Source organism: Xiphias gladius, chromosome 9, assembly GCF_016859285.1.
Source record: "Xiphias gladius isolate SHS-SW01 ecotype Sanya breed wild chromosome 9, ASM1685928v1, whole genome shotgun sequence".
In the NCBI taxonomy this organism is placed as follows: Eukaryota; Metazoa; Chordata; class Actinopteri; order Istiophoriformes; family Xiphiidae; genus Xiphias; species Xiphias gladius.
The window spans coordinates 12,862,393-13,102,212 of record NC_053408.1 but is presented as its reverse complement, the minus strand read 5'-3'; the positions used below and the strand labels follow the sequence as shown (position 1 = coordinate 13,102,212).

At 40.7% G+C, this 239,820-nt stretch overlaps 19 protein-coding genes and 1 long non-coding RNA gene across 43 annotated transcripts in view; 12 read left to right on the top strand and 8 right to left on the bottom strand.

Moving 5' to 3' along the window:
- The window catches only part of LOC120794447 (potassium voltage-gated channel subfamily C member 1-like), a 38,876-nt gene extending 1,479 nt beyond the window's left edge, over positions 1–37,397 (bottom strand). The window contains 6 exon segments of the mRNA XM_040135537.1: positions 5,610–5,630; positions 7,609–7,803; positions 9,380–10,361; positions 28,690–29,326; positions 29,328–29,377; positions 37,350–37,397. Of these exon segments, the coding sequence (XP_039991471.1) occupies positions 5,610–5,630; positions 7,609–7,803; positions 9,380–10,361; positions 28,690–29,326; positions 29,328–29,377; positions 37,350–37,397 (1,933 nt within the window).
- A 9,158-nt stretch (positions 37,398–46,555) lies between these two features.
- rexo4 (REX4 homolog, 3'-5' exonuclease) lies at positions 46,556–50,138 on the bottom strand. Its single transcript, XM_040135407.1, has 9 exons — positions 49,978–50,138; positions 49,495–49,804; positions 49,085–49,398; positions 48,857–49,000; positions 48,265–48,458; positions 48,041–48,129; positions 47,872–47,946; positions 47,640–47,714; positions 46,556–47,462 (listed from the first exon to the last, which is right to left on the bottom strand). Exons 2-9 carry the CDS (start codon positions 49,702–49,704, stop codon positions 47,307–47,309), a joined length of 1,257 nt encoding a protein of 418 aa, XP_039991341.1. The 5' UTR covers positions 49,705–49,804; positions 49,978–50,138; the 3' UTR covers positions 46,556–47,306.
- A 4-nt stretch (positions 50,139–50,142) lies between these two features.
- Positions 50,143–52,780, top strand: LOC120794381 (phosphatidylinositol glycan anchor biosynthesis, class P). Of its 2 annotated transcripts, none has more exons than XM_040135411.1 (5): positions 50,143–50,335; positions 50,639–50,723; positions 51,766–51,838; positions 51,975–52,093; positions 52,302–52,779. In XM_040135411.1, the coding sequence occupies exons 2-5, from the start codon at positions 50,642–50,644 to the stop codon at positions 52,412–52,414; spliced, it is 387 nt and encodes a 128-aa protein (XP_039991345.1). In that variant the 5' UTR covers positions 50,143–50,335; positions 50,639–50,641; the 3' UTR covers positions 52,415–52,779. The 2 variants fall into 2 exon arrangements, with proteins under 2 accessions (XP_039991345.1, XP_039991346.1); XM_040135412.1 differs by having other exon boundaries at positions 50,325–50,435; positions 52,302–52,780.
- A 219-nt stretch (positions 52,781–52,999) lies between these two features.
- Positions 53,000–56,724, top strand: si:dkey-197c15.6 (putative nuclease HARBI1). The gene is made up of 2 exons (XM_040135408.1): positions 53,000–53,873; positions 56,262–56,724. The coding sequence occupies exons 1-2, from the start codon at positions 53,186–53,188 to the stop codon at positions 56,690–56,692; spliced, it is 1,119 nt and encodes a 372-aa protein (XP_039991342.1). The 5' UTR covers positions 53,000–53,185; the 3' UTR covers positions 56,693–56,724.
- Positions 56,725–57,064: 340 nt separating this feature from the next.
- On the bottom strand, positions 57,065–70,135 carry LOC120794376 (receptor-type tyrosine-protein phosphatase H-like). The gene is made up of 23 exons (XM_040135406.1): positions 69,827–70,135; positions 68,670–68,802; positions 68,030–68,287; positions 67,559–67,828; positions 67,014–67,271; positions 66,495–66,752; positions 66,024–66,293; positions 65,405–65,662; positions 64,886–65,143; positions 63,273–63,542; positions 62,881–63,138; positions 62,449–62,676; positions 61,473–61,736; positions 61,085–61,178; positions 60,936–60,983; positions 60,350–60,431; positions 60,093–60,183; positions 59,863–59,939; positions 59,370–59,504; positions 58,922–59,044; positions 58,415–58,575; positions 57,883–58,018; positions 57,065–57,428 (listed from the first exon to the last, which is right to left on the bottom strand). Exons 1-23 carry the CDS (start codon positions 69,896–69,898, stop codon positions 57,300–57,302), a joined length of 4,131 nt encoding a protein of 1,376 aa, XP_039991340.1. The 5' UTR covers positions 69,899–70,135; the 3' UTR covers positions 57,065–57,299.
- Positions 70,136–71,331: 1,196 nt separating this feature from the next.
- zgc:56095 (uncharacterized protein LOC406286 homolog) lies at positions 71,332–73,577 on the top strand. 2 transcript variants are annotated; one of them, XM_040135409.1, is made up of 5 exons: positions 71,332–71,492; positions 72,095–72,198; positions 72,332–72,478; positions 72,578–72,703; positions 72,990–73,577. In XM_040135409.1, exons 2-5 carry the CDS (start codon positions 72,097–72,099, stop codon positions 73,137–73,139), a joined length of 525 nt encoding a protein of 174 aa, XP_039991343.1. In that variant the 5' UTR covers positions 71,332–71,492; positions 72,095–72,096; the 3' UTR covers positions 73,140–73,577. The 2 variants fall into 2 exon arrangements, with proteins under 2 accessions (XP_039991343.1, XP_039991344.1); XM_040135410.1 differs by lacking the exon at positions 71,332–71,492 and adding an exon at positions 71,574–71,965.
- Positions 73,578–76,977: 3,400 nt separating this feature from the next.
- syt5b (synaptotagmin Vb) lies at positions 76,978–80,246 on the top strand. The gene is made up of 8 exons (XM_040135473.1): positions 76,978–77,191; positions 78,056–78,231; positions 78,325–78,423; positions 78,569–78,736; positions 79,113–79,280; positions 79,512–79,629; positions 79,782–79,915; positions 80,037–80,246. The coding sequence occupies exons 1-8, from the start codon at positions 76,993–76,995 to the stop codon at positions 80,244–80,246; spliced, it is 1,272 nt and encodes a 423-aa protein (XP_039991407.1). The 5' UTR covers positions 76,978–76,992.
- Positions 80,247–81,049: 803 nt separating this feature from the next.
- On the top strand, positions 81,050–85,655 carry LOC120794590 (dynein assembly factor 3, axonemal-like). The gene is made up of 12 exons (XM_040135787.1): positions 81,050–81,161; positions 81,463–81,545; positions 82,826–82,932; positions 83,020–83,113; positions 83,201–83,355; positions 83,500–83,700; positions 83,873–83,995; positions 84,081–84,203; positions 84,300–84,444; positions 84,777–84,891; positions 85,070–85,144; positions 85,368–85,655. The coding sequence occupies exons 2-12, from the start codon at positions 81,464–81,466 to the stop codon at positions 85,507–85,509; spliced, it is 1,362 nt and encodes a 453-aa protein (XP_039991721.1). The 5' UTR covers positions 81,050–81,161; position 81,463; the 3' UTR covers positions 85,510–85,655.
- Positions 85,656–85,933: 278 nt separating this feature from the next.
- On the bottom strand, positions 85,934–89,292 carry LOC120794591 (troponin T, slow skeletal muscle-like). Of its 10 annotated transcripts, none has more exons than XM_040135791.1 (14): positions 89,168–89,292; positions 88,938–89,050; positions 88,680–88,720; positions 88,554–88,567; positions 88,437–88,463; positions 87,966–87,984; positions 87,766–87,826; positions 87,547–87,663; positions 87,329–87,406; positions 87,084–87,197; positions 86,814–86,923; positions 86,507–86,597; positions 86,378–86,418; positions 85,934–86,040 (listed from the first exon to the last, which is right to left on the bottom strand). In XM_040135791.1, exons 3-14 carry the CDS (start codon positions 88,700–88,702, stop codon positions 85,995–85,997), a joined length of 741 nt encoding a protein of 246 aa, XP_039991725.1. In that variant the 5' UTR covers positions 88,703–88,720; positions 88,938–89,050; positions 89,168–89,292; the 3' UTR covers positions 85,934–85,994. The 10 variants fall into 10 exon arrangements, with proteins under 10 accessions (XP_039991725.1, XP_039991723.1, XP_039991727.1 ...); XM_040135789.1 differs by having other exon boundaries at positions 88,987–89,050; XM_040135793.1 differs by having other exon boundaries at positions 88,680–88,709; positions 88,987–89,050.
- A 4,363-nt stretch (positions 89,293–93,655) lies between these two features.
- On the bottom strand, positions 93,656–110,609 carry LOC120794014 (carnitine O-palmitoyltransferase 1, liver isoform-like). 2 transcript variants are annotated; one of them, XM_040134544.1, is made up of 19 exons: positions 110,466–110,609; positions 106,575–106,720; positions 104,510–104,649; positions 103,740–103,911; positions 103,131–103,232; positions 102,763–102,900; positions 102,456–102,533; positions 101,788–101,895; positions 100,511–100,595; positions 98,900–99,095; positions 98,613–98,801; positions 98,382–98,487; positions 98,169–98,285; positions 96,957–97,121; positions 96,678–96,806; positions 96,286–96,441; positions 96,035–96,148; positions 95,664–95,756; positions 93,656–95,378 (listed from the first exon to the last, which is right to left on the bottom strand). In XM_040134544.1, exons 2-19 carry the CDS (start codon positions 106,713–106,715, stop codon positions 95,253–95,255), a joined length of 2,355 nt encoding a protein of 784 aa, XP_039990478.1. In that variant the 5' UTR covers positions 106,716–106,720; positions 110,466–110,609; the 3' UTR covers positions 93,656–95,252. The 2 variants fall into 2 exon arrangements, with proteins under 2 accessions (XP_039990478.1, XP_039990477.1); XM_040134543.1 differs by lacking the exon at positions 100,511–100,595 and adding an exon at positions 101,170–101,257 and having other exon boundaries at positions 110,466–110,607.
- Positions 110,610–110,639: 30 nt separating this feature from the next.
- On the top strand, positions 110,640–112,556 carry LOC120794016. The gene is made up of 3 exons (XR_005708077.1): positions 110,640–110,742; positions 111,062–111,132; positions 112,481–112,556. It is a non-coding gene; the product is annotated as an uncharacterized LOC120794016 (long non-coding RNA).
- A 392-nt stretch (positions 112,557–112,948) lies between these two features.
- LOC120794013 (serine/threonine-protein kinase BRSK1-like) lies at positions 112,949–126,352 on the bottom strand. The gene is made up of 19 exons (XM_040134542.1): positions 125,567–126,352; positions 125,331–125,425; positions 125,007–125,092; positions 124,396–124,536; positions 123,818–123,934; positions 123,505–123,538; positions 122,954–123,022; positions 122,643–122,789; positions 121,814–121,845; positions 121,532–121,696; positions 120,421–120,518; positions 119,473–119,623; positions 119,275–119,335; positions 117,540–118,161; positions 117,215–117,263; positions 116,955–117,078; positions 116,410–116,620; positions 115,935–116,024; positions 112,949–114,086 (listed from the first exon to the last, which is right to left on the bottom strand). The coding sequence occupies exons 1-19, from the start codon at positions 125,649–125,651 to the stop codon at positions 113,887–113,889; spliced, it is 2,577 nt and encodes an 858-aa protein (XP_039990476.1). The 5' UTR covers positions 125,652–126,352; the 3' UTR covers positions 112,949–113,886.
- A 7,314-nt stretch (positions 126,353–133,666) lies between these two features.
- Positions 133,667–149,936, top strand: prr12a (proline rich 12a). Its single transcript, XM_040134949.1, has 15 exons — positions 133,667–135,092; positions 136,946–137,103; positions 137,566–137,727; positions 137,985–142,759; positions 143,254–143,481; positions 143,633–144,329; positions 144,574–145,061; positions 145,429–145,545; positions 145,792–145,925; positions 146,683–147,149; positions 147,354–147,473; positions 148,023–148,120; positions 148,602–148,733; positions 149,381–149,476; positions 149,769–149,936. Exons 1-15 carry the CDS (start codon positions 135,010–135,012, stop codon positions 149,901–149,903), a joined length of 7,890 nt encoding a protein of 2,629 aa, XP_039990883.1. The 5' UTR covers positions 133,667–135,009; the 3' UTR covers positions 149,904–149,936.
- A 1,664-nt stretch (positions 149,937–151,600) lies between these two features.
- On the top strand, positions 151,601–159,209 carry irf3 (interferon regulatory factor 3). 4 transcript variants are annotated; one of them, XM_040135152.1, is made up of 11 exons: positions 151,601–151,982; positions 154,702–154,868; positions 155,082–155,253; positions 155,937–156,010; positions 156,138–156,198; positions 156,340–156,408; positions 156,528–156,773; positions 157,010–157,100; positions 157,660–157,949; positions 158,051–158,163; positions 158,630–159,209. In XM_040135152.1, exons 2-11 carry the CDS (start codon positions 154,704–154,706, stop codon positions 158,741–158,743), a joined length of 1,395 nt encoding a protein of 464 aa, XP_039991086.1. In that variant the 5' UTR covers positions 151,601–151,982; positions 154,702–154,703; the 3' UTR covers positions 158,744–159,209. The 4 variants fall into 4 exon arrangements, with proteins under 4 accessions (XP_039991086.1, XP_039991090.1, XP_039991089.1 ...); XM_040135155.1 differs by having other exon boundaries at positions 151,602–151,982; positions 156,343–156,408; XM_040135153.1 differs by lacking the exon at positions 151,601–151,982 and adding an exon at positions 153,612–153,712.
- Positions 159,210–159,466: 257 nt separating this feature from the next.
- On the bottom strand, positions 159,467–171,394 carry LOC120794259 (synembryn-A). Of its 2 annotated transcripts, none has more exons than XM_040135149.1 (14): positions 171,282–171,394; positions 166,195–166,289; positions 166,048–166,095; positions 164,999–165,016; positions 164,773–164,862; positions 164,063–164,670; positions 163,326–163,461; positions 162,914–163,102; positions 162,598–162,692; positions 162,099–162,249; positions 161,823–161,918; positions 161,537–161,681; positions 160,532–160,811; positions 159,467–159,894 (listed from the first exon to the last, which is right to left on the bottom strand). In XM_040135149.1, the coding sequence occupies exons 2-14, from the start codon at positions 166,282–166,284 to the stop codon at positions 159,753–159,755; spliced, it is 2,088 nt and encodes a 695-aa protein (XP_039991083.1). In that variant the 5' UTR covers positions 166,285–166,289; positions 171,282–171,394; the 3' UTR covers positions 159,467–159,752. The 2 variants fall into 2 exon arrangements, with proteins under 2 accessions (XP_039991083.1, XP_039991084.1); XM_040135150.1 differs by lacking the exon at positions 171,282–171,394 and adding an exon at positions 165,730–165,832 and having other exon boundaries at positions 166,195–166,237.
- A 1,251-nt stretch (positions 171,395–172,645) lies between these two features.
- Positions 172,646–189,357, top strand: LOC120794258 (transient receptor potential cation channel subfamily M member 4-like). 6 transcript variants are annotated; one of them, XM_040135144.1, is made up of 29 exons: positions 172,646–173,020; positions 174,423–174,484; positions 174,606–174,783; positions 175,225–175,405; positions 176,582–176,751; positions 177,121–177,298; positions 178,023–178,087; positions 178,217–178,450; positions 179,700–179,802; positions 179,888–180,009; positions 180,236–180,520; positions 180,640–180,741; positions 181,252–181,380; positions 181,631–181,760; positions 182,164–182,309; positions 182,595–182,707; positions 182,910–183,026; positions 183,240–183,289; positions 183,436–183,674; positions 184,038–184,153; positions 184,629–184,761; positions 184,866–185,040; positions 185,249–185,414; positions 185,515–185,696; positions 186,000–186,132; positions 186,235–186,307; positions 186,814–186,907; positions 187,056–187,123; positions 189,273–189,357. In XM_040135144.1, the coding sequence occupies exons 1-28, from the start codon at positions 172,955–172,957 to the stop codon at positions 187,085–187,087; spliced, it is 3,774 nt and encodes a 1,257-aa protein (XP_039991078.1). In that variant the 5' UTR covers positions 172,646–172,954; the 3' UTR covers positions 187,088–187,123; positions 189,273–189,357. The 6 variants fall into 6 exon arrangements, with proteins under 6 accessions (XP_039991078.1, XP_039991077.1, XP_039991079.1 ...); XM_040135147.1 differs by lacking the exons at positions 172,646–173,020; positions 189,273–189,357 and adding exons at positions 173,137–173,230; positions 174,298–174,341 and having other exon boundaries at positions 187,056–187,547; XM_040135143.1 differs by lacking the exon at positions 189,273–189,357 and having other exon boundaries at positions 187,056–187,547.
- Positions 189,358–189,422: 65 nt separating this feature from the next.
- Positions 189,423–192,285, top strand: LOC120794263 (sarcoplasmic reticulum histidine-rich calcium-binding protein). 2 transcript variants are annotated; one of them, XM_040135157.1, is made up of 6 exons: positions 189,424–190,333; positions 190,977–191,074; positions 191,210–191,281; positions 191,367–191,421; positions 191,522–191,558; positions 191,671–192,285. In XM_040135157.1, the coding sequence occupies exons 1-6, from the start codon at positions 189,685–189,687 to the stop codon at positions 191,690–191,692; spliced, it is 933 nt and encodes a 310-aa protein (XP_039991091.1). In that variant the 5' UTR covers positions 189,424–189,684; the 3' UTR covers positions 191,693–192,285. The 2 variants fall into 2 exon arrangements, with proteins under 2 accessions (XP_039991092.1, XP_039991091.1); XM_040135158.1 differs by lacking the exon at positions 191,671–192,285 and having other exon boundaries at positions 189,423–190,333; positions 191,522–191,562.
- Positions 192,286–192,801: 516 nt separating this feature from the next.
- Positions 192,802–204,184, top strand: LOC120794261 (carbonic anhydrase 4-like). Its single transcript, XM_040135151.1, is given in 19 exon segments — positions 192,802–192,821; positions 195,120–195,133; positions 195,460–195,514; positions 196,294–196,326; positions 196,424–196,600; positions 196,794–196,945; positions 197,057–197,146; positions 197,507–197,573; positions 197,893–198,056; positions 199,957–200,062; positions 200,155–200,184; positions 200,295–200,471; positions 200,844–200,998; positions 201,108–201,197; positions 202,221–202,268; positions 202,367–202,448; positions 202,548–202,711; positions 203,413–203,553; positions 203,555–204,184. Coding segments are annotated over 17 exon segments (1,761 nt in total). The 5' UTR covers positions 192,802–192,821; positions 195,120–195,133; the 3' UTR covers positions 203,585–204,184.
- A 3,223-nt stretch (positions 204,185–207,407) lies between these two features.
- On the top strand, positions 207,408–212,517 carry ca15b (carbonic anhydrase XVb). 2 transcript variants are annotated; one of them, XM_040136268.1, is made up of 10 exons: positions 207,408–207,517; positions 209,002–209,216; positions 209,515–209,590; positions 209,721–209,747; positions 209,856–210,026; positions 210,301–210,449; positions 210,566–210,661; positions 210,811–210,889; positions 211,002–211,165; positions 211,261–212,517. In XM_040136268.1, exons 3-10 carry the CDS (start codon positions 209,515–209,517, stop codon positions 211,441–211,443), a joined length of 945 nt encoding a protein of 314 aa, XP_039992202.1. In that variant the 5' UTR covers positions 207,408–207,517; positions 209,002–209,216; the 3' UTR covers positions 211,444–212,517. The 2 variants fall into 2 exon arrangements, with proteins under 2 accessions (XP_039992202.1, XP_039992203.1); XM_040136269.1 differs by having other exon boundaries at positions 209,002–209,340.
- A 1,006-nt stretch (positions 212,518–213,523) lies between these two features.
- Positions 213,524–234,339, bottom strand: mmp25b (matrix metallopeptidase 25b). Its single transcript, XM_040136265.1, has 17 exons — positions 234,131–234,339; positions 233,721–233,915; positions 231,881–231,963; positions 231,568–231,724; positions 231,086–231,159; positions 229,194–229,326; positions 228,953–229,027; positions 222,900–222,991; positions 221,318–221,450; positions 221,048–221,192; positions 219,438–219,742; positions 219,029–219,208; positions 218,418–218,499; positions 218,032–218,114; positions 217,673–217,825; positions 216,090–216,383; positions 213,524–214,816 (listed from the first exon to the last, which is right to left on the bottom strand). The coding sequence occupies exons 1-17, from the start codon at positions 234,234–234,236 to the stop codon at positions 214,563–214,565; spliced, it is 2,544 nt and encodes an 847-aa protein (XP_039992199.1). The 5' UTR covers positions 234,237–234,339; the 3' UTR covers positions 213,524–214,562.
- Between the last annotated feature and the right edge of the window lie 5,481 nt (positions 234,340–239,820).

The window sequence follows — 239,820 nt, the reverse complement described above, 5'->3', positions numbered from 1 at the left end:
TGACACCCTTTGTCCCTTCCTGCTGAAATGGAAAAATACGGCGATATAGTGGTGCACAGTGGCCAACTCCACCACTCTAGATTACACATCATTTGAGCCGAACATAAACAAAAGTCCTTTTTTTATTCTTATTAGCTCAGGCACATCTGTGGTGCTGCTTCATTCTCAAGTTCATTTGCAAAAGTATTTTGTTCATACCACCGAAATGTATCAAGACAATTGTCAGGTTGCATCAAGTAGCAGCCACATTTGTGACATTTGTTTTGTGATGTTTGATGCGACAACAGAAGGGATGAGTACAACAACCCAACCTGTTTTTATTGCAATAAAACAATGTTTGATACTAAATGCAGACGAAAAAAACCTCCTGAAGCAAGAGGTGGCTACTGTAACTCTAAAGTTATCGCTATACGATAAACCCTTCACCTGACCTTATGCTGAATAACTAGTCAAAGTTATTATCCTTAAGATTTTCATGAAATCAAACCCTGTTTTTATTAATATTTATAGTCTGCATGTTTTCCTCAATAGGCATGCAGTGTTTTTATATTCAGAAAATACCTCTCTATTGAGTTAGTGGCAGGCTCTGCCATTCCTAAACTGGATTCAGATTCACGCGTATGAGGGATTCACAGGAAACGATGTATGCATGTAAACCAGCACAATTTTATCTTATTTATGTCAGCCTCACTGTTGACTTTTTGCTCTCTGACACTGTGTCAGAGTACCATTAAGTTTTTGGTAATGCAAACAGAAGATTGTACTGCTAGTTTTTTTCACGTTAAAAGCGTTCAACTGTTGAAGCAAAATGTGGCTACAACACAAGACAATGGTCATATTCAGCATTTCAGCAACAGGCTGCACACTTCAAACTTCTCATCAAGGTAACCCGGGATGTCACCAAATCAACCAGGACTGACATCTTAAGGATACAACTTTAACTTATCTAAACTGACTTCTATTGAATGTGCAACTGGTATAAACCAAAATACTTTTGTGTAATATAACATTGTTCCATTCAGTAGTTTTATAGTTCAAAATTCTTTTACGAAATAGAGAGCTTTAATGTCTTGTTTATGCCATTAAAATAAGTTAAACTGTTTGACATTTTTCAGATGATAAAACAATCAATATACAGTATAAAATAGAGCAAGTTAATTTACTGTGTAGTAGTATTTCAATTTTTAATATAGTAATGTCCCAGTCAGCTGATTTTATGCTACAAGTTGTATTAAGTTAAATATTAGGCAACTGCTTTACTTGTGTGCTACCTTTGATCAAGAGTGACAAATGCCCTACAGATTTGAAGGACGCAGTATGGGAGTTCACAAAAACAATATTGAGAAACCCGTATATGAAGTTACAACAAAAGGTTTTGATTCTACTGAGAAATTCCTTTGGATCTATTCTTCGTGCTATGCAGAAATCAGCATGCAGCATGCGGAGTAGAGAGAGAAAAATGAAAGGAAAAATACATCATAAAACACTGCTCACGAGATTTGAAAAAAAAAAAAAAAAAGGAGAGCCCTATGTTTCATATACATTATGATCTTCAACCAAACTAAAGCTAAACTACCAAAAGGTAAAGGTGATCATGTTTGCAGTATTCAATTCTGGCTTTAATGTTGGCTCTGTTGCTTTGAATAAATGTCCTTCATTTGTCCCTTTTAAGTCTGGAGGGTTTGAACACTTGTCAAGTGGGACATGAGTAAAATATAGAAGAGAAAAAATGATTTCCCATCTTTTGATTAGATGAAGGTGAAACTGATGAAGAATAATGTAGACCAGGCAGTAACAGGGTCCTGATGGTGTCAGATATAAACTGTATATATGACCATGTTTGGCTGGCTGCTTTGCAACCAAACGCTGATTGGTGCATTATATTGCTTCTCCTGATGTTAAAAAGTATTCGTTGGTAAAAATTCAAGACAAGGAGAGTTTTCAGAAATGACAATAAAAAGGCCTATACAGTAGAGGTAATCATATCTCAGCCACTGCAGTCTGTCACGGTCTGCTAGCTACCTCCTCTCTGTGCTAACTACTATATTTACAACATCAACAGGGGTTTTGTGCTTTGGGATCGTCTGTCAAGGGAAATGGTGAGTCTGGGTGTCACTTTATTCACAGATGACATAGTTCCTGCCCAAAGTCACATCTAATTTACACTATGGAGAGGGTACGTACCTACCTACAGTCAGACTTTAGTTACACTTGCACTGCAGTGGCGGCCTGGGGATGGGATGGAGAATTAGTGTTAATCACAGAAGGAGAAGGTTATGGAAAGGGAAGACAACGGAGAGAGGAACAGAGAGAGGACAACTGCAAATATTCTGACCAGACTCTTTACCAAGGAATAATCATATAACATTAAAACAACTGAACCAAATTAATAGACTTAATTATTCTTCTCTGTACTGTATGTAGGTAGAAGGCAGAGAACTACTCGACCACTTCTATTACTCACTTCACACATGTCCTACACTTTCATGAGTGTGTGCTTGCTATGCATACACAGGATTTGCTGACTGCTCAGACGCTATTCTTGGCATGGCTACATACTGTATCATTCTTACATGGGATCAATTCCCTGTTAAAGGCAGGCTGATCTCCTGTTACCCATAATTAGATGTATTGATCCCTTCGTGACCATTACTGAAGCCACAATGTGTCTATAGAATACATACAGTACCAGGGATGTCTTTTGGGGAAACTAAATGACATGCAACTGTATCCTGCATCCTCTTGTTAGCTGTATGTAGGTCATATAGACCTATATGCATCAGCTGTTGTCATTCAAACTCGATTCCATTTAACATTTTATAAAAATACTTCTACATTTACATATTTAGCATAGGTACAGACGTACTGTACATATATACATATAATGTATTATTCCTGTTATAAGGTAAAAATCTGGCTCAGACGAAATAAATATTTGCAGAGTTTTGTGATGGGGCAACAAAGTAAGAAACACAGTGTTATTGCGACACACGTCAGAACATGCATGACAATGTAGAACAAGTTTTACAAAGGGCTTCAGACTAAAAGAGTACAATGACACAGGAGGACACTGCCAAGTGTTACCACATAAAACACATTTTCACACAAATTACTTTATACAAGAAGGCTTTTAGGAGATAAATTTAGAGGTAGTATATATTATTGGATGTATTGTAATGGTTGTAGCCTGCTGTACTTAGCCACTGGCTGTAACGTCAAAACTGTCTACAATAGAAATATCAAAATAATGAATAGTAAACGATAGGTTAAATAAGGGTGGGATGAAATGTGGATGAAGAGCGAATGCGCCCTGCTAAATATAACAGCTTGCTTATGAATAGATTTATGCTTCTTCTGTCTAATGTATAATATTTGTTAAACCTCAAAATTGATTTAAAGTGCAATGCAGAAATTCTGTCATTTTACAAGAGATGGGAGTTGTCAAATAAAAGGTATAATCCTTATTCTTGGGTCAAATAAACATTAAAAGTTTTAATGTTATGGTGTTGGTTGAATTTGGTAATGACTATGACTAGTTTTTTTGTCACATAAGTCCTTGAGAATGTCCTGAACCAGTGAGATTTGTGCCTTTTTTATGTTAACTAATTTCACTTTTTTTTTGGCAATTTCTTTCTCATTCTAATTCACAGAAGACAGTAGGTGATGATAAAACTCAAAGGAGAACACAGGAAGAACAAAGGGAAAGTCAACACAGTTGTACAAAACTCAGACATTAAGAGGAAAAAAACAGATCATATGCACAGACAACAGCAAAATATAATAATTTGAAATTAATATAACTTAATATTATGCACATAATACTCCACAAAAACACTTAATGAAAGATGTACACACCATGTTAGAAACACGGGAGATAAATAAGCACAAGAAGGAACCAAGAAAATAAATTTTTAAAACAACAATTGCACACATCCAGTGAGGAACTGACGGCAGAGAGTGTGGAGAGGGGGAGAGACAGAAAAAGAAAGAAGACAGAACCCAACGAGCCTGAGATCCTTGAAGAAAGTCTAGAGGAGTGACTGGAAGTGGGCAATCAAAGGGGTGATTGACCGTTTGACCTTAATGAGCCATGCATATTGTATTGGGTGCGTAGGAAGTCAAATGGCCAACAATCAAAGAGAAGAAACGGAAAAGCTAATAAAAGAAGTTGGCAAAGACATCTTATGCATGTATCTACGAAATAAATCACAACTGAAGCACACAAGAATGAGTTTTAGAGAGCATTAGAATCCCTCTTTAAAAACAAGGAGAGTGTTTATTATCAGCGGAGAACAGGGACATTAACTAACATTAATCCAGTGTTTTTCTTTTTTTTTTTATTTTGTTTTGGGCTTTTTTTTTGCTAATTTCTTGATATTCAGTACTGTTTTTCTTCACCTAAATCACTTTTTTTTTAACTAATTGCTAATCATCTAAATTTTGACATTCATATATATATAACTTTCTATATGTAGCCATCTATTTATTTACACATGCACTGGGTAGGAGGTGGGCAACACCGTGGACATGCCATTTGTCTATCACAGGGCTGTTTACATATGACCTCATTATAAAATGCTAGAGAATCAGGTTCAAGAGATGGCAAAATGGACTCCTGATTTGCTTTAAAGAGGGATTTCTGTAGCGCTTAGATTGCAGTTTATACATAAGAACCATTGAAACTGAAGCATGTCAGGGACCTCTTAAGTGAAGGGCTTGGACAGCTCAGGCCTTGCTTACCTTAGACGGCGTGTAGCCACTTTTCAATCGAATCTGTCATAGCGTTTGACTGTCTGTCTGGTCAGTAAGTGTGTAAGTGTTTCAGTCACTGAGTGCAGCTTTTATTCTCTATCCAGGTCTCCACAGTGCAAATACAAAAGGTCCTGAACTTTGGAGTACACTAGGCACTGAAAGCACAGTTACATGGTCAAGGGAATAGTATTTCAGATCCATTACACGCTCACAGCACAATGTTTTGTAAATCAGCATTGCAATAACTGATTTATAAGTCAAGTTGCTTTGTTTACAAAGCTGAGGTAGGACATTGAGTGATAACAGTTTCAAATTGTTTGCTTGTTTCCAGCGTGGCATGATTCAAGAGGTACTATCCCTTGACCTTGACGGCTCCCCTGACCCCTGTGACCTTGGGCCTTGGAAAGATGATTTTCATACAACACTGCAGTCAGTGTCAGAACTGTGTTAAGCCATCATGGCCAGTCAACTGATTTTACATATAATAAGGCATATGTACATGTAAGTATGCACGTCTTTGAGCCTGAAACATATGTATAGAAGGAATAGGTGCCATTGAGGGCACTGTTCAGTTAAATGTTCAGGTTAAATAGTATAACCTGTGCATGAGTACATGTACAAATTATAGATACAAATGTAGAAAGTATGTTTTTTACAGCGCCAAAAATGTCTGGATTGCAGTGAATGCTTCTGTTTGCCAAGGTGGAGGTCCGCAGGGGAGGGAGCAACACGAATAAACAGAGTAGAAGGGAAAAACAAAATTAAGCCACACACGACAACACAAACACAACACTCAGACGGCATTGAGAGGACAGAGACACAGTGTATAACATGTAAGAATGAAAAAGCCCACATACACACGCGTGATATGACACAACCTGAAGAGAGAGACAACAACAACACAGAGGCACATCAGACAACAACTTGACCCACTGTTCCCATTCAGTCTTCTTCAGTGTAGGTTTTATTAGTTATTGACACAGGACACGACAACTGGGTTAATTTCACTTGAGCTGCTGGGTGTATTTGCAAAATGTGCACACCCACATGGACGTGCTCTTGCACTCATGACTGTATGCAAGTTTTAAGCTCTCACACAGACACAAACACACAAGTATACACATATTTGTGCACACTACTAATTATGGGTGTATAGCAAAGAACGATCCCATTTTCTTTCCAAACTTTTTTTTTTTTTTTTTTTTACATCTTGTAAATGGTTTGTTGAGATTGTCGCTGAGTTCACAAAATTATAATGATGCAAATTTGTATGCAGGTAGGATATTGGGCTGAGGTTAGGTTTTATTGGGTAAAATACCTCCCAAAAATCAGATGATGAGCCCTTAAATGCCATTTGGCACCCAAATTTTAATAGATTCAGATTTAAGCACTACCTAACCATAGGTCAACTGTTTGAGTCACTCTTCTAATATGACATTAAAACTGACAGCACTTCCAGGCACAGAGAAGACACTTCAAACTCCATTGAACATGTAGACACAACACTGTGGAAATGGTTGTGTATCTGTCATTGGAAGTCATGCATAGTGTGTGCAGCTGCGTCTGTGTTAAAGTGGGTGCTGTACAGGTGTAGCGTAATTTGTGCAACTGTAAAATGTGCTATTTCATGGAGAGCCAGATCAGAATTGCTGGGTGTTTTCAGTCAAAAGTTGACTAGGCTACGGACTCTCTTTATTTTTAACTTTTGTCAGTGTTACCTCATTGGTCTATGGTTTGATCCAGGAGGAGGTGGAGTTTGCATTGAGGTCCTGCTGTAACAGAGACCCTTCCATCTTAAACCAATCCTCAGTCAAAGGGGAGTCTGGGCTGGGTGCCAGGGCTGCTGCCTCTAGTTTGTTGTCAACAGGGGGTGTTGAGAGTTTGGAGGGAGTGTGAGGGAGTGTTTTGGTGCAGGTTGGCGGCAGTGGTGGTGGTTGGATTGCAGTAGTAAATGAATCAAGGTGTAAGGTTTTCATGAGCATGAAGATAATGCACATGGGGTTTAAAAAAAAAAAAGGGGGGGGGGGTTACGATGTAGCACATAAGGAAAAGAAGAGGGAAAATTAGGGCATGGGTTTAAAGATGGGGCAAAGGAGAAAGGGCATCAGGAGGGAAAATGTTGGGAGAGTTAGGGAGGGAAAGTCATCACAGGGGGGAAGGGGGCAGGGCGGCAGGCCAAAGTAAAAATAATGATGTGAGGCAGGAGAGAGAGAGAAACAGAGAGGGAGAAACAGAAGTGACGAGAAGTAAATTAATGCATGGTCAACTGTCTAAGTCCAGAAGACAGAGAAAGACAGAGATTGTTTATGAGCATGAATAAATGTGACATGGGACGCACAACAAATTTCACAGACACCATGAAAAAAATGGAAGACGTGACTGAGGGTTTGAGAAGAGAAAGAAAAAAGAGAGAAGTGGAGGCACAGAAAATCTTGTCTGACAGAAGAAATAAAATATGATACCAAGCGGTGATGGAAACACAGACAACAAGAATGTGAAGAGGTGGAAACAAATAGAGCAGAGCAGAAGAGCTGAGTGTATCTGCATGTGTTGTGGCTGTATGACTGGATATGTGTGTATGTTTTGCTGCCAGCTGTAATTGGAGCCTTCTATCTGTAGTTGAGGCTTCCAAAGTCAGTTTCATGTGTGCTCTCCCATCCAACCCCTCTTTCCTAAATGTAGGAGTCTGATCTTATAGCCATGCAGTGACCTGTGTGTACTTATTTGCACCGGATGCACACCGGACGTATGTATATGACATATGTTTTCTGTATGTTGTGCGTGGCATCTTGCTGTGTGGATCTGATTACATAAGATGTGCATGTTTAAGTATCCGTCTCCTGGTGTGAAACGTACCTTTCCGCACATTCCCATCTGTGGCACGGAATTCTCTGGTGTTGAGCAGGAAGCAGGCACGGTCCTGCTGGTAGCGTTCCCGGGTAGGCCCACGCCCAATCGGGCTCCTCTCGTCCGGGCTCAGTACCTGGTCGATGGTGGGGCAGTCCTCGTTAGCCAGAGCGGCCGAAGCTGCATCACCATTCTGCTTGGAATCTAGAGGGAAGGTGTTTGGGGGGGGGGGGGGGCATAGAAGGCAACAAAGAATAGAGGATATTACTGTATTAACAGAACCCCTTAGAGAATTGTATTCCTTACGTATTCTTTCACAAATATGCTTTCAGATATGAATTTGTATTAGTTAATGTCATTGATCAAGTGTGACAAAATAAAGCAATACAGGTTGGCATTTCGAGATTTCGAGGTCTGATAATAGTCACAAAACTGTAACAACAAGAAGGCTTAATACAGATACTGCAAAATATTTAAACACAGTACCATGAGGTCACAATAAACTTAATATAGAACACAATAGGCAAGTGCTGAAACAATTAGTCAAATTTCATCAGTGATATTTTGGTAATTGTTCGTGGTTTTAGATAATTTAATCAGGCAAAATACCTAATTTTTTCTAAATACAGCACCAAAATTTACATGTTCTGCTTTCTTTTCTGCATTTATTAACACTGTAAATTGAAATTCTGGATGTTTTTTGCTATTAATCAGCAAAAAAAAATAGTCTTACTCACTAACTGCATCTTGTGAAGAGCATTTGCATTATTTTGACATTTTATAGACCAAATAGTTCATTTAAAGTAATCATTGCATTTATGGAGCTATTCAGAGGAGCCTCCTGTAAAACTTCCAAACAAGTTAAGTGGCCACTAATGTTCATTAATGATCAGGGATGAATACTGCAGATAACACAAACATTTTTTAAGGGATATTATGTTAAAGTACAGTATGTCACCAAGCAGGTATGTTGCTGTGTTGAAAGCATTCTTGGAGCCATTTGTCAAAATTTTGACTACTACAGCTTCCTGCTAAAAAAAAAAAAAAAAATTCTGACACAACCTTTAAGAAATCATATCAGACTGGAAGAGAGCCAAGCAAACAGGGTGTAGTAAAAGCACTGTTAAACCAGTATTTTCTGGCTCACTGATGACAGTAGTGGCAGGCAGTAAAGCAATGCATTAAAGGTGCATTATTGTTGCATGTGATTGAGCCTGATGCTGCAGCATGTAAAGAGCAAACAAAGAGCCAGTTTACCTCTCCTCCTGATTTTACTGCTGATGCCAGAGAGAAATATCTGAGGTCAGCCCAAATTGAGATGCATTAAGCTGTTTTAATAGATAATTGAGTTCATTCTGCTTCCATAATGTTTGTTCTTCACTGACAGATGGGTGCCTTAAGGCGACTGTGGACCTACCAGTTGATCATAAATTACACATGAGTTCTGATGGGCCAGTGATTTCTCCGGGGTGGATCCAGAATCAACTATTCATCACTTCTTGACAGTACTCACACTTCTTTTTCTTGAAGCTTTGGCACTGTCATTTCTCCCAGAAGCATGCTAGTCAGTTTTACCCAATTTACTTTGATTGTAAAATGTGAACTATAAAATACATATTGAGCATTACTCTCCACAAAAGTAGAAGAAATTCACAAAGGAGTTTGAATTTTTTTTTTGTATACACACACTTATTCACAGGCATCTAGCATTTTTCAGCTGTCAAAAGATAACATTTGTTCTCAAAATATAGGGACTTAACATGAAAGAAAAATCTCTCACCTCTGTTAATCTCTATAATTTCTTCTTGGGCAAGAGGACAGTCACCCCCTATGCCTCCAGACCCCATCACTCCACCTAGGACATTTCCCAAGATCCTTTGCGGGGATGCAGTAGCCATTGCCAGGGCATCTGGCTTGCAGTAGTTAGGGGACCCTGGTTGGGGTGCTCGGGGGATATGTTTGTTCTTCTTTTTGGGCAGCTTTTGTTTGGCCATGGCCAGAGAGTAGTACATGCCGAAGTTGTTGACAATGACAGGTACAGGCATAGCAATGGTCAGCACACCAGCCAAGGCACAGAGCGCACCCACCAGCATCCCTGACCACGTCTCCGGATACATATCTCCATAGCCCAGTGTGGTCATGGTCACAACGGCCCACCAAAATCCAATGGGTATGTTCTTGAAGTTGGTGTGGGCGCTGGCTGTTGGGTCATCTGGGTCTGCGCCAATCCGTTCGGCATAGTAGATCATAGTGGCAAAGATGAGGACACCAAGGGCTAAGAAGATGATGAGCAGGAGGAATTCATTGGTGCTGGCACGAAGGGTGTGGCCAAGGACACGGAGACCCACAAAGTGGCGGGTGAGCTTGAAGATTCGGAGGATACGGACGAATCGGACGACACGGAGGAACCCCAGGACATCCTTGGCAGCTTTGGAGGATAGACCACTCAGGCCCACCTCCAGATAGAAGGGCAGGATGGCGACAAAGTCGATGATGTTGAGGGTGCTTTTGAAGAATTCAAACTTATCTGGGCAGAAGGTGACTCGCAGCAGGACCTCGATGGTGAACCAGATGACACACACACCCTCCACGTATGTCAACCAGCTGTCAGTCACCACTTCGTATACAATCTCCTCACGGGTAAAGTTGCCCACTGTGACGTTCTCTGTCTTGTTGATGATGGTGTTGAAGGCCTCATGCGTCTCCATGCAGAAAGTGGAGATGGAGATGAGGATGAAGAATAGGGAGCCAAATGCCACATACTAGAAGAAAGGAAGAAACCAGCAAACAGAAAAAAAGACAGGAAGAGAAAGCAGAAAAAGAAAGCGAGAGAAGGAGAAAGAGTCAGATGCAAATCAAAAAAATTCAGCAAGGCCAAAAAAACATAAAAAAGCATAAAGAAAAACTATAGCTTTAGTGCAGTTTGAAACCCAAACCCAACACCAGAAGAATACGACTGGTGTATGTGCGACCCTGTCAAACCCAGCTACACATAAGTGATGCTTAAGCCAAATCCACTGGATCAAAGTGACCCATATGTTATCCTACGCAAAACTACTTCTCACTTCGAGAGTCGCCGCAATGGCCGTCCTCCCTCAAGTTTTTACATTTGAAAGGTTGGACACATTGTGAAATGGACCCATGAAATTTCCACACACACTTTGTGTAAATTATTTTTCAAAAAAAGAAAGACTTGTTTTTTAATAGCACAGCAGGCAAGTGGACCTTCCCTGAAAAGGACCTTGGCACAATTTGACCTGCTGTGACCGTAGTCCAAGGACAATCAGACTCATTAGGCCTAACCAAATCATATCTGACACTCATAAATGATTGTGATGAACGATGAAGCTGTAAAAATAGATGTGCTGTCAGTATCATGCATATCATGTGCCATCAGGAGAACGATGATTTACTGTGATTATAATTTAATCAAATTATTAATTGTACTATCAATTCATTATCAAACTCTTTTTTTAAAATCTCAGTTTATTTCAATATATATATGTATCTTATATTTTATTCTCAACTATTTTTTATTTTCTAATTATGATATACTAAAATTAAATTGACAAACATAATTATCAAAATCAAATACAAATAAATATCCCCTTGCGTAAGAAAATTCAGAGCAGACCTGGACCTGAAACCAGATCCACCCCGACCCAAAAACCTGAGGGTCCTGCCTCAGATTTTTGAGTCCCGACTGACCTAAGGTCAGACCTCTGGAGAAAAGTGCAGAAGAAACAGAGAGCAAAATAACAATGCATTCATGTAACACTGAATCTAAAAAAGAAAGGAAAAATGGGCAGAAAAATATTAGAACAACACCAATAATTTGTGATACTCTAATAGAGAGGACACTGGATACGATGGAGGGATGAGAAAGACAAGAAGCTGTGAAAACAAGATTAATAAATAACTGATCCTCTGTATGCCACAGTCCAGTAGACTAGTGAGAAATCCCACAGCTCACTGTGTGTTCAGTGTTGTAAGGGTCAAAACATGAATTTGGGGCTGCAACTGTCAAAGTTGAACAGCAGTCTTCTAGTGAACAGACATTTGTTTACAGATGTAGAATATGATGACAGACCCTGCAAACTTAAGGAAGTTATTTTTGGAATCTTTAATTTTAATATTTAAAGCTACAATGTCTACGCCACATTGATACAGTTTTTACATCATGTAGACTCCACGACAACAGCTCCTGCTCTTACACTTGACTGCCACAGGTAACATTACTCATCACTGCTAAATCACACAATTTACACCAATTGAGATGACAGCTCAAATTACATTTAAATAAAATTAGATTAAAAGATTTTCTGGATTTTTTTTTTTTCTTTTTTAGTTCTACCTGTTCTCTGGTAATTTAGTTGATCAAAAGATGTCTGTCATTTTCAAATGCCTAACATTTCTTAAGTCTTGGATGCAAAGTTATGGATTTGGCCATAAAATTAAGGCTGTATAAGCTTTAATTGCCACCTAGTATTGCAAGATTAGATGCATCTGAGCTACTTGTTCCTAAACATCAGCGAGGAAGCTAGAGTTATCTTACATGTTTCCCTGAAACATGTGAACTGTAAGGCTTAAGCTGTCTTCACAGAATTACCATTGTTATTCTGACCAAAAAGGAAACCAATAAGATTGAAGTCCCTGTTTTAAATTAAAATGTTTCTATTGGCATTTTGCCTCTGCCCCACTAACCTCTTGGTACTATTGTCTTAGTACCTTTTCTATAAGTGACATCTTTTTTATACTACAATGTCTTACAGCTCCATGTCTGCTTGTTCAGTTCCAAATCTTTGTCCTCTGGGTAAATTTCCTGGACAGAAAAGAAAAAATAAGCTCAGTTATAAGAGTGTCCCACCACAGAGATCTCTGTTGTTTTCCAGAGTTTATTTTCCAGGTTTGCTTATTTTTTATCTCTCAAAGGCAATTTTCTGAGCGTGGGCCATCTGTGTGATCTGCAAGCTTAGTGTCTATGTGTTCCTGAGCTTATTACTCTACTGTAGCCCATTCAATTGTCACTGAATCAGTTGCAGTAGCGTGATAACACCAGGGTTTGCGTGGCTACTGCACAATCTTTCCCAGTTGCTGTTCATTCCTACAAGCCCTGCAGTGTATTTATAGATGCAGTATACTTTGTGCTTTATCAAATAAATAATAAAACACAGACATGGCCTGAAGAGCAAAAGAGAAAGGTAGAGTGGAGTCCATATACTGTATATAAGAAGCCTGAGTGCCCTCAGTGTTTTGTGCGTGTCACCGTGTATTTTCGACATTATGCACTTATGTAATATCAAGAGCAACACACTTAAAAGACAAAGTCTCATAACTAAAAAAATTGAGGGAAACAGTAGCAGTTATTTTTCTTGAAAGGTCTTGCTTCTCTCTCCGAGCTCTTCTTTGCACTTCAAATCGGATGAGAGCCTACACATATTTGCCTTCATGACAGAAACAGACTAAGCAGAAGATTTAAGACTCTGACCCACTGTATTTATTGAGGAGATTAGCTTACAAGCATTTAGCCAAAGAAGTGACCTTCCAGGAAAGTCAGCCATGAAGTAGAGGTCAATGTCCAATCTGTAGTTTTAGATTGCTATATTGGTATCCATTTGTTGTTAATTTAGCAAAATGTAATGCTGGTTATTTAAGTAGGTTATGCTCTGTTGCTTTACAGACATTCCTTTGTGAAAGGGAAAAGTGGTAAAGGCAATTTTGCATCATTTTAGAGCAAATCGTGATATTGCATTACATATTTTTATTAGGAGTATCTCTTTGTATCGTAAATAGTTGTGTAATGTATACATCAGCTTTGTTCCAGGTTTTCTGATTTTCTATCTTCTGTTATTCTCACAACCCTCCACCCTCCTTCCCCCACTTTCTGGCCTTTTTTCCTCCCCCTATGCTCCCTCTCTACACTTTCCTTCTCCCCCTTCCCTCTCCATCTCTTTTCCCTACCTCTTTTCTCCTCTGCTATGTTTCTCGCTTGTCGGTGTCTGACCTACTTTTTCAGATTGCTGCAGTGCTCTCCCCCTCTGTATCGTGAAAACACACTCACTCACTCACACACACACACACACACACACACACATGCACACACACTCAGGTTCTCAATCAACCTCCTACCTCTATCCCCATGCCAGCCCCCCTGTCCCAGGGAAGAATGATAGCACCAGCGGGACCTGCTTGGGATGCTGCCTCATTGGTTGAGCACCAGAATCCCTTCGCATGTACAAATCAGGGCAACAAGGAGAGTTTTGCCCTGAAGTGATATGCTCTTATTTTTTTATGTTACTGTTGCCATTATTCCTTGCAATGACTTTAACTCATGTAAGTAATATAATAACAGACCAGGAGCACTGGTACTCGCAGGAAGTAACAAAGCTAAAATGTTGAGTAGAGTCCTCAAACTGAGTTTTATCATGCTGCAGTGCTTTTAGAGCTTAAGGAGAGTGTCACTACACATGTATGAACTAACACATTCACAAGAGAGTGCAAACTGAAAATAGTGGCAGTAACATCAAACTGCAATAACATCGTATCTTCTATGTAGGCTACACAGGTGGAGACACAGGAGGGGGCGCACAGGTGGGAGGGAGACCAGACGATGTGAATCCATGCGTAGAGAAGCACAAAGGAAAAAGTTGAAGCAGTCCAGAAGAAAGGACAGAGCATGATAGAAGTGAGAGAAGCTGAGGCCTGAATGCCAAAATAGTGAGCATAATTCAAACACTGACAGAGAACAGTAACTCGGGCTAAGATTTGCTTTGATGTGACTGTGTAATGAAAGGAAAACTTCTAAAAAGAACTGATAGTGAGATGAAGAGTGAACAGGCAAATAAAGAGAAAGAACGCTATCAGGAATTTGAAGGCTAATAGTAAATGACAGGCCTTAGCCATAAAAGCGAATTCTGTCAACCAGAGGGACAGAGTTAGATGTGGATTTTTACTAGACGTTAGTCTACAAAAATATCTAAAACTATTAGAATCTTTATGTCAACAGTACATCAAAATGATGTACATTAGTCAAGATGCACTATAAGGTAAAAACCACCAATCTATTGACACTAAAAACAACACAGAAGTTGCAGGTGATGTAATAGACCATTTAAAAGCACAGCCGAGATCCTCAAATTGAGATGTACAACATAATCTGATTTTAGAAAAGTATTGCTTTGCTAAATTTGTCTGCTGACCAGTAAGTTCACTGCCAAAATATGCCAAAAACCAATGTTGTTTAGGCTGAGCTGACATTTTAAGTACACCATTTGTTTAATAGTGTCAAAATAATGTTCATGTTTAACCAAATGTAGAATAGAATACTGTTCATATGGCTTGTTGTTCACTGAAAAATACTTTCTAACTAGAAGCAGTCAGTTGAAACTATGTCCCATGCATGCATCCAAAAGCTTTGTTTACCGCTGTGAGAAAATACTTTGTGAGGCCATCTTTCAACCAGGACAGCTCCAAATACCACAAATCAGCTGTTGGTATAAGCAGCTCAAAATGAAAAAATATATATATAAATAAAGGGTTCAACGTTAGTGTTGATCAGATTTTATCAAGACCAATGTGTAATTGTGTAAAAAAAAAAAAAAAAAATCTATATAAAATAAAACAGATAAGTTTTCATTTAGCAACGGGCCTTGAACTATATATTTTTTTTACATTACTTGATTAACATATATCCACACAAAAACAATATTTTCTAAGCATTTTGTCTTTCTCGTCTAGCTGGTGCAGTACAAATACAGCGAGGGCACCAGAGATTTGTGATGCAACTGCCAAGCCTCTCCTGATTTGCAGATTCGCCCTCCTTCTCTAATTAAACTTTGGTGTCGGGTGCTTTTAGTGGTGGGAAATCTTATACACAGAGGAAGTAACACATCTGTATTTGAATCTGGAAACCTGAGAATGAAATACAAAACTTGTTCCTAAAAATCAGTGAGGAAGCAAATGCAGAGAAAGCTTGACTCAACAATGACACCTGAACCTATTCAATGAAAAACAGAAAGACTTCAGGTCTCGGGGGGGCACAAATTAACACTGGGTTGCACTTAACGATAACATGCTAAGTGCAGGTTTAACCTATAGGATGTGCTGCAATTGATTTGACCATGCTATATTTAAAGGCCACAATATAATGTTGGCGAAACAACGGTTCATGGTTTTTGTAATTAAGTCAAATTGTATTTCAGGCTGGCAGAGCACAGTGGATTACACTGTAGATCTGAACATCAAATCAATATTGATCAATCCATCACAGCAGCCAGTCCTTTTTAAATATGCAAAAGCATGTCGAGCAGAGATCAGTTGTGTGTGAGGAAAGATAGAGAAGCACTCCCACTGCTTGAACAGTAATAAAATGTACTTATAGCTATTCATCAAATCTGAGCGTATACTGTATGTGCCCGTGTGGCGTAAATGCCTGGCACAAGTGTGTGTGTGTGTGTGTGTGTGTGTGTGTGTGTGTGTGTGTGTGTGTGTGTGTGTGTGTGTGTGTGTGTGTTTGTGTATGTGTGTGCGTTAGTAAGCGTGTGTGGACATGACTCACAATGTAAGAGAGACAAACAGCCTATGGGCACAGGAAGTGTGCGCGCACATTTGCCGATCGCAGATAGAGAGCGGTAGCTACACGAGCACTGCATTGAGGTGATAGAGAGGGATCAGCGGAGAGACAGAGGGAAAGAAAGAGGTGGAGGAAGATGATAAAAGGAGAAGTAGCAATCTGTCACTTTACCCTTATTTATCTCCTCTGGTGCTTTGTCCCTGACACCCCCCTTCTCCTCACTGCAACATGAAGGTATGTGTGTGGTTCTGGTCTTTTTCGCAGCCATGTCAATGCTATACGATTCAGAGGCTCATTGTAATAATGGTGCGAAGTTTAATTCGCTGACTTCCCTACAATAAAACTACCATGTGTGACACCTGCAGCCCAGTGACCTTCAAGACCCAATAGGGTCTCCCTTGCTCTCTAGACTCTGAAATTAGATTTGAAAAGATCATCAACATAAATTTAAAAGAGCAGGAGTCAGAGATGGGGAGAGAAAGAGAGAGAAGCAAATGAGAAAGGGCCCTTGAGAGAGAGAGAGAGAGACAGAGAGAGAGAGCAACTGTGAAAGGAAGTTCATGATAGAAGGCGTTGATTGTGTTTCAATGGATGAATGAAGAAGGGAGAGTGAGGGAATGGAGGAAAAGGGGGATGAAAAGATGAACAGAGGAGAGACGACAATGGGGGGAATCTCACCAATCAAAGGAAGAGAGCAGGGTATCAGAGAGTGCGCACGGCGTTGCGCTGCGCTCTTCCTTAACGGGACCCTAGTGGCGCTGTGTTTACTGCGGCACCATCCAGAAGAGCTTTATCGTTACTTTTTTACCACAGCCCTGCCTGGCTCTCAGTCGCCATGACAACCACTGTGTTAGCCTCTGCTTTCAGGCACCAAGGACAGGACTAAGCCAAATACTGCTCCTACAGCAGGCGTTAAGGGCTGAATGTAGAGGAGCAAGAGCCAATTTGTGATCATTCAGTCCGGCTGCTGATTGTTCGGTGAAAGATTAACATTTGTCAGGTCAAAGGAAAGTGACCTTGACAGGGATATAAAGACAAATACAGGAATTTGCGTCTTATTCACAGGGCTTTTGTAACATGTACACAGAAGTTTGATCAGCATTAGTATGACGAACAGCGCCTTTTAAGACAGAGTACGTGGCATCTTTCCCTGAGGGCGAAGCAAATAGGCAACCACTGCTGCAGAGTCAGCAATGATGAGAAGACACTGAATGATGATCTGAAATCTGCACATGAATGAGGCATGAAAAATGAACACTTAAACGATGTAAAATACCGAACGTTCTCCTGAAGGGCAACTCGAGCAACGGATTAGACTGGGATCGGGTGATTAATCTATTATCTTAGGGTGAATGACTGTGCCCATCACTCAGAGACTTCCAAAGTAGCCACTTAGCTTGCAACGTGAGTATAACCTTGGGCGGGTTACAGGAATAGCCTTCACTTGTACCATCATCATCACTGTTATATTCTGTGAAACACTGCAGAGTAATGTTGAAATTAAAGGTTTTGCTCCTTTTAGTCAAACACTCTTGAACAAGACAAAAAGAACAACAAAAATGTCAAGAGAGAGAGGGTTCCCTTTAGGGACATGGCGTCTGAAATGGACAAGCACTGAAACTGAGTGGAAAGACTGAGAGACTGACAAACACAGAGGGAGCGAGAACAGTCCAGAAAAGATGTCTTTCACTTGTCTTCACTTCAGTGGCTCGTAGGTGTTTGTGACCCTCAACCTCAAAGTTTCCTCGTGTTGGTTTAATATATGCTGGCACGGTCCCTGAAATGTGTCCAAGAGTGTTAACCCCAGTTACAGTATTCCGACCGTCATTTTGCATTAAGTCTACTAAATACAGTTAATACCACATGGAGAACAACTGACTGCACTTGGGGATGCAATTATCTATTAATTTCATTCATCTGTTTCATCCTTTAGTCACATGTCTAGGAGTAAACGATGCTGACCCCGAACTAATCATAACTGCAAGATCCCGGTTCAAGTACAGCCGCGGATCCTTGTTGCATGTCATCCGTCCTTTCTGACCCTTCGCTTCCTGTCACATCTCTGCTCTTGCTATCAAATCAAAGGCATGCATTCGACCTTTTGGGACCCCTTGTTAATCAGCGATTTGACATTTTTACACTTCCATTTTTGATTAAGCACACATAAAATGTGTTAATTAGTGAGTGCTGTTTAACAAATTTTGTTTTTCCCCCATTTCGGTCTTTATCCCAAGCTAAGCCAACGGTCACCTGGCCTACAGACACGAGAGTCGTTTTGATCTTCTCATAGAACTTCTTGGCAAGAAACAAAACAAGCGTATGTGCAAAAATGTCGAACTGAAAAAAAGAGTAAAAGGTTCTATTTTATTTATCTGAAATGTAGTCAATGATCACTATTTTTTCCTTCAAAACTTTAAGGAGCAGTTGTCAATAAATTGTTGTTTTTTTTTTACTTAGTACGCAATGAAGTGTTTATCAAAATTAGCAAGTAATTTTGTCAATAGACAATCATTCAATCGACTGATCATTTCGGCAGATTATCAGTTACATTTTTGCAACCTACCAAGTCAGCCTCCTCTTTGTAACTCATTAACAAGACAGAGGTTTTAAGAGTGTTTGCTCTACCATTGCAGAATAGTCTAGATTTCACGGTGCACTGATCAGGTAGCGCCTAAGCACATTTTGAAGGGGAGATCCATGACAACTGATAATAACAGACTGATCATAGGCAGAAATCAACATCAAAGGGGATACCAAATTCTTGTGACCCTATATTTCCCGGCAGCCCTCTTTCTGCCTAAGAGGAACTGCAGCCGTGCCTCACCTCAAGGGAAATGCAATCAATGTAGGCGGAGGACGCTGGTGTCCGCGACAGGACAGGCAGTTAAAGCAGTAGTAAATTTGAGCCCCTGCTAGTGTTTGCCCAGCACCCAACATGGGACACTGCAGGATAATGAAGGGCAGGAGAAGTGAGGCGTGGAAAGGGTGGGACTGGTAGAGGTAGATGTAGGGACAGGCAGAGAGGAGGGACATGACGGGATGATTGCCTGTGTTGAATGATTGCATATGTGCAAAATACGTGTCCATACGTTGTGCGAGTCTCATACGTATGCATGAGGCTTATCAAACACCTGAATGCAGGAAGAGATGAAGGAGGAGGAGGAACGATGGCGGTTGAAGGGAGGTTGCACTGAACTTAGGGAGATAATTAGCTTCTGCTTCGGGTAATCCTTGCGTATACCTCAGTTCTAAAAACACAGACTCTCGGAGGTCAGTGCTCTTGGAAGTGATCCTGGTAAAAATTTCAATCACAACACAGACTTCTGTTCAGGAGATTCCCTGAACGACTCAACTCCTTGACACGCTACAGTTGGATCAGTAAGCTCTCCTACACACGCGCGCACGCGCTGCTTTTCTCCAATTGACACGTCACGGTGTCGTATCTGCTCTGCAGCGTTCAGGTCCCCTCCATTTCGTTCCCACTGCGGTCCTGTCAAACATTTCTGAAGACAACCAAACACTGTGTGTAGGTGAGCGAACTGTACACATGTCCGTTCCCTCTCATCTGCTTTGTATTCGCTCCAGATTACTGCAGCATACTATGTGCGTTTGTCCTTGTGACGCAGCCCCCCTCTTTCTCAGCCGATCCTCCCTTTTTTCTCCCTTCCTCACCCCTTTTTCCATCCGTCCTCCCCTGTCCTGCATGTACTGTCCAAGACACATAAAGCAAGTCTTTTGCCCGTGATGACTGACCGTCTTTATGCCTTCTCCTCCTCTTCTTTTTCCAAACCCCCTCTGTCCTTTCTCCCTGTGTCTTTGTCCTCAATAACCGTAATCTACCTCATAGCTTCATCATAAAAGAGAAAATAAAACGTCGTGGGACACGCACAAAGGAGTTTTTGGTAAACAAGAGCACTACACATATCGAACTGTAAACCTTTCTAAGTCAAGTCAAATGTTGAGACAATGTCCTGATATCAAAAAACCTCAGAGTGATAATTCGACACTACACGCACTCTGCCTCCACTCTGCTGCCACTTGGACAGGAGGGACAATCACAAGGAAGCAGATGGCCATGCAGGAATTGTCCCACGGATGCCCTCCAATGTCATTTTCCAAGGGAATGAGCAGGGATCCAGTTTGACTGTTTAAGTGCCACAGGGTAATGACACGTGTCCAGCCATGCAAATACACTCACCAAACTGTTGAACAGATGTGTTAACAACAGCACGGTAACCATCAGCAGGTTAGATATGACTTATATGTGTGATTTGTTCAGTACAGTAAAAATCAGCAATATATTTGATAATCAATTACTCCTTTAACGCCGTCTTTAAGCAGGTATGACAGAACTTAACTGGTTTTAGCTTCAGATCCATTATCATGATATCTTTGTCTTTTATGATGATAATTGAATCTCTTTGGGTTTTGGCCTGTTTGTCCCACAAAACAAGACATTTACATGAGCTCCGGGAAATTGTGATGGACATTTTTCACCATTTTTATACTGATAATCGTGAAAATTGTCATCAGTAGAGCTAAAGTTGGTTAGATAATCAATTGATTAGTTGATCAACAGGCAAAAAAAATGGCAACTATTTTGATAATCAACTGTTTGAGTGATTTTTCAACAAAAATAGCAAACATTACCTCGTTTCAGATTGTGTGATAGCAAACTGCATATTTTTTTGTCACACAAAGCAATTAATTTGATGACCTCGTCTTGGGGTTTAAGAAATTGTGATGGCCATTTTTCAATATTTCTGACATTTACATATAGATTATTATTATCATGTAAATGATCAGCAGATTAATTTTTAATAAAAAATAAATTTTTAGTTGCAGCCCTGGTAAAGATGAGGCTGGAAATGATTGCAAATTAAGTTTTTGCTTTTCTAAAACGAAATTTTATTTTTTTTAAATTACAAAATGCTCAGCCACTGTTCTTCTAAAACATTACTTTATTGTATCATTATAACATCATTAGTGATAATCATTTGCAGGTTTAAACTTCTCAAATGTGAGGACTTGCTTTTTTTCCTCTGTTTGAGATTATTTCATATGGCATATTCTTGGAGTTTTTAAATGGTGGTTGGATAAAATGAGCCATCTGAAGGTGTCACCTTGCATTACTCATTATTTTCGAAACAATTTCTTTTCCAAACAATAAACTGATTTATTTTAAAAAAAAAACATCTATGGAATACTAAATAATGAAATTATTTTTAGTTTTCAGCCCTTGAAATCATTACTAATTGTAGAGCATATCTGCAATTTCAGTTGCAAGCTAATTAAAATTCAGTTTGTTGGTTTATGCTTTAGTTAAATGCATGTATTTGGGACATTCGCATGTGTGAGAGTGATCTGCAGGGTTACATGTGGAGGCATGTAAAAGTGATTTATCTGCGTGCTGTAAATGTGAGCGCTGAGCTGAATGGTTTATGGGCAGCTACACTTACAGAGTATGGGCCAGTGTTTAAAGGTGAGTGTACTGAGAGTGATTTATGTTCAGCTAGGTGTTTGAGGGGGTCAAATGTAGGATGCGTTTGTACTGGAAGCGGTTAAATGTGTTTCTATACCACGTTAAGTCTCGCTTTAGTTACAGTATGCGTAACTAAAGAAAGGCTGGATATTGCTCATGAATAATTGACTATCTTCATGCAGTGAAAGGAGTTTTGATTCAGCACGAAATTAAAACATTTTTTTCTCTGTCAGTATGTGCATACTGTGCCCCTGTTTGTTTACATATACATGTGCTTACGCGTGTGGCGGTTTGTGTGAATATAATACACAATACACTGTTCTCTCATGTGTTTTGACAAGATTTGCCCTATTTAGAGAATTCCGACTCCCACCACTGTAATCGGCTCTAGCACCATGTGAGCTCTCCACCATGCCAGTTTCCTGAATCATTTCAATTCCAGAGCATAAGAGCAAAATGTCCAGGGTTTATCACAAGGTCCAACTAATTGACGGTCTGTACATTGGTGTGGAGTGCTGATTCAGCACTTAACCAGCATGGCTTCATGGACGGAAGAGGAGGAGGAAGATGGCTGAGAGGGACATAAAGAGAAGAAGAAGAAAGGTAGCTGGAGTGATGGGGAAACAATTTTTGCAACATTATCACACTACATGTTAAATACTTCTTTCTGAAATGTGACATGATACTTAAAGCAATAGTTCAACATTTTGGGAAATACACTTATGTGCTTTGTTGTTGAGCGTTAGATGGGAATATCAATACCACTCTCGTGTTTGTGTGCTAAATATATAGCCACAGCCAGCATCTTTTTAGCCTAGCTTAGCATAAAGAAGTAGATGTCAACATGTTATTTCTTGTTTCTTTAATACAAACCAAATAGGGTAAAAAAGGACCATTTTTTTTACAGGGACTATTTCTTGGCCGGGAGCAGCAATATAGTTTTTACACTTCTGTTTTTGTTAACATGACAGTTAATGAGCTTCAGAGGTGCTGGTAGGTGAATTTTGCTACCTGTAGACAGAATTAGCTAGCTGTTTCCCTGTGTTTCCAGTTTTTATGCTTTATTTATCGTCTCATCTCGGTTTAGGCAAGAAAGCGAATAAGTATATTTCCCAAAATGTCTAATTATTCCTTCAACAATAATATCTATGATTACTGGCGATGGATAAATCTGGACACACGGACTGCTTCTCCAGTTCACCTCCCTTTTTTTTGTTTTTTTGTTTGTTTTTTTTGTTTGATCCACCACAGACTTGAAATTTAAACACAACAGCAGGCCATAACAATCCAGAAGACGAACTCACAGCTGCAAAGTACTTGGACACAAAATTTTGTCCCTAAAACATAAAGCAGTCAGGTTACATCCAAATATTTGGAGTATAAAACACCCTTCAACTAATGAAAACAATTAGAGAGACAATGTATTCACAAAAAAATAAATATCATATTGGTGTATACTACCAAGAAGCCCCAATAAAAAACCGCCTTTGTCTCAGTTTTTACCCCTTTAATAGTGCTTCTCGTTTCTTCAACACAAAGATCTTGTCTCTGTCCTTGTTATGAGACATCAAGCATCTATCCAGTAAAGTATCGCCAACACACAGCGCTCAAGTTACAAGGCAGCAAACGAAAGGACGGTGACTTCCGAGGATGCAAACACAGCGTGAGAAGTCCTGTGGTACAAAACCTTGTCAGGGAAAATTGAAATAGAGCACGATACATTTACCAACGGCAGGCCCAGGAAAGGCGGGTTGACTAATTATCACGCCCCCTTCCAGCAGCTACTGCTTGAGCAAAACAGTTTACCTTAATAACCTTGGTGAGTACCTAAGAATGTCTCCGTCCATCCTTTTTTCTCTGTCAAGACCGGTTTGGTGCTTTAACTGGTTTCAGACTTGTTTTTTCTAAGTATTGATTATGTGCTGAATGCTCACACAAGTACAGAGTCTCATCCACTCACCAGTGGCGGAGGAACAGATTTGCCACCAGAGAATAAAATTAAGGCCTCCTTTCCCTTTCCTTGCTATTTTCAGATGCGGCCTACTGGGAGAGGAACAAGAATGGAAGTGGGAAATAGGCCTTTCAGCAGGGTCATGGTTGGAACAACAACTTCCAGCAACTCGGAAGTACAAATACCAAACCCTGCTGCTTGAAGTGTTAGTTTAATCCTACGCATTTAAGAACGTTCAGCTCACAAAAGAGCCCCATTAAAGTAACAAGAAATCCTCGAGGCCCATGATTGGCTGGGAGCTACACAAACAATTAATTGTCACCCTCCCCACATTTCCCATTAAGCTCCAGCCAGAGTTGGGAGGTGCTGTACGTGCAACTAGTTGGCAAACAAAACTGGTGCAAAAAAATCTCACAAGACTGGTCAAAATTAGAAGTGACCTAGTATATAGTAAAAATGAGTGTCTGATATGGTTAAAATCAAATGAGGACAGCGTGCGTTATTGAAAATGAAATGTAAGACAGCTGTTCTAATGGCTAGTTGGATAATTAAAAGCCTTCCTTTTTATCTTTCTGAACCAACACACAACTCGGCTTCTCGGTCACGAGGTCTTCTGTCCTAAAAATGTAATGCAATGTGCCTGACATAAGTGGTAATGTCACCTAAACCCTGCCCCAGGCGATCTTTTCCACCCAACACCATATCTATATATATACTAACACCTATCAATATGTCTTTTTGCTATTTTCCGTCCACCCCGGCGATTTTCTACCCAGTGACGACCTGTTCTGAGGCTGTCCGGCACAGTGGCAGGTCATATTTGTGTTTATGACAGCACTGTACGCTCCAGTGCTGAACACTGTGAAAAAGAACAGCAAACACTGAACCACAAGACATGACCTTCAGGGATAGGGAGGTTCTGGACACAACGCCGTTCCCCCGAAACGAATCAAATACAGGGACAAAAAAAAGTCTGATTTGGAGGGGGGCAAAGGGGCATCCTGGACAGGCTGAGCGACAAATGGTGCTTTGTCAGGAGATTGCTGACAAAGACAACTCTGCCCTTCTGGTAAGAAACTGGAAGTGACCAGAACACAGCAAAACCTTTGGGACAGTGCGACTACATTACAGGACAACTAAAAGACAGCAAACCGTAAAACTTATACGATGATAACATTATTTTTAAACCTTTTTTTAAGAAAAACATATTTCATAGAAAACTGTACATCTTTCATTTATGCAAGTATTTATTCTGTATTATTGTACAGTATGTCAAATTCAACTGAACCTCCTTTAGCAGGAGTGTTGATGTCCAAAACTGACTGCTTAATACTCACTCAAATCATTTTGCTTTATATATGTGTATGTCATTTAAAGATCTTGCATACTGCACAACACTGTAACAGGTATTTCAATTCATTTCAATAATTAGACCATTTCAGTTTTGCAAAAAGAACAAATCCCATTCTTGAGGGATAATTTCTAACTATAACCATCAAACATTATCTTATCCATCTTAGTTTAACATATATTCAACCTGCTGAGTGAGAAGTGATTAGATCAAATTAGATTAGCTCTGGTTTAATAAAAAAAAGAAAAAAGAAAAAACAACTGACAAAACAATAACCACAGTTCATTGATACTGGTGGATCCTTACTTATTCAATTAAGATCAATGTCATTCAGGCAGATTAGATTTTAAAACAGTAACTTGGAGAAAGAAAACTAGCACAGCGAGGATAAAATGGGAGAAGATCAAAATCTTTCCCATGTCGTCTCAGCTGCACTGCAAGATCTATGTCGACCAGGCACAGATCAATAAGGAAATCAGATGCAAATTGTATTGTATATCACCTCATCAAACAGAGGCATATACATCCATAAATTTTGTCAGTGGGTTAACGGTCATGCTACCATTCAGCGGAGTAGAATAAGCCAGAGTCCTTGTCAGTATTCTCCGATTTTAAGAAGTGATAGAGAAAGAGAGAATGTCTTTAAAAACAGACAAAAAGAGAAGATAATCAATAAAATATCAATCAATAGGCAGGCAGAAGGGCTGGGGTAGGAAGATTGGATGGCTCAGCCCGTCACAGATAATCGAAGATGTTAAGACAAGGGTCCCCACCCCCATCATGCAACGTCTTTCTTTCTGTGGTTGTCACCTCCTCCCTGTTTATCTCAATACCCCTCTTCCTCCTCCTCGTCCTCCTCTTTCTCCCTCCGTGTCCTTCTCAGGCTCCCCTTCAGTCCCTTTTCCCCTCTATTTCTCCCCACTCTCTCACCCCTTCTCCATTTCCCCTCACTCTGCCTATCCCTCTCTCTCCCACCCCCCTCCACTTCTTCTCTCCTCCTCCAGTGCTCCCCCCTCCTCTCTCCCGTGTCTACTGCAGCAGAAAAGCCAGCACAGACACCAGCGTGTGTGCGTTTGTACATGTGTGTGTGCTACTACGGTAGATCCACGAGCGAACCTCGCTAGATCATGAGCAAAGAAGGGGGTGAAATATATATTAAAAAAAACAGAAAGACCCTGCATGCTTGTCGAACGCTCTGATCAAAACATTGATTGCTGATGCATTACATCACAGCCATGCAAAAACAAAATCCCCTTAAATCGTTACAGTAACGTCTCTCCTCCTGTCTCCCTTGATTTCCTCTCGTCTCCCTCTTCTTGCCTCTGTCTCTCTCTCATCTGTCTCTTTGTATTTCCACATCAGCTCTCATTTTTTTTTATGTCCTAGCCTCTCTTCATCTCTCGGTCTTTTCTCTTCACATATAATTTGCATCTCTCAGGACTGAAAGACCGAAAGGTTCTGCCACGTTGGACAGGATACTTTTAGAAAGAGCAAGGGTGGGGAAATAAAAAAAAAAAAAACGAGCGATTTGGGTCACATCGCTGTTTGGCGTATAGCGCTGGCATATTAGACCTACAGAGAGAAATGGGTCCGCATTCACCCACAAATAGAGCAAGTGTTGTGCAGCCACTGAAATGATACCCACCTACTACCTGCTCTGTACTCTGCATAACCCCAGTGTGGCATCACAAACACGACTATCTGCAACCATTACACTCAACAAATGTTAGTTTTTGTATCATTTATGAGATCTTGGCCAGAGTAACCAGTGGATGTGATGCTAAACTGTACATTACATAATATACAGCATTCTAGCAGCTAGGCAGCAGGTACAGTAGCTTGCATCCAAGGTATGGCAGTGCTGCAAACGCTGCCCCCTCTTGCTCTAAGATAATACAGAATTCAGCACCAAATCCACCTCTGTTTACACACACATGCAAAGCGCCTTTTTGCCTCGTGCTTGTCACAGTGCTCCATTTGAAAATCCAAGAACCGAAGCTCTCTACCTCTCATGCAACATTTGGATCTCCAGCAAAGAACTACTCCACTATGAGTTGTTTTGTTGCAGGGAGGGGTGGGATGGTGGGAAATCAATCCAGCTGGGATGAGAGTAACAGTTCGCGAAACACTTCCTGCCCGATCCCAAGTCCAGAGAGGTAGATCGGGGGGCCTGAACCAAACTATCTGTCTGTCAAAGACACTTTCCTCTTCCTTTGGAAGGAACTGAATCTAGGTACTGTATGTAGACTTATACCTGGTGCCAGAGGAGGTGTGTGTGTGTGTGTGTGTGTGTGTGTGTGTGTGTGTGTGTGTGTGTGTGTGTGTGTGTGTGTGTGTGTGTGTGTGTGTGTGTGTGTGTGTGTGTGTGTGTGTGTGTGTGTTTGGAAAGACGGGTAAGAGCCTGTGTGTGCAGCTGTTATCTTCATCTTTGATAGTAAATACTATATGCATTGCTGAGTGTGCAGTGATTTCTGTTTTTTTTTTTTTTTTCCCAAAGACATTCAGGTTTCTCCAGTGTGATGGCATGAACTGGCCACTGCAGGTGTCTGCTGACTGTCTGGTTTTGCATGTGCACCTACAGTTTGCATGCATCCTCAGTACCTATGGGTCCTCACACACCCTCATCACAGAAAAATACTAACAAAAAGCACAGACAGGGTGCAAGACGAGGATGATCAAACTATATCACAGGATATACAAAACAACACAAATCAAAGCAGTTGGATCAAGCAGCTGGATTTGTCTGTAACTGGAGCGTCTGAGAAAAAAAGAACCACAAGCCCACTGAAACTGTTCTCATGCGCCAGGGATCAAAAACACAGTCAGGGGTACTTGTTACTCTTACACCTGTATGATCAAATGCCGTCAAACGTTTGCTTTTAAGAGGTAATTCATTAAATATTTACAGGAAAACAAAAAAGGGCATCCCAACAGAGGAGCAAGTTATGCGTAACAGCAATGAAGCCCGTGCGTAAAAGGCATGTACGGACCATACATGCTGGGACAGGGGAGAATGGAAAAAAAAAAAAAAAAGACCCAGCAGAGTCTAGCACTACCAAGGGCAAATGTGGGAAAAGACATGCACTTCAACACTGACGATTCGGCGTCGAACGAGCCTCCTCAGTGCAGTGCTACAATAAATAAGACTAACATGAAATACGGCGCATTGGTGTGCATCGTAAAGGGACAAATGTCACCTAATGAAGGCGTTTGGATGCAGGAGGCGCAGCGGCTGCTGCGTTCGGAGGCAGATATGTATTAAACCTGCTCAAGTAGCAGAATACGGAATTTAGGAATTATGACAGCAATAAAAACGGCATTCAGTGTGAATCCAGCTCCTCCTAAACATGTAATATAACAAGTCAACGGCGTGGAGGTGATGATACCTTGCTTGTTACATCAACTAGTAGCCATCGACCAACAGATATAGCTGCCATACCATTTTCCATTTTTCCTAAGCTATCAGCATTAATTATTCAATATCAGTAAGTCTATATCCTGCCAATCAACACGAGCTGCACTGACAGGGATCCCACACATACCAACACTGAGTGGCCTGCAGTTAACCGTGAAGGACTGGTTTCCCTGCAGTTCCGATGTTAACATAACATTTAAAAACAAAGTTTTGACAACTTATCGTGACTCAAGCACTGGCCTGAGACATCATGAGGTAGAACAGTACAGTACAGCTCAGAGACAACTCGGTCCCTCCAGGAGAGACATGGGTAACTCACCCGGGCATATTTGGAGGAATACGGGTCTTCAAACAGTGCCCATATTTTGGGCTGCCAGGTTTTCCACCAGCCCGCTTTCCTTGCGTCCTCCTGCATGCAGAGTCTTTTCAAGTCCCCATCCGCACCGCCCAGCGCTGGGTCGTCGTCCGGCGCGTCCGGCTCTGGAGTCTCGAAGCTGTCCAGCGCCTCCTCCGCATCCCGGTGCTGCCGGTAATTCATCCAGCAACACGCCTCCACGTCCGTCTCGTCGATGCCCCAGAAGGCCAGCTCCTCTTCGAACAAGGGACCGCACACATCGTTGGGACAGTGCAACTTCCCGGTGCGGTAATAGTTGAGGATGAAGGAAAACACTGACGGGTGGCGGTCGAAGAAGAACTCGTCTAATTTGGGGTCGTAGTCGAAGTTGCTGAACGCGTCCGGTTCGGTGAGCCACGATAAGCGGGTACCGGGCAGCGTTTTTAGGGTGCTCCGGTAGGTCTCATGCCGCACCCCCCCGCAGTTTATCACGATTTTCTCGCTTTCCGACGGACAAGTCATGTCTGCGCTGTAACATGCTTTGTTGGACGACTTGTTCCCACCCTTGCGCCCTTTGAAAGAGGATACACACACCGAACTGAGCATAGAGGACCGGGGGGGAGGGAGAGGATGAGAGAGACCGAAGGGAGGAGGAGGGAGGAGTCGGAGGAGTCTGCGGGGAGAGAAAAAGGGCAGAAATTTAAGCAGAAGGGAGAAATAAATCTGGATTATCAACATTGCAATACAAATTAAGAATCACACGCTTACACCAGCTGTATGTGCAATTATTCACTTGATAATCAGATGATGGAATGGGCGCAAAATGACCTTGTGCAGGTGCAGTGAGTGACGGAAAGGGGGTAGGGGGAGTGGGGGGGTTGGAGGGTGCTGGGATGAACATGAGGGGTTGTTTTTGACACAGCATCCTGGAGCCCCCCAAAAAAGCAAAAAACAAAACAAAACAAAAAAACAAAAAACAAACATGCCTTCCACTTATTAGTGCAGCATATGTAAAACAGGTGGCTTTGAGCACATTCATGAGTCAGCACCCTCATGGGCTGATTGTTAACACCACGGTGATGGGAAGGTTTGAGCTACTGTCATGTGACTGGGGTCCCAGCACGGTCACCATCCCTCGTCCCCCCCTGCTGAACTATTATCCCAACTGTCACTATATTCCCTTGTTCAGCCAAGAGTCCCTACATTGATCTGGTTGATGCTCAAGTCACTGTTCATTCAAATCCTCTCCCTAATTAGGCCACTGTGAGACTTAAATATACAGACAGCCCCCCGCCCCCGCCCCCACCCACACACACACACACACACACACACACACACACACACACACACACACACACACACACACACTTCCCACCCCTCCCCACCTGCAACAACCTTTCCCTTCCCTGGGTACGCAAGAGTATGTGAGAAAGGGGGCTGGGAGAAAGAGAGGAAAACTGGGGGTTCCATCTCTCTTCTTCTCCCCTTTCTCCAGAAAGCCTCTCTGACGTGTGTGTGTGTGTGTGTGTGTGTGTGTGTGTGTGTGTGTGTGTGTGTGTGTGTGTGTGTGTGTGTGTGTGTGTGTGTGTGTGTGTGTTATTTGTCTCCCGAGAGTGCAGTGTCCATACTAATGTTAGATCTCCTCAATCAGCCTATGTGCTTGCTACTCACACTGCTGCAGCCCCATCCGACCACACTGAGGTTCATGCACAATTATGTCAATGCTCTTTCTGCCACTTGTCCTGTGCATTGTGTTGCGTGTTAGTGTGTGTGTGTGTGTGTGTGTGTGTGTGTGTGTGTGTGTGTGTGTGTGTGTCTGTGTGTTTGTGTGAAGACATGTGGAGAAAGAAATGAGGAGGAGCGGGAGGTAGAGGGTGGGTGAGAGAGAGAGAGAGAGGGAGTTTGGGGGAAGGGGGCCATAAATCCGATTTTTAATGGAAGGATCGAAAAGGACAGAACAATCAGGAAAACAAGGCAGGCACGGACAAAGACCTGAAGACGGGGACAAAATGAAAGGGAAAGGGAGATGCGAAGGGGGAGAAGAGAAGGGGGAGAAGAGAGGCAGAGAGTGAATGCAGCACGCTTCCAGTGAACAGCTAGTGTAATATTGTCTCTTCCCTAGTAATGGAAGAAAGCGGTTGATGGGAGAGAGTAGAGGGGGAGGAGGAAGAGCATCGAAAAAGGAGAGTGCGCTATAAAAGTGAATGAATTCTGCTGCAGTAAAAAGCCAGTTATTTGCTCTCTCTCTCTCTCTTTCTCCCGCTCTTTCTCTCTCTCCTTCTCCCAGCGAGGTCAGATTGTTCGCCAAAGAGCTGCGTCGACATCCTAGGGAGGGCTTCAGAAAAGACAAGCGTTCACAGCGACAACAAAAAAAAGCCTATACATGCACCGTATGTATGTTGTTAACCTTTTCCTCTATTCAAAGAAATGCACCACTCTCCTCCTCCTCCCCCTTCCTCTCCTGTGAGCTCCAACTGGCCCTCCCCCTCTACCTCCTACTACTCGCTCGCTCCCTCACTCCCTCTTCCTCGCTCGCTCTCATATTCCGCATAAAGGAATCACATTTCATTGAAGGAGGAGAATCAAGCCTTTACTTCTTCTTCCTCTTCCTCCTGCTCTCACAACACGGTCTTATTCCGATCCAGTGCCCCCCTCTCTCTATCTCTCTCATTCTTTTTCTCCACTTCTGCCTCTTCTGTCCCCCTTTTTTTCCTCCACTCACTGCATTTTACTCTAATACACTCTTCTTTCATTTCTCCCCTCTTTTTCTCACTCATCTTCTTTTCCTCCTCTACCCCCCCCCCCAAAAGTAAGATTCCTTCATTTGGGGGAACTCTCTCCTCCTCTCTCCCATGAGACTTTTGCTTTCTGTGACTGGGACACTGCTGTCGTTGTTTCTTACATGTTACTAGTACTTATTCTGTTGTTTTGCTCATTCCACTGCACTTTTTGTCTTTTTTTGTTCTTGGAAAAGTTTGCTGTCTCTCTTATCTCTTCAGATTTTATATTGACATTAAGTTTCTTTTCTTTTTTTCAGATTTTATTTTCACTTTTTTTGGCATGAAAATGATCAATTTTTCCATTTCTGAGGATCCTGGAAAAAGACTTAACAACACTCAGGTAAGCCCTACTAAGATCAAGGCTATTGCATGGGTAAACAATCAAAGCACAAATATTTAATACTGTGCACAGTTGACGAAAGACTAAAATCTTATGTTCACAGATCAGAAAAAATCAAGTAACTAAAGTGTTAAATGGCTTAAATTTCAACTTTTTTTCCAAGTCCTTGCAGTGTTTACTGCAGGAGCGTCAAATCTGCTTGCTTGACAAGAAAAAATCCTGCACTCATGAGTTTGAGAGTCGCACTGCATCCTTACGCCAAAGTAGTTTAGCTCCCGTCTTAGCAACTAAAACCATTTGACAAGACTAATTCAATAAGAAGCTAGTAACCTGCAAAGAACATCTGCAACAAAAAGACTATTTGGAAGTGGAGTCAGGATGGGAGAGTGTAAGAAGATCTGTGACTCAGACTCAGCTGTGTCCTGTGGGGCTCTCCAGCAGGGACCGCTTGTGTTGTGAGGTGGGTTCTGTTTCAGCACCATGGACAGCGGCAGGCGCTCGCTCTCTCTCTCTTTCTCTCTGAGGCAAACTCCTTCTAATGGGATCCTAAACTTTTTAGAAGCAGCTTCTGTGATCTCACTGTGAAACTTTTATCCCTTGGATGAGTTTTTTTTTTTTTTTTTTTTCACTTTGTAACTCTGCACCCTGACTTGTACTTCATAGGCAGCTGCAGCTTATTGGTGAACTGCTGAATATTTTATACACAGACAGCCACAAGTCTGTAACTGTGGTTAAATGGCTTTTTGTTCCCTGGGAGTCATGCGTGGTGAGCATACTGATTTTATACATTTGCTTAAGTATACCTTCATGTATCAAAGTGAATGTGGAGGTTAATCGGGATAGGGTGTAGCTGGGTTATTCCCACCTTTCCTTGGAACTAATTACATTCCTAGATTTAAAATTTGAAGTCTGAATGAAAGTAGCTGTCAACAAGACAAGAATTGTGATTTTGCACAGGGCATGTGAGTTGAATGCTTTCATTTGGATTTCAGGTGAATGCCTGCAGTTTTCAGCTCAATACAGGGGAAATAAGCACATCGCTTTATGATTCAGCCTCAGCACTTTGTTCACTGACAGTAGTGCAATTGCTTGGAACAAAACACCACAGAGTGTGTGGGGGGTGCTACAAAAAGTGAGCATCAAGTGTAAAATGGAGGAATGAAGTCGAAATCCAGTCCAGTGCAGATGAAAAAAATCACAGAGGTGAGAAGGAAGGCAGAGGGAGAGTTTGCATGAGGAAGAATCTAAAAACTGAGCCAGAAGCTTGAGGGGGAGGAGCGGGGTGCAGGCAGAGGCAGGCAGAGGAGCAGAGAGGAGGAACAATCCCTCCCCACCACCACCTCTCTTTCTCTCTACCTGCAGCATTTCCTGCCTTGGCCACCATGTCCTGCGCCACCCTGCTACTACTGCCTCACCACTGCACATACACAAGGGGAGATAAGGCAGCAGAGAGAGGGGGGGAGGGAGCGAAACGCATGCACACACACACACTCACCTGAGTGCAACAAACGGGCTAAGAAAACCAAAATGAGGCATAATCATTAGAAACCACGAGAGAGGGAGGATCATTTCTGCAGTGGACTGATAGATAGAAGAAATAGGGCTAAGGGAGGGAAAGAGCTTGCATACGGCTCGTGCACGAGGGCTGCACTGACGCTAATATATATTAGCAGAAACACTGCAGCAAGAGGGGGAGGGAGCACAGGATTATGGGATGCATTGACTGTGAGGTACAAGCAGCAGTAGGGAGAGGGAGAGACAGAGAAGGCAAGGGAGGAATTTGGAGGAGTGCTGACTGTGCGGAACAGACCCAGCAGTTGGCAGAAAAAGCAAAAACCTTTACCAATCGCAGAGGGGGAGAGATAGGGGGAGTGAGATGAGATGGAGAAGGTGGGGTGTTGGGAAGAGAAGGAGAGAAAAGGACTGAAAGAGTGTGGGGGGGTAAGGTAGAAGAGAGAGAGGATGTTGGGGAAAATGAAAGAGGGGAGAAAAAAAGGGGGGGAGGAAGGGGAGAAAGACATAAAAAGACCTTGCAGTGGCTCAGGATAGTTGGTGGTGGGGGGTGTAGGGGAGGTTTGGGGGTTAGAAATGGTCTGCAATACTAATAAGAGGAATAGAAACAGTGGAGTGATCAAGAGAGAGGCGGAGAGGAAGGAAAACAACTGTGAGGATGTAAAACAGATATACAGCTGAGCTGAATGGCAAATGTACAACTAGGGAAAAGGAGGGCATTGCAGACAAGTGTGTAATGTATGTTTGTATGTGTGTGAGAGAGAGAAAGAGAGAGAGAGAGAGAGCACAAATTACGTATGTGTTACTGGTGCACAGCCATTTTTTCCCACACGCTACCCCATCAAAGGATGTAGCCACAAGGCTTCTTGCTGTTCCATCCACATCGCCTCCCTCCCTTCCTCCTCTCCTCTTTCCTCAACCCCCCTCATCTCTACTTTATCTCCCTCTCCTCTCCTCTCCTCTCCTCTCTCACGCACTCCCCAGTGTTGAGGAGACCCCAACAGGAGAAAGCGAGGCACTGCAGCGCGGTGAAAACACTGCGGTCACCTCCCCTTTTAGTGCGGTGTCACACCACACAGTGTCCTCTCCCTCCTCAGATTGTCATTGCACCTCATGGTGTAACTCTGATTCTGCCAGGAGAAAGAAGCCAGATGAGGTGTCTGTGCATGTGCGAGGATGGTGGCGAGAGGTGGGTGGCGCATGAATTGAACAAATGAGAATGAAAATGAAAGGAAGGAAAACTGCGTGAATGGATGGAGAGAAAGACAAAAACAGACAGGGTGTGTATGCAGATAAAAACAGAGAACGAGGCCACACAATGACCCAGCAGCTCTCAGACGGCTCACGTACACAGAGAAGAAAGAAAAAAACAAAACAAGGCATTTCTCATCATAACAAAGATCAACATTGGCCAATTCCCAGAATATCAATTAAATAGCCAATCAATTAAGCAAGCAGAAAGGAAATCTACCAGAGGCAGCTCCTCTACTCAGCAACACCAGCATGGAGATCTCCAGGGGCTGACCAATCCACACATACTGCAGCACCAACACCCCCCTCGAGGGTCTCGAGCCTTGTGCATATTGCCCCCCCCCCCCCGAAGCTGCAGCTGCTCTCTTGCTATGATCACCTCCAGCCACCTTTTCTTTTTTTTATGAGAGAAAAAAAAAGATGACAATCATGCGCTCCTGGTTTTCTCCTTTTAGCTAGCCAGGGATGATTAATACATAGGGCCATTTTCAGGAATAGACTCGTAGCAACGAAGCCTGTAATAGAGCTCTGAAAGCTCAGTCAGTGTCCATGACTAAGATCCTTCCTGCCCACAGGAGGACTGATGCTGAGATTTTTTCGGATGGATATGCCCAGTAGGTGAGACTCCACTGGTGACAGAAGGGTGTAGGGTGAAGGGAGTGATGGGAGAAGAGGTACCAAAACTCCCTTCAACGAGCTATGATTGGTGCAAGAGAGGTCAGAAAAATCCTGAAAAAGCACTGAGTGCAGGGGGGAAAAAAAGCCATGGGATAGTGTGTCATGTTGGGAAGGAACTCTATTTTCGGACCTGGCTGACTCTGGTTCTTGGGAGAATTTGCATCAAGAGCAAATAGATTGAACCCGCACACCTCCTAACTCTCTCTCAGGTCGTTTAAACCTGTCTATTCCTAATTAATGACACTGCCCTTCCTGCATGCTTAGGACCATTATGGTCCAGCAGTGCAATGGTGCGGTACACGGGGCCAGACAGACAAACGGGACGAGGAAAGAAGCATTACTCCACTGATTCCTGACCTGTGAACTAGCCAGCGATTAGACATAGAGGAGGGGTAGGGAAGTCACAGATTAGACTCTCAGCAGGCGGGTGGGGAGGGGGAGAAGTTGGGTTTTATTGTGAGGAAATAAAATGAGAGGCGAGGGGAACAAAAGAGATGAGAGAAGATGAAAGGTGAGCTCAAAGTGAGCCTCAAGGTCAAGGGTTTTAGGGGGTTTAAAAAGCAGCTCGATTGGGTAATAAATGAGTCAGAGGACAGAAGGAAAATGATCACAAGAGAAAGACGTGAGATGAGAAAGAAACCATCACAGCCAAGGAGAGAGGAAGGGTCAGAGGCAAAGAACACACACAAACCTAGAATACGCCAGATGCGTAATTCAATAACAGCCTCGAAATAGATTTACCCCCCCCCCATTGCTTAAACAGCAGCGCCCTCCTTTTCAAGCCCCATCACTACTCTACCAATCACATCCACCGAAAACATGCCACTGTCTCTGGTGGGAAGTTTTTTTTTTGTTTTCGTTTTTTTTTTTTCTAAAATCGAAGGGGTGTTTTCTGGGTTACCCTCAATCTAAAAATAGCTCCAGCTGTAGATTTATAATGCAGGATTGAGGTGGGGAGAAGCAGGGAGAGAGCAAATGGAGGAAGAGAGGCAGAGTTCCCATTAGGGGAACAGCATGCTGGAGCCAGTTGGCAGAAAAAAAGCGAGTCATGCACAGGAAAGTGAAGGAAGAAGAGGCGTTATGAAACTGGAGACTTTGTGTGTAATGCCGATGGAGCAAGTTGACAGAGTCCAGACATTTAACTGCTCATATAGACTTCCAGGATAAGACCTCAGTGACGCTATGTCCTTCCTGTGGTTCCACTCCAGTGCACCCCCCCCCCGGTCTCGTCTTCACGCCTTCCTCTCCTCTCCCTCTTTCATGTATGTGTGTGTTGTTTGTGTGTCAGTTCTCTCACCCTCCTCCCGTGATTCCTTTATCAAACCTCCATTTCAGGCCTTGACACTTACCCAGTGCTGCCACGAAGCAGGAACACACACACACACACACACACACACACACACACACACACACACACACACACACACACACACACACACACACACACACAGACAGACAGACAGGCACAATCACAAACACACACTGAGGGCACATGCAAGTAAAACAAATGCATGCATACAAAAGCACAAAGCAAATCACACATGGAAACAGTTTCTCACGCATATGGAAACAAGATGATGCCGAAAGGAATGCACACACTCACACACACACACACACACACATTCCAATAAGTGGCATGAAACTGCTCTGATCTAGTGGTGTAGATGGGGAAACACCCACCATTTGTGCAATGAGGGATGTTAGGATTTACAAAATAAAATCATCAGGCGTCATATCAGTTGATCATTAAAACCTGACTGAGTAAAAGTACAGTTCTCTTTATATTCTAGGAGCAATAGATATACAACCGTGAAGAGGTTTATGATTCCAATTCGAACATTCTTCACACATTTTGATTCCGCCAGATATCGATCAAAACACACACATGCTACAGAAAACAAAAATCGCAGTTATCGTGGATAAAACGATACTTGTTGAATGTAGGTTGGACGCTGTATTTCTTTTTTTTTTTCTTTCTTCTTTTTCTCTCTCTCTCTTTTAGAGCTGGCCCTGTTGTTAGACGGATAAACGCAGAATAAAGCCACCAAAATACAGACATAAACACAGACACGATTCATACTCACTTGCTTTTGGTTCAGGTTCGCTTCGAGTGCGTGCAGGAACACGCACATCAAGCTTAAAGATCAATCAAAACGTAGTTTTCTTTGTTAGATCGCTCTTTCTTATGATTTCAGAGAGTATCCAGTTTCTCGCAGGCATTCAGTTGATCTTTTTTTTTTTTCCCCCCCACGATTATAATAAATCAACATAGGATTGCGCGCGTCTGTTGCTGGAAATCTCGTTTGGACACCGTTATTGCCGAATGTTACTTATAGCTTATGGTCATGCTGATGGTGGCAGGGGATGAGTCTTTCGGATGAAATGAAGCAGAGGTCCCCCTAAAAACTGCCTTTTTGCTCTTTCCCCTCGGTTTTCGGAGCCCCTCTCCCACCTCTTTTGTTATTGCCAAAAAAATAATTGCCAGCCTTTGTTACAGTGTCTCTACGCTTCCAGGCGCAGGGTGTAGCTACCATTCAGCTCTTCCTCTGTCTCCCCCCTTCCAAATGTTTCAGTGGAGATGCAGCCTGTAGACACCTCTCCCTTTGCCTTTCCCTCGCTGTGCCCGTCTCTGTTCCGTTGGAAGAGCGTCACCTTCTGCACTATTTTTTTTTTTTTTTTTTTTCCCTCAGACGATACATGTGGGCGGATTAGAGAACAAGACAGAGGGGTGGGAGGACCCCGGTGAATACAGAGGCTAATTTCTCATATGACTGCTGAACTTCATAAATATGTATGTCAAACACACACAGACACACACACACACACACACAGACAGACAGGCACAATCACAAACACACACTGAGGGCACATGCAAGTAAAACAAATGCATGCATACAAAAGCACAAAGCAAATCACACATGGAAACAGTTTCTCACGCATATGGAAACAAGATGATGCCGAAAGGAATGCACTCACACACACACACACACACACACATTCCAATAAGTGGCATGAAACTGCTCTGATCTAGTGGTGTAGATGGGGAAACACCCACCATTTGTGCAATGAGGGATGTTAGGATTTACAAAATAAAATCATCAGGCGTCATATCAGTTGATCATTAAAACCTGACTGAGTAAAAGTACAGTTCTCTTTATATTCTAGGAGCAATAGATATACAACCGTGAAGAGGTTTATGATTCCAATTCGAACATTTTTCACACATTTTGATTCCGCCAGATATCGATCAAAACACACACATGCTACAGAAAACAAAAATCGCAGTTATCGTGGATAATACTTGTTGAATGTAGGTTGGACGCTGTATTTCTTTTTTTTTTTCTTTCTTCTTTTTCTCTCTCTCTCTTTTAGAGCTGGCCCTGTTGTTAGACGGATAAACGCAGAATAAAGCCACCAAAATACAGACATAAACACAGACACGATTCATACTCACTTGCTTTTGGTTCAGGTTCGCTTCAGTGCGTGCAGGAACACGCACATCAAGCTTAAAGATCAATCAAAACGTAGTTTTCTTTGTTAGATCGCTCTTTCTTATGATTTCAGAGAGTATCCAGTTTCTCGCAGGCATTCAGTTGATCTTTTTTTTTTTTCCCCCCCACGATTATAATAAATCAACATAGGATTGCGCGCGTCTGTTGCTGGAAATCTCGTTTGGACACCGTTATTGCCGAATGTTACTTATAGCTTATGGTCATGCTGATGGTGGCAGGGGATGAGTCTTTCGGATGAAATGAAGCAGAGGTCCCCCTAAAAACTGCCTTTTGCTCTTTCCCTCGGTTTTCGGAGCCCTCTCCCACCTCTTTTGTTATTGCCAAAAAAATAATTGCCAGCCTTTGTTACAGTGTCTCTACGCTTCCAGGCGCAGGGTGTAGCTACCATTCAGCTCTTCCTCTGTCTCCCCCCTTCCAAATGTTTCAGTGGAGATGCAGCCTGTAGGCACCTCTCCCTTTGCCTTTCCCTCGCTGTGCCCGTCTCTGTTCCGTTGGAAGAGCGTCACCTTCTGCACTATTTTTTTTTTTTTTTTTTTTCCCTCAGACGATACATGTGGGCGGATTAGAGAACAAGACAGAGGGGTGGGAGGACCCCGGTGAATACAGAGGCTAATTTCTCATATGACTGCTGAACTTCATAAATATGTATGTCAAACACACACAGACACACAATATGAAGGATTGTGTGGATTTATTGTCATCTGTTTAATTTTCTCTCTCTTTTTTTTTATCCTCCTCTTCCCCACTTTAGCCTACATAGCCCACACATGCTCACTCTGCTGGAGGGACGCACAAACACCATTTTGTCTACAGGTTCCCAGCCTTGACTCTGGCTTGGCTGACATCAGCAGTCATGTGGCAGCAGAGAAGCAGGTGGGTTACATGACACAGTCTGGGAGTAATATGTTGAATAATAATTATAGCAACTACAACAAGGGTGGACACTGCGTTGATGAAGGTGGGATATCTTTGCTCTGTAGGCCCTCTCCATTCTCAACAAACATATTATTATCATTAGTATTATTTTTATTATTACTACTATCAAAATGTCACTATTTCAATGAAATTCCTGTAAAAAGACAAACTGCAGGCACAATATAAGCAGATTTTTTTCAGTCTCCTCAAGAAAAATAAGCGTCGAAGGCTCAAACAAACAAAATGACTTCTTATTTGAATGCATCATGCACTGACCAGAAGACCTTTATTTAGAGCACTGCAGCGGGACGGTTGGTCAGAGCCAATATTCAAGTAAAAACACTATGATCAGCAATGTTCCTGGTGCACTTATCGACAGGAAACTCAATGTGAGTGCAACATCGCCTCATAAAAATTACAACAGTAGTAAAAGGGCAAAGGCTATTGCTAGGTACCGATAGCATTTTCCTTTGACCACACAATGTTCTTGAAAGAGCAAAGTGTGGACGGAAAAAAAGATGAGTAAAGGAGGCACAATGAAATTGATGGGTTTTTAAAAAAAAGTGCATTTAGAATTAGTACAAAGGTGATTGTGTTACAGTAAAATTAACCATTTAAAACTGCAAAAGGGAAATTTCTAAATACAGAAGAACTTAATTGGTTAATTCATTATTTTTGCCCTCTTATCCTTTTCCAAAGGGGACGACAGCTGACATACAGATCTACAGTGTCTCCAAACCATTTAACTTCTCTGTGTTCAGACTGTGGACCATTCAAATAAACTCTACCAAGGAAAGGTCAGGCCTCCTACAGCTGTAAGGCTACAGTGCTTAACACTGAGCCACTGTAGCTGCCTTCAAATGGCTGCATTATTCACAAGGAAAAAAAATGTAAACTCTACTTTTCAAGAATTCTGGTGCTATAAATATGGGAATTGTGTCAGCTAGGAGACAGGATGCTTGGGTAGACCAGACAAAATGAAAAGGAGGGAAGCTGTCAAAGGCAGGAAATGAGAAAATGTAATATGCTTAATATGTGCACAAACACAGGCACTTAAAAACTTGAAGAACACCAAAAAAATCTTGGATTTGCAGCTCTTCCTGATTTTCCATTCAATTTTTCACTTCTCTGCATTCAACAGCTCCCATCCTTTGTTCTTTGTACTGTCACTGACATGTTTGGGAAGCCTTTATTCCACAGCTTAACATGGACTTTTGGTAAACCATGCCACAAGATTACAGGACTGATCCCCACAGCAGCTACGTGGCCTGTTAGGGAGTCCATGAGGAAGACACTAAATGCTTACCTGTTCATTGTAACAGTCCGAACATGAGCAACATTCATATGTAAATATGACAGTGTTTTAGATCTAGTACAGCTGCTTTTTCTCTCTGTGTATTTTGTATGTCTAATATTTAGGAACTAAGTCCGGTTTTACAGTATGTGGCTCCCAACCAATGTCTCTACCAAGGGCAACGTTTAGAGCTGTTTTCGGCACCGGCAGGAAACTCTATTCTATATAACTTTATTCTGCAGTATAGCACTCCTTGTTCATTTACAACCTCCCAAACCACTGCAGCACCGTCTACGATCGCTCGAACACAAAATTTATACAGGTGCTGAAATCAAGAATTCATAGATAATTCAAGCTGTTGAAACAGCAGCCAGAGCCCCTCCAGCAAAGTCTGCAAGGGTTTTTTAGACATTTCTGAAAGTATCTATAGCATTAAGCATACAGTATGTTGAGGGCAATAAAATCTAACAAGATTCTAACAAGAGCAAATGTTACGGCAGTCCATCCAAGGCCTCTTGAGACGCTTCACTTTGTACCAAAAAAGTAAATGTGCTGGTTGCACTGGAGGAAAAGTCAGGGGCTCTCCAAAGTCATCTATACATTCATCCTCTGGGGACCATCAATGTCCATACAGAATTTCATGGCAATCAATCCCATTGTTGTTGAACTCTTTCAACAAAGTGGTGGAACAACCAACCAACAGACCGACATTTCCATACATGCACCCAAGCCGCAAGCATGGCTAAAAACCATACTAACTTATCAGCTACAAATTCATTTAGTAAGACCTCCATTAGATATCCTACTTTAATCACAGTAATTTTTTGTGGAAAGGTCTTTTAGCATCAGCTTAGAATGAAATGAATCATTTGCATGATCAGTTAAGCCTGACCATGTCCAGTAACAACAAGACTGTCCATCACTGCTCATAAAAGCCCATAAAGGTGATAGTGAGTCCACCCTCAGCATCGCCAGACCAGAGCAGAGGAGCAGGAAGTCATCCACAGAAAGTAGCTGACACTGTTTCCTCATCAACCTGCATAAATACTGAATGTTCAACTTTGCTCGCACTCAGAGTCAGCATTAGTCAACACAGACACATCCTCGGTCAGTCTCTTGGCGGCAGCATAGTGCAGCTCATGCATAAGGAAGTAGTGAGCAGCAGACCATAGAAGACATTGTGTGGTCAATAATAACACTCAAGCACTGACAGAGAAAAACGCAGCTCTGTGACTATGTCCTCAGTCTCACTAGTTTACCATTATTTCCTTTAAATGTTGTTTTCATTTTTGTAGGCGGACACTGAACATTGTACACAGCATATTATACAAAAGAAAAAGGACTGTACTGCACTACAGCCAGCCCTTAATATATACTGTATTTGCTGTATATCTAATATACTGTATACTACATATTTGCACGGACTGGGACTGCACTATAGGGTAAACAGAAAGGATTGTTGGCCTCGAGGATGCAAAAACACTGACTGACAGTGAGAAACTGGTGGTTCAGTAATCTTTATTGATATGTCTATCACTAATTGAGCAACAGTATCCACCGACTTGGTGCCTCTCGTGTTCAGAAATGAAAAATGTCCCTTCAGAGATGAAACGCCAAGTGACGTTCAAGCCTGTAAATTTTTTTATATTCAGTGGAAGGTGGTTGTACAGGGATATTAGATTGGATTTGGTGTGTAAACTAAGCAAGACGCACAAATCAAACTTTGCAGAGGCGCTGTTTTATAGCTGTGTGTTTGAAAGCCCACAGACCTCACAACAAATGTCTACACTGACTAATCGCTTTCGAGACAGGAACCATGAGCAGTATTATGGAAGACTGTAAGTAAAATTTTATTGAATTATGAACCAAGTGCCATGTAAGCAAAAGCAGTAATTCCTCCTTTCCCACCATTAGATTGGTTAAATGAGTGGATGCAGCCTTTACTACCATGTTATTTCTAGCAGTGCAGTTATTGGGAGGAAATTCTAGCAAGCTAGTCTGTAAAGAGACTCTATAGTCCTCCACAGCTTCATTTTGTTTTAGGAACTATTTTCTGTAAATCAATGGATCAGTATCTGATTAAATGATTAATTTTATGAATTAAAGAAATATAATGTAATTAAAAAATGTAACTAAAACCTTGGTTATCGTTTTACCAGAGCCTTACTAGTTTTAAATATACATTACATTCCACCGTATGTATAAAATGTAAATTATGTAAGTAAATTAGTAGTAAGTATGTCAATGGTTTAAATAGGATTTTGGGGTGGTCTGCAGTTTTGACTCAAGCTGATATCAGATGTAATCACAACACAGGCCTGAAAATCATTCCAAAAGGCAGTGAAGTGAAGCTATTGCAAGATAAGTTGGAGCAATGTTTTGGCCTCATTTGAGGCAACAAACATTGGAATGAACTGTTCTGCTCGGCTGTTTGCCATCACAATGTAGATTTCGACAGGCAGCAAATGGAGGGATGGAGTAATCAATGGATGATGACTGAAACACTATGTGGCTTAGTGAATTCTGTACAATTTCTCAGAAATTAAATGTCTTTCCAATAAAATCATGTTTTTCAATAAAGTTGAATAAGGACTCATTTTGGATTTCTTTTTACTGTATCTGGATCTCCTGGAAATGGTCACTATGCTGGTGTAAAGTTTTAAATGTCGACAATAAATGAATTTGGGTTCACAGGACATCTCTACTGCAGGCCATGTCCAAACTGGTATTACTCATTTTTCCTCTAAGCTGCAACTTAGCTGTTTCCAATGCATCATACAGTTCAGAAAACTGTTTTCCAAAATCTATACCAAAATAAAAAACTTTATTGATTCAAAAATTTAGTAATGTTACACTTTTAACCCTTACATACCGTTCATAATTTATCCCTTTGCAGTAAGGACTTCTGATAATATGCATTAATAAAATTAGTTTTACTTAAAGTTTTGTTAAACCTGTTTTACAAAGGTTTTGATTTAATTTTATTTATTATTATTTATTTATTATTTATTTATTTTACTCTACCCTCAATGAGTACATTTACATACGTATTAGTATCCCGGTTTTGAGTCTTATCCTAGTTTTGATCTTATTCGGGGTGCGATGTTTAGATGGAACATGAGAAACTTGTTTATTCACATCCCTGTATACATGATCGTACAGTATCTAGGTTTATGATTATCTCTATGCAGCTGTGTCTTGATTTGTCAATATCTCAGCCGCAATGTTCTGTACCAACAAAGAGTGTCCAGAAAACTGGATAAGGTGTATACATGCCACAGCATCCAGGTTTCTCAACACTGGAATAAGGGCTCATCCAGGTTTCCGAAACCAGGATAAAATGTTGATGTCCAATACCTAACTGAGAAACACACACACAAAAAAAAAAAAAAAAACAGATCAAAACCAGGATACTGGTGCGCATGTAAAAGCCCTCACTGATACAAATGGGGAGTGGACATTGGTGAACTTTCACAATGCAGACAAACAAAATTGCAAAAGATATTAGTCTTATTAGTCTTTGTAAATGTGACAGATGCAGGAAACCTTGAACACGAGGCCTTTCCATATGCATTCTGCCGTCCACTTTTGGTGAATATAACAATACACATCTGTTTAAAGAATTTATCCTGTTGAAAGGTGCTGATATGGACATTTCTTAGAATAATTTTCATGGGTTGCACTACTTATATTCATTTTCACAACTTTTACAGTATGATTTCTGAAAACGGAGTCCCTGGAAGTGATCGCTACGCACGTGTGAGGTCTCGGATGACGACGATGAACACATTTGGGCTCACATCATAGCCCTTGTGCATGCATCGTCATAATAGAAGTTACTGTTATTTCCTGGGAAGTTGATCCGAGCTGCGTCCTGTGCAGCATAAAATTCAGATCTTTTTATGAAGGCTACATTAATTCAAGGAATCATACAGATTCAAAAACATAGTGGTGCTAAACTTTTATACCATCTGTGTTCAGCAATAAATCTCCTATAAATCTATCAAACTCCAACTAGTCTGTTTCTTCTTTTTACAAACTGAGACTGAGCTGTAGGATGGGTGAGTCACTTGTTAAGGCCGCCCTCCTTAAATGGCTTTGATTAGCTTTCATTACTTATCAGTGTTACAGGCCCTCACTCTCACTAAGCACAAAGGATCCTTTTCTGGCCAAACCGATTCCTCCAGGTTCAGATCCTGATAGTGGTCTCACTATAGGCAGAAGAAGCACAACATCATAATCCTCCTTGGAATCCAGCTAATCTGCTGACATTAGTATATACATACATTTTAAATGACTGAGAACCTTGCAGCGTTTCAAAGACAGCTTTTCTCACTGTGCTCCGATGTTTGTAGTGTAACAAAAAATTTACAGGGGGAGAATTACATATCTTTACTGTGAACACGCTACTCTGTTGCACTACAAGCATACAGTAATACCCCTTTACCAAATCAGCATATGAGTCAGTTCCTGCATTCAGATTTACACTGAGGACTGTTGTTCTGCTTTTCATCTGCCAGATGCCTTCATGGCATCGGACCGAGCTCTATACAGAGCCTAATTTAGATCCTGGAGGTTGCAGACCAAGGGCATCGGCTTCATTTCAGCAACAAGGGGCACACAGTGCATCAGCTTCTGGGCAGCAAATCCTACTGACATACTGCCGGTAAACAAGGGGTCTAAATCCCACAAATGATCGCCAGGACTGAACGAAAAAACCCAAATAAAGCCACATAAAATTTTAGGCCTCGGTGAGATTGTGGAAGACAATACAGAACTTCATTAAAATAATGATTAATGCTGTTGTTAAAAGGCTGTATGAATAATGGTATTAAAAGTATATTCAAACAATCCTCGCAGGGTTTGCTATTGAGACCAAAAATACACTTACATTTGAAGCAGAAACAATCAGGAAGGACAGTTCATCCTTCTTCCAGTACTGTCGGGTAGTTGTCCCCCACCTTCTGTGTTCATCTTAGAATGATAAAGAAATACAGTTTTCATCCGCCTGAGGCCTTCATAATCTGATAGGGCTACAGAACTTGATGGTATAATTCTTCCGACCAAGGTTGCAGGTTTCATCTGGGGTCATCTGAGAATGTCTGGAGATGTTAAATCAAAGGCTTAGGGCGTGAACAGACAGAGTACACATTATGGTCTAGAGCTACTGTGCAGCATGTCTGGGACACTGCTCCAGGGTTTGACAAATGTAAGGCCTTCCATGTCGTAGTAAAAAAAAAATACAAGAAACCATGCTGTTATAAGCTGTCATCACCATGAGAAGGACGGTGCTGAAAATTGACATTAGACAGTCAAATCTCTGAAAATCCGAAGATGGTCACTGGGTCATATGAGAGCAGCAAATTCCAGAAAAATTGAGCATAAAAAAATCTAAGCAATAGTTTTCATGGACTAACTGTTAACCACCTGCTTCATAGAGAGGTCAGTTTCAGACATGACAAGACAAATCAAGAATAGGTCAGTAGGTTTACATCTGTGCTTGACAACAACGGAATCACTGGTAAGGAGTTTTTTTTTAAACAATAAATGCAATATAGATACAGAGGAATAAATTCTTATGTTTTATTCATAGTTTTAAAAAATACAGCTTTTAGGCAACCAGAAATCAAATTGTTACAAACTGAGTCACGAGAGACCCAAGTTCTAGAGAACTTATACAAGACTGGAACCATAATGCAAAAACAATACGTCACCAGTGCATTGTGTGGTTGTGGACACCTGATTTTGAGTTCTTACGAGCACTCTGCTGACTAAATTGGGAGACGCAGGATTTGAACCCTGCCACCAGGTGCTGGGAATAACATGTTGGGAAATGATGCCTGGATATATATATAAGAAGGAAATGGCTGAAAGGTTCAGTGTAAATAAAGGCTTCAAGATCTCGCAGATGTTTTAATACTTGTTTGAGTCACAGCCTGAGATGCACAGGCTAAACAGTCCTGGGTTTACGAAAGCCTTGGCAAATCCGCCAAAACAATCAAGTCTTTCACATCCTGGAAGTGAGAGGCTTGGGCCGACAAAAATACTTAGAAAACAAACCAAAAAAAAACACACACATTTTTACAGAAATCTTCCTTGGTATTCTGAATGGTTTGTTTTTCATCACTTTGAGGAACTGCTGTGATAGATCTTACATAAACTCATGAGTATCATACTGTCATGTGTTCCATCTGTTACTTTCAAAAGTCTGCTTGTGGTTTCTTTGTCATCCAAAAACCAACCCAAACATTTGATCATCTCAGACAGGTCTGCTCTTATCCAGAGATGATCTGTCCTCTTGCAGATTGGCTTTGAATTCATTATACCAAAGGATTCTTGCCCTTGTTTTTAGGCAATTTGGGCTTTCTCTGATTTTTCCTGTCTGGGTCTTTGTTCTTCTGACTGGCTTTAATCTCTGCTTCCCACTGTTTTTTCACCATAGTGTACAGCCTCATGGTGGCCTGTGCATCTTGGACCTGGAGAACAGTCGAAGGGATCATTATTATTAATATTATTGCCAAGGGAAGGCAGAGCATAGAGACCATGAAACACCGCACTGCTGATCATTATTACTATTTATTATCTGATAAGCAGGAGTGGATTGAATTGTGTTGAACATTATAAGTGAGGGCTGTAATGTGTTGATGACTTACAGATGAATGTTCGCCCTGCTGGATCTTAACGTTGAGTATATCTCTACAGAGGACTTTCAGCGAGGGTCGACCACTCTGTAAGAAGAAAATCATCTCACTATCACTGAAATTTCCTGATTGGGTCTAGGACCTACAACGGCCTTTTTGGGGGTGGATCAACAGGTATGTAGGAGTCACATTCATGAAACCTTGTAAACTTTTAAGTTTCTTGGTCATTGTGTCGCATGATTACCTTAACAATCTTCTTAAAGGGTTTATACTTCTGAGTGTCCCGGATTTTCTTTTTTGGATGATCCAAGAGTAAAATCTGAAACAGGGGTTCAGGACTGGTTTATAAATTCTTACACTTGTTTTGAAAATTAAAAAAAATTGTTCCCTCTCAGATATTACATCCAGGCTACCTTTAAGTCATTGTGTATGGCATGTCCAACCACTACTCGGCCTTGCAGGATCTCAGCTACCTCCCTCTGCACAGTCCGTACATCCTCTCCTGCAGTGAGGTAAAAATGGATAAAAAATTATAGTATAACAGTGAATTAAGACTAGTTTAAAGCAATTAATTATAACTCGTTTCAGTTCCAAATATATATGCTTATTGTTCATTATAATTAATTTCATGACCCACCATGTTTGATGTCCTTTGGTCGGATGCCACTGACAGCTGTCCTGTAGTCTGTCACCTTCTCGGTGGGTTTTACAAATTTGTCATAGATGCATTTCCCAAACTGGTTCACGAGGGACACGCGCGCCAAGATGCTGTCTTCTCCGTCAGGACCGACTCCCACCATCTCGCAATCAATGGCCACAGCTCTGGTGAGACTGAGGTTGGCGAAGGGCAACCAGGGTGATAAGAGAGGGAACCATCGCTACTATGTCAACCTGCCTGATGAGTTTAAGCTTAGAAGAAAACCTCTTACTGCTTTTGTCACATATATTCATTTTTATTAATGTCTGTCACTTGTCTTAACTCCTCGAACTAAGCACAAAAAAGAAATCTATCAATCTATCTGTTAGGTTAAGGCTGCAATTAGTTTCTTGAATTAACATAATTATGAATGCAAGAATTCTGATTCCTCTAAGGTATGAATGTTTCTGAGATGTAGTAACAAAGGGTCAACCTGTCTTTCCCCTTTTAAGTATGATATGATTGTTGCATAAACATTTGTGAAGCACATCTGTGAGGCGCCAACACAAGACTGAATTTTGTCATCACTCACCCCTCAAAGGCATTCTCCTTGACCAGGGCGCTCTCTGCCTCCCTCTTCTGAATGCCCTGCTTCTTCCTCATGATCTCTGCTGCCTCTGCTCCAATTGTCGCCTCAATGTCGTCAGGGTCCACATCATCAAACCAAAGGTCCTCGCTACGCGAGCAAAAGAACAAGATGAAGTTGGCAGGCAAAATTATTCTTGACCTAAATATTAGGAGAAATTAGTGGTGTATTTACTCTGTAGGTTTCGTCTCTTCAACCACAGACTTCTTCTTCTTGGCTGCTTGCTCGCTGTGTGACTCTCCACTGTTCCCTTTCCTTTTTGGAGCAGTAGACTGTCTTGTCTGTGAGACAGCTGGAACCTTGGGGGCAACACTGTTTGACACAGTTTTGTGCCTCACTTTTTTCCCAGTGTCTGTCTGCCTGGGACTGGTATTGTTCTTGGAAATACTTTTGGAAGAAACTTCTTTAGCCCCCTTTTTTTGCAGAGCACCGTTCTGATGTTTTGGTTTCACAGGCGGTTTCTTCTCTGGCTGACTGGCTTTTAACATCTGTGGATTTACAAAGTTTGTGAACAATCCTTCAGGAAAGACTCAGAAATCGAATGTAAAGTTCTCACTAAGATACAGACACAGGCCGGTGCTCACCTCTTGTAGTGTTTTCCAGTTGGCAGAGAACTGCTGAGCATCTTTTGGAGGTTGCACTTTTCCTTGGTCGTTTGATAGAAGCTTTTTCTTTTTAAACCTCTTTCCAAACCAGTGTTTCTTTTTCCTTTTCACAGTGTTGTTTGTATTTTTAGATACGGGCTGCTGTGTTTTAGTTGGAGAGGCTGCTTTCTTTGCCTTCACCTTTGACATTATGGCCACTTTCGGCAAAATATTTTGTATTATATGGTCTAAGTACGTGGAGTCTGTTAACTGTCCCTTCAGCCACGCTGGACCATCAGAGCTTCGTCACCTGGTTACAACGCAACGTTAAAAAAAATAAAAAAAATAAATTAAAAAAAAAAAAGGTAACGGACAAACCTGCCAAACCATGAACTGTTTCCCCGAAGTAAGTTTACCGTGTAGCCACACTAAACCAGAGGAATTGCCCGGATATCTTCCTTAACTGCTGATAAAACTACTCACTGTTACACTTCAGGTGTTCCAAAGCCATGCTGAACCGTATATTTCCGGGGTGTGTGACAGCTAAATGTTTCCGGCAAACGACGTCATGACAGAGGCACGTCTCGTTATTGACAAAGCTAAACAATACAGCAGCTATTTTTTTTTCAACTCATATCTATTCCAATTTCCATGGTATATCAATACGTTAAAAGTGGCGTGTTGCTTTTTTAATTCCAAATGCGGAACCACCGTCTATGCCACCTGTTTCCCACCGCACCGAATATCACATGGGACAATATGTAGGCAAGATAATAGATAGACGATACCGTGGATGACAGATGTGATGTATTCATAGATAAAATAAGTACCCTGGATATTGGTAAACATGCTGATTATAAGTTCTTTTTTTCTAGTTTAGGCACAGTCAGCTTCATTCCCATTTCGGATAAATAACCACGCGTCGCATATTTCGCATCTCGGTAAATATCCAAAGCTCAATTTAAGTGCGTCGACAGGAAAATATTTTCTGTGAGATATTTCTATGAGAGGCATCAGCAGTAGCTGGGTGAAGCAAACATATACGTATTTATAGGCAAATAACTCCGTCAGAGTTTGGGTCTTAAGCTTTATATGTTGTATGTCATAACGCTTCCTCATGTCTCTGTTTTTGTTGTCGTTTCAGACCATGCTGGAAAACTCTCCCTCTCCTCTGCCTGAGAGGGCCATTTATGGGTTTGTTCTTTTCCTCGGCTCACAGTTTGGCTTCTGTAAGTCAAATATTGTTATTTCAATCTTTCAATATTAAAACATCAATCACGTTTATTTAAAAAAAAGAAAGAAAAAAAAACAGCAGTGACATAAAGGGACTGAATAGTACGTTTATACATATTTACATACATACCGGTAGAACAGTACAAACATTATTCCAGTGGGCTCAAAACAATTTGAATCAGGTCTGACTTCCCAGATCATGTTGTAACCCAGGTATATTATGGACTATCAAATATTAGACACAAAAATACAAAGTAAAATATAGCCCCAGTTTTTGCATTAGATTCGAGTCACAGAGCTGAGAATATGTTTTCCTGAAACATAACAGCTGGCAACCTTTCAAAAACCCAGAACAACGTTGAACAACAACGCTTTTCTTAAGGAATTTCCAAACAAAGATAGCATCCCCAATTACATACATCCTTCCCCAACTAAACACAATCCCTTAATCTGTTTTTATCCCTCACAGCAAGGCACAATGCGATTTGGTACTCAAAGCAGGAGATACAAACACAATAATGCCTCTTTTCTTGCATAGGTAAAACAAGTCCCAACGAAAGGCTTATTTTTATACAAAATGGGCAAAAAAAACTTCAAAAAGCAGTCATCTAGCTTTGAGCAAAAGTCTTTCAGCTTTATTGTTTGATGAAAAAATATTTAGGTAAATAAAATAAAAAGAAGTTAACAATCTAAACTTTTTTTTTTGCCTGAGGTCAAGTTAGAAACGGCAACAAATATGAGAACTAATTTTATGTATTTCATTAATTTTTCAAAAAATACAAAACAAATACATCAGATGTAGTCATTCAACACTGTCAGGTTATGGTGATTGTAAATTCATGCAGTAACACTAGTTTTGTGTGTGTGTGTGTGTGTGTGTGTGTGTGTGTGTGTGTGTGTGGGTGTGCGTGTGCAGTACATGCAAAGAAATTCAGGTCCTATTTCCGAGTGTCAGACACTGTAAATAGCTATTCAAACAAAAAACCCTGTCTACCCTGTCTGCAATATGACATGTACATTCCTTTCTTTTCTCCGCAGTTCTGTACTGCCTTTGGGCTTTCATACCAGAGGAGTGGCTTCATTCAATAGGGCTCACTTACTGGCCTCAAAAGTAAGTTGGAAACATCCTAAACTGATATTAGTTATCCAATACCGAGTTCCCTCTCCTGACTGAACCCCTCAAGAAAGACATGTACCGCGCTAAGATGTTTTATGATCAGTTAGCTGAAACATTTTGTCTTGCGTAGATATTGGGCTCTTGCGGTGCCAATCTACCTGCTGGTTGCATTAATGATCTTTGTGCTGTTGCTGTTCGGAGTGAACATGAACAACACGGCTCCACTCGACTCCCTGGACAACATCACAGGTGAGGACATGTATCCTGGTTAGGTGAAATGGCCACTGGTAACTGTGAAGCACTGGTTTACAACAGTATAGGTGCAATTTCAATATTGGCCAATAATTACCACTAATATTAATACTGCTGCCACAAGCACCAGCTCACACTACAAAGCAACTAGTGCTACATTTCCTTCTGCCTAGAATAGTAATAAGATATCTCCTTTCTGTTACAGATATGTACGCTCGAGGCCAGAGGACAGACGGCTACCGCAAGGGGGGAATATCCAGACTGAAAGATGTTTCCATTAGTGAAGTCAACAAAATGTTCTACTTGTCACCCAAATGATTAAAAAAAAGCGATTTTGGTTGGAGGCAGAGTAGAAGAGAAGAGAAGCTGCTGGGGATTTATTGTAATGTCACTGTTTACTCCTTGTTTATAAAAGAAGAATTGTGCTTTATTTATTTATCCAGGAACACTGCAACATGGGGCAGAGGTATACTGAATTAACTGACTTTTTACTGATACGTCACGCCGCTGTATCGGACAAAGTTATTTTGTGTGTGTGTATGTGTGTGTTTGTGCTTTTTTACTGTGATATGCTAAATGTGTAACAAAATCCCGTTTGTCAGCGTAACTTGTCCCTTGGATTAAAGGGTAGCATATGATTATTTTCAATAAATTACAGACACTGCATATATATGTCAATGTTTCTTTATCATTATCATATAAAATAAATAAGCAATAATATCTTATATACATGAGATGCTGTTGCATAAGATGAAGAAACTAACCTGGAGGTCCACTGCCAAAAATTTAGGAGTGAAGTTGCAACAAATTACAAGTGCAGGATGTTTCCCCACCATTCTTCCCTGTGGTTTTTATTATCTAAATACACAGTAGCGGCACATGTCGGTTGTCTTTATTCCTGTCCACCAGGTGGCGATGACACACAGCTTTGCGGACTGCCCAAACATAAAAGAAGACCGTGCTTCCGTGGTACCCAGCTTTTGTTTTTGTTTTGTTTTTTTATATCGTTTGTCATTGCTCCGGTAAGCTATGTCGGACCTTCTGCCGGGCTTGCGCATGTGTATTTAAACATAGTGCAGTAGTAAACAGATGGCCTTCGCTCTGCCGGTGTGGCTTGCGGTCCAGGAAGAACTCCTCAGACATGGCGAGGCGGACTGTGGGACTCCGAGCTGTTTCGACGATTTCGACGACGATGCTTTGTTCCAGATGTTCCACCTCACCCGACCCTGCATCGCGTTCGTCACAGACGCTGTCCGCATCCGCACGAGGGCGGTGGCCTCGGACAAGCCTGCGCTGTCCGTGGACGCGATGGTCATGGTGGCGCTGAACTATTACGCGCATGGCGTCTGCTCGGCCGCCGTCCTGCACAGACTCGGCCTGAGCCAGACCGACTCGGCCGCGCTCATTATCGGCACGGTCTCCGACGTCATCGCGGGGACGTCCGATCAGTTCGTCTCATTCCCACTGACCCGGGACGCCAAAGCCAACGTCGCCCTCAAGACAGAGAGCTTGTGTGGGATCCCCAACGTGCTGGGCGTCCTGGCCCCGGCCCACTTCAAGATCCGAGCTTCTCCGTATGAGAAGAGCACGTTCAGGTCTTTTGTCAACACCTTGGGTTACACGTCGGTCGTCAGCCAGCTCATATGCGACTCCGACGGCAACATACTGAGTGTGGAGAAATGTTGCGTGGGCAGCACGTTTGAGCAGGAAATGTGGGACTCGTCGTTCAGAGGGAGGGAGATGGAGAAGGAGCTGCACGGACCGTATTGGGTTATTGGTAAGATAAGAAGAAAAAAAAAAGGTCAAACGACAATGCATGGCAGAGACCCGTTTGATCGTATGAATAAAAGTTTTGTCCAAGTTACAAAATCTGTGAAAACTGACGCGTAACTTGCGCCCGTGTATGTTTTTAACTGAATATCCGTGTGAAATTAGCCCATTTAAAAAGAAACATCCACAAGAGCGATTCCGTTACCTACTAGTCAATACACACATTTAAAAAAAAAAAAAAAATCCATTACACGCGTGTGTGTGTGTGTCACAGGCTTCCTCAGACGTTTCTAAGGAAAACCGCAACGTCTGGTTGAAATCAGTGGAAAAAGCTAGTTAGAAGTTAAAACGTTTTTAAAATGACAACACTGTTTCCAAAAGGTCAAGAGTAAAGTTTCACACTCAATAATTCTGAAGATTATCACATTAGATACACTGATACTCTGTCACTAGCATCTTGTAACAATACCCATGCAATGCGGTCATATTTTACAATCACTCTTCTGCTTCCCACCTACTATGCACAGTGGCTTCACTTTTTGCACACTTTACTGTGTTGTATATTTAAAATCAGTTGGATTAAAAATTGCTCTTTTTGCCCATCAATCTACACCCAATTACCCTTCATGATAAAGTGAAAACACATTTTCAAAAATCTTTGCAAATTTATTAGAAATGAAAAACTGAAATCTCTCACTTACAAAAGTATTTAGTATTTAGTACTTTGTAGGAGCCCCTTTGGCAGCAATTACAGCTTTGAGATCTTCTGAGTTTAGTCTCTGAAAGCTTTGCAAACCTGTATTTGGGCAGTTTCTCGTTCTTCCTGGCAGATCCTCTCCAACTCTGGCAGGTTGGACGGGAAGTGTGTGAACTGTCATCGTCTCTTCACAGATGCTCTATGGGGTTTAAGTCTGGGCTTTGACTCGGCCACTCAAGGACAGTCAGAGACTGGTCCCCAAGCCACCCCTTGGCTGTTGGCTTCACGACATTGCCGTACTGAAAGGTAAACCGTCGCCCCAGTCTCAGGTCATGTTTGGGGCAGGTGTTCTTCTAGGACCTCTCTGTATTTGGCTGCATTCATGCTTCCCTCAAATTTGACCAGTCTCCCTGTCCCTGTCTCTGAGAAGCACCCCCATAGCACCATGCTGCCACCAGCATGCTTCACTGTAGCAATGAAATTCGCCACGTGATGAGCGGTGCCTGGTGCTCACCAGACACAGTCTTTGGAGCTCTGTCCAAAGGCTTCAGTTTTTCTCTCATAAGACCAGAGAATCTTTTTCTTCATGCTCTGAGTCCTTTAAATGCCATTTTGCAAACTTCAGGCAGGCTGTAATATGATGCCACACTAGGGTGCCACACTACCATAAAGGCCCGATTGACAGAGTGCTGCTGAGATGCTCGTCCTCTCAGCAGGTTCTCCCATCTCTGAAGAGGACTTCTGAAGCGCTGTTAGAATAACCATTGGGTTCTTGGTCATCTCCCAGACCACGGCCCGGTCACTCGGTTTGGCTGGACAGACAACTCTAGTAAGAGTCTTGGTGGTTCGAGACTTCTTCCATTTCACAATTATTGAGGCCACTGTGCTCCTGGGAACACTCAAAGCTTTACAAATGGTTTTTTGCCCTCGCCCTGATCTATGCCTCGCTACAATTTTATGGTAGAGGTTTATGGAGAGTTCCCTCGACTTCATGGCTTGTTTTTTTTGTTTTTTTTATGCCTGACATGCAGTTTGAATTGTGGGGCCTTATACACACAGGTGTGTGCCTTTCTAAACTGTGTCCAGTCAATTCCGTTTGGCACAGCTGGACTCCAATCAAGTTATAGACACATCTCAAGGATGATTAAAGCAAACAGGATGCACCTGACTTCAATCTGGAGTGCCACAGCAAAGGGTCTGAATACTTTTGTAAATGAGAGGTTTCAGTTTTCGATTTTTAATATATTTGCAAAGATTTCTAAAAATATGTTTTCACTTTGTCATTTTGGATTGCTGGGTGTAAATCGATGGGCAAAAATGGAAATTTGATCCATTTCAAATTAAATCTACAACACAAAAGTGTGAAAAAAAGGGAAGGGATCTGAATACTCTGTTAAGCAAGTGTACATCCACTTTGTTCATAGGAAATTATGTGCATCCTTTTAGTTTGTATTTAGCCCTGAAACTGCTTAACTAATGCTGCTGTATCATCCTCTGAATTGCTTCCTTTGAGTAGGTTTACAGATGAGTGTCTCAGCTATGTGAAATGACTGTACCCTGCAAGGCTAGTTTGTACCCTCCACAACCCATACTACATCTCTAGTTTCATCTGCATTATTAAAAGACATTACTTTACAATCTATAGAATTAACATTTTAATGGTCTTGACAACTGCATTGTCTTGTGTGTCTCTTAAAGGTGGGAAAGGCTATCACTTAAGCAAACATGTCTTGACTCCTGTGTCGGCACCGGCAAACGACAATGAGACCCGCTTCAATGAGGCCCACGCCAAGATCCACAACGTCATGCGGGCAACACTTGGCTCCATGAAGAGGCGTTTCAGGTGTCTGATGCAGCTTGGTTTTGCACAAGAAGCCTCCTTGAACAAAAAGTCTCACATTATCAAGGCATGCAGTGTCCTGCACAACATCGCTAAGAAGTTCTCCGTCCCCCCCCCACCTGTAGCTGGTAAAATTGAGCCCCTGCATCCGGGCAGGAAGCATTCAGTGCCAGTAGAGATCAACCCTGAGGCCCTGAAGGCCAGACAGAAACTCATCGATGGTAACTTCTCTCTCGTCTCCAGTAGCCAGGACCCCTCGGGTAACAACATCACAGAGGAGAGTGTGTGAGCAGAGGGGTTGTGTTGTCCTCCCTAGGAAGCAATCAAAGAGGATCATCAACATACTAACACATTAAGGACAAACATTGGAACTAAAACCCAGCTTACAGTGCAAGACTTAGTCACAGTTTGAGGCTAGTTGCTTTTCTGTTGCTGTTCAGTTTGACACTAATATGTAAATGTGACAGCAGACTGGATTTTTCATCTTGTTTGCAGCCTTGGTAAAAACACATTCAGGTAATTTTGTTAATACCAAATATTTTTTATTTATTATACAAATAGACAGTCATTCATTTCTTCCTACATTATTGTTAATAAATGTAATTTGGAAAACATTCTGTGGTCATCTGGAGTGTTGTTCAATCATACAATAATAATAATACTAACAATAAAAAAATAATACATATTTGGCACATAAGAGGAACACAATTTAAAAGTTAAATTAAACCTAATTCGTGCTATGCATATCCAGTAAATATATAAATCATAAATCTTTTTCATATTTACAGTTTATAAAAAAAGACAGTATGTTGACTTTAGAATAACATTTTGATTAAGTGCATAAAAGACTGACTGCAGGGCTGACATTCTTTTTGAGGTTAGGCATTTGTCTTGTGTTAACGAAACTCTTGGAGTGCAGTGGCATTGGCGTATATCACATCTCCATTCTCATATATGCTCTCTTCAGTCTTCTCACGTGGCTGCAGACAGTCCATGATGCATTGGTGCAGGAAAACATACTGGGACTGAAAAGCAATAAACCAAAGTTGCTGGTCATTTGATAAGCACTCTTTCGTACATAGAGTAGTTACTTTATGTACACGCTATTCTGGCTGACACTTCCTCACATGCAAAATTGCTGCGAGAACGGTGGCATTTTTCCACTTGAGGTGTGGCCCTTAAATAGAAACATCGCAACTCACAGCCCTAACGCCACATCCTACGGACTTTATGCTGAAGTTTCATATGATTGAAATATTTTTTTAGCCTCAAAATGACTGAGACCTTGATACAAGGACTTGTGAAAAACAATCACAGGATGCAAATGAGCAACTACACGGAAATTTAAGCAAAGCTCACATATGCTTTGGAATGAATGCTTGCACCACATCCCCGGCCGTGTCTCTCAACGAAATAAATGGGTACCTCACTAAGGAAGTGATAGCTCAGCCTGAAGCAACTTAAAACAATTAGTTTTACCTCTGTCTGCACCATGTATGGTCGACTCAGTCTCATCTTGTGCACAAAAGCATTGATGCCCACTGCTCTTTTTTTGTCAAGCTGCTGAAGCAGCACATCCAGGGCAATGATCGTTCCTGTCCTGCCCACTCCGGCACTGAGAGAAAGAGACAACGCAGCAAAAGATAAGCGGTTAGTGCCCAGGTATAACGGTCATCATGCAGTAGCCCTGATGGTTTCAAAGTGGATGTTTAATTTGGTGTAGAACTCAACCACTACTGACCCTGAAGCCTTTCCCTCCCGAGGACCTTTGTACTCACAACTAATATGCAATCTAAGCCAGAAAAGGCTATAAAAGCTGGTATTTCATGTAAAATGTATATGGATACTGTATATATATTAAGATACATTTGAAGTAACCTACTGATGTTGACCCAAGTTCTGGGCACCTGTGTTTGACCTTTGTTACCCTTGAGTGATTGTCATATATAAAAGTGCCCAACAAATGGCATAGGTTTACTCTCCAGACTTAAAAGAAGAATTTATTCTGTACCTGCAGTGAACCACAGTTGGTGCTCCAGCCCCCTCTCTCTCTATGTGCCACCTCACCATTCCTCTGAACTGGATCAGGACTTCGGTGCTCTGTGGGACTCCGTGGTCAGGCCAGGCTGTGAAGTGGAAATGTTTCACTGTGCGCTCTTCTGAGGTGTTTTTCTGTCAAGAAGAATCACATAGAGGAATTTAAATACTGCAGGTCTATGTCTTGAACCAATATAGAGGCTGGTAAATGATACTTCATACTTTTAAGTTGTCATCATACACAACAAGCATTTTCTTCTTTGAAAGCAAATGTGTGGAAATTCAAACATGCCTCTCTTATGTCATTAACAGCAACATACATTTGATATTTTTCCTTAAATGCTTATTTGTGTCCTGACTCAGTTCAGTGTAGACACAGTGTAGTCACAATTTTCTTTCTTTGTTTTGCTTCACAAGTCGGAGAAATGCTAACAACCAAACTATTTAGTTACACCATAAAAATTTTAGAGATGTTCCGTACATGTTTCACACTAAATTTCCTCAAATTCCAGTTGGGCTCATTTTGGTCAGATCTGATGGTGACCAAGAGCTCTCCGTAATGGCAAGGCCTGCTGTCTGCAGGCCAGTATCGTTCACACTTGATCTAGTCAAAGGAAACATATAAAAAAAAACAAAAAAAAAACAGAATTAGATTCTTGAAGTTTTTTTAATGTAGCAATAGACCAAAAAGTGGTAATGAACAACAGCCTTAGATCTGTGTCAATTCTTTGTGGTGACCGAAAAACCTGCAAAAACCACCTTTGACATAAAAATAATTGTGCTCACAGTCAAGACACATAAATCGTCACCGTTTGACACCACATTAGCTATAAGAGCAAATGATTCACAACAGCTCATAAAAGTTTAGGTTAGCACTTCCCTTAAAATCCTGCAATTTAATATTATATCAGATCTTCCTGAACACTTACCCGTCCTCCCTCAGTGCAGTTGGTTACCATGACGATGCCTTTCACTCTCTGTTCCCAAATCATCCTCCAGAAATCGTTGACTGTGGAGGGCAGAGGACCCTGAGTTGCGATGTACTCTCTGTTGCTGTTGTAGCCCTGAGAAGCGATTGTCACAGGTTAATATGTACACTTCTCTAGATTCTATATGTCCTACACTGCTCCGAATGAAATAAAACACCATTTTATGCTCTTGAACTCAGATAAAGTCAGCATAAGTCGCTAGAATTCAAATCAATGTGCATGTGCAGATGTTTTAGCAACTTTTTACTTGGAACTGTCACAGCTTCACTCCAAATAGTGATTGGTTCAAGCTTAACAAACCTTACAAAAGGATTTCTTTTGAGTTTGAGTTAAGGTTTTCTATAAGATTTTCTATGAGCTTACTATATAGTGGTGCACTATAATTACAGAATGAGCTTTATTAAATGATTGTCAGTCATCAAGTAATACCTACTGGCATATAACTGGCATTAATGTAGTCAGAGGTCCCATTGAGATTTGATGTATTTAGCTTCACTCGACACCAGTCATCTAGGATTAAGCAACAGAAGATGGTTTAACTGCAATATTTCACAACAAAGTAAACACTGCTTAAAACAGCCACAGCTAGAATGAGTAGGTGGATCTGGACCATTTCACGAATCTCTATTGCTTGTGACAGCATGGTCCAGCAGTCAGGCTTACATGGCAGGACATTGTTGAAACGATTCTTCGCTTTGTTCTCAGGTAAAAGAGCTGCTTTTCGTGTCTGCTCTGTGCCAATGGGAGCAAGGTGCTGCATGAAGTTGGCAGATGACACGGCATGTGATTGAGACAAAGATCCATGGAAAACAAATTCAACAGTACCACAACAACAGTACAGAGACACATTTTTACAATCCTATTCAAAAACAGGAAGAAAAGGAAGAGGAAGAACAAAATGTAATTCATTTTGTATGCACCTCATATTCTTGGCTAAAACCTCTGTTGTCATCCACACTTAACTCGGAGAAGTGGTCTGGAAACTTTGCTAAAGAAACAGATCTAAAAAAAAAAAAAAAAACAATAGTAAAATAAACTGCACATTGTATACTTAATGATATTTAAGACAACTGACATGCATACATTTTACCAAATAAAGACTGACATTAATCTTAGAGTATATTTTTACCTCCGCCAAGGAGGTTATGTGATCACCCATGTCTCTTTGTTTGTCAGTAGGATTGCACAAAAACTACTGCACCGATTTGCAGCGAACTTGGTGGAGGGACGGGGCATGGGCCGGGGAAGAACTCTTTCAATTTTGGGGCAGATCTGGATCATTTACTATGAATTGCAATTTTTTCCTCTGAGGTCTGATGTATGTTGTTTGCCATCGGCCTTGGCAGTGGTCTGCACTCTACTGTGCGCATTATTCTAGTTTTCATATGATGTAAACTACTGATTCTATCCCAAGTGTACCTCATCACACAAGATCAAATTAAGTCCTTTCATTACATTGAAGGAGACTGACAGTGGTGTTACCAATATGATGAAAAATTTACTTACTTTGACCTTTCATTATATAGTTTGGATCCATGAATGAATGGCTTTTTTCTGTTGTGGGGAAGAAGCAAAGAGTTTCACCGACTGAGTCAGACAGTGTAAATTTCAGGGAGATGATATAACTGTAGTGTTGTCACTGGATTAGCACCAACCTGATTAAATCTGGTCTTATAAACAAAACGAAGACAGCCAGACAGACCAGGGCACCAAAAAGCAGCCCAGCAAGTACTGATCCTGCAATGACCCCTACAGGGAGTAAAATGTGGATTAAATGCTTCGAAACATACAGTAGCTATTCAACATCGCAGAGAAGTCCCTACTTGCATCACGGTCAAATTGTCGTTATTTTACCACAATAGGCGATTTTGTCAGAAAAAAGATAATATTTCAAAGAACCTAAATCAAAAAACAAGCAAGTCATATAGCCATTGCAAAAAAGCACAATGATTAGGAAAAAGTGAGAACATATTGTTAAAACTTTACATCAGGAAATACACTGAAATAGTATTTCCATAGAGTAATATATTCACTTTGACTCACCCCTTGGATCAGTCGAACACAGAAAAACAAATGGTTCATAACTCCTTAGAGTCCCAGATAGTGAAGTGACAGACACTTCATATGTTTTGGCAGGTAGGAATCCTGATATTTCAGTATGCTGTTTCCCCTTTTCAGTTACATGGTGAGTTTTCCCGGTCACGTTCACCTCCACTGCAGTCCACACACCGTCTGGTTTATTCCAGGCAATAAAGATAGAATAGCCAGCTTCCCGGTACTCACAGTGAGCAATTAAATTTGGAGGAACTGAGTGAAAGAAGTGACAACCTGCCTTTACAATCACAAACAACAACACATACCGGTAACAACACAGTGTAAAAATATGACGTGTATTTTTAAACTATAGACATCTGCCCTCCATGGCAAAAAAATGTATTTGCTTTCTATTCCGATCAAAAAGAAATAGTCCAGCATAACACGATGATGTGATGTATCATTTTGAAACAATCATTCGTTTAAAATGATTAGTCAATCCATAGTAAAATTATTCAAAAACTATCATTACAGCTTTACCAAAGTACTACATATAAGTTTTATATGTTGGGTACATTGAACCTTTTTGGCTCTTTGACTGCTGGTTGGAAAAAATTAGAAATCTGCAGATGCCATTCTGAAATCTTTGAAGGCTACTCATTGTGTTGCATTTCCCCATTTTTTCACTTTTTATGAAGTGATTAATCTATTAATAAAAAAATAAAAAAAACTATTTTATGATAATCATTAGTTGCAGCCCGTATAATCATGCGGAACCATTTAAAATAGCACTATCAACTTGTGGTATGTCAATAAAAGGGATTCAGTGTTTCTGCAGAGTACTGTAAAGTTTTTCCTCTAGAATTATTATTCATCCTTAATCTTAAAGCATAGATTGAGAAATATCATCCTACTACTTCACATCATTTCTGTTGGAAATGCAGACAACCATTAAGTCAATGTGTTAAGACAGATTTGTACTCACGGATTGTTAGATTTTGGCGACATTGCTCAAAGCGTGTAGAATGTCTTTCGTACACAAGAGACACCTCATAGGTTGCGCCAGGGTAAAGGCCAGTGAATGACACATTGCTGCCTCCAGGACTGACATGAGTTTCTTTATTAGTGGCAGTTGCATTCGAGAATAGGCCTTCAACCATCCCTTGGATCGATGAGTTAGTAACATGCCAGGCTACACTGGTGCAGTCTATGGCTGAAATGAATGAGAAAATAAATGCAGACAGAAGCCGTCGTCTGTTAAAGTTTGCGCATAATTCAGTCATTTGCTAACTTGAACTTCACAGAACCAGGACTCGTAGGCTCTTTGTAAATGTACACGTGGATCAAAATCATTCATATTGAGAAATATCTATTGAGGACGGTTTGTCAGTTTGTCAGACAGAGGGCCTGTATATACCTGTTACTGTGAAGCTTTCATAGGCAGTGCTGTTGAGTCCAGAGAACACTGTGATCACACTGTATCGATACTCTCTCCCAGGCCTGAGAGACGTGACTGAATGTGACACTACATTTGGGAATACATCTGTGGTAACTGTCACGGTAATGCCATCAATCTGAAGCAAGTAGCTCCAGTCTTTATCCACATTGTACCACTTCAGAGTTATGCTGGTCGCAGAGCGTTCAGTCACATTGACCGAAGACACCGTTGGTGGAACTGATGAAAAGAAAGAAAGCTTTTACTCCTCACAAAACATAACAGTTGCACTGTGACTTACACACACACATATACACACACACACATATACACACAAAATTATCAAAGTGAATGAACAATCAGATATCACGTACCTGTCACAGCTTCAAATGTGTATCCAGTGCTGTTGAGTCCCCCATACACAGTGATGAGACTGAAATTATATTTTGTCCCAGCAGTAAGCGAATGTACCACATGTGTAACAGATGCCTCTTGATGAGACGCATTGTTCTTTCCCGTAATGGGACTGTTATTGTTATCATATTGCAGGATGTAAGTTGAGAAGTTGTTAACCTTGTTCCACATCAGAGTTATACTACTCACATTTTGGGACAACACAGTCACACTCTCAACATTTTCAGGAGCTGAGAGAGAGAGGACACACAGTTGTGGGAGTAGCAAAGAAAAAACTGTGAGACTGATTTTTCTGAAATGACGGCATGTTTAAAGCATAATTTTATGTCACTTCTTTCAAGTTTCCTTTTTATTCTGATATTTTCTCAAAAACTGTCATATCAAGTAACTTTAAATTATATTTTGTCACAGAGCCCTATTGTGGTTCAAGTTGCAAGCCTATTTCAGAGGAAAAACATCTTACCAGTGACTGCAGTGACGTTTACTCCGCTGCTTCTGACGTATTCAAACACAGTGAAGAGACTGAAATCGTATTTAGTCCCACTTGTGAGATCTGAAATTGTGTGTGTCACTTGTTCATGTTCTGCTGATGCAGTGACATTTATTTCTCCCTCACTGTACACAAGTGTGTAGTTGAGGATGCCGTTCACTTTCTTCCACTGCAGAGTTATACTGGTCCCACTTTGTCCCACTGATTTAAAGTCTTCCGTGACACGAGGAGCTATGATATAAAGAGACATGGAGAAGAAGTTATAATAAAATTTGATGTTAAAAAATGTGTTTTATGTACTTTCTTTTTCCAAGTTATGAAAAAAATTCATTCAGTTCAAGTACTCTATGTTGTTGTATCAAGGATTTTTGAGTAGCTAGGATGTAAAAAGACACTGAGCAGAAACTACATGAAATGTTATTTTTAAAAACGATGTTCCACGTTTCATCTTGATCCTCTGACAAACAGGACCAATTGTTAAAATAATATGATAATATAATAATAATAATAATAATAATAATAATGATATGACAATTATATGTACATTTAAATATGACAATTTATCTAGAATTTGCATATCACCAGCAAAACAAATCCTTAATCCTCACCTACCTGTCACAGCTTCAAATGTGTATCCAGTGCTGTTGAGTCCCTCAAACACAGTGATGAGATTGAAATTATATTTTGTCCCAGCAGTAAGCGAAGCTACCACATGTGTTACGGATGCCTCTTGATGAGATGCATTGATTTTCTTCTCTATTGTACTACCACTGACGTGATATTGTAGGATATATGTTGAGATGTTGTTAACCTTGTCCCACTTCAGAGTTATACTGCTCTCAAATTGTGTCAACACCTTCACGTACCAAACGTTTTCAAGAGCTAAAAAGACAAAGAGTTAAGAGTTTCATGAGAGAAAAGGAGCTGATTGATTTTGCCACAATAATGGCTTTTGAGTAGTCTTTTAAGCAAGTATTAAGTGAGAAACACCCCTCTGTTACTAAGAAACTTTGAATTAGATGTTGTTACAGAGCTCTGTCCTGACTCTTGTTTTATGGCTATAAGAAAGGAACATTCTCTTACCTGTAAATGCAGTGACGTTTACTCCGCTGCTTCTGACGTTTTCAAACACAGTGAAGAGACTGAAACCGTATTTAGTCCCACTTGTGAGATCTGAAATGGTGTGTGTCACTTGTTCATGTTCCGCTGATGCAGTGACATTTATTTCTCCCTCACTGTACACAAGTGTGTAGTTGAGGATGCCGTTCACTTTCTTCCACTGCAGAGTTATACTAGTCTCACTTTGTCCCACTGATTTAAACCCTTCTGCATTACGAGGAGCTAGGATATAAAGAGACACGGAGAATGGACTGTAAACAAAATCTGGTTTTAAAAAATGACAGGATATCACCAACAAAATGTTGTCTTCTTATATTTTTTTTTAACAGATAAAAAGTTTTATTCAATCCAATTATTTTATCAGAGTCAAAGATATTAATTGAGCAATTCCCAACAGTTAATAAGTCACTTTCAATTATATTTTGTCACAGAGCCCTATTGTGGTTCAAGTTGCAAGCCTATTTCAGAGGAAAAACATCTTACCAGTGACTGCAGTGACGTTTACTCCGCTGCTTCTGACGTATTCAAACACAGTGAAGAGACTGAAATCGTATTTAGTCCCACTTGTGAGATCTGAAATTGTGTGTGTCACTTGTTCATGTTCTGCTGATGCAGTGACATTTATTTCTCCCTCACTGTACACAAGTGTGTAGTTGAGGATGCCGTTCACTTTCTTCCACTGCAGAGTTATACTGGTCCCACTTTGTCCCACTGATTTAAAGTCTTCCGCATTACGAGGAGCTATGATATAAAGAGACATGGAGAAGAAGTTACAATAAAATTTGATGTTAAAAAATGTGTTTTATGTACTTTCTTTTTCCAAGTTATGAAAAAAATTCATTCAGTTCAAGTACTCTATGTTGTTGTATCAAGGATTTTGAGTAGCTAGGATGTAAAAAGACACTGAGCAGAAACTACATGAAATGTTATTTTTAAAAACGATGTTCCACGTTTCATCTTGATCCTCAGACAAACAGGACCAATTGTTAAAATAATATGATAATATAATAATAATAATAATGATATGACAATTATATGTACATTTAAATATGACAATTTATCTAGAATTTGCCAGCAAAACAAATCCTTAATCCTCACCTACCTGTCACAGCTTCAAATGTGTATCCAGTGCTGTTGAGTCCCTCAAACACAGTGATGAGATTGAAATTATATTTTGTCCCAGCAGTAAGCGAAGCTACCACATGTGTAACGGATGCCTCTTGATGAGATGCATTGATTTTCTTCTCTATTGTACTACCACTGACGTGATATTGTAGGATATATGTTGAGATGTTGTTAACCTTGTCCCACTTCAGAGTTATACTGCTCTCAAATTGTGTCAACACCTTCACGTACCAAACGTTTTCAAGAGCTAAAAAGACAAAGAGTTAAGAGTTTCATGAGAGAAAAGCAGCTGATTGATTTTGCCACAATAATGGCTTTTGAGTAGTCTTTTAAGCAAGTATTCAGTGAGAAACACCCCTCTGTTACTAAGAAACTTTGAATTAGATGTTGTTACAGAGCTCTGTCCTGACTCTTGTTTTATGGCTATAAGAAAGGAACATTCTCTTACCTGTAAATGCAGTGACGTTTACTCCGCTGCTTCTGACGTTTTCAAACACAGTGAAGAGACTGAAACTGTATTTAGTCCCACTTGTGAGATCTGAAATGGTGTGTGTCACTTGTTCATGTTCCGCTGATGCAGTGACATTTATTTCTCCCTCACTGTACACAAGTGTGTAGTTGAGGATGCCGTTCACTTTCTTCCACTGCAGAGTTATACTAGTCTCACTTTGTCCCACTGATTTAAACCCTTCTGCATTACGAGGAGCTAGGATATAAAGAGACACGGAGAATGGACTGTGAACAAAATCTGGTTTTAAAAAATGACAGGATATCACCAACAAAATGTTGTCTTCTTATATTTTTTTTTAACAGATAAAAAGTTTTATTCAATCCAATTATTTTATCAGAGTCAAAGATATTAATTGAGCAATTCCCAACAGTTAATAAGAAACTTTCAATTATATTTTGTCACAGAGCCCTATTGTGGTTCAAGTTGCAAGCCTATTTCAGAGGAAAAACATCTTACCAGTGACTGCAGTGACGTTTACTCCGCTGCTTCTGACGTATTCAAACACAGTGAAGAGACTGAAATCGTATTTAGTCCCACTTGTGAGATCTGAAATTGTGTGTGTCACTTGTTCATGTTCTGCTGATGCAGTGACATTTATTTCTCCCTCACCGTACACAAGTGTGTAGTTGAGGATGCCGTTCACTTTCTTCCACTGCAGAGTTATACTAGTCTCACTTTGTCCCACTGATTTAAAGTCTTCCGCATTACGAGGAGCTATGATATAAAGAGACATGGAGAAGAAGTTATAATAAAATTTGATGTTAAAAAATGTGTTTTATGTACTTTCTTTTTTCCAAGTTATGAAAAAAATTCATTCAGTTCAAGTACTCTATGTTGTTGTATCAAGGATTTTGAGTAGCTAGGATGTAAAAAGACACTGAGCAGAAACTACATGAAATGTTATTTTTAAAAACGATGTTCCACGTTTCATCTTGATCCTCTGACAAACAGGACCAATTGTTAAAATAATATGATAAAAGAAATCCTTAATCCTCACCTACCTGTCACAGCTTCAAATGTGTATCCAGTGCTGTTGAGTCCCTCAAACACAGTGATGAGATTGAAATTATATTTTGTCCCAGCAGTAAGCGAAGCTACCACATGTGTAACGGATGCCTCTTGATGAGATGCATTGATTTTCTTCTCTATTGTACTACCACTGACGTGATATTGTAGGATATATGTTGAGATGTTGTTAACCTTGTTCCACTTCAGAGTTATACTGCTCTCAAATTGTGTCAACACCTTCACGTCCCAAACGTTTTCAGGAGCTAAAAAGACAAAGAGTTAAGAGTTTCATGAGAGAAAAGGAGCTGATTGATTTTGCCACAATAATGGCTTTTGAGTAGTCTTTTAAGCAAGTATTAAGTGAGAAACACCCCTCTGTTACTAAGAAACTTTGAATTAGATGTTGTTACAGAGCTCTGTCCTGACTCTTGATTTATGGCTATAAGAAAGGAACATTCTCTTACCTGTAAATGCAGTGACGTTTATTCCGCTGCTTCTGACATTTTCAAACACAGTGAAGAGACTAAAACCGTATTTAGTCCCACTTGTGAGATCTGAAATGGTGTGTGTCACTTGTTCATGTTCCGCCGATGCAGTGACATTTATTTCTCCCTCACTGTACACAAGTGTGTAGTTGAGGATGCCGTTCACTTTCTTCCACTGCAGAGTTATACTAGTCTCACTTTGTCCCACTGATTTAAAGTCTTCCGCATTACGAGGAGCTAGGGATTAAAGAGTAAGGAAGAAGAATATATAATGAAATTTAATGTTCAAAATAATATGCTGTTTTTTGTGTAGTTTTTTTTTCTAAATAATGAAAAAGAAATTAATTCAGATCCAGTATTCTAGCTTGTTGTATTTTGGATTTTGAGGAGCTAGGCTGTAAAGAGACACTGAGCAGAAATTATATGAAATTTTCATTTTTAAAAATTGATATATATTGATATGATTTTAATGACATTGCAAGGTGTTTAGTGTGAGGCTCTTACCTCATCACCAATAATCATCATTAATGATCAATGGCATTCACACAAGTCTGCACTACTGTGATACAAGAAAATACATACATGTCACAAATCAAAGATAAAGGACATTAGCTCATACGTAGTTTTGTGGTGGAAGGGCTTGTCATTGGAGTGGTTAACACTGTGGTTGTCGTTTCTGCTTCTGTTGCATTTGTCACTGTTGCTGTCAACGTTGTGTTTGGTGCTGATGATGTATTGGAGTCAGTGACACCCTAAAAACAGAGTAAGATTCATTGAGGCACAGAGAGAATGACCCAAGCCCAGAAAATATCAGTTTATTTTTATACTGTACAAAAGTCAGAGGTGTTCATCTACGGACTACGGATTCTGCACAGAACTCTAATGTAGTCTCTAAGTGAATGTAATTTCTGATTTTTTTTTTTTCTTGTATTTATATCCGAGTGTTCAAAAACAAAACACTACTGTTTAGACATGTTCTACTGTAATCCAATTTTTGGTCAACAGTTTCCCATATAGGAACAAAATCTTACATCACAAACCGGTCAGCAAAACTTTTTGAGACAAGCAAATGACACAGTGCCGAAACGTTGGGGAAGTGTCATAGCGTGCCAAATGCAAATTATGGTCCGGAATTATGTTTTGCATTATGTACTTCAAATTCCAAATCTATGAATATAACAACACCTAAAATATGCAAATAAAAGAGCTGATTTGACCCTGCCTGTTTTAAATATAAGCAAATCACACACATTAAATACAGATATTTGTGTACAATAATTACTTTAAAATTTTTTCATTCATCATTGTATAACTTTTAAAATTCCATATCTTCCAATAAATGCATAACAGACTATAATACAAAACTGTATCCGGCTATATCACCTTGTCTAAAATAGTGTATAACAATAAATGTTTGAGATACAGCTCCCCTCATGTTTTACATTGACTTATTTCCTCATTTCTACTTTTGTTTCTCTGAGGAAGTGAGTGAGAAAAGATCACTGCAGCCGAGAAGAATTAACCTATATTTCACCATCTGAAAAAGTCCATCATTCTTATGTTCTGCAATATTCTTTTTTTGTTTTCTGTACATCTTGACACTTCAGACAATGTAATTCCACATCTAAGCTTTGTCATGATGCATACAATGCATTGAACCTTCACTGTGGTTTTGACTGCATGGTTTCCTTTTGTTGAGGGTATCCTGCTTTTGAATCAGGGTACGCTTCAAGGTATCTGATCATTATCAATGTTCAAAATAAAAAGAAAACTTACCCAGAGAAGACTGAGAAAGACACACAGCGGCAAGCGGTCTGAGGTGATTTTGAAAGATAAAGGCTTCATCATTGTTATGGTTTATTAAGCTTCACACATGCTATGAACTTGTTAAATCCATTTGATGTCCAAAGATGAACTTCACGCTTCTATTTTAAGTACTCCCTCTGGTGTGTTGACAGAATCAACACTTAAGGCTGGCAAAGAATTTCTTCAAGCCTGGGCTGATGCAGTCCAATATTAACTTTATTCCATTGGTGTTGACTTTTAATTCTTAGCCATGTCCTCCCTTCGTAACCTCTGGTGCCATCTCATATCGGCAAGTGACTAAGTAAATAGCTGCTTCTCCTTTTTGGCCTTGTGCGACCACAGAGACCTTTGTCCCGCCTGTTACTTCCTTATTAACTGTCACAGTGTGCAACTTGTCAAAGGTACGTCAGTCAACTAAATTTGCGTACTTTACACGTTTATTAGTGGAAAATACTTGAGATCTGCTGTTTATTTGTCATCTTTGGGACTGCCTGTGTACCTTTATGATGTGTAAATTTAAGATGACATTTTTTTTATCCATGAACCCGGGCAAAGCTTTCAAATGCTACTCAAAATAAATGATATAAAATGATTATTTTAATAGGCTCTATCTAAAATCACTTTTTCATCTCTTCAGTTAGGCTGATTTCACAGAACAGTAGATTTGATTTTGGGTTCTTTGCACTGTCTCGGTAGGTTGTGATATTTATAGCTTCCTCGTGGGTGAGATGTACGGTCAAAGGAACCGCAACAGGGAACATCTTCAGCACAATTTCAACAGAACATCAAGTCATGACGGTGTTAATGGACTCATGTTATGATGCAGCACACAATAAAAATGCTAGTGTGTCAAAGAAAACATTGTCCAACAGAGTCCAAAGGGGAAACAGGAGGAGGAAGTTCACATGTATAAATTATCATCGATTTCCTTAATAAGGCATGATCTCTCTCATTAACCGAACAACTATAATGAGCTTCCATGTTATATAGCCAGCATAACTGGTGCTCAGTTTAAAAAACATATTAATTCAACATCCATGCAAACGTATTGTATTTTATGATTTTTGGCCTGGTCTGTGTCCTCTCATCCACTCACTCCTGTCACCATATCACCCCCCACTCCAGGACACTGGCATCCCATCCACCGCAGGACTTACTTTAAACCCTGCCAACTGCTGACATACAATACATATGCTGGCTTTTGGCATATAATCTATCATACAACCATGTATATTGATGAACCTATTACCAACTAGGGTCTGCCTACCATCTACACTGAGTGTCTGATCAGTGTGCAGCCCTTTTTCGAACACTGTATCAAAAATCGAGTTTTTGGTCATGTAACGTTATGTGAAATACGTGTGCGTTATAGCATTATAGCTCAGCAGTATATAGTCATCTTTATTCCACATTAATTGAAACAAATTGAAATGTGTCGTGTGTCTCCAATACAAAGTGTGGCAGTAGAGATCCACGGAGCGTATGAACGGACAAACGAGGTGAACGACGTGAATCCAACGTTAGCAGGGGGAGGATCGCTGTTTCCTGGGGTGTAAACAAGAGGCGCACGCCAGACACATTGTTGGCGAAGTGGAGCAGCGTTACTTTCACGGGGCAAGTGAGCGACGAGGCAAAGGTAACACTGCCTTGTGTTAAACCAACTAAACTTCAGCCACAGTCAGGCTGAGCTGTCATGTCTCTCCGGTGCGTTACGTGAACTAGCTAAATGTTTAGTTGGCGCTAACGTTAGCCAACTAAACACTCGGCATACGACCTCGGCTAGGTCCCGCGATAACTTGTTAAGATAGCGTTAGGAGCTGGTGCTCGAGCGCCTTAGCGGACGACGTTGACCAAGCTTCAGTTGACGCACGAAGTGCGTCAACTGAAGCTTGTTAGCGCGACCTCTTCTCAGCACCTGGCTGGAAACGTTACAGCCCACTTGAACTCACCTCACCGCAAATGACAGTAGTCTGGCTGATGTTTTACTGGAGCTGGTAAACATAGGTTGCTTAATAGCAGGCTGGGAAAGAAGTGCAGAACTTTACTAACTTCAGAGGGCGAGTGAACAGAAGCGTTTGTTAGCTAAGTCTGTTGTCTGAGGAAGGAAAGGTAAGGAAGATTTCTTTTTCGTCTGGACTGTTTTTCTGTCTGAAGTTAAAAGTAGTGGCTTGGTCTTGAACTGGCATTGGTTTACCCTAATACCAGTCACGTTGATTGCAGCCTGTTTCTGTCTTTTAGAAATGCAGTCTGTGGTCAAACAGAACCTCCATTCGGAGACCGAGGGAGACATTAACAAACTCATCAACCTGAAGCTCGGTGCATCCTACACCTACCTTGCCCTGGTACGATTTCTAGTCGCTGTATGACTAGTAGCATTTGTTATACCGTGTATATTGCTAGATATCTTTCTTCTCACATGTCTGCACTGTAATCCCAAAATCCTGTTGTTTTTTTTTTTTCCCCCAACTATTTTAGGGGATGTATTTTGACAGGGATGATGTTGCCTTGCCAAAATTTTCCAGTTTTTTCCTGGAGCGCTCAGTGAAAGAGAGAGAACAGGCTGAAAAGCTGCTGGAATATCAAAACATGAGAGGAGGCCGAATTTTGCTTCAGACTATTGCTGTAAGTCCAAAATGTCCAGTTACAGGTGGCATTATCAGGCCATTATTGTTGAGATTGGTATATTTGTTGATACAAATAAATATCAACTTTTTGTTCTAGAAACCAAGTAGAGAGGACTGGAGAGGTGGTCTGGACACAATGTCTTTTTCCCTCGACTACCAGAAGTCCCTCAACACGTGTATTCTTGATGTGCACCGCAGAGCTAGCATCCACACTGACCCTCACGTATGTCTGGCACTGTTGGACATAACTGCTTCTTGTTCTAAAGCTGTTGTTTATCTTTTAGTTTATGAATATGGTAAAAACAGTTACACTATTGCACTGTTGCACATTAAAATACCTTTTTTGTGTGTGAGTTCTGTATGTATTAAGCAATATCACAGATGGGGTCACAGGGGTCTTTAATATACTATTAAATGTTAACTGTTTCCTAATTTTTTACCTATTTTACCACCTTTTTATAGAATTATTTCACATCTTACTCACTTTTTTCCGTTTTACTTCTTTGTAGCTGTGTGACTTCCTCGAGCAGCACTTCCTCCCCGACAGCCACGACACCATCAAGAAGCTGGGCGATTACGTTGGAAGTCTGACCCGCATCACTGCGTCTGAGACACATGGTCCTTTGGGAGAATACCTCTTTGATAAACACACTCTGTAAAGGTCACAGCAGTACAGTGACACAAGCTACACATTTCGAAAGATACACAGAGTCAAGAGGGCAATAGCCCCTCACAATGCAAGTATTTTTTTTTCCGTTAAAACAGAAAATAGTTCTACACCCCAAACTTAATTCTTGTACCTATGGCACAAGAGAAGTTAGAAGCAAAATAACAGAAAATACCTCAGTTTTTCTGAAAACCACAGTGAAAAAATAATGTTCTCACTAATATGGTGCTAAAAACTACAATTTTCCTATGGTCACTTGTTCATTTACTCTCATTTGTGTCATGTGTCATGCATTCCATTGTGTCAGAGGTTTGAACCTTCACAAATGTTTTATAAAAACGCATACTATTTTGAGTCAGTCAAAATGATTTAAAGACTTTAAAATTTGGATGATCATGGAAACATTGAATAAAGTCAGATTATGCTAATACCTTGTTTTTGTTAGTCTTTTTTTTTTTTTAAGTCAGTTAAAAAGTTAAAGTCTACGTCCAACTTTTTACACAGATAATCATCTGATTTGTCATGCAGTTTAAACATACTTTCTGCGCTTTTCTTAATGTCATGTCTGTGCATATAGAACACCGTAAAAAGATAACAGTGGGACTTTGCTTACTCACTATTGGGTGGAAGCTTAATGTGTAACTTCAGTATACCAGACAGCTTGTGGTTGAAAATACCCATGCTGCTTCTTAGTAAATTGTATGTTTCAGCAAAGATAAGATTCAGTTGCACAAGTCTGTAAACAGATCACGTCACAGCCAGTTGCACATAAAATGACATAAAATTTCAAATTTTGTAGTCAGATCAGTCCCATCAAAAAAGTAAGTACACCCCAACATCTTTCACACCCTCAAATCCATAAAATTAGAATCGGGTGTTTCAGATTAGGTGCCTGTGATTAGTACCTCCTAGGGAGTGCAGGTGGAACCTGTCTTATTTAAACGTCTGACATCTAGACTCTGGTGTTCTATTTGCTATTGAAGAGTGTGGTGTTATCATGCCAAGCGCTAAATGGCTCTCTAAGGCCTTCAGATAGAAGGTTGTGGATGCTATGAGTCTGGCAGGGGTTTAAAAAAAATCACCAAATTATTTGAAATCATTCCATTGTAAGGAAAATCATCTACAAGTGGCATAGATTTCAAACGACTGCCAATTTGTCCAGGACTGGGTGCCCCAGCAAACTCAGCCCAAGAGCAGACTCTCTGATGCAAAAAGAAGTCTCCAAGAACCCCAAAATTTCATCAGTGTCTGCAGGTAACTCTTGCAGCAGTTGGTGTCAAAGTGCAAGCGTCTGCAATCAGAGAGAGATTGCAAAAATTTGACCTGCACGGGAGGCATGCCAGGAAAAAGACTTTGTTGTCCAAAAAGAACATTAGAGCAGGACTGCAGTTTGCCAGTGAACATATAGGGAAAGGCCAGGCCTTTTGGATAATGTTCTCTGGGCAGCTTGCAGCCATTAATTTAACTTTCAACTGTACATCGCTATCAAAGAGTGCTTGAAGATAATGTGGGGACCCCTGTCCGAAAGTTGAAGTTAAAGTCCAACTGGACGTCGACTTTTCAACAGGATAATGATCCTAAGCACATTAGCAAATTCACCATGGAACAGTTGCAAAAGAAGAAATGGAGGGTTATGGAGTGGCCTAGTCAAAGCCCAGATATGAATACCATTGAAATGTGGGGGGATTTTAAATGGGCAGTACATGGAAGAAAACCCTTGAAAGTCTTGCATCTGAAGGAATTTTGCACGGAAGAAGCAAGTTGATGTCAGAGACCGGTTGACAATTATGCCAAATACCTAAAACAAGTTATTTCTGCTAAATGGGGCAATAGTAGCTTCTGAGGCTAAGGGTGTACCTTTATCTGTAGGCACTGTATCAAAGATGATTAAATGTTGGCTTGGTCAAATATGTTGAAAAAGTCAACAATTTCCATGGGATCTACTTATATTTTCACATGACTGTAGTACCTGCTTTACTCTGTTTCAGCATCTAATTAGTGATACAGCATTGCAACACACCCTACATAAATTTCACTAATATTCTACAATTTTTTGCAATTTTTTTTATTTCCCTCTGCATTTTAGGGAGTTAACTATTGAATGAGGCTGCTGTATGTTGGATAGGAGCCACCGAGATCTGCAGATGTAGCAGTGCAAGTACGTGGCAGTATGCCTGGGGATTACTGTGCACAGTGCTCTAAATACGGGTATGCGTTTTGTACAGTAAAACGGTCGGCCAAGGGATGGGGAGGCTGGAATATCCACTCGCAATGGAAGTTGTTGCTAGATTGACGATTGCGAGCACAGCTATGCTGAGGGGATTAGTGAAGAGCCGGATGTGCTACAATCTCTTCAGTCTAATGGATGAACACAACCACCACAGCCATGCCTCATCAATTCATCAGTCTTAATAAACAGTTATTTTTCCTTCTCAACAAAGAAAAGCCTTAAATTATTCAACATGTGTGACATTGTTAACAGTGGAGCAGCAATATATGAAAAGGTGACTTGCTCCTCGTGCATCTTCAGTCAGAGACATAAAGCAACAGATGTGTTGTCAGCGTTCTAATATCGGGAGGAGGGTCAGGGGGGATTAAATCACTACACTGCTCTAGTGATTTGCCAGCGCTTTGGCTTTGATGGAAAGGGTTGTAGAGAGCCTGTCAGAGTCAGCCGCATACCGAAGGGACGATGGGTGCGTGAGGGCTCCAACAAGCCAAAAGGGAAGCAACAAGACAGACACTTCCATCTACAGCTTAGAGTTGCTCCAACAACCCTTTTGGTATAGAGGAAATTAAAGGAACATATCCACAGGTAAGATAAATATGCACAAGATTGCAAACATTTCTGTTGTGATCAAGTGCAAGAGCATTACATTGCAAAAAAAAATTATCGAATGAGAAAAAGCTAGTTTTTTTTTTTTAAATGATAAATTCACATTTGGTTTTGAACACACCTACTTAAAGGAGTGGTTGATTTCCTGGCTGGTTCTTTCAATGTGATGACTTTCCTAGTTCCCTGTGAATCTGAACATGATCATCACCCCCTAATAAATGGCAGATAAAAGTTACCTTTATAACTAAATAGATGCCAATAATGTTTTTACTTCATTCATCATCTTCCTCTATTTAAATAAGCTGGAAAAATACAAATATGATAATTGCATTTAAAGAAATTTCTGATTCCAATAAAACACATTGTCAGTTACATGTTACTTCATACACACTATTTTAAAAAACTGATTTATTTTTTTTTCTTATCTAAATACGAATGTCTGGATAAATATTCATGAAAACTACAAATAACAAAACCAGGGTTTCGACCTCAGTCTTCGCCATAGTATACCGGGCTTCCTTTGAAATGCCTTAATAAACAACTGCCATTCCAGAAAACCTTCCAAAGTAGTTAAGAGGGACTCAAACAGTGGCTGTGGGTGAGGAAAATTCAGGGAGAGGACCAAACCCTATTTATTTAATCTTTGAGGATCTGGGATTTTGGATTAATATTGTAGTGCTAGTCGCCAGAGTTTAATCCAGTTACATGCAGAGACAGTGATGAGAGAAAAATGGGATGGGAGGAGCAGGGGAGCGAAAGCATGGGCTATGGGGCGGGGGAGATGACAGAGGGAATGAGAGTAACAGAGGGATTAGGTTCAGCCATGTTGAGCATCTGGCTTGGGGATGTCCTATGCTCTTGTACTGTACTGCAACGCATGGATTTAGGGATTACACAGCATACATACGAAGCTGGGTTATCTCTCACTGTAGGAGCCAGTGTTACAGAGGGCATAACAAACCAACGCAACGTGAATAACTGCACTGATTCTGCTGTTTTGACAGCTGACATGAGGTTGGTCAGCGCTGGGGTCCGGGCCCGGAGGGCTGCGGAGCCGTCCGAACCAGAGCCAGAGGAGGCAACGGAGCCGGTTCATCATGAGCACTCCCATTCAGAACACCATGAGCACTCCCATACAGAACATCACCCTGGCCACGACTATAACCACATGAAGGAAAAGTTCATGAATGAAATTAGCCATCTGCCAAGTAAGCCACTTCTAGAAAAACAAAACTTAATTTACTTGTTGTAATAAAGTGAGTATCTTTGGTTATTTTTTAGAAGAGGAAATGCACCCTTTTACAGACTTCACAATATGATACATAAATATTATTTCATATCTGTATTGACCAGTTTAGCTTTTTCTGATGAACATTAAGTTGTTCCTAAAGGTTCAAGATATTGTAGATATGAGCAGAAAATTCCCACACGGTTAGTAATACTGACAAACTGTTTTTGACATATTTGAATCTAAGTAGAAAAATACAGTGAGAATTGTTTTCCCTTCAACAAACAATGATTTCGGAGGGGCCCTGAGTAAAGCACTTAATGATAAACTGCCTCAGTGGTGCTGGTGGCTGTGGTTGAACAGTGCCACTCCCAGCTGGGAGAGTGCTGTTATCTGATTAAGAAGGGTGCGGCTGACAACGCATACGCAGGCTCAGCAAACCATCCCCAGATAAAGAAGTGAAGTATCATGTTGTACTTCAGTGATATTATGCAAAGCAGTTTATGTTTAATGATATTGTTGGAACTGATATAGATTATAGGGGTAAACTGGTTTACCAAAGCAAATTTTTTCTTCAATGTAATGTCGAGATGTGAAAGATTTAAATGCTCTTGAAAATTGCAATGTGTAGGATCAACAAGGTTTTACAAAGCCTTTGATAGAGAGGTTCGTGTTTAAAACTTAAGATGTATAAATAAAGATCAGATTCAAATACATGTTTTTTTTTATTTTTTGGGGGGGATTTGTGTTGTCAAACATCCAGTCCTTTCTGCCATGATAAGCGTAGCCCCATTCTGTGTAAAGCGAATACTGAAGAGTGAATACACCTATTTCTATTTTGCAGTTCCCATGTGGGCAGTAGGAGCCATTGTCGTGGTGGTCCTGGTTTTGGTGGCATGCTTCATCTTCTGTGTTTTCAAAAAATGCTTTGGTAAAAAGAAAAAGCCAAAGAAAGTGAGGGAGAGGAAGGCAGGTCGCCGCAGAAAGGCAAAGGAAGGCGAAGGAGAGGCTGGAGAGAAGGTATCTGATTTACAGTAATTCGTTGTTGCCTAATCATACCTGATCTAGATTTTCATGACCACTCTCCAACACACTGATGTTTTTATCTTGTAGGAGGGGGAGGTGAAGAAGGAAGGGGAGGAAGAGGAGAAAGAACAGGAAAAGTTGGGTAAGCTGGAGTTCTCCTTGGACTACAACTTCACAGATTCCCAGGTAGGTCCTGTGTGAAAACAAAATCCTTAATAGCAATGATTTGAAGACTATGACTATCAGAAATAAATTCCTACATAATTTTCATGGCCACTTAAACCTTTGCCTTTCACCGGTCATTCTGACACCTATTTTCTTCCCTCTGAAGCTCATAGTGGGTATCCTTCAGGCTCAGGACCTTGCCGCTATGGACATGGGGGGAACCTCAGACCCCTATGTCAAAGTCTTTTTGTTGCCAGACAAAAAGAAGAAGTACGAGACCAAGGTTCAACGCAAGAATTTATGCCCTGTTTTCAACGAGACTTTCATTTTCAAGGTACTGTGTGCCTAACACCGTGCCTTCGTCAACTTGACGTTGTCTGTGTTTTGTTTGTTCTTTTTCTTCTCTTTATGTCTCTGTCGCAGCTTGTGTTGTGTTCCAGGTTGTTGATGACTTATCACTTTTTACCCCTCATGAGGCAGAAGTTTGGCCTATGTATCTGCTTTCCCTCATCTTTAGTCTTTCATTCCTTGAATGGCATCTGTCAAGGTATCCCTCCCCAAAAAATAACAATGCAGTATGTTTTTAATTGTATCCCGTCGCTATATGTTCTCTGTTATTGCCTGGATTGGTATGTTTTGTTACATGTAAACAGTAGACTGTCTACTTTGACCTGCTGTACATCCCAATGTTTAATAACCTCTCTTTCTAGATCCCGTATGCAGAGTTGGGCGGAAAGACCTTGGTGTTGCAAGTTTTTGACTTTGATCGTTTCTCCAAGCATGACATGATTGGTGAGATAAAGATTCCCATGAACAGTGTTGATTTGGGCCAGCCAATGCAACAATGGAGAGACTTGGAGAGTGGTGAGAAGGAGGAGGTATGATATACTGTGTTTGCATTCCACCTTGCTCCAATTAATGCAAATTTGGAATATAAAGGTTTTCATTATAAACAATAATGAATGCACATAATTTTTTAGGTATTTATTAGAATGAAATAATAGATTGTATGTGCTTGATTCCAAAAATTAATAAGTCATAATAATCGGCAGTTTTATAAAAGTTTAATTTGATGGGATATGATAGTAATAGATTACATCTCCTTTCAGCAAGAAAAACTGGGTGATATTTGCATTTCTTTACGGTATGTACCTACTGCTGGGAAACTGACAGTGAACATCATGGAGGCAAAGAATCTGAAGAAAATGGATGTTGGTGGCTTGTCAGGTATTCTCGCCTCTTGCCATTTATTCATACTATCTCAGATGTTTGTTTCATGTCTCAATAGAATGTACAACTTCAGCAAATGTCAGCGACATGAAGAAGTTAAATTGCCCCAAAAAACACAACTATATCACCTTCTTTTCCATTTCCAAAAGATCCATATGTGAAGATTGTTCTACAGCAAAATGGAAAACGCATTAAGAAGAAAAAGACGACTGTCAAGAAAAACACGCTCAATCCCTACTTTAATGAAAGTTTTAGCTTTGAGGTCCCCTTTGAGCAGATACAGGTAGGCTGTGTCATCACATTAATTATTAGTTTGAACTCTAACAGACAGCAGATGTTGATGTGGGGAATAATAATAATAATAATAATAATGTTAGATAACAGGTTTTTCTTTTTTGTTTCAGAAAGTGCAGGTCGTCATCACAGTGTTTGACTATGATAAACTTGGGAGCAATGACCCCATTGGAAAGACCTTTATGGGATATGGAGCTACAGGAGTCGGCCTGCGCCACTGGTCAGATATGCTTGCCAATCCCAGACGACCAGTAGCCCAGTGGCACACTCTCCTGCCAGAAGAAGAAGTCGATGCGGCACTCAAAGCAAAGCCTCGCTAGAGTCACACGTGTCTCGGTTCGGAAAACATACTGTTGACATGTTTCTCTGTGTTACCCCTGATGTTTTCACAATTGTACGTTGCAGTTTTCAATACATTTTGTTTCTTTTGAGGTACTGAACACTTTTGTACGTGTACAGGTGTGATGTATTGATATTTTTTTTGATATTTAGTTGTTATTTAAACCCCCCTCCCTTACATACCTGTAACACCTTTAAACCAATATGACTGTAGTTGTATACATTGAAAACACAAAAATGTAAATGTGCATCTTTTGTGTATGCTTTTGCAAAGGCCTAGTAAACTTCTGTGGCATAAAGGAAGGATTTCAAGATTACTCCGTTTTCCTGAAAAGTTAATTGACTCTGGAGACACGATGGAGCTTCTTATTCTTATGTTTTGTATGCTGGGCCTGTTTGCTCATTTTGTAGCCCCGCGGTACACCAGAGTCCTGAAAAGTCCTTCTTGTAATGCTTTGGATCTTTTCAAATGCAAATAAACCCGCAATGGACAATTTCACATCATTGCTTCTCTTGCTATCCTACCTTGAATCGAATTAATGTAATAGGTACTTAGAATTAGCTGATTTTCTTACTTTTTTTTGCTGTAGGAAGCAATGAAAAAAAGTTTTAGGAGTTGTAGAATTTACTGTAGAGAGGTGGATGTTGTTGAAAGGAGAAGAATATTACTGGAATATCATTCCAACAATGTTACAATATGACAATATATTGGTCTTTAACGTTAGACATGGGTAAGTATACTAGCAAATCCAACCACATCACCGGTAGAGGGCGTCTGTCCTCCCCATTTGAAAACTGTTGCTTGGCAACAGAACCCAAACTTTCTGCTCAGACGATTAGCTGCAAACATTGCTCAACATAATAAAGTCTTACTCCGTCATAATACAGGCTGTGAGGTGAGTTTTCCCCATTTTTGTTTTGATAATATCTGGTCGCAGCTTAAGGCAGGTTTTATCACCAAATCGATGTTAGCGACGGGTTTGCCCCCCTGGAAAACGGCTACATTTATAAGCTAGCTAACGTGATGTTCTTTTGCCTAAGTAACGTTAGCTAGCGTTAGTTAACGTTCTGATAAGCTAAACTAGCTCTCGTGAGCACTGAGCCCGTTGACAACGTGGTAAGACATCAACAATATGATGTAAACCACGTACAGCCAGGTGTACGGCTTCCTTGGTCTTTCTTTCTGTCACATTACAGGATGAGTGCCGGACGTACATCTGAGGGAGCCGGCTGCATCACCTGGTGGGGCTACAGTCCTGCGCTGGACCTGCTGAGTACTGGTGAGAGCCTATACTGCACGAGGACCTGAAATGCTTAATTCATTAATCGATTAGTCTATTGACCAAAGGAAAAAAAAAAAAAAAATCAACATTTTCTGAAATTTTACACGCTAAACAATTAGTCAGTAAGAAAATAAGAAGAAAGAAAATACTTGGCTGACACACTGATAATGCAAATAATTGTTGGTTGCAGCCTTACAACCCCTCTTTGATGGAATAATACTGCCTTCAATTAGGTTTGTGTTTGTGTTAGTTACTTGAGAAAGAGATAAAGTGGAAGCAATTAGATAAAAAACACCACTTGACAACAAATCAACACAACTTAAAATATGATGCATTTTTATAAATCAAACTGTCCAATGGTAGACTAAGCAGTTAGCTTCACCTCTTCACCACTTAAAGGATCAGTAATAATGACCCAATAATATAACTTTTAAACAATTACAGGGGCCATTCTGCATAATAAGTACATTTTGTCAGTAATACTTTTGTATATTACTTTTACATCAGTAAAATTTTGAATGCAGGACTTGTACTTGTAATGGAGTATGCTACAGTATGGCACAGGTTTTATGTTATACTGGTAGATAATGCATTTCAATAACAGTAGCCAAAAACAACAGTTTTGATCAAATTAACTATGTACACAAATCCAGACAAATCATTCATGTAAACAGAGACAATCTGTACACATGATGTTAGATATAGAACTGCCTTAACAGGCTATAAATTAGTTAAACATATTTGTTTAACTAAACGGTGGCCTCAAACTTAACTATAACTTCCTGCTTAAAAAAAAAAAAACTGTAATAATATCAATTAGTATCTACTGCAGCGTTACTACACTTCTGTCCATCCCATTAAATAGCGTAGGAGATATGTAGGGCTGAGTATCTTTTGAAATGTTTCAGATGCTTTTGCTGCTACAATACCAATATCAAAACAATAGTTTTTTTCATTGCCTTACTTTGGGACCTATACATTTTTTTCCCAAAAAAAACCAAAAAAAAAATTATTGTTCATTTAAGAATACAGGCCAAACTCCTCCAGTGGTACATGATTCCTAAATACAAACAGCTGTAAAAGAACACTACCTAAATAATAAAACATGAAATTGGCAAAATTATGGTCTATATATCTCATTTAAATATCTGCATATTAATAAGTAAACAAGACTACAAATCTGACCGCATTCAATACCAACTTTTGATACTCAGTGCTACAGACAAATTTTTTTAAAAAGCAGTGTTGATGCTACTGTATGGTCTCTCTCTGTCTAGGTCCTGTGAGACATGACGGGGAGGTCAATATTTTACTTGTTGGCAGTGGAGATCCACGGCATATTTTGAAGACGATTGCTGGTTTGCGGAATGAAGAAAGCCTTCATGTGAGCCTCTGCCTCTTAATTAATCCTGAAAACATTTTGGTATGCTCCACTGTGAGCTGCAGACTTCTCCTCTCTACTCCCCTGCAGATGTGGGTCATAGAAAACAGCATGGAGGTGGTGGCTAGACAGCTGCTGCTCCTCTACCTGGCACTGATACCCCAGGAAAGCATGGGACTTAATGGTGGGTGGGATTTTGCTAAATTATTAACTTTAAAACCTAGATGTGTCCTAAACCCATAGGTTGTCTTGTGCTGGTTTTTATTCACAGAGAAGACAGAGGTTTACCTGGAGGTGTTTGGGAACAGTGAGATCCGCAGTCAAACAGAGGAAATACTGAGACGCGCAGCATCACAACTGTCTCTAAGTGTTACCGAAACACTGGAGATGGCCACACACCCCTGTCTGAACACAACTCTTCTCAAGGTACAGTAATCTGTTGAACAAGCGTATCATTCTTTATTTCTGTAAGACCTTGTGACTGATCTTTTTTCTCAAATGCTGCAGTGTAATTGCTCCACAAATTTGGTTAAAGTCTTCTAATTTCATCCTCTTTGAATATTTCTACAGTTCAAGGAGCGAGATGAGCTGGCCAGAATATTCAAATTGTGGAACAATCCTCAGTCTTCATCATCTTCATCTGAGCGTTCTGTTCCTATCCTCATGTCCAAAGCCTGGGATTATCGGGTCAGGCAGCACCTTGGTGCGCGCTATGACTCCAAGAAAGGCTGCTTCGACTGGGACCTTACAATGAAACTGCATGAGAAAGGGGTATTTTAAATTTTTTTTTACTTTTCTTTGTTTGTCTATTAAAATATGCGGCCAAAATTTGTTGATAAGAAACATTTGCCCACAGAAATGATAATTTTTCAGTAATTTGGACCCTTATACAGTATGTTGTACAGTGATGGAAGCACATTCTGTACTAATTCTCTTTCGGCAGTGTGGTGTCATCAACAAACAACATTATGTGCAATGGAGGGAACGGGGTTTGGCGTTTGAAATGAGGGAAGGTGTCTACCAAGTAACCAATCCAAGTTTGCTCTCATTAAGAGTATTCAGTCAGGTAAGTGTAACTGCTTCGAGATGCTATACAATGCAGCAAGAAGATGATAGATTGAAAGAATTTAACTTTGTGTATGTGTTGATAGAGAGGGAACAAAGTGGCTGTGACGGGTTACTGGGGAGACATAGTATCCAGTCCTTACCTCTCCTTTGGCATTGAAACCGAGGACAAGAGCCTAATGAAGACACAGAATGGGCAACATATCAAGGTAAAATATACATATGTAATGGCACGGATTATATGTTTGATTATACCTTATTAATGAATGTTTTATTGTCCTCCCTCCCTTTCCTCACATCCACAGACAGCCCAGGATATCTCCTTTGCAAATGTGCAGGCATTGTTCCAATCCCTGTCCAGCAGACGGGGCTGCCCCTCTACTTCTCAGTCAGATGCAGAGGGAGAGGAGCCATTCACACAGATTGACCAAATATCCGTTAACATTAATGGTAAATGGCCATTAACACCAGCAGGCCTGTGGCTTTAAATAACTGGCAATATAGTGCATTTTAGGACCAAGGTAGCAAAATGACAAAAGCAAGGGAAAAGGTTCAGACTGACGTGAAAGGCTGATTTTGTTTATGTTGCATAATTCGTTGTTTCTGTGAGTTTTAATGCACGTTTAGATAGAAATGAAAATTGGAACTGGATCTTAAAGCTTTTCAGTGTATGGTAGATCGCTTCCCAGACTCGTGAAGCCTGATTTGATGTTCAGCAGTGAAATCACCAACTGTATGAAACTTGATGGTTTTAGTACTGAATTTTCTCAAATCCTCCTCAGACTTGATGCATCTGAATGGGATCTCTGTGACCTTCCTGCCTTTGGACTCACTTTACAAACTGCCAGAAAAACAGAAATACTTCCAATTCTTCAACACCATTTACTTCTCTACCAGGTGAGAGCTTTTATTTCCCTAATTACTACAAATATCCTTTTAAATAATAAATATTTATATTTCATCAAGTAGTAATTTAAGATAAAATAATATCCCTTCACTATCCAGACTACTGATATGACTGCTGACCGTGTTTCATTTCTGTGTTTCTGTTTCTCTATCCATCTATGCTGTAAAGCTGCGTGCACCAGTTGGGCCCGACGATGAGACAGATTGCAGCACCAGACGCTGTGGTTGTCATGGAGTTGGCCAAGTGAGGGTTTTTATAGTAACAGGGCTTGTTACCATGGTGACAGTACAGTCACCAAGAGTACAGTGACTCTGCCAAGTAATTTTCTTTTGTGTATCAGATATTTAGTGTTTGCTACATATCCCAAATTTAAGTTCAATGATCAGGACTATTTTTGAAAGTTAATAATGGCTGTGATTGGCATCTTCGCAATTAAGTTGCATCTGTGTGTCACTGTATATCCAAGGTACATTTTGGATCTGAACAAAGAGCAAGAAGCAGGCTTTGCAAAGAAAGCGGTGAGCATCGCTGTAGAGGCTGGATTTGAACCATGGCGTGAGGGGAAGAGTGATGACGTCCATGCTGTTTTCATACGACAGAAGAAGTAGAAGTGGTTCCTCTCAGCACAGCTGTTACTCTGCTCCCACTGTCAGTATCTTTAATATTCACATGATGCAACTGATTGACAGTCAAGGAGATACTGTTTCACAGACAATCTACAAGATCTTATGCAGACAGAATTTATTTGTCCTTGACAAGTAAGTTTACCAGGTAATGAGTTGCAACTCAACGCAATTTATTCTAATCTGGTTTTTAATTATTTTACTGATGCCTTTTTTGTTTGTAGCTGCTTTTCCCATGTTTCAATCTTCAAGAAAATTTAGTTTCCAATTTGATTGACAATGATCGAAAATGTCCATTTTATTTATACATGCTTTTTAATAATTACAGATGCAATTGCAAGTGGCTCTTTTTCAATAAATGCCACAAGAATATCTATCTTATCTCTCTCAGCTTAAGTGATGGACACTGCAAAACTGTTGCAATCTAATCCTGAACCCTCTTCTTGTTTCTTCGCGCCTCCTATGCGAGTTCACTTCCAGCGTCCTCCCACTTTCCCCTTTCCATGGCCCTTTTTGCTGCAATGAGACAGGAAAATTGTAAATTATGAACAATTGCTCACAGAAATGACCAACAAGTGTGACTCACTGGGGATAAAAAGGGAAGTTCCCTTTCTCCTCTATTACCATATGTAAATATTTTAGACAAGTGCATCCTGTAAATAAAGTGGTAAATGTTAAAAAGATCTGAGTTTGGCTTTTCCTTTGCACATGTGACTTTGCAGATGTTGGCTGCCATCCATCTATGGTATATCTGCATAGCTGATGCAAAGTAATTCTCCGCAATGCTCTGCTTTTTCTTTTTTGTAGTGTGGGTCTTGTGTCATGATACACTGAGACGAGCAGATTGACTCACAATTTCTGAGCATGTTGGATTCTGTTCAGGAGAACATTTATCTGAAAAAGAAAAAAAAAAAGATTCTGACTTCACAAATGAGCCATTTTTAAAATCCCAGTTTTGTATATTCTCAGCTGATTGGCTCACCTCGTACTTCTGCCTCTTCATCTTCTCAGTCAGGTCAAATTTCTCTGACTCCAGCTGGTAGATCCATTCCCACATCTCCTTGGCTCTCTCTCTAAATCACAACAGCATTAACAACTTGAAAAGACAGAAACACACACCGTCTAAAATCTTAATGAAATGTGATTAGCTACTCTTTTTTGCAGCATTTTCAAGTTATATGTGCCACGCTGGCCCAACTGGCCTTCCTACGACATAGGACTGGTTTAAAATGTAAAAAAGAAAAAAAAACTTATTTAAGGTTAACCCAAATCTTTAACCTTTCACTGACCTTAGGCCATCCTCTCTCAAGTTCTCGATAGCCAGTGGCTTGCGTCTCTCTGCCAGAGTCTTCTTTTTGATTTCCCTCGCAGTTTGCCTTTTGCCTCGCCTCTGCTCTGCCTGCAGCAAACAAACACACATCTTTTTCCAGGACGATCACACACACACGTGCGCTGACTGTCATGTAGAGTGCTTCTTTCAGAGGGCACAAGAAATTATATGCACTCCGCATACTTGCAGTGTACAGTGACACGTCTGCCTGCAAGTACAGTATTCTGACCTTGACCAAGAACCCTCCGAAGTGAGCACCCATGTTAGAGAGCACCTTCTTCTTCTTGGCCTCATCATCTGCTCTCTTTTTCGCCTCTTCATCCTCTTTCCTCTGCCTCTCCTCCTATGGAAGAAATCTTCCTTTACTTAAATTGCTCTTTTAGAGTGTGTAGGGTCAAAATACTGTGATCTTTGAGTTGATTGTTATCATGCATGTATTAAACAACATACGTCACAATGTTAAACATTAATTACCGCAATCCGTGTCTGTCTGTCTCGCTCTTTTTCAGCCCTCACTCGCTGCTGCTCAGCTCTTTCCGCCCGCCGGCTCTCCTACAACAGAAAAAACACATCAGCTAGACACCTACACATGGCTCATTAATCACTATTATTCTGAATAGTCACTGTATCCTGACAAATCTCTCTTTCAGATGAACAAATGGGGGGAAAAAACAGTATGGGAAGGGCATTACAATCCTTTCTTTGAGCCCAATCAACTCCTGTTCCTCTTTCTTCCTCTGCTCAAAGTGGACATCAATCAGAGTCTGCAGCTCCAGAAGATCTTTCTCCATCCTTTTCCTATGGATATCCTAACAGGAACCAGTGGATACACAGGCTATGAGTATTTAATACCATTGTTGGTGCTTTAATCGTGTAATTGTTCGATTAACAACAGTCTTGAAGGAACATACATCAAAGTCGACCCTCTCGCCCTCAGGGATTTTAGGGGCAGCAAGCTGTGTAACCACAGGCCTGTAAAATAACATAAAGGCACATCAACATATGTTTTGTTTTTTTTAACTGATCAGATAAGTCACTTTTTTTGCAGTGCATTTTGTGGTAAAATCTAAGAATATTTTTTTTGATGTTTAGTATTTTCATGTAATCTTACTTGTATTTGGGGCGTTCTTCTTCAACACGACGGCCAGAGCAGCCATGAAACAGTGAATCAGTTGGTGTTTTAAAAACCACAGTTAGATTTTAAAACATCAGAAAAGGTTAATCCAAGTTTAACTCTAACAGTCATAGAGAAATAAGGCAAATTTGAATAATGTTTTAATACATTAGAAAACCCACAGTTCATAGCCACTGTTCTTAACAATGACTTGTGTACTTCCCTACAAAAGGGAAACATTAAGTTCTTGTGTTTTGCCATGCTACTGATGAGGGGCCCACAAACACATAACCGAACGCTACAAGTAAACACTGGATGCATTTCGCCATGTAAATCAACATTTACATTTTGGATTTGGCAGTGTGCAGACACTCTCAATGACAGGCTGCCGACATAGCTTGTTCCCGAGTGTGTTATGTCCAAGAGGAGGTCCATACACATCAACACAGTTCAGCATCACAGTCTCACCTCCCTCTCCCTGCTCCTCATCTTCTTCTGGAGAAAGAAAGAGTGGCAGAGCAACTGAGTCGAGGGGAGACAATTAAAATTGCTAGATTTATTAAATCAATGGATGAGTGTCCTTACCCTCCTGGTGCCCTCTAAATAAAAAAAGAATTGAAAGAACACATCAGACATGCTTTAGAACATAAGCTTGTGTATTATGAATGTAGAATAAATAACAAGTTAACTGGTAGGGCTGGATTGACTCACCCATGATCTTCGAAATCAGACATGGTGACACTAGAGAGAAACTCATAAATGAAAAAAAAGATGTTGTTACAGATGTGCAACAGCATTTGCCCAATACATGAAAGGTCTCATGTTATTTAGTTTATTTCTTGAATTTTTTTTAAATGTGGTTCTGCTAAGAAGAGTAACAGCTGCATGCTGTACATTTGTAGAACACTTCTTAGACAAAGATAAAATAGGCTCCTAATATGCCAACAGCATGGGTTTGTCCAGCATTACATTCAGCAAGCTGACATGAATAGATGGGGTTTGAGCAGCAGACACAGACCCCGTCCGGCTGTGATGCGCTGACTCCTCAACATGACGAACTTTAAAGCCAGCACATGCCCCTTCTGGAAGAATGAATAACACAATCTTCCGGTTACAAATGAAAAGCCGAATTCACAAGCGATAACTCGCGACCCTCCTCCGTCCAACGCCCTGAGGGGGTTTCGCTGCTGCGGCCTCACCTGGCCTGGTATTACCCGCAGCTTACGCCCGCTAACTTTAGACACTGGCGACGTTGCCGTGCAACCGTGGCTTCCGGGTCACGTCGCTGGACTTCACGGCTCTTTCCTCTGCCTGCGCCGCTGCCACCCAACTTTCCGGCCCGGTCGGGTCGCCTGCCCCCACCGCGCCGTTAAACACCGTGAAGGACGGAATTTCAACGCGTCCTCACCCTGTGATTGCCCCCTAGCGGCCAGGGGGGGTCGCTGTTTAGCAAAGGTCCACCCGTTTCACTTTAAGCATAAATATAAACTGATAAAAAAAAAAAAAAATCTGCAGTATTTACATCACATACTTGGTTACACACACTTATAAACGGATGAAAATCTGAATTCCCGGAGTTGAGATCCTTCCATTTAATTTCAATACTAGACCTTCTAATTAAATAATATGTAACTGTGAGCTCCTGGATGGCTGAGTTTTTATAACTGCTGTATTTAAAAATACACTTTTGTTGCTAAAGTTCAAATCTAAACTTGTGAGAGAAAAAATTCACGAGTGACTGCGAGGCGGCCGCCGAAGATGCACTACACGTGCAACGCAGGCCCAATGCATTTGTTCAAAGAATAAGATTAGAGGGAAAGGCCATTTGTAGCTAATGATCTAGGAATAGAAGAGGCCAGAAGGACTCCGAGGGAGCAGTGTCCTGTTACCCAGGATAAGGACGAGGTATCAGCTGGCCGATCCCTGTTGTTTAATTTGATTTGCAGGGGAGGATGAGGGATGGAGAGATTAGGCTGGTCGACTGGCCGCTATTAACACCAGCCAAGTCCTCTATTATCATTTCATCTACTCACAGTCTCCATGAACTGAAGGGATATGTCAATGTGTGCGGAGCCCCATAAATATTTTAGCATTCCTCACCATTACTTCAGCAGTTTATGAATGTTTTTTGGTTGCGACATGTTACAGCAGTTACAGTATTATACTCTTACAGGGCGCAGAGTCAATACCGTCTGACGAGCTGCAGTTGAACTGAACAAACAGAAAAATGGGTGTCTGGCCAGACACACCAGCAATAGATCAAATTTTAAAACACTATTTTCAATGCAACAACTGGGAGTCCCCCCCCCCCCAGACTGCCTGTCTTTGAGTGTATTAACGTGGTAGATCACACCCCGAGGCCGCCCGAGTGTCTCAGATCCTCTCATTGTTAGTTTTTAGCCAAGATCTCAGGGCATGAGCATGTGAATCTGAATAAACATGGGCACATGGACAAAAGGCAGATGAGGGATTGGGAGCGGAATTCATCGCATCCCTTCTCTGTTTAATGTTTCTGGCCAAACTGACTGACAGAGTCACATTCAGCAGGACGGACGGACAGAGGGGCCAAGGGTACCAAGAATAACTTTAGAGATATAATACACCCTTCTCAACACCCAGTGGTGGGTCAAGTGTTTTAACACACTGTTAAGTTTTGATTTAAAAAAAATAAATAAAATAAACCCACAAAATTCATTGTAATTTAGTTGAAATCCAAAAGTTTCCAAAGATGCCAAATCCTGCAGGCCTAAAATGTCTATTAAATTGCAGATTTTTCTGTTTGGCACCATGAAAACATAGAATACTGTAAAATGTATATGTGACACTGTACAATATTTAAAAAAAAAATAATTCTGTGACTACTTAACTAGGATAACAGTGTTTAGACTAGAAAATTCAGTCATTCATCAGTTGATTGGATGTTTTACAGCATCTTTAATCTAACTGGCTGTATAGTCACTGTCATTTAAATGTTAAAAGCACAATAAGCGATTTTTTTGGTCAATTACAAGCAACTGAAACAAGCCTTGCAAACAGCAATGACATATTAGCCTCTTTTAAGTATAATATGGCAAACCTGTTAGCAAGCAGCTGCCATTTACACATCCAGCAGACATGGAGCAACATTAGCATTCATTTGGAGTCATTATTTCTGGCCACATAATGAATTTAAGCTCAATATTCACTCTCCTTTTATTTCCGCTTTTTTTTCCTACCAACTCCTGTTAAAAATATCTGGCTCTTTAGCTTCTAATTGCTAAATGGTCCACTATGTTCACTAGCTAACATTAGTTGCTAACTTTCAGTTGTTGCTGGGCAGGTGATGTACAGGAATTTTTTTTTTTTTTTTACTAAAAACACATGCCTGCTGTGAGAGCAGCGAAAGTGTATCAAGATATTCAAGTTGAACGCCCAAAAAATCAAAACGATGAGCTGAAAGATGCTAAAAAGCAAAGGTAGTGCCAAGGGGAATTGTAGATTTGGTAATAATTTGGGTTCATCGTTATGAGGGACCCTTTTTGACATTAGTCGTAGTCATTTGATCCATCAACCATATCATAAAAAATTATTTGTTGTATTAGTAATATTGGTTGTAATCAAACTAATTTTAGCAAAGTGTTTCACTGCCTTGAAATTCATCTAATAATGTAATTTAAATGTTCAGACTATCCAAGAGTGTGCATTTTCACTGGAAATTGTGGAACTACATCCCAATTACAGAACTACATCCTGTTTTGATGGCTTTTTGACTGACTTTAAATATCTCAGAAAGACAGAAACTACTGCCTCTAGAGGGTTGAATGTCAGCAGCAACAGCAGCATAGAGGAAAAGTCAAAGCACCTACCTGCACAGGAAAAGAGAAAGATGTTCAATGATGAGGAAAACAAATAAGAGTAACAACGAGAGGGGGGGAGACAGCTTTATATAAGGGGTTTTCTGGGGTTTCCAAGAGGTGACTCGGAATAAAATGTGTGTGTGTATATGTGTGTGTGTGTGTGTGTGGGGGGGGGGGGTATGATTTAGAAAAGCGGGGCAGGGACTGTGTGGATTATGGGAGCATAAGCTGAAGTGTGACAAGCAGGATAAAGAGCGAAGGGCTTGTTGGTGACCTCACAGCTGAAATAAGAGACAAAAAGACAGGTGGCAGAAGAGAGAGAGAGAGATGGGAGACAAATTATAACGAGGCGAAAGCTGGACAGTTTCTCTCAGGACAAAAAAGTGACGCAAAGAGATCCTGTCTATGGTCCTGGATGGAAAGACTCTGAGCATCACTGGCACGTCGGGTCTCCATTGCTAATTGTGCAATCCTGTTATTTATCATGACGGTAAGGCGGAACCTTGAACACTGAACATTCAAGAGAGGAAACTAATTTCAGTGCTCTCCAGGTTTTTCCTCTGCTTTTCACCAACTAATCAATAAAGGACTGACTCTGGGGTTTTTCCCAGGAAGCTGCTCACCCTGATGTTCTGGGTAATCGTTCTTTATCTTTGAATGAAATGCAAAACCGTTTAAACAAGAAGAGAGAAATCTAAAAAATAAGTGACATTTAGTTGAATATTATTGTCTTATTTTCAAGTTTTTCATTATGTACGTGACTATTTTTGGAAATTACATGTAGAGAAGTTTAGATTCCGTGTTTTCACAGAAGTTGGATGTTTTTTTAAGGCTAATTCTGATCATAATTTTCCGACTAAATATCTTAAAATTGTATTGTTTTGAAAAAACAAACAAAAACAAAACAGATATCTGACAGTGTAGAGGAGGTTTTCAAACAGGATTAGACCATAATGGTCTAAAACGGTCCAAAAGGTTGGACCGGAGTGACAGATACTGGGAAAGTGCTCAGCCAGATAATGATGGAGTCTGTTCAACCCCCCCGCAGGCGTGGTGTGACGGAGGTTGTACTAACACACATTCCTTCTCACATTCCTGTTATAACGGTGAGCGTGTAATATCTCATTCTACCACATACCATGTTAGTTATTACATTATTTAAAAAAAATCCATCCTTACCACGATTGTTTTAACAAGGTGAGCGTCTGCATGATGTAATGTTTCATTTCTATTTATTCAACCACAGCAAAAAGAAAACAGACAGAAAAGCCAAAGTCAAATTCAATCTTTAACCTCCATGATTTTGCTGAGTGATGCCATTTTGAACCGAGTAAGTTTTAGTTTATTTCGAAATTTAGGTGTTGCTAATGGTAAAATAATGTTACATTAATGTTGCTTTTTTTAAAACACTGGAAACACAGAAAAGAAGTACAGAAAGTGAATGAAGCCTCCTGTTATAATGTGACATTAAGTCAAGCTGCCACTATGTATGCGCACTTTAGCTGTAAACATAAAAATACTCGAGCTAAAGTGGTAAACATAGCGTGCAAAATCACTACCGAGATAAAACCAGAATCGTTTGGGGAATTTGTACTCTACTGGAACTGAAAACAAAGCTTGATATTTTGAAAGACAGCACACATCCCATTTAAAGCACTGCCCATAGAAAAAGGCTTTCCAACAAAAAAGAATGTTTACAGTCAATTACTCCTCCAGTTTTTATATCCTACAGTCAGTATAGGAGTGATATTTATTTGACTTTGTACATACACATATTATGGATGTTTTGATGGGGTTGATTTTTACATTTTTCATGCTGTCTTTAATGTTTTATGTTCACCCTTATTTCTCATAATTTATTAATAACAGGGGTGCTTTGACCTGCAGAAAAAGGACACAGCACACTTACGGTTAATGCAGTATTGTAGGCGCCAGGTTTTGACATAGTTCGTGGGGAATAACGAGAGGAGATATTTCTGGTTCTGCTGCAATCTGCTGATTTTTGACTGTCCATTGTGAGTCTGACAATCTTATAGGAGTGCAATGCTAAATCAGTGGGGTAGTCCTTTAAGGCAAGAAAAAGAAACACACTTTAGGCCTTTTTTCTGTAAGAATGATTTTATGTTCCCTTGTAATATCGCATTAAAAAGGCTGACAATAGCAATATAATTAAACAACCCCAACTGATCTGTACTGAAAACAAAAAAAGGCAGTAAATCAATGGAGAACAACAGGAATCTGCGTCACTGGCAATGTACCATCCTTCAAATTACATGGCTTGACCACAAAATGTCACTTAACGTGTAACCCACATCTGACCTGCAGCACTGCTGGAGACTGAGTGACACGTCATGCACATAAATATAGTTTGCATTTTTATGGTGCTTGTGTAATAACACAGTGAGGAAAAATAAAATATACAAAACAGATTTATAGATGGCAGAGAAATAACTGGAGTTCATTACAGTACACTTCTTAACTCTTCAAGTTTGAAATGCCTACAACCACTGAAAGAAAAAATGACCAACATCATCTATATGTACAATGTGAATTTGCTTCAAAAAATAAAAGTGATTTCCTGGGTGAGTTACCACTGAATATAATACTAATCAAACAGTAATGCCAACCCATTAATTTAACAGAGCCAAGTCATATCACTACATGTATGAACAGCCTGGAACTCTCAGCAGAGCATCACAATCATGTATGTAAAAAGCAGATTTATACATAATGAGTAAACACTGAGAAGTCACAGACCTCCGACATTTTAAAATACCTGTTCTCACTGTTGCGACCATGTTGCATTCAGATAGTAGAAACTGAAGTCACCTCAACAGTCCTCCACGTTGGCTCTCCATGCTAATTTTCCAAGACTCAAGATTTACTTACAATTGCATTTTCCAAACAAATCCAACAACAGACAATTAGTGGAACAAAAAGTGCGGCCTACCTAATCCCGTCAAAACATACTTCACTTGAATTTATATTATATTCCTCCCTGCAGTAAGGTGATGTTAGGGATTTCTACCCTAACTTTGAGTGGTGCAATTCACACTGGCCTTTTGATAATAAACTAACCATGTCACAATATATAACCTTTTCATTTTGTGTTTATGATGTTTTTTTTCCAACGGTTTACTGTTAAAACAAACTAAACCAGTAACTGTACCGTATTTGAATCCCACCTCTTAATTTCTAATGACTTTTTCTCTCTCTTCACACACCAATCACACAGCTAATACAAACACACAAATACAGATGCACATCAGTAAAAACATCACCTTCATAATACCAGTTTCCCCATGGAGCTGTCTCTTGAATATCATCTCCCTGCCTATAAAATTCTCCCAGTGCAGAAGGAAAAATAACCTGTCTGTCCTCACTTAATAATGTAACATTTTTGCTTGCACACTTTCCCTTCAGCACCCCTTTTCCCCTGAGTAACCATCTACAGGTCTTTCTTGACCTCAGGCCGATTCTCTTCTGTTTTGTGGGGCTCTCTTTGGTTGGGGCTCAGCAGCTTTATCAGGTCGTGCAGGGCTTTTCTGATCTGTGTACCAAACTTATGGGCATCCTTGAAGGGAGACACAAAATTAGGTTTTATATCATCACATCTGCTCTCATCGATCTAAATAATAATAAAGATAAGCCCAAATAACTTTATAAGCACAGGGTTAAAAAAAAAAAAAAAAAGCTGTGCTCAAATTAAAAATATGTTATTGTTATTTGTTTGTTTGTTTGTTTTTATTTATTATTTGTATTATTAGCAGTTATTATTAACGCCTCAACCCCAGGTTGAGGAGTTTATTTTGTTCACTTCCCTTATGCAGCGTAAAATCACTACTTTCCTTTAACTTACAGTGTCTGGACATGAGTGCTTGCACGAGATGTGGAAGTTTATCATGCTGTCTCCCAGAATGTAGTAGGACACCCCATAACCATCATCAGCCACCTGAAATAAATACAAGCAATATTTATACTCATGGCTGCTTTATGAATATCAGAACACAGAGACACTTCCAAAAAAAGGAAGCCCCTGTGTCAAGACTGCAGAAAGTATTGAATGGTATGGTAATTTTCAGACTCTGTGGAGCCATTAAGAGGGGTTGTTTCCATTGCAAAGAAAGACTGAAAGAGTCTCCACTAATGGCAAAGGTACTGTATGATGAAAAATGAATATGTGAGTACATACACAAAACTAATATAATTAAACTGTAGCATTACACTGACCGGACCAAAGCCGCCACCACAGGAGATGTACTCTGGGTGATTGACCATGTCAAAAAGCTCCACCTGCTGGACTGGAGTCTGACTGGTGGACAGCCGCCAGGGCTCAGACAACACCTGAAACACCCACAAGAAGCCAAAACATCAGTTTGCTGAAGTCAATGCTTTATTGGTTCTACTAAAGAAATAAATACTCGCACTGAACTGGACTGATATTATTTATCTGATTAAAGTGACAAAGGGAAGAAATAAACCTCTTTCAAGAAAGGAGACTCCACTCCGAGGTATTTGGAAACCACGTAGAGGCAAAAGAGGTGTCTGTCGATGCCAGCTCCAGTCATGGCCATGCGGTATAGATTCTGGTGCTTTTCTGACGCTGCACGGAACAAACGCCTGCACACATCTGCTGCCTGGTGGAGAATGGCATGAGCGGCATGACTGCTTTGCATAGCACACATTAAAAATAGACACTATGATTTATGTGAGGAAAATAGTAATGAGACATCATCATTAGTAATGCAGGCGTATTTTCATAAGAGAACATGAAATTATCCCCTTTGTAGTAACTGTTATATACTCCACCCAAAATGTACTCAAACACTGTACAAAAATGATGAAAATAAAGAGACAGTTTCACTGGTCTCACCTCTCCACCCTCCAGAGCTTGGACGAAGGCACTACTCTCACTGGTACAGGAGCGAACAGTCTCGGTCCGGCCCTCCCTGAACAAACGTGTCATGGAAGCTTCGTACGTCAGACAGAATGTGCCCCGGTCCTGGAACGCAGAAACAAAACTCACATGCAACAGATTATACTGATAATACTGTCTTCAGATCCAGTGACCTGGACTACAAACAACAGACTGCCCTTGTGTTGATTATGTAAGTGTATGTTTGTACATCTCTTCTACTTCAGAGAGGCTCACCCTGTAGTAGGCCAGCTGAAGAGCCATTTGAATGAAGGCATCTGGGCTGACTCGACACTTCTTGACCTTTCCTTTGCCAAAGTCTTGGAAGGAGAAAACGTGGAAGTCCACATCATCAGCCAGGGCCTGGGCCACTGCCAAGGACTGGGAGATCTGCTCCTCACACTGAGACAGACATATCCAAATGGTTAACATCAGCAAGATGAGATTGTATAACAATTGCAACTGTGGTTTAAAAAAATAACCCATACTTCCATATTGTTTCAGATACGTTTTATATGTCACATTAATTTGAACAAGTAATATATGTATCAACTGGCTACATTCTTGTCTTTTCATCCCATGTGGTCATTTTCAAAATGAACAACCTGTCAATGACATATTGACAGGTTGCAAAAACAACAATGCATGGCACTATGCGTACAACTGAAACCTTAAATAAACTTTTTTTTAGACATTTTTTGCAATTATGCTTATTTGCTTTCTTGCTAAGGGTTGGATGAGAAGATCTACACAACTCATGTTTATATGCTTAATATGAAGCTAGCTAAGCTGGAGTGTTGTCATTACTGTAGGGTGCCAGGCAACAAGATGAAACCCCAGGAAGTAACTGCAAGAAATAGTTTCTTTTTTTTTTCTTTTCTTTTTTTCTTTCAACCAATCTACTTCTTTCCTCCTGCTTCCGCTATTCATGCTAAAGTAGGCTACCAGCCTACTATGGGTGTAGTATTTAAAAATAGTATGTTTTTGATGTTTTCTTTTTTGTTGCTTTTTTTTAATTAAAAAGCTTACTGTTTTGGATTCTTTACTATTTTGACACCGTTACTATATATAACTTCTAGGTTTGTCATTATGCAAATAAATCTGCTAAACCATCCATTCTAATGATACATGTTGCTTGCTGCTATATTTTTGGTGATATCAGCATCATCTGGTGATGCTTTGAAAGACAAAATTAAAATAAAATGTCTGCATGCTACAGTGCCTACTTAAAATTGGAATAATTTAATTTGGAGTAATTGTGATCTTATAGGTTCACTATAAGCATAATATAAATTATGATGTTTACAGTACATGCATTATTTCAAAACAGACTTCTTGATGCATGTATTAAAGGTCAATTTGCATTGTTGTTGACAGGGGAGCAAGAACCTGTGTTCTTTAGCTAAAGAAGAAAAGGATTTAAGGATACTGTGTGAACAGATGACTAACTTCTGGAGGGATTTCCCAGTTCAGCTTCTGTGGTTGTGGTAGTGATGAATCCACGTCTCCTTTGCAGTGACCCTCTGTATTGTAACCCAGCTGGAAACTGTCGATGGCCAGGGTGTACTGAAAAGACAATTAAAAAAACAATTAAAAGTGACAGCCTCTTCTCAGGGCCAGATGACAACAGTGTGCAACATACTTTTCTTTCATTCTCTTTACCTCCCATAAGTGTGCTAACACTGGTGCGTCAGCCCACGAGTGCTCTCCATTTATGCCATTCTTTCCATTCTTGTAGTAAACAACTGAGAAGGACTTGTCAAACCACCTGCATGACGACCCAAGATAATGTCTGAATGCTATATGGAAAATTCCAGCAATTCAACAACATAGCAGGAAAAACGAGTTAGCGTATTAGTTCACAAGGCAGTAATCAGTTTAGTGAAAAATTACCTGTCATAACATTTCCCATGCAACAAGGACTTGGCATAGCAATCTAAACTGGCCACAGGGTCATCTCCCAACATGCCCTGTTCATCATCATCCAGGGTCACAAAGAAGGCAGCTCTCTCAATGCAGTCCAGAGAGCGTTTATTGACCCCACTGCTGAAATACTTCATCCTGGCTTTTGCCCAAGGAATTCTGGGAAACATTTCAGAGGAAATTGGTGAGATTATATTAAGGATGTAGTGTGCTGTATGGTCCATGTGATTTAGACACTGGAGGCTTGTCAAGCTGACCTGTCTCCAGCAGTCAGGGCACCGAGTTTGGCCTCTCCTTTGGATGGAGGTGAAGGGTCGTCAAGAATCCTCTGAATCTGGAATTCAATCTCCCTAGGGGAAAGGAGTCTGCCTGCCTGGTACACCCTCAGACGAAAGTAGCGACCCCTGTGGTATACCACTATGTAGTCACTGTCCTGCCAATGTTGTACAGTATCTTCGGATATATAAAAGAAAGTAGGAAAAAAGCTGAGAGCAAAGTAAATATTTTGTTATTGAGTCAAAAGCCCAAATTTGGTGTGAATTTCTGCAATTTAGAGTAGATGGTGGTGAAGTTCAAAACAAGACCATGTCATGGAAACAAAAATACATCATAGATGATGCACTTAATTTAGGGATTTAGATGTGCCTCTAGCTGAGATTTATTCAGAACCTCATCATTTTGTCTACCCTACTGCCATGGATTTTTCTCACATTCATGTCATTTACCTATAGGACTGCATTCATTTTCAAAAATTTTACCCTTAATTTAGTTTTAGTTGGGATGCACACAGCAACTGACTCTGCAACATGCCCTTGTGACATTAATTGGATAAAATTATATAGCAAAAAAATATTCTAAATATATTTTTAAACTAAAATCTAAGTACTTTGACAACAAGTCTATACTTTTGCCTGTAATATTATGCGACCACAAGGCTGTCCGCTTAACCGTCAGAATCAGGGAACCAGCAACAGTTTAACTTCGCTTACTGACTACAGTTGCAGTCCCCTTGAGTGAGGTACTTAACCCTCCTCTTGCTCTGGTGTAGTTACTTACTGGCCTCATACAGAAAAATGTATTGCTCTGGGCAGCTCCAAATAAAATACGTTTGAATATAAACATTTTTGGAAAACAGGAACACTTCTTTACCACTTTCCACTAGGTAAAGGTAGACAAACAACAATTTCAACCACACAGGTAGACACCTGAGATATTTTCACAACATCCCTGACCCACCCTGTTAAAATATTCAGCATCATTTGCCAGAAAGAAGTGGACAAATGTTTTGTGGAGTGACATGGGAAGGATGTTGGTTGTGTGATCTGACTCCACTCTACCAAAAAGACAACAAACCTGAGCGATTAAGGCCCAAACCATATGCACAAACTTGACACACTGGCGCACACTTGACTGCACTGAATTCAGATGAACATTGAAACATCTTCAACTTCACAATATAACTCCAGCAGTTATTAATCTAGCCTACCTTGTGCAACAAGGAAGACTGAGATGACTCTAAACGGATAGCTTAAGGCCTATTTAGCAAATGGAGGAATGAAAACATACTGTAGGAGGCCTGCATGAGTAAAGATCAGTGTTGTATACTGAGAGCAGGGATGCAATTTGTGTTTCTCTCCTTTGCGGTTTCTGATTTGAAATGACTGACAGGGTGACCATCAAGATGTTGGCTCATTAACATGATGGACAATGAACATTTACTGTGTATGAGACAGGGATGTATCTTATCCTAAATTATTAATTATACACTGTAACAATGTTAAGCACATTTGTATTGTCATCAAACTGGTTTTAACATTTAGACATCTACAACTTAGATTAGCCCAGTTGTGTAAAAATATAAATACTACCTGTTAGAGTTCCAGGGATTCGACAAGTGTCAAACATCCGCTCAAACTGATAGGAACAGCAAGGAACTGCAGACCTCAACAACCACTGAGTAGGATAAAGAAGGATGGGCCAGTACAAAAACAAAGTATGGGCGAGAAAGAGAGGAAACAAAAGGGATCAAAGAAAAAAAAAAAAAAAGGAGTTTTGGGATGAAATAGAAAAGAAACCAGGGAGAAAAGAAACAAGAAAACAAAAATGTGTGGACAGAAGAAAATAGACATTAGTTACAACAGAACCTTCCCAGAAACCCAGACAGACCTGAGATGACACCAGAAGGTAAGATGAGACAAATGGAAGATGACAGGATGGGCTGTACAGCAGACATATTCTGACTCAGTGAATCACAGATGCCTTGCTTCAGGGGACCATACACACTGATGAGCACACACACACTTACACTATCTTTCACACAATTTTCTATCCCACGCTTAAACTCCAGAGGGTTCAGACACCTTCAGTATCGCTCATCATTTCTGCAGCAGTGGTGTGTTAGCATCACTTCCCTTTGGACGTTAACTGCTCATGTTCAGGCAATATTATGTATCATATATCAGCACTGTGAGAAACACCACGTTGCCACAGTGTGTGTCTATGTGTGTGTACATGTCAGTCTCTTTACCGGTCTCCTCTCCAGGAGTGCGTGTGGTGTTGAATATCCTCTCACACTGAGCTGCACACAGAGGAATGACAGTGCCTGGTATACGACTCTGGGAAACAGAGGAGAAGATGAAGGCAAAGGCATAGGGAGAAGAACAGAGGAGAGCAGTGGAGAAAAAAGGAGAGTCAAGCAAAAAGAAAGAGATTTTTTTTTTTTTTTTTTAAAAGAGCGAGAGGAAAAATGAGGAGGTAAATAAAAAGAAATCAAGCGATCGAAGGAGAGGTACAAAGAGTACAAAAGGAAGGATTGAGAAATGAGCATGGTATGAGCCCATGAGGGAGATGTCTTCACATAATCTAACGTAAACAGTCAAGACACACAAACACTGATGGATCGATGTTAATCTCATAGTCAAAACACAATCAAAACACATATTAGACGTATGGCCTCATACGTCTACTGTAATATTCATATTACCCATGAACATAATATTTTGTTTTTCCACAACAAAATATCCCAATGTCTCAAAATTTGAGACATTTTATTAACAAGTCTTCGGTTGCCATAGCTAAAGAGACATGAATAATGAATGTCTCTATGTATATTGTGCAGCTAGGGATGACTGGTTGCTAAACTCACAGGTTTAATCTCCTCTTTGTTTAGTTTGCGACGGTACAGGAAGAATGCGTGAATGCTGTTGCCTGCCCTGGCCGCCTGGATGGGCGTGGGTGTCACGTACAAGAAGTCCTGGGGAGAGAACGAACACATACAGGAAGTCAGGAGGAGGATGAACGAGCGATATTATCCAAACAAAATAACACATGAGCACACCTGGGATTAAAAGATCACGTTTGAGTCCTTGGAGAGGTTCTGCATTAGAAATAGAATTGCTAATGTGCTCTGGTCAACACAGGAACGATTTTACATGTAATAGGCTTGAGGGGTAAGCTAATGTTATGTTATAAAAATCACATACAGTAAAAGCAATGTTCAAATCAAGGGATTAATTATTACCACCTGTGTAGCTCCAGAACGTGGATATAAACTAGAGTGTTGTTGAAAAGGAACATAAATTGATGGCAGCAAAAAGTACCTGTCTTAGCCTAGTAATCCATTATTACATTACATTATCCATTATTTTTCCCTTCTCATGCCAAATAGTTGCCCACAAATGATTCAAAGAATGAATCCTTAAATATCTCAAAGGCCATATAACATCATATATTCAGCTTAAGTAATCCAAAGTGAGGACCACACCATGTGGAAAGGAAAATTCTTAGAGGAAATATATACAGAAGTTTTCATACCATGCCATAGTAGTTACTGTTGACCATGATTGGGCTTCGTCCCCGTAGGTAGATGTATTCCTCCCACCAGTCACTAACCTAAAACACATGCACACAAAAAATCTTAGTGAGAAAGCTAATATTGCAGCCAACTATCAGTCACACCCCTTACTTATGCAGAAAAGATGAATTAACTAAAACCACAGACCCTCACAAAGATATGCATTTTAATGGAATTTTAAATTTCCTTTGGACTGCTTTGAATTGGACATTTAAGTGACGTTTGAAGTAGCCACACTTAACCAGAGTATTGTGGTCAACCACTTACGTAGTTGGATGCCCAGAGAGCTTTGAGTTTGAGGTACCACTGCAGGCGGTTACCGAGGCTGCTCTCGAACTCTGCGGCCAGCTTTGTCATACGTTCATACTGCATATCATCCATCAGGGGACGCACGGATTCCAAGTACTAAACCAGAGACAAATGCTAATTAAGCCACAATTCAACTGAAAATTAACAAGCATTATTTTACAGAAATAAAATTAGAAACAGGATAAAAACAGTTTCATAAATTTACAAATGCAAAGGATATTTGGTCCAAAAGAGGCAGAAAATGATGAATGTGAGAAACTGATCCATCTGTTTTATGGTCAGTAATCAGCGTGTTGTCATATCCTCTGCTTCATGTGACGTCTCACCCTCTTGACTGTGTCCTTAATGGTGGGCACAGGCAGGTTTGGCAACGAACCCTGGTAGCTGTAGAGTAGAGGCTTTCTGCCAGAAAAGATCCGCACCAAGGCCTAGCAAAAACACACAAGCATATACACACACTCAAATATTTAAGTGACAACATATCTATGTTTTATTTTTTCATCAAGTAGTTTTTCAGAATATCATATATAATAATAAATCTATTCAAAAAAATAAGGTGATATAAAAATACCCTGTGCAGCGAAAAAAAAAAATCTTATTATTTACCTATTTATCACTTCACTATGTAACTGGAAACATTTTCTGAATAAGAGGACAACGTTCACTATAGAAGTAAAGTAACCAGTGCTTTCTTGGAACATAAAACATGAACATTTTGTAGTATGCTGACATAAAAACTATTTTGCTACTCTTAAAAAAAAAAAAAAATGACAGTAAAAAAACAAATTTGATGGCCTTCTGATTACATTACACTGTGCTAACTGGAACTGGAACTTAACAACAGCATATAAACATGTCACTATTCAGAGACACCAAAGATTACAGAACTGAGGAACAGTGAAAGTTGTATTTAAAAAATGTGGAACAGCACTGACCACCCAGACTTTGGTGGTGTTGGACATCTTGCCGTGTTGCTCGAACATCCAGCGGTGGTAGGAGAGGAGCTGCTTGAGGCACAGGCGCATGGTGAAGATGAGCAAGAGCCATAGCATGGTGCTGAAGAGCACTGCTGACACCACTGCCTGACACTGGGTACTCATTGACTGGCTGGGAATGGTAGGAGAAGGTGGATAGATGGATAAAGGGGAAAGGGAGACAAAAAACAGTGAGTGAAACAAATGACAGAATTAAAAAAAAAGAAATTGAGGGAAGATGACCAGGCATAAAGAGACCAAATATAAAGATGGGTGGGAAGAGAAACGACAAGTATTAATTAATAATATATTAATTACAAGAGCTAGCTGTTTAACAATGGTAATAACAAGCTAGGAAATCTAAATCGAATTTGTCGTATTTTAATCTTGTCAAATCAGTGCTGTGGGCAATATCCCTTCACTTTAAAGTGAATGCATAATCGAGTTTATATGATAACAGCAGGGGAGAGGAAGAAACAAGAAGGGGAGCATACTGTAAAAAATTAGACAAAGATAAAGATATTACAGAAGACTATGAAAAAGGAAGAATGGGAAGGAGTGAGGACTATGTAGACCCCACTAAAGATGTCCTATATATACTGTATACTGTCCTCTCCGTGACACAATGAAAAATCAGGGAAAAGGAACATTTTGCGTCTGCAGGGCTGTCTGGTTAATCATAAGTTTTATCATTAACTGTTACCACTTCATGGAGTCGTGAGATGTGTTACCTGACAGGTAGGTGCTCCTGTATCTTGGCTATGAGGCCCATGGAGGGGTCAGAGCGAGTGTACATAGTAGCCAGGATTGCTATGACCACAAAAAGCCAGGAGGAAGGGCTGGCAGGATATACCCCTGTTATCACACTGTTCTGTTAATGTCAGAGAAGAGAGATTAACTTTAAATCCCATTCTTCCTGTTTACAATCAGTACATTGACATGCACACTGATAATTCAGTTATGATTAGATTAAGGTAATAACTTACATGTTAATGCGTTATTCTGATTGTCTTAACTGAATTTAGCACAGGTCCAGATATTAACCTGATCTACACAACAAATTTCTGGTAATTTAACCGTTAGTTTAAGGCTTTTGCAGCAGTAACGTTGCTTTTGCAATACTACTTTAATTCTTATTAACACTGCTTCTGTAAATGAATGACTGACGACAACGAAGATCACACAAAGATATTAAGACTGTGTCATAATATGTGACATTCATTAATGATTGATATTAAGTCCACACATTATGATAACAAAAAACTCACAGAGCAAGCTGCAAGTCTTTTTATTTTTTAGGAGCATCCTAGTATACAGGATTACACAAAACAAAAAAACTGAAAACAAAACATTTCAAATTAATAATTACATATGATATAAAATGACAGCAATTTAATTTTCATTGTTAAAAGACTACAATTAAAACAAGACTTGGTCAAAACCTAGAATGTGGCTGGACCGCCCTTTATCTGTTTGTTTCTTTCCTACTCTCTGTGCTCACATATACACTATTTTAATACAGCTGTATTCCCCATAAAGCTGTGCTCATTTACATGTTTTTCTGTTTCTGTTGTCAGACAATGGAACAACTACAAAATAGTGACTGAAACACGGCCTATTAAGACTACATGTTAACCAGCAGTCACTTTCAAGCCATTTCCAGTCTGCTACTTTGCACTGCTAAAATCCTGATTTTATAACCATGACGCCGTCTGACAAAATCACCATACATATTAGTTACAGTAAACGGCAATGCTTTAATTTTGGCTAAATTTACTTATAAAGTTATCACTCACAGAGAAAGTTAGAAGCTCATTCACATGTGTCAGCTGCCGTGCGGTCATATAGAATGAGACGCATAGAGAGGTGTGGTCTGGAGGGTAAGCCGGACCTTGCGCTCGCTGGGCAATATTGACGACTCTCTTCTACGGAAATTAGCTAAGGTTTGTCCAAAACGTTGCAGGATTTGTTGCTAGGTACATTTGTGAGCAAACGTCGCTAAAAGGGTGTGAAAAGTCAGTAAATCTAGCGACAAAGACGCTAAAATGGCAACAGTGCCAGTAAACACCTTCCTGATGACACAATAGAGATTGTTTGCACCTATTTATTTTGAAAGAGCAAGTGCCAATGATGTAACTTCAGCACTTAGTCACATGGCCTTCAGCTGACCAATGGTGTAACTTTATCACGCACCCAGTCAGTCAGTCAATCACAGACTTTACCATTTACAGGGCCCCGCTCTTGCAGTCCAGCCAACAATTAAAGGCAAGAACTAAAAATGAAAGCTCTTGCATTCAGCCTGTCAATATTTCATTGACTTAAGTACAAGGTTAAGTAACCTTATGACTCTGCCAAGTTTAAGTTTATTCTTAAGGTTATTTGTATGGATTCATTTGTATTTGTATGTTCTTTGCAAGGTACAAAGATACTAAAAATTGATTTTCCCCGGTTAGTTTTAAAGGAATCCTCCAATAAAAGTTTGTGTTTTTAGCACTCACCGCCTACAGACTAGGAAAGCAAAAAACCTCAAAAAAATTAGTAGAATGAGCAGTTAATGAACAACACCATTAACCACAATATGGACAAGCCAACAGGACAGTGTACGTGAAAGATTCCTCAACATTTATCTCTGACACAGATTAAGTGCTGAGAGGAGGAAAAGCAGTAATAACTAGAATGAAGAGGTACAATGTAAACATGGCTGTGATTATTACAGAAAGTTTTGGGATGCAGACATGAACACATGTATGCATGAACAAACAAAACAGACAACAGGTGTGACAAGAGGGGAGATACCTTGAGTCTGATGATACGCTTCTTCCAGGAGCGCACACCAGAGAGGTAGATCTCAGTGAGGGCCTGGTGGGACAGCTGCAGATCAATGCCCTCTGGGGTGACTGTAAACTGGAAGGCCACCGCCTGGTGGGCTTCTGCCATGATTACTGTGCACAGAAACACGAAGTGAAAAACCTCAAACACCTTAGACATAACAATATTAATGAACTATTCACCTCCAAAATGGAAATCATTCACATATATTAAACATTCTTAAGTTGTTATTGGCAATATAAACTTGCAGGATTTGTAAATATTTGCGGTTTAACATGATTGTAAAAGACCTAATATACATCTCAAAGTAGTCCTTAAATTCAGAAATAATGAACAGCATCAATTTCTGTAACAAAAATGAATGAATTCTTCTGTCAGACAAGAAAGAAAATTCTTAGCTTGATTGCTCTAGTAAGGGTATTACTTTGACACCAAGAGCACTCTCTCACTGCTGTTCAGTAGAGGAAGTCTTGCCTGCTCTTGGGAGTTTGTGGTTAAAACAATACATAATACCTCTGACGAGACCTTGCCTGTGACATTAAGGCAGATTACAGTGAGGGGCATGTGGGTAACAAAATCTCACCAGCTGCCTTTTATACAATGAAATGACCCACTTAATAACAGGACACTGAGAGCTGCATGCAACCTATCAACAAGAAAAATAAAGAATGGCCAAAAGCAACATTCCTTACGCTTTTTTAATTGTGATCACAATACATACATGTACCCAAACTGCAGCAGCTGATGGGAAACTGAGCCCTGAAGGTGGTAGCAAGTGCTGTGAGGTCACTTACAGATGATTCCTCAAACTGATGATGTATTGCAAAGTTTGTTCCATGTATGCCAGGCAAAACACACCCATCTTATGCATGACCATTTTTAAGAGAAGCAAACATTATTTATGACCCCTTTCAAATGCAAAGTCAGCTTGAAATTGATAGAGTTTAATGGGAAAGCGCTGACTATCTGCTGATCTGATTAGGGTTTTTTTGTTTTGTTTTGTTTTTAACGCAATTACTGCTTCTCTTCACAAAGAGAATTGATTTTCCTCCAAAAATAGGTTATTGATAATGCCCTGAGGTTTAGTCACTCTGACACTGGACTGCATCCATGTGGAGGCTACATCTGCTCTTATTGTGTGTGTCTAAATATGGCAAACACACACACAAACCCACATTCCCTCATCATCCCCAGGTCCCATTGAGGTTCTGCTCTTTAGGTCAGATTTGGCAGATACAGTCGTGCCTGTGCCAAGAACTAACAGCAGTAAATATCAGCGTCTTTCTTTCAGTGCCAGAACAGACAACACAAATGCTCAGTTTGAAGGAGCAGCTTTAAATGCTGGAAATGCTTAATCTACACTGACAGTAATCCTCTGCATCTCTGCAACTTTGATTCCCAATTTTAGAGCTTATATTTTTACAGGAAAAAAAAAAGACTGCCAGACAATGATACAGCTTAACAATGATATTTTTATTAGGCTACAGGTATAGTAATAGAGTAATTAATAAGGGGAGTAGGCTATAAATAGTAAAGTCTGTTTTAGGATGTTATAGTTTAAAGAAAACAAATGGTTTGTCTGAGGAACTGACACAAGCATGTATTTTTTTTACTTGCTCCTACCTTTGCATTTTGATCTTCGGATCAGCAATAGACAGTGAGTTCAAAGCCGGAAGTGTGGACAAAGGAAGACAGGCCAGTTTGTGTAAACTAGATAAAAGGTAAACACCCCTGAGGCATTTAAATCACTACAAAGTATAAGCAAAATACATGGAGCATGGAAGACCATAGGAATACCCAATGCACCAGACCTGAGACACATATTTCAGGTCTGATACCTAACAAAACAGAGACATGGTTACTGCCACTGCTCACTAACCTATGATAAAAGATTTTAGTTCTAGTGCATAGAAGGAAACTTCTAAAACTATTAACTAAGAGTTCTGCAAATTGTTGTTTTGTTCAAGGGAGATCCAGTCCTCAACCAAACAAAAAATATTGCATCTAGTCTTTTCGTGATATGCAAGTGATTTCAGTTTTATGTGAAACATATGTTGAGTAAGTTGAGAAAAAAATATTGCCTGGACTACTCAAAAGTTACCGTTTGTTTTATGGCCTTTTGCCATCCAAGAACAAACAGTTCCAAGTAAGAGTTACTGGAACTTCACAAACCCACAGCAGTGAGAACAGTTTTGTTCTCAGTGTTTTATCAAGCTTTCCCTTATCATAACTTATCTTTACTAACCGTTTCCTGCCAGTCTGCCCGACAAGAAATTAGTAGAAGATCAAGTAAAAATGTAATATCCTGAGGTTATTGTTATTATACTCACATGGCAGAAGCATTCACATAATTTCAGACACACAGATTAGAAAATGATATCACGATAAAATATAACAGATTTGAATGTAAAATCAGATATTGTTTACGTCAATTAAGTAATTCATGGTTGGAATCGTGTTAACTTATCGTCTGATATTAGGTAAACTGGCCATTATTTGGACATAATTTTTGATTCTGACCTCTCCTTCAATGGAAAAGACTAGGTTTAATCTTGTCAGTACTTTAAATCCCTATGCTCAGGGCTCAGTCAGAGAACGTCTCCAGCTCATACCAGATGCTACTTTTAACCAATTCTAAAACAAGTGATCATTGTACTAACCTAGAATGTCTTCACTGGTCACACACACTGTAGCTTTAAAGTAAATTTCAAAATTTTACTCACAACATTAAGGGCTCCTTATTACGGTAAATGGTAGTCTCTTATCAGCCTGACATCCCCAGGCAGGGAACTCTTTGTTACTCATATGGCACGTGTCATTACTAAAGGTGACTTGGCCTACACTGTTCAGTCTTTCACTGTGGAGGTCCCTAACTATAAAGCTGTACCGAGATTACTATCATTTTTAAAATCAAACTTTATGACACTTTAAGATATGCTGGGTTATTATTGGGTGTTTTGAAAAACTTTGTAATTTTGTTTTGGAAATATTTATTACCCCCCGACCCCCCACCCACACACACCAAAAAAAAAAAAAACCCACTCTCTCTCTCTCTATATATATATATATAAGTTGTTGTCCTTCAGTGGCGGCATTCAGGGTTGTACACTGTTAAGTCATTAACACATGTACCAAACATTTTAACTAAACAGAAGTCAAAGTTTCCTCTGTGCTACTGTAAGCCCGTATCTTATTTACTGTTGATGTTTTAAGAGGCAAGGAAGGGCAGCGCTGTGCATGCTCAGCCTTTAACAAGCAGAAAACTTCTGGCTGGAAGGAGATCACATGTAAACTCTATAGAGAAACACTAGTAAAGCCACACACTGCACCATTGACTATATAAGACATATGGGACAATTTCCCAAAATAAGTCAGCAAACAAAACAAGTAACAGTTAAAATGACACGCCAGCCCTTTCAGCAAAATCAGCCCAAATTTGAGAAAAAGGGTTATTATAACTTAGCTGATTTAACTAAAATTTACATCTTAGTGCTACAACAGATACACGTCCTGTTCAGTCGTGAACGCAAAGCAAAAATTTTATTCAGCTGTAGTAACAGTAATATTAGCTTTACGTATTTATTTATCAACCTCGTATATTCATTACTATATCTGTTACCCTCACTCTAATGTTAGCTTTAATGCTACAATTACGGAAAGCCAGTTGATGGACATTAACGCTAGCTGACGTTTTAACTGCACTAGGTTTGGAAAATTAACGCTAGCTGCTGCTATTGCCGCTAGCCGAGCCCCACACTAACGGCTGCTGATATGGCTTCTTAGCGTCCATGGAAAGATGCGACTGTTTGTATCTTCACTGCAACGCAGTGCAAAATTTTCAGAGCCATGTTAGCATACCTGTTGTTGTTTACGGGAACAGAAATGTCGGGGACCCAGAGACACGGGAACGAATTGTTAACTTCTGAAGTCGACCAAGCGGCCGGTGCTGTGGGGTCGGCCCTCCTCTCGTCCCTCGCCTGAACCGCAACAGAAGCTCGCCTGGAAGGGGCCGATGCTGACTTCACAGACTATGGGAAACCTCGCATTCACGCAGAGGCAGTGAGTTCTCTGATGCCAGGCTTTCGCGTTTAACCGGAGGGAGTATGAAAGCTCATGTCAATAACCTATGAGAAAAGTAATAACTTATTTGACCTTCCATGGAATATACGGTGTTTTTAACGCGTGGTTATCATATTTTCCCATAAATTCATTAACAAATCCGTCACGTAGCTTACCTGTTTTCTATAGTAAAATTAAAAAATAATGCCAAGCTTTTCTTGTTACAATGTCATTTTTATATTTGATACTGTGATGAATAACGCCAATATATGAGTATTGTACACATTTCCAGTCCTGACAAAAAAAAAAAAAAATCTTAAGCCTATTTACGAGATTCTTCTGGAGCTTTCAACTGCTTTTCAGGATCTTCCTTAGCAATCGTGTTATAATGGTAGGTTTTCTGATGTGGAAAAACTCCATTTGTCAAGGAACATCATAAGATGATCGAAATCTCCAGGAAAACGTAGTAAGTCGAGCTTGAGCATTTTTTTTTTTTTTTTTTTGCCAAATTACTTTGTCCAAGGTCAAGAATGAACTTTTGTGCTTAATTTCAGAGTTACTTTGCTATTTTTTTATCGTGTCTGAGAATAGTGACCATTTGGGTTCATGTTATTTTTATATTATTTGATGTTACAGCAAATAATACAAATAATGCTTATGCCGAATAGTGAAACTATTTTATGCTGCAACCTTCTCAGCATTACTGCAAGGTAAACTAAACAGCCACTTAAAATGAACACACACCATTTTAACCCAGAAACTAAATACACACACATGAATTTAGGGTTTATTATTGTAACCATAACAATAAGGTGGATCTCTCTTTATTTTGACCATCAATTCAATCATAATTGTTCTTTTTATCACAGGCAATAGTTATAATAGTGCACTTTTTATATTTAAATTATGATACAGACATTTCTTTTTTTAAACACCTTATTCTACTGACCCTTATGAATGGAGAATAGTTTACAATCTTAGCCAGAGTTGGGCCAATGAAAGTGAAGGTGATGTGGTGATGAGACAGATGAAACTGATGATGGTGAGCAATCATAAAGTGTGTACGGACAGTGAGGCAAACAACTTCGTACAGTGTCTCTTGTGACGATGGCTACACAACAGGTTGAGAGGCAGACAGACAGGTCAAAGGGACAAGGCATAAAAGCAAGAGATGAAGCGAACTAGCAAGCATTCAATGCACGTGAGATAAATTATGTGCCTGTTAGGGCTAGGCAATGTTAATTAATTTAATATTCTTGGGTAAGTCAAAATCTCTGTACCTACTCAGCTCAAAATGCATCAGCTGCAAAGTTTTCAGCTCACTCTCCATCAGCCTTTATCCACCCGTCTCACACACACATTACAGTTAACAGAGATAAGCGTGATAAAAGAGATGTGAGCTATAAACAAAGATCACTAGAGAAGTAGGACTTGTCAGCACTGCTATCAAAGCGCTCAAAAAGAGTGGGTAATGAGAAATGAAATAGAACAGGTTTCTTGAATTGGCTCTTGATATATTTCTGTTGGCATAAAATCTAGTTTGTAAACAAATACCTGACACAAACAACCATGTGACCAAATAAATATATAAATAGATAAATAAAAATAAATAGATGGATAGATAAGTGGACAAATATAAAAACAAAAAAATACCATTAAAATAAACAACTGTAGCACTGTGTATCTCTCTGAAAACATTCTGCACTTTTGTTGCATATTGTGCTGTATGGAAGACTGGTGATGAACATCGACTAGTCTGAAAGAGTACAGGAGTAATACATGACTGTCTGAGCTGCTACGTCTGTTTGTTGAAGGGAGCGACTCTCTGTGATGAGCGTGGGTGCAGTGATGGACTACTTGGCTTGTTGGTGAACACTGAACTGAGGAGCGTGGGGTTAGGACACTCTTTGCTTGCTTCCCATTCTGAAGTCCTATTCAACAAGGAACTGACATCGCAAGCCTTTAAAGTCCGGCATTATGAAAATGTCCATTGATGAATTTCTTTTGTGTATTTTTTTTTTCTTTTCGTTTTATTTTGTTCTGAGTCAGTACGTGAATACTATGGCAATAGGAGACAAGCTCGACAAGAAAGGTGGCTTCTGTTTGATCCACAGGTCAGGAATGCTCTTCTCATTCAATCTGGGCACAAACAGCTGTGATGAGGTTCATGAAACTATTCACGTATAGTGTTTTTTTTCCCATATAATAATGTTCATATTTCTGTTCAAATCAAAAATACTTTTCTTCAGAGCAACAGGGGTCCAATGCGAAAATCTTAGCTGCATTGTTTCATACTGTCTCTGAGTAAAAAGAAAATACAAAAGAATCAAAACCTTTAACTTGAAACAAATGCCTGCCAAAAAGCAACTGGTCAGCTTCCCCTTTCTAACACTGCAGAGTGTTTTCAGTTACTGTCTTTACTGCTATCACTGTGCTACTGACATCTTCAAAAGAAATATGTAAACATAAATAAAAACTAAATAAAAAAATATTTATTTTCACATTCACTTACTTAGCTTACTTTGTTGGTTTTCTTTACCTCAGGAGAAGACAGTGCTGGATTTCCAGGATGTTGTTTCTCCTGAGAAATTCAGGACCTTTTGTTCAGCTAGTCAGCACTCACTGGAAAGGTAGCAGGTTGCTAACTCTTTAGGGTTCATCTGCTGAGATACATCTATATGTCTTAGTATGGATAGGTAATTGCGTGTTGCTTGATAGTGATGAGTGCACTGGTTAATTTTAAGAGTAATCTTGAGAACCATCACAAGACTATTATTTCTTTTTGGTGTCAGATACTGTATTACAATGATATGGTAGACTAGCCTATCTGATCATGTCAGCATCCTTTAGCAGCTGATTTGCTAACTGGCATGCACATTAGCACTTCAAATTGCTAGTTTGATATGTGAAGCTGTATCTATGATGGATACCACTCTGCTCATTCACATATTATTTTTTTTCATTAAAGGGTGTTTCCCTAACACTTCTTTCTCATTTAAGGGTAGGAATCCTGGTGATCCAAATGATCAAGAGAACGTCGAGTTGGAAAAAAAAAAGCATGATGGGGGAAACGCTCAATCCTCGCTATGTTCAAGCACCTTCAATAACTTCAAGGACGATTAAGAGTAGCTCATGGCTTGCAGGGATACTTTGAGATGAAGTTATACTGTCTTCTTTCTGGTGTAGTTCAGGCATCCTGCTGCATGGTCTCACTTTTATCCTATGGTTGGGACTGGGTTCCATTGGAGGACAGCAGTCGGGTTCTCTCTTTTGCCGAGCCTCTGCGCTGCAGAACTCCCCCGCTGCCTCCTATGCCTCCGCCATCTGTTCGGTCGCCCCACTCGCACCTGTCGCCCCCACCCTCGGAGCGCCTCGAGTTTTGGCGGGTGGGGGTCCCATGGGGCCGGCCATTCTTCTCATCTGGGAAGGGATCAGAAGAGGAGGACAGGAAAGTCACTCTTAATGTATGCAAGTTAGCGTGTCTAAAATTATTGTGGCTGGGTCTGAAAAATTAGCACTATCCTTTTTCTTACTTTTTGCAAGTAAACTGTTCAATTGACAAATTGTTAGAGGTAGCAATTACTGTTCTCCCTTGGCCACAATTCGTGATGGGAGCCAAGAAAAAAAGTATTGTTTGAACAGAAAACAACCCTAACAATAATAATAATAATAATAATAATAATGACAATAAACTTTATTTATATAGCGCTTTTCTAAACAATCTTACAAAGTGCTCTAGAAAAGGAAATAAAGCTAGACATGGCCAATAAAATGAGAATAAGACCAAAAAACATGAGCACAGAGGAAGTAAAAATAATAAAACGAATATGATCAAATAAACAAGAATAAAACTGTATAAATAAAAACCTACTTCAAAAATTTCAAAAAGCTTTCACAAAGGGAAAGGTTTTAAGAAGAGTTTGAAAAGAAGATAGAGACTCAATGTGTCTGAGTTCAATAGGCAGGGAATTCCATAGTTTGGGGGGTCTAATGTGAAAGCCCGGTCACCCTTTGTCACAAACTGTGATTTGAGAGTAACCAGCAGAGGTCCATCCGCGGATCTCAATGGCCAAGAGGGCCATGTCAATAAATCAGAGAGGTATTCAGGAGCAAAGCCATTTAAGGCCTTAAAAGTGAGCAATAAAATTTTAAAATCAATTCAAAATCTAACAGGGTGACTCTTTGTCATGGCAATGGATCGAGCAGCAGTGATTTGCACCAACTGAAGACAGTGGATGGAGCCCTGGCTGATACCCAAGTAAAGTGTGTTGTTGCAATAATCAAGGAGAGAACAGATAAAAACATATACAACTTTTTCTAAATTAGCAATTGATAAAAATGACCTAATTTTAGAAATGATCTTAAACTGGAAGTAACAAGACTGGGTCACAGCAAGTTGTGAAGTTTACTAGGCTGCTAGGATATGTGTGTTTTAATGGCATGTATAATTGAGTGTTGTTGGGATAAAAATTATAAAGTATATCATGATTTTGAATCACCTTGTGAAGACGCAACATGTATATAGAACACTGAAGGGGGCCAAGAACGGAGCCTTGCAGTGGGTGAATAATGGTATGTTTAAAACTGTCTGGCAAAGAACCAGAGGCCAGTGAACTGTTAAAAATTTTTGAAACAACAGGGCTAACAGAGGAAAATACCTCCTTGAGTAGCTTAGTGGGGAAGATATTTAGGATGCAGGAGGAGGAGTTCATGTGATAGACTCTCTATCAGTGAAATGGTAATAGGTGGTAACTGGGTAAAAGAGGCAGAATTAACTTGGGGGATGGAAAGAATGCAAGGATCAGCCTGGATTTCGGACTTTATATTCTCCACCTTATCTACAAAATCCCAACAAACAAAATGATTTTTGTTTGATGGGACAGAAACCAGATGAGAATACCAGGTCTAAGGTGTGACCTTTACAATGTGTGGCCCCTTTAACAGATTTGAATGAGGTTAAAAGGGTCTATGAGATGTTGGGAATGGGAAGGACAACATACATGAATATAAAATCACCAAGAATATTTAGGTATGACAATTTATACAAGCTCAGAAAACTCAGAAATAAAACTGACTGATTTAGGGGGCTTATAAATTAAGATGCAGACATGTCCCTAGCCTGCCTGCATTAAATGACATTAAGCGCACAATAATGGAAGTTAATGGGGATTCCACACAAACCAGTGCTTGAAAGAAATTAAAGGCAAAGGTGAAAAAATGTTAACTTCTTACTCTGGTGTGTGCACAAGTGTGTGTAAGCAGTCTCACCAGATAGGGCTTGCACCATGGGTTGATCATGGGAGCTGAGAAGCTGAGCTTGAATCGTCTCCACCACTCGTCTGAACCTGCGACTTGGACCTGGAGATAAACCAAGGCACACACATCAAACAATCGCTTGGTATTATTCCAAAAATAAGGATATTTGAGCATTCTGAGTTTCAGTGCCAAAACCAAAACTATAATATTTTCATACCACCTTTTGCTGTGTTTAAAAATATTTTTCAACGGACACGTTTTTTTGGTAATTCGGTAAAATTCACCAGACTTCTCAGATGCATCAGTGCCCAGTGTCTACACAAAATACAGCCTTATATAACTCTCAGCCACAAAATGATTAAGCGTATTTCCCAAAAGTTCAAACTTTTGCTTCAGTAGATACAACCATAACTACACCTAAAATATAAATATTTATTAAGTGTCTTTAAATTCCAAATTGAAAGGGTTAAACATCTAATCCACTTGCCTGATATGAGGGTGAATGTCACGCTGTAGATTCCCGTCTCCCTCCTGCCCTCCCTCTCGGTCCTCTCCCTGTCCCGCTCCCTCTCGCCCTCTGAGAAGGCAATGTCCACCTGGAACTTGACGGGCTTCTGGAAGACGGAGGGGCCGCCGGAGGACTTGTACTCGGCCCGGAAGCTGGTCTGGGAGAGGACGCTGTGACTGAGCGAGGGGATCTGTGTGGTGGGGAGACAGAGAAGAAGCAGAGAGACCGACAGACTTACGAGGCGGGAGAGGTATGGGGGTCAACGTGAGTATAGGGAGACAAAGGGCGAGGGTGAGGAGAAGAGAGAAAGAGTGAGCCATTGGTGAAAGCAAAGTGATCCGTTAACGTGCCACGAGTGAGCAAGATTGAAATAAAAGGGAAAAATGAAATAGTGAGAGAAATGAAGTGCATACAGTATGAGAGTGCGAGTGACTTCCTTACAGCTTTGCCAGTGAGAGCCATGCTTTCTACAAACGAGCTTTGATAGTGAGAGTTGTGAAAGACAGACCACATCAGATACTCACAGACAGGAAGGCGTGCACAATGTCAGCTTTGACCGAACTCAGAGGTTTGTCTCTGATGACCACAAAGATCTGCTCCTCTTTCTCCAAGCCGATGAAGTTTCCAAACCACGATTTCTTAGCTAGCCTGGTAGCCGGACAAAAATATGCAGTGAGAGCAAATACACAGAGCCAAGTAAAACATCCACGAGCACAAAGACACAGCTTTATTCTAAGAAAACAAGTGACACTTCAGTATAAATATCTTAAGGACTGTGACTTACTCAGGGCTGGATTCTGGTGTTAGACTGGACATGTCCTCTGATGTAGGAACTAAAAGAGACAAATCGGTATTAAAATTAAAGTTTGTGTACAATATTAGTCCTTTAGCTTGAAGCTGGAGAAAAAATAATAATTGAGATTTAATCCATTGCTATTACAGAGGTTTAGAATAGTGTATGTAGTGTATGAATCAGAAAACTTGAGAAAGTTAGAATGGAGGAAACCTTTTGAAACTGATGACATACATAAGTCTAGATGTTCCATACCTGTGCAGCAAAAACTCAACAAAACTCCCACATAATAGTAAGGTATACATGCAAAACTCGCCTTGTAGTTTACGGCGATGGAAACGGGGTGAGCCCAGCAGGTTGTTCTTGAAAGAGTTGAGGCGAGTCCTCCAGTGGGCAGAGCTGCTGGCCGCCATGCCGCTTCCGCCTCCTGGGCTGGAGGGCGGGGTCAGCGACAGCGAGCCCACCCCTCCCCCTCCCTCCGCCCGAGAGGAGGATGAGGACGAGGAAGAGGAGGGCGGGGTGGAGGAGGGGTGGTGAGGGTGGTGGACAGGGGTGCCCAAGGGTGTGGGCAACGGAGAGCCCTGGGGAGTGACCTGCGGCACAGAGTGGGCAGAGGTTGGGTAGAAGCTCTTAGTCACTGACTTTAGGACAGAGGACGAAGGGAAGAAGAAACGGGGGATGGGTGACAAGAGCGGAGAAGGGGAGGGTGAGCGAGAAGATGGGTTGTGCAGAGGCAGGGATTTGATGGGCTGCAGGTGGGGTCTGTCGCCGGGTCCCTTGGTGGGCAGGGTCTGGGTCTTTGGGTTGGGGGGAGCTTTGGGCTTGTCATGAGCCCGTGCTGAGCGAGGAGTAGTGGCGCTTCCCTGTTTGGGCTCCTTTGTGAGAGGGTTAACGGTGGCAGAGGTGACATCTGATTGGCTGAAAGTGAAGACGGGGCTCTGATAGGACTGGGGAGTGGGTTTGTGGGGTGGGGGGTGGGAGAGATGGAAAACAAGAAAGAGAGGGGATGGAACATGGAGAAAGGATGGAAATGAATATCATGCTTCATGATAAAAGAGTGCAACATGTGAGTAGTGAAAATATCAAATGCAAAGCTTTCATTTTGGCCCTTTAGTCTTTTGTATGTGCCATTTATATCTAATGTGAGTGAGGGTTTAGTGACAGTTGTGGTAGTGAAAGGGTTAGAAATGCAGTGACTATGGACTTTTTTAATATTTAATATGTTTAATACGTAATTTAATCCCATAAACCAAGATAAATAATCTCATTTATGCATGCATGGTGAGCAAGAGAAGTGACATGAAGACAGAAAAAAAATGCCACCTAAACCTCCTCTTGGGTGAGAGATTTAATCTGAGGGACTGGGGTCGTGATGATGAGTAAATATGACGGAAAGAGCCTGGTAAATGGACATCTTTTGGGGTTGTGAAGTGTGTTTAGAATTTTTTAAAGCAAGGGAGGGGCAATATTGGCAATAAACGGCTATTTTTTTTTAAATTATCACAGCATACTGATATTGAGTATAATGATACTGATAGTTTACCATATTAGTAAAGCATTCAAAATTACATGTAAAAAAGTTGTTATGTGTAAAAACACCTGTTCATACAATTGAGTCTAACGCTTTTTATTTTTTTAAAAACAAAGCAATGATTTTAAAACAATATTTTTTAAATTATTTAAGATCTAATTCTAGGAAGAATATTGGTAAAATTAAATTAATTTTAATTGATAGTACTGAATTATTGGCCAGTCCTAGCTTAACACAAAAGGTTTACAGTGCTGTTGTCATACAACCAACTAAATGGTCCGAATTTGAACACAATAGTATGCTAAGCATGTTGGCTCTGCTACTTAGAAAACATTTCAGCACACATGTTTAGGATTGAGGCTTCAACTGTAGAGCTACAATGTTACAGGAGGAAGTTAAATTATGCAAATTCATGTTGGAAATTCAGTATTTTACAATGCATGACTGTTCAGTGATAGCAAAGATATCAAATCAGCAACAGTGTGTAGAGTTTGTTAAAAGTTGGCCAACAGGCCCCTACCCTGGGACTGCTGAGAGGGCTGGAGGAGAGACCAGTAGAGGCTCCACTAACTGAACGAGACCTGGCAAAGACAGCAGAGGTCAAAAGATCATCAAAAAATAGTATCACTATCAAGAAAGTGCGTGTGACTGAATGCATTCTTGGTATGTAACGTTTAGATTGTGTGTACTGTATGTGTGTAACCATAATATACTGTACCTCTGGCTGTGTGCAGCTGTGTCCAGGGCCCTGCGAGGCGGGGTGGGAGACCCCTGTTCAGTAACACTAAGCACCTCCAGGCTTTTCCTCTCGGGGCGGCAGCGGCCATGGCGCGTCAGCATTGGAGAGTCAACACGCTTTCGGGGAGGGTCTGCTGCAGAGCACCACCATAAAGTTGTCACGGGATTTACCAACATCAATTTTAGCAGTTTAAACCCTAAGCTACATTTTAACATCATTATATGATATGTTGTGTAAGTGCCATAAAGAAATAAGATCACTCTCAAAAAGATGTTTTGTTTCTTTGCCATGGCAGTGTTATTAATAAAGTGTTTCTCAAAATGAAAAACCCATTTCTAGTAAACCCTATTGCTCCCTGGTAGTAAGAGATGTCGCTTCAAAGTAGGATCATGTTGAAAGTGATTTTTCCAGAGGCCTTTCGCTCGATGCGCCATCTATGACTGTGATAAACTTAGCTTCATCAGCACTGGCAGAATGACTGCCCTCTCCCAGTTTTGTCCCATAGAGAAATACTGGAGATGTCCTGCCAAGTCTGGTTTGAACGTTGCAAATGACAAGAGACTTATGTTGGTAAAATATTACACATAGTTCAATAAACTTTCCATCATTTAACATTTTCTTCAAAGACAAAACTAAAAAGGCCTTTTGCCAATAAAGCAAACAAGAGGGCACTTGAGTGCACAAGCTTCTGTTTGTCTGTCTTCTACATTGCAAAATGTTATATTGCTAAAGGCGAGGATCACATTTACTGATCCTTAGGCTATTAACTACCAGTGCAAAATCTCAAATAATCTAAAATTAATTGGCAGAGGTAATGAGTACCACAGTCACACTCACAGACTGTGCTACAATTGCTTCTCAGAAACTGAGGCTGAGAAGAGCAGCTCCCTCCCATGAGTGGATTCCTCCTGCCCCCTAAAGACTGACCTATGTCATTGCGCGGAGGCAAGTCCTCATCCTCATAGCTGGGGTAGCGCTCTTTTCTGTCCAACAGTAGGTAATAGATCATCTTCTCCTGGTTTTCTCTGAGGAAAACAAAAGCAAAGAAAGAAGCTCTTAAGATAGGATGTTAAAATCTAAAAAGAATGATGTAGAAAGGAGCTATACTGTATTTGACAAGGGTAGGTAGCTCTGCTAAAAAGTCTGTGTAAAATAAAATTGCAGGTCGGAAAATATTGTCACCTGTGCACCTAAACATGTAGCCACATACACACTCCTTCCCATGCTATGTTTCAAACGCTGAATAAAGACTGAGTAAATCATAACAAGATGACAAACGCAGACATTTTTTGAGCACAAATCAGTGCATCTTTTGAAGTCCTCAATATCACTTCCTTGTTATAAGTGACTTTTTTTTTTAACTTTAAAGCTGACAAGGAGCTCCTGACCGCAAAACTAGTTTGATTTTTGTTAAGCTAGGTCATATTTTTTGGGCAGAGGCCTTATCCTCTGGGGGATGTAGTCCCTAAATTTGGAAACCGCTTCAGTCTATCCACCATCTTGCATGCTTTAACCCCGTGGCAAATAAGTCAACCTGACTCAGAACATGAGCTTCATGTGGCATGACGGAGAGGAAACCATATCCCTTCTCTGCTTTCAGTCAGCACTCGAAATGTCTGTCCACAAAACATAGGGGTCAACAAAAATCAGATGCCGAAACTTATTAAGCACATTACTGAGTAACCAGAATGAAAGTAGGTCCTGTATACAACCCAATACAACAGTCCTGAAATAGATCTTATCTTTGTAGTATGTACTCTTTTAATTATTATTGACACTGTTTCAGAGCTGTTGAACGCTTGATATGTTTTTATAGTTTTGCGACTCAACAAATGTAAATGAGGTAGACAAAAACTATTAAAAAAAACATTTGATATCATGCAGTTTTCCCACCATACCATACCATAACCTAAACAAAAAGTAAGGGAGTAGTGTGTTTATTGCATAGTGTTGCACAAGTGTTTCGATTTTTCTAGTCAGTTAGTGTGCAATCAGGCACTCGGAAACGCAGTCGTGTTTAGAGTTGAAAAAGGCTTACTCTTCACATTGCAAATCACGTGTGAGCTTGACCCGGTCTCGGAAACAACCCAGCGAGTGCATGCTGTCCAAAACATCTGGGTCCAGCTCAGTCAGGGACAAGATCCGCCTCACACACACACGCCTGGGAGGAGGCTGCTCAGGACACGGTTCGTTACGACCACCCCTGGGAGCCACACGCACACACATGTCACATAATGAAACACACATGAATGACACAGATATAATGTACGTGATTAAGTATGATGCAAAATCACTTATGTAAAGATGAGCGTATACTCACAGATACCAGGCATGTTTCTGGATGGCCTCTAGCTGTAACGGGTGACAGGGCAGAGGGGGCCATTAGTTTCTACAGTCTGTTAACAGCCAGATGGCCACAGAGCTTTGCTGTGTAAACACTTCACTCCAGATATTTTTATAGGCATAAAAGCCACCTCATCAGTTCTGAATATTGCATATTAAAAATAACAATTTCTAACTGTGCAATATTTATTGCTTTTGAGAATGTAACTGAAAATCATGCATCACTTAGCGTGCTGAAGAAATTTTATTTAACCAGTTACAAATTTGATGTTGGTCATGAACAGTGACACTGTCCCAAATATGTAGAATAAGATCCTTGTTCCCAAAAGTATCCTTAACACCTGGCGTTAACATGGGTCCTTCTGATTCTACTTCTGATTCTGATAATATGCACAAAAAAAACCATACATAAAACATAAAATCTTTGCACGAATGCACCTAAAACATACGGATGATGCAATCACCTGATGTAAATGCAACTTTGTCTTTTAATCCACGTAAACTATGATCATTAAAATGCTGGAGCGCAGATCTAGCTACAAAGTGCAAAAGCAAAGACAACCTGAAAGTGAATCAAAACTAAAAATTATTCAAATCAATGACAGCAGTCCATTGAAGCTGCTCTCTTCAATCCCTGTATATTAAAGAGAAAGGAAGTAGAGGCAATCCCCATTCAAAGCGGACAATTTAACACAGGTGTAAATCTGATTACAGCATCTCCGGATACAGTCTGCATATGAGACATGCATTAATTCCAGGTGTTTAGGCGCCATCCAAACCCCCTGTGTATGAGCACAGTCTCGTACCGTCAGCCTCTTTTCAGGGTTGACCTCAATCATGCCCTTGAGCAGAGACTGGCAGTCCGGCGGGATGAAGTGGGGCATGTGGAACACCCCGCTCTTCACCTTCTCCAGGAGCTGGCGTAAATTGTCGTGGTCAAAAGGCAGGGCGCCCTGTAGGAGAAAACGGAAAGAGGGAAGTCAGAGGAAGAAAGGAAAAACAGAAGGGATAAAATAAGCTTGACAAAAGGGGGGGGGGTAAGTAAGAACTGCAAACACGTGAGGGGTATTTAAAAATGGACCACACTGTGTTGAGAAAACAGGAGCAAAAGACTCACCACCAGGAGAGCAAATAGGATGACCCCACAGCTCCACACATCTGCTCTCCGCCCATCATATTTCTCCCCCTGCCAACAAAGAATCCCCATGAATTCATTCACCACTGACTATTTGAAAACACAAAATGAGCATTAATCAATTAAATTCAATGAGATAATTTCAGCTGAGTTTAAGGCTTATCAAAGACTATATAAATTATTTGAAAAGAAATCTCTGTCAAAAGAACCACTGTAGCCCATTTTAATCCAGCATTTAGTCGTTCTAAGTCCAAACCCCTGTGAAACATTCTTTTCATTGATACAACTGGATATTCTTCTTGTATGTTGAGTGCCCTCAAGAATCACTCTTACTAAAGATAAGCCTTCTAAAACAACACACGTGACAGACTCTATGTTTTTAATAAGACTTTTTAAAATTATTCTTCGTGATTTTGAAACAATTCATGCGGCTAGGTATTTGCTTCTAAATTAATAATTTATTCATAACGTTTGCACATTTTTATTACAAGCCAACATTTGAGGAAGACACTGTGCAAGAGTAGGACTCTTACCCGTATAACTTCAGGGCACGCATAATGTGGAGATCTGAAATGAAACGTTACTATGCTTACAATTCTGGAAGAATGCACAGTAGTACTAGTAAAATCAAAGAAGTATAAAAAAGTAATGTACTTGGTATATAGGTACAGCTATCACTGTTGATGTGATGTCTGTAGTTTCCGTGGCAACTACTATAATCTTAATCGTGAAGAATATATAATGTAACATGGATAGACTTACATTCCAAGTTCCTGAAATACTAAACATGACCCTTTTTTATGTGGGTACACAGTATTTATGAACACACACACAGATGGTACTCACCCACAGCTGGTCTCTAATAGGCTGTCCCCCACCTGTAGGGAGGCCATGCCAAAGTCAGCGATACGGATGTTGTTCTTCTCATCCAGGAGCAAGTTCTCAGGCTTCAGGTCTCTGTGACTGCACAGACACAACAGAAACTGTAAGTCTCAGCTTAACTGCGACTGCATGGTTTTGAAAAGTTGGCTTTAATACTGTATTGGTTCATGCTAAAGAATCACAAGTTTTTCCATATTTATTTCTTGATACACTGTCACAAAATAATCCATTGGTCAAAAGGAAATATAAGAATTAAAAGTGTCTGCAAACATCAAGTAAGTATTAAAGATACAATTTAGATGTTACTGACCAAGGCAGCGGGAAACTTCTGACTTATTTTGCCCTAACATGTCAAATTGGCACTGATTCTTTATCGTTTAAAGAGAGGGCTAAGAATCAACAACAGTGCAGCAAAATGATTTCTTTTTTTGCAGACCAAAGGCCTTCGAATAGATTTGTAAATTAGCAGAGGAACTCAAACAATCACCTATCAAATGTCCCACACCACAATTTAAGAACCAATGCTTTATGCAAAAACCAACCAGATGGAATGACTGTGGCAGAAATCCAAAGCAGAGATGATCTGCCTGAAGAACTTCCTGGCCTCTTTCGGAGTCAGCCGCCCCTTCTTCACCAGGTAGTCAAACAGCTCTCCTCCTGACACATGCTCCAACACCAGGTACCTGTCGACATACAACAGTGTGATTTGAAACTTTCATTTTTAAGACACAGGAGGAGGACAAAAGGAAAAAATAAAGAAAAACAATAACTCTAACCTCAGACACTCTTAAACTGTTAGATACTATCAATTTATGATGTTGGACTCTAGGATCGCAATATTGAGATTGTTATTTATCTTTTGTTATGTAATCACTGTCTGCCAACTTGCCCATCTACTCCAGCAGCTGTTTTGTAACAATGTTAAAGCATTTTTGGAAGAATTTTTCCTTAAGACTGATGAAAACCTTTTAGAAATAATTGTATTAGGTTAAGGAAAAGTGAGAATTACAGTGATGAGAGCAGATCAATATAGTTCTTAGAGTAATAAGTATACCCATCCCACTCCAAAGTTCAGTAGTCAGCAAGGGGAAAATAGCATGCACACTGCAGTGAGCCCAAATGTGAGGCTCTTTTGAATGCAGAGAGAACTCACAGGTATTTGTTATTCTCGTAAACATCATGCAGCTTCAACACATGCGGATGCTCAATCAGTTTCAGAATGGCAATCTCCCTCTCAACCTGGTTAGAGAGAAAAGACAGATATAAAGAAAGAGAGAGAGAAAGAGATGAAGATACTAAAGCAGATCACGCAGGTCAGTCAGTGTCGTTCTTGAAGCAACAGACCTGAGGTTAATTAATACCCTAATACAGAGGTTAAATGTAGAGAATAGCAGGAGCAGTTTATGTTCAGCACAACACACCTGGCCATATACAAAATTAGCATGTGAGCAACAACCTCAACAGCGTCATACCGTACCTTCATCAAGACTGACTCCGACAACTTCTCTCTGTTGACTATTTTGATCGCTACCTTCTGACCTGTAATACAGTGGATGCCCAGCTTGACCAGTCCTGAAAGACATGCAGGCAGGCATAAGACGTAGAAAGAGGGCATCGTCTACCGTATTTCATTCTACATCAAATAGCAGCTTTAAATCCGTTGTCACATTTCAGGAAAGTTTCAGCATTTCCAAAACAGTTGGGTGTACTCACCTGTCTGTCCCTTCCCCAGTGTTTTTTCCAGTCGATAGGGCCCAACATATTGAGCTGACTGACTTAGAGACAGTTCCTTACTCATACTGCTCTTACTGGAGGCTAATACACTACTACTACTGCTACTACTGCACTGTTTCTATTGCAATTACTTGGATATTATACAGCTTATACAGAAGTTATTGTGGGATACAAGATGGTGCTCAACTTAGACGAACGACTACCTTTTATTTCAGTGATAACACTGCTACTCTGAAGTTACTGGGTGAACATGTAAAAAAATGCAAACCGTCGCTGATCTGGATGATAAATGAACATTCCTCATCTAAACCTGGTTAATAAACATAGCTAAGTAGCTTTGCTTTTTTTTTTTTGTTCTGAAGCACGGTAAACATGTATAACGTTGATATTTAACGAAAACAGCTGGCTAGTGGTAGACTAAAGCAGAGAAACTGAAATGACATTAAGTTACTGGGCTGTTTTATGCGTTAAATAACCACCACTACCCCAAAGATAAACATGACAAGGTAGGAAAACTAATGAGTTTTACTTCTGTACATTAGTTTATTTGTATAACTTGCACTTTGTTAAATGTATGACGTTAACTATATATGACGGTTAATAAGAAAATTATCGCAGAGTAACGTTTAACGTTATATAGCCTTAAAACGAGCAGTTTTTTTCACGCCGGCTGAGAAGATAAATGTCATTCGGTGGTTGAGTCTACCAACAAAATGTCAAATACGTGAAGTGGATTTTTAGCAGTGGAAATTACATCAATTTTATTCTCTCTGTCAGGCCTATTTTACAGGTGCAACAACATGCTATTTTAGCCTCGCCGCCGCTCTCCCACACAGCAGCGAGGCTAGCTTGAGTTAGCCTCAACGCCTTGACCAACGGCCGTGTCGCTCGCGCCGCCTGTCAAAAAAACCGACACCTCCTGAAGTTTCTGGGCATCGCCAAACGGTAAGATTCATCGGACGGCCGCCACATTCTCACAATATTTCGAGGTGAAACGCGTATTCCTCGCACAACAACCATCTTTAGCGTGGCGTAGTCCTCCCCCTCCCTGTCTCTCTCCCCGTCTCTCCCTCTCTACATCCCTGCAAGTAGCGGATCACAGCATCTTCTCCTCTCTCCTTTGGCGTGTCCTCCTCCCTCACCGGCGGATACACAGGTGAAAAAAAAACAAAACACAGAGATCGGCCCGCACTACTACCGGCTGCCTTATTCCCCTCCTCGCTTCTGATTATAGTTCACGCAGGGTAAAGGCCCCCCTGTATTATACTCCCTTCGGTTTTCTTGCCGTAAATCGATATTTTCTCTCTCCTCTTCCTTCCTTCGTCTCACTCGCATCAGCATCCGGGTCCCACTCCCTCTCCATCCTCTCTCCTCTCTTCCCCGCCCTCCTCCTCCTCCTCCTCCTCCTCCTGATCACCCTCCTCAAAATACGCTTATCTCTGCATTCACCTCGGCACCGGCCACACTGTGGGCCCCGAGAGCTGCTGCGGGCACCTCCCTCAGTATTATTAGGAAAGACATTTGTAAGCATCGCCAGAGGCAGCGGATGGGACGCTGCTTGTTTGGGGGATGCTGGGGTGAAACAGCTCTGGCCTCTCAGAATCACTGGTGTCCCATAGGTGGTGTTTTTGTTTTCAATCTGATTATGAATATGATGATATGAAGTAAAAAATCCGAGGTGTAGCATAACTTTGTAGCACGGAGAATTGAAAAATACAGAAAAATACACCATTACCAGTGTTCGAGAGTAACTAGTTCATTTACTCAAATACTTTACTTAAGCAAATTCTTTTTTTTTTCTGCTACTTTGTTCTTCTACACCACTACATTTAAGGGTTACATATTTTACTTTTTACTTCGCTACATTTATTTGCTAACTATTGCTACTTTTCAGATCCATATTTTACATGCAAAACATATAATAAAGTTATACATTACAGTGCATTGTTAAAGATGAAACTACCCAGGAGTATGTAATGTAATTAAAAATAACTCCACCTTAACCAAGTGTAATGTAAAAACATTGCGTAAAGCATTTATAATAATGAAACAATAATACATGATAAATATAACACCCTGAAAGGGACCATTGTGTTTAATGAGTAGTTGGACTTTTTACTTGTAATGGAGTATTTTTACATTGTGGAATTTCTACTTTTACAAAAGGACCTGACTGCACCCCCCCCTCCCACACACACACACACACACACTATTTTAATCTATAAAAATGCATCATACATCATAAAATGACCATATTTTTTGTATCGTATGTAAAATCTTAATGTTTAAAGTAACTTTTAATAGCTGTCAAATAAATGTAGTGATTTAAAAATGTGAATTACTTCCTCCTGAAATGTAGTGGAGTAGAAGTATGCAATAGCATAAAATAGAAAATATTCAAGTAAAGTATAAGTATTTTAAAATTATACTTTAGGGCAGTACTTGAGAAATTGTAATCAGTTGCTTTCAAACACTAATAGCAAATGTATCTTAAGACGGCTTCACGTAGAGGTTCATTTCTGTGTCCTCATTTAATATTTGCTGATTGCCACTTAAGACCTGTCACAGTAAGAAAAGCACAGGTGAAAATAAACAAAAAATAATGATGGCCAAATTCCATTTAACTGCCCATAGTGCCCCATAAAAAGCCTTCAAATCAATGTAGGCCATGGGACATTTAAACCTCACTGAAACCCACTCTAAAAAGTATTTATGATGAGCACAGCTCCTTAAAGAAGGGTGACCCAACCCACCTCCTCATCTGGAGAGGAAGTGGTGCTGTTTCAAATGACTAGCACAGATATGATATTTTTATTTTTTTTAAAAAGAGAGAGACAGAGAGTAAGTGGGACATTTGAATGTATCATCTGTAAAGTGCCTTGAAAAATCTCTAAAATCTCAATTTGAAATGTTGTGTGTGGGTGGATAATTCCCCAAAGCCCATCTTCATCTGCGCCTAGCTGGTTGATTTGCACGCAGCCAGAAGGATTTGTCTCCAACCATGGAGCAGAAATAGAAAGGAAAGATAATCATTCTACTATCTTCTGGTTTGTTCTTATGGTCTTTTAAAATCAAAATACTTCAGTGCAATGAAAATAAGTAGGGCTACGTCAGTGCTGTGAACGACACACCTTGCAGGAGAAAATGGTCTTCTTACCTTAAGAGAAAATAAACATTGAAGACAGGTACACTGTAAAAACCATGCTTTGTTTGGTTTTCCACACGCAGTATTTTAAATAAAAGATTGCAGGGAACAAGAGAGTCCAACAAGAAGAGATAGGGAAGGGAAAAGTAGGACAAAACTTCTTCGTCTGCAGTGGTAGGTTTTGAGAACAGAATGAAGTTTGCCTTATCCATAAACCTGCATACCTAATACCTTAGTTTTCTTTTACAAATGAATGTCCAAATACTAACTACACTCCTTCATGTGAATTCTGTCTCTCCAAAGCTTGGACCTGAATCTCTCCTTCCAGTTGACAGCACCAGGATCAGTCTGCGCTCCAGAAATACAAGGGAGGTTATTTTATAACATACATCTTGTGGGTAAACAACTTTTCCTCCCATCTACACAGAGAACAGGAAAACTAACTCCAGACACACTTCTTTTCCAGGTCTTTTCTCCAGTCAAATTTTTGTGCATTCCCACAATCCCCACACTCATTGCCGGAGCTCAGACTGGAAAACTGACATTAAACTGCTCGGTGCAGGTACTAATGTGAGGATTAGGCAGAGATTAACAAGCTGTTCTTAATTCCATTAAGAGCAACTACTCCAGAAGAAGCCTATGCTCGGCCAGTGGAGAGGTTCCAGCAACCAGTGCATCTAATAAATCAAGAACATCACAAAAATTGCTGAATAATAACATCTGTGATTACTAAAAAGAACCCCAAAACAATATATATATATATACTGTGGGTGGAAATGTTGTTGTATTGTGTATTTTTGTGCATAACAATTTACAGTGAATGGATAACCGGTTTTATAACATAGTCCATAATAGAATTATAACATTCATGAAAGAAGAAGATCACATTCACAGAAGCATATAGTATCCGCAGTTTAATATCATCACCCCCTCTTCAGTTTTTCAGATGGTTCAGTCCAATGCAATAAGCAAGGAGGGGAATGCTGGGAAAGTGAAGGACTTTGATAAAGTGAAGCTGTGATCAAAAAAAAAAAAAGATGGAAAAGAAGCAGAATTATGTGATTCAAATCATGCAGATGCTATATGATGCAATACAATACAATGCGGCGTCAAAGGTATATTCACGCTATAGTTTCTGCAGAATTATGTAAAATAAAAATATGGAATAGAACCACATGGGATTTGTCAGAGTTAGGAAAGTTCATAATACTTGTTTATTTTCCATTTCCTCCTTCAATTTTCATTTCCCTTTTTAATTTTAGTCTAATTCTAGTTAAAATGATCCTCCATAAGCCTCAGCGTTTATCTCCTAATAAACTCACTGATGGCATTCTTGGTTATCTGCTAGCCAAACCAGTAAAGATATGTGACAAAATGTCAAGAATATAGCTTTTAAATAGAATAAAACCCAAAGAATCACCACAGTATTAACTGCAAGAAATCGTGCACAAAGAGTATCATTTAATGAGTTTTGACATCATGTCTTTGTGTTTGCCTGTTTGTCAGTGCCTGATTAGCACCACAGTTGATGGTTTTGTAGCTTTTAGAGACTGTTATTCTGGTTTACAAGCACTGACTATCTGTGCAAGACCACATGACCTTTGTTTTATTGTTGTTTTTTTACTCTTTATACAGGGGAAAAAACAGTGATAGTAGTTTGTAGTTATTTGTGTGAACTTACATTTTATTAAGATGTATTTTCCTGATGTGTTATGATCCCTCAGACAGGGTTTTTACACAGGCCTGGAAGGCATCTATCAGATCTTTACAGTGCTCCACTCCCTTCTCTCTGACACTGAAACACAAAGCCAGATTTATGAAACAATCTTAGCACTCTCTCCACATACAGCTGGGTTATCCCCTTTGACATATAACAGCGTTTCGGTTAAAATTGTGCAAATTGCTTTATGTAAATGTGGAGACATCAGTATAATAACACATAGGGAATATCTCTAAATTTACTCTAAATTTAATCTACATGTGCACCCAGGGGATTATTTCAATATGTATGCATTTCAACCCGAACCTCCACAGCTGCTTTTATCTGCACTCGGTGCAGCGCGAGAGCACGAGCGAGTAATCTGTACAGCAGCTCCACTGCCACTAATCACCGCTGCACGTGGGCACGCACCAAACGGCTGTCGCTCCTTGCGCGCACGTAACACGAACCGGCAGCCTGGAATGTGCTGGTCCTCTGCAATAGGTCACACATGTGGAAGCCTAATTTTAAACCTCAGGTCTATTTACGCTTCTCAAGACGTCTCACGTTAGCGTAAGGGCCCCCTGTAAATGTCGTTTCCCTCCGTCCTGTGATGTAGAGTGGATTTACCTAAAGTTGTGACCAAGTGTTCTACTTGAACCCCATTTAGAGTTAGTGATCTCCCCGCAGGCGCTCGTACATGTTGAGCCCAGATGAGAAGTTAATATGAATACATTGGAAGACATGCACAGAACTCAGTAAGCGATGACTGTGAATGGCCAAAAGGATTTAATGGAATGTGACTAGTATTTAACTGAAACCCAAACACAGTTAATGAATAGTCCTTGAGGGCACAGAGTTATACAAAGACATTCTGTAAGTGCAAAGACTATCACATTGGCCAGAGAAAATGTAATTACTCATTTCAGATTTTGAATGTACACGTACATTTGTGTAAATACCATTTTTAGCATCTACAATGGTACATTATTCCTGTCAGAACTCACCATTTGTCAACGTCCTCTTTGATTACCTGGCATGATGCTGGCACAGCTTCGAAATAATCTGGCATTTTGACAGCAGCGAGCTGCAGTTTGTGGAGGTGTGCTGCTGCAAGGGTTGCAGTCAAGTATGGTTACAGATTGGTAACAGAGATGGAGGGACAGACAGAGCAGGGAGGGAGGGGGGAGCATGCACAGTGACTGTATGATAAGCTTGAGAAAAGTAGAAGTCAAGGGGATCTGATGAGAAAAAATTATCACATGCAAGATATTACTCAAGACTAGTTTTACTATTTATTACATGTTTACATTTTGCGTCTTCGCCCGTTTCTCTTCGTTTTTCTGTCCCATTTATGTTCATCAAGCAACATAATTTAAGTAATTTGAGAGTTCCTTAATTCCTGTCTTTTGTTTTATTCTCCTTCCAATGACTATGCAGATGGATGGCCTTTTGAGTCAAGTATTATGCATTACAAAGGCCTCATAGTGCATCTAAAATACTCACTACAGGGGAGCTGGCAGAGGGCTTCTCCCTGAAAAGAGACTGGGGAGCCTGAGTTTGTTTTAGAAGGTATTGTTGGCTCAAGAGGTCAAGCTGATAGTTGTGGCATTTGTTTAACCAATAAAATGTTGAACTAGCATTGAGCATGACGTCAGAAAAGATGCAACTAATATTCTAGAAATAATCGATAATTTTGATGCTTTTAAATATACAAAATATAAGCAGATGGCGGTAGCATGAGTGATGTTAATCCCCACAGGGACAAAGATTTGTTTCTTATTTTGAATTCATCCTGACCAGAGTGTGTAGTTCTAACAGATCATACATTTGAGAAACAACCTTTCATTTTGGGGTTTACTAAACTAACTTCTTGTCCCACCGTCAAAGGTTTTTCCTTATACAACGACAAACCTTTGCAGAGCACATCTGCTAGTTCATTTACATGGATATAGCTTTTTACTGTTGGATAAATAAAAACATAAATAAATAAATCTTAACAATATATTATAATTATAATTGTACAACTGTCAAGGCATATGAAATAGTTTTTTCTGAACATAGTAAAATACAAAAAAATGTTTTATCTTCCATCATATTTAGCACCAGCAACTAAGCAAAGTTAGAAGAAATGACAGCAATTCAGAACAATGACCACATGTACTCCATGGTATTTCATGATTATATTATAAATTCAACTGAAAATGAGAAAAAAAAATTGGTCACATTGATTTCTTGAGATATTTCCTATATATTTGTAGCACAGACATTAATTCTCTTCAACACTGAGATACTCCCAACACCCTAGGTAAGACCAATTCTTAGAATATAGAGTTTATTGATATTTATGGGTCATCAAGGTCTAATGATTATAAATATCAGTTTTTTCAGATGTCAATCCCATTTTTATTAAATAAAATGTAAAATAATTTGGCAAATGATATATAAAGTTAACCTATGTGTTAAAGTTAACCTTGGTGGATTTTAAATTTAAATTTTTGAGCAAGTCTTCCTCAATCAAACAAAATATGATATGTCACTGCAGCATTTTATTTTCTAAAATTACATCTCATTCATTATGGCACAGGGAAAATAAGTGAGTGATGTAGAGATGCAAAAATCAAGTGTTTTTGAATTTTTTAATCAGCACAATAAAGAGGTACAAGATGTGTCCCCTGTGCATTTTATATTTAGACACTTTGTATCCCATGTTTTGCACATATGACACAGTGCCTCAAAAAGTACACAATTCAAATTAATAAAATGTTGCAGCAACTGCTGCTGTCAAGTGTTTACAGGGTTGTGGTTGCACATTTGAAGCCTACCACTAGAGAGCAGCAAATACTCGTATACACACAATAATGAATCCTGGACAAACGAGCCTCTAGAATGTGTGCATTATTATTACCTGTAAACAAAAGGGAACGCATTTACATTCAGCAACACTAACTAGCCAATGCCTGTTAACCTATTTCGGCCCTTCTATTACCTTATCTTACCTGACGGAGATAATGACTACGGTTAATACGATGGTTACGCCAATTACAGCGTCTCAGAAAACCCTGATCAGATCTACAGTCTAACACCAAAAATGTGAAATATGAACAAGAGCAAAGCATCTCCCAGCTTCAGCTCCCAGTCATCCCTCCTCCTTTATAATGACCATATAACCCAGAGTGCCATCTGCTGGCGTACAAATTAAATGCACATGGGGTCTGACAGACAGGTTCTCCAAATTATGAGAATTAGGAGGGGAAAAGGCCTAAACAAGTCTTGGTATCTTTAAGAACTGTGGCAAATATAAAAAAAAAATACCCCGTATTTGCATGCCACTGATCATAGACAAACTGCAGCCCTATTTAATTAACTGAGCATCTGACTGGAGGCAGGAAATGTGACTGTCTCTCAAACAGGCTGCACAATTTGGATGTGAATTTGCAAAGTGACTGCGGAAGGCCTATATGAACCCGGTTATTACTGGAAATATTCTGCACTCGAATGCGTCCCAGCCAATCGCGGCGTTTAAGACAAACGGCTGAATATTTTCTCTTCGTGGAAAATGTAGTCTAAAGTAATAATTAGCCTAACAATTAGATGAAAACGTGGAAAAGCATGCAGGGCTTGCTGGAAGACTGAGGGGCCGGTGAATGGAGGTCACCGCAGACACTGAATGAGTCTCAGCGGCGAGATAGAGAGGGGGAGAGGGAGGACGGACAGCGGCCAGCCGCCTTCAAAAATGGCGTCTCCGGAGGAAAATGAGTAAAAAAAATATTAAAACGCGGCCTGCTTTCTTTACACTTCCTCGTTCGTTTTTTAAGATTTTTCGTACTCTGGTTATATTTTTTCCCGGCGCGGGCAAACTCGTCGTCGCTTTTACTTGAACGACCAAAGAAAGCAGAAATACGAGGAGCGAGCATTTGGGGAAATTAAAGCAGCCCTGTTTTATTTTGATGCGTCGTTAATGACAGCTAGCTTCTGCTGCTAGCCCACAGCTCTGCTCCGGAGGGGGGTGGGAACCATTTGCATGCAAAGAAAAAAAAAAAAAAGAAACGATTTTGAAATTGGGGATTTCTTTGCTCGTCTGTGGGGAATGGTTGCTACCAACGTGGCCTGACGATTGCAATCCTTTATAGTGCTAGCACCGTAGCAAAAACTAGCCCAAAGAAAGGGGGAGGAGAGTCGGTGAAAAAGGACGCATTCAAATCAAATGTTTATCAGCAATTCGTCCATCACCGGCCAAATCTGCCGCATCTTCATCATGACCGAGACTGATTTTGGACAAAATCTCCATTCGTGGAAATGATAAATGTGAAAAGCGTAGGAAAAGGAGAAAGACTGGCTTTTTTGGAGGTGGTTGGATTATAACCCCGTAGACCCCCCTCTTTTTTCATCCAGCTTTCTCCTCCTCCCCTCCATTTCTCTTTCAATATGCTGTTTTCCACTCCTGAGGACTTGCTTATGAAACCGGGAAAAATAGCCTGAAACCGAGAAACGGAAAGACTGGATTTTTTTTCCGTGATCTGCTCTGCGACGTTCTCGTTGCTTTCGTCCTCATCGCACACATTATACAACACATAAATGGATAGAAATTACCCGGGAACAGGATTTGGTGATTTGGGCGCAGGAGCAGGATGGAGTTACGAGAGATCGGCAAAAGCAAGGTATGCATTGGATTCAGACAATGTGCATGCATCACTGGTACTGTGCCGGGCACGGTGTGACCCATGTAAACAAATTATCGCCATTGGCTTCATAAATAGTGTCATGCCTTTTCATAATGTGTAGTGCATTGTCATCCAAACAGTTGCATAGTAATATTTCTAAACAGGAATGGAGCAGTGTGCGTGTCGTGGGGGTGGGCGGGGTGGAGAAAGGAAAGGTTGGGGATATGAATTGAGTGTGATTGACAGACGTGGGTTTTAGGTAGACCTGGCGGGGTTGGGGGTGGGGGGGGGGGACGTCTGGAGCATCCATAGGAATTATTGTTCCCTGTGTGCAGGCCTGGACACAGACCCCGATAGATAATTTCACTGGATTGATAGGAACTGCGAGGAGTGCAGACGCAGCAGACCCCCTCACAACAGCCCCCCTGACAGACATCAACAAGAAGAACTGATACATATTAATCAGGAAGATGCAATTCAACAACGTTACACTGTAAAGAAAACAGGAAATATATATCTTAAAGTGGGGGTGATGGCATACTCTCAGAATTGAGATTTAAAATGCATTTTGCCCAGTCGTGATCTAGATAATTGGTGGTGGGTTTTGGATGGTTTATGTTCATTTGCATAATGAAATTGTGCCCGATTCCCACTGCATCACACTTGCAATTTGCTGTTTGTCTGAAATAAAAAATAATTATAATAAGGCCGGGGATGAATTCATGAGATGGTGATGATGGAAACTGCCTGGGCTGTGCAAGATAGCTGTCTTTTAGCATTATGTTAGCCTGAAAGCTAGCGTTATGTTGCATGGAAGTCATTTGAGGCCTGTGCACGCAAGCATCATTGCCTCTTATTTAGCTGCACATATGTGATACTGTGACCCAGAGGTAGCTGCCTGGTCATATTTAAAACCCACCATGTCACTGTGGGAAGTGATATTTGGCTAAACAAACTTGGCTACTTGCTGGTGTTTGCATGCAACTTAGCATGCATTTGCGTCGTCCTGCACCATCCAGCTGTTAGCTATATCAACATAATCAGTGGTCGCAGACAAATGGGCCGTTTGTCTTTGTTGTAAATTGAGAAAACTGTAATTTTCAATTGGTCTAAATCTGCACATTGCTCACCCATGGTTTATTTACACGTAAAACGCTGGCCTTGCAGTTTGGGCCTAGTCTCTGTATTTCTCCCACAGCTGCTGTGCACCGCTGCTAGGCGGTGCTACCAGCAGCACAAATGCTAGCACGTTACCTTGCCAGCCATCCACGCATTTCATCTGCCTTTTGTAAAGCCAAGTTCTGCAACTGGGTAATCTAATAGCGTTAAAATAAAAAGCTTGTTTAGCTTGTAAATTTTTAAAGCGTGTATTGATTGGGTCCTGAGGCGCCATTATTATAATTGCAAATTAACTATTCCATCATTTTTGCATGTCACTTATATTGCTAGTTTGACAGACTTGCATCTACTGTAATACACTTTGGTATAATAACCAAGTTTGTAATTCTGTCACTGATATTTTAGGTTTGATTAGATTTCTCTGTCCCTTAATTTCAAATATAGATCAGGCTCTTCAGGGATTTTGGTTTTCACATGTAGGTTACTGTTATGAAGTTACATATGGAGACCAAACAAATGAACACCCATGAGTTGACATCTGAGGTGTGGATTTTTAATTGAAGAACAATTTGCTTGCATGTCAGATTTTTAAAAATGATTATTATTTTAAAAGTGACCCAAGCGTAGACAGAATTTTCTCAGTGGTCATATTTTTGGAATAGATTAGGTTTATGTAAATGTACTCTGAAATTAATGACACTTCACAATCCCCCACTCCCCTTCTTCCCTAGTCTTGTATATGGGAGTTCCAGATCATCCCACCCTGAGTCTGAGCTCCTTCACCGACAAGCCTACGCCACCCCACACCCTCTGCAGGGCTATGCCACCAATCACCACCCAGGGAGCTCTGGCCAAGGCGGGGCTTGGGGAGCAGCTGGACGGAGTTTGGGTGAGATAAATGTCATACCTTCCATGTCACCACCATAAGGGGCCCCAGCAATGAATTATTGTTTCTCTCCATGCAAGCCCTGGTAGATTATTGTCATTGAATAATGTGCACATTACAGCTCAATTGAGTTGAAGCCCGAGATGTTGAAATCAGATTTCCGAAAAAAAACCTGTAGTCACAGCATTCATTCTCATACAGTTTGCCGATGTCTTAAGGTTGTTTTCAGGAACAGAGGTTGATGTACATATAGTTAATCTAGGAAATACTGACATCTTGATTCAGATTCTTTTGTATGTGTGACAGCAGATTCAACGATAACATTTTTTAGACAAGATTAAATCTAGGCTAAAAAATCTTAACATTTATCTCATTATATTTTAGATTTCTCCCAGATCTGAACAACTAGCTGTTAATATTTACATTCTTAATCAATTTTCACGGTTCTGTCTTTCCTTCCCAAAGGTCTGTCGGGGCTCTTTGACACTGGCCTGCACCACGCCAGCCCCTCTGCCCCCGATGCCTCTGTCATGAATCTGATCTCAGCCCTGGAGTCCCGGGGTCCCCAGCCTCCGCCCTCTGCCTCCTCGCTTCTTTCCCAGTTCCGCACACCATCCTGGCAGACAGGTGGGACTGTGTTAGATGTTCCCTCTTGTGATGACATTCAAACAGGAACAACAGTCAACATGACATTTAAAGAACCTCCCAATGTTTGGCTGGATTATTATTCTTGTGGTGTTGCTATGTGGGCATTTTCATATAAGATTTAAGCATTTTTACCATACTTGTTGATACTCCTCCTGAATACTTCATTATTTATTAGTTTAAATGATGGCTTGATGGATACTGAGTAATTGTGCAATATGTCTTCCTTTTCCTAACAGCGATGCACACGCCTGCTCCTCCTGAACTATTCATCTCTGGAGCCCTTCCTGGCTCTGGCTCCTTCCCCTCCTCCTCAGCTCTCTCAGCCTATCAGCATCCAGCATCCTTCTCCAGCCGTTCTTTCCCTGCCGCCTCCCTTTCCCTTCAGGACACACCCACATTTAGTCCCACGTCCAATGGCCTGCTCTCCCCACATGACCCCCTGCTACACATCAAGGCTCCTTCCCAGTCTAGCCTGGGTTTTGATAGACTCCTGTCCTCACAGGGTGCTGCCGCAGCTGCCTACAGGGGCAGCCAGGATCCCACGGGAGCCACGTCGGCCCAGGCGTCATCTGCCAGGCACCTGCAGTCCCACCAGTTCAACCTGCTGTCATCACAGCTCCAGGACCAGTCCTCTCAGCTGTATAATGCGTCAGTCTTTTCTTCAGCCCAGCCCCAGCCTCAGTCCCAGTCCCAGTCCAATTCGGCTCAGGAACGGGCCGTGCCCCGGCAGGACAGCGTTATCAAGCACTACCAGCGGCCCACGCCAGCTCAGTCACAGCTCTCGTCCTCTGCTGCCCACTCCCTTCAGCACTACCTCAGCTGTGGAGGGGCGGGGTACCAGCAGATAGCCACCCACCACAGACATGCTGGCCTTTCTTGCAGCCCACTGGGCGACCAGAGCCCTTCATCTGACCACAAACCCACCGCTCGCACTGAGCAATATCGGCCAATCATTCAGCCTCCCTATTCCTCAACCTCTTCCTCCTCATCTTCATCCTCAGCTGGGAAAGGTACCAAAAGCAGCTCCAGCAGCGGCTATTCTTCTGCCAGTTCAGCTTCATCCTCAAGAACTCCTCACACACCCCCTTCTGCTTCCTCTACTTCCTCTTCCTCCTCCTCTTCTTCTGCCACTTCTGGTGCTCATCCTTCCAACTCTATCCCCACCTCCAGCTCCAGCGCAGCCCCTTCCAGGCAGCAGCCACCCCCTCAGCCAGCTCCGCCTCCCCCAGCCCCTCAGCAGCAGCAGCCCCCTGCCACCTCTTCCTCAGCGCCCCAGTCTCTTCCCAAATCCTGCCTCTCAGGCTATGGTTCTCCCGTTCCCCCAGTGAAGACCCCCACTTCTGCTCTTACTGGTCAGACGCCACCCCAACAACAGACACAGTCATATTCCCCTAATCAGCCCCCAACTTCCCACCTGGCTCAGTCCTATGGAGGCTTCAGTTCACCACAAGCCCAAGACCTGAGCTCAGGTGCTGCCGGTAAAGGCTATGGGAGTTTAGGAGGGCGAAGCCAGTCATACTCCACTGATATATATGGCACCGACTCTGCTTATGGATCACTTCCATCTTCCCTGGGTGGAGCTGGAAGCCCATCACTAGGCTATGGAGCCCCAGGTCACTCCCCTGCCCTTTTAAGATCAAGTGGTTCATCAGGTAGTGGAGCATCTGGGGGAGGAAGCAGCAGCGGCACAGGAAGTGGGAACTCTGGCTCAGGAGGAGGAGCAGGAAATAATATGACCAATGAGAGAGGTGGAGGAGGTAGTGGTGGAGGGTCTTATCATATTCCAGATTCTAGCCCCTCTCCATCAGGCAACTCGGGCATCATCCGTCCAGGGTTGCACTCCCCAGTGCCCACCTGCCCCACACAATCTCCAGGAGGTGCAAGCTCTAATAAATACATTTCCTCGGTTCTCTCCCCCACCTTCCTAGCCTCCCCACAGGGCTACCCTGACACCAGAGGCCCCAGCTCCCAACCTCAGTCCTATCATTCCACCTCCTCCAAAACAAAGGCGGACACTTCCATGCTAGGAGTGGGCTCTCAAAGATCCCAAGAGGAAGTAGATGACGATGATGAGTTCTTGATTCAGCACTTGCTGCAAGCCCAAGCAAGTCCGGCTCCCCAGGCTGCTCATCACCATCCTCAACAACAACCCCAACAGGCATCCCAACAAACACAGCCTCAGCCCCAGTCAGTGCCCCCAACTACTGATTCAGGCAAAGGGCTGAGCTATGACATGGGTAAGACTTCTGAGGAGAGGTACCACCCCCAGAGTGTCATACGTACCCACAGTGCCACATCCACTGCCGGAGTAGGAAATGCAGGGTCTGGAGGGTCCATCTCAGGGCTGGACAACCAGCTGGAGATGTCATTAAAGAAACAACAGCAGCAACATCAACAACATCACCATCAACAACAACAACAACAACAGCAGCAGCAACGGAACGAGAGGTCTGTTGGAAGCAGCAGGAACAGTGGAGGGAGAGGCAGCGCTGAACAAGTGCACTCCCACCTCCATCACCATGACAACCTAGGCTCGGTTGTCCACTATGGGCGGGGTGACCCATACACCCAACACTCCCTTGCCCCCCAACACTCCTCACATAGTCAGCACGTGTCCTCTCACTCACAGATACCGTCCCACACCCAAATGGAGCTCCAAAAGAAGCCTCAGGAGCGTGCTGAAATCCCTTATCCTCGGAAGACACCGGAAGTCCAGCAACAGCATTCCCAATCTCAAGCTGCTGCTTCCCTTATGGACTCTCCTACCGATCAGTCCCGTCAGCCTCCACACCTGCTCCAGTCAGTGCTGTCCCACACCACCCGCAACAAACTGGAGCCTCATCAGCAGCACCACAAAATGGACTCTCATCGGCAACACCAACAGCATCACAAAATGGACTCCCACCAACCACATCAACAACACCCAAAAATGGACTCGCACTCTCAGCATCAACAGCATCAGAAGATGGACTCCCATCAGCATCAGCAGCACCACAAAATTGATTCTCATTCGCAACATCAACAGCACCACAAAATGGACTCTCATGCCCAACAGCAGCAGCACTCTATTAGCCAACAGCAAGCTGTAATGGAAAGTGCTGGTGGGAGGCTTGGCTCAAGTAAACATCAGGCGCAGTCTCAGTCCCAAACCACCCAGCTCCAGCTTCAACTCCAGTCCCAAGCTTTGGAAGTGGCAGCGGCTCACTACAACCACGGGCCCCCTCCACATCAGCACGAGCAGAGCCAGGTTAAACAAAGCTCAGTGGTCTCCTCCTTGGATATGCTGGAGCGCTCCCTTTCTCAGACCTCCAGCACAGACGTAGCTGTTGCAGAAGACAGACGCGGTGGAGCAGGCAGCGGGGGAAGGAGTGGAGGTAGCAGTGAGCGCCACAGACAGCAACAGCAGGAGCAGCACCCATCCCACCACCAGCCACAGCAAACCCATCACTCACAGCAACACTCAGCCTCTGAACTCCACTCTTTCCTCTCTGAGCCTGATATCAGCTTATCCACTCCATCTCACATGCACCACCTCACACAGCACCACCCGCAGCAGCAGCAACAACAGCAGCATCCCAGCTCTCAACACCAACAAACCCACTCACACCACCCTCACACCCAACCCCACCCTCAGCAGCAGCCCCCACTCCCTCACCACATACCCCCACCTTCTGCCTCAGCCCATTCTCAGCCTCAGCCTGACCCACAGCAGCCACTCTCTTCCCAGCTCACCCCTCAGCAGAGCCAGCTGGACCAGCAGCGCTCAGAGCAGCACCAGTTTGACACAGTCAGTCCAGTGGAGAAAGCAGACCAGAATCAACAAAGCAATCGCTTTGTACCCCTAACTTCGATCTGCTTCCCGGATTCCCTCCTTCAGGATGAAGACCGCTCGTTTTTTCCTGGAATGGAAGACATGTTTTGTGCAGAGGACTACAAGTCGAGCTGTGCTGGAGGTGCAGGACCAGGGCAGGGGGAGATGAACGAAAGCCACACTGGGCAGGAGGGAATGGATTCCATGAAAGCTGGTCAGAGTGCAGGTGGTGCTGGGGGAAGTGCTGGAGCTAGCTATGACATAATGGGTCACCACGGTGGAGATCAGGGTTATGAACCTTACTGTCATGGCCTGGAAGAACCGAGTAACAACACCATGACTCTGGATCTAGATTCCCTTAAAACCCACGAGCTCCCTTCCACTGTCAACACTGAACAGCTAGGATTGATACAGTCCCAGGGCCCAACTATGGGTATGGGCTCTAATACTGCTGGTCCCAACAACTCTGGAGCTAAAATGTCCTCTGGGCCTGGAGGAACTAGCGCAGGAGCTGGTTCTGGAGGCCTCCAGTCTCCCATTTTCTGTTCATCTCGTCCCAAGAAACTCCTCAAGTCCAGCTCTTTCCACCTGTTAAAGGAGCGCCGGGACCCCAACACACTGCCTAAGAAAAGTTATGCTCAAGAGTATGAGTTTGAAGATGATGAAGATAAAGCCGACCAGCCAGCTGACATCCGGTTGAACAACCGGAGGCTCCCTGACCTATTGCCAGACTTGGTGTCCAGCTGCAGAAAGGCAGGAGGAAGTGGGTCTCTCAGCCCATTGATGGGTGACATTGATTTCTACCACACCTCTGGCTACTCATCTATGGGTTCACACGCTCTTCTGCCTCAGGATGGACCCAAAAAGAGGGGCCGAAAGCCCACCAGACCCAAGAGAGAGGGTCCCCCTAGGCCAAGAGGCAGGCCTCGCATCCGCCCAATGCCTGAGCCATATACTCCGAGAGGGATGATGGGGGAGATGGGTGGAACAACAGTAGGAGGATTCAGTGTGGAGGGACGAGGTAGAGGTAGGGGTCGTGGAAGCCGAGGTAGAGGAGGAAGGAGGGAGGATATGTACATGGAAATGAGTGGAAAGGAGCAGGATCAGATGCACCACCATCACCTACATCAGCAGCAGCAGCCACAGCAGCTCCATCACCAGCCCCAGCAGCAGCAACACGAGCCCATTCCGCCTCTGAAGGTCGGTGGCATTCTGTCCAGAATAGGCTTGGGGAGTTTTAAATACATTTTTTTAAAAATAAGTTTTTAAAGAAATCAAATAGAAATTTAAATATCTATAATTATTCTGATTCTGCAAAGTCACAGATAAAAGAAGTGGGTTTCCATATGAACCCTGTATTTAAATTTGAAAGAGTCTGCTTGTGTGGTGGAAGGCAGAAGCAACCAATACCTGCAGTTCTTGTGGTTTGTGTTACTTGTGCATAGTTGCTATGGCCATGTGCGTGCCGATGGCTTTTTTTCCTGTTTATTGGTCCATCGCTCTAATTTCTCACTCAGTCTTTTTTTAATTTTAAACTTGTAAGGTTTAAGTCCCTCTGTTTAAACAGTCTTGTCATGTAAATCCCAAAATTATTAAAATAATTTCCCATCTTGTGTTCCTAGTTTTTGTGCTCTACATCATTATGTTTAGGCAAAGTTACTTTAAACCTTTCTGTTGTCTTTCTTTTATTTTAGATTAAATTACCAATCGGTACCCTGTCCTCCTCTGATGCCTTGCTGAGGACGGACTCTTTGTCTGGCACAGACCCTGCTTTGTCGGACGGCTCAGTGGGCTCAGCTCCCTCACTTGGTTTAAGTCCAGGACCCCCCTGCAGCACTGAAAGCACCAGAAGTCAGGACAAGAACAAGCAAAAGAGCCAGATGATGGGTGAAGGAATGGATGACGAGGGGCTTGAGGAAAGGGTAAAGGCTAAAGGATTATGTCCTAGACTTGTTATGCAGGGAATGCCTTAAGTGACATAAAGATTAAACTGAATGGATTAAATTCAAGTTCATTGCTTGATAGTTGTGCTGTGGGAGCTGAGTGAAAGTCTCTCTCTTGTGTTTCTTCTAGGGGGATGAGAAGGACTCTGAGTCCAAGGCTGGCTTTGTTGCCTCATTCTTGGATTTCCTCAAGACAGGGAAGAGACCTCCAGGCTTGGACATCTCACCAGGAATGGAACCTGACAATGGTGAAACCTCACCCTGTAAATCAGGGGGTCTGCGCCCACTGTCTCCTGCACCACCTCCTCCACCACCACCACCTCCATTCGGGGACGGTGAAGGGAATGGGGGTTTGGCCCTGGGCAACTGCCCCAGCCCCAAGCGTTTGGAAGATGAGCTAAAGAGGAACCTAGAGACCTTGCCTTCGTTCTCCTCTGATGAGGAGGACTCAGTCGGAAAGAACCAGGACCTCCAGAAGAGCATCTCCTCAGCCATTTCTGCTCTGTATGACACTCCTCAGCTAACCTCTAACATCCAGCCCCCGCTACCTCCTCCACCTCCCCAGCCTCAGCCTCAGCCTACCCAGGGCCCTCTTACTCCCACACTGCAGCCACCCACGCTCAGCCCACAGCCTACCATGCATACTCCTCACACTCAGCCCCAGTCTAACGAACCTGACGTCCTCCAGCCAGAAGATGGAGACATGAATGAGAACAACAAGGAGGAGGAGAATGAGGAGGAAAGAAGCATGGTAGGGGATGAGGAGAGTGATATGACAGAGGAGAGAGAACCACAGCTGGAAACCCTGGGTGCTCCTAAGTTTGATGGTAAGGCTGGGAGTTAGCTTTTTATTCATCTCATGTCCTATTTTCTTGCACATTGTTTTTTCTGCAGCTGAGCTCAGTAAAATGAATGTCTTTCCCCTGCAAACAGGGCTATTGTTGTATTTTTAGTCTAATAAAATGTACCGTGATGTATTTGTTAAAATAATCATTTAATTAAATTCTTGTGGCTGTTTTGACATTGTGGTAAACTGATCTGTAAAATTGACCATAACCTTTTTCCTTTCAGCGCCCCTCCCCGAGATCCCTCCAGCGCCGGCAACTCCTGAACCTCCCTCTGTCCCACCATCTCCCGCTTCATCCTCCTCTCCCTCTCATTCCCCCCTACCTCCCCTCTCGCTTCCCTCACCCCTACCTCCAGCAGAAGAACAACAGGAGAATTCCCAGCCTCCAAGCCCTGTTGCTTCCACATCCCCATCTCCGCCACCACCCCCACCCACTACTATCCCTCAGCCTGCCACTCCTCCTCCTCCGACTTCTCCACCCCCTCCCCCACCTTCAACTCAGAAGGAGTCTCCCATGCCATCTCCAGAGTCCCCCGCCTCTCCCGAAGAGCCCCCAGCTCCTAAAATCACCTCCCTTCACCTCGCCCAGAAGCAAGAAGATGCTGCCATTGTTGGAGAGAGTGAGGAGGATGAGAGCGAAAGCGGAGGGGAGGGCATCTTCAGAGAAAGAGACGAGTTTGTGGTGCGAGTTGAAGACATTCGAACTCTCAAGGTATTTGTGTGTGAACGTGTGGAAATGCGTTTTGTTTTGTGTGTGTGTTACTGACTGTTAAAGAATCAAAAAGTACTTTGTGATAGAAAAAAGAAAAAAGTTGCTTGGTTTCTGGTGGAGAGGCAAAAAAACTGAAAAAATTGGAGCTAATACTAAATCATTACATTAATCATAATGCTGATGTGTAGGTGTCAGTACAGGCTGAAAACCGTGAATCTAAGCTATTGTTAGAACCAAGGGAAATCCATGTGGGAAAAGAAATTGGTGATATTCTAATAAGTAAAATGTGTTGAAATTTAATCTTCCAGCAGTTGCCAAGTTACAGAGACATTTTATACCGACCTGTGTGTCATGTGTTTCGCCACAGCTGGCTCTACAGACGGGCCGTGAGCCTCCCCCCATCTGGAGGGTGCAGAAAGCCCTGCTACAGAAGTTCAGTCCAGAGATCAAAGATGGGCAGAGACAGTTCTGCGCCACAAGCAACGTGAGTTCAACTCAAGCCGTTAGTAATCTAACCACACCTGCAAACAGTCATGTTGATCTGTACACTTCTAACAGTCGCCTGCTGTGTCATAGCATATGATAAAGATAGTATAGTGTAGTGTATGCTTAAGTGTACGTTGTGTTTGTATATAGTTTCCTACAGACTAAATTGTTACCAGTCAAAGTGAGGACATTTGAAGGTTATTGTATTTTATATTAAAATGTGTTTAATTTGTGTCTCTCTCAGTATCTTGGCTACTTTGGAGATGCCAAGAGGCGATACCAGCGAATCTATGTCAAGTTTTTGGAGAATGTCAATAAGAAGGACTATGTCAGAGTCTGCTCTCGGAGACCTTGGCGCAGAGCCACACCTGCTCTCAGGTACCAATATTTGCCATAAGGAAAATCCTATTCATATTGAATTAAGCCTTCCTAGATTTAGCTGGGATAAAATCACCTTGCCCTGATAAGGGAATACCAGGAAATCATCTTACAGTCAAGCCTGGGAGAGGAGCTTCCAGTTGAGTGCCTGGAGGCCAGGCTTAGATTTGTGGGGCCAGGTTGGTCTTAGTCCAAAAAGCTCCAAAAAATAACATGGAGACACTACCATGTGGGTGAAGGTGGGGGCAGGCTTTGGTTTACTGAACCCTAGCTACAGAAATAGGCTACTGATATTTTAAACATCACCATTTTTTGGACTCGTTACAAGTGAAGTTAAGATGAAGTGAAAATAGAGGTGGATGGATGTGACCCTAGAATGCTGACCTTTGTGGTAGTTGAGCTGAGCCTGAAGGAGAAGCTCTTCTAAATTTACCAGTTCATGCAGGTTCCAGCCTTCACCTGTGGGCGTGAACTCTGTCCTGATGTGATGAATTACTTTGCTAATACAAATGGCTGAAAGGAGTTTCATTCCGTTTTTCTCTCTAATGTCTCGTACAAATAAATATTCAATTATATATTTCATATATTCTATATTAATAATTATTAATATATAATATTGAGTATATATGTCTTATATATATTTATATAATAATTTTTTTTTTGTAATTTTATGTGTGTGTGTAAAAAATGAGAGAGAGATTCTGTTAAACTCTAAAGCGATGTCCATCTCTAAAACAAATTTGTTCATGTGCCACAGACGCCAGTCTCTCCCCAGAATGGCATCCCCTCCTGTTACCCAAGTGCCACCGCGGGTAGTGGAGAAAGAGGAGAGAGTGGCTCCGCCAGTCCAGCGTGAACAGAAGGAGAAGACAAGAACAGCAACCGCGACAACAACAAAAGAACAACGGGAGAAGAAGGAGGCTCCAGCTGCGGTGCCCAAAGCCAGGGAGAGGGAGCATGAGAGGGAGAGGGAGAAGGAGAAGCGAGTGCAGCAGCAGCAGGAGAAATTGGAGAAACGTGCTGCAGCAGCAGAACGAGGTAGAGCAAAGGAGGAGAAGAAAGCGGTTGAGAGGAAGGAGAAGGAAAAGGCTGAGCGCCCACCCAAGTCCAAGCCGGCCAAAGTGAAGGCAGAACCACCACCCAAGAAGAGGAAGAAGTGGCTGAAGGAAGTACCTTCATCATCAGACTCAGACTCATCGGATGAGGCAGCTAGTGAGAATGAAAGTGAGATGACATTTTGATTCTTTGTGCTTACATTTTTCCTTTAGAAGTCAATTTAATGTAGTTTTCTATCAGACTTGAAGCCATAATAACAAAGCAGCTGTTATTTAAGATCTGGCAAAAATGTAAATGTACCATGGTAGATTTATATTCCATGTTAAAAGGTTGGTTCCGGATAGTTTGAAACTCTGGTTGTCGCCCACTCAGTGCCAGTGAAAGGTGGAGTGAACAACCGGGCCATGAGGGAGATGTTCAGGAGCTATGTGGAGATGTTGGTCAGCACGGCCCTTGACCCCGACATGATCCAAGCTCTGGAGGACACAGACGGTGAGAACTACACACAGCACACACAGCCTCCACCGCATAGTTCCACTTAAAGCTTCCTTTAAAAATCTACTGACCTATAGGGGACAGAAATAGATTATGAAGCTTGTATTGTGTGAGAACATGTCTGTTACCTGACCAGACTTCCTGTCTGTTAGCATGTTTTCTGCAGCTTCAATATCTGCATCAAAAGAGCTGTATTGAGGCATTTAGAATAGTGCTTCCAAAGTGGCTTAAAGTATCAGCGTGCAGTTTGGGCAGGTTGAATACACAACACGACCACTGACAAGTAGCAGCTGCCAAGTTTCAGGTCAAGCCATCACACTGGACAACCTGCCCTCAGGACAGCAGAGGAATTGTTATAGAGTTCTGTAGCACACATATTTGGATGAATCTTTTTACTGGTTTTGGAATCCAAATAAACGTATCCCGACGATGCCGAAATATCTGCAGCCAGAAAGAGCTGCTTTGAGTCTGCCCTTGGTATTAAAATGACTGGCAGCTGCATGGGTGATCACTAATTAAACTTCCTTTACGTTGACTGGCCACCAGATGAGCTGTACCTCCCACCAATGAGGAAGATTGACAGCATCCTCAGTGAACAGAAGAGGAGGTTGTTGAGGAGAGTCAGCATGAGCTCTCAGCACCAGGTAATCTGTCCTGAAAGTACCACCCCTCTCTCTCTGTCCCTCGTGGCTGAAATAACCTCTCTGATTTTATTTTCCATTTTTATGTCACATTGCTCTGTTTCTTTCATTTAAATTGGCACTTCTTTTTTTCATTCTGTAAAATATGCTGATATTTGGAAACAAATCTAGGCTAATGTTAAATGGCCCACTGGTGCTCCATAAGAACAATACAAGATTCACTGATAAGCTATATTGTCAATATAGGGTGGATACATTGATTCAATAAACAGAAAATTAATTGAAAATTACAAATGAAACATTTAAGTCATTTATCCAGCAAAAAAGCCAAACATCTGCTCTTTCCAGCTTCCCAGGTGTGAGGCTTGGCTGCTGTTTTGTCACTGTTAATTGACAATGTGGCACGTTTTTACTTTTGTCCCCAGATATCTTATCTGTGTCCATGTGACTGTTTCTGAATCTTATTCTGCCCCTTTCTCAACAGGAGGTCCTGCATGCTTACCCCCAGATCATTGTAGACCCCCTGGACTCAGGAGTGGTGAGGGTGCGGCTAAGCGGGGATGCTTACAACCGCAAGACCCTCAACAGAGTCAAGAAGACCCTGCCTAAACCACAGGTGGGCTTGTGTGTGAGTGTTTACAGAGTGAAGAGTCATTGGGTGCCTTTTATATTTAATTAACTACAATTTAAAGAAAATCTAATGGTCAAAAAAAAGAGTGTACTCACTACGGAGTTCTCTTTTTGCATCATACCCTCTTCACAATTGATTTTAAATTTTTTTTTATTTATTTATTTATTTTTTTGAGTTCTCGAATATTCATACATTAACGCGGCCCCTACAACCCATCGTAGGACCTTTTTAGCCTATGACCCGGTGATTCTGTCTGGTTTCTGGGTGAGATAAATGTACCACTTAAGGATGACAAAAAAAACTTTAGTACAAGCTGTTGAAAATGTTGGCGTCATGCAGCAGGAGGAGCAGAAAATATAGACAATGAAACCACTGCCTCGACAAAATTAACCACTACTGCTAAAAGCCCGACAGTGAAGGGTGGGTGACAGGTGAGGGGGGAATCACTGGTGACAGAGGGAATAAAACAGCTCGAGCTTCCCCTCTAACACCTGCTGCAAGTTTCTAAAACTGCTCCCTTTCACTCTTTTCTTACACAGATCTGTAAGGTTAAAACTGACTTTAGCTTTGAGACTGTTTTGTTTGTTGATAGTAGTAGAATCTGACAATTCTTAATCGTTTCTTTCTCCTAGGACCTTAAACTGTCTGCCGAGTCATATCGGATCTACAGTCTCTACCACTCCCTTCATCACTATAAATACCACACCTTCTTACAGTGCAAGAAAGAGGTAAGCAAGCATGTTACTACCATCAGTATGCGCTTTAGTCGTGTTAGACAAGTTTATTGACTAGATTCCGTCAATTTTGAGCTCGAGCTGTCGCAACAAACATGCGTGGAATTATTTTGCTTCAGCTTGTAGGTACTTACGCATTTCCCTCAAATATACTCTATGGTAAAGCACAGATCTTAATAAATAGACTACACAGAGCCAGCTTGTATATGCTTTCTTTTTTGCTCAAGACCCTGGTTTCGAGTCTTAGCATCACAGTTGTCTGTGTTTCCGTCCCTTTTTTTTCCAGACCAACACCATTGAGCAGGCAGCTGAGGACCCAGGCCAAGAGGAAGTGGTGCAGCAGTGCATGGCCAACCAGAGCTGGCTGGACACCCTCTTCAGCTCCTTCATCGAGCTGCTCACACTCAGCACCAAAGCCTGAGCCAACTGCAGAAATAGAGAGAGAATCAATTAAATCAAGATGATTTAAAAAAAAAAAAAAAAAAAAGGAAAAAAAAAAGCAAGAAGAAAATACAAAAACGGAAAGAGATGGATCTTACTGTACAGCCCCCCCCCCCCCGACCTTGTTCAAATCTCTAATATCTGAGGATGAATTTTCAAGGCCCTTGATGAACATAAGGGGGTCTGTTCACGTGACCTCAGACACTGGCCTCTGTTCTTTTTCTTGTTGTTGATCAATGACTTTAAGAAATGTCTTACTTTATGAGAAGGCGGACCACACCGGATCAGGGGTCACTGGTGGGTCAAGAGGGAATTGAGCTTTGGTGAAAAGGAAGAGACGCGAGGTGGAAGGACAAGGAGGAGCCGTAATGCCAAGTCAACGGAGGAGCCACTGACATCTTGTTAACTGTGTGTCATAAAGACAATAGTTCAAAGAGAAACTATTACCGCTTAGTTTTTACATAAATTATTTTTTGAAGAGACTAACATCAGCTGTTGGCTTTTGAAAAGAGTGGAAGAGGGTGAGAATGCTTTTTAAACTGCGTGTAGAGTGTGCCGTGAGCAGTGTAAACATGGACTCATCCACGGATTAGAAACATGAAATGTGTTAATAAACGCTCTCACTCTCATCCTGTGCTATGTGAAGGGCAGCACCCGTCAGCTGTGTGATAATATATAAACACATTTTTATTATTTATATGAGGAGGTTTTTAACTTAAACTCTCACAAGCGCTGGGTTGCTGCCCTAACATTTTAAATACCTTTTTATTTTCCACAGGTTCAGTATACAATCGTAACCCACATATCCAAGTCGTCTTCCCCTCTATACAAAAGAACAGACGTTGAGACAGAAATATTGTATCAAATACAGTGGGTGTAAAATAACAAAAAAAAAAAAAGGAAGGAAAAGAGAGAAAAAAGAAGAGAATGGGAAAATCTATTTGAAACTTAACATTGTTGTGCTTCAGTTCAATCATCAGTCATGCAGGTGCAAAGAAAAAAGTAAACTATCCATTTCCCATTTGGGAAGAAGGAGTATAAATAAGTAATATTTAAAGAGGAAATAGTCATTTCATTTTTATCATTTTGATGTTTGTGCATACTATGACTTATTTTGAAAACAATCTAATTTTCCATAAAAAAAGGAAAAAAAGGTGTGTAAATATTGTACAGTTCTTGATGAAATTCTTTGTCCTTCTGTACATTAACTCTCCTGTATTTGAGAAACAAATAAAATCTGCAAAGAACAAATGGCGTTTAATTTCCCTCCCTCTGTGTTTGTGTGTGCGTACTTCTAAATCCATCTTGGTGAGGACCTCTTGGTTGGTCTTGACTTATTCAGAAGGGGTTTTTTTGGGGGGGGGGTTAAGGTATGCGTTGAGGTTAGAATTAAAGTCCCCCCCCCCCCTTCACACAAACGCGTTTCGCGTTTCGTTCCTTGACTGGGATGTGGGACCTTCTATACACAGGGGACAGATCTGCTGAAGGAGTGTAAGACCTGCACCCACCAGTATGATTTATCTCTGATTTACATCCTTAGCTAAATTATTATTATTATTTTTTTTTTTTTTTACTGTAGACAAACCCATATCAGGCACATACTAATACTCCAAGCAGAGTGTTGTTTGTTGTCTTAAGACATGTTTGAGCGGGATGATTCACTTCCGGGTAATGAAGCGTCCGGATCCACGGGCCAGGGAATGCATGAGGTCAACGGGGGGTCCCCACAAGTATAGCCCTATAGGCGCGTGCGTCTCTGAACCCCACCTAGCGGGCCGGCTGGTGTAAAAACCGAGCTGACGTCACATCTGGAAAACGAAACCTACGACTCGGAGTTTCCCGAGAAGGACTCCGAGAGCGGGCGAGACCCTGGACGGTATTTAAGCGGCCAGCCGCGGACGCCCGAACGACGCTCTCTGCCGCACGGCTGCGGCGCCCGTAGCTCACGCCTGCTGCCGCTGGCCCGCATCACCCTCCCGGCGTCCGACCCCCCCCCTCCGAGAACGACTGCACTTGAACTCAACGCTCACCTGCGCCGGCTGAAACCACGTCTCCACAGGTACAGTAGGAGTCATTTCCTAGAGCGGTCGGTGCTGCTGAAACATTTTTTCGGTTAAGACCAAACCTTAAACCATAACTGTACACTAATATTAATACTGGACCCTGCAAGGGGCGGGTGGGTGTGTGTAGGGGCGGCTCTTCAGAACGAGCACTCTTACTTTTTATGCTTGAACACTTTTTACTGCAATCAAAGGAACTTTAAGAAAAATTTTGAAGGCACTATGTCTATATATTAACTCATATTGGAGGATCTTGGATATGGAGTGCCGAACACCTAGTCTTGCCTTCGCCTGCTTCCTCTTTCTTGCCATTCAGGCATTGTAAATACAATCCGATTTCTCCAGCTGCACCATAGCAGTGCAAAAAGCTGGATGCTGTCTGTTGCTTATTTTTTCCTCAAACCTTCGATCATTTAGTGGGAGTTTGAAAAGACAGAAAGAGTAATTCCGAATTCTAATAAGTTGGGATCTTTGCCTAATTTTTCTACACTTTCTCATATGAACAGTTCATTCAAAACTGTAAAGCTTAAGTAGCTGTTTACTTCATTTACTCCCCTTCATATATATATATATATATATATATATATATATATATATAGATATATTTATAAAATACTATAATAATAATATATTAATACTGATTGATTACATTTTTTCTTTATGAATCGGGTTGAAAAAAATAGCAAACGGCGCCCCCTACAGGCGAAATGTGTCTTTTTAGCTGGACCTGAAACTTCAAATAATTAATATAAATACATTAAATAGATCAAATAAGAGATTTACAGTCCTGGTTGTAATTATTGGGACCCCTGAATTTTAAGTGCGGAATTTATAATATATTCAGAAATGATATGCAAATTAACCAATTTTGTTTTAATAAAATATCCAAAGTTACTGAACAAAAGAAGATAAAAAAAAACAACAAACTTGCATAATAGTGAAATAATAGAAACAAAAAATGTACTTCAGACACAACTATTGCCACGATTCACTAATATTTGGATGCAGAACCTTTGGCAACCATGGCAGCCTCTAGATGTTTCTTGTAGCTATTTAGAAGCTTCATGCACCTGTCTGCTGGTAGTTTCTGCCACTCTTCCACTGCTATGTGTTCAAGCTCTTTAAGTATGCAGCCCTTCTTCAATGGCAGATTTCAGCTCTCTCCAGAGGTTTTCAAATGGATTTAGGTCAGGACTCATTGCCGGAGAGTTTGAAGCGTTTCATCTTTTCCTTTTCGACCATTCTTTTGTGCTGCTGGATGTCCTGCTGAAAGACCCGCGACCTTCGCTTCAGACCTAGTTTTCTGACACTGGGTGACACATTTCGCTCAAAATTACCTTGGTAGTCTTCTGATTTCATCAGTCCTTTGATACATTCAATGCCTCCGGTACCAGAGGCAGCAAACCAGCTCCACAACAGCATGATAGAACCTGCACCATTTTTTACAGTCGGTAGAGTTTTCTTTTCCTTATGGGCTTTTTTTCATCAGCAATGAACAAACTGATGCACTGAATTCCCAAGGAGCTCTTATTTGGTTTCATTTGTCCATAGAACATCATCCCAGAAAGACTGTGGCTTATCCATGAACGTTTTTGCAAACAGTAGTCTTGCCTTTTTGTGCCTCTCTTTCAATAGTGGTGTCCTCCTTGGCCTTCGCCCATGGAGCCCTACTAGGTTTAGTGTGCGGCGTCTGGTAAGGGGCTGAAACGACCGCTCAAGATTACTCCAGGTCAGCCTGAAGCTCTTTAGATGTCTTGCGTGGTGTTTTTTTTTTCACAATTCTCATCAACCTTCGCAGACTTCTCTCATTGAGTTACGTCTTCGCGCCACGTCTTGGAAGCTTCTTAACACTTTTTCGACTGTGAAACTTCTTGATAACATTATAAACTGCTGAAACGGGGATTTCGGGATCTTTGGCGATTTCCCTGTTGCCTTTGGAGTTGTTATATTTTTTGATAATAGCATTTCATGCTCTCTGACAGCTCTCTTGTCTTTGTCATTGTGAAAAAGAAACTGGAAACAATTAGCCCCTTTTTATGCAGTAAAACCATCATTCATTGGTTAATTCAGGTCATGTGAATCCTGAAAATTAAGCATAGAGTCTTATTTGTTTTTTATTTAGTTTGAGGAACTACTTATTTAAATTCATCACAAGGGGCCAATAATTTTGTCAAGCGTACATTTTTTGTCTGTATTTTTTTATTTCACTATATGAAAGCATTTTTTGTTGTTCAGTAACTTTAGACATTTTATTGAAATGTCCTGATTATACATAATTGATTAGTTTGCATTTGTTTCTGTAGATATTCCAAATTCTGTAATTAAAATTCAGGGGTGCCAATACCTTCAACAAGGATTGTACATACATATGTATAACTAAGGTGATTAAACAGCCAGCCTGGCTTAGCTATTTTTATTTGAATAAAGCATATGAATAATTCTTCCACCAACATTATGCGGTCCTTGAAATTTCTCTGGTTTTCACTGTTGCATTCAGTGCAAGTTACTCAAGATAATGGTGCCTACAAGACTAACATGTTGATCTGGATGGGCACTTGGGTTTTGAATTTAATAGATAATATTATTCCATTATTATAAAACTAATCCTTAAATTGTGGCCACAACTGAATGTATCAAATTCTCTCTATTGAACATGAACTGAGAATCATGTAAGCCTTGACCACACAGCTGGCATGACAGTTTTTCTTGCTCCTGCAGAAATGTCTCATTTTAAACCCCTGCTCATCCCGTGGCTGCGGACCCAGATTGACAGTGGCCGGTATCCTGGTGTCCAGTGGACAAACGCGGAACGAACAGAGTTCTCCATCCCATGGAAACACGCTTTAAGACAGGACTCCTCCAGCACTGACGTTCTCATCTTTAAGGTAGCGCTCATGCGGAGCCATCATGAATATCATAACATAAAAAGACATCAGTGGCAGACTGATAGAAAGTAATCCTATACATGAATTTGACAGAACGTATCCCTTCTATTTATGGCATGATATGCAGCAACAGTGAGAGTCCATCATGTATTCAACCTTTGTCTGTTCGCATAGTGTAATTCCTCCTGTCTTCAACCTCTTTCTTCCCTGTAGGCCTGGGCAGAGGTGAGCGGCAATGGCCGGGCTCAGGGAGACCCCTCAGTCTGGAAGAGGAACTTCCGCAGCGCCCTCCGAGCCAAAGGCTTCAAAATGGTTGATGACAACAAGAACGATGCCGCTAACCCCCATAAAGTGTTCCACTGGCCGGACGATTCGGCATCAGGAGGTGAGGATCCACCAAGGCATCCATAGACAATCATCATTTTGTCCTTTATTGTAGTGGATAACAGGCAAGTTAAACAAGGAATCTTTCCTCTGACGCACTGTGCTAAAATGACCTACTAACAAAATAACTGAATTAAATGTTTATGTGACATGCATTCAGAGGCAACAGGCATTAAAAATGCATAGATATAATACAAAAAAGATTGCTTTCTCCCATGCAAAATCCAAAAACACATTTCCATTTCTCTTGCAGGTTTATTCATGCAAAATTATTCAGCTTGTGTATCTTAACTATAATCCCAGGAAGAGCGGTCGTGCTGCTTTGATGCACGTTTTTATTAACGTACATAATACAATTAACAAGGCATCAGTTGATTCTTCATATTACTACATTGTTGTGCGTTGCAAATTGGATAAATACAAAAATCGGGTAATGCAGTAAGTTCACCACCTACTAACGCTGCTAATTTCTGCTCTCATGTGGGTTATGTTTGAATTTGAGATACAGTACACATCTGATCACCTCATTTCTGTCTGCGTTTATGTTTCTCTGGTTGAGATTTGTCGAGGTAAAACACAAATGCAGAGCATTAATAAATGGGATCATGAGATTAAAGAGGTGTTTCTGAGGAGAATGAATAATGAAAAGATAGTAAGCAGAGTTCTTTGCTTTCACTCTCAAAGCTAACTCCTCTGCTGGATCCCAGGACCAAGAGGACCCCGATATATTTGAGGATTGTGGCCTTCCTACACAAGAAGTAAGTGGCTGTGTTTGTGGGGTTGACTTGTGGGAACACGGGAAGTGAAATGTAAGTGCTACGTGAATGCTGTGTAATTATCTAACTACATGTGAACTCATTCAGATGTGTATCTGTGATATCTTAGAGCCAGGTTGTCTCATGCTTTGATGACTGTCTCTACCTTCCAGAAGAAACTTTATTTTCAGGTAACGGAGCCACTCTCGTACTATTTATTTTTCGCCTGGCATCAATTGTGTATCTTAGAGGGGAAATTTACTTCAGGGTATTATAAATGGTCATTAAATTATATTTAGAAATGTGCAATCACTGTCTGAATATTTCTGAAGTAGAATCCACTGTCAACCAAGATATTCTCCAAGAGTGTCTAAAGGAACTGCACATTGGCCCTGAAACAGGTAGACTTATCAGCTCTGCTGATCATTTCCTCCTCAATGCTGCAGCATGAGCAGAAAACAAAGAGTAACCGAGGTACTTTCTTAGGAACAGTTATTTATTTTCTCCAACTTTTCCACAGAGGGCACCACAGGCTTTGAGCCACCTCCTGAGCAACAGCAGCTGCAGAATCCGGTTGTGATTGGTGGATACGCGTTGCCTGGGCAACAGCAGTATCCAGTAACGTTTGAGAGTGCAGGCGGTGAAACTGGGTTGCCTGAGCAACCAGCGCATCCAATGGGGGGAGCTGTGGGAGGGGCCTGTGGTGGGCAGCTGGCGGAGAAGTTCCTAAGTACCATGAACAAAACCAGCGATAGAAATAATTTCAGTAAGTTGAGGGATGGTACTGTAGAAATGAGATGTGGAATTTACGCAGTCATTCAAACATATCCTCCTAAAATATTAAAAAGGAATATCTTTCAGAACATCATTTAAAAACCACATAGCCTGGTGTGGTTTCACATTTTTGCCTGGTGTTGCATTTTTTTAAAAACAGAAATACAGTAAAGAGTGGAGCTGTGAAACACCGTTTCTCACACACTTCTCCTCTTTCTGACACCTTAGAGACTCAGTTCAGGATATCAGTGTACTACAGAGGGGTGAAGGTGTCCGAGCAGCTGGTTGAGAATGAAGCTGGGGTCCGCTTGGTCTACAGGTAACATCAAAATAAAGTTTTCATCAAAGGAAACAGGTCTGGCAAATGTTGAATAGCCCCAATTTAGCTTCAGATTGACTGTCATAGTTAGAGGGATAGTTGGATATTTTGGGAAATGTCTTGCTGAGAGTGACAAATGAGAAGATTGAAGCCACTCTCATACTTGTATGGTAAATATGTAGCTAAAGCCAGCAGCCAATTATCTTAGCTTAGCATGAAGACTGGAAGCACTAAAGCTCAGTTATTAACATGTTTTATCTCGTTTGTTTAATGTGTCTAAAAACGGAAGTTTGAAAAGGACCAGGCTAGTTGTTTCCCCCTGTTTCCAGTCTTTATGCTAAGCTAAGCTAATGCCACGTCCTGCCTGTAGCTTCATATTTACTGTACAGATATGAGAGTAGTATCAATCTTCTCATCTAACATGTGGCATCAAAGCGAAAAAGCATATTTCCCAGAATGTCAAACTATTCCTTTAATGTTCTCAGGGCACTGCCAGTCATACAACCTGCTATTCAGTTAATCTCAACAATCAAATGAATAAATATTGTTTTTACATCAGCCCTGAACTCATCGGGACAGTTTTGGACTACGAATCAGGCCTGTCCTTGGTCTTTCTGCCAAGTCCTGGAGCCATGCTGGATCAAACTCAAGCCAAACTGACCCAACGCATCCTGGACAAGCTGGGCGATGGTCTGGACGTAGGGGTGTCAGGCCACGTGGTCTACGGCCAGCGACGGGGTGAAATCAAAGCATTTTGGAGCTTCTCTAAGTTTGATCGTAGCATACAGCCCCAAGAGGTTTCTAAACTGCAGCCTGAACCACTTTACATGTTCAGGGACTTTTTGCAAGGTGGGTGAAAGGAAAAATGATGTAGCTTTTTGTTAGCGTATTAATGTGCAGTACTTTACATGTTGGCTTGACATAGTGATTGATTTTTCCAATCCCTCCAGGAATAAAGGACTTCACTGAGGGGAGGGCCTGCCCTCCCTGCTCCCTGTTCTTCTGCCTCGGAGAGAAGTGGCCAGACGACAGGCCTTGGGAGAAGAAACTCGTCACAGTGGAGGTGAGAGAACTCTTCAATTATTAAAACGCTCAGTATTGTGCTCTCACAGACCTTAAAGCAGTATTTCAGTATTCTTTTTTTTGCTGCACATACAACTATCAAATTTCATGAGTGTTCAAACCCCCAAAATTGCCCACGCAAGGGAGCTGTAGTCAGCAGCATTTTTCAAGAGGCAAATTTGTCCCAGTATTGTTTAACAGCACAGAGGGAACAAAGCCTGAATACCGGTGGTGACAGCTGATCCCTCAGGTGGAAAAGCATTTTCTGCCCCGGAACCTCTACAGAGGAGCACATGCTGAGAAACCAAAAGCTTATACAAAAAGTATAAGAAACCAGCTTGACGCGTCCCATTGCTCAAGCTTTCTCAACTTTTATGGCTCGTGTCAAGCTTCAAATTTGACGTCTCGCTCTTGTCATTCTTGCCATGGCAACTGATTTCTGTTCTGTTTTTTTTTTTTTTTCTCAGGTGGTGCTGACTTCAATGGAGTTGCTGAAGAATTTGGCTGTCGGAGGCGGTGCCTCCTCCCTGCAGTCTGTAGAGCTGCAGATGTCCCTCGATGAGATGATGGAGATGTGCTGATGCGCTTTGCTGTGCCTGAAGAAAGTCATTGTTTACCCCTCTTTTTAGAATCCTTAACCTTGACATGCACATCTCAGAAATAATGATTTTTACATGTTTTATGAACATTTTAGTTCCTGACTTTAAACCCAATAGAACATATCAGTTAATAATAATAAAGGGTATTAAAAATTGCATCAGTGCTGGTGCAACTTGCTGGTACTGCAAATATATTTAAGCTGCAACTTGTGCCATGTTTAAACATAAAAATGTGCTTGAAAGACATTCAAAAGTAAAATGAATATAATGTAACAATGCCTAAACCACAGACGTGCAGAAAAAAGTAAAGCCTTGAATAGTTAAGGTCACAGTTAAGGTTACAGACTGGAGTATAAAGTTCAAGTTGACTCAATAAGACAGATGTAATCAGAGCATCTGTTATTGATGTGTCACATGAAATTTATAGCACAATATGCTCAATATACACCTGAACAGTTTTGTGCCAAAATACATCAGTGACTGTACAGAGAAAAGTAAATAGGCTGTGCAGATGTTTATTTCATTTTCCCTTATTTAAGGGTCACAGCTAACCTGACTGCGTGTACCAGATGTGGCCTATTTGGAGTTTAGTCAGAAGCAACGTTCTAGGGAAGACTAAATGAAACTGTAGAGTGAAATATGTAACACACAATATCACAACAAACAATAAGATCTCAAGACTTTATTAAAGTATTTTAGGATATTATCATGTTATTAGCATGAAATCAGTTCCTTCTCAGGATCTACTGTCAATACAGAATTTCATTCTTAACTCAAACCATCTGCCCTTATTACTGCTCTATCTTATTATCATGAATCCAAAGGACAAGAAATTACTCTTAATGGTTGGCTGGGTGTGGAGGAGAACTACATCACTTTGCTTTTATGTTGTCTGTATATTTACAACAAATATTTTTGCAATGCCAAACTTAAGAAAATTAAATATTTACAAAAATAAATGAATAAATCGAATGAATAGATTTGACATGTTTCAGTTCTTCTCTCCTTCCTCTGCTTCTCCGTCATTCTCCGATTCAGACCCCCCCTCCTCAGTGAGAGCAGTTTCACTTAGTCCGAACATTGGGACCAGCCTCCCCTCTGAATCCACTCCCACCGGCTGGATAATGTTTTCTCTGCAAAACAAACGAGGTGTTAAAAAAATCAACAATTTAATCATCAGTACTAACATAGTCCTTGTTGTACTCATTTATTCTTTGCTTACGCTCAGTCTTCACTGGACACTTGGCGAAGAGGTTCCTTTATCTTTTGGTTCTTATTCTTGGAATTTTATTTGATTTTATTATTATTTCGACCTTTTGCCATTGTTAAGATTTATACAAATCTGGGTAAAAAAAAATATATTTCTTTCTGATAGTGTCACCTCTATCAAAAAAGCTTCCATAAATGAAATAAATGAATAGGATATATAATGTATGTGCAATAAAGAATGAAGTCCTATAGTAGTCTTTTAGGTGTTATAATACTTTGATAAATGAGATGTAACAGATACTGCTGCCTCTTTCTTATGTAATATTTTCAGCAACAGGTAATTAAATACCTTAACCCTGCTTTATTTAAATGAAGTTTGGAAGTAAAAAGTTTTGGGCAAAACTAATGTTTCTGGTTTTAAAGTGCTGAGAGTCAATACCAATTCATTTTCAGACCAATTGAGCGGGATTTGTTTTGTCACAGGTTAAAGACTCAACTTTAATACCAGTAGCCAAAGAATTTTGATATCGTGTCTCTACAAGTCATGGTCATTTCACTGACCTAGACAGCTTGTTAAAGAGCATGATCAGCCTCTTGGCCTCCTCCTCCTTCTCCTCCTCTGTCATGCCCTCCATGGGGTCTGACTGCTCTGCCTCCACCCGCCCCGTCACCGGGTTGATGCGATCTTTGACCTGCCGGTACTCCTCAGTGTCAGAGTCAGAGTCGCTGGAGTACTGGGCGTCAGAGCTGGAGGTCCTGGACCCATGGCCGCCCAGCAAACCCCTGGTTGCCAGCAAGCCCGCTGCGTTACCATAACCTGTGTACTTGACAAAACGCCTCACTGGAAGAAGAAGTGAGGGGGATAGGGGATGATGGTGGAGTCAAAGTATTGGATAAACAAAAATGAATGTTGATGAAAATCATTTAATTTTCATGTTATTTCTTATTTAGGTGTGTAAGCTATATACAGGAAAGAAGGGCTGAAAAATAGAAAAGCTAATCAACATTTTCAACACTACACTCACACAAGCTGGTCACTGATTACAAATGAATGCTTTGCAGACAAGCATTGCTCAAAACCACTAAAATTTATTTTTCAAACTCTAGTAAAGTGCCCAAAGTTTCTGAATACGGCTGAATTTCCAGAAATGTACAGAAAATCATAAACAAGAATATTTATATTCCTTTTTAATGGCAGCCATTTAGGTATGAATGTTTTAAAAAAATATTGCATAGATTCAGTGAACTGCCGCAAATTGTAGATATAACATTTATGTGTGATTTCGCTTAACAAGAGGCAAATCTTTCAAGTTATTTTAAAGGACATTTAAGGGGATGATAACAATATAAAAAAACAATGCTGAGGTTTAGAGTAGTAAAATTGTCTTGATTCTTGCATCAGTATCCTTATTTTTTTTTTAAATCAGATCACAAAAAAAGCCAAGAATATCTGCTGTCTTGATCTCATCTGATAATCTCAACATAAAGTGTTTTATTTTTATGACTAGATTTTGTAATTTAATCTCTCGCCATTAATCCAGAAAGAGTGATAATGTTTGGCATCACCATTTTCCTTGCAGAGGACAAAGATGAGGTCAGCAGCACAGTGTTTGACATCCGTATCCAGATGAGTCATGAGACGGATCAGGCGACTCTTCACTGTGGAGCCTTCCTCCGGCCTGTGTGACACATCTGTCAGAGGAGGCAGGATCTAATGATGGGGATAAATTATAATTTCAGTTGTCTATAGTATTTTAAAAAATACTGGCTTCAAATTTAATCAAAATATTGTGAGAGGCAAAATGTGAAATAAGCTTTCTTGAAGGAGTAATGTTTTCAGGGGGGTTATTACATGTTTCCTGATGTAGCAGCGTGTTTCTCTGTGGGCCCTGCAGCTCTCTGTCAGCAGATTGAGGATTGGTGTCAGTTTCTCTTTGATCTTATCACCCTGAGAATCAAACAAACAAGGACGACGGCCTCAGGTTATTTCAGTATTAGCAAATGGCCTATCTTCAAAGCTCAAAAATGTCAGCTTTTTTAGGAGCAAACTCTTCAAAAACCACAAATGAATTTGAAAGGGTTGCTCCAAACATCTCAGCCCTTCTCTCCATACTACTTTTGCCCCTACCAACTCCAGGCGTCTCTCCATGAACGTCAGCAGGGTGTGTACACAGTCCATGTTGACCCCCTGGCACTGCTCCGAGTGGGGCTCTAGAGGCACCATCAGCAGCACATCGAGACACTGGAGAGGCAGCGCTGACAACAGGTTGACTGTGTGACTGTGGCATTGAGAGGCGATTACAGGAACAGAGAGTAAGACACGGTAAACAGCACAGAGACAAAGTACTTGGTTCAGTTTGGCATGATGGGTCATTATATACTGGTAAACAAAAAACTACAGTAAGTGGTAAAAATACTAACAAATACTAATAGTAAAGCTGTGATCAGTTCATTTGAACTGAAATAAAGTTCAACTGAGATATAGAATGAGAAAAAATGGATGAATTTATATAAAGGGGTGTGCTGGTATCACACCAGCCACTTTTAATGCACCTGCATCATTGTTATTAATGATGATTGTCACTGCAAATTTCTTTCTGTCCAGCTTCACTTTGGTTCATGCTCACCCCTGCAGTTCATCGGTGTCGTCCGACAGCGCGCACTTCCTCAGCAGGCAGGGACGCAGGCTTGCCACCAGGTGTCGGTAAAGAGCTGCATCATCCTGAAGGAGGGGAGAGGTTGAGGATAGGTGGCAGATGTGACTGATAACAATGTTATCTCAGCTGTATTGTTTAGGCCAAACAATTTAAGATCAATGACAAACAATAAACAAAATAAGTTTCTAATATGTGAGATGTTCCAACTTTGTGTAGACTTTCCTCTTAGCTATCTCTAATACACCTGAAGGCCGACAGGTTTATTATACCCCTCATATTCACTGACCTCACTTGGCTCCTGCCTGTGGGTGCTATAGGTGATGTTAAAGAGGATTTTCAGTATCTCTATGATACGCTGAGAGGCTTCCAGGGAGATTGGTGGAGCTGCTGGGTCCAGCACACACTCATACTGGTCCTTCCACTGAACCTCCAGGCAGCTCTCCAGGGCTGCTGTGAGGATGGACACCCCGCCCTCCTGGAAGAGTATAATAATGAGGGTGAGAGCGGAAAGGAGGCCAAGTAGAAGAATCTTGGTCCGTTCAGAAGAATATCAGAATAAACTTGACAGTGGCGTGATAAATAAAAGGAGCTCAGGGAATTGTTACATCAGAATGATCTACCGCATATTCTGACAACCACAATATATATTGGACTGCATATTTAATACAGTAACTTTGTAGTAGGTGTGGTTATGCTACCTGTTGAAGCTGAGTGCTGAGCTCTGGCCGTAGTGCAGTAATGAGGAACATGAGGCGTAGTTCATAGAACTGAACACTGGAGGACGATGAGCAGCTGACACTGGAGGACAGGCGCTCTATGAGACCACACATGAGCCTGATGGGAAAAAATGAGAGGTTAGCTGTTCGGAAATATGTTGATTTGCACAAAAGCCAAATGAAGGTTATGACAAATGAGAATAACATTGTCTCTGAGGTTAGCTATGCACACATTTGTCTCAGTCTGCACTGTCAATCTCCATCTCGGTTTGGGATTTGCATTTCTCATAATGACCTTCAACAGCCCTCAGAGAATGGGCATGTACTCGTCGCTTTCGAATCACGTGTGGATGCACGTGTATTCAATTAGCCAGGTTGCCAGATAGTTTGTGAACACTGGGACAAGTCACTGCTTTTTTTCTACAATGAGTTTCTCCCTTTGTGACTGTAGAAAGCTGGTACTGAGCTTACAAAGAAGTGTTTTCTCCGATTCACAGGGGTTGACATCAAAGTTTGGTGTTTACCACAGATGAATAACAGGGCTTGATTAAAATTATTTTCTGCTACTTAACTGTATTGCAGCTATAAGACACTTAATGTTGCCTGCTGCACAAACAGCAAACCAGAAATGCAAAGCCAACACCTGTGTTTAACAGTATTTTGGACTGGATAGTTTTGTGTGTCTGTGTGTTTGTCCTGCGTCCTGTGAGTAAGCTCACCTGAGAGCGCTGAACCTCTCCTGTGCCCAAGTGCTGTTGTATACCACATTACACAACACCTTCATGGCCTCTTTTCTCTTTGCCTCCTCTCCTGACTCCCCGTCCTCCTCCTCCTCCTCTCCCTCCATCTTGCTCTCTCTGCGGTCCCTCCTCCCTCGCTCCAGCACCTTGTGATGGATGCCGCCTCTGTGCATTTCGTTGATGCTGGTCCTGTGGCTCCCAAACCAGCTGATGCTGTCCAGATCTCCGCTGTTGGCATTGCTGATGTCACTCTCGGTTTCTTCATCAAAGGCAGAGCACTCTTCATTTTGCTTACTGGCTTCTGCGTCACCTTCATCCTCATCAGCATGGCACTGCAAAACCTTGGCCTCAGCGAGAGAAGCAATGATGTTATCATAGAAATCAGAGTCAGGGTCACTGGCTTCATCGCTGTCATCTCTTGTGGTCAGCCCGGCTAGTTTGGCCAGTGTCACCAGAGCGCTGTCAGTCACCAAGGGGCCCAGGACCTTTTTGTCCCTGGAAAGGATCCTCAGGGTGCGCAGAGATACTCTTAACAGACGACATTTAACTCCTGTTCTTATAAACCTCACAAGGACAACAGCTAAATTCTGAGGACAGGAACAGAGAAGTAGACCTCTAGTTAAACAGCATTCTTCAAAGGAACAACTGACAACACCTCTGGGAAAGCAGAAAGGGAAAGTGTCAGTTACCCGTCTGAGGACGAGGCCTCGATCCTCCTGGTCGTACTCATCACAGTCGGAGTCAGAATCAGTGTACTCCCTCACTTTATTCTTCCTGAACTGGTGCAGCAGTGCATAGAATAAATAAGATCAAATGTTTCACACTTTATTACAGTTTATGAATTAGTTTAGCGTGCTCTCAAGGTGCATCCAAAAGCAATACTTGAACATTATTCCTAAGCAGGCAGCACTGTACCTCTTCTAGTTTTCTTTGCTTTAGGAGGTGGACGGTCCGATTTCAGTGAGCAATGCAGCAGAACGGAGAGAAAATAATATCAGTACATATTCGTAAGGCAGAGATAAACAGCACAGCTCTGAATCAGGGGCCATATTCGCAACGTGTCTTACCACTAGGAATCCTCCTAAAAGTCCCTATCAAGTGATTCCTCTTAAGAGCTATTCACAAATCGGCTGAGAGCTACTTTTACTGAGGGACTGAGAGAACTCCTAAGCTTCTGCATTAATTTACTCACTATGTCTACAGTGACTGGTTGACAGCTGAGCGGTCTGTGTCACTGAATGTGAAATAAAATAGCCATCAATATGTCTAAGTGTGAAAAGAGCTTGATTGGATAAGATAAGATTACAAAATGTAGAAAATAAAAAAATAAAAAAATAAATAAAAAATATACAAATTTCAAATTAATGTTAAATAAAATTAATTAAAAATCTAGTTCAGTTACTTATTTTTAAATTAAATATGAAATCAAATCAAATTATTCCATTTGATTATTTTAAATAAAAATACAAATAATTGAAATAAATCAAATTAAAATATGAATTACATTAAAAATTATAATAAAATAATTTCAATTAAATCAAATAAAAATTTTAAATGAATTTAATTTAATGAAAATAGATACATAGATTGCGAGACTTTATTATTTTTGTATTTTTCCAAAACACCAGCACAATGAAGCACATTACCTGCAGCAGCTGACTGCAAATGATAGAGCTGAACGTGTTGAATAGATTAACATGCAGTATATATGGCATGGTTATTCAATCGCTCTGCCTGGGCTCAATCTGCCTAAGCATGCAAGGAGAGAGGATCAGGGATACAACTGATACAGCAGAATTACTAATCACAGACAGACTGTAGAGTGGGGTTAGGGAGGGGTGGATGACATGGAGGAGTGGGGTGAGGGAGTAACAAAAGGTGAGGTTTAAGGAACACTGGGAGGACAGGGACGGGAGGGTATATTTTCTCTCAGTTAACGGGTGCAGCAACATAAGCCGACTTACTTTCCTTCGGTCCCTCTCCTCTGCATCAAAGAAGAAGCACTGAGCATACTGTGGGGAGAGAAATGATGACAACAATGGTCTGCAACTGTTACAAACAGCAGTGTATCGTCCAGACATAAGAATTTGTGAGCTTTTGTGTGGCGTTACCTCTTTGTTGAACTCCTGCAGCTGTGTCTGAACACCGTTCTCATCCCCCTGCTTGATGCACTGGATAATCCCCTCCACATTCACGTCCATGCTTCCTGTACACAAATACATTCACACACACACACACACACACACACACACACACACACACACACACACACACACACACACACGCAGGGAATAGAGTAATCATTCAGCCCATAACAAAATTAAAGTTACACAACAATGATGAGGATGGCGGTGACAGAGGTTATGCATTATTAGACACATAGTGACAAAAAAAATATCATCTGCAGTATATTTTGTCTGTAATTCACTTGTAAACTGGAAAAAATACCAAGTAAATGTGAAATTAAAGAGCAGAAAAGATAGCCATTCAGTAAAATACTAATACACATCATAGCATCATATCATCACGACAGCTTCAGTTTGACAGTTTGATCACCGCTAAATGTTCCCTGGCTAATGAAAGCTGAATCTTTACCTTTTACATGACAATTATCCATACAGGAATGCATTCTTTATCTATAAAAAGAGATGGAAATACACAGAGATAACAAGAGTTCACATTCACAACATATATTTATCTAAACTTACCTTGGGCACTTCACTTTATCAGCCAGGTGATGTACTGTAGGTGTGCCAAGATCACCTTAAGTCTGCCAACCCAAAGTGCTGTAACCGTTCCAACTCTACTTCAGCTTGTTTCACAGTGTTTCTCAGTCCACGTATGCGCAGATTGCCGTGTTCTGCCTTTGAATTTGCTCCGTTCACTTGCTTTCCAGTCAACCTCATGCACTCAGCCTAACTCTCTCTCTCTCTCTCTCTCTCTCTCTCTCTCTCTCTCTTGCTTTAATCCAAGAGAGATGCAGTAGCCATGGAGAGTTTATGCTTATAATCCACTAATGGACTCTAAGCTTATATCTCTCAGTGTTGACCCTCTAACCTTTAAAAGGTTATTCCAGAATTGTGCTGCACAGCCCTCTCTCTCTCTTTCTCTGTCACACTATTTTACTCAAATCTGTTAATGGCTCAGGAAACACTAAAACAACCATCAAGATTTGGTTTTTATCATGCTTCTCTAGCTGTTGCATAACCACTACTGATGATTATGCTCGACTTGAAAAACATTGCTGAGAAATGTGTTTGCAGAGTCACCAAAGATAACATCACTATTTTCCCCTGATAGTATACATCTTAAAACATCTGTATTTATTTTGGCAAAATCATTCAAAAATGAGAATGAACAGTAAATTCAATTTTCTGCACAGGTTGTTACAATCATGTTTGTGTCTACTCCCACAAGATGGCGCTATTTTTATGGCTGAGTCAATTCACTCTGAAGAAGTTATTTATCTCAATATACAATACATGTGTGTATGGGTGTAACTGTGCATTATAAAATATTTCTGTTAAACACTGTTTACCATTGTACTCTAGCTATAAGCCACAGATAGTGCTGATCTACACCAGAGCAGCTGCAACGGAAATCAATCTGTGCTACGGGATGACAAACATATTGCCGAAATCCTGATTTTTATTCCAGTAAATAAGCTGTTTTTGTTTTCATCATAGCTAACCTACTACTCAGTTCACTGGGAAGCTGAAAGAGACGTTTAATGCAGTCGTAGCCAAGTGTCTTGAGTGGCCTGAAAGATGAAAACTGTGAGAAGATGATATGTGAATGAAATACAGGCTTTCCTGGCAGGATGCTCACTCTTGTGCCCAGTGGGCAGAGGAAACAGGGCAGAGAGGCTGAAGTGGCCGGCTGGTAGCGGCAGTCTTACAACAACAGGATGCGCTCTACGTCAGTGATAGCAGGAGAATAGTCAGAGGAGTCCTGACAAAGTGCTCTCCTGGAAGTAAACGCATACTCCTTGATGGAAATTAGACGCTTGAGATATCGGATATCAGCAAGTCAGAACTACAAGGGGTTGATGACCGTCAGTGACCTTTACAAACAACCATTGTCACTGATGTATGAAATCAAGGACTATCCGCTTTAATCATCCTTACACAGACTAACATCATGACTAGCTATCATAACACCTAGGAAACAAAAAACTGCACGCCTAAACTCAACTGACCCCTGTAAGCTTTCAAGGGTCAATCCACCTTAATGGGAAGCTGTTTTGGACCGAGTATGGATCTTTATGTTTTTGTGAGGGTGTATATTTGTGTGAGTTGTATTTTTTCCCCATAGATGAGTCCCGGAGGATAGTATGGCTATTTTATATTAGGGAGTCTATTAAATTAATCAGTAATTAATGTATATATTTAAATATTTTCCATTTTCTTTCTTTCTACCTAAATGTGGATTTATATTGTTTTTACACTATGTCAATGTACTGTTACTATTAACTAATATAGTGATAAGTAGTAATTATAGTAATTTTCTATGTATTTGATATCTTCTTAAAATCCCCCTCCACTCAAATTGTGTTTTTCTTATTGTTACTTCACTTGAATGTTAGAGCAAAACTGGCCAATATGCAACTTACACAAGTGTGATGTGGAAACTTGAAACCTCAAGTGCACATGCAGCAAGAAATTACTTTTCAGTGTATGTGTATGGAGACATGTGTCCAGTAGTTTGGGTAAGACTTTACTTTAACACCCTCTAGTATACATTTATAAGCACTTTATAAACATTTAATAAATAGTTAACACACTGGAATGTAGTTGTACACAGCTATAAGGACATTTGGACTACTGACTAAAGTACAGTATTTGTCACAATTATAACTTCTCCTATGAAGACATATTTTTATATTATTAAAACTGTTTTATTAGATTTTTCACTCATGATCTGTTTGTGCACCGGCCTCCAATTATGGGTGGAGGAGTTATTGTTGCTGACAAATACAATAATAAACACTTACATCTACTTATAACTGCAATATAATGTGTTATAAACCATTAATTAAATGTGTTTATGTACTGCTTCTGAATGCTAAACAGCATCCCCCTTAACTTAAAGTAAAATGTTGCCAACTTGGTAAATTAAAAGTATTTGCATTTTTTTCAATGAGGAAAAAGCTGTAGATGTAATTTGAAGAAATTCATTATTCAAGTCCTTATTCAAAGCGGAGTATATTCCTATGTCTCAAGACATGTCTGGTGGGGAACTTTAATTATATAACAAATAAAAGTAATTACTCATATTCTCTCTATGGATTCATAATTATATCTAAATTGCACTGCAGGTGAAGGTGCAGATTCTGATACTCTACTGGGAATGAAAAAACTATTTCAAAAATTGTTTCACTGAGCTTAACCAAAATTTCTGAATGAGGCCATAGAATTGTAAGTTACTGTGTGAAGACTGTAATACTTATACTTACACAACAGCATTAGCATCAAACTTTGTTCTCTGATGTAGAATGCATTTACTAGGTTTAAACGGTTTTCCTGCTTATGATTTTGTCAAAAATGATCAATTTTCATCAAAGCCAAGCAGCAGCAGGTGTAGAGGAACTGGTCAGCCACGAGGCTGCGCTTTTTGGCACGTAATCCCCTTCATCATACTAGTTGTAACATTCCCAGGGGAAATACTCCAGAAAAATAACATCGGTGTAATTAGTTCTTAATCATGGGAAATCATAAGACTGCCTCATCATCTGACCGCTAATTCTCTTCTGTGCACGCGCGCCAGCGATGACTCAGTGCACTACACTGACAACACAAACTGCCCAGATGGTAGTCACAGGAAAGGTACACAATAGAGCCAAGAAGGGGAAGTTGTGATTTAGAGAGAAGGGGAAAAGCTGGGAGAAACAGAGTGTGGAGGTTGCTAAATGTGACACTGGACAAATGGATTTAGTGTATTATTAAAAGATTAAGAACTATGGGATAATTTACTAGAGAGATGTTAGAATGTGGCTAAGTGCCAATCCTGAAAAGTTTCTTATTCCTATGAACTTTTTTTGGTGGGCTAATAATGCCACAAAAGCATTCTAAATGCTATAATGTTATCAAAAAATATTGTCTTTGAGGAAAGGGGTAAGATCAAGCAGTTGTTTTCGAAACACTGTGGGGGGGGGGTGTTGAAGGACATTTCAGGAATAAACACCTAGACGGTAGAAGTGACTCAAGGGAAAAAGGCACAGGAAACAAGGGGGTGATAAGAAAAGCCTGGAGGAGAATTGGGGTTATTTTGGGCTCTGTGGGCTTCCTGCAGGTGATGGAAATGAAAGAATGATTTCTGGAACAATTGCTCAGCAGCAAGTGGAGTGAGAGAGTAGAGGGATGGAGGAGGATGTAGATTGGGGGGTGGGGGGTGACGGGGTTGCAGCAAAGACTGAACATAAGAATCAATGTAAACATCACTCAAGTACAAGGTCACTTCAAGTATAAGTACAATGTTGTGTTTGGACGCTGTTGTGTAAGGCTTGTTTTTGTTAGTATCACTGCTCTAGTAAATAGAGAATAAAACTGCCAACATAACTCAATAATTACAAGCGTGGGAGACGGCTGTGTAATGACTATGTTACAGACACACCCCCACACCCTGCAATCACACTATAAAGGGCCAGAGGTGGAGGGGGGTGACATACTTGGGACTCCAACAATCAACAAGAAACTACAATCGAACGACTGGATTGATGGTTTACTCAAAAAGCCACAGCAGGTTTTTATATTTTCTTGGTGGTAAGTTTCATTCTTTTTTTGTGTTTATGCTCTCATGAAGAGGTCATAATTGACATGTTTATTGACTTTTTTGGTCAACGATGCTTATTTCTCTGTGTTACTAAGGTTAATACTGAGTTCTAAAGACCATTTGTTAGGAGTAAGTCTGGTCAGGATATTTTTTCCTCAACATCCCTAATTGTTTTTTCTGCCACAGGCCAGTGCGGTATGGAGATAACTGTTCTGCTGCTGCTGACTGTGACTTTGACTGTTGCCTCACCACTTAGACCAACTCACAGGCGAGTGAAAAACATCAGTATACAGCTGATGATGCAAAAGAAGTACTGACAGTAACCACAATGAAAAAAAGTTTCCTTACATATCCGTTTATCTATATCTTACATTATTGTAAATCAGAGTTTTTTGGTTCATAAAATGCATATTAATCAATGACTCACTCTGTTGGATCCACAGGTCAGACGCAGACACTGTCCTCTCAGGGGACACTGTTCAGGCTTTAGGGGTGAAAAGGTCAGAGGACACACAGGAGGAGCATGCTCCAGCACTGAAGATCATCCCTTATCATTCAGAGGAGAAACATCTAGACCTGGATGCACTGAAACACAAGTACGAATGAGCATAGAAATTCAAAACATACCGTGAGTGGCTGTAAATAATAAACTTAATAAACACTTGGATGGTTGAAAACACTAGCCCGCTAGTGTTATGTATTCAACTGTACTGTATATCCTAGGAAACTGTCTGTAGTTGGCTACTAATGCAGGATTAATGCAGAGTAAAAACTCTAGGTGAAATTTAACTTCTACTGAAAACTGGAAATTATTTATTACATAAATATTTATGTAATGTTTTGAGAGCCCAAGTTTGACTTTTATCCTTGTTTCTTCTCCACTTTATCGCTGACAGCATGGCAGTGATGTTACGTCCACGACGTGCACTTCCGCGTGGTTGCCAGCTAGGGACATGCCAGCTTCACATCCTGGCCAACACTTTATTCAACTTCAGCAAAACAAGTGGAAACGATAAGTCGAAAAAGGCCAGTGACCCGCAGGGATACGGCAGATAGGTTCAAGAGGAATGACCACAGTTGTGGTCTATGGAGGTGGAGAGTTCTCAACATAGGGTCCATCTATTTACAACCCAATATCTCTGTATATGTTCTGACTGACTGGTACTTATTATTGATTTATGCTCTTTAAGCACATAGAATGTGGATGTTTGAATGCTGTGTGAAATGCATATTCATATTAATTTTTAAAGTATAAATTCTTCTATATTTAAATGTATTGTACAATAAATATTTAATATAAACAAGCATTTGGAGTTATAGTTTACGCATACATGGATTAACCTGCTCTGGGGGCCTTGAGGAAAAATGCAAAATTGACACCTACAGGTTGAATGCTGCTTAGTCGGGCACCTCTGATGGATCATTAACGCATTAAAAGGAAAAGAAGGGCCCAAAAACAAAAATTTCACACTCGAAATTGCCTTTGGGATCACATATTATAAACTGTGGCCCTGCACAGTATGTTTTTAGGAAAGTGGTCCCTCCCCCTGAAGTTTTATTGCACCTGAATGGGCAAATATTCTGACTGAAATTTGATGCTGAAAATGTTCCTGCAGGCTTAAAAAAACAAAAAAAACAAAATCGTTTTCAATTTCATTGCCCTCGAGGGTGTAGGTCGCTATGTCATCTGATATCAATCATGGGGGGGGGGGGGGGGGTGTTGGCGACGACGACTCATGTTTTAATAGGATTATAATCAGCAATGGCCCCGCTCTCACACTGGGTAGTAAATGTCTGTGGTTTTGATTGGCCCCACCTATTTTCTAAGTTTGGAGGGGGGGCATCTAGAAGTTACCTGCCTCTTGTGAGACCACACCCTTACCTTTGTGTTGTTTACCCCGCGCCCGGTTTCCTCTCTCTGGCTGCTGAGAGACACTTGGAAATGGCATGTATATAGATTCGGGCATATTCACCTTCGGCAGTCCAGTACATTAGCCTGTACACTGGAGAATGGCCCAAAATAAATCCTGAAGTACCCCCCCCACCATCACCCCTATCTCCCACTTAGTCGAACAACAAAGGAAAACAAAAAACAAAAACATGAGAGACACACAAGGAGAAGGAGGAGGCGGCGGAGACAAAATCAGTAAATCTGAGAAGGACCAGGTTGGTAGGATTTCTTTAAAATCATTCGGTGGCTGTCGTGATGCCATGCGGCTTTTGGCGAAAGACTACTGTTGCGAAGAGTGTAAGAAGATGAATCAATTTTCAAACTGGAGGGCGTAGTGAAGACAGTGGCTGGAAGTTACTCCCTGTGGCCCTGAGTCACGGTGACGGCGGAAAAAACAGCACGCTTCGGACAGAGCGTCTCAAATGGTCGCGCAGTGATATAATACTCACAAGCTAGGTTATTCTGGTCTCGGCCAACCAGTGTCACTTTAACAGCGTGTGTGTGTGTGTCTGTGTAAACATACTGGCAGTTTGTAGCACAGGCCAGCTAGTTTCTGCTCGCGTTTGTTGACCCGGTATCTAATTATGTTACTCGACAAAAACCGCGGAAGCTAAGCTAACGTTGGCGCCGTTGCGGAGAAAACACATTGGAAGAGTTTCACAACTTTACAACACGAACAGTTAGCCGGTCAACGTTTACTTTAACGTAAAACAAACGAGAACCCGTCCACTATAAACTATCGTATGCACTTCTCAGCTTTTCACCAGCTAGCTAAGGTTACGTTCACCACTCCATGACACATAGAAGTTTGCACTTTAAGTTAAAGCTGTAACGAATCACCGTTAATATCGCGAGACCAGCATCCAAAGGATAAAAACAAAATAAGACGTAAAGGCTGCATAACAGGCACAGGTAATGGCATTGGAAAGTGGCTGCGTTCCGTTTAGTCGCTTCGGTCCTGGGGCTCTGGTGTTGTGCCAGCTGGCTCACAGACAGGACCGCTGGCACAGCTAAATGGAGCGGAGCCGTCCCGTTCGCGGCTACACGTGTGGTTTTCCTGATTCCTACCTGTCAAAATATCCTCTGAGAAAGACGTGTTCACATGAGGACAAAGCTATTGATTCAGCGGGGGATTGGGAGTTAATTCGTTTGAAATGAAAAGAAACTCTTTGAAGATGAGTAAACTCTAAAGTTTAATTTAAAAGTCAGGCCGTTAAAAAGAGTCCAGCGGGGCCCCCTTTGTTTTGCCCAGTAGTTTTGCAGTTTTCATGCAGAATTTACTGAACGAGCTAAAGATACTTACGTGCCCACCACACATATGCACACACACACACACACACACACACACACACACACACACACACACACACACACACACTCCCTCTACAGCACCATGTCAGAAGTCACAGTCGGGTGTTTAGGCACAACATATCTCACCAGCCTGTCGTCAGGTATTTCACGGAGTCAAAGTCAACATTTTTCATTTAAACAGAGTTTCCTTCAGCCTCCAGCCACATGACTTCCAGGCATACGAGGGTAGGGTAAGAATTAAACGTACTAAAATTGAAAAAGGCTGTACATAGATTCAGTGTATTAACCTGCTGAAAATGTTTTCAGAGTTGGATCCCAAAAATCATCAAGAAAAGAGTGTGCACCACCTTTGTAGAGGATTCTTTCAGGTACTGTGAACTCTATGGAGCACATTTATTTGTGATTATAATATCTCTCTAATGACTGTGATGATGCCTCATAAGATGATCATGTTTTCACATGGATGCATTATCCTCTCACCTCTCTCAGTAATGGCGCGCTTTGCCAGTGTGGGGGTGCGAGAGACACCCATGCCTCTGTGGCTCTCGGCGACTATTTCAGCACGGCGATGGTCAACCACTGGGACAGCGCCCAGCACTCCTCTGAGTACCCAACCGATGCCTTTGGAGAGCTGCAGTTTGCAGGAGCCAGCAAGAGGCATAGCTACGTGGGTGCTTTTCTGTCAACCTGATAAATGTTTTCTGAATGGTTCATTAAATGCTTTATTCCTATTGTCTTGGAGTTTATGATCGAATCTGCAGTGCTATGCTAGTGTTTTAAAGACAAATGCATCTAAAGGTGATCCAAATAATGATTCAAATGCTGTGATAGTCAGCACGTCTGCTTTTCCTGACCTTTAACCTGCTGCTGCACTTGAGTAGACACAATACACAGAGTGAGATCACATATTTTTACTGTCCATCTTAAGTTTATCATAACCAATTGGAGACACTTGTAGTATGACTTGATGTATTATCGTACTAAAATGATCACGATTCCTTATTTTTGAAGTCTTAGATTGTCTTTTGGCTCACTTTCCTACTTTCTAAACATGTTTGTTATTGTACAATCGATCAAATCTAAATTTTGTTTCCCTTGGGTGTCTCAGTTCCTGCGTCTGTCATGGGACACGCCCCCGTCTATGGTCTACACCCTGGTGACAGCCCATTGGGGCCTGCCTGCTCCCAATCTGGTTGTTTCTGTAGTGGGTGGAGAAGGAAGGACAAAGGTGAAGACCTGGGTGCGGGAGGTCCTCAGGCAGGGACTGGTGAAAGCCTCACAAAGCACAGGTAAACACATCATGAAAGCAAACTGTGACATTGAAGTAACTAAATCACCACTTTAAACACTGCTACAAAGGTGGATATTAGGTTGCAAGCCAGTTAAGAGTACTGACAAACCCATAAACACCGTTTACAGTATCTTGATAATATCAGTTAGCTGCAACTTGTGAAGCAGTTTGTCCATGTTCACCATATGTTGTCATGATTTTAAAAGCTGTTCCCTTTCAACATATGAAGTAACTGTTTGACTGATGTAGCTACCTTTTAATTTGGGCACAGATGTTAATATGACACTCCTACTGTATTAGCAGTATTTGTTAGTATGATTATATTTAGAACAGATTAAGTTACTTTAGGACCTTTCCTTGAAGTGATTATATTATTTTGTCTACCTCTTGTACATTTTGAAATGAAAAGTGCCAGCTAACCCTGATACTTGTGCAATTTAGATTACAGCCTAAAGTGTGACATATTTCTCAGTTTTGAATCATTTCATAATCATTTCTCAGGAACTGACCGATGATGTCAAATAATGAATCTACACTTTCTTGGAACACTTACTCAAGGTGACTTTAGCATAAACAAGCCAGCGTTACCAAGGTACCATTTAACTTCATAACTCTCTGGGGTCCGATCCTAATTTGGAACTACAATGGCTATTTCTTCCTGACTACTGTGCCAAGTGCAGGTGGCACAAGGTGATACTGATCTCCCGTCATCTGAGGTCACTTTAACTAGCTTTTCTCTCGGAGGCTCCAGATCAAAGCAAATACAAAAACACGCTGGCAAAAACATTCAGGCGTACACATGAAACCACATAAGGTGTAAACATGGACACAGGGCGCTACATGTCCTAAGTACAAACATGTTTTTTTGGATAAGGTAGAGGATACAATAGAGTAGTGAGGGAACATATTTGCTTTTGTACTGCAGAAATGCTAAAGCTGTTGTCACACATACAAAAAATACAATAGTGTGAGTTCGAAGACTTGGTGAAATATGAACAAAAGTTGTTATGGAATGAAATCGTAGACATTGTTCAGGCGTAGTCAAATTTCAGCTGTTAATAGGGCAAAAAATGTCATTACATTCCTCCCTTTCTCTCTCCTACAAAGTAAACCCACAACCGAGCAATTTTCTCGTTTCTTCTCTAATTCACTGTTTAATTTTTCCACTTGCCAGGAGCGTGGATCCTGACGGCAGGCTTGCGTGAAGGTGTAGGGAGATGTGTTGGAGAGGCAGTGAGGGATCACGCCACCGCAGCCTCGTCGGTCTCCCTCAGCAAGGTGGTGGCGCTGGGGATCGCTCCGTGGGGGCTGGTGCACAACCGACAGCAGCTGGTCAACCCTCAGGTTTTGACAAATTTCTTCACCCTCTAAAGAATATCTTCTTCACTTGTCACACACAACACTGTTTGCTTTAAAATTTTAGCATTTTTATATGTCTTTTTCACCTCTCAATTACAGTAATACTTTGTGATTTACATTATTTATATTGGTATATATGGGTTATTTGTACTTTAATCATTTTTTACTTTATCTTTAAGTTTATAAAGTAAGGTACAACCTGGTGGCCTTATTGAATTGCTGTGCTCTTGCACTGGGTTCATGTCCTATTAAAACACACAAGGAGTATCCACCAAATGCATGTTTCCAAATGCACTGGAGCCTTTAACTTAAGTAGAAGGTAATAATCTACTTGGGATTCTTCCTCTTTTGCAGGGCAGCTTTCCTGCTAAGTACTACGTCCAGAATACATCCCGGGACTCCTGCTGCCTTGACAACAACTACCAGGCCTTTCTGCTGGTAGATGATGGGAGTGTGGGACGCAGAGGAGGGGATACGGGGTTCAGGGCCAAACTGGAGGACTACATCTCCCACCAGCGCACAGGCATCTGGGGTGAGAAATGATTTGAATTATAAAATATCATTTACTGGATCACATATAGAATCATAATAAGAAAACTGATTGCCCGTTGTGGCAGAGCTAAAAAGTATGGCACTTGTGACTAAATAAATCAGGCTTTAAAATTGTTGCTTCAGTTGTATTGTTGTTCATTCACTGGAATAGTTGGTAGAACAGGATATTGGAAACCAGTATGCCTGAATGAAGAATGAGAACGTGTAATCTGGAATGATTTTGTATTCAACCATTCAAGTTAAGCCAACCGAAAAACTGATTGTGCCTACGTTAAATAGCCGATCTTCAGCCTCTTTCTGTTGCTAAATGAGAGATGCGCTTTCCCAACCATGAGCATGCTCATTCACATTCAACCCTGATTTCAAGGTATTTGGCCCTCTTGTGGTGATCCTTCATTAAGGCATGTGAGGATAAGATTATCCTTTGGTATCCACGGGATGAAGGCCGTTGCATGCCACTGCAGGAATTTGAGACACGGCTCTTCAACATGTAGAATCAAGCAGAGATTTGTCAAGAAGCGAACAGGCTGCTCCTTCTGTGTCTGTGCGATCTCTCAGCTCTTGTGTTAGAAGAAAAACATGCAGTTTGATTATACTAAGTTCGCAAATGTGATCCTAGTGTCTGCATTGAAGTGAAGTCAGTATGAGCAAACAATTTACAGATGCACTGAGTGAATATATCAAAAATGTTTGTACTTTTGTAGGCAGCGGCAGCATTGACATCCCTGTCCTTTGTATGTTGATATCTGGGGAGGCAAGCATGCTGGAGGTACAGTCAGTGCTCTTTATGATCAAAGAAGTTATTAAGCTACTTTTAATAAAATGTACTTTTTTTTAAAAATTATGTCCTTGTATTCCTTGAAGAAATGTCCCTCTCTCTTTTCCTAATATCTACCAGAGAGTGGATCTTTCTCTGAAAAACTCCATGCCCTGGCTGGTGCTGGCTGGCTCGGGAGGCATAGCTGACTTCCTGAGTGACGTCTTGGAGAACCTGTCGTCAACCCAGGTGGTACAGTCTTCCAGCGAGGTCGATGGCGAGGCGGGTCCCAGTGTAGATCTGAAAGACAGAGTGGCAGAACGGGTTAAAAAGTACTTCTCTTCTGAAGCGGAGACGGATAAACTAGTTGAACGAGTAAGAGCTGTGGACAGAGCCGTGCATCATTATCATCATGTAGTTACTGACATGCGGAACAAGAAGAGGAAGGCCCGAGGGATTTCTTTATCCTTGTGTATTCAGCAGCTGGTGTGTTTTGTTGTGGACAACTACTGGCTCGGTTTACACAAAATTTTTACAGTGATATTCATGGTCTCGGAGGTTTGCAAATGTTCTTGCTGATCCCTTCATCTGTTTTTTTTTTTTAAATTAAATGCCACAAGGTAAAGATTCCATTAGCTGAAGCCAGCTACATTATCAGCATTTTGCCCTGTAGACTTACGGCTCTTTCTAAAACTTCAGGTTTCAGTCCATCCCAGACGCCTGAAACTGCTGGCTGTTATTCATTTGTTCTTACCCTCCCACATTTAACTCACTCACAAGCTGTTGTTTGGAAGTCACTTTCAGTTTTGATGTGGCATTATAGGGTTATTTTTGTATTGCAAAAGTCTGGAAATGAAGTGGCTGTATAGTGTATATAGCCAACAACATTCAGTCGCACTTTGTGCGATGACACGTGTAGTCAAAACCCCTCTAGTGCACTAGAACTCTGACTTCTGGAAATTTCCAGAATGCAATGCATGTAAAAAGCAGCGAGGGCCTTTGCTCAGTATCCTCATTGAGCTCTCTGTTTTAAATGGCAGTTGATAATCAGCAGGCATTGACGGGATTATTGACTCTTTTTAATTCTTGCATCAGCTTAACTAAATCTAGAATATATATTATTAACTTTATTAGTTGAAGCTGTGTTTTCAATCCTGTGATGTCTCTGTTATGAAAAGAGGGGTCCATTCAGGAGCAAATGTCACTGTTTTTACTGCCACTGAGCCCATCAGCTCTACAAAGATGTGTTGTTTATCTAACACCATTTTCACATGCTGCCTCAGAGACGTGTTTATTGACTCATCAGTGTCCTAATCTTTATTGAAAAAGTAATGTAATCATTGCATAAAATCCAATTGTCTTGTCTTTGGCTATGTGTTGAACTAGGAAATGATTAGTGTCACACTCTTATGTTAATCTTATTCCTTTCTAATTAGTATCATTGGTCCTTAGGTTCAAATGTCCTAATGAAATCTTTAAATGTCTGATGTCTTACTCATTCAGCATGGGAAGTCCACGCACTTTGTGGTGTCATGGGTTTGCTAACAACCCGTCATCACAAGTATTGTGCTCATTTATTCAAAATTTAATTTTTTTTTTTCTGGCTCTTATTCTGGGTCTCCAGGCTCTTAGTATCTACCAGAACAGAGATTTGATCACGATCTACCATGGAGAGCAGGAGGGCCCAAATGAATTTGATACAGTCCTGCTCAAAGCTTTAGTGGGAGGTACACACAACTAATTCATATTAAGAAGATTTCGAATGTGTTACATGGCAACGTGTCTTTATTTTGATGTTTGTGCGCTTTTCAGCTAGTAAGCACCGTGTGTCAGCCGATGCCAGCCCTTACAATGAAGAGCTGAAGCTAGCGGTCACATGGAACAGGGTCGACATTGCCAAGAGCGAACTCTTCAATGGAGACATCCACTGGAGGGTGAGAGGAAAAAAGATAACACATCAGATCCAGACGTTACATTCAGAGAAATACCACCACTCTAAAGCAGAGGCATTAGTAGTGTAGTGTATTGTATCAAATTAAGTACTGCTAGGCATCGTTGATATAAAATAAGTGAAAATATCTTCTTGAAGTATGAACCTTGAAGTATTGACCTTGTACTGAAACCTGCTTATTAAACAATCACCTTCATCCAATCTAATAGTATGAAGACTTGGAAGACTCAATGACAGACGCCCTGATCAATGATAAGCCTCAGTTTGTGCGTCTATTCACCGAGAATGGCCTCAACATCCTGGACTACCTGACTTATGGCAGGTTGGAAAGCCTCTACCGCTCGGTGGCTGATGGGACACTCCTTTACCAGCTGCTACAGCGCCACCTCATGGAGCGGCTTGGAACTACACTGTCTAACCAGAACGACTCTCCTTCCAAAGTGGCAGCAGAGAAGATACAGAGCGGGCCAGTGAAGGAGATTAGCCTTTTTGAGGTGCTTTTGTTTTTTTTAAATGCTTGTATTTTTGCTGAAATCAAATGTAGAAATGATGTAAGAAAAAGTTGTATTCACTCTCACAGTTGTGTTTGCTGCTCTACACCCTTTTTCCTCAGGTGTCAAGGGTCCTGGAACTGTTAATGGGTGATGTTTGCCAGCCATTCTACTATGACGCTTTGGACTTAGAAGAGATTACATCCAAGAGGAGGGCTCTTAGGGTAACCAGAACCTATGCATATGTAGACATACAGTCAATGGCCACTTTATTAGTTACACCTAAAAAATCTAATCGAATCCGATACAGCAACTCAGCCATAAAATCTACCTTTAAAAAGCTAATAATGCTCAGTTTTTGTTTCACACTGTCAGAGACGAGTTATTCTAATATTCTGTCCCCCTGGTGTATATAAATGGAAACGCTCTTCAATATAATGCCGTCCAGTTCAACACCACCACTAGCTATCACCTTTGTAATGATGAACTTACAGTTGAATTAGCAACTTTTCTGACAGTGTCAACAAAAACTAAACATTATTATTTGTAAACATAGATTTTTTGGCTGAGCTGTGCACCTAATAATAAAGTGGCCACTAAGTTGATATCAGAGCTAATAAACTATTGTTGTACGGTTTTGGAAGAGAAGAGTGAATGACATGCCAACCGTCACTGTTGCTTTCTCACCTTCAACCGGAATACCCCCTTGGTTAATTATTCTTCCTTCATCCCAGCGTGCCAGTAAGCTGCTGCGCGGAGACTGCTTGTATCGGGAGAGACGCTGCCTTTTCCCCTGGGCCTCGCTCTTCATCTGGGCCGTCCTGCAGAACCGCAGCAAGATGGCCACTTTCTTCTGGGAGATGGTAAAACTTCTGCAACTCGCAGAAAGCGCACATTTGCCCTGATGATGTTCATTTTGTATGAAAAGAGCTCATAACTGACAACCCTCTGCTGACTGGGTGGTGCTAAGACGCTCTTAGCAACCAACTAACTGACAGATTGAAAATTATTTATGACCGTCCTCTCCATCTGCCTTAATTACAAAATACCATAGATCATATCTGTGCCTTTTTAAAAGGGAGTTTCTCTGATATCCCTCACTGTTTCTCCCAGGCAGGGGAGTCAGTGCTGAGTGCTCTGAGCGCCTGTAAGATCCTGAGAGAACTGTCCAAGCTGGAGATTGAGACTGAGACCAAACTCTCCCTGAAAGAGCTGGCCCAGAATTTCGAGAACCTGGCACATGGTAGGACCGTGAATGTGTCATTCACTAATGTTCCTTTAAACAAGAACAAATGAAGAAAAATATGCACATTAAATTTCACATCCTCATAGTTCTACTCAGTGTTACTTGGCCACTCCATATCAGTAAATAATGCAACATGAGTGATTTAGCTCTTTGCTTTTTATTAAAGTCTTTATTTTGCTAATGGTAATGCGTAGATATTTTAGAGGTTTAAATTTTGCATCAAGGGAAGTGATGCGTGTATGACCAATGTATGATTACTAATTGATTTTCAGAATAAGCTTCACTTTCATGCTAGTGTCTTTTTTTTCTTCTTTTTTTTTTTTTAAGTCACTTTCAGTTATGGTTTCTAAATGGTAACCATCTAACCAAACTCTGTCTGCACGTTTTTCCCACTTCTCAGACATCTTCAGCTCTTGCTATCGGAGCAATGAGAGTCGCTCGTTCACCCTGCTGATTAGGAAGTCTCCGGTTTGGAGTGGTACAACCTGCCTCCAGATGGGCATGAGCGCTGACGCACGACTTTTCTTCAGTAATGACGGAGTACAGGTGTGTCGCCGTTTTTCACACGTGTAACTGAAAGACAACCAAGTCACTGCTTGATCGTGGCAGTTCAAGCAGTTCTATTCATGCTTAGTCTGTTTTAAATGTTCAGAACTGTACGTTGTTGATGTGTGTATGCCAAACTTAATTCAATTTGCATCTTTGTAGAGAATCAAATAAATCATACCCACTGCCCGCCCTCATATTAAAATCTGCCATAACTTCTGAAGAGAAGCTGAGTTACAGTGTTACCATAGTTTCAGATAACATAAGTGGTCTCTCTTCCTCCAGTCTCTGTTGTCCCAGATCTGGTGGGGTGACATGAAGAGGAACACGGAGGTGTGGAAGCTCATGCTCACCTTCTTCTGCCCCATCCTCTGCTACACCAACTTAATCTCCTTCAGGTAAAATCCACATATTCCACAATAATTGTTGTTTTTTTTGACAACCCGGTTATTATAACTTCTTTGTTATTCGCATCCAGAAGATTGAGATTCCAGAGCTGTCCTTAATTTGATTTCCAACACAAATTCACACTTTGTGTACGGGTAGTGGTATCTCTGTTTTATGTATGTTGAAAATTTTGTAACATACTCCAAATCACAGGAAACAAGAGGACCAGCAGCACGAGGAGGAGGGGAAGCCTAACGAGGACGGTCCGGGCCGAGACAACGACAGCCTCTATGGCACCACCGTCTTCTCTTTCTCTGACATCAAGCACATGTAATACTCCTATACACATTAATCAGTGGTATTCTATAAAGCATCAGTTTTGTCAAGTGGCAAGATTCTGCTTTTTACTACGTTTTTTTTCTTTTTTATCATGTTAATGCAAGTGAATGAGGTGCACAGGTTTTGCAGGTTTTAAACAGGACCCACTGCTTTGTACTTGCTGTAGTGTGCCGATTCATTAAAATTGTGTTGTTGTTGTACCAGTGAAGCTGACGCACAAGACGCAAACTCTCCCAGGACAGCAACCATCAAAGGTGAGTCCTCTTTAAACGCAGTACCTCTGGAAAAGTGTTGTCACTCGCACAACAGACGAGAGGAAAGACTGATTCTGGAAATAATTATTTTAGGCAGCTGTGACAGTGATCAACTACTAATCCATGTCCGATGACCTTCCTTACAGGCATACCCCTCACTCGCAGACCACCAAAGCGTCCATTTATAGTGTCAAGATGGCGCCAGTTCTGGTTTGCTCCCGTCACCGCATTTTTGGGCAACGTCCTGATGTACTTCCTCTTCCTCCTGCTTTTTGCCTATGTGTTGTTGGTGGACTTCAAGCCCCCTCCACCTTCTGGTCCGGCCATTACTGAGTATGTGCTGTACTTCTGGGTATTCACCATTGTGTGTGAGGAGATCCGGGAGGTGAGTGCAGAGAGATATCTTGATGTCATACTTGATGTTTAACGCATCTAATTGACTATTTTAGTAATTCCTAAAGTACAGACAGAAACCAAAGCAGAGTGCCTGATCTGTCAAACAGAACAATTAAATGAAGTAATACAAAAGCAATTATTATGTATTTGGACACACCAAAAACTATACATAAAAACATTTTGTAAACTGTTATGCTTAAAGGATTTCACCCTGTTTCTATCTAGGTATCATCAAAGGGCTTATGCAGTATGTGCTTTACATAAGATACAGTGCTGATGAAACAACTCTGCAATATCTAGCAAAGTTTTAAGTAAAACTGATCTATTAAGTTTTGGTGTTTTCTTCTCCAAGACTTTCTTTTTGGGGACGATGACTTGGCGTCAACGGGTCCGAGTGTACATTCAGGATGTATGGAACAAGTGTGACCTCACTGCCATCACGCTGTTCATCATAGGACTAATCTGCAGGTATGATTGCACACAGAACGTGTATATTATTATCATTATTGTTACTGGATTATGCCAAAAATGTGTGTTTCAAGGAGCTTGTTTTTCAGTGGGTTTGGCTTGTGGCTGCTTAAAACAAAGCTATGCTTTGTCACCTGAGGCACATGATAACATGGCGACAATATACAAAGTTCAGTCTACTGAAGTTCTATGTTCCTGGTTTTTTGAGTTGATTGCACAAATTATCGGAGCATGAAGAGGCTGAAAACTCTTCAGTATTTGGCACAAATCCGTCAAAACCACTTAATAATACATGAATATGTTTCAGAGATGCGTATCCATGTCCCTCAAATCATCTCATAAATTCCTGTCCTAAGTCCTGTAAATTCAAAGTGTGCACACACCCCTAACTTTTGGTAGTGCCGTTATTTTACAAGCTGGCCACTGGGTGCTGCTGTTACCACAGTTTATTTGTTTCATTCTGTTTGTATTTTAGGATGTTCCACTGGTCGTATGGATTTGGCCGAGATGTCCTCTGTGTGGACTACATGGTCTTCACCCTCCGCCTCATTCACATCTTTGCCATTCACAAACAGCTGGGACCGAAAATCATCATTGTTGGCAAGATGGTGAGAAATATCTAAAGATGCCCATAAACTGACATTTTACCAACATTATAAAGTATGATATTGGCATGGTAACAACAGCAAGGCAATTGATTTCTCCTGTACAGATGAAGGATGTTTTCTTTTTCCTCTTCTTCCTGGGGGTGTGGCTCATGGCATACGGAGTAGCCAACCAGGCTTTGCTTTATTCCTACGACCCTCGCCTAGATCGAATCTTCCGCCGGGTTTTCTACAGGCCTTATTTGCACATCTTTGGACAGATCCCTGTAGAGGAGATAGATGGTATAAGTGTTTGTGTGTGCATGGTGCAAAGAGAGGAAAAAAATGTTGTTATGGTTTCAAACCAGTGTACGGATACTGTATTTTTCTGCAGCTTGCATTAGAGGTTTCTTCACAACCACTGCATCTCCACAGCAATTAGAATTCACTAAAATGATCTGAAAATACATGAAATATTTTAATCTTCTCTACATTTTTCTGTCTATCCCAGTGGGGAAGGAATGGGACATGGCCTGCACAGACAACGTGACGTTGATTCAGGACGGTGCAGAGCCGTGCAGAACTCTGTATAGTAACTGGCTGGTGGTAATACTGCTGGTCGTCTACCTGCTGGTCACCAACATCCTACTCATCAACCTGCTCATCGCCATGTTTAGGTAAGGTCCAAGGAGAGTGGTGTCTGTCAATCAGTGTCTGTCCTTACATTGACATGCCATTCTCTACACAACACTCTTTACTCCGTTTGTGTCCACGCAGCTACACCTTCTCTGAAGTGCAGGCAAACAGCGACATCTACTGGAAGTTCCAGCGCTACAACCTGATAGTTCAGTACCACTCCCGTCCTTCCCTGGCACCTCCTTTCATCATCCTCTCTCACCTCAATCTCTTTATCAAGAGGACCATCCGCAAGGTGCCCTCGATCAAGATCCACCATTTTGGCAAGTATTTGAACAGGAGTCATAAGTGTGATTAATTAAGGCAATACAGTTATTGCCTAACACAGACTAAATGCGGATTGAAACCAAAACTGTTTGCATACTTTAAATGCCTCAATTGTCTATTAGTTGGCCTTTAACAATGTGATATTTTGATTTGAAGCTGCCTTTTTCCTGTAATGTCAGCATCTACTGTAACAGCCCTTATTTACTTCCACATTGCCTTCAGCTCAGCCGTGGCTTGGTTCAGGAATCATTGGGACTGAGTTGAATGATACTGATGAAAACATTTGCCTTTTCCATCAGTATTGCAGTTAAGAGGGAAAGCAGCTAACAGGCTAATGACATGGGAAACCATTCAGAAGGAGGACTTCCTGACGGCTCAGACAAAGATCCAGAAAAACAGTGACTCCGAGAGGCTCAAGCGGATGTCTGTCAAGTAAGCACACCTTCCTACATGTTAGCAGCAAAATTCTTATTTTTTGGCTCCACAATACTGAGTTGAACCCCCCCCCCCCCTTTTTTTTTTTTCCTTTAATAGAGTGGATGGTGTCCTTAAACATTTGACTGAAACCAGAGACTTTGACCACAGGCTGAGGGCTCTGGAGAATGAGGTAATAAATAAAGAAATGTGTGTCTTCTCTATACATGTGTGGTTATAAAAGATCATGTTTGCTCAATAAACCTACTCTGTATAATGGTCAAATACAGAAAATGTTGCCCATCTATCTATCTACATCATGACAACTAGAACATCGTGTTGTGATAATGTCTTAAGGTATGGAAAATCATACATATTTCTTAAAGGAATAGTTTGAGATTTTTCACTTTCTCGCAAAGAGTTAGATGAAGATGGATACCACTCTCGTTTCTGTGCGGTAAATATGAGTCTACATCGTCTACACATGAGGACAGCCTGCAAAACAGGATAGAACATGTTAATTTGTGACCTTTTGAGTAGCAAGGCTGGCTGTTTTTCCCTCTGGTTCCAGCCTTCATGCTAAGCTAAACTAACCTGCTACTTGTGGTGGCCTCATATTTAATGGGCAGATTAGAGACGTGGTGATTACCGTTTTCTAATATACAGTAATTTTTGATAATTTTTTTTCCTTCTTTTCAGATGGAGTATTGCTCAAACGCTCTCAGCTGGATTGTGGATACTTTGGCACAAGGCAGCACGTTCAAACCTCCGCGGCCTCCACCTACATTAAAAGGTAGGTACTTCCAAAGAGAAACATATATGTATCCTCACCCAACTGAAAAACAGTCTGCATGTTGGAATGTCACAAGTCTGATTGCTTCACGCCATTCATACTGAACTTGTCCCCTCACTTACCTTATTGTACGTCTTCTTCTCAACAGATGTGTTCCCTTCTTCTTCCAGTTCCACCTGATTTAGCCCCGGTGCTGCTTTCACTTGCTAGGGTTCAGTAAGTTACAAGAATGAAGTGCTTTTGCTTTAGCTGCTCTCATGCCACAGACCATACAGTCTTGCTGTTTTCCATCAGTGTCTATCACTGGACTCATTTACTGAAGATTTTCAGTGATTCTTGACTTGACACTTCTCGTTACAGTACTGAGTAATTGCAATATATGCTATTTGTGCAGTTTATTTTATTCTAATGCCAAAGACAAGTGCATGTATTTATGATGTGGGATGATATATTTTATGTATTATGTCTTTATTGCTGTTGTTTTAAGCTGACAGCTGGAATTTTTTTTTAAAGTTTTTATTGTAATATTGAAACTATATTATTTACTGGAGTTACATTAGTTTCAGATTGTAATGCTTTTGTGTTCAATTACTTTCTCGCTAAACAGTTGCTTTTAACAATCTTAAATGTTAAATCATGTGTTTGTGTTACTAGAGTATTTTCTTTTCAATAAATTGTATTTACAGTATAATGAATGAATTCTTACTGTTCCTGTTACAGGAATAACGCTAGTTTGTTTATTTGGGGAAATACACATGTTCACCCCTTGCCCAGAGTTAGGTGAAAGCATCAATACCACTTTTATGAACCAACAGAGAGTTAGCTTAGCTTAGCACGGGGACTAAAAACAGGGCAACAGCTAGCATAGCATGAGATATAACATATTAAATAGTGAGCTTTAGGATAGGCTAGCTGTTTTCCCCTGTTTCCAGTCTTAGAGCTAAGCTAAGCTAACTGACTGTTGGCTCCAGCTAAACATTTACCATAGATTTCTCATCTAAGTCTAGGCAAGAGAGCAAATAAGTGTTTATCTTAAAATCGAAGTCGAACTATCCCTTTAATGATAAATAATGAGGATTCTCTTTTAACATTGCAGACGTGGAAAGAAATGATAAATAAAGCTATGGTGTCAAGAGTAACAACCCCTGGATTAAAAAAAAGATGCCAGAGGGTAATAAAGCATGGTGTAATGACTTTATGGGGATGAAATGTGTGTGAACAAGGCCAAAGTAAGGTAAGAGTTACACAAAGAAACCAAACCCTGAACAAAACATGGGAGCAAATGATGTAAATTTAAGAAAATCTGCAAGGAAGAGTGGGACTAAAACATGGAAGCGTGGTAGTTAGATATACTTTAAAGAGGGGGAGATAAGGATAGTGTGAAAGGTGCTTAGTTTCAGTCTGCCAGAGCTCTATTGAAGGTCACATAGTGGAGAAGGGCTATTGAAGGAGCCTTTACTGTAAATAGCCAGCTGGGCCACCTGTCAGTCGTGCCAGCAGCTCTCACTGAGAGCGGTGGTGTCATCACTTTCGGCCTTCTTGCCCTCTTGTTGCATGACGGTTTCATGTGCAAGTATGTACCCATGCAAGTGAGCATGTGCGTATCACCCCCCCATGTCTCTGTGTCTCTGTCATTGTAATGTACATGCTCCTCATTTCACACAACGCATGCAATGCTGCTGAATCTAAATCTCCTTTCTGCCTGTCTTAATCAAAACTCTGGAGGGAAAATGTTCAAATTTAAACAATTTCTTTGGAATGTCAGCTGCCCATGTCTGCACATGTGCGGACTACCATCGTCTCTGTTTCCATCCGTTCCATGCATCATTCTGACATGTTCCCTGCTTTGGGACTGGCAAGGAAATATTACCTTTGCTTCATTGAGCATGTGTCTGAGAGGTGTTGCTTCAAGGGTGTGGCCGTTTTATAAACTGTAATTTAAGGGAGCATTGCATTGCTTCATATTGCAATTTTTTTATTTCATACTTTACTTAAAAAAACTTTATACTCAAGTTTTTGTTGGCTCATTTCCACGCTGGGGGACCTACCGACATGGGAAAATTTCATGTGTCACTCTTACATGAAATTAGAGGAAAATACATAAATTAATAAAAAAAAATAATAATAACGATAAATAAAAGACATGAACATTCATACACATACAAGTTCGGACATATTCAGTATGAGTATGTATGAACCTATGAATGTATACAAAGAGTGGCTCAAATTTAGCACAGGGACTACAATGAATGTATTAAAGGAAAACTTAATCTTCAGTTTGAATTATTTAATGTCAGCAATTAATCTTCCCTCTCCCTCTCATTTTCATATGTTCTTTGAACTCCCACCCCCCACCCTCCTGCAGTCCAAAAACCCCCCAACTGCCATATGTACACGCCCACCTCTCCAACACACTGTGTTAAGGGCATCGGGAGGATTTTTCCCAGACATGTGCCTCTGTCACTCATGCACATGCAGCCACACAACTACACCAAGCACCCAGTTGTGTTTCCAGTGTGTTCTTAGCACAAGGCTGACACACTGCTCTGTCAGTCTTGTGAACACGGCCCTCCTCTCCCTTCTCTCTGCAGCCTGGAGCAAAGACCTGAATAATATCTCTGAATCATCTGCAGCTCTAATACATTTTCTGTGGATTTTATGGTTTTTAAGTGTTGAAAACCCATCGATTGTTTCAGTTTTTGGTGGGAAAAAAACAGGGTAGCGACATTCTTCCAGTGTGGTTTTATAGCTTAGAGGAGCTGTGTCAGTCTTCCAAGATGGCACCTGTGAAAGGCTGGGTAGTGGGGCTCCTGCTGGTGCTTCTATGCCCATCCCAGGTACCGCTTTCTGGGGCAGTTAGTGCCCAGGACGTGGCTGAAGCAGAGGCAGACCTCCATGCCAGAAACGATGAGGAGGTCGTGGCAGAAGAGGGCAAAACTACTGAGGATGAAGATGCCGCTGGCGAGGAAGAGGAACAGGTAGCAGAAGAGGAGGGTGAAGAAGAATCAGATGAGGAGGATGAGACTGATGAACATGAGGTGGAGGAGGAAGGTGGGGAGGAAGAGGAGGAGGAAGAAGCTGTGGAGGAGGAGGAGGCTGCTGAGGAGGATGAAGAAGAAGAGGAGGCTGAGGAAGATGGAGAGGAAGAGGCTGATGAGGAGGAGGAGGAAGAAGAGGAAGAGGAGGATGATGCCGAAGAAGAGGAAGCTGATGAGGCAGAAGCAGAGGAAGATGAGGAGGAGGAGGAGGAAGACGACGAGGATGCTGATGAGGATGCGGAGGCCGCAGCTGAAAGCGAGGAGGAAGAGGAAGAGGAGGTAGCTGCAGGAGAGGCAGCTGATGAAGCTGAGGAAGAGGAGGATGAGGATGATAATGCTGAGGATGACTCTGAGGAAGAGGATGCAGCTGGATCAGAGGAAGATGACGGTATGTCAACTTTTTTTAACGTATTGAGTTTTTAAATATATTTTCAATGTATTGATGGTTTATGAAAATAAAATGAAACTATGCAGTAATTTGGTATAAAACATGACAAACTGTTATTTTTCTTGGGCCCTTTAAGCGAATCTTAGCTCTCTAGCTGCAGCTACTGTAGGAACACTGTCACACATATCAGTCCTAAAATAGACTGGCTTATCTGTGCAGTAGCTGGCACCCGGTAGGATCTAAACCATTCATGCCTTTTGTTGAGCCAATGTGGCTATTTTGGGACAAAACAGGTACCGTGAAACTGTGCAAGTTCAGAAAAACACTTGTTGACCACTGGTTCCGACGGTAACAGTTTATATGTCGCAAGTGGTGTTTGTGTTCATCTCCTCTTTATCCTCTACAATGCAGCCATTGTGTGATACATCTGCACAAAACCAGCTCGCAATATTGGGTTATTATTCATCTGTGGTGGGGAGGATAGTTTGGTCTTCTCCAAGAGGCGAGTTTGGCATTTTTGTACTGCAGTTTTCTTTTACTTATCGGCCGATATATTCACACACTGATACGTTACATCTGCAATAAGATGACACTGGCTGATGCATAAGACTAATTTCTCTTTGACTCTGCTGACTTTACATAGATGAGCATGAATCTGACGACACAAGTGAAGAGGAGGCCGACACTGACGGTCTGCAATTCCGCTCTGGCTCTTTGTGTAGTGTTTGCTCCATCTGTGAGGTAAAATGATGCGGTGCTAGTACAAGACTTTAATGGCGCACCCCTCTTATCCAGTCAACTTTGCACTAAATCACATTGGTAGTGCATGAGTCAATAAAAACAAAAAGCCCATTGTGTGTCTGTTTCTCCTGTTAGCACTGCTCTAATAACTGTGACAATTGCCCATGTGAGGAGGGAGACGAGTCAGATCACTGTCAGCATTGCCAAGTAAGCACCTTCTCTGTCCAAATACAAGCCCCGGCATTTTCATTGTGACAAGAGCCTCCCCGTGTTAATCCTCCTTGTCTTCCAGGGTTGCTCATCCTGCTACATTTGCCCCATACTCTGTGACACAATTTGCACACCAGGTAAATATTGGCAGTACTTAGGCGTACCGCGCATGTCCCGTTGTCTGTTTGTTTGGCAAGTCTTCATTTTTGTATGTATTGCTTGTTTTTGTTTTTTCAGGTGGCCTAGTTGATGAGCTAACTGGGTCCCTCTTTCAGTAAGGTTTCACACCTCTCCCAACACACTGATCCATTTGATGACACGATAGCAGCTCCGCACATAGTCCAGCAGTGTTCTGTTTGCTCACACCCGGCGCCTTTGCTTTGCAGGACCGTCGCCTCACTACTCTGAGCACCTCGGCGACGTTGCCCTTTGACGCCGTCCTGTGGTCACGTGAGGTACCGCTGCGCTCAGGCTCAGGACTGGAGCTGTCCTGCTGCAGGTACCTCACCAGCTACAGTTCATGGGGTCTCCCACAAGAGCATGTCACGAATCTGACAGCTGACAGAAAAACAAAGATCTATTTATGTGTTAACTCATATTTAGACTTTTGAATTACCCTTGTACTAACAGCTGAAATAGTCAGTTCATAGAATTTATTTTCTTTTCCTTTATTTAATGACGTGAATATTGTATATTTTCAATGCAAAATGGCTGATAATATATTGCTAAGGCTATGATTTGTTTTTTTTTGTAGGAGCATCATTGTAAAACAGTTTTAACTAAGTAAAACTGTTAATGGGCCTGTCTTTGTGGCAGGCCTTGGTATCAATGCAGCAGAGAGACGGAAATGAATTCTATTGCCACTCATGTAACATGTGAATATAAAATTTCTCAGAATAAGTCCTTTGAGTTTACAACATGTTACGTTACAATTTTACACGTTTTTGCTGTGCACTTGTACCGATTCTCACCAGACAATAAATTTCTCCTTATCTATGAAACTTTGTTTAATGTAGCAAATATGTACATCACATGCACAGGTTATATCTGTCACAGATTTTGCTTCCAATTAGCTGATTATGCTATGTGCACTTTAAGTTGATCTTAACTTTCTATTTCACATTGTTGACTGACTTCTAAAGTATTTGTAGTGTTTGCAGTTTATCCAAATAACAACGTGTCAATAACTTGGTTAAAAAGGCCTATAAAAAAACTCCACTATAACTACAACTTCTCAACAGTGTAGAGAAACAACTCTGTGTATAAAGTTACGTATTTTGTTTCAGCTTATGGGATATACATATTTTGAATATAGCCACACGCACAGTTCAGTGGACACTTGTATTCCTGAAGCGCTGCTTAAAAGATTTGTGACCACCACAACCTGGAGGAAAATGATGAAGTCAATCGTTCAGCCAATCACACGCCGATTAACAAACCTAGTCCAGCTGCGGCTCATGTAAGGAGAAGTGATTTGAGTGAGCTCTCCCCGGGTTCTCCAGCTGACTGGAAGCTGTTTCTGCTCAGAGGTTTCCAGGTGAGGTCCTGTCCTGTGTCGAAGGGGGGTTCTTGTTTATTTCTCAGTGAATGAGAAATTAATCAACACCGTCAGAGTTAGAGCCAGGGTGGATTTGACCGTTTGATTGGAAAATATTGGTATAGCCTGTTAAATTTAAGTGTAGCAACAAGGTTTACTATAATTTATTTTTTTTTCTAGGCAATTAGGTGAGATTCCTCTCATAGTTACCCTTGTGAACTTTTGGAACAGTTGAAAGTAAGAACTGTGGCCCAATTTTAGCCCAGGGCCTCTTGGCCTACTACTGCAAATTGTAGCTCTGGATTTCATTTCAATAATAATAATAATTATAGTTTCATGGCTTTAAAAAAAAAAAAAAAATGTTTATGCTATTTATGCATTTTTATATATTGTGATATTTTAAGCATACTAGGTGACTAAACACAAGGGTAGGTCGATTTTTGACTGTTCTCTTTTAAACGTCTCCTGTGAATTACCCTATTGATTCATACACCACTGATTCTTTATGTAAAACAATCATACAGTCATTCCCACTTGTCAGTTCACATACCATAAAGTGCTTGACCTTGTTGTTGTTTTGGAAAAGGAGGGTTTTATGAGAAACAAACATGGATAGGGCTTGGCGTAATGAGGTGTGGCATTGTGTCTGGAAACACGTTGTGTTGTGAGCTCATTTAGAGAGGTGATTGTGTATGTAAAAACAGGACCAGTTACAAATAAACATTACCAAGAACAAGGGCATTTTGCTCTCTGTCAATAGAGTGATTGTCTTACCCTTAGGTGTTGGTGTTTTTATTGTAAACGTGCATCTGTCGGTACGGCCGGACAGAGCCGGGCTAGCTGTTTCCCGTCTTTGTGCTAAGCTAACCAAGACATATATGAGCGGTATCAGTCTTATTTAGCGCATTTCCCAAACTGTTGTAGAGTTCTTTTCAAAAATCTGGCTCTAACATTACACCGGTTTGTATAAATATAATAAATATTTAAAATGCTGCGTTCATTTTTTTTACGGAAGAGTGAAGAATTTCCCAGAGCAATTTGTCTGAACAGACTGAAAAGGTTTGCAAACTACACATGATCAAATAACGTCTCAGCTGTCTCACCCAGGGCTCCTATTGCCTTTGAAAGATCTCACAAGTTGAGCATTTTTATAGTGATACAAATGGCACTGTCTCAGCACAAAGGACTGTATCTCACATTACTGTGTTTATAGTCCACATTCCCATAATAACTTGAGCAAGCTTGAAGCTTTGACATAATCCAATGTGTAAAGCTTCTCGGGTAACGGTTTGCAGAACCAACTATAAATTAAAAGATCAGTCTAGCTGTGTCCTGTGCTTAAGAGATGTAATGCCATTGGAGCAAATTGCTGTGGCATGTATATCCTTTCATCTGGATTGTGCTTTTTTTTTAAATGCATTTGTGTTGTACGTATTGTTGCTGAGGACCACAAGTAAGGACATCTAAAATACCAATTCCTTCTTCTGTGTTCAAGTACGTTTCAGTTCCTCCTGTATTTTGGTTTTCCAGAATGTCTCCTGGAGCCTGCAGATGAGCAGTTTAATGTCTAACATGAGGGGGGGGGTTATGGTGTAGTTGTTAAATGAGACAGCTGTCTAGTAGTTAGACTAATTTGTGGTGAATAAATTAAACAAGTAAATATAAGTAAATATATTGGTGACAGTTAACTTCAACCCTCCTACTTAGCATGTGTAAGGACTATAACTCCTTGTGGGTAATTGTGGGGTAATGGATGACAATATAATAAAACGTGGTTGTAATGATGTAAAATGTCTTCACAGGAGAAGTTGGAGTTGTTGGCAAAAAGAAAAGTGTTAACAGTTTATTAGAATCATGCTTTGAACTGATAACAAAGCTTTATTTAGCTTTAAGGGAAAAGGTTAAACTCAGGTGAACTATGTGACTTTTATACTGAGTGAGCACGTATGGAAACCTAGATGCTGTGTCATGGAGTGGGAGTCGTTTAGTTGAATAAACCCCTAGATTTTACCAGATCAGGTGGCTTTAAGCACCTGTATTTTGATCGCAATGTCCTGAAAAAGAGGCCTGTGGTCATGTTACGTGTCTTTTTAATGTTGTATACATAGCGAGCACCCTCCCATTGCACGTCCCTCCTACTCTATATCACTGACTTGAAAAAGTCTGGGACACTTGTTCACCTTCTCCTCATTGATGGATGTATTTGGATGTATTTAAGGTGACACCTCATACTGGTATACCTTTTTATTTTTTTATTTTTTATTTTTCTTTTTCTTTTTTTGGCCTGAACGACTTGAGACCTGAACTGTAAGGTAGGACGATTTGTCAAACCTTTAAAACATGACTTGTCAGATAGCATTCTTCTACCAAATTTTATTCTTTTTCATCTGAATACAGTAATTTGATCAAGTCATCTGAGATTAATCACTTCCACATTACATGCAAAATTAACAAAATTTGAAACCAATCAGGATCACAAATCATCGCTCCATTTCTAATGCTCTTAAAGGACCATGGTTTCTTTTTTTTATTTCAGTAGTTAAATTGGATTTCAGTTTGTGGACCGTTACACTTCCCACACCATGCTTGTGTGAAGAAGGTGGACGTGATCAGTAATCATATCCTTTTCCTCCTGAAGATGTATCACGCCTCCCTGCTGCTGTGCCTGAGTTTGGGAGCTTTGGTAAAATATGGTGAGTAGAATACATCAATTTCCACTTACAAGAAATATTTGTTAATGAGCTCTATCTACTTCTGCTTCCTGAGGTATCATAGCTATAATTTTTATCTATAACCATGTTTCCTGCAAGATGCAGTTTATTTAGGATTTATTTGAAGGTGCATGTTGTTTTAAAACAAACAAAAAAAAAAAAAAAAGCGCACAGACAAAGCTTTCCACTGCCTGACCCCTGCCAAAGTTTCCTGACCTTGGTATTTATTAGAGAGTGGTGCAGAAAGTACTCAGATCCATGACTAAAGTAGCATTGCAATAAAGTCAAAATACTTCAGAAGTATTAGGTACACAAAGTAAGAAAAGTAAAGTACTTCTCCTGCAGAAATATGGCAGACTGACACATATTATTTTTGTATTAAATGATTAGATTTTTTTTTTTTTTTTTACTCTTGTAGATGGAGTCAGTCAGTTCAGTGGTTCCCAACCTAGAGGTCAGGCCCCTCTAAAAGATCACAAAGTAAATCTGAGGGGTCATGACATGAATAATGAAGAAGGAAAAGAACAAAGATTTTCTTCATCAAAGAAAGCTTATTATGATATGTCAAATAGATAATTTTACTTCTTTGGACCTTAGACTGTTACGAAGCCATATAAAGAGTTCAGAGGGGGAAACCCCTGTTTGGTGGAAAATATTCCACCGGCCAGGCTGTATTTCCCTTTTTTCATTATGTAACGCCACTTTTTGTATCACTTGGCTCCTGCAATATTTATTGTATGTTGGCTATATTTCTGTTTCAGCTGCTGGAAGTGAATGGTGCTATACTGGCTGCGGTAAGTAAGGACATTTCTGACTCGCTCAATGATTTGGATCAAACCATCATTAGTTTCCACTGGTCCTCAGCATTAAGAGCTCCTCTATCTTTCATAGACCACTCCCCAACCCACTGGGAAGACCTCCCTGGTTCTTTCTGTGGAGGAAAAAGACAGTCTCCTATTAATATAGTCACCAGTCATGTTCAGACGGACCCTACCCTGCTTAACTTTACCCTCGTCAACTTCTCCTCTCAACATGTCATCAAGTCCATCACAAACAATGGACATACAGGTACAGAAACAGAGGCACCAATTGTCCTTTTGTCCTTGCCTTTGAATTGACTGTGTACTATATACAATATGGGTATTTGTGACAGAAGTCTAGAAAAGGCACAAAGCAATTCATTTGATTAATCAAACTTATGTATACTAACTGTACTGACTGTAACTGCATAAACATGCTTCTCCATCTTTCCAATGCGTAGTGAAATGCATTTTGAAGGAAAATGAAGTTGAAGTGAGCGGAGGTGGACTTAATGGAATTTATTCTACAATCCAGTTTCACTTTCACTGGGGTGATACAGAACATCATCCAGGCTCGGAGCACATGATTGATGAGCACAGATATCCAATGGAGGTACTCCAGTTTTTGGCTTTCACTATAGATGACATGCTTCTCCTCTTTTTTGCGATTTTTTTTTTTATTTTTAACTTGCTGCTTCTTAATCATTTATGTAATCTCTTGTAGATGCACATTGTCAGTCTGAAGAAAGGTCTTACTGTGGACCAGGCCACGGCAGATTCGGAGGGAATTGCTGTCCTTGGGTTTTTCATAAATGTATGTGTACACAATTATTATCCCAAGGAAAAGTCTTATAATGGCTATACTCTCAATAAACATTATGTATTGAAAACGTCAATTTTCGGCCGAATTTCAGCTTGGTCATGGGAAATAGGTTGTACCTAATGAAATTTATTTCGCACACTCACCCAGATTTTTACACCTTGATATCACAGGTCATGCACTGGCTCCCTGATAGCTGCATCTAAACATAAACAACCCACTAAAATTGTAACAATTGGACTCTCCACAGATAACAGAATTTACAAAAAACAAAACATATACAAGGTATAGAGTTCATTTGAACATTATCATGCTTGTATTACAAATGTAATTTATAATGGCTTCTACCTATAGGCAACAGAAGATGGCAATATGTCAGGACCATGGAACATGCTCACATCTTACCTGACAAACATCACAGGTAATTTGATTTTTGTTTCCTCTAAGATTTCACACCTGTTTTTCCAATACAGCAGGTTGTATGTCGTCTATAGAGGTACCAGAGACATGTCCAGTGCCAACATATTTGAATGAGAGAGTATGAGAATGAGAGAGTATTAATTTCTGTCACACCTGTGCTCAGATGGTATGCTTTTATTTTGATAGTCAAGTTATAATTTTTGAGTCAAAGAAAAAAATGGAACAGGTGAGATTGGTGTGAGGTAAAAAAAAAAAAAAAAAAAACAAAAAATACTTTGTAGCCACTTATGGTGATTCAGCTGGCTTGCATCTTTCCACAGACACTGAGGTTAACATGAACCACAACATCTCTATCGATGACCTAATTGGAAATGTTGACCTCACAAAGTTCTATCGGTACATGGGCTCCCTGACCACCCCCAAATGCAATGAAGCAGTCGCATGGACGGTCTTTCATGAGCCAATCAACATCAACAAAAATCTGGTGAGTTGGGCAACCTGGGAACCTTTCTTCTACAGGATAGGATGAGGAAAGGCCATGTTTAGCCAAAACATGCTCCTCAACAGAGAGGGGGAATGTAAGGGCCTTTCAAACATTTAAAGGGCTTGTTTGCAATTTTACAGCAGCCAAATCGCAAAAACAAAGAGGTATTGGGAAAAAAAAGGCAATAAAAGGCCAAGAAATATCAAAAGGGCAGCCTAAAATGGAAAAGCGGCTATAATCAATATTTTTACAAGTATGTATCAAATGTCTGTGAAAATGAGATGCCAGGTAGAAAGGTGGTGTTTGTATTGATGAACCTCAGAATTATCACCTAAATCAACAGCTTCCATTGGCTTGGCAGAGCTTGCTTTATATTGAATTGGAGTTAATTTTCAAATGTTTGGCCCACAATGTTAATCTTTTGGTTCATTTATATTGCTCTTGTAGTGTTTTTTTTTTTTCTGCGGAAACAGCAGGCAAGTGTTTTCAGCAAAAATGCTCTTTAAAAAAACCCACCGCACCTGCTCAGTAGACAAACACATGGGCACAAACAAATGGTTATAGCAGTTTTAACTCTAATATAATGATTAGACACCATACAAAGATTAGTGCTCTGTAAAATAACTGTACATTAGTGGTTCAAATCAGTGGAAAAAAATCTCTAATCTGTAGGCATTGAAGATTAGCACTGGAGATCATGTTGTATATTTGTTGTAAATATTAACTGTAGCTTAAGTTTAAGAAGTCCATTAAGTTGTGACTCCCGTATGAATCACCTATACTACTGAGCCGAATTAGTGGTTTAAGAAGGCAGTAAATTCTTTGGATTGACAATCAGTCTGTCAACAGTGGGTGTGGGAGTTTCCTACCAGTCTTGCTGCATTTCCCGTTAACCAGTTATGTGAGGAAATACTGTACAGAGAGCCTTTTATTTCCGTGTGTCCATTTACAACTGAATTAGAACAGAATTTGTTAATTATACTGTCAAGCTGAACCAGTGAAAATTGTGATGACCTATTGCAAGTGGAATCACATCACACAAGCAGCGACTGATGTAAGCAGGCAAGGATCGCCAGATCAGACAGGTGCCGCAACATACTGGTATATGCTGGTGTCTTGTTTGATTATCGTGTTTGATAATCAGGTTTGTTTTATTCTGACTGTAGCAACAAGAGAGAATGCCAGGCAAGCCACATGTAACTGTGTAAATTTAAAAAAAAAAAAAGTGAGTAATTTCTCTGTAGAAAGACATGTTATGCATGTATGTAATCTTTCATCTTATCTATGTGACAGCACTTGTCAGATAGTAAACTGCACGTCTCTCTGCATGTGGCCTGTTCTTGGCTGTGTCTTGTGACTCAGCAGGTGTATGACTCTTTGACCTCCCCTTTTAAGCATACCAATCTGTAAAATGCATAAAACAATCAGATCTGAAAGCGAGCTAAAACATTGTAATTGAGTAGATGTTGGCAACAATACAGCAGGTCAAGTGGTCAAAGAATGCATTTTGACACAATCTCAAATAATCAAATAAACCTGATCTGTATCCTTCATAAAAGTAGCATTTACTGCAGTACTGTCTTATTGAATTATAACACAAAAAAAATCCTTATTTATGGTTTTGGATGTGTGAGTATATTTTCTTGGAGTTGGTCAGTAACCAGCTGGTTTGAAATTACTGACATACTTCATTTTTTTTTTTTTTTTTTTTTTGATTGTGAAGACAGCATTTCTTTTTTTTTTTTTTTTTTTTTTTTTTGTGAGAATGCACTTTGAAAGTGAATTCCCAGAGTAAAACTCAGAATCTAAGAGACGCTGCTACTTAGTAACAACTTTAAAACATTTTTTGCCTAGTACCTTCACTGTGTTGGAGTAAATGTTTGTCTTGTTCTGTTCTCAGATTCAGCAGTTTCCCATTAGTACGGGACTCACCAATGTTTATCGGCCTGCACAGGCCCTCGGCAAGCGTCAAGTGTTTGCCTCCCCTGCAACTCCTCTCCCTCTCAGTGAGTTGGGAAAATCCCGCAAATATGACCCACAACATAGATTTATGAATCCGAGTTGACACTTTGAATATGACTGTTCTTCTATTCTTCAGGTCATCCATGGTGCTATGATGATCACTGCGGTATGTATTTGCAAACCTGTGCTGCTACTGTGCAAAACTGATGACTAAACAGTGCTGTCAGAACAAGATTTAGGCTCGTCTTAAACTTTGGTTTTCCTCACTCCCCTCAGAGTACGGCCCCTCTCAGTGGCACCTTCTGTCTCACTCCTACTGTGGTGGTGAACAGCAGTCACCCATAAACATTGAGACACGGAACACTGTGGTGGACGAACACCTTGATGCCCTCACCTATACAAAGTTTGACGACAATCATACCATCAAGTACATCACTAACACAGGCCATGCAGGTTTGACGGTTTTCTCTCCTCTTATGGACTGTTTTTTTATGGACATCGTTTTTTAAATTTTAAAAAGACCCAAAAGATGGACCAACTTTTTTAAGCTTGTTAAATCCGTGTATTCACAACCTACAATTTTTGATTTTTAAGAATGGATGCTACTGAGTCCAAAACAAAACTAAAGCTTAAGTTAACTGTAGTTTGTTAGTTTTTTGATACGAGATGATTATTTTGTCAAATGACAATGACACCTAAAAATGAGAAATTGTTGCTGACATGGATAAAAGACGACGACTCCCATATTTGTTTTTTTTTTTTTTTACTATTTTTGAAATGTAAGCCAGCCAAACTTTTCCTTTTTTATTGTCTCTCAACCCCCAGTGAAGTGTGTACTGAAGGAGAACATGGTGGAGGTGTCAGGGGGAGGTTTGGGATACGTCTACTCCACCCTTCAGTTCCACTTCCATTGGGGCTCCACATCAAATGACTCTCCGGGCTCAGAGCACACAGTGGATTCAAAAAGATACCCAATGGAGGTAGTTACAAGCCCTGAACAACTGTGTTGTTGCTTTACAGGCATTGCTGTGTAATAGATTTTGCTTTTGTCATTGCATACTGTGTATCCTTAATTGTGTCTTTGCCCAGTTACATATAGTGAACAAGAGGAAGGATTTGACTTTGGATGAGGCAATACAGACTCCTAACGGCCTGGCAGTTCTGGGATTCTTTATTGAGGTAATGTTCAGCCAGCATGCATACTAAAATACCCCTGATTTTTGAGTGCTGTTGGACCGTTGCTGCTCACAGCTGGAAGGACGGGCGGGGGAAAAAAAGGTGGATGGTGGTGAAACACCACCAAGGAAAATTCAGAAAAACAAATAACTATTACATTTTTTTGGGAAAACATGTTGCTATTTCTAAGTTTAATTGGTAGTGGCAGTTTGGAGTTAAAAAACTAAAGGTGCATGAATTGTATCATTTCCTGTTAGCATAAAACAATTATGTATGTAGATTTCTTGTATACTAATAACAAAAAAAGTTTAAGATTCACACACCACTTATACAATTAGTGTGTGGTATAACTTTAATAGCCTACTTCCGATGTAACAATTTGGTCTAGCTTTCCACCTGTTGTATTTACAGTACATGCCTAGTAATTAGCTGAAGACTACACTTCTGTTTCCAGTTAAGAAAGCAATGGGCCAAACAAAGCATGTGAATATGTTGCAAATGACAGTCTCGGTATACTTATTGCCATAGTCTGGACATGCTGTTTAAATGTTTCCCATCAACACCAAACACAGTTGACATTTGGCAAACAGGCATACTGTATGAAAATCTTGAAGTAGCACAGTTATACAACATGAAAGGGGTGGGGGGGCACCCAGCTAGCTCATGGTGACAGCTTGAAATATCACTCAACATCACCTACAGTGACATACCAACATTTCATCTAATAAGAGACAAGAATGGTAAGATCCCGATCTACTCTCATTCATCACTAAACGTCATACGTGTATACCTGCAGAGTTATCAGGTTAATGTCTAGACACTAAATATCACCCCTACACATGCAATTCTTTTTAGCTCCGATTTTACAGAATGATTAATGCCTGAATGACAAAACAGGGGTTTTTTTTTTTTTTGTTTTTTGTTTTTTTTTTCTGTTGTAAATTGTTTTTTCTTTTCTCTCCAGTCTAAATTTGATCAAACAAGTGAGTCTATTGTTTAAGACTTTTCTCAATATCAATTTTCTAGGCTGCAGATACTACCAAAAGCAGCAGCAGCAGTTCCGAACATCATGATGTAAGTTGTGTATCTTGCTTAGGCCAGAGCCTATATGTTGATAACTGAGACAACTATAGTCAAATGTTCTTAATTGTTCACCCTGTTTGTTTCTGTAGACAAATCCCACATCAAGTCCGACATCTGATAAGGGAGCCTGGAAAAAACTGACCCACTACCTCTCAGCTATTCCAAACATCAGTGAGTGCCCACTTGCTGTAATGCGGATAACCTTTCAAAAATACTGACTGTGCGGATCTAAATGTGCTGCTACATTTTTGCGTTTCTGCCTCAATATAGGCTCAGAAGTTGAAGTCACAGAAGAGATCTCGATTGATGACTTGCTCGGCAGTGTGAACCGGGCTAAATACTACCGCTACAATGGCTCCTTAACCACCCCTTCGTGCAATGAAGCTGTGGTTTGGACAATTTTCAAAGAGTCTATCAAATTGGACCGAAATCTGGTAGGTGCTGAAGACACCTCAAACACACTGATCCAGAATTTAAAAAAAAAAAAAAAAAAAAAAAAGCACAATTAGCATTGCTCTATGCAAAACTATTCAAATAGAGTTAACTCCGGTGGTTGAAATTAAAAGATTTGATGTATGATTTAAATGCAGTTTTTAATGCATAATTACTTGAACGGGATTATGAACAGTATTAACAGTTGAGGATAGGTGGCATATGGGATTTAAACACAGGTAATTGTAAAGGCGATGCCTGATCCTGCCGTAAGGTAATGATATGTCCTTACCAGGGACAATCAAAGCAAATGACGTGACCTTATTTTTAGATTATACTAAAGGGGAATGTCGTCCGGCTGGTTCCGACTTTAATTCAGCTAGGCGGAACTGCCACTAATGAGAACGGTTAATCTCTCCACATGCTGCAAGTATTTACTGCACCTTGTTTTTTTTTTTTTTAAAGATTAAAAAAAAAAAAGTCACACCCTTCATTGGGTGGCGTGTATCATATGGCTATTTAATGTGTCTATGATATATGAGAAAAATATATAAAAAAATGTGTTAATGTTTTTAGGGGTTGCCTCATGTTATGAACATAATGTTTGAATAAATAAGCGACCAGATGTAGATCGAGTCAAGAGAGTGGCTGTAAATCTCAGTCTGTCCTAAATGACAGCTACCGTTTGCTTCAACCCCACCAGATGCTGCTATTCCCGAGACAGGCAGGATATCGCAACGTGTTTCGGCCTACGCAGTCTCTTCATAGCAGGACAGTCTACACCACCAGATCAGCAGCCAGTGCCCCTGGACCCATCATACCGTTTTTGCTCCTGGCATGTCTCGGTGTCTTTTTCATTTAATTTGCACCTGTGAAAGGGTTAACTAACTGGAACCGCTGTGAAGAATAATCACAAATTGCACTAATTAGCAGTTTTGCACTCTTCAGATTATTTCTATATTTCTTAGCAAAAGGGAGAGTGGTGTTTCAGTGGTCACTTTGAAATTTTTAGTATGTGGTTATATAATCTCACAACCAAGATAATGGTAACTTTTGGCTGACCAGTGAAGTTTTTAGATTTTTAAAAAAAAAAACCTTAACATGGTTTATTCAACTCCAGGGTGTCATCAGACTCTCTAAACAACTTCAACTATAGTAGTAAAAAATACTAAAAATTGCAAGATGACCACACACAAATCAACTCTCTAGATTTGTTGGAAAGTGGAGCCGGTGTTCAATCTAATCATATATGCATTTGCTATTTCAAAACTTGTACAGTGTATATATTAAACAAAATGAACAATTATATTTCAGGTAATTCAAGACTGTCCACTATGCTAACCACTAATTACAGTTGTTGACCACATGAGGCAAAAAAAAAAAATATTTTAGTGAGTGTTGTGCATTTTATCAGCGGGAAAATCTATCACTGTAACCAGTGAAAATTAAATAAACAATTGTATTGGTGTCACTTACTGTTGGTTTTTAGAAGCTTTATATTTACCATATTTCAATAGGTCTAAATCAGTCCACTATATTAACCAACAACACAACTCAAACAGGTCATCTTTATGGCCACTTTTTATTGGCATGGTGATAGTTTTAGGCACTTCTCTTTTCAACATCATTTCATGTGTTAGAAGAGGTTGAAGGCCCACAAATCTACCAGTAAACCAGATGTTTAATTTATGTGAGCCTGCATTTCCTTCGAGGAAAACATTTTGAATAACGTGTATAATGCAAATGGAATTTGATCAATTTGTGTTATCTTAATCACCAATGTTTTGCATTGTTATGTGACTCACTGGATAAAAACATGACCGATGTCCCAAAAGTGAATGAAGCATCTACAGGCAAATGTAGTGCTGCATGTTTTTAAAAAAAAAAAAAAAATCCTGCAATTGCAGGAGATTTCTTTAAATTTAACACACAAATACAGTAAACCTGTGCTAAATTAGTTGTACGCTAGTTGAATTCAGTTTGATTTAACTGATACGACTGTACCCGGTTATATAAACAAGAGTACAAAATACTTCCCCGAGCACGTAACATGTCCTGCAAATCTGCTTGATCTAACCATCTGATGTGCTCTTTTAGGAACAAGAAAGAAACTCTGCCACATGAGAGTAATCTATTGAATTTGATGTCTAATACTCATTCTGTCTAAAAGGAAATGCATTCACTGCTAAGCCTAAAACTGAGACAATATTACTTTAAATAAAGGCAAGTCTTTCTTCCAGATAGGAACAAACAGTGGTATCCTAAAGTGTAATCTGAAACCAGGAGAAGAGCAATGCTGCTACATCATGTTTTGTCTATCAGGACACACCCAAATCTGTATTAGAAAAATCTTTTACACTTTACAGTAAAACGGCACCTCGAGGAAGACAGTAGAGGTTATCCTCCCTGTGGCTCGAGAACACAATTCAGTGCGATCTGATAAAACACCACCATATCTGTAAGACACGACCATACCTTGTATGAGTCAAAATACACAGGAGTCATTAATCCTGACTACCAAAGCTATATAAAAGGTCATTGAAACGCCCCCATCACTACTCATTGAATACAGTCCTATTAACAAATACTTGAATCTCAGGAGGCCGCACCATGAGCAAACACACTAAATCTGCACAGGACAGAATATAAACCCTTGTAAATCAGCTGGTACAAATTTAATGACAAGCCAACCTCGCCCTGACTCACTCGCATTACCAAAGTTTATAAAGGTAAAGTATAGTTGAGTTTGAATGCACTTGTTGTAAGTTGCTTCACACAAAAGCGTCTACGAAATTAAATCAACTAAAGTGGGTCAAAGTAGGAATGAGCTAATAATGAAATTAACTAATTTTAAATGAATTAAGAAAACCCAACCAGTACACTTGGCAGAGACACCTTATTCTTAAATGCATTTGGTCTGGCATCCATTTATTATCGCCGGACCGAGTGAGCTACCTCACCCCAAGCACTTTTATTCAACTTTTTTCTCAAGTTGAGCAAGCAGCTCAAACTGCCAGAACACCATTTCTATTTCGAAATGCATTGTCGAAATTTAGTAAAATAGTCTGTGAAGCAGAAGAGCGAAACCATTGACTTGGCAAAGCTCCTGTTTCCCTGCTCATACCATAGGTGTACAACTCTACAGAACTGCCTGGAGGAATCTGTAGGTGTTGCGCTTTCATAAGCTTCAGAAACACAGCCACACAAGCAAACGCCCTCATTTCTGACCTGTCCTTGTCGCTCAGGTTTTACCAAATTCTGACTCAACTTGCGTGAGAATGGGGATAAAATTTGGGGGTGGAAACCAGAAAGCCTTGGGTTATTTGAGCATTAAAACATAGCAGCCTCGTCTGGCAGATTATAGCATCTTCTGCTATAAATTGGATAATAAGTATTTGTAAATTGTAGGCCTGTAACCTGACATTGTCCCCTTTATACCCGCTAACTATTGAACTATTGGCTACGTCACTGGTTCTCAAACACTTTCTGCCATGACCCCCTTCAGGGGCCAAACAAAGTTTACACAGTACTAACTCAGGGCAGGTTTTGGATATGTAGGGTGTTCACACAGGAAAAGTGGCAAAATAAAGTATACTCCAAAAACAAAAAAAAAAAAAAAGTCAGTAAGCTCACTAAAAAACATTTGAGTGTGCCGTTTGTGTACACTACTGTCCCACGAGGTAATGCACAAATGAAATGGAGGAGCAGCTGGAAAAAAAATGAAAAGCATTTGTGGATGGTGGTGTAACAGCCCCAGGGACACCTCAGAAAACAAAAACATTTTTCTGGTTGTTTGGGATCTTTAACTGACAGTTGCAACCCAAAGTCACAGTTTGACTGATGTGCATTGGTACATATCTTGTATCCTCTCCTGTTATTATAAAAAGATAAGGTACGGACTATTCTACAATTACTATAATATAGAAAATATAGATTATTACAGATCAGAAATAGTAAGATTCACGGACCACAGCTGACTGCTGTATTGTTGTTGTCTGAGCTAATCTTTTATAGCCCATATTTATTGCTGCTGCCGCCATGGACAAAACTCCAATCGAAGCTATTCTGCTGGGGCATAGCGTGTGTGGTATTATCTGGCCGATCGCGACACTTGAATCTTTACTTGGACTTAGATCCACGGTCCAGCTCTTTGAACTAAAGGTTCATCTGTGTTTTTTTAAGTGGACCCACTACCAGCAGCCTAACCTCCAGTAAAATATGATAACACTGATGATACTTTTTTTTTTTTTTTTTTTTTTTTTTCAAACCCTTGACAAACAGCAAAAAAGAAAAACGCGCCCTGTTTTCAGAACAGCTATAAACTTTTAGGGCTTCGGTGCCTGAGGAAAAGCTATCGAAAGAAACGGGTTTTTTTTTTTTTTTTTTTTCAAAGCAGAGCTGTCCCCGTGTGCCTTTACGGCAGATAACATCTCTGGGTGGGACTGCGAAAACCTGCTTAAATCTTAATGTACCTGAAGACCGTGTACAACCAGTGAAACTGGTTTTGGAAAAAAAAAAAAAATCGTAATAATTGAAAGTGACCTGGCCTGCCATCCTCATGACATCAAGGATTTCCCATCTGACTCGGATCTGTCTCTGTCTCCGTCTCTGTCTGCCGATCTATTCGTCCATTTGTCTGTATTTATGCAAATCGTGTAATCACCCCGAATGATCATGTCACGTGCTTCGTGCAGTATCTCCATCCCGACCTCCTTCCCTTCCAGTGTTTTTCATTTCATCGTTGAAGCTGACGATCTCGCGTGCCCACGGACCCACGGTTCAGCTGAGAAGTGCAACGTAACGTCCAGGTCCGAAAGTTTACTTGTTGCTTTTGCGTGGTAAAAAAAAAAACAAAAACGCTCATTTTGGAGTTTCGAGAGACACACCACAGGCACCCCACGCGGAAAACGTGCGGGCGTTGGGTTGACATGGCCCCGTGTGACTCTGTAGGCAGGTGATGTGGTCGCACGACAACATTCAGCGTTAACCCGTGAGCCACCAAAGCTAGGATTACCAACTGGACCCAGGTTTACCACATCATTCGGTCTCGCTAATCTGGACAATATCAGCCGTGTTAGGGAATTCGCAGCGGGTACATCAACCAAGGTGGACGCTGCATCATAAGCCACTGCGTGGCCCTCGCTCACAGGGGAGCCCTATGATAGAAATCTGGTTCTAACAGCCCAGCAGCCAATTTTTTTTTTTGACAGGGGGGGGGGGGGCGTGGAAGGTATGAGGATGTGCACAATGGAGAAAATGTAGCGACTGAAAACTTATGAACACAGCCGGAGCAAGCGGGCCACGTGTCACAGTGTGTGCCAGTGCGGTAGTCCCTCACCGTGTGGTTTGAGCGTAGGCCGGCGGCTGGAGAGCGCACAGGACACCTGGTCAGATAAAAAGAAGAAAGAAAAAAAAAGAAAAACCGTTTAACCGAAAAATATTACATAACATTTTAATGACATTAAATTGCAAAACTGGTTTCCGTCATCTATGCTTCCCGGTTATAGCGAACACGTCTCACTGAGACAAATCAGAAATAAATCGTCCCAGGAACTATGAAGACAAAGGAATTGTTCTCAGAAGTGCTCTCTTCTATCCCATGTCCACAGAGCAGGGGCTTTTTTGTTGTTGTTTTTTTTGGCACAGGGGAGAACAGACAGTGTTTTCCACAAGAAGAGCATCAGGCCTCTCAGCGCACGGCCGAACGCTTCTTACTTACGTTCAAAGTGACAAAGTAATGATGACTCTTGTCCATCAGGAGCGAAGGAGGAAGTGTGGTGTGACATTATTTGAAAACAGGAAACCGCTGTTGGTTTGCCATTTCCTAACAACATCCAACGTCGCCCCCCCCCCCCCCACAACAATGTGCCCATTGCTGTAACATTAACAGAGTTCTAATTTTCTAATTTTGACCCACATGAGGTTTTTCACAACGAACCATGATCTTTCTCCAAACCTAACCCGGTCGTTTTTGTGCCCAAAGCCAACCGCACCTTGACCACAGCTGTGTAAGAAAAAACTATTTTATCTTTGTTATGGCGACGTCTTCGTGACAAACGGCCACCGGAGAACGCCTGAGAGCATTTTTACAATTTGGAGGATTTATTTATTTATTGAAATGTGGCCCAGGAACTCAAAAGCTTTATTTTCCATGTGAACCTGGTTTCTCAGGCAATAAAGTTTTGGAGCTTCCTCCTCCTGCTGCAATAAAGCAGCAATAGCATACCGTGTTCTGATACAGAAGAAACAGGCTGCATCATTTTTTATTTATTCATTTGTATTTATTTCGCAGTTCGAAGAGACTTTGCTGAGAACGGAGTGTCTTCTCCAGCCCCAACTGAAACAACTGAAACACATCTCCTGCAGACTCCCCCCCCCCAGAAAACCAATTGCGGGGAGGAGCGATCTCAGACGAGGTGCAGCGCTGGTGGGCTGAGGGAATAAAAAGAATAAGGGTGAGGCTCCGCAGCTGTTAGAAGACAGAGAGGAGGTACAGGTGTGTCAAGGGTAAGACGCGACTGCTGCTCAGGTCAACTGGTTTCAGCTGCCGCAGAAAGATCTGCTCTCCTTGTCTGGAACGGACTTTTTTTTGTTGTTTTGTTTTTGCTGAACTGTTTTTTTTTTCATTCGAGTGAGTCATTTTAAAATGTTGGCCTTGGTTTGTGATTATTTTAATAATTAAAAAAAAAAAAAGCCAGAAATATTTTAAAAAGTAGCTTTTTGTGTTTGTTTTGTTTTTCCCCAATTGGACACCATTTGATCTAACTGATGACCATCAATTGTCTTTTTTCGCCTGTTATTTTAGATGGAGCGCCTCGTAGTCGCTGCGCTTGCCCTCTGCGCCCTCGCACCGAGCGCCCGTTGTGCAACAGGCTCCGTCGGTAGGTATTTGACCCGCTTTTTCCATCTCGGATTCATAACTGACTCATTGGATAAACGCTGCGTCTCTACGGAGGCCGTTTGTCATGAACGAGCGGTGAGCGATAACTACATATTCTTTTCCTCCCCAAGCCTGGTGTTATCACCTGCCGAGCTGCAGTGAGTAAATCTCCCCTCCTATCTCTAAACGGCCACAGTATCATCCTAACATCTCAGCCGCTGCTCCCCTTTCCGCTACTCCAAGTCTGGTCTCTCTTTCTTTTACAGATGACACCACCTGGCCAGTCATCGCGCCCCAGTATTGCAACGGCACCCGACAGTCGCCCATCGACATCGTCTCAGCATCCGCCAAACCCGATGCCAATCTGACTGCGTTCACCTTTCATAACTTCAGCAGAACCTCCGCGCTGCAAAAGATCGAGAACACTGGCAAGACAGGTGAGGGGTGGGCGTGGGAGCCCTCTCAGGCGGTGCCAGATTTCTTTTTGGTTGTCTTTGGTTTATGCAACGTGGAAGCATTTTCGAAAATTGTGCTTTGTTTTGTTTTTTTTTTTTTTTTTTTAACAAAAATACTCATGCTGGAATGAAATAGTCATCAGCACCGGTCACAGCACCTGGCTGATTAAACAGATTCCTCCTGTTTCTCGTCAGTTTCGGTTTTACTCGTCCATCCCGTGTGTTCTTGTTCCTCTTCATTTTTAACCTCCCCCAGTCAAGGTTAAATTGGAAAGCGGGGTCAGGGTTTCAGGAGGAGATCTGTCCGAGGACTATGAAAGCCTGCAGTTCCACTTGCACTGGGGCAACGGCTCCTCCGTCCCCGGCTCTGAGCACACTGTGAATGGCAAGCGCTACCCCATGGAGGTATGTATGCAGTTTATTTGATTTGATTTGATTTTTTTATATTAAGATATAAATTGGAGTTACAGCAATAAATCCATATTTTAAAATCACATTCCGTCTTTACTTCACTCCCGCAGTTGCACATTGTGAATCTCAAGTCATCCCACAAAGGAAACATAACTCAGGCTTTGGCAGACCCCACGGGACTTGCTGCCCTCGGTTTCTTCATTGAGGTGAGGAGAGATGCATTCAAGTTTTTGCAAATATGCTTCAAGGTTATGTCTCCAACCTCATTCAGCTGAGTATCAGACCCTTCTTTAGCTCAGTGTGTGTTTCAAATGGTCAAATGTCACTTATTTATTTATTTATTTATTTTATAAAGGAAATGTCAGGTAATGCAACGGGCCAACCCGCAAGCTGGCGCACGCTGACTTCCTATCTGGCCAACATCACAAACAGCAGTACGGAGACGTTTCACTTTTGTTTTCTTGCGGAAAAATTCGTCCCACTGTTCTGTAACACAGTTGCGTGTCAGCTGCAGTCCCCTTTCAGAGGTCGTGTTTCTGTCCTCAGGCGATTCTGTCTCAGTGGCACCTGGGATTTCGCTGGATGATCTCCTGGACGGGGTGGATCGCACCAAGTACTACCGCTACCTCGGCTCCCTGACCACCCCCACTTGCAATGAGGCGGTGGTCTGGACTGTGTTCAAGGAGTCGATCAAAGTCAGCAAAGATCTGGTGAGTGTTCTACTCGTGCGCCTTTCGCGCCGAGGCCGGCTCAAACGTTTCGCCAGTGCTTCGCGCAGCTAAGTGGCTCCCTATCTCGTTCCCAGATTGACCTCTTCAGCACAACGGTGCGCGTCTCCAACGGCTCATCACCTTACACGATCAATGTCTACAGAAACCTCCAGCCGGCGCAGCCGGTCACAACGCAACCCGCCAGCAGCAGCACTTCCTCCACAACCTGCTACTCCTTGGGGCTGATGGCCCTGAGCCTCGCTCTGGGGAGGAGTTAGTGCCAAGAAAGTGAGGGGGGGGGGGTCAATTCTTTGTGAATTCTCAACAGCGTGTTGTGTTAGTGTTGAACCTGTCCCCCTCCCCCAATGATTTTTCTGACTGTAGTCTTGTCCGCATTGTTAATGCATAACTTCTGCTCCGAACTGCTTGTCAGTCGTGACCTTAATTCAATATGTAGGATGCACATGTGATCAGTCGATTCACATCCAAGCAAAACTGAGCCTTAATGCGCGAACTTGTTTACTAATGTAGCTCGATATATTAACAATGTTATCGGGAAATAGCTCAAACAACATTAAATATAACCATGGCTGCCTCTGCGCTAAAGTAACTGTCCATCATATAGCTTTAAATGGTAATGACAAGCTGCTACCTATTCATAATGGGTTTTTTTTGTTTTGTTTTGTTTTTCTTATTTAATATCTGTATGCATGCTTGCACGTCTCGCATACACAATTTGTGTTGAACACAGAAATGCACAAGAATTTATAATTTTGGTATGAAGGGTCAAGAATTCAGGCACAGCTCACGTCTGCTGCCCAAGCCACATTCAGGTGCCTGAGGAAGGGATGTACTTGCACTGAGTTTACTGAGTAACTGTAGTAATGGTCATTGAGAGAGGGTAAAATTCATTCATGTAATCTGGGTGTGACAGTATTTTGTTACATTTTAAATCTTCCTTACACGTGTAATTGTCTCGAGTGTCACATCAGTCTCTGCCAAAAGTTGTTCCACAATATGGAACTTTTTAATTTCATTTTTGTTTTTGTAGGCTTTTTTGAATCACCTTTTATATTTTGCAACCTGATTTGCCACTATCTTGTCCTCATTGGTGCAGATGAAATGTAGTCAAATTGCCACGATTAACACTCAGAATGAAACCTTTGCTTCCTTTTTCAGTTGGTGTAATGAAGGACTGAGGTGTCAGTACAATGAACACCATAATTTTTCACCATTATTTTTTTACACTACATTTGATACCTTTTTAACCCTGTGTTGAACTATTGCAAATGCAACAGAACTGTGACCTCTTGTTAAATGTTTCAAAATTAAAATGATCTGGTGCCAGTCAATTTTCAGAAATCTTAGTTTTACTTTTTGAGATGTTTTTGAAACTTTTGTAATTTAAAAAAAAAAAAAAGGCATTGTGTAATGGTATGAAATATAATTCCCTATTATTGCAAAGAGACAGAACTTGAGCCAGACAATAGAGACATGGCTTTTGAGAGTTTAGCATTACTTCACAGAATATTATATTACATAAAAGCCTGCTATCCTTGTCAAAGTTCCCCCTTTTGATTCCAAGTCACTTTGCTCTAATGCCTCTGAGAATGCGGTTGTTTTATATTATGCTTAACATTAACAAAGGGCCTGTGCCATTTATAGCTTATCTAAACATTTCCCACTTACGGACCTGAATAAATAATCCTCTGCAAATATAAACTTCCTTAAATAACTTTAATATGCTTTGAACAAAAGGCTCAGTGGTTCACTAGACAGATTAATGAAATATTCCAAGTTAAAAAGAAAAGATGCAGGTCTTGTCAGTGTAAGGTGAGAATCAATGTAACTAAAACAAGAATCAATAATTTTTATTTAAACAAAAACATCCAGGTTTTTCAGAAGAGTTCCCACCTGTGCGTCACTTTCAGATTTAGAGTTACCAGAGCTGCTTACTGTAAAATCTGAGTCAATAATTCTCATATAGAGCCATCTGAGCGAAGTAAGAAGAAAAATGTGAAACTAGACTGAAGAAGAATAGGCAGTATTCCATCAGGCTAAACGGGCTTCCTCCCCTTTAGCAATAAAGGGGGGTAATAAATTGCGTAATAGTCTGTAAGTATTTTATGGCCCAGATGGGAGAGCGTTCTAATAAAGATATAAATCAGTGCTCATAAGGGACTGTCACTGGTGAATATGTCATAAGTGAGTGATGAATGTGTACCATGAGATAAGAGCATAGCAAGAATACAGCTTCAGGCTGAGGGTGGTGAGATCAAGAGATAATACTGTCATTTTTAAAAAAAAGTTTTCCAGTCGTCATTTTACTGAAATTTTAATGATGAAAATTGTGTTCCATTTGTTTATTTCTTCCATACGGACCAGCAGCCACATTATAACATACTGTTCATAGAGTACCATGCTTTTATAGTAACTACATCTCGCCTAACCCGAGAATCACATTACATTTCATTACATTACATCTGCAGGGCTTAGCAACTCAGTGAAAGATATCAGCATTATTATCCCAACTGAAAAAAAAGGATTCATTTCAATAGTAAAATAAAAAAAAAAAAAACATTGCATGATGGTAATTAACAAGAGCAAAAATATGAAAAAACAAAGCTTGAATGTGTGTAATGCTGTAAATTTCCTTAATTATCAACAGAAAGGTGATTTTTTTTTTTCCCCCCTCGCTTGTTCTCATGTACCATGTTTGTAATTATCCTTGTTTCCAGTGAAAATTATTTACATTGTATCACGTCTGTAAAATCCGGTATCAAACTCAAAAATATAAAAATGGGGCAAAAACAAACCATAGGTCCATCTCAGCTTTCCACAATATACTGTCTGCAAGTTTAATTTACAAGAGAATGTTTCTTTTATGGAGTGTATATATGTGTGTGTACATGTGCACAAATCTACTCCTAATTCTAAAGAAAAAGCCTCTGATAAAGAAATTGACTATTTTACTAAAGCATGTTTGTGTCGCCTGTTTACCGACCAAACATGAGGTTATTGTATAGGACCTCATTATGAGGGAGTAGCCTGCATGCTGGATTTCAGTATTGAATTTCTATGCATTGTCCTATAGAGGCTCCATGTAATCCAATACTCAATCTAGAAAAACGAAGAGGTGACATTCTAAAGCAGGATGGCGGGAGGACGAAAAATAGTAAAGTATTCACAGTTGCATAGGCCCCATGTTAAAGTATAAGACAGGTAGTTAACATAGGCTTTTTATGATGCTAGTATGTAATTTGAAACCAGCCTGTGGGTCGTAATGCACCATGAGTATATGATGATGTAAAGAGTCCCTATTACCCTCCAGCGGAATGAGGAGAGGAACAAAAAACTCTCTCTCAACACGCATCAAACAAATTCCAAACTAAGGTTCCTACTTTCTAAACTCAGTAATTACCAATAAAGCAGAGATCAGGAGGATCCAACTGCTTCTTAGAAATGAAGATGATCCCCTTAAGTCACATCTGCAGTCCTTTGGGATTTGAGGATTGTTTGGAGTGGATGTGGAAGGTGGAGCGGGACATCTGAGCCAGTCTACAGCAATCGATTTAGGAGTGACAACATCTTGGTTCAGTCCTCCGTTCTTTAATACCCAGTAGAAGTTGTCTTTGAAGAAGTAGGCATCTCCTAAAGAGCAGCAGCAGCAGCAGTGTAACTCTCATTCCTTTATTTAATTTTTTTTATCACACAATGAGTAAGACATTTAGTAAATTATAAACTAGAATAGAGATGTTACACAAAAGCAGTGGTAGAAAGTAACTCACTTAAATATTTCCATTTACTGCTACTTTATACTCCAGCTCCACTACATTTCAGGGGGAAATTTTGTACTTTGTACTTTACTACATTTATCTTTAAGCAATAGTTACTACTCACTTTGCAAGTTATTTTTAATTCAAAACATCTTAACAGTTTATAAAAACTGGATGGATTGCCATTATTTTTTGTACAGACATTCATGGTGTCCAGAGGATTCATCCTAATGACTTTGCACCACCATGAGGTTCATAATTATCTTTCATGTCCCCCTCAGAATAACTATGGTGCTCCCTTTTCTTTTCATCTAGTGCCATCAACAGGTCAAAATTCAAATTTTCGGCAAATGGTAGGCACGTTCGACCATCAACACGCTAGCACTGTCATCGTGAGCCTTGTTGACATGCTGACGTTGGTGTTTAGCTCAAAGCAGAGCTGCTAGCATGGCTGTAGCCTCCTAGTCTTGTTATAGACTAAGAGCTGTTATTTTTGCATCTCTGGGTGAGGTGCTAACCCGGTCCTTCCAATGCACACTACCCCACGGATATGCAGTTGGCGGCAACGCACAAAGAAATGGGGGCGCAGGGATGACACAGTGTGTTGGGGTGAGAAACAGTGAATGTAAACAGAGCTTTTGTTCGTTCACAAGAAAACTCAACTCAAGTATTTTAAATTGTGAATTCTTTACACCCATGAATGCTTGCTAGCTGCCTTTGTTGGCACATTGCTACATTTGTTGGTGTGTTAACACCACCAATTGTCAATCAGCGGAACAGTGTGAAACTAACCGCAGGATGAGTCACCCAGCCTGTGTATTTTTCGCTACTTCTCGCTACTAGAGGTCAAAAACTCTACAGGGATCCTTTAATTTAAGGATGTGAATAATTCTGGTCTGGTTTTTATAATTGTTTGTTTATCTGTTACTCAAGTCAGACAGTTGATTTATGGTGTTTACTTCTTCTTATCTTGACTTTGATTAGATCTCTTTCATTGCTTTGACAACAATTCATACCTTCCAGCAGCTTGTGCATAGCTGTTGAAAAATGTCTTCAACCTGGAATAACCTTCTCTATGGTTTCGTTTATTTGTTTAGCACCGGTTTCAGAAATTCATCACGTGTTCAAATTTCTAAACACAGTGTTACCTTCTCCCCAGCTGATGATGTCATCCATGTTGGAGGGCACTCCTGCCCAGAGGCTGTTGTCCCGTGGGTAGCCTGGCTCCGGGTTCCTGGTCACCTGTTTATCTTTACGGCTCTCGTCAAACCTCCAAAACTCCCCTCCGCTGAATAGGTAGGTCTTGCCGTTATGAGCCCAGGTAAAGGCTGCATCCACCTTGTCCACCAATGCCCCCCTCTTTGTCCTCATGCCCCATTCAGAGAGGGGCCGAGGGTAACCGCTCATGGCTACCGTGTCTTTGAAGACCCAGTACTGAGATCCTGGACAGATGGAGGAAAGTGTGAGAGAGAACATTTCAGAATTTGCTTATGCAAATTAGAGTCAAACCAGAGTTTGTAATTTTTGCAGATGTATGTATCAGAGGCAAAAGGACACATATGGACACATCTAAACCATCTAACACATTGCACATTGTAACAAATAACGCCATCAACAATTAGGAAACTAAACCAAAACAGGTATAAAAACCTAAAAAAGGAAATGTAAAGAGTAGAGACGACGATGTTGATTTGCCAGACAGCCCTCAGACTTCCCACCACTTTGATTGAAAAATTCAACCATCTAATACTATTGGATGGATTTCCATAAGATTTGGTACAAGCATTCATATCCGCTCATGATGAATTGTAAAATAACTGACTTTTCATCATCGAGTCTAAAAATTCCAACTTGTCCAACACTTCGGTTTATGATCAAATAACAGTGGCAAAAATACTGACTTTCCCACCAGTCTCAGCTGTACTTTGTGTTCATTACTAATAAGCAAATACTACTATGCTAACATGCTAAAAGAGGATGGTAAACCTGATAAACATTATACCTCCTAAACATCAGCATGTTAGCATTTAGCTCAAAGCTGCGCATAAGTGCAGCCTCACAAAACTGCTGGTATAACTGTAGACACCTGCGGTACACTGTATGATAATAACAATAACAATAATACATAATAATAATACAGTGTTTAATATTCAAAGGTTTATTTGTTGTTGATTGTTTTTCTTTTTTAGTCTTTACACACACATTCGATTTGGATTGACTGTTTTTTGGTAAGGATTTTTCTTCTTTCTTGATTTATTTTGTGAGTATTTGGACCAGTGTATTATTTCTATGTTGTTGTATGACACAATCAAATCAGATCAGTTAAACCTACTTAAGATTTAACAGCATAGCAGATGTTGTTTGTGCTAGTGTCCTTAGAAGCAGCGGAAGGAAATAAGAGAAGCAGTAGAAGACTTAAGTGTGTGTTTTAAACTACAGTATAAATGCAGAGGTTTTTTTTAAATAAGACCAGGCTCGGGTAGCTACTGCATTTTCCCAAAGTTAAAACTATACATCCTTATTTATAACTATTTCTTCTGCTTTTAAGATTAATGCTGATGCTATTATTAGTTTAATGAAGCTCTTGTTACTGCTCAAAACCACCACCTTCAAAATAACATCAATCGAAGACACGAGAAGCAACAACAATGTTCAAATCTTGTACTCTGACTCAAAATAGCCAAATTTGATTCACCAAAAAGACACTAAACCATAAGATTTGATTTTTTACCAATGAAGAAGATGATATTGCTGTCGCTTCTCCTCTCATACACAGCGTCAATCTTATTTGTTCCTGGTGGAAGGCCAATCCAGAAGTTTTTAATCTGAGCTGGATTGAGGGACAGTAAAGACCCATCTTGCTGAGTTCTCCAGAACTGTGCACCTGTCCGAGAAAGGAGAGTGAACACGTATATTCAGACACAGTATAAATGATAAATGGGATCACCAAGTCTATCTATAAAACTAAAATACCCGCCAACATCTTTTTGTTACATGAACAACGTAGGCAATTAACATCATTTTGGAGATTTTGAAGAACATCTTTATTTTGTGAAATTTCACTTTTTTGTGTGAATGGGTTCCACTTACCTTTAAAAAAGAAGACCTCACCCCTGATATTTGCCACTGCGTCAAAGCCTCCCTGGCAGCGTTCGTGGAACGAGGGGTCAGAACTGGATGGGAAAAGTTATGTTAAAGCAAATTTTTGGATATTCAACACAAATTTTATTTTCTAGAATGTAGTTTGCTAAAAAATTCACTAGAGGGTGCAACAAGACCAAACGCTATCGAAGTAAGGGTCGATAGGAAGGTTTTTATCTGCATAACTGGTCTTAAATTACTCATCATCGTAAATTTGCCCATGAGTAAACTGAGTGCATGGATAGGATAGGATTCATAGTTTGAAAAACCAACTGAAATCTGCTTATTGTATGAATGGATGCAGAGAAGCATTGATTGGATTTGGCTCTACTCACAGCTGTGTTGCTCTCGGAGAAGAAGGAGTGGGCAGGCGTGGGAGGTTAGGATCAACACCAGTGTCAGTGCCATCCTTCACACCTATGAAAGAATGGTGATAGGACACAATGCTGAAGAAAATGTTGGCATGCAAACACGCCAAACGAAGACGGACAACATGGTAGGTATCATGCCTGCTAAACATTAGCATTATAGCACTGTCACTGTGAGCTGACCTTTAGCATTTAGCTCAAATTACTGCTTTGCCAACATATACAGCCTTATAGAGCTGCTAGCACTGCTGTAGTGTTTTTTTCCCCACCTTTTATGACCGACAAAGTGTACTTTTACCTCCTACCTCTTTTCATCTATTCCCTGTGGATTAAATTCCATGTCGTTCCTTTGAACAGCCAAATTAAAACCATAAAATAAAGCAGTGGGAGGACTGCAGCATCTGGTACAGCCGTCAAAAGGAGTTTATGTTTACCCCACTGTTTCCTCAGATGATTTCTTATCAGACAAAGACACAACATATCGATACATTCTGTAGTGGGTACGTAATAAACGTAACAGACATTAGCTTGAGATTTACTCTCATTCAGAACACAGGCAGTTCGACCTGGTCACTGACCGTAAAGCTGCTGGATAGCCAGCCTGTCGTCCAGGTCCAGCTTGAAGTTGTGAATGTCTTTCACAGGACCCTGGTAGTATGGCCTCATGATGGACGGATCAGTGGAGGAATGGGACAGGCCCAGCGCGTGGCCAAATTCATGCACTGCAACTGTGAACAAGTCTGTGCTGCTGCTGTCACCTGAGGAAGTGTGAGGCAAAAGTGTTTCTGGATCACACAAACAACCATAAATTGGTAGTTTTATGTCACTGAATGTGCAGATGTCTTTTCCTCTTTTTGTTTTTTTCACCAAGAACTCTGTTTACTTCATTGATAACCATAGATCACTCTCGCATTACATTCTACATTTCTAAGGTAGGACAGGTCCTCGAGCCATCATTCATCCATCACGATTTCAATCGGTAAATACCTCCGTAGCTCCAGATCTCATGATCATCAAAGTGTGTGTCACCCGCCACTTCATCCCTGCCAGGGAAGAAGGCATGGGCCAGGGTGCCACCCTTCCCGTCAAAAGGGTACCCGTCGTCATGCAGCAGACGGGAAAAAGACACTCTGATGTCCCCTCCAGCTTTAGCCCCACTGCCGTCACTCGGCAAGTGACGGAAACGCAAGGGGGCCGCGTCACTCCAGGCTTTGAAGGCGTGAGTCAGGATTGTCTCCACATTATCTTTAGGCAGGCCGGGTGAGAGGGAGGGCGACGGGTAGCTGTGGATACTACAGACAAGAATAGAGTTGGTATTATAACAAAGTTGTAGACACTGTGTATTCTCTATGAGATTTTAGTTTTTGAGATTTAATTCTTTTTTCTGCTTAACCCAAAGTTAAAGCATAATATGGTGATATTATGTTTTTCTCATATTGTCAACAAATCCCATCAAAAGACCAAAACCATCAATAAAAACCATCCTGCTAACATGTATTGCCTGTGCACCCAAATCCAGATACATCTTATTCCTCTGTGCCACAGAGCTCCATTGTTGTTGAAAAACTCTTAAAACACATCCTTGAGCTAAAGTGTTACACTGGGTGACTGGTTCCTTCAGCATACACGAACATAGGAGCTGTAGTTTACTCTGAATCAATCCTGTACACAGCTTCCTGTTGCTGTGAATTCTCCCTAGAGCACCAAATGCGTATCAACCCGCAGCTGAAAGCACTCACCAAAAGTCCACAATTTACCTCTGTTTGAGTAATGTTTGCTAAAAACTACAGTGCCCAGCTGTTTTGGGAAATTAATGAGCCTTTGCTGAAAAAGAAACACTATCTTTGTGACCCAAAATTTTACATTACGTCTCAGTGAGAGCAAATTGGCTTGGGACTGAGTGCAACAGATAAGGTAGGGAAGTCCGAGAGATGTGAGAGATGGATCGCATTTGGCACTTTTTGACCACAAATCTTTTAAATCATTTTTTTAATGTGCCATTTTATATTGTCTTTTTATACTGCTTTCTGTTTCTTCTCTTAATGACTTTTATGCCTTATGTAAAGCACTTTGACTTGATAGTTGTTATAAAAATAAACTTGCCTTGCCTTATCCTCTCTCTCTATAGATGGAGAGATGCTAATTTCACCGTTAACAAAGAAAATAGATATATGAAATGTACAGTCAACATACAGCTCGAACACATTCACAGCCACAGTGGTGGAAGCGGTAGATCCGAACAGTGTGTATGCGCTTCTATAAATATTTGTTAAGAAAGACTGTTGGACCAACGTTTTTGATCTGATCTTCAAAGTGTTTGCAGACACAGAAAAAAAGCCATAACGCAATACATAAGGATAAGCATACCAAATAGTAAACTTCCCCAAAAACTTAATTACACCTTTAAAGTTTTCTTTAATCCAGTAGTTGGCTTTAAAACTAAACATACTTTTGATATAATTAAGATCTTGTTTGGGATCAAAAATGATGGCTGTGATCTTCATGTCAGAGAAGCCTGAAACATTTGTGGATGACATACAAAGCACTGAGATTCACACGGGGAAGTAAAGCCACGGTGCTACATCAGTGAGACCCACCTCCACGTGAGGTCTGTTTTATGCCACTTAAGGCCTGACAGCGCGTATCTTTTCCTCCTCCTCCTCCTTTTCAGCATGTCCTCACTACCAACAATATCAGGGAGAGAGCAGCGCGGTGTAGACATGAGTTTGAGGGTTTCGCCGTCTGGAAGGGAAGTTGATCACATACAGGATGTCGAAACAAAAGAGCAGATTACAGGAAGAACTTTGCAAAATGTAACACTGTATACGCTTAATATATTGTCTTGAAAGAAGTTAAGAAGTTGTTACCAAGCACCCCAGTTTCCTGGACCCCTCCAAATCTCTGCATGACACGAATAGCTCTCTCCATACCCTCCTTGGTCTGCAGTCTGCTTGTGCGCGGGTCAGGAGGAGGAAGGTAGCCATACCTGCTCAACCAATCCTGGACAGAAAACGAAGAAGAAAGAAAAACTTTTCAGTTAATGCACCATTAACAAGCTCCAAACCAAAGTGGACCAAAAATATTACTGAAATCAATCTCTTGGATGAGTCAACTCAACGATTAAGGGCAAATGCTGATGTCATGGAGGATATTCAACACAAATACTGCTCCACTTATGACTCTAGATCATCAGTTTACTGTCAGACCCTTTTTCTCATTAATATTAAATGATCCTGTCCTTGTTGAGTGAGGTTCTTGATGAAATAAAGGCTGTGCACCATTGGCAATTTGCATGATGCAAGAAGCTGAATAGAGAATAGATGAAAGTCGAAGCAAGATGATGAATCTGGTTTGCATTCTTCCTGTTAAGCATGCATCTCTGTTGAAACAAGGAACAACAGTTGAAGTGATTTTGAAACTCGCCCATCCTCCTGCACGCCGTCTGTTGTTAAACATGAAAGGAAGGGTTGTTTTGCTACACCATCGGCAGTTGTCATAGCAAAAGATGTCAAAAAGTCCCTAAATCAAAATGTGCTCACTCTTTTACTCACTTTCTTTACCTTCAACAAGAGTGAAAAGATGTATTTTTTTAAATACTGTTTTTCCCCGATTACATTTTGTTCTCTTATTCAGTGCACTCACATTTTCGAGGATCTTGAGCAGTCACATACAGGATCCAGACTACACTTGATGACTTTCACAGTGAAGTGAAAAAAAACAAACCTGTCTTTTTAGAGAAGTATGAAGGTGAACTGAATGTTGGAGGCACACAGACTCCCAGAGTTTGTCCCTTCTTCGGATTTAAAATTGATTATCACTCCATACTTGCAACTGCAATCAGCTGAAGACAGTTTATTGTAATATCTTGAATATAGTGTTAATACTTTGTAAACTGCAAACACTAATACTAGCTGTTAGGTTTGTGTGGTTTTTTTTTTCTCAAAACCATTTTTTTCCTAAAAAGAAAAAAACCCGAACCTAAATCCGCAAACAAAACCTGGATATGATGTCTTTTCTTATGTTTTTTTTTTGTTCATCCCTCTATCATTCATGTGTCATCTATGGCATAAACATTCAAGAATGCAAAGCTATTTTTCCCCAAACTTTATTGGATATAAACATATGTGTGATTAAATTGACATGACTATTCGTAAATAGTTCATTAGCTTCATTAGTTCACAATTTTAAAAGAAAATCCTAATCAACAAAGTGATACATATTCCTGATTAGCCAATCATCACTTCCGAGACAAGTGTATGTCTTTGTATAATTTTTTGTACAAGAACATTTTAAAAATGAATGTGGTGAAAATTAAATATTACACTCAATTACAACATGCGCCTATAGAATCAATACAAAATCAAAGGGGGAGCTACAGATCAGCCAGACAAGTATTTCAAACTTTTTATGAAAGTATTTGTTGGTGATTAACATTTATTTTGAACTCACCATTGCTCTACTGTACTGGCCGTCCCCTGCTGATGTGCTTTCCGTTAAGGTCAAAACCATCCACAGCAGAAGACCCAGCTCCATTGTAGCCACTGTAGAAGAAGCAAAACCAAACAAACGAAAAAAAAAACCTTCCGTTATTATTATCACTTGGAGAAACCGGAGACATTTTCCCGTTTGTAATGGCAGCAGCTTCGTCCAAAAGCAAGGAGACGCGAAACAAAGCTCACCCTTGTTTCTCCTCCGATGCTTCCGTTTGCTCTCTACTGGGACTAGGCAGGGCTGATCGATCTGCCTCTGGCCCCCCTCCCTCCCCGTTTCTAGTGTCTTTCGCTTTGCTTCTGCTTCCCCGAGCTCCCTGCCTAATGGAGGCATCAGACGGATCTCGAAAAAATAAAAAATAAAATAAAATAAAAAAGCCACGGTGCGTTGGCGCGTGTTGCTGCAGGTGCACAAGGTGAGAAGATTTAAGAGGCTACTTTCTCCTGTTACTCAACCAATGTTTGCAGGTCTAGTAGACCCACAACCCTACTGGGTTTTTAAAATAAAACAGCCATAACTTTATCAAAAAAATACTTAACAGATGTTGACTTTATCCCAATTACAAGCAATATAGAAATTTACCTCTGCTAGATCACACTTATCAAAAAAAGTGCTATTCGTTTTTTGTGGTAAAATTAAATTTTTGTAAAAAAAAAAAATCAATTATAATGAAGACGTGTGGAATATATCTTGAACAAATGGAAAGGAAACAAGGTTTTCATTGATACTGATGTTTATTGCTTTGAACTTTATTAGTGGATCCGGGGAGGATGTGGGGGTTGGTGAGAGGCTTAAGCTTGGGACAATAATGGTGCAGAGGGTCGTGTTCAATCTCTGAAACATGCTGCAAATCTAAAGTCCCACACTCTTATTACCCTCGGTTCCAGTGAACCCTATGAATCTTACCAAAGATGGTTTTTGTTTGTAGTAGGACCATGGACTGTATTTGCAGCCCCTTTATTTTTTTGAGGCGTGGACACCAAACACCTTTTGGACACATTTCCATGGCAGACTGACTTCCCCATGTCCCCTGCCACCCATAAAAGCCGTAAAGAAGAATTTCACACATACTGTATTAGGTACAATCCAAACCTGTCACTGCCCTGCTCGTGACTCTGGTTTCTTCCTCATGTCTCCTCAGTTTCCCCCACTTGCTTGTGTTTTCTGTTTTTTTTCCCCCCCGGTTCGTCCTGTGTGTGTATGTGTGTCTGTGTTTGGGGCGAAGCGCTCCTCCGTCTCCCTCTCTCCCTCTCTTTCAGCCACCTGCCTTCAATCAGCCTGCATACCTGCCTCTCTTCTACTCATCAAGTCTGCTGCATATAATCCCCGGCCACGCTTCGCCCGAGCGTTGTTCTCGCCAGTCCGGTAGACTCTCAAGCCACTTAGTACTGTTTGAGAAAGCAACAGAATACAGAGTAACCTGTTGAGTGCCACGCTCCAATTCCTCCGCCGGCGTCTTCCGTTCCTGCTGTGCCACTAACCCTCTGCCTTTCGCCATCACATCCACATCCACTCAAGACTGCAGCCTCCTCCGCTTCATCTCCCCACATCCACCTCCATCAACTAACCAGCCATCACCATGCCATCTCCAGAACCAGCCAGCCCCTTGACCCTGCGAACCCAAGGACTCGGCACGCTACCTCCTCTGGCAACCCCTGAATCCAGCCAGTTCACGCGCTCTCTCCACGGTCGTCACTGTCTCTGCCCTTCCCAGCCCTCCTCCCTGCCCTTCTCCTGATCACAGCTACTTCCCCTCACCTCCCGGGCCCAAAGCCCCACTCCTCTTTCCATCTCTGTATAAACTTCCTGGTTCTTTGTGACTCTGTGTTGCTGCATTTTGCATTCGGGTTCCTTAGTCTCTCGTGACACAAACTATGTATGGGTGTCATTTCCATTTGGGCTCCTCATATCTGTTCACCTACCACAACTATATCACATGGCCACCTGCTGGTTAATCACCTGTACCACTAAACGTTGGTTTCTCCTGTTGTTGATGGTTAACTTTGGTCAATTTCACAAGAGGCCTCTGAAATGAAGGTGCCATTGATGATGACCATGAAAAAGGACATTTTTAAAGTTGCAGTTTCATTATAAATGAGCTAAAATCAAGACGTCCTTTAAATTCAAATCTAAAAGTCCAGTTTACAATCTTATTTTCAAGTTTATGTTATGTTATGTCAATTGTCAATTTCATATTCATTTACAATTCATTATAGCACTTTTGTCCCATGAAGTACACTGAAAAGGATTTGTCAGTGCTGTCTTTATTTCAAATTTAATTGTGGCAGGTGAAATTTTCAAACATGAAAATATGGTTCTTAAATTTAAATGTTGATTTTGTCTTACAGCACACACAAATTGAAAGTGAAATTTAATCTAATTTCATTTTAATATTGGCACTCCTGAGCCTCCATATAAATCATTATGAGAAAAAAAACCTTTTTCAATATAAGTGTAAAATTATTAAAATTAAGTTTTAAAGGTAGTTCTCCCTTTGACCATGAACTACTTTGCTAGTGTTATTCAACACAAAGTACTTATAATACAATAGAGGGAGACTGATGACGTTGCATTAAGCTGGAGTGCATTGGCATCTCATGTAGCATCTTAGAGCCCCATTATGTTCATAGGTCTGCGTGTTCATTTTCTCTGTGAAGCATCCCTGGTGTTATCGTTCCCTTTCCCTCCCTCTCCCTCTTGCTCGTCTCTCGTCTTTAATTTCTTTGCATCCTCCAGGGCCCAAGTGAGTCATGCCATTAGCTAAAAATGCTGCCCTGCTAATGGTTGTCCAGTTTCCACCATGTCCACTTCATGTCGCTGCACCAGCGGAAAACATGGAAGTCTTTCAGCTGCTCAGCATTTAGCAGTCGCGATTATGATGGATGCCTCATTCGTGCTGTTCCCTTTTCAGGGCATGTGGATATTTTTTAAGTGTTGGATAATCTTGCTGCTCTGCAATGACATTCAAATACAGCTGGGGCTCTGAACCTAAGTTTGAACTCTGACTTGACTAATCCCCGAGATGGGAAACACTAAATAAACCCACTCTGTGAAATGGACCCCCAGTGTTTGCAGGTTATGTCAGATTCGCAGTATTTGGATGGCTTTAACACTTTGGCACGCAGGTAGGCAGGCCTACATCATATTAACCATTTTTATTTGTTATTATTCACCTTTATAAATAACAAATAGAATATCTTAAACCTGCAGTAACTGACTTTTTGGCCACTTCGGGGCAGCAGAAACAAGCTATAAATATAACACTTACATTTAAGTTGATATGGTGAACATGTTAGCAAACAACTAGCAAACAATTATATTAGATTATACAGAGTAACATTTGCATTCAATTGGACTCTTGTTTGATGAATGCAAGTCCAATAATCCCTCTCTTTTTAACTCTGCTTTGCTCTCTACCAACTCCCGAAGGAAATATCTGGCTCTTTAGCTGCTAAAGGCTCCACTATGCTCAACATGGGCTTTCGTGCTGATCAGGTAGAGCACAAACCGAAACTAAACAACACGGATGAGAGCTGTGAGAGTGAACCATAAAAGTAAAGTTGTGCGTAAGAAAACCAAAACAGTTAGCTAAAACACACTAAAATGCTCGGTAGAGCTGAGAGGAACTACAGAGTTGCATACAAGTAGTCATGTGATCCATTGTTAATGTAAAAACACTGACTGAAGCTGCTTTAACTAAACCAGATTTTTTTCATCTCATCACATTCCGTATTTTGATTTATGTTAATTTATTTACTGTAAGAACCCTTTATTCATTTATGTTGATTCATGGGCTTACTTAAAAATTCAATTAAAAAAATTACATTCTATTTGGGTGATGGTGATGACAATGTTTTTTTAAACATCACGTTTGTCAAACAACCATCATCTCTATGTATATTAGTCAAAATGCCGTGTTGAATTATTAACCTTGTTTTTTCTTGAATCACATGGACGGCGAGTAAAATGTAATCATAAATAAAGACCTTTGAATTTATATTCATTACACAGTTTTATTCTCATTAAAGGGATCCAAGGCCTTCACAAAAGGGTTGACTCTTGGTAGCTATACAGTACTAACACAACACACAACAACAACAGAAACAACACAGAAGACTTATTAGAACGAGTGAAAAGACAAATAAATAAGAGTGGAAAGACATTTCATATGAGACCAAACTGAGATGCATCTACAAAACCAAGAGTCAGAGGAAAGTGAGCAGAGGTTAAAACCCTGCAAAGTACAGTAACAGTTTTTGTACAATGCTTTATTCATTTCTGCAAGTAGCTGATTGTCTATAGTGGCTTATTTTGGTCATGCACAGTTGATAAAGTCATTGCTCTTGTATCGACAGTGTTGCAATAATTTCACAGTAGTTTTTTTTTTCGTTTTTTTTTTCATTTTGAACCCCTCCTCTGCTCTCCAGCTTTGATTGTCTGTCTCTTGAGTCCTTTTGTTTGGTGTGCTATGATGTTTGATTGTCACTGGCTGATGGATATGTTTCATTAGTTATTTACAAAAACACTGCTAATACTCTTTTGCTTGATATTGAGCACTCAGCCAAAAATGTCTGTAACTGAATTGCTTTTGTCTTTTGAAACATCGGATAAAAAAGCGTCATCCTAATATTTATTAAATAGAAAAAAAATGAAATTGCTTTACTGTGTTTTTTTGGCAAAAATCTGTAGTACCTGTACATAATCTGTAATATTTTTATGTTTAGCTTAGTATCTGATAATATCTGATACCAATAGTGATATGGTGCACCCCTATTAATTTATTATGATAAATGAAACTTGTGCTTTGAGGATGATTTGAGTCCACGACGTGCTACATTCTTCCCTCCAATAACATCTGACAATATTCCACAGTTATCTTCATCATACACAGATGTCTGTACAAAAATATGCAGTTTCAGTCTCAGTGTAATTTTGCTGGCAGGATAGGCAGGATTTACACTTTTTTATGGTAAGTTTTTAAGTTTTAGTAAAAGTGATTGCCATAAGCAAGTCTAAAATCTTCACAGTAGCCTCACACAGCTTATGCTTAAGGAAACCAGCTAGCTATCACAATATCATTGAGCTGCTCAAGTAACAAGAAACTGTGGTTACACCTCACAATACAGACATCTGCTGGCATTTACTTAGTACCACATACAGTACTTTCTGTATGGCAGAATAATAACTAAAAGCTTGCCATTTGCCACTTTTGATATTTGAAAATTTCAAGGCTACAGTTCAAGAAGTAGTTTTTTAAAATTTACTTTTTAAAAATAAACTTTGGAGACATTTAAGTTTATCTTCGGTTTACTGGCTGAGAGCTCGTCGGATCAAATTTCTGAACCATGTATAATTCAAACCTCAAAGCAGTCTTCTGCCGCCTATGGATAAAATTTGTTCAAACATGTGTATCAAAATAGTTTAAGTTTAAAAGGCCACTTGCTGGCTTTTCTTAGCTTCTATCCACATCTCACGGTGTATTTAGAGGTTGAGGCAGGTATCCACTCTTTTTCCCTGTTTTTTGTTGGGGTTTTTTTTTTTTGAGAAAGCCAAAATGTTTGACACAATAAAAAAAAACATGGTAAAACATTTTGAGGGTCCGATGCTTATTCTCAAATAGCACTAAGTGATCCTGATCCTAATCCTGACTCTATTTTAATTCTAAACACAGCCTCACACTGATCCTATTTCTACTCGTAACCTCAGCCCTATGATTAACACAATATTCAAAAAAAAAGTGCAAATACTAAGCAAATACCAGTATGACCAGAGTACTGTCAAGTGCAACCAAAGCTGCTCTTGACTGAATTTGTAAACATTTAGTGCATTTCGGGGTCTGCAACTCATTGAGGCCCCTCTTTAGCTCAGACCTGTGCTCCCTTAAAACCTGTGTGTCCCCCGTATTGTTTTCTTGACACTTTTTTTTTCACATGCCATTTTTTCCTTCTTCTTTTGTTATGCCTGTTGGAAGTGACTGTCTGTTGCTCACTGTAATCTGGCCCAGTACTGACCAAGGTTCTGACTCATGCTCTGCTGCTCAGTTCCTGGGACCTGGACCGGCACTGAAACGCCAGGCGATATGAGCCCTGAATGAGAGAGTGAGAAGAAAAACGAGTCAGTTAGTCGGTTGGTGGTTGAATTTACAGTTTCATCTTCCCTGCATCTCAGCAGGAAGCCAGAAATAACATACAGACATAAATGAAGTGTCTCTGCCCTGTTAAATAAACCCACATCTACCTCAGAAACACTCACCGGTGTTGGAGTTGGCCGAGGGTGGAGTCTGCAGATGAGGGGAAGAGTACGCCGATGAGTCAAAGCTGCGCGGGGCAGAGGGGGATGGAGGTAACATGCAGGAGTAGGAGGAGGCCGACTGGGGAGGAATAGACTGAGAGTTGACACAGGAGTGGAGGAGTGACGGAGAGGAAAGATTTGCGTCAGATTTATATTGGAACAATGAAAAATGAAATTTGTGTATAGCCAGTGCTGTATACTACACATCGTGCTGTAAATACAGTTTGAGGTAATGACAGCATGGTTTCAATTTGACCACATGGAGGTGCTAGAGTAGTGGTGCATGGTAGGAGCAGCAGCAACTGACAGTCATTGTATTACATGTGCAAAATTATTTCACTTATTTTCTGATCTTTACGTTAAACTTGTTCTGGCTTTTCATCCTCCTTTGATACCGTGTCATTTTAAATTGTTGCTTTTTTAAAAATTATTATTACAAAACGCCCATTCATTAAATAATATTTTCTGCATGAGTCACAGTGTGCAGACTTTTCAGTTTGTCTTATGTATCCATTTTAAAGTTCTAGCACCTGCCCATTCATGTAAAATGAGAAACAATAAATGTATGTCTTGTCGTGCTGATGTTAATTTGGTATGATCGAAGCAGTGTGGATGATAAACACAGCTTGTTTGTCCCACACTGAGGAACCCTTAGACATAATATCTGTCAGCCTTGAGACTCAGGCTTTTATGCATTTAAATTGATTAGGCAGCTTTCTAACTACTGCCTCTGTCAAAAGTGCCTCCGGGTTGTGCAGAATTCAGGTTCCCAATTACTTTTTAAACTGATTGCATTCATCTAAGGATCATCCTTAAACAACGGCTGTTCCTACCAAGACTGTTTTTTTTTACCCCACAGATTCTAAATGTTGAGAAATCTGCTCGATAAACTCTGGCGTATAAAGATAGAGTGGCTCTTCCATTTTCTGATATTGTTGGGTTCTCTGCCTAAAACCATTCAAACAGTCTTAAAGAACCATAGAGATGACACTCGCATCTTCATCGTAATGAGCTGTTTCATTTCTGTTACCAAGAGGAGGCCTTCTGGTTGGCAATATTATGGAGTAATGGGTGATTAAGCCTTATTACAGTCAAGATTTTAGAGTTTTTTTTTTAATGGACTTCATGTCACCTCAAGCAAATCAATATCTCACTTAAAATCACTGTATAATTCATCGGACTGCAGTGAAAAACACCAGTCACATCATCATCCATCATTGTTGGATTTGTCCGACCAGCAGTCTGAAATTCAAAGATATTTCATTTACTGTCATATATGACAAGGAAAAGCAGCAAATCCTCACATTTAAGAAGCTGGAACCATCAAATGTTTTGCATTTTTGCATGAGAAATGACTGAAACAATTAAATGATTATCAATATAGTTGCTGATAAACTTTTTTTAAATTTTTAATTTTTAATTGTTGCAACTCTAATTATGTATATATATCCAGATTTGCTTCTTTCCGCCTCTTTTCAGCTTTGTGTGTTACATTTAGGTTACCATGTTTTATCATTATAATTATTATTATTGCTAATTTTAGTTATTGTGAATATATGATAATTGTTAGTGATTTAATTTTGACACCAGCAATAACAACAGTTAGGATAAGAAGAAGAATAAATTATGTATTATTGTTATGTGTTGTTATTATTAATATTAAAAGTTTCAGTCATGATAGTAGTATTAAAATCATGACAGTAGTATTTATTTATTTACGTATTCATTCTCATTATTGTATGTTTTAGACCCTTGACGTAAAGAAGCTAATAAACTGGTTTGGCTCTGTGATAATATCCTGTGTTGGTAAAGTTTGGAAGGTGCTGATGAATGATGAATGATGAAAGTCTAACCTGGACTCCAGATGAGAAAACTGACAGGGAGCTGTAGCTGGGCAGGGACGACTCAGCCTGACTCAACATGGACCCTAGAGAGAGACACACAGAGCGCGCGCACACACACACACGCACGCATGACGCACGCACGCACGCACACACACACACACACACACACACACACACACACACACACACACACACACACACACACACACATTTACACATATGTGGTGGGAACATCTTGCAGTGGAAATGCTGTAATATAGATGTGCTCTAATGGAGAAACTCTAAGGCTTTGCCTGCCGGCAAATGTCAAGCAGGGGAACTCTGAGGTTTGTAATTATAAACTAGTAATATATTTCTGTCACCAAATATATAAATCATCTTTTAGCAATACTGATGTGCTGTAAGGACAAGCTAATGAACACATACGGTATATCATAATTAGAGAGAGTAATGACGACGGTTGTCTTGCAGTGCCGTGACCAGGTGTTTACCTGAACTGCTGCCGTGCTGCTGATGATAGACGGATGTGTTGAAGGAAGTGGTCAGAGGGGCTTGGCTCTGTGAACAGGAAGTCACACCCCCTGACCTCCTTTGGTTGCGCAGCTTCTCCTCCCTCCTCCACTTGGCTCTTCGATTTGAGAACCAAACCTGCCAATTAAAGAGTTCTGTCAGGCCTGTTTATTGTGCAGAAATATATTAGACCATGTATTTTTTAAAATCAGATTATTGCCTGTTGTTACGGGTTGAGTGACAGGGTTATAAAAATTAAAATGTAATTGGAGGGTTGACTGAAATGTTCCCTACCTGTATCCTGGCCTCTGGCAAATCGATCTTGTTTGCCAACCGCTCCCTCGCAAAAACATCAGGGTAATGTGTCCTTTCAAACTCTGTGGAAGATATTAACTAATGTCAAATACACAGTGTGAGTCCTAATGGAGGATGACAGGGCTACAGGAGAGCAGCTCGCCTGATAGCCAATCCTGCGTGGGGTTAATATATTTTGGATTCATCTGTGCATCTGTCTATTTATGTGAAAAGAAAATTCAAGGTTTGCTTACATTCAAATGAAAATGAATTCTAATGACCTATCGATTAACTGCAATCTCCTTATTTGGACAGATATTACCCTGCTTATCAGGTAATTACTGCTTAATATCAGCATGGCTAATTATCTTTCCATGAAATACACAAATCCAGGAAGCCGAGATGTATCTTTACAAGCATATTTGAAATATTTATCTGTTGCACTTTGTATAAATTATTTATCATTATGGAACATGCAGAAAGTTCAAATGAAAGGATTCAAGTTGAGAAGCTGCCTAAGCACTTTATTTCAAAGTAGGCTGACTAAAACTTAAATGAAGAAAAATCCTTTTACATCTTCATTTTGTCATCATTTATCTTTTTCAATTCTGAATATCTAAAATGAGAATTGTGTCGTATTTACGAGTTTTATTAAAATCATCAGTAGTATCTGGTACACTGACTTACTGATAGTAAGTCTTGATATAAGTATTGTGAGGTGTAACCACAGTTTCTTGATATAAGAGACTTTCTGTATCAGAGTATCATTTCTCATTGTGGCAGTTAATTTATAGGTGGCATTTTTGTTGTTGACGAAAGGAGAGTGTGCCTCTCCCTCTAACTGGCAGTCTGAGTCATCCTGATGAACTCTGAGGTTTCAAATCCGGTAATAGAGACGTCTTTCATAGATTGAACTGTCTGCACCTATGATGCTTAATATTTGTTTAGCATGTCAATAATGTGAGAAACCTCAAACAACAAATCACTTGAGGATTTGTTTAAAACAGATTTGGTTACATGAAGAATGGCAGGAAGATGTGTAATTACGTTTTATATGTGTATATTGCTGAGAATATAATATTAACAGATAACCACTGCTGTAAATGAGTAGAGACTAAAGTTCAAACTGATAACACGTGGTTAATAAATCCATATTGCACAAAGATAACAACGATGACCTGATGAATTAAGTCTGTCTCACAAATTGCTATAATTGGCCTGGTTATAATTGGCGTCTGTGTCAACACATGATTGTTATTGTGCCTTGGCCGTGCACTGAGGTCAGTGTACCTCATTAATGTCATTTACACAGAGTGACCACAGTGATACATTTCCACTTGGCTGCACAGTGGACATTGCGTCCTTATTTAGCTCAAGGGTCTGCTGCAGCCATATCCAGTCAAGGGTGGCTTTCTGATCCCTCTCAGTGGATATCAGGCTTCGAAGGCCAGATCTCACTGCATAATACCGTAATGGATGCATTATCAAAACTCTGCTGTGCATGCTGCCAGAGGCTTTTTGGAGCATATCAGGAATATTTGGAGTGAAGATTCTAGATAATTTGCATTTGGAAGTGATCATGGTTGGTAATGCCTTTTGTCCTTAGCAGGGATTGATAAAAATCCTGTCCTGCTAAACCTTAAATCAGTAGTCAGGCACCATACCTGAAAAAGAGCTGGATTTTTTCGTGTATTGCTTTTGGTTTCTTAAAGACTATAATCCAATAACAAAGGTGTTGGCAGGAGAAAAGAGCAGCAGGACAAACTGCGTCATGACACTACGGAAGCCGGTGATTGGCTGGAAAGCAAGGAGAGCGCTGTGCGTGCTTGCATGGCCTGACCTTTCTCCAGAGCCTCGATCTGCTCCTGTGTGAAGCTGGTCCTGTTCCTCTGCAGCTTCCTCTTGAGCTGCAGCCTCAGCTGAGACTCTTCGCCCTCGTCCCGCTCCACGGGGACTCCTCCCCCCCTGCCTGCTCCTCCTCCCCCTGCCTCTCCCCCCATACTGCCCTCCGTGTCCAGAAGACAGCCCTCAGACACTGGCAGAGAGGAAGGTGACAAAAGAGATTTGTGAGTGCCGAGAAAATTCCTCCAATGGTGTGCCACAGATTGTGAGAGTATTGCTTCGAATTAACAGGAAGTTGGTGAGACAGCCCCGAAGTGCCAAGCTTCTTTAATTCCTATGTGGTTTGAATTTGGTGACATTTAACTTATGATCTGTGACCACTGACGTGTGTTGAAAATTCCCCCTCACCTGTGCTGTGTTGTGTCTGAACTCCGGTGGGGTCATGGTACCAGTTGTTAGGCCCGCTCCAGTTTGAGCCGCTCTGCAGGTTCAGCATGGTTAACTTCTCATACATACTACGAGTGTCCAAAACACCATGAGGAGAAATAAAGGAGTCCTGTCCTGTGCGTATCCGCCCCTGTTTACCGTCACCTTTGGCTCCTCTCTTCCTCCTTCGATCCTCAACTCCTTCCTTCTGGAAAGGGGGCGGAGGGGTTAGGGGAATGAGCGACGAGGAAAAGGAGACGAAGAAGGAGGGGTTCATATCACATGAGTTCACACATGGTCGGCATTGTGGGGAATTAGCCTCATGATGACAGACAGAAATGGAGTTACTTACATGTGCACTGTCGTAACGTGCGTGTGTTATACATTGGTATACTAGTATACCGTGGGGAGCTAAGGTACATTAGAACCCACTCTGAAAGCCATGACATTTATTATGCTACTTGCTTTCAGCCCTATCTTTGTTGGTAAGCCGGCGCATACATGCACACACGCGTATGCATGAAAAGACATTGCATTTATACTGTATGTAGCTACAAACTGGCATCACACACACACACCTAGTGGTTTTATGAACAACATTCCCGTAAAACATTCGAACCAAGCCCATGTTTAACTTTCAGTATAAGATATAAAGTGCTCAAGATTGTCCATAAAGACCGTGATCTGCCTGAATAAATATGTGTCTAAGTCTGAGATGAGTAAAAGCTGTTCTCGTCTGCTCTTATCTTACATTCACATTTTTTGGAAGTTATAAAGGTATGTCAAAGGTATGATTTGGTATGCCAAATCTCAACTATTGCAGCAACACAATGTGAAAGGTCAAACTTCATTCATTTAGATGAAACAGCCCCTGAACAACAATTTATTCATCTGTCTTTCATTAATGTCCAGAAAATATTTACGAATAATGTTGGCGGTGTAGTCGATCGCAAAGCCTCCACTAAAGTCAATATTAAAGAAGTGACATCGGCACAGAACGAAACACACAAAACTGCTCAAATGATGTGATTTTTGCAAACTTACCAAGTGCACAGGTGGAATGATGCAGGGGTCCTGTGTGTTACTCTCCTCTTCTGTGGACCTTTATTCCCCTGTTCTCCCCACGTCCCTTGTTCTCCAGCTTTGTTGACAATACTCTGTGTGTGTGTGTAAAGGAGAGAGTAGGAGAGATGGAGAGAGTTAGACAGGGTGAGAGAGAGTGAAAGAGGGAGAGGGGGGGCTCTGGAGAGAAATGCGTCTGCGGGCAGTCTTGTCCTCCAAGCGATGGAGGATGGAGAGAGAGAGAGAGAGAGAGAGAGAGAGAGAGGGAGAGAGAGGGAGCCACCGAGGGGTGACAAAGTGAGTCAACATCAGTGTCAAGTTTGAACTTAATGCCAGCAAGAGGAGGAGGGGAGGCCGAGAGAGTAGAGCATAAAGCACAGATAATGGAGAGATAGTGGATGATAAATAGATGATGGAATTCAATTTTAGCCATAAATTGCACATAAATATTGAGCACAATTGTCAGTCAAGTTTGATCTTTTTTTACACTAAAACATGTGCAATCAGAAAACTGACATTATCAGATTAAACTTAATGTTCACACTAGGAAAGACTCATTTTCATTGATCCTCATTTGGATAGTTAAAAGAGATCCTTCTTAAAACTCCGATAACATGCATGTGCTGTTGTACTGTATTTATTGTGTGGCTATAGTAAAATACTGTATTCTGCAACTGCACACAGAAGCAGATATTTTTGGCAAGGATAAAAGATTATTAGTAATTACTGTCATTAGTAGGAATGAGTATTTGGCTTAACAAATTGTAATATTGATTTTTCTCATCTATTTATGTCAATGAAGTAGCAAAATTTTTTATTAAATCCTTAAACTTAATGTAATTAAGAGTTATTTCTCAGTAATGATAAGCAGTAATATTAATAGTACTTTATTTTGTTGGTTTTTTAATTTGCTGGAGCCACTGATGTGATGTCAAATATTTTGCATTATAACAATCATTAATGCAGTAAAGACATATATCTAGCAGTAACATTAGGCTCAACATTACATTATATTTTTGACACTGATGGTATAAAGAGTAGAAATCATGTTACAGTCTGCATCATTAATCATTAAAACACATTAATCTGCTTTATAACCAGATAATTGTTAAGGTAGAGATGAGTAATTTTCGAATATCGATAACTTATTTTATTGAATTATTTTATTGAATTTGATTTACTAATTTTATAAAGATGTTATTGTCTAAATATCTTTAAATCCTACTGAATCATCTGATATTTGTTCGATAAAGATGAGTAATAAAAATACATAAATACTTTGGATTTTTAATGAATTTAGCTACAAATTTTTCAGTGATGTTTAACATCAAAAACCAAAATATTTTAATAACAATGCATATAACATGATCTACATATAGAATAAGCAAAATTCAAGTTATGGAGTGTTTCAATTGTAAGAACTGTTTAACAAAAGCATACTCTTCATTTGAGCTGTGGCTGAAATGAACGGTTTTCATTATCGAAATGAATATGCCATTTATTATCTCGATTAATCGATTAATGTTTTGGTACATAAAACACTGGAAATATTGAAAAATGTTGCATTGCAGTTTTCGTCAAATTGCCCTTTTTGGGGATCAGTCCAAAACTCAAAGATATTCAGTTTAAAGAAAAAAAAAAAGACCAAATGATCAGATTTGAGAAGCTGGAACTAAAACATGTTTTTGCCTGAAAAATGACTGATGACTGTTTAATTTTCTGTTGATCATGTAATCGATTATTTGACAGATCACTTCAGCTCCAATGGTAAACTCAGCTTCTTTTCTTAATCAGATATTTCGTATCATGCACATATGGACTACGTTACAGAACCCTAGCGCGAGTGTTTTAGGCCTGCAGTGCTGTAAAGACAATGTAGATGGGCAGGTAAAGTTACCACAGATTATTTTTTAACACAAGGGCTAAAAAAAATTAGTTTGAGTTAGAGATTTTCCCAGAGCACCTGGGTATTGTTCCCTGACTACAGAGGTATTGTTCTCCTGCTGTAACAGACTGAGCTTAAAGCTATGGGACAATAAACAAAGGCATTGTCTGGGCCCAAAGCGGGTTAAAGGAGCTCCATACAGAAACCAATGGCAATAGACAGACAAGGTTGGATGTCAGGCGTAAGTAATGACGCAGGTATGACAGTATGTATGGTAGAGTCAAAGAGCGAGAGCAGAGTAGAACCGGGGTTTAAATATATCCCTTTGCAGTGGAAGGGAGAGAAGAAGAGAGAGATGGAAGATGGAAGCAGGGAGGCAGAGGAGAGAGACAGAGAGAGTGAAGAGGAAGTATGTGACTTTGGGGTGGGTGTAGGGGCTTGGGGATGGGGAGGGTGCCAGCTTGTTTTATTTCCGGTTGACAAGACTTTGCGCTCCCTTTCTCTCTGTCGCTCCCTCTCTCTTTCATACTCTGCTATTCTTTCTCCGTGCCCCCATTGCTCTGTCTCTCTACCCCCCCTCTTTCCCTGCTACTTTCCTCCGAGACGTGCCTTGGAGAAAGGAAAGGACTTGACAAGTTCAAAGGTAAAAATGAGTAAAAAACAGTGGTCGAAGAAGCATTCAGATCCTTTAGTTAAGTAAACTACCAGAATTACACTATTAAAATACTCAAATTCAAGTTCAAGGCCAGCAATCAACATTTTACCTAAGTAAAAATATATATGTATTATCAGCCTAATGTATTTTAAGTACCCATTTTACAGTAACATTACATATATTGTATTATTATTACTGATGGGGAAACATATAAGCAGCATTTTAATATTTATAGCTTGTTAAGGTGGAGCTCAATTAAGCTACTTTATGTACTGTTGAGTAGTTTAATCTATTACAACGCCTTATATTTAATAAACTCATCATATGTTTTGGTATAATGAAAATCTACAAAGTGACGATAACATATAAATGTCACATGAATGTGGTGGAGTGAAAGATACAGTATTTTCCCTTAAGAGAAGTTAATGTAGTGAAATAGAAGCATGAAGAAACTGAAAATGGAAGAATAGGTCTCAGAAGCGGGTGACACGAAAGACAGTAAGTGAGGGAAAGTTGAGTAACAAAAATGGTCGGTTAAATTAAAACTAAGCCTAAAAACATGGTATTAACCCAGCACACACCCTTCCATTCCCACCCCGTTTTCTAGCTGGTTACCCTTTTGTTTTCCTTTTATTCAGAAATCATGGTTGCATCTTATTGTGTTCCAGTTGCTGGAATGTGGCTTAACCTATGTGATCCCTATGTGCTGAGTGCAACAATGTGTGTGTGAGCGTGTGGGTGTGTGTGTGTGACGACGCGTGCTTCACTGCAAAGATTCATGTAGCTCCAGGACATGCATTTTTTTTAGTGCATCTTGTTAGTTCATTCCTGTCACCTCTCTCTCTCCCTCTCTCTCTCTCTCTCTCTCCATCCCTTGCTTTTTCAGCGCTGAAGGGGGGATGGGGAAGGGGTGGTGGATTGGGCTGGGAGGGGAGGGAAGGGGGAGGCGGTGGCGGTGGAGGCAGTCACCATGGTTACAATGCCACGACAAATATTCATCAAGACGTTAAAATAAAAACAAACGGGAGTGCATTATAATTGCTCTTACTGACTGGATTCTATAATGTGTTCATATATTATGAGTGAGAGGAGCGGAGTGGAAGAGGCTCACACACACAAAAATGCTGTTGGTGATAAAAAGTGAATATCAACTGACCTGGAGGCAAACGCATGTGACACGCACACTCACTCACACTAACACACATTTCAGCTGCTTTAGTGTGACTTTATTTTTCCATTACCTGTTTATGGAATTCCCTATGAGTACTTTCATGAGTCTCTCCTCTCTTTTCTCTTTGTCCCTCCATCTCTCGCTCTTCCTCTACTGTTGTGTAGCCCCAGGCGATACTGTGATGTGTCCTCCCTCTGTCCCGCCCTCCCTCTCCCTCTCTCTCTGTCCCTGTCACCTTCAATTGCTCTGTGAAACTAGACACACTGCCTGGGGCAGGGAGGCAGGGTGGGTGGGAGAGAAAGCGGGAGGGAGGGAAGAGAGGAAAAGAGAGAGGGAAAAAGAGAGGCAGACAAACAGCTTTATAGACAGACAGAAGGAATAAATATTTGGTGTCATTTAAAGAAAAAGAAGATAGGATAACCACAGTCCAGATGTGTGGCACACTCTAAAAACCAATCAAATGAGTTATGTTCATGTTCACAATCCAGCCAAAACAAATACAACACTCAAGTAATGTAGCACTGGAAACAACACAAACACATAATTATTGCTTGCATACACACATCTACCCATCTTTGGAGAGACTTAAACCTTTGACCTGGGTGTTTTATACTAGAAACAGGATGCTGTTTATCTTGTGTGTGCTATAACCTAGTCGATCCTCCTCTAAATTAGACCTGTTAAACTGGTTTGAATTTTCCACAAGAAAGTTTGTATGTTCCACAAAGAAAATGGGAGAACTCCCTGTCCCTATAAACACTGAGTAAAGACTACAATGTAACCTCAACAGTTTAATTAAGTTCTAAAGAAAGGAGTTTATAAGCCTATTATAGTTGGTGAGGTATTAAAACTGACATAAAATCAGGAGAATTATAATTTTGAAGAAGGATATAAAACTC

What these genes read in the sequence shown, in the direction of transcription:
- zgc:56095 (XM_040135409.1), top strand. Translation starts at nt 72,097, where the DNA reads ATGCAGTCTGTGGTCAAACAGAACCTCCATTCGGAGACCGAGGGAGAC. An exon ending in TTTTGCTTCAGACTATTGCT is followed by an intron (nt 72,479 to 72,577) that starts GTAAGTCCAAAA and finishes TTTTTGTTCTAG; the next exon opens with AAACCAAGTAGAGAGGACTG. An exon ending in GCATCCACACTGACCCTCAC is followed by an intron (nt 72,704 to 72,989) that starts GTATGTCTGGCA and finishes ACTTCTTTGTAG; the next exon opens with CTGTGTGACTTCCTCGAGCA.
- LOC120794590 (XM_040135787.1), top strand. Translation starts at nt 81,464, where the DNA reads ATGAGTGCCGGACGTACATCTGAGGGAGCCGGCTGCATCACCTGGTGG. An exon ending in AATATCCGTTAACATTAATG is followed by an intron (nt 84,445 to 84,776) that starts GTAAATGGCCAT and finishes AATCCTCCTCAG; the next exon opens with ACTTGATGCATCTGAATGGG. An exon ending in ACCATTTACTTCTCTACCAG is followed by an intron (nt 84,892 to 85,069) that starts GTGAGAGCTTTT and finishes TATGCTGTAAAG; the next exon opens with CTGCGTGCACCAGTTGGGCC.
- LOC120794376 (XM_040135406.1), bottom strand. Translation starts at nt 69,898, where the DNA reads ATGATGAAGCCTTTATCTTTCAAAATCACCTCAGACCGCTTGCCGCTG. An exon ending in ACTGCACTGAGGGAGGACGG is followed by an intron (nt 59,045 to 59,369) that starts GTAAGTGTTCAG and finishes TCCTTTGACTAG; the next exon opens with ATCAAGTGTGAACGATACTG. An exon ending in GGAAATTTAGTGTGAAACAT is followed by an intron (nt 58,576 to 58,921) that starts GTACGGAACATC and finishes TCTTCTTGACAG; the next exon opens with AAAAACACCTCAGAAGAGCG.
- si:dkey-197c15.6 (XM_040135408.1), top strand. Translation starts at nt 53,186, where the DNA reads ATGGCCTTCGCTCTGCCGGTGTGGCTTGCGGTCCAGGAAGAACTCCTC. An exon ending in CGGACCGTATTGGGTTATTG is followed by an intron (nt 53,874 to 56,261) that starts GTAAGATAAGAA and finishes TGTCTCTTAAAG; the next exon opens with GTGGGAAAGGCTATCACTTA.
- mmp25b (XM_040136265.1), bottom strand. Translation starts at nt 234,236, where the DNA reads ATGTATGAGAAGTTAACCATGCTGAACCTGCAGAGCGGCTCAAACTGG. An exon ending in CCAGGAAACTGGGGTGCTTG is followed by an intron (nt 221,193 to 221,317) that starts GTAACAACTTCT and finishes CTTCCCTTCCAG; the next exon opens with ACGGCGAAACCCTCAAACTC. An exon ending in CATCATCAGCTGGGGAGAAG is followed by an intron (nt 214,817 to 216,089) that starts GTAACACTGTGT and finishes GCTGCTCTTTAG; the next exon opens with GAGATGCCTACTTCTTCAAA.
- LOC120794259 (XM_040135149.1), bottom strand. Translation starts at nt 166,284, where the DNA reads ATGGACGTGAATGTGGAGGGGATTATCCAGTGCATCAAGCAGGGGGAT. An exon ending in GAGGCCTCGTCCTCAGACGG is followed by an intron (nt 164,671 to 164,772) that starts GTAACTGACACT and finishes TCCTGTCCTCAG; the next exon opens with AATTTAGCTGTTGTCCTTGT. An exon ending in TGTCCTCTGCAAGGAAAATG is followed by an intron (nt 160,812 to 161,536) that starts GTGATGCCAAAC and finishes TTCTTCTTCCAG; the next exon opens with TGAGGCGTTTTGTCAAGTAC.
- LOC120794263 (XM_040135157.1), top strand. Translation starts at nt 189,685, where the DNA reads ATGGCACCTGTGAAAGGCTGGGTAGTGGGGCTCCTGCTGGTGCTTCTA. An exon ending in TGGATCAGAGGAAGATGACG is followed by an intron (nt 190,334 to 190,976) that starts GTATGTCAACTT and finishes GACTTTACATAG; the next exon opens with ATGAGCATGAATCTGACGAC. An exon ending in CTAACTGGGTCCCTCTTTCA is followed by an intron (nt 191,559 to 191,670) that starts GTAAGGTTTCAC and finishes TTTGCTTTGCAG; the next exon opens with GACCGTCGCCTCACTACTCT.
- ca15b (XM_040136268.1), top strand. Translation starts at nt 209,515, where the DNA reads ATGGAGCGCCTCGTAGTCGCTGCGCTTGCCCTCTGCGCCCTCGCACCG. An exon ending in TTGTGCAACAGGCTCCGTCG is followed by an intron (nt 209,591 to 209,720) that starts GTAGGTATTTGA and finishes TTCCTCCCCAAG; the next exon opens with CCTGGTGTTATCACCTGCCG. An exon ending in TTATCACCTGCCGAGCTGCA is followed by an intron (nt 209,748 to 209,855) that starts GTGAGTAAATCT and finishes TTTCTTTTACAG; the next exon opens with ATGACACCACCTGGCCAGTC.
- LOC120794591 (XM_040135790.1), bottom strand. Translation starts at nt 88,702, where the DNA reads ATGTCTGATTTCGAAGATCATGG. An exon ending in GCGAGAGGGTCGACTTTGAT is followed by an intron (nt 87,664 to 87,765) that starts GTATGTTCCTTC and finishes GGTTCCTGTTAG; the next exon opens with GATATCCATAGGAAAAGGAT. An exon ending in ATCCAACATGCTCAGAAATT is followed by an intron (nt 86,041 to 86,377) that starts GTGAGTCAATCT and finishes GTCTCATTGCAG; the next exon opens with CAAAAAGGGCCATGGAAAGG.
- LOC120794258 (XM_040135144.1), top strand. Translation starts at nt 172,955, where the DNA reads ATGAGAGACACACAAGGAGAAGGAGGAGGCGGCGGAGACAAAATCAGT. An exon ending in CCAGCGCACAGGCATCTGGG is followed by an intron (nt 177,299 to 178,022) that starts GTGAGAAATGAT and finishes GTACTTTTGTAG; the next exon opens with GCAGCGGCAGCATTGACATC. An exon ending in GGGAGGCAAGCATGCTGGAG is followed by an intron (nt 178,088 to 178,216) that starts GTACAGTCAGTG and finishes AATATCTACCAG; the next exon opens with AGAGTGGATCTTTCTCTGAA.
- syt5b (XM_040135473.1), top strand. Translation starts at nt 76,993, where the DNA reads ATGAGGTTGGTCAGCGCTGGGGTCCGGGCCCGGAGGGCTGCGGAGCCG. An exon ending in TGAAATTAGCCATCTGCCAA is followed by an intron (nt 77,192 to 78,055) that starts GTAAGCCACTTC and finishes TCTATTTTGCAG; the next exon opens with TTCCCATGTGGGCAGTAGGA. An exon ending in ACGAGACTTTCATTTTCAAG is followed by an intron (nt 78,737 to 79,112) that starts GTACTGTGTGCC and finishes CTCTCTTTCTAG; the next exon opens with ATCCCGTATGCAGAGTTGGG.
- prr12a (XM_040134949.1), top strand. Translation starts at nt 135,010, where the DNA reads ATGGATAGAAATTACCCGGGAACAGGATTTGGTGATTTGGGCGCAGGA. An exon ending in CACACCATCCTGGCAGACAG is followed by an intron (nt 137,728 to 137,984) that starts GTGGGACTGTGT and finishes TTTTCCTAACAG; the next exon opens with CGATGCACACGCCTGCTCCT. An exon ending in AAGACATTCGAACTCTCAAG is followed by an intron (nt 145,062 to 145,428) that starts GTATTTGTGTGT and finishes GTTTCGCCACAG; the next exon opens with CTGGCTCTACAGACGGGCCG.
- LOC120794013 (XM_040134542.1), bottom strand. Translation starts at nt 125,651, where the DNA reads ATGAGTAAGGAACTGTCTCTAAGTCAGTCAGCTCAATATGTTGGGCCC. An exon ending in ACTGGGGAAGGGACAGACAG is followed by an intron (nt 125,426 to 125,566) that starts GTGAGTACACCC and finishes CATGTCTTTCAG; the next exon opens with GACTGGTCAAGCTGGGCATC. An exon ending in CGGAGTCAGTCTTGATGAAG is followed by an intron (nt 125,093 to 125,330) that starts GTACGGTATGAC and finishes CTCTCTAACCAG; the next exon opens with GTTGAGAGGGAGATTGCCAT.
- LOC120794014 (XM_040134543.1), bottom strand. Translation starts at nt 106,715, where the DNA reads ATGGCAGAAGCCCACCAGGCGGTGGCCTTCCAGTTTACAGTCACCCCA. An exon ending in AGTCTCCTTTCTTGAAAGAG is followed by an intron (nt 96,149 to 96,285) that starts GTTTATTTCTTC and finishes TGGGTGTTTCAG; the next exon opens with GTGTTGTCTGAGCCCTGGCG. An exon ending in GTGGTGGCGGCTTTGGTCCG is followed by an intron (nt 95,757 to 96,034) that starts GTCAGTGTAATG and finishes TATTTATTTCAG; the next exon opens with GTGGCTGATGATGGTTATGG.
- irf3 (XM_040135152.1), top strand. Translation starts at nt 154,704, where the DNA reads ATGTCTCATTTTAAACCCCTGCTCATCCCGTGGCTGCGGACCCAGATT. An exon ending in GGACGATTCGGCATCAGGAG is followed by an intron (nt 155,254 to 155,936) that starts GTGAGGATCCAC and finishes TCACTCTCAAAG; the next exon opens with CTAACTCCTCTGCTGGATCC. An exon ending in GTTCAGGGACTTTTTGCAAG is followed by an intron (nt 157,950 to 158,050) that starts GTGGGTGAAAGG and finishes CAATCCCTCCAG; the next exon opens with GAATAAAGGACTTCACTGAG.
- LOC120794381 (XM_040135412.1), top strand. Translation starts at nt 50,642, where the DNA reads ATGCTGGAAAACTCTCCCTCTCCTCTGCCTGAGAGGGCCATTTATGGG. An exon ending in CGGCTCACAGTTTGGCTTCT is followed by an intron (nt 50,724 to 51,765) that starts GTAAGTCAAATA and finishes TTTTCTCCGCAG; the next exon opens with TTCTGTACTGCCTTTGGGCT. An exon ending in CTCCCTGGACAACATCACAG is followed by an intron (nt 52,094 to 52,301) that starts GTGAGGACATGT and finishes TTTCTGTTACAG; the next exon opens with ATATGTACGCTCGAGGCCAG.
- rexo4 (XM_040135407.1), bottom strand. Translation starts at nt 49,704, where the DNA reads ATGTCAAAGGTGAAGGCAAAGAAAGCAGCCTCTCCAACTAAAACACAG. An exon ending in AAGGAGAATGCCTTTGAGGG is followed by an intron (nt 48,459 to 48,856) that starts GTGAGTGATGAC and finishes CGCCAACCTCAG; the next exon opens with TCTCACCAGAGCTGTGGCCA. An exon ending in ACCAAAGGACATCAAACATG is followed by an intron (nt 48,130 to 48,264) that starts GTGGGTCATGAA and finishes ACCTCACTGCAG; the next exon opens with GAGAGGATGTACGGACTGTG.